This window comes from Fundulus heteroclitus, chromosome 7 (assembly GCF_011125445.2).
Source record: "Fundulus heteroclitus isolate FHET01 chromosome 7, MU-UCD_Fhet_4.1, whole genome shotgun sequence".
Taxonomy (NCBI): domain Eukaryota; kingdom Metazoa; phylum Chordata; class Actinopteri; order Cyprinodontiformes; family Fundulidae; genus Fundulus; species Fundulus heteroclitus.
This window is the reverse complement of record NC_046367.1, coordinates 15,724,683-15,981,165: the sequence shown is the minus strand read 5'-3', so window position 1 is coordinate 15,981,165 and position 256,483 is coordinate 15,724,683. Positions and strand designations below refer to the sequence as shown.

At 40.1% G+C, this 256,483-nt stretch overlaps 7 protein-coding genes and 3 long non-coding RNA genes across 18 annotated transcripts; 7 read left to right on the top strand and 3 right to left on the bottom strand.

Moving 5' to 3' along the window:
- Window positions 1–3,449: 3,449 nt before the first annotated feature.
- cwc22 (CWC22 spliceosome associated protein homolog) lies at window positions 3,450–27,540 on the top strand. Its single transcript, XM_012864400.3, has 20 exons — window positions 3,450–3,540; window positions 5,579–5,635; window positions 5,723–5,973; window positions 8,005–8,324; window positions 8,649–8,894; window positions 9,119–9,247; window positions 9,428–9,596; window positions 11,650–11,703; window positions 11,818–11,953; window positions 13,345–13,551; window positions 13,640–13,702; window positions 13,786–13,881; window positions 15,410–15,491; window positions 15,925–15,985; window positions 21,857–21,934; window positions 23,411–23,563; window positions 23,671–23,798; window positions 24,109–24,210; window positions 24,346–24,524; window positions 26,200–27,540. The coding sequence occupies exons 2-20, from the start codon at window positions 5,581–5,583 to the stop codon at window positions 26,649–26,651; spliced, it is 2,961 nt and encodes a 986-aa protein (XP_012719854.2). The 5' UTR covers window positions 3,450–3,540; window positions 5,579–5,580; the 3' UTR covers window positions 26,652–27,540.
- An 11,643-nt stretch (window positions 27,541–39,183) lies between these two features.
- Window positions 39,184–127,721, top strand: znf385b (zinc finger protein 385B). Of its 4 annotated transcripts, none has more exons than XM_021317433.2 (11): window positions 39,184–39,482; window positions 79,691–79,828; window positions 79,917–80,060; window positions 80,223–80,336; window positions 111,761–111,897; window positions 112,028–112,138; window positions 120,622–120,793; window positions 120,878–121,258; window positions 122,409–122,593; window positions 122,735–122,830; window positions 123,403–127,721. In XM_021317433.2, the coding sequence occupies exons 2-11, from the start codon at window positions 79,693–79,695 to the stop codon at window positions 123,670–123,672; spliced, it is 1,746 nt and encodes a 581-aa protein (XP_021173108.2). In that variant the 5' UTR covers window positions 39,184–39,482; window positions 79,691–79,692; the 3' UTR covers window positions 123,673–127,721. The 4 variants fall into 4 exon arrangements, with proteins under 4 accessions (XP_021173108.2, XP_035994931.1, XP_035994930.1 ...); XM_036139038.1 differs by having other exon boundaries at window positions 39,185–39,482; window positions 123,406–127,721; XM_036139037.1 differs by having other exon boundaries at window positions 39,187–39,482; window positions 80,226–80,336.
- Window positions 127,722–130,984: 3,263 nt separating this feature from the next.
- On the top strand, window positions 130,985–148,098 carry LOC105927497 (solute carrier family 22 member 4). 2 transcript variants are annotated; one of them, XM_036139035.1, is made up of 11 exons: window positions 130,985–131,466; window positions 133,222–133,434; window positions 133,921–134,024; window positions 134,916–135,070; window positions 135,327–135,498; window positions 138,617–138,743; window positions 138,835–138,935; window positions 139,258–139,472; window positions 140,819–141,001; window positions 144,505–144,640; window positions 147,804–148,098. In XM_036139035.1, exons 1-11 carry the CDS (start codon window positions 131,257–131,259, stop codon window positions 147,904–147,906), a joined length of 1,719 nt encoding a protein of 572 aa, XP_035994928.1. In that variant the 5' UTR covers window positions 130,985–131,256; the 3' UTR covers window positions 147,907–148,098. The 2 variants fall into 2 exon arrangements, with proteins under 2 accessions (XP_035994928.1, XP_035994927.1); XM_036139034.1 differs by having other exon boundaries at window positions 133,219–133,434.
- A 2,084-nt stretch (window positions 148,099–150,182) lies between these two features.
- Window positions 150,183–182,610, top strand: sestd1 (SEC14 and spectrin domains 1). 4 transcript variants are annotated; one of them, XM_036139030.1, is made up of 19 exons: window positions 150,183–150,446; window positions 154,716–154,785; window positions 154,881–154,989; window positions 155,070–155,160; window positions 155,251–155,364; window positions 163,583–163,696; window positions 163,805–163,899; window positions 163,979–164,034; window positions 166,554–166,625; window positions 167,821–167,969; window positions 174,525–174,647; window positions 174,976–175,170; window positions 175,264–175,378; window positions 175,473–175,638; window positions 176,712–176,793; window positions 176,900–177,022; window positions 177,326–177,517; window positions 179,527–179,630; window positions 179,946–182,610. In XM_036139030.1, the coding sequence occupies exons 2-19, from the start codon at window positions 154,716–154,718 to the stop codon at window positions 180,256–180,258; spliced, it is 2,283 nt and encodes a 760-aa protein (XP_035994923.1). In that variant the 5' UTR covers window positions 150,183–150,446; the 3' UTR covers window positions 180,259–182,610. The 4 variants fall into 4 exon arrangements, with proteins under 4 accessions (XP_035994923.1, XP_035994924.1, XP_035994922.1 ...); XM_036139031.1 differs by having other exon boundaries at window positions 150,184–150,446; window positions 167,821–167,978; window positions 179,988–182,610; XM_036139029.1 differs by having other exon boundaries at window positions 150,184–150,446; window positions 167,821–167,978.
- Window positions 182,611–183,696: 1,086 nt separating this feature from the next.
- Window positions 183,697–188,234, bottom strand: dnajc15 (DnaJ (Hsp40) homolog, subfamily C, member 15). Its single transcript, XM_036139033.1, has 6 exons — window positions 188,095–188,234; window positions 186,174–186,225; window positions 185,888–185,961; window positions 184,842–184,918; window positions 184,687–184,757; window positions 183,697–184,503 (listed from the first exon to the last, which is right to left on the bottom strand). Exons 1-6 carry the CDS (start codon window positions 188,191–188,193, stop codon window positions 184,433–184,435), a joined length of 444 nt encoding a protein of 147 aa, XP_035994926.1. The 5' UTR covers window positions 188,194–188,234; the 3' UTR covers window positions 183,697–184,432.
- A 9,562-nt stretch (window positions 188,235–197,796) lies between these two features.
- Window positions 197,797–209,128, top strand: LOC110368641 (C-type lectin domain family 4 member M). Its single transcript, XM_036139027.1, has 9 exons — window positions 197,797–197,814; window positions 197,928–197,999; window positions 198,071–198,163; window positions 199,234–199,371; window positions 199,610–199,765; window positions 199,979–200,158; window positions 201,188–201,327; window positions 206,349–206,449; window positions 207,069–209,128. The coding sequence occupies exons 1-9, from the start codon at window positions 197,808–197,810 to the stop codon at window positions 207,208–207,210; spliced, it is 1,029 nt and encodes a 342-aa protein (XP_035994920.1). The 5' UTR covers window positions 197,797–197,807; the 3' UTR covers window positions 207,211–209,128.
- A 4,867-nt stretch (window positions 209,129–213,995) lies between these two features.
- LOC110367979 (neurocan core protein) lies at window positions 213,996–220,241 on the top strand. 2 transcript variants are annotated; one of them, XM_036138692.1, is made up of 7 exons: window positions 213,996–214,104; window positions 214,176–214,268; window positions 215,489–215,626; window positions 215,876–216,037; window positions 217,820–217,959; window positions 219,146–219,249; window positions 219,536–220,241. In XM_036138692.1, the coding sequence occupies exons 1-7, from the start codon at window positions 214,035–214,037 to the stop codon at window positions 219,690–219,692; spliced, it is 864 nt and encodes a 287-aa protein (XP_035994585.1). In that variant the 5' UTR covers window positions 213,996–214,034; the 3' UTR covers window positions 219,693–220,241. The 2 variants fall into 2 exon arrangements, with proteins under 2 accessions (XP_035994585.1, XP_035994586.1); XM_036138693.1 differs by lacking the exon at window positions 215,489–215,626.
- A 13,840-nt stretch (window positions 220,242–234,081) lies between these two features.
- Window positions 234,082–236,617, bottom strand: LOC105924096. Its single transcript, XR_004931363.1, has 4 exons — window positions 236,492–236,617; window positions 236,305–236,406; window positions 235,741–235,917; window positions 234,082–234,255 (listed from the first exon to the last, which is right to left on the bottom strand). It is a non-coding gene; the product is annotated as an uncharacterized LOC105924096 (long non-coding RNA).
- A 5,460-nt stretch (window positions 236,618–242,077) lies between these two features.
- LOC118563702 lies at window positions 242,078–250,401 on the top strand. The gene is made up of 3 exons (XR_004931364.1): window positions 242,078–242,112; window positions 249,793–250,041; window positions 250,283–250,401. It is a non-coding gene; the product is annotated as an uncharacterized LOC118563702 (long non-coding RNA).
- Window positions 250,402–253,237: 2,836 nt separating this feature from the next.
- Window positions 253,238–256,174, bottom strand: LOC118563701. Its single transcript, XR_004931362.1, has 5 exons — window positions 256,154–256,174; window positions 256,029–256,088; window positions 254,214–254,270; window positions 253,827–254,075; window positions 253,238–253,479 (listed from the first exon to the last, which is right to left on the bottom strand). It is a non-coding gene; the product is annotated as an uncharacterized LOC118563701 (long non-coding RNA).
- Window positions 256,175–256,483: the final 309 nt, after the last annotated feature.

Below are 256,483 nucleotides of genomic sequence, written 5' to 3'. Positions count from 1 at the left end.
TTGCAACAAATACAATTTCAACTTACGAGTTTTCATGCTTACTGAATGCGCTCCCATAATACATGATGATCCACCAATCTATACAATCACAAGTACCCTCGTAATTGATACATGGGGTCCATTTTTTTTTTTTTTTAGATAAAAATGTATAAACTCTGTTGTAGGGAAATGTTTAACTGACCATTTATTTCCTGGGTTAAAAAAATAATGGTATCCTAAATAAATTTGATGAACATTGATGTATATATTCAGTTTATTTTACAGCCTCAAAAGCAAAAGAAACATACTTTTAAAATTATGACTGACACATCTGTCCAAGGAATTGCTGAAAAAACGTTTTAATATCGGTAATGTCACTTGCACATTTTGTAAAGTATTACTGAAACAACTTTTACAGTGCCGCCGTTAAGAACTTTTTGAGTGATTTGCAGTCATGGTTAAACAATGAATTTCCATTATCACCAGTTTCATTTTGTAGAGATTTTAATTTTTGGTCTTTTATCAAGTGACAAAGATCAGCTCTATCAGTGTCATATTGTGCTTGGCATTTTTTGTTATTAACAGGAACATGCTAAGTCTTGACTAAACCTTCACCTCAGATCGCTCCGTCTTCCGGTGTTTTTTTTTTTTTGTTTTTTTCGGTCCCCCCAGTCCGTCAATTTAAAACCGGAGCAATTTTTCTAAAGCCAGAACCACGGCTTTATTCGCTGGGAAACTCACAGACAGCTGTTTGGACTCCTGTCATCAGGGCACCATGAAGACGCCATGGCGCTGTGGCCGACTCCAAATCAAGGAGAAGCTCAAAACAACATTGTCTGTTTGAACACTAGGGGGCGTCAGTGGTGGTCAGACAGAAAATTGAGCAGGAGTCCACATTGATATATATATATTTGTTTTGTTCACACAGTCTATGATGAACAAAAAGAATTTCATGCAAAAAGCTCCGATGATGATTTGTACTTTATTTTTTAAAGCTTAACAAAGCAATGAAGCACTGCAAATTATTGTTTTTCTTCCTCTACTGTCATCCGCCCATTCTAGAGCCAATTAAATGGCACATAATTCTACCGCATAGATACTCAAAGAAATTCTATGGTCTTTTTTGAAATCTTAACATTTACTTCAGGAATCACCTGAAGCTTCAGTTTTTGGATCTTTCGACCCATCTGTAAAAATCTGCCGATCATCATTATACTCATTTTCTACTCGTATAGAATTCTTGACAACTATATGCTACCTTTCTTTGTCCCTAATATCTAATGATCTATCTACATTAATGTATTTCCATATCAGGTGTAGGCATTGAAGGCTGTAATACTGGCAGACTAAATTATTTATTGTATACTTATTATATGCTGTATCATCCCCAGCATATATGTGTAATAATGCACAAAGGCATTTGTCCTGACTCTATTTGTAAAGCTCACACTGGAGTGGTTTTAACTGCCTCTAAACGAATTCTCAATGCTTGAAGATGTATTTCGTCTCATTTATTTTAACCAGGATTTAGCCGGCCAAACCATATACCACAGATCCATATTCTAGCCTTGAACGAATTAATGGCTCGTATAGATTTTTGAACAAATCAAATTTAGCATCCATGCTATTTTTTTTTACAGTTTTCTATAACAAGCTCTATATGATTTTTCCAAGTTAATTTTTGATCAGAAATTACTCGTGAAAATGAAAAACAATCAACCCATTCTGTGTCTTTATATAAGTATAGCTTTTTATCTACTCCTGTTTTTTTATTTGTGAAAAACATAACTTTAGTCTTCTCAACTGAGAATTTAAAGCGTCAATCATCCCCCATTTCTCCACCTTATTTATTCCTTCCTATATCTTTCTAATAAAATGAACCATATTTCTTTCACTTCAGTGGTTCCTGTGTTCGTGCCAGCCGATTACCAGTCCAGCTACACGTTTCTTTAATAAATCTTGTGTCTTGACTGAATTATCGTGTCCAAAACTTGATTGTTTACATTTCTACATCAAAAAACACCACAACAGCTTTTTGTATTAATCTGAGCTTTCCCAACATCTTATAAACATAAAATAGGATCCATTGCTCCTCTTCCCCTACACAAACCACTCTGATAATTCTAAGTATTGCATTAACCTCTTATTCAGTCTTCCTTCCATCAATTTGCACATATAACATTGATAGGTCAGAATGCAGTGACTAACCCAAGGAGCTAGAATACTGGCCCTTTGGATAACTTTAGGCAGAAATGTGTTGTCTGTTTCCACATAGGGCTTGAATTAAAACCTCATCCAGTAATGGATGTGGCTCCAGTTATACCTACTAGCACGCATTTCATCAGATCATCTGCCATAACTCTATAACATAGAAAAGATTCCTGGATCAATGTGTGCCTCTTGTTCTTTTTTGTTTCTACACTATCCCTGCTTGCTTTTATTCTGTTTTATTTTCCTATATTTTAATCATGTAAAGCACTTTGCATTGTCTCTGTACTGAATTGTGCTATATAAATAAATTTGCCTTGCCTTGCCTTGCCTCTGTGCTCTTTCTGTGTCCCTGTTCTGTCTTCTCTAACCCCCAGTCGGCCGTGGGTGACAGATGGCCGTTCACACTGATCCTGGCCCTGGTTTCTGCTGGACGTTTTGTCTTCCTGTTTAATGGAAGTTTTCCTCTCCACTGTCTCTTCGCGCATGCTCAGAATGAGGGATTGCTGCAAAGCCATCAAAAAATACAGACAAAAGTCCCCTGTGGCTCTATGCTCTTTCAGGAATTGTCAAGACTTGATGCAATCTGCTGGTTTGATCAAGCTGTATGATTTGATTGCATTGACTTTGTAAAGTGCCTTGAGATGACATGCGTTGTGAATTGGCGCTAAGTAAAAAAAATAAAAAAATTAATTGAATATTGACCAGATACTGTCCACTTATTGACTCCTACATACAGCAATTAGATGCCAACTGGTTAGCTCTTATGCTTATGCTATTTTAGCTTTGTTTTTAGCATCCGTTGTTCAGTTGGCATGCCATATCCTGTCAGAATAGCACACCTGTAGTTTATTTTTATAGCACCATTCATCAGTTTAGGCCATTTTATTGAAACGGCATGATCATGCTTAATCAATGTTAAATAAGATGTCGTTTACATTCATGTATTCATTTATTTTTAGTTCTCTTCTTATACTTTACAATCTTATTTGAACACGCATCAGATTTTAAAATCTATACTCAGAATTGCATTCTTTGGTGTCATCGTAATCAACATCTCCCCTCTGTTAACTACATACTTCTATGCATTTTCTGTCGTTTTCACAATTACCGAAGTTTGGCTCATTATTTCTCATTGTTCGTTTATCAATTTGCCTCATTTTATTATCCTCTGCAGAGCACTTCGTGATGCCGCACTTAGTTTACTCGTTAAAACCATAAACAGGACGGCAGCTTGGAGAACTTTATTGTGAAATCCGGAAGCGACTCTTAACCCGGAAGCGGTTGGTGTTTACGGCGGAACGTTTTCGGCCGCAGAAAAACGATTTAAGGAAAAATCTCAAGACTGTAACGGTAAGACTTTACTTGAGGACTTCAAAGTTCAACTGGGGTGTTAATGTATTACTATGGTCAGAGAGATAGAGGCGGGTTGGGGTTCAGTCGCTGCTTGGTTTAGAATGAAGGTAGCGTTAGCATACAAGCTAGCTAACTTTAGCTGGCAGAAATACACATGTGGATTAAACTGTTCCCGTCTGCTGAAATTATTTATTAATCGCTGGTGTTGTTCTTGCTTAAGTGGCTTTTCAACAAGAACCTTAGTAAACACATGTGTTGTGCAGTTTGGCTTATTTTGGGATATCAGTTTTCCTTTTTGGCCTTGTTCTTCAGCTGTAATAATGTAGAGCACCACAGTAAATTCAGTGCTGAATGGCTTACAAAAGTTAAGGTTATAGAGTGTTATAGTCAAAGTCTGGACTTGAGTCGTATTGAGATAGTGTGACACGACCTCAAACCGGCGATCATGCGCTGGTAACTACAGTGGTGATGGGAAAACATCACCGCCACCTGTAAAACATTGGATGTTTAACACATCATTGGTTAAATACGAAGATTTCATCAGATTCTTTGAGAGAGACTGGACCGATTGTTCTAAAAATAAGTGATCAACCAAATATCCCTTCTGGTGTCTTCAGAGAGGCAACAGAAGCTGCTATGCGTGGCAAAACTAATTTCTCATATAGGAGTTGGGCTAGAAACGAAAAGGAAACAATCAGCACAGGCATTGCAGTTTTGAAAGCATCAGTAATAAAAAATAAATAAAAAATAAATGGATGTTTAATTCTCCCATGCAGACAGATATTTGGAACAACCCAGACATCCTGCAAAATCAAAGAGCTCTTACCTTTTCTAAAGGGAACAGAAAGGAACAAATCAGTTAGATAAAATATCTTTTTGTGTTTTAGAAGATTCGTGTGGCATTGATAAAAGTAAATTCTTCAGATATCGCCAACTAAGATTCCTTTAGTAATAACTATCTTCCTAAACCTTTAGCCTCCAAAGTTACTCTCCAAAAGTTGTATAAAACCATCAGAAGTAGATTTAGCCATCTCAGTTTCTATCAGTAAATGGGACATTCTTTTATCTACGGAATACAGATATTAACTGTTGGAGTAAAATTTGCACAATCGCTTTTAGAATGCGCCAAAATGCCAAACTTCAGCTAAAAGTCTTCATAGAAGGTCCTCGGTCTGAAGTAAAACAAGTACTGTACAGTACTGCTGTTGCAAAGGACTGTTTTAATGCTGTGGGCTGGACGATAATTCAGTAACGGTATATATTATCGATTGATAGACGTATATCAATGATAGAAAAAAAGGTCAGTAAAAAGTTTAGTAGAATAACAGTTTTCCTTCTTTTTTTCATTCCATCCTATCATGTAGGTTAATACTGGAGTCATTACATCCTCCCAACCAATCACAAACGCAGACCCAGAACACTCCACCCCTCTTCAAAGAGTCCAGAGAGCAAACGTTCTTTTTAATTTTTTTTAAAAAAAATATTGCAGTTTTTGGTAAAAAGTTGATTGTATAAAGGGTTGGGTTTGAATTCAGTGTTTGTGTGTTCTGTATATAAAAATACGTCATTACGCAACGGCATAAAATGTCCAGGCCTGTACTTAAAATATGTTTTGAATTTGTAGATAGTTATCGATATCGATCAATATATCTATTTTATCCATATGCTTTTTTTCTATATCGTCCAACCCTAAGCTATTATATATCAAGTGCAATTCTCACACCTGATGTTGCTTCAGTAGTTGAGATGTAGAAGCTCCTGGGGGGTGAGGAAAATGTACACTATAGTCAATTGATATTGTAATTTTAGGTTATAATACAGCAGTTGACTATTTCCCCACATTTATACAACCCAACCTAAGCAGTTATGTGAGGCTTTTCTCCATGCAGGCTCAAGCATTAAAGTGACTTTTATGAAATATTTGCTGTAAATACAAATCTGGAGTTAGTGGTTATCAGAAGGTTTCTGTGCTCATCAACTGAATCTTTGAGTTTATATAATTCGAACAAATTGTTTTTATTTTATTTTTTTTAAGGGATGGATTCTCCGGTCAGAAGTGAAAGCGCCAGTCCTAAGCAAAGAGAGAAAAATGGTAACACGCTCTGTCCCTACTTCTCCAGTTTGCTGTATTTTTAGTAGTTTTTATATCTTACAACTATGTTGGTCTTTCTGTTTGTAGGCCGTTTGGAGGAGGAGTCTAGTCCAGGAGCTCAAAGGCCCCAGGAAGCTAACGCAAGGGAGACAGTTCCTAAAAAGCAATCCACTCCGGAGGGCAGTCCAAGAGGTCGGAACCAGTCGAAGAACTCCTCCTCGAGCAGCTCGGACAGCAGAAGCGGTGATGATGATGATGATGACGACGATGATGATGACGACGATGATGAACATGAACATGCTCTCAGGAAGATTAGGAGCAGCGTGGCTCACATACAAGTATGAACAGACTATTGGCATATAGCTCTGTCACCTTCCCACAGTTTAAGCCAGAAAACAGGAAATAAAATAGAAAAACAGCTTAATTTGGGAATCCCTAAACCTCTCTCTCCGATTGGTTGCCCCGTCCTGGTTCAACTGGTAAACTGAAAGCGTCGCTCTTCTGGTCAGCTTTAGCATCACCATGACTAGGGCTGTGCATAAAAATCGATATAAAGATTAATATCGATATTTTTAAAAACGATTTAATATCGATATTCTGGCTTTCAATATCGATATACCTCCCAACCTCTAGGGGGCGTTATTACAGCGCAACCATTACAGTTCACAGCGAAGAAGAACAAGTGAGACGAATTTGTGGAACGGCCGACAGGATTTTAGAAGCTCCTTTGTCCCTAAAATAAGATGTTTGGGCACATTTTTGGTTTCTGTGACACGTTAAATGCATTGAAGCAAATGCACTTTATTTTCCTGTTAATATGTCTGTGATCAATAAATAGAACATAAACATAATATTTGGCTGATTTTGGTGATTGAATCACTGAGCATTAATTCAAAGTAATAAATATTGATATTGGAATCAAAGCAAGCTGAGCTATGTATCGAGAATCGTATCGAATCGGCTCATCCTAGATGATACCCAGCCCTAACCATGACAGACCAGTACAATCACTGCAGGCACTCGGGTTCTCAAAACAATCAACGTTTAGTTTAAATCAATATTAGCAAAACTGAATATTCAGTATGATAAAACAGGTGCTGCTATAAGATTAAAACTCCACTAACATGAAGAGTACTAACCTGACTGTCGCCAGCTGTATGTCGCGCCGCCTAGCTTCACTCACATCCATCTGGGACCTCTCCCATAGAAAGTGATTTCTCCAACCAATTTTATTGTCCGGCCAATCAGGACGCAGGGCTGGAGTTTCATGGATGTGACGTAGTGGAGAAGCGACCGTGACGTGAGACTGTTTTGATTCAGATAGCAATGGCGGCTCGCATCGAGGAAGCAAGCGTTAACATTGATGCTGCTATTTCTTCCGTGTTGTCCAATCTACCTAATATTGTTTTATTAAAAGAACATCAGAGAACGGCTCTGAAGGCTTTTGTTGGTGGAAACCATGTTTTCGCCCTTCTCCCGACCGGATTTGGCAAGTTTTGTTTTCCGGAGCGGTTAGCGGTTAGCGCAAACCATGTTAGGAGGCCTTTAGTCCTCAACGCGGTCGGCCTGGGATCGACTCCGACCCGCGGCGCTTTGCCGCCTGTCTCCCCCCCTCTTCCTGTCAGCTCACTGTCAATAAAACGCGTGCCACTAGAGCCGCAAACACATTTAAAAAAAAAAAAAGTTTTGTTTTTTCCTGCGTCGCTCTCACAGCGTCACGGGTTAGCTTCGGTGTGAGTGGTTGAAATAATACGTCGATAAAGATGACAGACAAGTGGCTTATCCAATCATATGCAAGGATTTTTGATAAGGCCCAGTCTTCAAAAAAAGGCAATTCCTATGGAGAGGTCCCAGATGTATGTGAGTGGAGCTAGGCGGCGTGACATACAGCTGGCGAGAGTCAGGTTAGAAGAGTACATCCAGAAAGGAACCTGTTCGACCACAGCTCGGTCAAAAAAAAAAAAAGCCACATTTTGGGGGGGGGTGTTGGTGTTATTGCCAGTTTGTTATTATTGGGGTGGAACTGCAATACATCGATATCTCGACCAGTCTTACCTGATGTTGAAAAATAACTGTTCTGATTTGTGTGGATGACCTCAGGGTTCTGACAAGAAAAAAAATGCAGCCTGCTGACTGAGAAATAAAATCAAATGTGATTTCTGCACCTGACTGCCTGCACACCTTTACCTCATTCACCATCTGAGATGAAGATCCCCCAATAGAAGAAAGGCAGCATGTTTCTCCGCTTGTCTTGTGTTCTCAGAGTTGTTCAATTTCACCCTGCTTTTAAGTTGCTCTTGTTGGTTTTACCACAGAAGATTAGAGGAAATGGTACTTAAACACCGATTTGTCTTTTGTTGTCCCGCCAGAGATCCAGGTGCAAGGAGAGTGACAGATCCTCGTCCAGAGAGAGTAAAGGGTCCAAGGAAGAGGATGGGTCCAAGTCCAAAGAAAAGAACCGATCCCAATCCAGAGAAAGAGATGGGTCAAGGTCAAGGTCCAGATCCAGGGGACGGGAAAGGTCGAGATCCAGATCCAGGGAACAACAAAGATCGCGGTCCAGATCCCGAGAACGGGGAAGATCGAGGTCTAGATCAAGGGGACGGGATAGATCCAGGTCAAAGGGACGGGACCGTTCCAGATCCAGAGACCGGAACAGAGAGCGCTTCGACAGAAGACGCTATGGACGGTAAGTTACAGATACAGGGGTACAAATCTTAAACAATTTCTCAACAAGATCATTTCTGTTTGGCAGGTCCAAAGAGTCAAATCTCTGACTTAAAGTAAGGATAAAAAGTCTTTTGGTGGATAATCAACTTTGAAAAAAGTCATATCAACAAACATAAAACCCATTTGTCTCTGCTACATAAAGGTCTAGAAATCGCCTTCAGATTCTCTTACAGTCCATAGACATACTGAGAGGTAGCAAGAAGTGTGATTAGGTTTAGATTCCTTTTGTGTTTCATCCTGTTTACACAACTTACACCCTTTTTTTTCCTTCGTCTGGGTACAGAGATCGCTACGACGATCGGCGCGATGACAGGGACAGGCGTTTTGATCGGCGGCCCAACAGAGATGAGGATTCGGAGCGCAGGAGGCGGGGGCGCTCCGCCTCCCCTCCGGAGCCAGCGGCAGCCGAAGAGCCGCCGGTGAAGAAGAAGAAGGAGGAGCTGGACCCCATCCTGACGAGGACGGGCGGCGCTTACATCCCCCCTGCCAAGCTGCGCATGATGCAGCAGCAAATTTCTGACAAGAGCAGGTAAGATCGCGGTTAACCACTCCTTGTAGATGCAATAAAATCACACCTCCAAATCATAGTTTGGTCTTAAAAACTGTTTAATTTTCATATCATGTTTCTGTAAAAAATTAAATCCCGTTAGTGGCATTAATAGAGTGCACACAGTATTTGTTGTTGCTATGAAGTTTTTCTCCAGAGAGGAGGTTAGGATTGTTTAACCTCTGATGCCCCGCCCCTTTTCCCAGCCTGGCCTATCAGAGGATGAGCTGGGAGGCTCTGAAGAAGTCTATCAACGGTCTGATCAACAAAGTCAACGTGTCCAACATTGTGAACATCATCCAGGAGCTGCTGCAGGAAAACATCGTCAGGGGAAGGTGAAAATTAATTTCAGACGCACCAAGTAGCAGTACGCTAATGCACATTCTGGTTTAATTTTAATGGCTTCTTCAAATATTTCAGATTGAAACAATGAAGAACACCCTATAATAATAATAATAGATTGAAAGAGGATTGTTATTTGTAACTCTGCGATGGTTCCTCTGTCTCCCTGTTAGGGGTCTTCTGGCTCGGTCAGTGCTTCAGGCTCAAGCAGCATCCCCCATCTTCACTCATGTCTACGCTGCTGTCGTTGCCATCATCAACTCAAAGTTCCCGCAGATTGGAGAGCTGATCCTCAAACGCCTCATCTTAAACTTCAGGAGGAGCTACCGCCGCAACCTCAAGGTACCCATCAGGCAGCTAACAGCCAGTCACAACGCTGGCCGTGCAGTGACTCACATCGATTTCACACCACATAGTCCAGTCGACTTTTTAAGAATTTTTTTTTATTTATTTTTTTATTAGTGTTAGAGTTGCGCCGATCCATTTTTCTTCTGAACTAATCCGATACCTGGGCTAAGCGTATTGGCCGATCCGATACTACTGTTGAATGAATAAACCGTGTACCTCCCCATCTGAGTGAAGTTATCAGGCTTGAAATAAACATTGTTAAAAAGTTCTGCCTGTTTTTTAGCACGGTGCTTTTGGAGCTGCTTATTTAAGTTTGTGGTGTTGAATTTATCAACCTTATCACCTCCCTCACAACTTACGCATTGCAGATGCTGCATGTTGCAGTTGGACTTGTTGGCGCTCTGTGTTTTTCTCATCAATAGCTGCTGTGCATGCTCTGCATTGCCACCGTATTATATTAGTCACTAATCTAGTCACTAAAATGTTACACCGTAACATATTAGTGACTAGATCACCATAACTGTATTGCTGTGTATGATATTAATAAAAAAACGAAATGACTGGACTGAATCGGCGTCAATCATCCGATATCCGATCCGGGTATCAGATCGGTGCATCTCTAATTAGTATTGCTCAATTACAATTGTATCTACCCAGATTGCCCTGCGCTGTAGTCCACTTCCTGCTTTTGGAGCGGCCAACAGTCCGCTTGGCGTTCCCATCAAACCGCTTCAGATTTCAGTCCAAATGAGCCAAGACCTAGGTTTTGTGGGGGACCCAAGTTTGCTTTTTTTTGGTCAACATCATAGTTTGATTGCGCATTCACACCTCCCCAGATGAGCCGAGCTTTCTAGGCAAACGAACGAGAATCCGATTGAAGTGGACTAAACGGTGCTGGTGCTCAGTTGTGCTCCTGCAGCTATTTTTGAACTCCAGTGGAAAAGTGATAAACGCCTTCAATACCCAGATGGGGTTTAAACTAGCCTGCATGAGTGTAGAACAGCCAGCGTCTTTAGTAATGACCTTTAGTGGTTTATCCTGCTTATGGAGGTTCATTCACTGTCTGCTGGACAAGTGTCAAGTCAGCAGTCTGACCTATGATTGTGGACCTTAGCGTAAAATTTTGATGATGAAATTCTTTTTCTGTTTAGTCTTAATGTAATATTATGTTTTAATAAGAAACAGAATTTTGGGTTTACAGTAGCTGTAATCTGTCATAACCACATAAACATGAAACATGTCACTCTGTCCATGAACATAAAACAAAAGACCCTTTACAATAATGTACTAGTTCATTTAGAGGCCTTTATGTATTCAGCTGTGGCCCCAAAGGGCTCTTAACACAGCTTGAAGCTGAATACATACTAAATGAACAACAACACATAGTTAGGTTAACATTTGTTACAAAAAAACAGCATCCAGGGCCTGGTGCCTATTGAGGACTGACTATCTTATTCTAACTTAAAGTTATATGCACTTAACTTTTTATGATGATTATACAACAAATAGAATAGATTTGGCATCAATCATTTACTCCTTTTGGAGTCTGATCAGATTTTCAAACCCCCTCCTGCCTAAATAAAAGTTTGTTTTTTATCAGGAATCTTTGTCAACATGTAGTCTAAATGTAACTAGGTCATTAACAGTTTCTTCTTTAGTCACCTGTTATCTCTTAAATATCCTTTCATTGGACTTAAGTTAGATAAAAGTTTGAAAATAGAGAGATTTGAGTGAATGGGCAGTTTGAATGTGACAGATCCACCTTTGTTCCCAGGTGGCCTTTTGCCAATGTGAACAGATTGAGTGGATATGAGTCCAAAGCACTGAGCGGAGACGAGTCTGGAGCTGAATAAGAGCAGTAATTGGCAGCTTTTGAACGTAGCCTAGAATGTGTTTTCATGTGCTGCTGTTGAAGTTAGTGCAATCTGTTCACTTTGAGGCAGAGAGGTTGGCAGAGGAGTGTGTTTATCCTCGTGGTATTACTAAATGTGTGCAATGCGTCGTGGTGTTTACTGATGAAGTTGTTCATTAAAACCTTCTTTTGCAGCAACAGTGCCTGACAGCCTCCAAGTTTGTGGCCCATCTCATCAACCAGAACGTGGTAGGTCCTGCTTCCTCGTCTCTGTGCCGCCGCGCAGTTTCAGTGTTGACGTCCGACTCCGAGGTTGTTCACCTCCGTGTGTTTCCGTCCCGCTTCTCTCTCTCCGCCCCTCAGGCCCACGAGGTTTTGTGTTTGGAGATGCTCACTCTGCTGCTGGAGCGTCCGACCGACGACAGCGTGGAGGTCGCCATCGCTTTCCTCAAGGAGTGCGGACTCAAGCTGACCGAGGTCTCGCCGCGTGGAATCAACGGTAGACTGCATCGGTTTCTTTCAGCATTAACTTATGCGCTCAATGAGGTTAACGCAAAAGCTTTAATATACACGGGTTCCAGCGCGGCGCGGGAAAGCGTGCAAATAGATTGAGGTGTTTTCCAGGTCTGGATCAGGAAAAGGTAAACGTGTATGTGGAAATATTTAGCATTTCCTCACTTTATTTGCTGTTCTGTTGTCTAAAAGTTACATCCTTTCATTGTTTCATTATCACCTATTTATGCATTCATTCATCATTCACCTATCCATGCTTCCATCTAGCCATCCATCAGTTTATGCCTCCATCCATCCATTTGTCCTTATTATGCCATGGCCCATGAGTTTCCATGGCCAAGCAGCTGTGTCCAGGAGGTGTCTGGAATTTAATATTCCACTTTTCCCCAGGTCTCAAAACGTGTGATAAATGGTACCAAGAGTATTTGAAAAATATTTGTTTCCAAACTTTTGGCTCTCTCTCATTCTTTAAAATGTCTGTCCGTCCTTCTGTTCTTCCTTACTTTTTTTTCTGTCCTTATTTCCTTCCTTCTTTCCTTCCTTATTTCCGTCCGTCCCTATTACCTTCCTCTTGTCTTTCTGTCCTTCTTTCCTTGCATCCGAGTATTTTTCTGTCCTTTCCTTCAAAAGTCATTGTCATTTTCTTTCTTTCTTTCTTTCTTTCTTTCTTTCTTTCTTTCTTTCTTTCTTTCTTTCTTTCTTTCTTTCTTTCTTTCTTTCTTTCTTTCTTTCTTTAAGCTTTGTACCTTTTTTTATATTTTAAAGGAACAATAAGTAGAAATTCATTATCTTAAATAGAACTAAACACACTTTTGTGAAGAACTAAAGGTTACTTTTTGGGTGGAATATGGTGTAACTTCACAAACCATCTCTGTGTCGTTCTCCAGCCTTTTGTTTCCAAAGCCAACCGGCGGCGCGTGTACGTGCATGTGAACAGCTGCCACTCAGGGCTTAGCCCCTCCCTGCCCATAAAATGCCACTGTCAGAGCAGCGCAGCGTAGGAGCAAAATGGCGGCGAGCACGTCCATCAGATAGAAACGTTCTCTTGCTAACAGCATTATAGAGTTATTAGTCACTTACTTCTTCCCTAGACGTGTTCCTCTGAAAGGTGAGGCTGTTTTGCTGTGTATTCATCCCTGGCAAATATGCGCATATGAGGCGACAGGTAAGAAGGGAAGAGGAAAGGGGTGGTGGAGGTAGGGCGTCGGCTTACCACACATCTTGTTTTGGTCTATTGACGGTGCTGAAATATTCGCACTTATTGCGAAGCACTAAAAGGGCAGGTGTAGCTGGAAACTTGCGCTTTTATATTTCCACAATAAAGTCCATACTTAAAGTTCACAGAATATATGAAAAATATTCTTTCTATTTTTGCAGCCATATTTGAGCGTCTCAGGAATATCCTCCACGAATCGACTATTGACAAAAGGATCCAGTACATGATCGAGGTGATGTTCGCCATCAGGAAGGATGGCTTCAAAGACCACCCCGTCATCCCAGATGGCCTGGATCTGGTGGATGAGGAGGACCAGTTCACCCACATGCTGCCGCTGGAGGACGAGTATAACCAGGAGGATATCCTCAGTAAGACACAGGTCGAAACAGAGAGAGATGGAGCGATATTGTGGGACCGACTGCTCTAATCAGTGTATGCGTTTGTCTGTTCACTTAGACGTGTTCAAGATGGACCCAGACTTCCTGGAGAACGAGGAGAAATACAAAACCATTAAAAGAGGTGAGAAAGTTCATTTTGAGGTGCAGCTCAGCTCACTATTGCCTCTTTGCCAGCTTGACCAATCAGCTGTGGCCTTTCATCAGACATCCTAGACGAGGGAAGCAGCGATTCAGGAGAGGAGGGGGATGGCAGCGACGAGGACGAAGATGATGAAAACGAGAACGAGGAAGAGGGAGGAGGTAAGACGGATAATGTGAAGCCACTGATGTTTTTAATAAAGGGTGAACTTCTGATCTATGGAGACAAACGGTGTAGATGAGTGTTTTATGAATCTTTACCTGGTCTTAGTGATATTTTAGGGTTATTAATTGTAGATTTTAGATGGGAAACTCTGCTTTTTTTATACTCTCTTATACTACATATTATTTTAAATATAGAGTATCTTTTGAGGCGATTCTTTCTTACCTTGTGTATAAAAACTAGGACTCAGTGTTTTTGTGACCAATCAGGGCAAAAAAATAGACTTTTTGTGTCTGTTGTTATAAAAATAAATTCCTCACAAGTAGTGACATGCTTACAATCTGGACAATGTAGGAAACAAAGCATGTCGATAAAGTAGAAATCATGTTGATCGATATTCGTGATTATCATAAATTTCAAAACATTTTCACTGCAGCCCTGGCCATTTTATGCTGTTGCCTTATGACCTATTTTTAAATAAATGGATTCAAACTCAACCCGTTATTCAACCAACTTTTTACCAAAACTGTAAGTCTTAAGAAAAGAAAAAAGGACGCATGCTCTCTCAACTCTGAGTCTGTGTTTGTGATTGGTTGGGCGGATGTAGTGACTGTAATACTAACCTACAACATAAGCTGGAATGCAAAAAGGAAGGAAAAATGTTCTTCTATTGAACTTTTTATTGAACACTTTTTTCCTATTGGACCACACGTCTATCGATCACTATATGTTATTGAATTACCGTCGAGCTGATAGAAGCAAAAAATTTAAGTGTTTAATTGTGCAGTATGGGGTAGTAGGGGTTTGTAGGGGTGTGGTGGAAAGAGAAAAGTTCAATTAAGGCAAAAAAGGCTCTTTGAGTTTGGGTTCAGGTGGTGGAGATGGATTATGCCAAATCTGCTGAGCTGGGTGGCTTACTCTGCATCCAGAGAGCTGCTTAAGAGTCGCATCATGGTGGAAATCTGTAGAACAGATGGGGTGGGGGGGATAAACTATTTTTTTCTATGTAAACAGACAAATCCTTGCAACCAGATGTTTTGCGGGTTAAAATTAGTCTTTGCTTGATTCTTAACTGTGCAGACAACTTAGAAATGTGACCACTATCACATGTTTCAAAAGGTAATTTATTTTATGTCGCTGTGGTGGCAGCATTCAGAAATGCTAACTTGCAGATTATCCGGCTTTTAATTTTCTAAGCTGCTGCTGTGAGTTAGCATCTCGGGGTCAGAAGGCCTGCTGCTATTGTTGTTGATGCTAAATCTGGATGTCAAAGTTATAGATGATCTGGTTTGTTACTAAAACTCCCTCTGGTCTTTGTCATAAGCAGCTTTTTGTTCTCGACCGGTGAAGAGCCGATCGGAAATAGTTTTATCAGGATATTTACGACTGAAGAGTGTACATTTGTGTCATTTTTGATTAGCCTTTTTTTAATATTCTGATCAATATTGGGGAGGAAATATTTCCCATCAATCCAAACGGCCTCTTTGAAAAGCGCTAAGATCCTCCTTTTCTCTCTGTCTCTCTCAGATGAGAAGGTCACCATCTTTGACAAGACAGAAGTCAACCTCGTTGCTTTCAGAAGAACCATTTACCTCGCTATTCAGTCCAGGTACTCCTGCTTTTCTCTCTCTCACACACGCGCACACACACACACACACTCACACACACACACACGCTATCCGTACCTCAGAAATCGGCACAGTCGGTGACTCAGTTTTGTCTCCGGGTGTTGGCACTTACTCACAGCTCCTGCTATATTTGATCGAGCTGGACTGTTATTTAAGGCTGTGAGCGAGTGAGGCTGATTTTTGTGTTGGGCCACTTTTAATTTAAGACAACTGGAGATGGAGATTTTGCTTCCAGAAATACTGGCTGAGCCCTAAGCGATGATGTTTGGTAGCGATGGTTAAAAACACGTTGGCCTGTGCGGCCTAGTTACCGAGGTTCAACTGATGAAGAGTTACCGTGTTGCATTAAAGATAAAAACGGGTCTCATCACTGATGCGTTTGGGGTATAGCTAATGTGTTTGCTATTTTCGCAGCTTGGACTTTGAGGAATGCGCCCACAAACTGATCAAGATGGACTTCCCTGACAGCCAAACTGTAAGTCCACAAGCACAGATTCACTTCTTCCGTACCGTCGCTAGCAAAACTCCACCGTGTCTGTCTGTGTCTGACTTTGTGCCTTTCTTAAGTGTTAATTTGTTAACATACAGTAGCATCAGCATTTATTCATAGTCCAGGCATCTGTCAATACTTGTGGTATTCAGCTCCATCCACCGACCTTTGAGCATTTTTCCTGCTCCTGCTGAAGAGTCGGTCCCACAGCACGGCGCTGCTACCTCCATGTTTCATCACGGGGTCGGTGTCTTCAGATAAACGTGTAGTGTTGGTTTTATGCCGCGGGCCAAAAAGTTGGATATTGGTCTCATCAGAGCGGGACACCATCTTCCACGTGGCTTGTGACAAACAGGAACTGAGACTTGATCTGTCAGCATTTCAGAAGGTCTCGGGTATCTCAGACGTAACGCTGCCAACGCGCTCGTGCTCATATTTCTGTGTTACACCCAAACATTTATCTAAAGGGTCTAGCTAAGGGGGGGGGGGGGCAACTCCTGCGCTCATTATCAGGCCCGTGTCGAACATCACGACATGCTGGGGAGGTAATTTAGTCACTGATCCAGCTGTGGTGGAGCCTGGATGTATTTAAAACATGCAGGACACTGACCCATGATGTCAGAGTTATCGACCTTCATCCCATCCCTACCTAGTTGACTTTTTTTTTTTTAAATTAGATGAATGAAAAATTAATGTTTAACAACGTTGACCTGAAACTCGATTGGTTACATATTTTGGCTGATCTGTAGGCACTTATTGTAGCAAACCCACATTTTGGCTTTTGTGTACAAATTTTGTGGCTTTAAGTGTACAAATCAAGTCACTTTAGCCTTCAACCAATGAGCATTCGTCTTTAAAGGGACACAGCTTTGTTTGAGCGTAGCTTTTACCCTCATGTCAAAAATGTTGCTCAGAGACCTGTTAAATATCCTTTCTACATTATGACAGCATCACTCTTATCTCAACGCTTCCCTTTATCACCTGACTGTCTGTCTCTTTACATCAGGACCAGAGGATGAATGATGCCACAGGGCTGCTTGACATGTCGCTGTATGGCTTTACAGGCTTTTAAATCCTCCAGTACGACGGCATAATCAGTAATTGGCGATATTGTGTTGAATATTCTTTTATCACATTTTCCTTTCTTATTCATCTTTATTTTAAAAGACGATTAGGATCAAGTTTGCATTATCTTAACACTTTCTCCACTCGGTGCAGTGGAATACCAGCCATCCTGATTTTACAAAGCAGACAAAGTGGTTTCCATATTTATCACAGCAGTTTATTATTAGGTGTACAGTATTAATAATGATACATACATTTATTCCAATCTATGCTACCAGCCTCTGAGTAGCTTTTACAGCCATCAGTCTGAGCTCCTTTGTGACCAGATGTTGAAACTGATAATAAATGAATTAAAAAAAGGTTTCATGAACTCTTCAGGAACCTAAGCTTGCCACCCTTTGTGTCCGCTGCTTAACAACTGTGTGTGTGGTCGGTCCTCAGGGTGTTTTGGTAATTATGGGATTCAGACGTTGGCAGCTGCAGGTCAGCTGTGTGTGGCTGTTTGTGTAATTGTGAGGAAAGATTTTTGTGCCGATGGCTCGGTGGGCTTCAGACAACAACGGCATCTCGTTTCTAGACTGTCAGGTTTAGTTACAAATGGAAAGAAAAAAAAAAGTTACAAATGGATAAAACAGTTGTCTCATCTTTAACGTGACCGGTGTCGGACTAATTTCATTTTAAATTTCCATCAAAAAGGGTCTCCATTGCTTCCACTGCAAACTGACCGAGGCTAACAGCTGCATGTCTGATGTAGAAAGCCTTCATCTTGAAAAGTAGTCCTCTTGGAAGATGTTTACCTATGCACGTTTTTTTTTTTTTTTTTTTTTTTTTTTTCCATAATTTGAAACTATAGACCATGAACTGCCAGGAGATTTTAAGAAAAACGTGCAATCTCCACGGTTAACTCAGTGTAAAAATGTGTGTATATCAGGCTAGGTGCCAGAGAATGACATTAGAGATGAAGGTCATCACCATGTGGTCGGTCTGATCTTCTGACAAGATGGCCGCTGTTGCTGCAACAAAGAATCACTCATCAGATAGACCGTCTTTATTATGATTACTGCTTTGCACACTCCTGGCTTCGTTCTTCTGTGCTCAATGAGGTTTAGTTACCTGAAATGGTTCTTCAGCAGTTTTGAAACAGATCCCAGAGGTAGTGATAAAAACAAAGAACCAGAAAATGAGAAATATTCTAGTTTTCTTTTTTTGTCTTAATTGCAGTTCAAAGGAGCCAAAATGTTCATTTGTGTGACTGATGTATCGGGTTCAGCAAAAAGCATGTGGCAAACAGGACCTTTTTTTTAATTTTATTTTTTTATTTATATTTATTTATTTATTTATTTTAATTCTTCCCCATGAACAAAATAAATCACAATAAAATGAATGAATAAAGAACTGAATTTAAGTTCAGGGTGTCCCAGTTTGTTCATCAGTCTTGCGTTTTTTTCTCTCTTGGGTAAAATTTGTTTAGTTCTTAAAGGGAAAAGGATATGGTAACCACTCTTTGTTTGGAGTTTGGAAAAGGAACCAAATTGTGTCCTTTTTTTCCCTTGACGAGATTATGCTGTGGTAGCCACTTTTGTTTGTTTCCTAACTGCACCTGTAGCTGCAGTTGTCTGGTTATTACGGGAATGTTACCCAGACCAGTGCTGTGGGCTCTCCTGCAGGCAGACCTTGATTGGTGAGAGCTTTTTAGGGACCCGAAGGACTTCAGTGGCTTCTAAAAAGGCGGGGATGGCCTTTACCCGTGGGACAGCTAGACTAAGAATTTGTACCAAAAGTCTGAATTTCAGAATCAATGTTCTGTTGACTTTGCATCATTATTTCATGCAATAAATACACAGCAATCAGTTTTTAATCAAGCAGAACCACATGCTTATAATCTTTGAGTGTATTAGTAGACAACAACTGTAGAACCCGTTTCCCTGAATAAAACGGTCCACTTCTTCTGTTTAGGTTATTATTAAATACATTTTGATGCCAATTTGTGATGTCATTTTGTCTTAAAATTCACTATATTGCCGAAGGTATTCGCTCAACCATCCATACAATGGAAATCAGGGGTTCCAATCATTTCCATGGCCACAGGTGTATAAAATCAAGCACCTACGCAAGACGACTGCTTCTACAAACATTCGTGAAAGAATGGGTCGCTCTCAGGTGCTCAATCAATCAATGAATGAATCAATCAATCAATCAACTTTATTGTCAATTTCTTCATATGCTCCAGACATACAAAGAGATCGAAATTACGTTTCTCACTATCCCACGGTGAAGACAAGACATATTTACCAGACTAAGTACACAGACAACATAACATTCAGATAAAAGTAAATAAGAGGGCACATGCAGTGAAGAAATAAATAAAAGCAGCAAAATTTGGTTTTAAAATTGTACATGGACAGTCAATAAAATATTAATGCAAAAATAAAATATTAGTGCAAATTCTCAGCATTCTCAGTGGATTCTCAGCAGTACTGTGAGAGGATGCCACCTGTGTTTCCTCTCTCCTAACTCTCCCACAGTCAACTATCAGCGGTATTATAACAAAACGGAAACGATTGGGAATGAAAGCAACTCAGCCGCGAAGTGGTAGATCACGTAAACTGATGGAGCTGGTAGGGCACACGGTCAATCACTACACACCTCCAAACTTCATGTGGGCCCTCAGATTAGCTAATGAACGGTACACAGAGAGCTTCATGGAATGGGTTTCCATGTTGGACATCTCCATGCTCCCAACTCTGTGGGAACAGTTTGCAGATGGACTCTTCTTCAGAGTCCTGACGTCAACCTGATTCATCCATCTTTGTGATGAATTAGATCAGAGACTGAGAGCCGGGCCGTCCCGTCCAACATCAGTGTCTGACCTCATAAATGTGCCTCTGGAAGAATGGTCATAAATCCCCATAAAGACTCCAGAACCTTGTGGACAGCCTTCCCAGAAGAGTTGAAGCTGTTATAGCTGTAAAGGGTGGACTTACGTCATATTGAACCCCCTATGGATTAAGATTGGCATATAATTTAAATTCATATTCCAGTCAATGCAGGTGAGCAAATACTTTTGGCAAAACAGTGTATTTGTTCCCAACAATCTGAACCCTAGGTTGTCTGTTTCCTAAAAGCAAAGATGAAGAAACAACCATTTTTTTTCCCTTCTTCCCCAACAGCCGCCCCCTCAGATGCAGCTTTCCTATTCCAGCCTTGTTTTACGCCGACTTGGTTTTGAACAAGAGCGAACACCTGCTGTGCTCTGCGGCGCCTCTCCTCACGAGCATTCAGACGTAAACGCGTTAGAGAGAGGTCAGAGCCGGCGGCCTCGTCGCTCGCCGTCGAGACCGAATCGCTCGCAGCAGCTGCGACACACACACATTTTTTGGAGATGCTCGTCCACTGACGTGCTCCCCCCTCTGCCGTAGCCTCACACCAGCGTGCCGGCTGGAGTGTTTACTGCAGAGAATGCGTGCTGCTGTTGAAGCTGTCACATCAAAGTCAAGAAGGAGAAGAGGGTCTCCTTTAAGTCACTCGGCACAAATAGGCGGCTGATGACTCCTCGTCTGACACGCGTTAAAGCGCCGCTCGAGTCAGACCGAGTCAGTCTCTGCGAGACTCAAACGAGTTCTAATTACATATTTAACTTCGTGCTTTAGAGTCGCAGAACTGAAATCTGCAGCTGTCCTTGCAGAACGGCTTAGAAGTGGGAGTCCTGCTCTAAGCAGGTATAACTAAGCGTGGCACAGATGTTGCTGATGAGAGCTTTTAGTATAGAATTACATCACTGCCAGCCGCCTGGTTAATACTCCTGTGAAAATTACAGCTTGGTCAAGTTGACATTGCTACATAAACTCCAGGTCTCACATTAATTTTTAAAGTTAAAGTTAAAGATAAGAATTTGGTTCCTTTCAGTTTATTTCACAATAAAGTAAATTTAATAGTCAATGGGGTTGAACTTCATTCCAATGCATTTCACTTATAATACAATTTAGCCACATTCATTTGGTCACTCAATGGTAATTTGTAAAGCAATTGTCTAAGGAACCCAGGTTTGTGCAATCCCTCACCCGAAGCGCTGAGTTGTTGCTTACAGTTCTTTGCAAAAGTTTTTACACTTTCTTTAAGTTTGTCTTCAGTAATTATGGAATTGACTTTGTAAAGAGTCTTGAGATGATATGAATTGAGGGTGAGGTAAAGAATCATGTCTTTATTAAACTTCATAATTGGGCTCTATTTTGTGGTTGTCTATCATAGTAAATCTAAAAAATATGTTTAAGTTTGTGGTTGTGATTTGACCAGGCGAAAAAATTTGACTGGTTTGAATAAGAAAGTGATCGACCTTTTGGATTCTTTCCACACTGCTGTTGATACAAACTATAAAAATTTGCGAAACCAGGAACCTTTAGATGGAGAGAAAATTATTACTGAAACCCAAGTCAGATCTCTGAGCTGGAGGTAAATTATCAGATAAGGTGCTGAGCAAGAGTTGTTGGTTGATTTGATTTTCAGGTGTATTGGAAAAGCATTTTCTTCCCTCTTAAATTTATTCAGCTTGTGTTTCTAAAAAAAAATGCATTGTGATATAAACACAAACGTTTGTGCTTCTGAAAATCCGATGAAACCCACTTGATTGTCTCCCTAAAGGAAAGCTGACTTTAGCAGTTTCTATTAAATTTATTCTGTAAATGAATGGATTAGACTTTTACAATATTGAAACACTGTGATGTATTTTGCCTGTTTAGGTCTAACAGAAGCAAATTTGTGTATTAAAGACTTTCTTTGTGTCTTTGTGAACAGAAAGAGCTGTGTAATATGATCCTGGACTGCTGTGCTCAGCAGAGGACCTATGAGAAGTTCTTCGGTCTGCTTGCTGGGGTGAGACACACAGCCATCACACTTTGATATTAATAAAATCTTATAATAGTATTTATTTTATAGAGGCTTCATTCAGAAGCCAGCCTTTTCTATTATGGCATAATGTTTTATTGAGAAATTAAGCTTCCATGACATGCCAAACTGGTAGAATTAGTATTTATCATGTAAATGTGGTGAAAATGAAATCAAATATGCACAACATTTGTTTCAATTACAAAGAACAGAAATAATCTCAGTGTGAGGAGGGAAAAAATGGTTTAAACAGATGGACTACAGGCACATTGAAGTGCAGAAGTTAAAATTTAAGCTAACGGTCATCTGAATATGGAGGATCTGCATATTCTTCTTGTATGCTAGCTATATTATTGACATTGGCATTGATAGCTAGCATGCTAATTTAGCATTAATTTTGCATTCATGGTTTTAAAATCACTTCAGAGACAGGCAGATGAAGTTTCTAACATCCACAGATGTTTGTTTGATAGCATTTCAAAGCTATTAAAGCTAAAAGAACTTTGAAGTCTATTTTAAAACTGATATGACAGAATTATAGTGCTAAAAAAATTAAACAAATTGAAATACTTAGCTTTGTTTTTGTTTGGGATGGCACAGGCACTTAGCTCAATTCTTACTCTTTAAAAGGCCATTTGAAAGAACCTGATTAGTTTACAGGACTAATTATGTACCAGGGCCCTTGTCTGCATTTCTAATGCATTTACCAGCAAACCGAAGCAGAGGGGTAATAATGCTTAGGGCTGTGTTTAAAAAAAAAAAAAAAAAAAATCGATTCTCATTTTAATTCCTAAAGATTGATTCATATAACCAAAGATCGATTTAAAAAAAAAAAAAATGCATTTTCCACTCTGAATGTGTGAGAAAGCATTTCCGGCTCGTGCTCCTCTTCCGGTAGGTGAATTTTTTATGTAATAATTTTAATAATGCACCAGGTTAGTGTCCAAAGGGCAGCTGTAGATATCTCTGGTGTCTCTGTTTTCTACTCTGGATCTGTTTGGGTTTTCTGCCCCATAGGTTGTTTGTGAAAGCAACAGTCTCAACATTGAGGGAGAGGGTTTGGTCCTTACAGCCGCCATCAGCTACCATTACTTTATTAATTTTTTGTTGATTGTTAACATTATACTATTATCAATATGTTGCAAAACTACAGTCATGAAATTCAGGTGACAGCTAAAAACATTTTAGATTGAATCAGATTGAAAAGAATCAATTGATTTTTTTATTGATTTTTTTTAATTATTTTTTTTTTTTTTTATTTGATTCGATACCCAGATTCAATGCCCCAAGAAAAGCTGGTACATGTTTTACATAAGCAAATGTCTCTGATCTATAACTGTTGCAGTCAAGTGGTTCACCACTTGACTGCAACATAGAGAGCTATTTAACCAGCAACTGGTCCAACACTTAAAGCTGAAACACGAGTGGCATTTGTTAAGCTGTGTGTCTTCTTTATTCCTTCAGAGGTTCTGTTTGCTGAAAAAGGAGTACATGGAAAGCTTTGAGGCCATATTTTCTGAGCAGTACGATACCATCCACCGACTGGAGACCAACAAACTGAGGAACGTGGCCCGACTGTTCGCTCATCTGCTCTACACAGACTCGGTGCCGTGGAGCGTAAGGACACACAGCTCAAACACTCAGAACGGTCGAGTCCATCTCGGTCTGAAGTAAAACAGTAATTGCACTTTTTTTTTGTTTGGTTTTAAATATCTGTTGATCAGGTGTTGGAGTGCATCCGGATGAGCGAGGAGACCACGACATCGTCCAGCAGGATTTTTGTGAAAATCCTTTTCCAGGAGCTCTGCGCCTACATGGGCCTCCCAAATCTCAACCAGCGGCTCAAAGACCCGTACGAACACACACACACACACACACACACACACACACACACACGCTTCAGCGTTTTGATAGCGTGCGCTTTCTGCCTAATTTAGATAAACGGATTAAGCTACGAAGCAACAAAGTAATTATTTTTACAAATGGGTTGTTTTGCAAGGACAGATGTAGATGTAGAGACCAGTTAAAAATAAAATGAAAAAGGCCACCTTCGTATTTTACTGCGCCACGTTAATAAAGGGTTAATAAAATGTTATGGAAATAATAATAGTTTCACATGTAGCGTTCCCATCGTAGTAATTGTGAATCTGTTTGTTTCGCAGAACCCTGCAAGCCTTCTTTGAGGGTCTTTTCCCTCGTGATAATCCCAGAAACACTCGCTTTGCCATCAACTTCTTCACCTCCATCGGACTGGGAGGCTTGACGTAAGTCGGACACGCCGATCTCCGGTTCTCAGGCCGGATGCTTCGCTTTATCTTTATGCGGCGCCGCTTCGTTGTCCGTTCAGCGTCGTTTTCCCAATTAATTACGTACAATTCTGTGCAAACTTTTCTTCTCAGCGATGAGTTGCGGGAACACCTGAAGAACGCGCCAAAGATGATTATGACTCAAAACCAGGAAATCGAATCGTCTGACACGTCGTCCTCGTCGTCGTCCTCCTCCTCCTCGGAGTCTTCCTCCTCTGATTCCTCCAGCGAATCAGATTCTGACTCTTCAGACTCCTCCAGCAGCAGCTCAGGTACACCAAGCTAGAATGTATTTTCCTAGTTTTATTTCTGCCACGGCACGCTGTCAGCATCTCCCCACAAAGCCAGCGCCTAACGGGTCAGCGGTCACATGCAGTAAAAGGACGGCTCGGCGGTGCCTGGACAATAATTCCTACCCTGTAAACCTTTCCAAGTTTTTTTTTTCATGTCACAATCACAAAGTTTATGCATTTTTGTTACATTAAATTCACGTGGCAGACCAACAAAAATGTAGTCATAACTGTAGTGGAAGATAATTGAGACATGGCTCTCAATTTTTATTTTTTTACAAAAGGAAAAAAAGAAAATGAAGGTTGTGCATTTGCATTTAGCAACCCCTTCTTATCCTAAATAAATCCCAGTTTAACCATCTACCTTCAGAAGTCCCCAAATTAGTAAACCAAGTTAATCTAATCTTTAAATGCATCTTAGTTTATATCCAGCTGTTCTATCAAGGCGTCAGGGGTTTATTTAGTAAGCAGTTGTGAATGAACAACATAATGAAGATGAAGGAACACAGCAGACAGGACAGATAAACGTGTGAAAAAGTAGAATTAGGCTAGAAAATATTATCATAAGCTTTATTTTAATGGAGCTTTGCTAAATCTATCATTGGAAAATGCAAAAACGTTTACAATTACATGTTAACCTGAACACATCGTCTGCACAACCAAACATGACCGTGACATGATGGAGCTGAAACCTGAGCAGTCCTATGTCTGACAGGTCCCACTTTACAGATTTCTATTGGTATTAAGTTTAGTTTTCCTTCCACTGCATATTTAGATGCTACTTTGTGTGAATAAAATCCTAATAAAATCAAAGGTGTTGTTGGGACGCAACGAAAGGTGCATTGTTTTCTGGGGGCATAGATGCTTTTTCAAGGCTCTCTAAATAAAAGAAAACTAGAGAACTACACTATGTAATCTCTAGCAGAGTTAAAGAAAAATAGTTTTCTGTAGTATTTTATGTTTTATGAAGCAGCTACACCAGACTAACGGTACTCTGCTCAGTGCGCATGTGAAACTTTTGGTCATGGGTCCCTGTGATCTTTCACAGTTGGCTATAAGGACTACAAATTGGCCTTCTTTGAACAGATATTTGACTAATGTAACATATTTTTCTATATTGATATGACTTTCTAAACCCGTTTTCTGGCATTTAGCATTTTTCAGGCTGTTTTTCGTGATTTTTGGCTATTTTGTTCCCCTGCTTCATTTCTGCCGTAAAAGACGGAGGAGCCGGGAACTTGTTTTCCGAGTCATTAGTTCTCTTCCTGCGTGGCTGCAGAAACACATTAAATGGTAAATGGATTGAACTTATATAGCACTTTTCCAGTCATACTGACCACTTAAAGTGCTTTGGGTTAGACAGACTTTTTAGAGCTGATTCTACGAAACGGGGACGAGTTGAGAGCTTCCGCCGCCGCTTTGACTGCAGGGATAAAACCCTGCTGGTTAGCTCCAGTATGCAGTCATGAGCTTTGTTCATTCGTAGTAAAGCAAAAGTTTCTGCTTTGTCCTCTTATACATGTGTAGCGCAACAAATCTAATAGAATTAGTAATAAAATTACATGATTTGCTTTTTGTTTTCAGCTTCTTACCAAAAGAGAATCCAAATTAAATGCGTTAATTGCTCTCTTATAATTCTCCCCTCTTTGTCTTCCAGATTCTGACAACAAACACAAGAAGAAGAAGAAGAGAAAAGGACAAAGCAACGAGAAAAAGAAGAAAGAAAAGGACAAGAAGAGGAAGAAGGAGACGGTGGACAAGAGGCGAAAAGGGGGCAGGAAGGATAAAGACGACAACAGCGACGGGGAGAAGCAGGCGAGGAAGGACAGGAGGGACCGTGGACGAGACGTGGAGGAGCGCGCACGCGAGGATGCCCGGGGACGAAGGCGAGGAGAAAGGTCGGAGGAAGAGGAGCGGCAGGAGGAGGACGGCAGGAGACGAAAAGAGGACCGGCAAAGAGATGACGACAGCGAAAGGGACAGAGGGAGAGAGAGGGACAGGGAGCGAGGGAGGGAGCGAGAGTTTGAGGAGAAGAGGGAGAGGGACAGAGAGAGGAATAAGGAGAACAGAGACAGGAACAGAGAGAGAGAGGAGAGGAGGAGGAGATGAGACTCTACAGCAGCAGCAGTGATGGACAGATGACTGACAGACGTCCTTCTCTCCTGTCATCCCTCTTTACGTTGTCCTGACCGTCTGCCATCATGAACTCGGGGACCTGTCGTTCTCTGTCCTCTTCAGCGTGTTTTCTATTGTTCATTCTTGTTATTTTTTCAAATCAGACAAAAAGAACAAAAACATTAAAGTTTCTAGAGATGTTTTCGATCCCTTTTGTTTCCAGTTTCTTTGACTCCGACCCGTAGAGAACCCGGTATCTACCGCTAGAACCGCAGCCAGACACCCACGCTGCCAGTACTCGTCGCTGTAACCGATGATGTTTACTAAAGTGCTGCTTTAAGATCAATGTTTTTAGCTGGCAGCACTTTTAATAATTTTTTACCTTTTTTTTGTTTCTAATTATCTTACAGTTTTTAACTGATAGCTGTTTCCCTCTGAATTGCTTTGTGTGAGGACAGTCCCCCATACATGCTCCAACCTGTGGCCCCAGGGTTGGCTGACTCCATCTGAGCAAGCACAGCAGAATAAAAGAAGTGGCCTTATTACAACGAGTCAATTGATAAAAGGTGAACAAAGTTTTGACAGACGGAAGGGAGCACTTAGGCGACGATAAACCGCTGGTTTGTTACACGCTGTGGTGTGAAGCGGCGCCATCCAGGGGCTGCAGATGAGCCGACAGCAAAGATTAGAGCTTGGTTATGCCCTCGGTGAAGCTATACCGGTCGTCTCCTGTCCCGGCTTGTCTTAATGTACAGAATTTGTGCTGCTTCGGTGTATATCATTGGGATTTTATGTAAAAGGCAAACGGTAATACAAATGGTAAAGGGGACAGAAAAGAATGTCGATGTTTTTTTGTTTTTTGCAAATAAAAATCTGAAAAGTGTGCACTTGTTTGCCCCCTTTTACTCTGATGTTCCCAAATAAAGTTCAGTGCAACCATTTCCCTTTAGAAGTCCCCTAATTGGCAAAAAGAAAGGTCCAATTCTGGTTAATTTCCATATAAATGCTGCTCTGCTAGAAGTCTCGGAGGTTTGTTAGAAAACTAGTGAACAATCAGCATCTTAAAGAGCAAGGAAAAGCGTGTACGTTTTCAGGGAGAATTACATTTTACATTTTCTTGACAATAGTTTTGTCTAGAAACAATAATGATTCACGTTCAAACCAGACTCATGATACATGGTTAATAAATACAAACCGTCTCAGATTGGACTTTATCCAGACTTCATCTTGCTCTCAATCAAGGAACAGTCTGGTTACAGTGTTCACTGCATACATTAAGTAGAAATGCATAAGCATTAGTAACATGCCTGGGCAAATTCTCAGTTATGTGCATTGGTGATATGTAAAGAAAGAAGTTCAGGGATGCTCTGATAGTGCAATATGCTCGTTTAGTTTCACAGCAGCGTAGCTGACTGCTCAGGCTGTGAGGTATTCACTGTGTTCACCTCATTGACAGCTTTTATTACAGTGGGTGAGATTTTTCTAGATGGTCACAATCTCCAACGTTGGGGTCCAGCAGGGTGCGTCCACTGATTTGATGAGGTACGCCTTGGGTTGATTTCTAAAACGGGGAGATACAGCTGGTGCGTTGACCGGTAGCTGATAATGCAAGCACTGTTTTATCAGTTTACCAGGATCTCTGTCTTGAATTGAATCTTAAGCCATGAAAAGTCCAGTTTTTCTAAATTCATCTGTATCTTAGGTTCATATGTTGTTCAGTATATATATATATATATATATATATATATATATATATATACAGGACTGTGTCAGAAAATTAGAATATTGTGAAAAAGTATACTAGTAGGCTATTCAACTAATCACTTGAATCGTCTAATTAACTCAACACTGCAGGGTTTCCTGAGCCTTGAAAAACACTCAGCTTGGTTCAGTAAACTAAATCACAAGTATGGGGAAGACTGCTGATCTGACTGCTGTCCAGAAGACCATCATTGACACCCTCCATCAGGAGGGTAAGACTCAAAAAGAAATTTCTCAAAGAGCAGGCTGTTCACAGAGTGCAGTTTCAAAGCACATTCACAAAAGGTGTGTTGGAAAGGGGAAATGTGGCAGGAAACGATCTGGCACCTGCCCACAGTGCCAAAACCACCAGTAACTGGTGTACTGACCATGGCATTACTGTCCTTGATTGGCCTGCCAATTCCCCTGACCTGAACCCCATAGAGAATTTGTGGGGTATTGTGATGAAGAAGCTGAAAGACACCAGAGCCAACAATGCAAATGAGCTAAAGGCCGCTATTGAAGCATCCTGGGCATCCATAACACCTCAGCAATGCCACAGGCTGATTGCCTCCATGCCACGCCGCATTGATGCAGTAATCTGTGCAAAAGGATTCCCAACCAAGTACTGAGTGCATTAATGGACATTTTCAAATGTTTGATTTTGTTTTGCTGTTATAATATTTTTTTTTAATTTGGTCTGAGGAAGTATTCTATTTTGAGATAGGATTTTTGAGTTTTCTTCAGCTGTACGCCATAATCAGCGATATTAAAACAATAAAAGGCTTGCAATATTTCAGTTGATTTGTAATGAATCCAGAATGTATGACATTTCATGTTTTTTAATTGCATTACAGAAAATAAAGAACTTTATCACAATATTCTAATTTTCTGAGACAGTCCTGTATATATATATATATATATATATATATATATATATATATATATATATATACACACACATACTGTATATATATATATATATATATATATATATATATATATATATATATATATATACACACACATACTGTATATATATATATATATATATATATATACATACACACACATACTGTATATATATATATATATATATATATATATATATATATATATATATATATATATATATATATATATATATATATGCTTTTGCAGCTTAAAAGATGAGATGGGCTGAGATGGGCTGCTGAAAAAGCATGATAATGGGCCACTACTACAGGACTGATCACATCATAAGTGGCCCCCATGAAGGTGTTAGAGGCTCATAATCTGGAACGTCCGCTGAGCCCTGGCTCGGCACCAATATGTATTAATAAGCAATCATCTTTGAAATCTCTTATTTTTTTTAACTTTTTAAACACATTTCTGAAGTTCTAAACTCAAAAGTTGCAAAATAAACAGAAAGATCCACCATCTTTATTCCACACAGGAGCAAAAAAATATATTTTGTACGTCTCAAAAAAGTGTCACCTGTGTTACTAAATTGTTCTCATTTAAATGTTGTAATTCACCACACGTTTATTTTCACTGCGTGAGTTCCACCTCCCCTTCAGACTAAATCGACAGCCCTAGAAAGGTTTACAGTGTGGCATACCCTTGATGATAAATAATTTCTTTCTAATCAGCTGAACATGATGCTTATTTTATCAACAGGCAAAGTGATGCAATTTATAAAATGGGTTATTTTCAGCCACATGTTCAGCAAAATAACTGAAAACCTGAACTAGGACGAACAGTGCTTTTTCTGTTGCATATTCTACATCGAATACAACAGTCAGTGGATAAAGGACATTTTGGTTATTGGAGCGCTGATGTCCCTCAACAGTGTAATCTTCACATTAAAAATCCACTTTATCCTCCACATTATGACCAATTAGCTTGAAAATAGTGGGGGTAAGCCAGCGGATAGTGAAACTTTACAACCAGTTGAACTCGCTGCGGTCCTCCCTGTATCATCTGTGGACTGCAGTTACACTGTCCTCTTTGTTCAGCTTGTAATTTATTAATGTGATAATGACGGCACAGCTTTAGTCTCAGCCTAAATCTGAGGACATTTCTATCCTCATTAAGGCTACTTCTGTTACCTGTCATCTGCACATCAGCAGTCAGGAAAACAAACAAACAGTTTTTTAAAGATTGTCATGTTTCCTGTTGAATCAGAGCAGATGCATGCTTTGATTGGCTGTCAGCATCAAAAGCTGAATTGAATAAACGAGAAAAGGAAAATAAATCGGAAGTGTTTCCGAATCATGCTCCCATTCTTTCCTATAAAACAATATTTGTCCCGTCGGCGCCATTTGAACACACAAAACATAAAAAAATGAATTGGGCAGATCCAAAGCACACACCCTAGCTGGTTTCAGATGTACCGTGGACTTGATCTTTGTCCGTTTTGCTGCTGGCTTTACAGGAGTCTGTCCCAGATGCCAGCGCCTCTCCTGCACATGCCCTTGTCCAACCTTGATGTTCAAGGTGAGAGCAGGAGAGGGATGTGTGTGGCGCGTGCAAGTGGGTCGTTTCAGAGCCGTGCTGCGATTGGCTGCACGTCCCGAGGAACAGGAGGATGGGACGGGTTTGCTGCTGCACTGCAAATACAGGAAGGGATCCACCGGGGACCTGCGAGCTGGGAGGAATTCTGGGAAACCACCGTGAGGCCCTGCACTGTGAGAGATACTGCAGAGATGGGGAAAGAGAGGGCTGGGAGCGGGACTCCTCTTCCTGCGGGTTGAAAATGTTAGAATCCCGTTCAGTATCCACAAATTATTTAAACTCACAACTTTGAGACTGATGATCAGAGCTTAATTGCTTTTTTTTTTGTATTTAAATATTTAAAGATTTTAGGGAGATGCCAGCGCCATCAGGTGTTTTATGGCCGGCTGTTTGGTGGCTCTAACGAGTGGAGGGACTAAATTTGAAAACAAACTCTCTGTACTGGATCTCTACCAGCTGACAAGGAAAATAATTTCCAGATTACATAAAACTTGACGATTTACTTTTATAAAACCCTAGTTTGCAGACAAGTTACAGCGAGCCAAAAGAGAAAATCTCCGTGTATAAAGGTATCAGTCAGAAGGGTAGAGAAAACAATGGACATTATCGTACAGCAGGTACACCAAAGCACGGGGAAGAAAGTTATTGATGACGCAGAAAAATCTGGCATTACCAGAACATTTTGTTCCTTCAAAATCAAAGATTGAAAGTAGTCACAGAGGCTGCTGTGACGCCCATCAGCAACCCTAAAGAAGCTGCAGGAAATTCTGCCAAGCTCCAGCTGTCTTCTACGTGTGACGATAATCTTCCGCATTCTCCCTTTGTTCCAAAGTAAGCATCCAGGCCTAGTTAAAATTAGGGGTGTATATCACCACCCTTGTCACGATATGATAATCGATTTTCCGATCTGCCCATCTAACACTATTATTTAAACTGATTAAAAACTCTCAAAAAGAAACAAACATGATTTGACCATTTTTATTTCTAAGCGATTACAGGTATTGGGCATTTAAATAAAAAAAAAAGCATTCTTCTAATTTTAAAATAATAATCATAATTATGACCTGTCCAGGGTGTACCCCGCCTCTCGCCCAGTGAACGCTGGAGATAGGCACCAGCAACCCCCGCGACCCCATGAGGGATTAAGCGGTTTGGAAAATGGATGGATGGATAATCATAATTATAGAACCTGTTCACTGTAGCATCATGCCTGAATATCAAAATAAAGACGTATCTTGACGATATGGCTCAATATTTTAATTTAGCATCGATGCAGTTGGATCATTAATCAGTGAAGTGTTACAGCGACGTGGATCAATGCATTTCTACACCTCTAGTTAAAATCCCCCAAAGCATTAAGAGAGGCTATGCTCTGTAGGAACACCATCCCCATGGTGAAACATGGTGTGGATGATGGTTCTTTGGGGCTTTTCTGGAACCCCAAAGCCTTAGAAACGGCTCTGTGACCCCAGGCCCGTATTAAGACAATGTGGAGCCCCTGGGCACTATACCTCAAAGCCCCCCCCCCCCCCCCCCCCCTTACCCGTGCTGTCCTCCGGTCAAAAACATCAGACATAATCAAGGGGATTTCTGTAATGTAATTTACTATTTACTAACTTACACAACTACATGTAGGCATATGAGCAGTGAGCAATATTCAAATATCTCATTTTAAAATGTTGAAATCAACAAAATCTTGATTTATTTATCATTTTTATTATTGTGACATCAGTGTTCACAAAACGAATAATGCATAGTCTTTCAACAATTTCAAGTAAATAACATAACAATTTATGAAAAATATATTTTTAAAGCATGTGTCATGTGGTGCCCCCCCATGATTGGTGCCCCTGGGCACTGGCCCACTGGCCCGTATGGATAATCCGGCCCTGTGTGACCCGTTCCAGTCTGATAGATGTCATTGACTTTGTTTCTCATCTGTTGTTGAATTTCTTCAGGTCAGAGCATGATGTGTTGCTTTTTGAGAGCTTTTTGCCCACTTCCTGTTGTCAGACAGGTTCTATTTGATTTATTCCCCGATTCTAGAGGACTGGTAGTAAACAGGCATAAAACCATTAAATTAAACCCAATTGATTTGAAGTGAGGTTAGTTTTTTTATTTTATTTTATTTGTTTTACAAAATGCCTGGTTGGATTGGATTGCTTTATCAAAAAAACTAACAAAAAACGATTTCTAAACTGCATTTTGTATTCGCTCAGATTAGCTTTGTCTGATATATAGATATATTTTGATGATTTAAAACATGCAAATGGGACAAAAAAAGCAACAGCAGAGGAAATCTGTGTTAGTTTTTTATTTAGCTCTGCTATTAGGCAGAAGAAAAAAACTAAATTGTTTTATTTTTATTACTGAGACACCAAATGGTCAGAGCCAAATTCCCTCCATGTACTAATGTTCTCTGCCAACAAAATAAAAATCTGCCAACGACACCAAACCAACAGGAATCCTGTCTCGCAGCACTTTCTGACTTATTTCACCTTTCCTGCAGCTGCTTGTTTTTAAGCCTCTTAGTTTCTGCTGAAGACAACTACTTAAAAAGTGCAATTATATAAAGAAAATCTAGCAAAGCCCTAAAACAGCTGGCAAGTCCATGTTATCTGAGTTACACACCTTACTATTTTTAGGCATGGATTAATACACAGTCGATGCTTCGGTTACTAACGAGGCAGGCTGATTGTGTTTCGGAGCAGCAGTATGAGAAATATTCACTGAATAAAATGTGAAATTGTGTTTTTTTTCCCAAAGCTTCCAAATAAAATATCCACAAAGTCAGCAAGTGACTAACTTTGATGTCGAACTAGGGGGGAAAAAAACTGACTCAATACTTGCATTTCTAATCCTTTCCAGCCGATAATAGTAAAATTACAGAGTAGATAACAGCTTTATGTACATAAATCAGTAACTCTGATGTGATTAAACCTGTTTCCCAACTCCAGTCTGCCAAATTTGTTCCGTAAGGAATGAAGCGAAACAAATGCTACATCTATTTTAGTGATCGTGTAATCAGGCAGCCCCCACTCTAAAATGATACTAGTTGAAGGCTGTGTCTCTTCTTTTTCCAATACGTACAGCCAAATGGAGGTTGGGGGGGGGGAGTCATAGAAATAAAGTGGATTTTCAGAAACAAACAGCAAAAAGAGCCTCTATCAACACCTCAGTGTGAAATGTCGAGCCTGTCTGGCATCAAACTTCCTGATGGTCTTTGAAAAGTGAGGAATCTTACATCTCGAAAAATGTTAATATCGCGTAAAAGTGCAATCTTCTTTGCCAGTCGTTTCAGAAGGTGAAACAATTATTTTATAGAGATTCATTACAGATAGAGTAAAATATTTCAAACTTTTATTTCTTGCAATTTTGGTGATTGTGGCTTACAGGTAAAGAAAACCCAAAATGCGCTGTCTCAGAAAATTTGAATATCACATTATAGACCAATCAGAAATCCGGGGAGTTTGCTGGCCAATCAAGAACAGGGACACCAGTGAACCAGCTTTTGGTACCTTTAGCAGTGTGGGCCGGTCCCAAGTCCTGCGGGAAAATAAAATCAGAATCTTCATGCAGCTTGTCTGCAGAGGGAAGCATGAAGTGCTCCAGAATTTTCTGGTAGACGGCTGCATTGACTGCAGACTTCAGAAAACCCAGTGGTACATAGTACCAAAAACCATCACTGACTGTAGAAACTTCACACTGGACTTCAAACAATGTTGATTCTGTGCCTCTCCACTCTTCCTCCAGAATCTAAGACATGGATTTCTAAACGAAATTAAGAATTTTCTCTAATCTGCAAACATGACTTTGGACCATTGAGCAACAGACCAGTTCCTTTTCACCTCAGCCCAGATAAAACACTTCTGACTTTGTCTATGGTTCAGGAGTGGTTTGACTCGAGGAATACAACATTGGTAGCCCCTGGTTGGTATTCGTCTGTGCGTGGTGACTCTTGAAGCACCAGCCTCAGTCCACTCCTTCTGAAATGGCTCTCCCTGATGCTGGTGCACCTTTTTCTACCACACTTCTTCCTTCCACTTAACTTTCTGTTACTATGCTTGGATACAGAACTCTGTGAACAAGCAGCTTATTCAACAATGACCTTGTGTGGCTTCCCCTTCTTGTGAAAGGTGTCAATGACTATCTTCTGCACATCTGTCTAGTCAGCAGTCTTTCCCATGATTGTGTCGCCTTCTGACCCAGAGTGAGAGACCATTTAGAGGCTCAGGAAACCTTTACAAGTGTTTTGAGTTAATTAGAGGTGTCACATGTGAGTTTCAGGTAATTCACTTTTTAACAGTATTCTAATTTTCTAAGTCACTGACTCTTGGGTTTTCATAGTCTATAAGCCATAATCATCAAAAAATACAAGTAACAAAGGCTTAGAATGTATCACTCTATATGTAATGACTCTATAAATTATGTGAGTTTCACTTTCTGAGATGACTGGCAAGAGGTATTTTGCTTTTACGGAATATTCTGATTTTTTTTAGATGTACTAATATATACACTCAGCCTTGTTTTAGAAACCCAATGCTGGGTGAGCTAATGGTGAAGAGGAGCCACGTGTAAAACCTTGCGCGCTCTCTCATTAGTAGTCCTTTCACGCATATTTGCATATTGCATTTTTCCTTTGAGAACCAGAAATGGCATTCTAGAGTCCAGCCCTGCCAGACAGATCAGTGTTAGAGCAGCCCAGGCACAGATGTCTCTGGCTGGCCACTAACTCACAGATTTTCCTATGAGATGCAAATTGTAATTATAAAACGTTGCTTTTTAAGGTCCAAGTAGTTGGTATGAGGCATTACATCTGACTAATGCACAAACTGTGGACCATCTAATAATTCGACTGCGCCTTATCCATCCCTCGTCGTGACCTTAAAGTGGGAATATTCACCTCCTCTGCTTCATTTGACCAGCTCTGTCTGTGAAATGATGGTAGACTAACTGCTATCATTATAGTTTTGTGGAGCGCTGGATTTAGTTTTTCATACAGCGCCCTGACAGCAGTACAGTATATCTCCATTATTCTAAGATTGCAAGGAACTCACAAGTACTCGATACATTCGGATAACTCACTGGCAAAGAGCCTAAACATAGTTACAAACTGTTTTTACGGCTATTTTGATTTCTGTGTCTACGGATTGGTGATGATAACTTTGCTGCAGATGAATTCACGACTAATTGATCAGTGTGGTGAAAATAAAGTCCTGCCACTCTGAAGCCACTGGTACCGCTAGGAGCAGACTGTTGGGTTAGTTCAGTGCTCCTCAGCTCTATTCTCATATAAATGAGGAGCACTTGTTATGTTTGGTGGACGTCAGTCTTCCCATCGTTCACTTCCTGAAACTGCAATGAGGTTTACCACCATTCCTTGCCTGGGTTCATTGTTTAATGAAGGCCACAAGCCACAACCCCAGGCTTGCTTGACAGCTTTGTTCTCTCGACACTACAGGTGCTGTTGGAGGTCAGACTTCCTCACTGCTGGGAAACAAAGATGTTTCCAGAAGACACAAAAAAGTCCAACCAATCTCTAACGTCTCAGGCCTGGACCTGCCGTCTTTCTCTCCTTTGGGTGGAGGTTTCTTACTTTAGCCCCAGAACGGGTAAATCTCTGCTCATCTATTGAGTTTAAAGGTCTGAATAATCTCCACATGGCTCACACTGATCTTTCTCTTCAGCTCCATTGATTGGTTTTAAGATAACATTGAAGATCTTCTAATTTCATACTGAAGAAATTTTAATATCTGTGCAATAAGCAACTTAAACTGCTATAATAGACTTTTGCGTCCATCAAATGTGCAGAGTTTTTCCTCATTTGGCGCCTGGCAAGACAAGCGCAATACAAATAAATCTTTAAAATCCACCAAGGTCTTAAGTAACCACACGCATTTATTGATGCCCACCCTTCAAAAAGAAAAACAATACATGCACTTCACAGAAAGATAAATAACCTTCTTCTTCTTACTGTCTAAGAAAGAATTATTTAGATGATTAAACATTAAGAACTTATACATACTTTCTGTTAGTATTTGGTAGAATTGCCTTTTAAAATATATGACTTATGTTAAATGTTTTTTGTTATCTTTTCTACAAGCTTTTCACAACAGTTTGCTGGAGTTTTGGCTCATTCCTTCTGACAGATAAAATCTTTCAGATACTTTATCGTGGTCGTTCCGAAGCACCGATTTCCTTCCTTTGAGACAAGTTATGTGATATTCCCCTGGTATTTCTTCTATTTTGAAGACCCCACTTGCGACCCCCAAGCTTTAACTTCCTTGATGATGCCTTGAAATATTCCTTCAATATTACCACAATTTCTTTCCTGATGATGGCATCTATTCAGTGAAGTGCACCAGGCCCTCCTGTGATGAAGCGCCCCTGAACATGATGCTGCCATGTATGTACGTTGTAGTTGGGGCGGTGTTCTTAGGTTTGAAGACTTCCCTATTTTTTCCCCAGAAATATTGACCCATAAGGGCCAATCAGACCACAGCACGCCTCTAAATATCAAGGTCTGTACCTTTCAGCCTATTTCTCAACAGCTAATATTTCACTGTGGATAACGACACTCTTAGCAGCTTCAGTTAGCATCTTCACACAGCCTTTTGCTTTGGTTCTCGGGCTGATTCACACGTTTTGCATCAACACGTGTCCATCTTTGGGACACGGAACCCATCTCCCTCCAGTACATAAGGATTTTTAGACGTTGCCATGGTGTTTGCGTCTGAAGATGAGCCAGATGGTAGAGGTCTATTTTTTTCTCTTCCTGATATCGTGGCTTTCTTTGGATTTTGTTTCCATGATGTCACACGAGGATGCAGTTGGTTTTGAGGTGTCGATGCAGATTTCTTAGATAAAGTGAGGAGATTTAAATAGATCAGATCACTGATGTCATTCCAAAAGAAAACAGCTACATTTCAGGAAGGAAATTGTTGCTGCTAATTTACGCATGAAATGAACTTTACAATGTTTGCTGTACAACAACACAAACTGAATTCCAGATTCTGAGAGCGCCCTTTCTATCTCTGCAACACATATAGTTTCCAGCAACAAAAATGTGCTCTAAAAAAATTACCAAAGAGTTCAAAGTCATTTTTCTGAAACCCTGGTCGCTAAGAGAAAGCCGTGTTTTCCTATCATTTACACAGACGCAGAATATTTTAGAAATAGTTACCTCTTAAAGTAATTCATCAAATTTTAAAACTCATTGCAATAATGTGTATTTTGAAGAGGTTATGCATTAATATCCTGTTGCATTTGAGAGCTTTCATTTTAGAAGTTGTGGGTTCTCACGTTTTCAGGAGATTTTACCAAAGTGAGTTAAGGTTATAACTTAGGACTTTTTCACTTTTACTATTAGTGTTTGGTGACAAAAAGATAGATGACAAAAGAAAGATCGAAATCTTAAACATTTTTAGAAATGAAAGATTTTCTCACTTTGACAGCATCAGACTTTGTCTCGTGGCTTCTTTCCACTGACCCTCATTAACTAATTAACTAGCAGTTAGTTCATTATTAGTTCCCAATTATTTCATAAAGCAAACCGGAAGTGTTGCAGGTTTAATGTGTATTGTTGTCGCCTGTAAACATTTGAGGCTTTGATCTAGACCAGTCAAGCCGAGCGTCTACAACATAAAAACTGCAGCAGAGAAGCAGGAAACATACTTTTTGTTTTTTATTACCTCTTTTAAACAAGGCAACATCATAATCTTTTACAAAAGCGGCTTCACAGATGTTTTGTTATTTATACTAATAAATTTATACTGTTTTGTGACAGCTCTTGAATCCAGACATCATTACAAAACCATGGCTCACTTTTTTTTTCTTCCCATTTCCATTTCACTTATGATAAATGTTCATGAGCTGCTGGGAGCCTTTTTGGAGATGCACAAGAATTCAACTGAGCGCCACAGATTTACTCCTGCAATCTAAAATAAAACCAGATTATATAACCCGAGGGTCAGTCCGAGTGAAATGGCACGGAGGAGACCACCCAGTAAACCCACTCGGAAACCAGAAGCACAGTAAGATGATCCCTCGTTATGACACCTTTCAGACCGTATGGACAACTGAGTTGACAGTAAACACCAGGAAGACAAAACAGAGTGAGCCACAGCCTGTATTTACAGTTTTAGACAACAAACAACGGAGGACTCCTATAGTTCACACACAGAATAGGTATAACTGTGCATCTTCCTTAAATATGCCTTCACTTGTACTATGTGCGCGCGGTTGCATGTGTGTGTGTGTGTTTCCCTCTAAATACATTACATTCCCCTGTATCTATTTGTTCAGCGCGTAAGTGAAGGCGGGGGCCAGGCATGCGCAGTGCACCCGCGCTGCTCTCTGTGCGGCGCAGAGCGCGCGGCTCTCTCCGGATACCTGAGGGCTGACGGGCTGACGGACTGATGGCCGAGCAGCCGGAGCGCGCGCGGAACCTACAGGCTGGAGACGCGGATCGGCGCGCGATCGATCAGAAGTGACCGGCCAGGCAGCTGGGGCTGTGCGCGAGCGGAGTTGAGCGCTTCAAACCAACAGGACTCTACTTTCTTCATCCATCCATCACATCTTCTTCCTCCGGTAGGGCACCGCGCGCGCTGTCTTTTCTCCGATAACCTCCACCTCTACCCCCCCCCCCCTTTCTCTTCTGAGTTAGTTGAAGGTTATGCTGTGAGCCGGTCACCTGCAGCAGCTGCTTTAAAAGCCCACAGTATGATACTGCCTTATTGTTATCGTGCTTGCCTGTTAAATAATTCAAGCCTGAAATTATAATATATATTTTTTGTGTGTGTTTTTGTGTTTTGCTGATTTGTGTCCCTTGTCACTGGAATGATCCAATATGAGTTCTGCGTTTCTGTCTTTTGAAGCTGCCAAAGGTTGAATCCTCTTACATGAATAAGAATACAAATGGTCTTATATCTGGTGTTATATGTGTCATTTTAGTTTTAAGTGTTATCAGTACGATCAAAGCTACATTTTTTTTTTATCAGAAAATACAATGATAGGGTAACCTCTTCATAAAATAATTAAATAAATAAGTGCTACAGGCTTATATTTACCCCACTTGTTTAAGCAACAGCACTTTGTTTTAGGGAATCACAAAAACTCCATTGTGTTATGTTATGTTCTTCTTTTATTTCAAATACATGAACAAATATATATTTTTAAGAACCTGAAACCATCAAGAGTTTTTTTTTTTTGGTTTGGTTTAGTTTTTTAATTGGGAAAAATACCTCAGAGATACCAAAGTCAGTGACTTAGAGGTCACATAGTAAAAACTTCAGGGTGAAAAATAGCCTATTCAGTTCCTGGGTCAAATAACACTGATCTATGCCCGGGTTGATCCAATACAACATGGTCAGGTTATGGGTTTGATCCAGCATGCTTCAGTTTACAACCCTAAAAAATGGCTTAGCGTGTCTAATCTCTTGTGAAGGATTTATTAAAAATTAACCCTTAACCCAGAAAAACAAAAAATCTAATGTTTAGGTTAAAGTAAATGATGTTCCTCCATCCATCGCAGAAACACACAGTATAGATGATCATATCGACACAACACTCGTAACAAATTAATTTGTTAATTTCTGTGGTTAATTTAGAGAGGCCAATTTACCTATCATACGAGTTCTTAGATAGTTGGAGGAGCACGGATTACCTGGAAGCAACAGTGCAAACAATTGTGGCTGAATTATTTGTGTTTTTAGTTTCAATTCTTCATCTGAAATGATCAGAAACAGAAAGAAGAGGGAGACCTTATATTAACAGGTCACTGGGCCCACCCTGGCACCTCTGCACTGTGGGGCACACATTTCCACTTCACGCAGCACTGATGGAGATACAATCTAACAGGGGAGAGAAAATGGGCTGATCAGTCTTTAGTTCTTTGTTTCAGCTCAACATGATAAGAAAAATAATACCAATGTGAGCAGTTTACATATTTATTACATATTTATAATTTACCACCTTAACGTTTGTCCTTATAGGAGTATTATAGTTGCCATTTTTCAGAGGATCATAGGCAAAACACCTTTTATTAGACCATGGCTTCAAACTGCACTACAATGTGAGGCAAATGATGCCGTTTCAACATGTAAACTGGTCCAACATACAGACCGCATACTGTATGTTACATTTTTTTTTTTTTTTTACAGAGCCTTTGGTCCATTATCAGGCTTCCACATGAAATAGCAGACATTTGCCTTTCCTACTGCACAAAACTCTTTCAAGAAACCGGCCCCTGTTGTTTCAGACTGTCTTACCTTTCGCTAACGTTTTAGAAAAAATACCCCTTTGACAATCCTACTCCACGTCTGCTTTTAACATTGTCTCAACTGCAAAGTCTGTGCGATGTAACCGTGATGATCTGTACCTGCCCACCAGGACCTGCCAGGGGTCTTCGCCTGTCCAGGCTGGCAGGGACACTAATAAAGCGAGTCAGAGGGGGGCACCAAACACACAGCAGATGAAGAAAACAAAAGTAGGATGATGAGTAGAAGAAAAAAAACAACAACAGTAAAGCTTTTTTTTTTCCTTTAAGGAATTACAGAGTGGGGTGATTTGTTGTTTTCCAAGTGCGGAGAATTCATCTCTCAGGGACCACGATGATACAGAAAGTGATTTTTGCTGAGAAATCACTTTGTTGTTTCTTTTGGGTTCTTACCTCCTTCTCCTCATCTTAGCAGAAACTGTATAAACCAGTGGGTTTTTACAACACAGGGGCTTGTAGTGAGATCTGTACATCTCTGAGTGGAATAACAAATGGTAAATGGCCTGTATTAGTGCTTTATGAAGTCTTGAGGACCTCAAAGTGCTTTAGCTACATTGTAGCCACAGCTGCCCTGGAGCAGACGGACAGAAGCGGGGTTACAATACAACCTCAAGGTCCAGCTTTTCGTACATGGACGTGAAAAAATATGTTAAGCCTTGAGCAACTATAACCAAAGTAGGTAAGGTTTACTTGACCACTAGTCTTCAACTTACCAAATGTGCTGGAAAGCCTTTAGAAGCCTGGGACGTGAGATAATCCCTGCGGAGGACGTTAGACCCAATTTTATTGACGAACAATTGAATTCAGATAAGAAAATTCATACTAAATATATAATATGTATAAATATTCCCGACTTGCATTGAATATATTGCAATTTCTTTGGTTAACGTGGTATTGATAAACATACTTCAACTTAACAGCTGACACATTTATCCTAAGTAAAAAAAAAAAGTTGTTCTTTAGTGAAATAAGGAAACAAAGTTACCACCATCACTGATTCTGATATTATAGTGAAGCATTATTTTTTTTTCCAATCTTAGCATTTGTTATCACACCCTGCAGAGGAGTGTCAGTGATGTCCAATCAGATCGGTGTATTGTACAAGATGGCGGCCAGTGAAGAATAAGGCCGCCTCCAGTCTCTCCTTTGACTCTTGCTGAGGTCAGAAAATGTGATTAGTTTGAACTCCTGTGTGGATAAATTGTCTTCAGTTTATTCTATTGTGAAAGATTTTGTCCTCTCCATGTGAACACTCTTTGGTAAATAAAATAAAAAGTTTTAAGATCAAAGCAAAGCATCGGGTATTTTCACTAGCTAAATACTGCAACAGAAAGTTTGGTGTATTTAAGTACATTTTAGGATTTTACAATATATCACTGCATATAAAAGTGAAATCTAAATAGAACTTCATAAAGTTAAATCTGTATTTTATTCTTTTTTTAGCTTTTAGTTAACAAACACACATACTTAGGACGTTACCCTAAGTTTTCAGTGGTAAACTTTATAACAATTAGAAAAATTTGATGAAAAGAAAATTTAATAGGATGACATCATCTCCACTTGGGAATTTTGGAAAAAAACTCTTGCATATTTGACATCCAAACCTGACACATCACTAAGTAATAAAGAGTCTTCCTATGTTATTTTCCTTCTCATTATAAGGCAGAATTGCATTTTTTTTCTTTGGTCTATTAATCAAACATGTAGATGTAATTCATTTGTATTATTGATACTAAAAGATCACCGGTGTGTATTGAACACGCTTCATTTTACACACACACACACACACACACACACACACACACACACACACACACACACACACACACACACACACACACACACACACACACACACACACACACACACAGACACGCACACATTGACACGCTCCTGTCATTGTGTTGCTTGGGTGAAAATGAACAACATCTTCATGGCAGAAAAACTGTGTTACTGATGTCTGAGCTGAATGCACACATCCTTTTGAACTACTGACAAAAACTTACATGGAAACAGATTTTTTTCCTTTCCCGTCATCAAATATTTTCAAGTCTTTCCTTCATTTCATCATTCCTTCTTCTCTGTTCCTCACCTATTGCCTTCCTTCTTCAGCTCTGTATTTCTTCTTAGATTTTTTTTTACCCCACGGGGAATGAACTGGACATCAATCACTTTGTCCTTTTTACCCTTCTTACGTTTCCTTTTGTTCCCTCCATCACTCCATGCTGCTTTCAGTGCTTCATTCTTTTTCCTGCTGTGCTGCTGCTCTTTGATTGGATGCTTGGACCGTCTCACAGTTTGTGTTAGCCTTCTTTTCTAATTGGCACTTTTCACCTTGATTAAAGCAGAAGTCTTGTGTTGCAGTGACAGAGGAGGAGCCCCTGCAGTCTCGGGTAGGAGCAAGTTAACGTTCAATGGTTCTATTAGAGTCTGTGAAGTTTACATGGATGTTAATTTCCTTCTTCATCCCCTTTATTTCTTCATTTCCTTTATTTATTAATAAAGGTACAATGGAAGTTCGGTACCAGAGTAATCAGAATCAGCTTCATTGCCCACAATTGTGTGACAAACAAGGAATTTGACTTCAGTTTCAAGTGCTCACAGCATACAACCATTAGGTATAAATACATAAGCTTTAGAGGAAATGAAATAAAGGATTACATGTATAAACAGTATGTACATGTATGTGTGTTTACAACAATTCATTGGCTTACATATAAATAAAGTAAAAAGGAAGGCAGGTGGTTGTAGTGAAAACCTGCTTATTTTGCTTCACAGTAGTGTAGCTGGCTGCTCAGGCAGTAAGGGGTTCATTGTGTTCTTCAGAGTGACAGCCTGAGGATAGAAACTGTATTTGTGATGGGTGCTTTTTGCAAATTGCACCAAACTGAAGGTAGAAGTCTAAACAGTGAGTGTTCAGGATGTGTGGGGTCTGCAGAGATATTAGCTGCCCTTTTTCTGACCCTAGACCTGATCCAGTCCTAGATGGAGGGAAAGTCTGATTCACTCTGCAGACCTAATCGTTGCGCCTTGGAGGATGGGCCTAACCTGGCAAGCCAGAATGATAATGTATAGCACTATTGGTTAAGTATCTAAACATTATCAATCTGGGTCTTCTACCATCAAATCCGTTTAGGGAAAGGTAGGACATTCAGCAGAGCTGTATGAGCTGATTGGTGAAGCGATACCTAGTGCCCGCCTACTAAAGGTTGGTTTAAGCCAATCACGGTATCAAATGAAAGTGTCGTAAGTAGGCACAAACATCTATGCCAGTGAAAAATGTGCAAAGCACTTCTTGCTGTTCTTTTTTTCAAGGGCCAAATTGTGTAACCTGGCAAATCTAACGTGGCCAGCCATATTGTGATAAAGTTTTGCGTTCTGCACATTATCAATCTGGGTTTTCTCCCATCAAATCCGTTTAGGGAAAGGAAGGACATTCAGCATAACTTTCCAGGCTGATTGGGAGAAGTTACACTTAGTTCCCACCTACCAAAAGTTGGTTTAAACTAACCCTGGTATCAAATGAAAATGTCGTAAACAGCAGACATCATGAGGAACCACAAGAAGGTAAGCCAGTCAATGAGTTTTCTTCTCTCAAAGACAAAAATCATGGATTCTGAGAAAAGATGTGATAGCAGCAGCTACGCGAGCGTCCTCCTGCACTGCCATGTTTTTTTTTTTGGTTTGGGTGTAGGTGCAGATCTTGCTTTCATCACAGTCATATTGCTGCAATATATATATATATATATATATATATATATATATATATATATATATATATATATATAATTTTTGGTTTGGTTGTGAACGCTTGAGTGGGTTGTGGGACAAGATGGATTCCTGTGTGCTTGTGAACGCGCAAACACTGCGAGCATTCAGCTTGCAGGTAAGGCTAGGATGAGCCTCCATGTGCTTGAAAACAGCAGCGCTCCACCTGCAGGCGGCACAAGTGTGAGCCGGCAGAATTAGGTGTCAAAACGTTCTCAGAAAAACTGAACGGGTTGCCTCCGATTTCAACCTGTTAGCTGTTGCCATGACCCGGATAACTGAGAAGTTGCACAGGTACCCAATTGTATGTTTCAGTCTGGGCTTAGCCTGTTTTGTGGATGAGCCAAACCTTACAGTGTTGGTCAACACAAGACAGACTGAATAAAGGAAAGGATTTCATGACCACAGAAGTCAGTGCGTCAGGCCTGTAATGATGATGATGGGGCAACTCCTGTTGCTAGTAATGTCAGTCACGCCTTTTAGCTTCTTGCTGCCTCGCTGATCTCCTTGGTCGGCTTGTTTCTCACCTGCTTTGACTGGCCCCGCTGCTGTCAGCCTGGGGAGAAGCAAAATGCTCTTTCACAAGGCATCCGGGCATTCTGCATTTAAAGTAGGCCTGGTGTGAAAATTACACCCAATTTGTACCCACGTGTTGCTATTTCTTCCTTTTCTACTTCCATTTTGACTTTGTACCCATAAACAAACCCCTTCCTCTCATGTACTTAAACATTGGATGTCAGTTTATTTTTATTTGTAGTTAATAATCGTAATAATAATATTAAAATAACATGTTTTTTGAATTGTACTGCACTTTACATTTTCAAATCTAAAAGCGCGACAATATAAAAAAAACAACAACTAGAAAATAGATCGAGAACCAAAAGCAGCACAATTAAAAAGATTTTACATTGTCGAAATGTATTTTTAAGAGAAAGGTCTTCAGTTCTTATTTAAGAGTCTCTGTAGTCTGTGGTGTTGCTCAGATGGTCGGGGAGGGTGTTCATACAGACGAGGTGCAGCAGAGCAGAAGGCCCTGTTGCCCGTGGTGCACAGTTTTGTCCAGGGGGGATAGAGCTGGTAGGAAATAGTGGAGCAGAGGGACTGTGCTGACGTCTGGTTAGTGACTGGTTCGTTAGGGAAGTAAGGAGCATTGCCTTAGCTGGATTGCTGAGTGAGTTAGGAAAACGTATTCAATACGGAGTGAGGTGGGAAGCCATTGGGGAGGTTTAAGGATTGGGATTATGTGGTCCTGTTTCCTATGATTTATCAGCCTGCACTGTTCTGTATGTAAAGGTAAACATTTGTTATGAATAATGGTGATAGACTGTGATAGAAATGCTCAGATCTCACATATAATTGAACTTACATTGAATATGATAACCTGAAAACCTTGTCTCTTTGCCCTGTTTCATCGTTTGAGGTTCTGATTATCATTTGGGTCAGCTGACCCAGAGGATATGACATCACAAAGACTCCAAGTCACCTCCTGCCGTGAGATATGATTTAATAATCACATTTCAATAAAGCAGACTGTGATTTACGGTATAGGAAAATTACTTTAAATCATCTGTTTTCAATGTGGGTACAAAGCCAAAAACAAGTTAAAGAACAGACATGGAAGCTTTTACTTTAGATCAATAACATGAATAAGTGGGGATTTCTTACTGTTGGGGTCATTTCATCTTTATTCTCAACATTCACCCGTCCATCCTTCGTTTTCCACTCATCTGAGACCAACTTCTGAAAGTAACAGGATCAGGAGGGAAACTCAGGCGACACTAAGAGGCATCCTCATCAGATGCTTGACCTACCAGAGCTGACTCCTTTTGTTACGTAGAAGCATCGTCTCTACAATAAGATCCCTCTTGGAGCTCCTCACGCTATCTCTAAGCTTGACTCCTGACCACCCTGTAGAAGAAGCTTTTTACAGCCAGTTGTGTCCAGGATCTCGTTCTTTCACTTGTGATCCATGACTTATGACCAAAGGGGAGGATAGAAATGTAGATGGACTGGTAACTCGAGAACCTTGGTGTGTAACTTGGCTCGTTATTCACCACAAGCAGAGCATGGCTCGTATGACTGCAGACAAAGCTTACATGTGACTATTTCCGACATGACCTAGCTAAATGAAACATTTTAGACTCTGTTGTAATTCAAGATTTCATGCAGATTTTCCTGGCGGAGACAAAAGTTTCACTTTAAGGACAAATGTGTGTTTTTTTCCGCATGATATCTCATATTTTCATGGTATCTACCGAAACTGTTTGTCCCCCCTTTATTCTGGTGTGGTCTTTCATTTTGTATTTGTATTTAGTCTAAATTCTTGAAGCCACATGTGACCTCTCTGAGCCAGTGTTGTTAAAAGGCAGTACTGGGACTGGATAAATGCACTGTTTTTATTTTAATACTGCAGATACATTTGTCCATGGAAATTAGAAAACAACTGGCTGTTAGATAAATAAGTAAATCTGCCACTAAGCTGTTTGTTGGTCAATAGTAAAGCTATGCAAGATGGCATTATTTTTATGGCATCCCACCGTGCTTATAGAAAGCATTAAATCATCGGCAGACAATAATGCCCAAATGTTAGAGATTAACCCGCTGTTAGATTGTGCCAACCTTCAGGTCTATGTTTAACTGACAGACTGCTCTTAAAAGTTTGAGTCTAAACTCACAGTAACAAGCTGGTAGTTGTACGGTAAAGGTAGATCTGTCTGTTTGTAACACACTTTCTCTTTTTCGCCTCCACATAAATCAATTTTTACCTATTTATAGCTCATGACAGCATCCCTACTCGCAATGTCTGCATGTGTGTTGTTGTGTGCCAGGACTCCAACAGTGGGCAGATTGGGAAGCAGCATGTTGTTACGTCAGGGCAGATTAGTTTGGAAACCTGCAGAGAGCACATGCACACATACATGAAAAAAAAAAACAAATCACTCACACAAACTGTTGTTTCTATTCTAAATCTGCTGAGATCTATGTGTGTGTGTGTGGACAGATAGCAGCAAGCAGGTGTAATTAATGAGCTCAGCTAACAACTTTGTTCTTGTTCTGTTTGCGCAAATATTTCACACCTGTTTTTATTTTAAAGCAACATTTTGACCAGCTGCAGTCTTTTATTCGTTGATTTTGAACACACAGATTTAATAGTTGTTGAGATGGTAAAAGGACCTAAGCATTGCGAACAGAAACACGAGTCTCAGCTGTTAGCTTATGCTGCTTTCCGCTTAGCTCAGAACTGGCCAGTCATAGATTACGTCATCTCCGCCTTTTTTGTGTCCCTGTGTACCTCGTGTAGTAAAAAAAACATGGACCCCATTGTTAAATGTTCAAATACAGCCAGCCTGAGCCTCAGAATGTGTTTTAAAGTCACATTTTATTGTGAAATTTTTTTTTGTTTTTTAAGCCGTGCTCAAATGTGCAACTGAACATGATTCTTTATTTTAGCCACTGTTGTAAAAAAAAAAAACTATGACAAAAACACTGTTCTATGCTGTTATGCACATGTAAACGGGACTGAAACATCCCGTCTTATGAACACGGAACACTATGTACGACTTCCTAAATGTCACATAAATAATAGAGAGCTGATAAAAATAGTCAAAGTAAAAAGTTTTACTCTATGAGAGGCTCCCATCATGAATGCAGAAGTCGGGTATGATCCTGTTTCCGACTCGTAACTAAACCTGCTGTTCCAGGTGAAATCTCTGACTTGTAGGTCGGAAATTACGACTGTCGAAGACAAATCGAACGCAGCATTACTAGATCGATCATAAACATGGGGGTCAGCTGTTACCTTGGCTTAGCGTTCAGATTCATGTGACTTAGGATAGTGATCAGATTCATGGGGTTTAACTTAGCATAATTATCAAGGAGCTAAACTTAGCATTGTGATCAGAAACATTTGAGTTTATCTTAACATAAGCTGCCCATTTTGTTGACACCAATAGATTACTTGTCATCAATTCATCTGACATTACAATTTAACGCTAGAGGTATTTCAAAACCCAAGCTTGAAACAGGTTACATCCTTTTTTTCCATCTATCAGCTTTCAAGTGAAGGATCCCACGTTGCTTTTTTTTTGTTGTAGCTTTGGGCTTGCATAGTAAAGAGTTGTGCTTTCACATTACCTGGACTTGTATGGGAAAGTAATCTGAAATAATCTTTTTTACTGAGCTGAAAAGGATACGGTTTATGCTGCTCTGCTCTTCGGAGACAAACATAAATCTAACAGGCCAACTTCATTTATAAAACACATAAAAACAGCAGCGACTGACGTGAACAAAAAAAAAAGGGATTTAATTAAATAAAGAAAACATCCAAATTCCAAACAAATGAAACAATGTAAAGTAGAAATAAAATCCAAGCAAAGGGAGCATCATCAAAATACAGTGTAAACAGAACTGAACATCTTAATCCGGGACAAAAGTAAAAGAGGTAACAATGATGTTAGTTGATTAGTAATCTTTGCAAAGACTGCCTCGAGGGCTCAATAGAGATACTACACAGTTACAGTTTATGTTACATTCTGTGACATCTCGTCTGAAGGAGTTTTATGGTGTGAAGTTTTAGCAAATTTTGAAAAGCCTGACTTTTGAAACCTCCCTACACCTCGACGTCTGAAACCGGCTCATGCCCCGTTAAAGGCAATCTCCAAGTTGTGTTAAAACCAGCTATCCAGATTGAAGGCTGATGATCATGAACAGAAACCTCGTGTGAAACAACTTGTTTCCCCTCAAAGGCAGTTTTATGTCAGCACAGCAGTGACACGTGGACCATTGCTGTACGTGCAGTAGGTAGTTTGCTGGGTCCTACAGTATGGAGTGCTAACAGCGAGCCACTTCATTACTCCCATTCTGTCTGCTGTGATTTATGGAGCTACCTGCGCACGAGTGTGTGTCTTCTGCACCTGCTCCCCATGTTGTCTCAGGATATTTTTAATTAATCGCCTGTCATGTGATAAAACGGAAGAGATGACAATAATGAAACATGATTGGCCGATTATTATGAAAAAACACAATTAGACACAATAAAAGGTGTGCCTTCCTGTATTGTGGGCGAAGTCGTTAAAGTAGGAGTTGTAAGCTAGTGTGAACCAGAGTGTGTGTGTGTGTAAATAGGATGGCAGTGATGAAGTGCTTGCTCACGACTCGCATCTCTGAGGTATTACACACACTAAGGTTGTGAAGGTCATGGCGACACACACTCCTGCACAACTGGGTATCACCTGGGAGGCTACTGGAAGTCGTGAGACGTTTCGCCTGTCACGCCGTGTTTGCAGCAGTCTGGGTCGGAAAATGGCGTGCAACTCTCACATTTTACCGCAAAGCAGGCACTGAGGCTAAATCCCCATCGCTATGTTCTGGTGTTTGTGCTCATAACAGTCCACATATGGGAGAGGTGGCCTGCTTGCTCAGCTGGCCAGCTTAAAAAAAAAAACACAAACAAACAGCAGAAAACTGGTGCTGCTCTTGTTCAAATCTAGCTTTCTTCATTGTAGATTCATTTTAGAAATATTCAATGGTTAAAGCAGAACAGGATCACATTTACTTGCTTAGTGTTGGTGTTTAATCAGATTTTGTGTTCGGTTAACACGCTTAAAGTAGTGCGTTTGCAGGACTAAATGAGTAATGTGTTGCCACAACATTAGCATCGCACACAGGTGAAGTGATAATCACGTTATGAAGCCGTTCTGGGAAAAGCTCGACGCATTACGATTGTTGCTAATTTTGATGACTAACCTAAAAGGCAGATGATGCTACAGAAATGAGTTGGCTATTCTGCCACAGAGTAGCCTCTTTTTAGTTTATTAAAAAATGTCAAACCGAAACAGGAACCTTAAGGGGATGTTTTTAGATTTAGTTTAAATCATACATGAAAATGTATATGTACAGTGCTGTAGAAAAAAAAAACACATTTGCCCGTTTGCAGGTTTGTTCTGTTGTTGCTTTTTTGTTGCACTTTGTGGCAAAGTGGGTGAGAACACCATTGGCATCAGTTTATATATTTTCAGGTAACATTCTTTTTTTACTTGATTTAGCCATATCTTATTTATTCTGTTGTCTGCAAACATATACTATCCTAGGTTTGTTTATGTTTTGCATTTTTACAGATTTGCTATAACATCTTGGTTTAAATCAATTCACAATTCCAGTCGGTATTTATTCTTTTGTCATTTAATTTGTACATTTTATTTTGGTGAACTTACCTTACTTACCTGTGTTTCAGGAGGAAGTGTTACCCCTCTTCCTGCAATTATAGCTTCCTGTTAGAGTTGATGTCACAGGAAGGGACCAGGCGAAGAGGGGGAAAGACAACTATTTAAATTTCATGGGGTCAGATTTAGGCATTGTGTGAAGTCATTCTGTGTGGATTTAATTTTATATTGTTATAGCCATACTCTAAAAAGATGTTGGTAAAGCGGATTGAAAGTAACATTTGTGAGTTCAAGCGAAAACTGTTTTAGGGGTACCTGTTTATGTAAGAGTCCAATGGAGGCCATTTTGTCTGCCTGAACATCAAGGTATTTAAAAAGAGAGATTTGAGATGTTCAGGAGGGAGGAAAGAACCAGGTCAGTGTAGCTGAGTGCACTTCACGTTAATTTTGGTTGTTTTAAGTTCAGTTATAATGTGTTGAGCCATGTTAACCTCTGAATTATTTTTGGGGATTTTTGTAAATATTATTTCACTGTTTTTGTTGTAAATAAACCACCTGCTACACTGGACATCATCTGCCTACTGCCTTCTTTAGCCACTTTGACCAGGCTATCTCACACACTTCGATATTCAAAATTCTGAAACTGATTTTAGTATTGCTAGCAGGCTTAAATAGGAGGCAACCAGACTGTTGTCTTCGACATAAGCCTGTTTTCTGTTGCCATGATTTAGACAATTGAGAATTTACACAGGCATAATTTTAATACTGTATTAGGCATAGATGACCAAAGTAAAAGCTAAATGTAGTCATGAAATGATGATGTCTTATCTAATAAAGAAAAAAAAAACATCTAAAGCAACCTGATCTTCTGTGAAAAGGTGATTGTTGCTTTACAAAAGGTAATTCATGTATTAACTTTGAACTCTGCTAAACCTGTAGAATCAGGAAATTATTTAAACAGAACCTGTCTAGCAACATGGAGTAGGCTAAAAGATAAACGCAAAAATTAACACATCATTAGTTAAAGAAAGCGAAGAAATGATCGGAAACATACCAACTGACATCTTTCAGTCTGTAAAAGGTTACAAAGGTATTTTTAGGCTTTGTGACTCCATGTGAATAATTCAACATCATGCACCAGTACAAATAAGGACTACTTCCCTGTTTTTTAAATGAGTCTGGACAGCTTTTGACCATCTCTAATTTGAATTTAAATTAGAGAATTTAAATTTAAATTAATTTAATTAGACTGACCAGATCTCAGATGGGTAAAATCACAGTCATCAGACTTATATAAATAACAATTTCTGTCGCAAACCTTGAATGTTTTGTCTTGATTCGGTCATGAATGAGGTTTCTCGCTTCTGTTTAGGCTTTTTCCACCTTGTGATTCCACTCATTGAGTTCACCTGTGTCAGTTAAATAGCTTTCCTGTCACTCGCCTGTTTCCCCCATTATTTAAGCTCCTGTTGTGTCCCGTTTATGTCACCCGAGTCTGTAAGCTATCAGTTTATTATTAAAAATACCACTCTTCATGATGGCTCTGCGTCACTCCTGCTGCACTTTGGGTCCTCGGTAACACCACAACATGGTAAATGGTAAATGGCTTGTACTTGTACAGCGCTTTTATAACTAGTCTGATGACCTCCAAAGCGCTTCACACTACAGTTTAGTCATTCACACCCTTTTGGTGGTGAGCTATGTTAGTAGCCACAGCTGCCCTGGGGCAGACCGACAGAGGCGAGGCTGCTACGCACCCGCACCACCTGACCCTCTGACCACCGCCAGCAGGCAATTCGGGTGAAGTGTCTTGCCCAAGGACACAACTACTGAGACCGTCGGTGCGGGGGATCGAACCGGCAACCAGCCAATTGCAGGACAAACAGCATGATGATTTCAGATTTGAGAAACCTTCAATCTATGCTGCAAAAAAAGGTATAAAACAGCATTTTGAATTATTTCTTGCCAGTAATAGCAATGTAGACTGTGACAATTTGAAAAGAAAAATAAATAAGACTCCAAAACATTGAAATCCATGCAGCTATCCAACTATTTCAATTTTCACTATCAGATTAATAGTTTTGGTGTTTTTGATAAGTTACATAGTAAATACTTATTTGTGTGCAGAATGGGGTTAATCAAGGGAGTGAGCATGTGTAGAGGAAGGAGAGACTTGTCCAGGACACAATTCATGCCAGAACCACCACTGCTCCCTTATGACAGCGTATAGAGCCCCAGGTTGGCATCCTAAAATCACCAGATGCAAATATGAACGAGCATCTGTGGGACGTGGCTGGAGAGGCCTAATCCACGGTGACCCCATCCTGACACCCACCTCCCTGAGGGATCCCCTGCCACTGCTGCCGCGCTGGGCTTTCCCTGTAGCCATGACCAAATAGAAAACGTCACATTAAATCATAACTGCAAATTAGAAAGTGAATAACAGCCTTGAGGAAGTGAATGACTGCAGCGACATTGTTTAAGCTGTCGTCGGAATAAGCTCACACCAACAATTATCAGAGGCAACTCGTGAAGCAGCTGAAACAAGCTGTGCGATAATTAACACACAGCTTCCTCCACATGTACTTTATCTCGTTGACGATTTATAAAACCCCTTAAAATAAAAATCCCAATCTTTCATTTATACTCTACTTTTTAAGCTGACCAGAGTTTCTACAAACTTTTCTTTAGCCATCTATGAGTTCCCGTTTCCTTGGTGCAAAAGTCTGAAAGAGAGCCACTTTTTTTTTCAAAATGGGAAAGACAAGCGAACATCCTATTCAAGTTAAGTAGATATCTGGTAATCATCATAATTTGTGGCTATTCATATTCAGTTCATGATTTAAGAAATTAATGCAGGACAGTAGCTACAAGCACAAAAAAATTATTTAAATGAGAGAGAGAAATTTTTATGTTTTTGTGTCTACAGGACTGTCTCAGAAAATTAGAATATTGTTATAAAGTTCTTTATTTTCTGTAATGCAATTAAAAAACATGAAATGTCATACATTCTGGATTCATTACAAATCAACTGAAATATCGCAAGCCTTTTATTGTTTTAATATCGCTGATTATGGCGTACAGCTGAAGAAAACTCAAAAATCCTATCTCAAAATATTAGAATATTTCCTCAGACCAAGTAAAAAATAATTATAGCAGCAAAACAAAGTCAAACATTTGAAAATGTCCATTAATGCACTCAGTACTTGGTTGGGAATCCTTTTGCACAGATTACTGCATCAATGCGGCGTGGCATGGAGGCAATCAGCCTGTGGCATTGCTGAGGTGTTATGGATGCCCAGGATGCTTCAATAGCGGCCTTTAGCTCATTTGCATTGTTGGCTCTGGTGTCTTTCAGCTTCTTCTTCACAATACCCCACAAATTCTCTATGGGGTTCAGGTCAGGGGAATTGGCAGGCCAATCAAGGACAGTAATGCCATGGTCAGTACACCAGTTACTGTGAGAATCTTATGTCGTCTCTTAACCACTACCATACTTGTGATTTAGTTTACTGAACCAAGCTGAGTGTTTTTCAAGGCTCAGGAAACCCTGCAGTGTTTCGAGTTAATTAGACGATTCAAGTGATTAGTTGAATAGCTTACTAGTATACTTTTTCATGATATTCTAATATTTTGAGATAGGATATTTGGGTTTCTTAAGCTGTAAGCCATAAACAGTGATATTAAAACAATAAAAGGCTTGCGATATTTCAGTTGATTTGTAATGAATCCAGAATGTATGACATTTCCATCCATCCATCCATTTTCCAAACCGCTTAATCCCTCATGGGGTCGCGGGGGTTGCTGGTGCCTATCCCCAGCGTTCACTGGGCGAGAGGCAGGGTTGTATGACATTTCATGTTTTTTTTAATTGCATTACAGAAAATAAAGAACTTTATCACAATATTCTAATTTTCTGAGACAGTCCTGTATGTATGAAAATAATGGATAAATATCAAAGGCTATTCGCAATTGTAATGATCAACATATTTAGCTGTTGTAGAGATAATTGTTACGTTTCTGTTTTTAAATAAAACTAGATCATGTTATATTTTCTATACTGTAGTAGTTTTATTCAAGGGGATCAGCGATTAAAATCTCACTCTGACCCATGCTTAATACTTAATTGCATAAACGTGCTCGTATCTGCAGTCAGAGCAATAATAAACGTTTAAAACAGCTATGATTGTGACAAACAATGGTGAATTAGGACCCACATTTATTTAGCAAACACAAACGGTCTGCAAAGCAAATAAATACTGAAAATTGTGAGGAAGAGGACAAAGAAAACGAACTGAAAAAAGATGGACACTTGTTTTTCCTTTGGAAATTGGCTCCGTGTAGCCACGACTTTAGGTCAATCAGGAAGACAAACAACTTCTTTGCATCAGCAGGAAAGGGACAGAAAAGTTAATCAAGTCAAACACGACGTCACACTGTTTTAAATGTCAAGGTGATGTTGTTCTTTTAATAGAAACTGAGACACGCCTCCACTGTCAACATGCCGTCCTCTGTAATGTCACTCTGTCAGCGTTCAGCTTCACTTTGTGCTTTGAAATACCTTTGGTAAGGAGGAGACACCAAAACCGTGCACCAATGTGTGTGTTTCTGCGTTTGTCTCACGTTTCTTCTTCCATTACTTGAGTGGAACAGCTGTTGAATGTTTGATGAGTCAGCATTTTGAGAAGGAAGTGATGTCACAGACGTCTTCTCCTCTTTCGGCCTGTGTTAATGTTTTTCTGGCTGCGGCTTCAGGTCCTTAGCAGCTCCTGCTTGGACGGCTGATGTGGGCACAGCGTGGTACATTTGAAGTGAGCGTTGCCATGATGGACCAGCAGTGTGCCACGGGTGTGTCAAACCTTTTGCCAAATATACTCAGAGGACAAATATACTCAATTGTCCTCTGATGTCAAAAATGATGGATCTATGTGGAAACCATCAAGATTTTTTTTAATCAAGATGACTGAAATAAGTGGTGATGTTGAGAATTGTGCAAAGAAATTCGAAGCCAATGGGTTTATTTCTCAGTAGAGCATCAACCTTAGTCCATTTGGCAGATGTTTGGATATTTGAGCCCAGAGCAAAGTACCACGTTGCACCTCTCAGGAGAGTAGGAGAGTGATGCTGCTACATGCTGGGCTTTAAGGAAAAAGGTTCCTAGTGTCAAAGTAACATCTACACCTCTAACAATATAACTCTATGCAAGTGACGTTTTATTTTAGCTTGAGCTCTATAGCTTTTTAAAACACTTTTTTTCTTAAAAAAAAAATGTAAAAGAGTAAAACGTTTTGGGATGGGAACGACGTCACACCAAAGTTTGATCATCTATTTAGAAGCTGGAAAGCATTGGGATCACTGGGAATTTGAACATTTTGAGAGCATCTCATGATTCCTGAATTATTTGAATAGGAAAACAAAGTGTATGTATATATATATATATATATATATATATATATATATATATATATATATATATATATATATATATATATATATATATATATATATATATATATATATATATATATATATATATATATATACATTTCGATGACTCCAAATTCAGTGTTTCAGAAAATTTGAGTATGACATAAAATAGAAAACCCCCAGATGTTTTAAAAAGAAATATCAGGCTTCTGAAAAGTATGTTCTATACATGTCCACCAGACAGGGGTGGGATGAGGTGGGGGTAAATCGGACGACAGGCACTCAGAAGTGTTCGAGTGGTAATCTCTATTATTAGACCACAGATTATACCAGCTGAGCTAAAACTCAAACACGCAGACACCAACAGATATTTATCTGTGGATTATGATCCCAATCCCACAATCCCCTTCTGGCTTGACCAATAATGTCCTACCAAATCCTACACAGCCTGCTGGGTAACCCAGATGTAGTATGCTGTGCGTGGTAATCTCTCAGCAGCTGTAATAGAACATCTGGTCTATGGCTGCATCCAAAAATGTCTTCTGGGTAAGGACTCTCCAGCCAAACGGAAGTGTGTCAGTGTTTACCATGATAAGTGCTGTCTGAATAGTACACTGAGTAGAGAAGGAGGTAGGAATAGGAGCCTCTACCCTTCCTATCAAAGTTTGTTTAGCAGAGGAACCTCATGATGTCCCTTACTGGTGCTACGGCGCTATAATGAATCCCACAATCCTTTGTATGATATGACGTATAAGCACAGCCCACCTCACCGAAATTAACAAAAATGTTGGTAGAGAAGAGAGTGCACACTTTAAAGTTCTTTTTCAGAAGGCTGTAGCCTCATATGTGTTTCCGTCACATAATGACGTATGAGTTGAAGGCTGTCCAAAATTGGCGCAGCCAGTCTGAAGCTCCTTTCTTTCCCATGACAAAGTTCTCACTGACCTCATGAAGGGTCAAGGAACAGGAGCTAGGAGCAGGAGGTAGGATGCATCCTATCTTTTAAAATGAATGCGGACCATTATAAATAATAATCATAGCACTCAAGTACACTGCATGATACAAGTTAAAAACTACAAATAAAGAACAGTAAAACAAAATAGCAACAGCGATTGAAGCTGTTTTTAAGCACATGGAGGTCCATATGGCCAAAGCGGCAGGTTGCTCAAGTGCAAGGCGGCATTGAATTGACAAAGTCTCCTGGATAGGTGATGCAAAGTTTTCAGAAAGGACTGAGTGAAAGTCTGGTTGCCTCTGATTTAAGCCTGTTTGCTGTTGCGATGATCTGGATAACTGAGAAATGGTCAGGTTTTTTGTAAGGTGGGTTTTCTGTTATGAATAATCGCCTCATTCACAAAATGTTTCATCAATAGTCAAGCCCACCCTATCCAGGACTCGTGATCTTTGAAAAATCCACCTGCTTTAGTGGAACTAAGGGACTCGTAGAGTGGATCACTGCAGAGTTCATTCAGAGCCTCACAAGGGAAATAGGTGTCGGACATCTCTCGCTTATAGACAAATCAGTGGGGTTTGGCGCCTTATAAATGTAGTTTTATTCTTTAGTAAATTACTACAGGGGGCATCTTCCATGGCTGAAGTCCAGTGAACTCTTCTGTCTCTGCAAGCTTTAGCCAGACCCATTCAATGTGTGTTTACTGCATGAAAGGATGTGTGTAACACACTGATCCCAGGTGTGGTTTAGCCATAAATCCACCAGCCAGATGGTCAGCAGGTCACTCAGACATGCTGTAATGCTTACATAACATCCTCAAGCGGGGAATCTGGCAAATCCTTGTATAAGTCATGAGGCTATGACTACGTCGCTTCAGAGTACAGAGGAGCAACAGCGGAGGGTTGACTTCAACCTCCCATGCCTCTGATTATTTACGTGGGATTATTAACCATCAACCGCCATGGACACATTACTGGTTGCTCACAAGAATATTTATTTCAACTATTCGACTCAAATATTACTTCATTATCTGGTCAAAATTAATGACAGCTTACTCTCAGAATACTTAGAAAAAAGGGGAAAAGTTGCGGAGAGGGACTGACTAGAAGTATAAAAGTATACACCAACTCTTCCTCTACACTGATCCCATCTATATCTTTGTCCCCCTTTCTTCACTTTTAATGACCAACAGATTCACAGCCATACACAAAGCAGTCTGCAGCCACACAGTCACTTCACCATAAGCCATCGCAATAAGCACACATTACCACAGTATAAAGAAAGCTTTTCCAATTTGGTGAATTGGAAAGTTCGAAAGCTTGCTTTCTAACTTGATTTTATTACGAAGACAAGCTGAAGTCTGTATCAGCAGAAAAGTTTAACAGACCCTACAGGCACAACAACGCTGTGCCTGTATGCGCTGGGGTGTAGCAAAAGGACTACAGGCTGATTCACTTCCACAGCCAGCTACCTGCCTGATTATAAGACAGCCATGTTGAGTTACTTCTATTAGGTTATGCTTCACTCTGTGGTTTCCATGCGAGGTGTGTGAAATTAGTACGCCTAACCTGATGTTGATCATTTCTGATTTCTGCAAACAGCATTAAGTTGGCAGCTCCTTCTTCCCACACCCTGACGGAGAATTACCATATATGGTGTAGGCTTGTTAAATGTTGTGCTGTCGTTCATTCATTCATTTCTATCGTTAGCTCAATATGTTATATCAAAATAAAAAAAATATTTTATGAAGGTCTGCCATCAAGACCCTAAAAACACTAAAAAGAGCAAGCTATTCACCCTTTAGAGTTTGATATTGAGTTCTACAATATGTAAAACTTTATTAGTCATTAGTTGAACATACACTGAACAAAATAGTAAAAGAAAGCTTTTATTCCCTTTTTAAATATAGGGGGAAAAAATCTGAGTAATTAGATCCAGCCTTTACTGCTAGTGAGCAGCATACATATTGTTAACGCTGTTGTAATCTTCTCTTTATCATGCTGTGATCTTAGTATAGTGGTGATAGCAGTGTTGTAGTCAAGTCACTATGCCTCGAGTCCGAGTCCAGGTTCGAGTCTCCAGTGTTCGAGTCCGAGTCAAGTCCGAGTCGAGTCACTATTGATCCAAGTCGAGTCCATATTGATCAAGTCGAGTCCAAGTTTCGCACTAAAGTAAGCGTAGCCTACATGTTTTTAAACTAAAAAAAAAAATCCACATAGCTGTGGTGTCGCAGCTCATAGGCACATCCTAATGGCGCCCGCTATGGACTTTTATATATAATTTACCTTCTGAACTCACTCTGGCGGTGCTCATCATGACTACACTCCTGTCCTCTTAACTCACAGAAATGCAAAACCTAAATGTGCTTTATTAGAACTGCACATAACCGTCTGTCATAAATAGCCTATGTAGTACATAGGCTATTACGTGACATATTAAAATTATAGCCTAATGATATAAAAAAAAAGTCGAGTCTGTTTCTCAATTTCTGAGTCAGAATGATCTGAATGTAGGAGTCCGAGTCCAAGTTCGAGTCATCAGTGCTCAAGTCCAAGTCAAGTCACGAGTCTCTAAATTTAGCTAATGACTCGGACTCGAGTTCGAGTCCCGGACTCGAGTACTACAACACTGGGTGATAGTAGTGTGTTTAGTGTATTGTGTACATACTGTATGTAATAATTATATAAAGACAGATAATTCGTATACAATCTGACCCTTTAATGGGTATGATTCATTGAAATCTATATAGATGGCAGATATGGTGTTGATTATATAGATTATAAAGATTATATAGCTTAAAGTTTCTGAATTGCATAGGTCTGCTTTTACATTCTGAAACAAATGTATTTTAATAGTGGTGATATAATCTACGTTTTTAAAATGCAGCATTGTAAGCGTTAACGCTTCTCTTTGAAGCAACGCGATGATGAAAAAAGTGCCATGTGCTCGTCGCTGCTCATAAATGTGTCCGCGGGTGAAATAGTTTCATTCGCATCCCTTTGTACAGTAAGTGAAGCCGAGAGTTTGGCCGTGAGTGCTGAGGGCCCCTGGGGTCCGAGGTGCCTTTGTGAACAGTTCAGTCCTCGATTTTAAAAGATGAGCGGAGCTTCACCTTGAGCAGTAAGAGTCACATGGTGACGGAGCAGAGCAGCTATTTAAAGACGGAGCTGAAGTCACAGTGTCCTGAAGTGAAGGTTGAGACAACACCAACGCAACGTGCATCATTGCCGTCTCTCTCTGTGTGTTAGTGTCCGCCCTACAGCTGCGTTTAAACCACGCAACATCATGTCATGAATGTGAGGATTTAAGACTGAAATGAACACACTCTGGACCACATCTCTTCATCTGAGCATGATCTACTCTTAGATTCTGGGAAACAGTCCATTCAATATGCCTGATAAAAACAACCAAATATACCGGAGGACACTAGTAACTGTCTCTTGGAAAATTTGGAATACTTAACATCTTTACACTTTACAGAATCCAAAACCCTTCCTTTCCTCTTCTTTATGTTGAGATTGATGCCCGGAACGCACAAAACACATTTTTTTTTTGCTTCTCAGTAAATAAACTGCACAGTCAGAGCGTTGTGAGGCGGCATATCCTGAAACAAGAGAGAGCTGGATCAACTTCAACATTTTAAAACTTCTTGATTGTTTTAAGGGCTACTTCTGGTCAGATGTATTACTCCACAGTATCAAATGTCCCGCCCAAGAAGACAGAGGTAAAGTAACAGCAGGAAACAACGGTGAGTTTATTATGTTGGCTGAAACAACAGTGGTAAAGCTACACCTCTGGTAAAGCTGAGTAGAAAACAAACCCTTAACATTAATTCATCTTTGATCGCAGTATTATTTTCTAAATTTCTAATGGGAAATACAACCTTTTGAGTAGATTCAGTCAATAGGAAAAGACGTTGCATTAAAAAATATATATTTCAGAAATCCCTGCAATAATTATTTGTACCTCTAATACGTTTGATGAAATAAATTCAATAACATTTTAACTATTATGTTACTTTTTCAAGTGGGTCAGTGTGTCTAGGAACTTTTATTTTGTAATCCATGATTTCCTGTTTTCTTGCAGTGACAGAGGGGTATTTCTCTCAGCCAGTTTATTTTAATGAGAAAAAAACAACAGGACATGCCATTGAAGTGCAGCTAATCTTTATAAGTTAGGAAATGGCTACAAGAAAATGACTTCTCACCTAATCTTACTCACATCTACATTCAGAGCCCTAATTAAAACTTTAAAGTAATGAAAATTGTGTCAAACATCACTGGACGAGCACCCGTATTTATTTCATTTAAGACGATTCTTAGGGAGGTAAAAAAAAAAAAAAAGCTCACTGATGTGGAACTGCAGCGCTTTTTTTCTCAGAAGGGGAGATTACATTCGAGCGCCATTACATTACAAAATGAGACCTAAAACTGGTTGGACTACGTTTTATAAAATGAAAATGCAAAGAACATCTGGAAATACATTATAGATTGTCTACATGTGCTGTTTTTTTTTTTTTTTTGCATCATATGTTGTTTATCTCATCTATAGGAAACCAGTGCAGACCACAATTTAAGACTTGGCTTAGTTTGTGTTCTGTATGTTTATATATATATATATATATATATATATATATATATATATATATATATATATATATATATATGTGTGTGTGTGTGTTTTTACGCTGTGACCTGTATCCTTGGTACTGCTCCCGATAAGCTGCTGCCTACACAGTTTTCATTATTACATTTCTCCTGCCGTCCATCAAAAATCTCATTTTATGCGTGGATTGCCTCCATATGCACATCCATCAGGATGCAGATTGCAGCACAGTTGCACCGGTGTCAATTTATTGACGTTAATGACAGAGGTGTGATTATACATTTTTAAAGTTTTAAGACTTAATGTGTGGTTCCTGACTGTTGAAATTGACAGTAACCAAACTTATTCCTATTAGTATGAGAAATAATTAAACCTGTAACCCTGCTGAGAAAAGCATCAAAATAGATCCAGGCTATCAGATATCTAAATATCTTTCTTAATGTTGGACAGTGAAGTATAGTGGGACAAAAGCAACCTTCCAGTTGTTGAATCGTTCCATTTTAGGATGGAGACGGATGGCATGCTGTGGTAAAATAAAATAAAAAAGGTCTCCAGGAACTGAGCCTCTGTTAGCATTAAGCTATCTGATGGAAACAAAACTGTTTGGTTCATCTTTTTACTACCAAGGGTTTCTATAACAACCAGCCAACCAACACACAGGATCCTAGACTGTGTGCAGACAGGTCTTTCCACCTTTCTGACTTGAAGCTTTTCATTTTGCTGACACAAATGTTTTCTCGCCCTGCTTGTGTATTTGATTCTTTCTCATGACTTGCTGCCTTAGCTCAGATTGAAGCTTTGCTCCCTCCTCAGAAAACATGACTGTCAGAAACAACCAAAAGATGATTGGTGTGTATATGCTGCTGACGCTGGCTTTAATCGATTCCAGGTTCTTTTTCCACATTTTTTTCTTGACCTGCTATTAACTATTTCTACTAGAAGCAAAGGAAATACAGCAACACATGTAGAAAAGAGCCGTCAGAAAAGGGATTTACTATTTTAACAGATAATTATTACAGCGCTGACGTTTTAAGCTATTTGTAGTATCTTACATCAGACATCAACAAGATTATCTAGTTTAAGATACTAAAGATGCCTATTTTAGCAATTTACAACAATAGTTCAGAAAGCATCTGTACTTGTAAACTGCAATCTTCATGTGCCGGTAGATCAACTCTAAAAAAACTTCCAGAAGGCTGCCGTCATTTCCAAATGTAGAACTTTTTTTTACAACATAAAGACGTTGAAAGTTCAAAAGAATAATATTTTGCTTTTTCAGCCAATCAGCCTGCTCTCGGTGCTGCCAAATCCTTTGTAAGGAAAACGGTATGGGCCATCCCAATAAGTAATTAGAAATTGCAACATCACCTAATTTGCATATTTGTAAGAAAGTTGAATAACATTATAGGAGACAAAAAAATTGTAAAAATGCCCTAAATATGTTTAGACCTACAAATGAACTTACGACTGTTCATATTCATATTTCGTAATCATTTGCGAAATATGAATCAACCGCCATGCTACGTTATTTAGAGTTGGGACAGGCAAAGGTGAACCACAAGAGACTAGTTTTTTTGCTTTCGTTAAATTTATTTAATGTTTTTTTTACTTTTTAAGTTAACTTTAATATCCGTTTTTTTTGTTTTTGTTTTTTACAATTATTATTATTTGCAATCAAAATGGCCCGATAAAAAAAATGCACTCATGTATGTGATAAGAATTTGGTATTAAGTCTTGCCCTATCTGTATGGGGATCAGCCAGCAGTGACACGTGGTTGATACTTTTGCAGACTGGATACGATGAAGGTGAGGAGCAGCTATGGATGCAGCTTGGAGGGACAGCTGCATGAGAGCTGGGCCACCTGTGAGGGCTTTAAAGGTCTAGTCGCGAACTATGACTTTACGAATTTCCATGCCAGTCGCTCATTCTGGTTTCATGCAATGGTTTTCTCATTAAATTATTATGCCTTATTGGCTTATTATATTTAATATATGTGTTTTACATTTTGTTTTTGCTCTATTTGTTAGTAAACAAAGCACTTTTGTGTATATTTAGAATACAAAGACCTGAAGTACGATATTGCACATCCACACAATGAGTAAACGAGGAGAGGCAATGGTGCCGAGCGAGTCAACAATACTCAGTGGCTGCCCAAAAACTAAGAGGTTAAGTAACCCTAAGCCTGTAGATCAGGTGGTCTTTGATCACGCCAAGCTGTCACTTTACTGCAAGGCATTGCAGGACGTGGTGCTGCCAGCAGATGGCACAACGATGTTTATGTCTGCTGGTCGTGCCTGGTACAAAGTTATTTTCATGCTCAAAAATGACAAAGTAAGCACCATCAGGACAAATGCTTGGTATATTTTATTTTATTTGAAGATTAAAGGTAGAATGGACGATTTTTTCATGCACAAGACCATCTTATCTGCTCTTCCGCTCCTCAGAGGGATCTGTGTGAAAGAATCTCCCAAATCCACTCTGGTCTCCTTTATTTCTTCTTCCTTCCTATTCTTCTCATAAACTTGTAAGACAGTTTGCTTCTTGTGACTCTCAGCCATTTTCAAAGGTGAGAGCAGCGGAGCTACAACGGACGGCTCAAACCAGAGCTCACTGGACACATAAACACTAGGCGTGAGCATGAGCAGCAAGAGGGAACTAGCTAGAAACGGCATGTGAGACAACCAATAGATAAGGTGATCCCCTTGAAACTCGAAGCCGAGAAAAGATTGTCCACTATACCTTTTAATATATGTTTTTTTTTGTGTTTTCTTTTTATAGTCAAAATACATGACTAGGCCCCTAAGATAGGACATGAGGTATGGCAGCATCCTGCTACTCACTGAGAAGCGAGAGAACAATACGTGCTTTCACCAAAGTCCTCAAAATCTCACAAAGCATGCTAAATGGTTGCTACATTTGTGGCTAGTTTCTTTTTTTCAAACAAGAAAAAAATTGCTGAACGGGTTTCAATGTTTGCTTAAAATAAAACAGCAAAGTTGCTGTATTGGCAACACTGCTCTCTCTTCAAATATGTTTCTTCTGACTGAAAATAGCGAACTTTTAATTTTAATTTAATAAGAAATTGTTGACTGCGTTCAGTCAACAGAAAATACCAATTCTTTGAGTTTCCAACCAACTGGTCATTAGTTATGAGCGATCAAGCTAAAAACTGACTGATCAGCAGCCAGTTTCTCAGTATATCTCTACAACTGATCATTAAAACTTCAAGCCTAATAAATGTGTGTGTTTTTTTTTATGCTGACCAGAATTTTACTCTAGTTGAAGGATTCAACATATTTGGTCTGTGATTTTTTTAAAAATATGCCAATACGCAAAATATTCTGTTGGTCAAATACACAGTGCATGCTTTTTTTTTAATATAAATTACTTTGAAAACTAGAATCCCTATCAGTGGCTTTCTTGAGTTTTAGCGAGAAGAAATAACTCAAACATCTATAGCTTTCACATTGTCCAAAACCTTGCTCCTCATGAGTACTAAGACTCCATTTCCTGTATCGCTGTCTGGAGGAAGGAAGAAGCGTAATTATCTGAATGGAGATCCCTACATGTGTCCTGAAAGCGTCTTCAGGTTTCAGCCTCCTGCAGGGTTTTTCAGATTCAACCCAGCCGAAGCATGAGCGCCACTCACACAAACTGGTCGTGTGTTGTTTTAGTCGCCAGTGTCAAGAGTGTGGAAGGTTTTTTTTGTCTTAAATCTAACCTGACAGGTGGTTGTTTCTCTGACAGAAAAAAAAGGCTCCATAAATGCATATCTTACTCTTGAGCATTCAGGTCAGAACTGCTTCAGTTTTTTTTAGGTTAGACATAAAATGCTCTGCTCAGATATAACCTCATGAGACACGTTGAAGGTCATGAACAGCCTATTTGAATGCTCTTGGAATGGAATAGTTGATTGGACATTTTAGGTATTTGGGCAGTAACATTTTGTGTTGCATCGTTTGTCTTCTGATAAATTTTTTTATTCATTAGTTATTGGGAAATTTACACATAACATTTTTTAATGAACTACTTCTGGTGATGCCATTATGCCGTATACTGCCAAGTCAGATGCATTGCTTTATTTAAAGATGTCTCCAGAGTTACCTTTTATTTATATTTGTTAGGTCCTTCTTAACAAGTCAAGGCTCACTTAAAGGAAGAGAAAAAAAGCTATCTATTTTACCCTTGAAAACTACACGGATTATAACAGATGAAGTTGCATAAAAAAAAATCCAGAAAAGGCCACATTTATGTCTAAAAAAATACCCTTTTCAGCAACTTACCATCCTAGATTCCCGCAGGAATAGACATCAAACTGTCTTGTAGTTTGTGCCAGTATCTTCTCTGCTGTTGGCCACTGCATTTCTCAGTCAGTGCATGTGTGTGTGTGTGTGTGTGTGCATGTGTGTGTGTGTTTGTCTTTGGTCACTGTTATTATCAGCTCCAGGCCTCGGGGTGAGCGAGCCACTCTCAGACCCCTCTCTGTCTTGTCACATTTCCATTAGTTTCTTTGTGCTGTCGTTCCCTCAGGTTGATATGTGTGTGTGTGTGTGGATGGGAGTGTGTGTGTGTATGTATGTGTGTGTGTGTCTTTTGTGGACAGCGATGTCTTTCAGGGAACTGTGCCATACATTAGTGCCCTCTGTCCCTTTATCTTTAACAGCAGCAGGACCCAGAGCTCTCAGCCTATTGGTTGAGATCCTGATTGTCCACTTCCCGACATAAATACACTGTAGGAAAAGATAAGAGATCTAAAAAGGAGAAACCTCTTTTTTTCTTTATGTTCCGTGGTTTCTAGACTTGTCACCTACAGTGAAAGTTGTTTTTTTTAATTAGGAAAAACTCTTGAATTATTGTTACATTGCAGTACACTGTTACACAATGTAATATTCTGGTTTCTGTTCGGGTTTTATTTTTGAGTCATTTTACTCTCCTGCTTTAGGTTCTCTGCTTTCTTTGAGTTTTTGTCCTGTCTGGGTTTTTATTTACTGTTAGGTTATCTGGTTTTGTCATCTGTTTTAGTCTAAGCTTTATTTTCTGTTTTAGGTTTTTTCTTTGGAGTGATTTTGTTTCTTTGTAAGTTGTGTGTGTAGTTTGTTTCTGTCCTCTTGTCTTGTCAGCTTTTTAGATTTGTCTGTTCTTGTTTTGAGCCTCAGCACTGATGTCTGGTCTAATTACCCACTCTGCACACCTGCCTTACTCCACCCCTGTTGCAATCATCTCTGACCGGTTTCACCTGCTTCCACCTCCATATAAACAGTTGAGACCAGACATCAGTGCCAGGTCGTCTGTTTGAGTATGGGTGAGTCTCCTCCTGCAAGTTTCTGTTTATTGGTTTACTTTTGGATTTTTGACCCCTTGTCTCCAGTTATCTGAGCCATCCTGTTCCTGTCGGTTCCTGTCCTGCCTGCCCCGTTAGTCTGTTTATTTTGGTGCCGTCTTTTGGTTGTGAGTTCTTTTTTGGTTTTTGCCTCAGTCTTTGATTTTTGTTAATAAAGAACCTGATCTGAACCTCTGCTGGTCTGGCTGAATTCTGGGTCCGTTTCCTCTGATCATTACAGTACGACCTGGCCTGTTTAGGATCCATCGCCAGACCAGCACGTTCACTTTTTTTTTTTTTTTGTAGCTTTTTCCCTGCTTTTTTTTCCCCCTCCAAGATGAGCCCGCTGCGACCCTGGAGCTCTCTCCCCTGCAGAGCTGGTGTGCAGGCGGCGTCATTTGAGGGTTCCAGGTTGGTGCTCTGCCCCTCCGGGTTTGGTCCAGGACGCCACCTCCAAGGGCGGAGCGCGGAGCCGTCCCGTCGCCGCAGACGTCGTCGAGCAGTTGGTCTGGTTGACGCCTCTGCTCCTGTTCCTGAGGGTCCGCCGCCAGCGGGCGACGTGGAGACCCAAGAGATTTCGCCGCCAGTGAGCGACGTGGAGGTCCAGGAGGGTCCGCCGTCAGCTGGTGACGAGGAGGAATATCTGGTCCTGGAGAAAGAAATAAGGACGTTTGCTCCCATAATCAAAAGTCTCAGGGAGGCTCTTCTCTGCCAATATTCAGTGGAGTTAGAGATTAAATTAAAAGAGCTTGAGGACCACTATAGAACAGCTCTTAGGCATTTCTATAGCCGACCCAAACCTGTTCCCGAGGGTCCGGCTGACGCCTCGGCTCCCGAGCCTGTTCCCGAGGGTCCGGCTGACGCCTCGGCTCCCGACTCTGTTCCCGAGGGTCCGGCTGACGCCTCGCCTCCGCTCAAGCCCCGAGGGGGGGGGTCCGAGAGGACCCGCCTCCGCTCAAGCCCCGAGAGGGGGTCCGGGAGGACCCGCCTCCGCTCAAGCCCCGAGGGGGGGTCCGAGAGGACCCGCCTCCGCTCAAGCCCCGAGAGGGGGTCCGGGAGGACCAACCCTCAATCTCAACTCCAGTGCCTGCTCCCCGCAGTTTAAAGACTCAGCCTCCAGTGCCTGCTCCCCGCAGTTTAAAGACTCAGCCTCCAGTGCCTGCTCCCCGCAGTTTAAAGACTCAGCCTCCAGTGCCTGCTCCCCGCAGTTTAAAGACTCAGCCTCCAGTGCCTGCTCCCCGCAGTTTAAAGACTCAGCCTCCAGTGCCTGCTCCCCGCAGTTTAAAGACTCAGCCTCCAGTGCCTGCTCCCCGCAGTTTAAAGACTCAGCCTCCAGTGCCTGCTCCCCGCAGTTTAAAGACTCAGCCTCCAGTGCCTGCTCCCCGCAGTTTAAAGACTCAGCCTCCAGTGCCTGCTCCCCGCAGTTTAAAGACTCAGCCTCCAGTGCCAGCTCCTCGCAGCTTTAAAGCACTGTCATCCACAGCCTGTAGCCAGGCCTCATCTTCTGCCGCCTGTAGCCAGGCCTCATCTCCAGCCGCCTGTAGCCAGGCCTCATCTCCAGCCGCCTGTAGCCAGGCCTCATCTCCAGCCGCCTGTAGCCAGGCCTCATCTCCAGCCGCCTGTAGCCAGGCCTCATCTCCAGCCGCCTGTAGCCAGGCCTCATCTCCAGCCGCCTGTAGCCAGGCCTCATCTCCAGCCGCCTGTAGCCAGGCCTCATCTCCAGCCGCCTGTAGCCAGGCCTCATCTCCAGCCGCCTGTAGCCAGGCCTCATCTCCAGCCGCCTGTAGCCAGGCTCCCTTTCCAGCCGCCTGTAGCCAGGCTCCCTTTCCAGCCGCCTGTAGCCAGGCTCCCTTTCCAGCCGCCTGTAGCCAGGCTCCCTTTCCAGCCGCCTGTAGCCAGGCTCCCTTTCCAGCCGCCTGTAGCCAGGCTCCCTTTCCAGAAGCCTGTAGTCAGGCTCCCTTTCCAGAAGCCTGTAGTCAGGCTCCCTTTCCAGAAGCCTGTAGTCCAGAAGCCTGTAGTCAGGCTCCCTTTCCAGAAGCCTGTAGTCAGGCTCCCTTTCCAGAAGCCTGTAGTCAGGCTCCCTTTCCAGAAGCCTGTAGTCAGGCTCCCTTTCCAGAAGCCTGTAGTCAGGCTCCCTTTCCAGAAGCCTGTAGTCAGGCTCCCTTTCCAGAAGCCTGTAGTCAGGCTCCCTTTCCAGAAGCCTGTAGTCAGGCTCCCTTTCCAGAAGCCTGTAGTCAGGCTCCCTTTCCAGAAGCCTGTAGTCAGGCTCCCTTTCCAGAAGCCTGTAGTCAGGCTCCCTTTCCAGAAGCCTGTAGTCAGGCTCCCTTTCCAGAAGCCTGTAGTCAGGCTCCCTTTCCAGAAGCCTGTAGTCAGGCTCCCTTTCCAGAAGCCTGTAGTCAGGCTCCCTTTCCAGAAGCCTGTAGTCAGGCTCCCTTTCCAGAAGCCTGTAGTCAGGCTCCCTTTCCAGAAGCCTGTAGTCAGGCTCCCTTTCCAGAAGCCTGTAGTCAGGCTCCCTTTCCAGAAGCCTGTAGTCAGGCTCCCTTTCCAGAAGCCTGTAGTCAGGCTCCCTTTCCAGAAGCCTGTAGTCAGGCTCCCTTTCCAGAAGCCTGTAGTCAGGCTCCCTTTCCAGAAGCCTGTAGTCAGGCTCCCTTTCCAGAAGCCTGTAGTCAGGCTCCCTTTCCAGAAGCCTGTAGTCAGGCTCCCTTTCCAGAAGCCTGTAGTCAGGCTCCCCTTTCCAGAAGCCTGTAGCCAGGCTCCCTTTCCGGAAGCCTGTAGTCAGGCTCCCTTTCCAGAAGCCTGTAGTCAGGCTCCCTTTCCAGAAGCCTGTAGTCAGGCTCCCTTTCCAGAAGCCTGTAGTCAGGCTCCCTTTCCAGAAGCCTGTAGTCAGGCTCCCTCCTTACCCCGTAGTCCGGCGCCGTCTCCAGACCTTAGCCCACAGTTCTCTTTAGCTCTTAGCCCGGCGCCTCTTCTAGCCTGTGGCTCTGCGCCTCCCTTAGCCAGTAGTCTGGAGCCTTTCCTAGCATTTAGTCTGGCGCCGTTCACTGCCTTTAGTCTGGCACCATCCTTTGCTTTCTCTCTTTCCAGGAGTCGGGTTCTGAGAGTCCTGCTCTGCCACCGGTTTCCTGTCGTTTTACTCTGCCCGGGCCGTCGTCCGGGGCGACCGCCGGACATCCTGACCCGCCGGGGCCGTCGTCCGGGGCTACCGCCGGACATCCTGACCCACCGGGGCCGTCGTCCGGGATGTCCGCCAGATATCCGGCCACTTTAGGACTCAGTTTCAGTTTCGATTCGCCCTTAGAGGGTTGTTTTGTGTTTTTGGACTTGTGTTAGATATTATTTTCTTCTTCAGACTCTAGCCCTCCAGCCTTTAGCCCCCTCCACCCACCCGATTTGACTTAGGTTCTTGTTTTCTTTGGACTCCCGTAGACGTTGGAGGGCGTCTAGAATCCGCCCTTGAGGGGGGGGCTCTGTAATATTCTGGTTTCTGTTCGGGTTTTATTTTTGAGTCATTTTACTCTCCTGCTTTAGGTTCTCTGCTTTCTTTGAGTTTTTGTCCTGTCTGGGTTTTTATTTACTGTTAGGTTATCTGGTTTTGTCATCTGTTTTAGTCTAAGCTTTATTTTCTGTTTTAGGTTTTTTCTTTGGAGTGATTTTGTTTCTTTGTAAGTTGTGTGTGTAGTTTGTTTCTGTCCTCTTGTCTTGTCAGCTTTTTAGATTTGTCTGTTCTTGTTTTGAGCCTCAGCACTGATGTCTGGTCTAATTACCCACTCTGCACACCTGCCTTACTCCACCCCTGTTGCAATCATCTCTGACCGGTTTCACCTGCTTCCACCTCCATATAAACAGTTGAGACCAGACATCAGTGCCAGGTCGTCTGTTTGAGTATGGGTGAGTCTCCTCCTGCAAGTTTCTGTTTATTGGTTTACTTTTGGATTTTTGACCCCTTGTCTCCAGTTATCTGAGCCATCCTGTTCCTGTCGGTTCCTGTCCTGCCTGCCCCGTTAGTCTGTTTATTTTGGTGCCGTCTTTTGGTTGTGAGGTCTTTTTTGGTTTTTGCCTCAGTCTTTGATTTTTGTTAATAAAGAACCTGATCTGAACCTCTGCTGGTCTGGCTGAATTCTGGGTCCGTTTCCTCTGATCATTACACACAAACCTGAAAAGTCAACATTGTACTTATATAAGGGTTTTAGTCTGGAGTCAAATTTTCTCTAGTGCATTCCTATGAATGTAAACAGGCTTATGCAACAGAAAAATTGCATTTCCTATATTTTTGAGACAAAATATTCATGGGACAAAATCAGGGATGCATAATATATTGTCAATTGCATAAATATTGGCTGGTGTTAGTCATTTTTTAACATGCCAGTATCAGGTCGATACATTAAATTGCGTTGATAATAATAGCCAGTGTTTATTTCTATCTTGTTGCCATTTGTGTACGCGTTCTGGGTGAGGGGGGAGAGGAATGACCATGTGGTGATTATTTAGGCATGTGACGGCAAAAGTGATGCCGCAGAGGATTATGGGGGTATTTAACTGAAGTAGAGAAGCAATGTAAGCTTGGTCATGTTTTTCACAGTGTTGAAAGGATAGAGAAATTTATATACTATGTATAATACCAGTAAATATTGTCTATTGACTATAGCGACATTATTAGTGTTGGATATCAATATCAGCCCAACTTTTCATATTGGTGGTTCCCTTGGCCAAATTGTGCAACACTTACTCTGGGGTTTATTTTTTACTTTTATATTGACTTTACTGATAAAACTCATTTTCTGTTGTGTGAGAACTTTAGAGTACATAAGATATTTTTTGTTTTGTTTTAAGATGGTTATTGTCACGCCCGAATTTTCCTTTTGTGGGATAATAAAGGTGTTTCTTATCTTATCTTAATATCACCCTCCAACTTTTTCTGACAAAATAACTAACACAATGGAGCCAAATACTGATATTTGAAATGCTTTAGAAGTTCAAAACACATTTGCATTCTTTTTGTGTTGCCACTTACTGTTACCATGCTGGGGCACTAAAGCTTTGAATGACAGGAAGTTAACTAGCATAAGAAGAGAAAGTTCAGTAGGAACTACAGGGAGAAGAAACATACATAAAAGTACATTCTGAGAGGGGATGTCGTTTTATTTATGAGGCTGTTGTTCAAGAGTTAGGCTCCTTAGTTCCAGTGCCAGGTGGTTAAAGTGCAACTCACTCACAAATTGACCCTTTTTTTCCTAATGAACTACATACATGGATGCCTTATAATGCTGCCTATATGTCCTGGTCATTATTTTGACAATTTACTGCTTTTGTGGCTAAAACTGTGTGGTGTCCTCCTCGTGTTTAACGAGTGTACTGCATTTAAATTTTGAATCAGTACTGCAATTGGCTCAAAAGATATTGTGACGTCACCCAGATGTCACAATATCTGAACTGAAACTGATCCTTAGCTCTGCCGTGCATGCCTCTGTAGAGAGTTGTGTTTGAAAAAGTTAGCTTTGCAGTTTTTCTATCGATTTTCAGGTTAGGGACATTAATTAGATTATCATTAAATGAGTTTATTTAGGCTTTATTTACCTTGTTCTAGTACCGCAGACCAAGCCCAGCCCACACCCACTGCACGTTCCTGGTCGGCCTTGCTCCGCCTCCTTTAGGCTCATTGTTCAAATATTAGATGTGGGTGGAATAAGGCTTAGGTATGGGGGTGAGTTACCCTTTTATGGTTTAGGATATCAAAGTATTTAGGACAATTTCACTCTCCCTACTTTGGAATGATTTGAGAATGGCCCCTTGTTGTTTCTGCATAACCGTGCGTCACTAAACAAAGTGGGCTCTATAACGACATGGATCAGGGAGTCTGGTTCTGAAAAAGCTGACTGACACAGAACCCTGCTGATAATAGGATGAATTAGAAACTGCAAGCCGGGTCTAAACGTCCACCATCTGTGTCTGACCCCAAAAAAGCACCTCTGGAACAATTGTCAAAAATCTCCATAAACACACTCCCCAACCATGAGTCAAGCCTTTTCAGAAGACGTGAAGCTGTTCAAGGAGCAAAGGGTGGTTTTACATCATAATAAATCCAATGAACTAGGAATCGGATGTCACTCTAATTCATGTGTTTGAAGGCAGACAAGCCAAATTCTTTGGCATCAGAATGTATTAAAATCACAGGAATTGCATTAAAACAAGAAAACCTCTTGAAGACTGGATATAACGTCAGTTTAAAGAAAATGTTTGTTTGCTTTCACATTTAGGAAAAAAATGGCTTTCTTGGTATAACTTGCACATTTTAAATGCCTATTTATGTGATAGTGGTCAAATGTCCTGTAAGCCCACTGTCAGGAGGCTTGTTGAATACACAGCCTGTACTTTGTGAGCGTGTTGTGCTTTTAATTTGTCAGATTTTAAAGAGTTATGAGACAGAAAAATGCTGGAACCCAAGCTTTGTGTTCAGAGCGGGTAGAAAACCTGGAGTTCTTGTCTGCTGGGCTTTTTCGCAGCCTTGAATCATCTGTTCACGCGTGCATTTAAAACCAGCTGAGATATTTGTGTGGACACATTCTTCATGAACACGTGTTCAATTTTAGGGGAATGTAATGCTGATGTGGAAAAGGTCCTGAAGGTATTTTTACCTCTGCGCAATAATAACACGTTGGATGTTGCTGCAGTGCAGACCAGGACACCGTATCGTCAGTGTTTATAGTGAAAAATACAAGGATTTCCATCATGTGGGCACGTTTTTCTTCTTTTTTTTTTTTTTTTTACTGAAACGAGCACGTCAGCCCTGAGTCTGAGTCAGTGATACAGCTGCGCTTAATACACTGATCCCAGTTCTCTCCGTCTGGATTTAGTTGTCAAAGGGTGGCCTGGGATCATTGCCGGGACAGGGATGAGGAACTCTATTTAACCGTAACATGAAAGAAACTGAGACCAGGCTAAAACTCAGTCAGCTGCTTCTTTGAAATAGTCATTGAAAAGCGCCACTTAAAAAGATTTTTCAGCTTTTTCCTCCAAAGGCAGAAATGACATTGTTGCTTGACTGCTGCGTGTGTGTGTGTGTGTGTGTTTCTATGTGTGTGGGATTATAACCCACAGCTGGCCTCTCTGATTACTGACTGCCTGGTCAGCCTGTATTAGACTCACACACGGAGCCGAACGCAAAGGTAAATGCACACATTTCACTTTACTTTAATCTTGAATACTCTGATTACCCTGAGTTTTTGTTTGAATTTTACTGTGTGTGCAGCAGTGTGTTTCTGTTCCTGTGTTTACCTCCGCAGCTGTGTGTGTGTGTGTGTGTGTGTGAGAGTAATTCCCTGCTCAATATAGCAGATATATTTAATCCTTCCTCTGCTGAAGCTGATGTCAGCATCAGCTGGCTCTGTGACAATCTATGTGTGTGTGTGTGTGTGTGTGTGTGTGTGTGTGTGTGTCTACAGGTAAGAGCATGAGTGTAGCTAATTCATCACTGTGTCAGATTAACCAGCATCTGCAGAACTCTGCTAAATGCTAACAGCAGCTGGAGTAAAAACGTGATAAAAATAACTGAAGAGCTGAACTTAACAAGATGTTTCAACTTTTTTTCCTCTCATCCTCTTATTGTTTTATGATTCTAAACTTTTACGTTTTAAGTAGGCGAAAAGCACTGGTTCAAGCAGTGGTAAACTGAAGTTAAACTTGCAAATGAACAAAAAATGTTTTGGCCTCGTGATATAATCACTTAGTACACTATCTAATGCTATTTTTTCCCCAGGTTTTCATCATTTTTTTCTGATGGATTCAAGCCAAAATGTTGAAACTGATTCAGTTTGTGCACTGTTGTAAAATGTTTTCTGTAAAGGTATGAAAATTCACTGATCATATATTTAAACTCACTTAGACTTAGAGTCGTGGTATTAGACTTGAGGCTAATTAATGAGCCAAATCTCATGTGGTCAGAAGTAAAAACAGCTGGTATGTCAGCTGCAGACCACAGCTCTGACAAATAATGGACTACACAAGTTAACTGTGAAAGGAAGCCCTTAATTCACGTGTCAAACTCAAGGCTCGCGGGCCAAATTCGGCCTATCAAGGCGATTTATCCGCCTCTGAAAAGCCAAAAAACGCATATCATGTCATAAAGTAGAAGCATCCTTTTAAATTGTATAAAGTGGCTAAGACCTCCTGTAGCAAATGTTGATTTATTTTATCTGTGTAGTAACGGCATCCTGCCACTAGATCTCCGTTTTGTTAACAACCCAGAAACGTTGAAAAAGTGATCCAGAATGATAAGAGTTTAAAGTGTAACCCACTCCATTATCAACTGTTTTTTAGATAAACTTTTTTAAAATTTTTATGTGAACTGGAATGAAATTATGAAATCAAAAGCATCATCTATACAGGTGCAACTAGCCCTTTTAATGAATTCTTCATGCCAAATAGGCCCAATATAGAAACGAGTTTGACAACCCTGCCTTAATTTATTAGTCTGTAATGTTTGCGGACCTTGGGCTGTCAGTGGCTAGTAAAATTGTGGTTTGGATAGCTGGAGCTTTATTATAATAATCACATGGATGTCTTTCTAAATGAGCGTTATATTAAATGATTTTCTTTCATTTCACAACGAAAAACTTATATGTCTGACATCTTCTCTTACGTCATCAGGATAAAAGCACTTAATGCTGTTCATGCCAGAAATTCAATTTTCTCTCATTTACTCATTAAACTACACATAGCTCATTGTTAATACTAAAAGATAATTGTTAAAAATATCAATAGTATACATTTTTGTATTAAATTAGTCCAAATGAAAATGCAATGTTCCAATGTTTTTCGGGGACTAGAGCGAATGCGATTGATGAGAAAATGTCTTATTTTTATCATTAGAGACATCAGAGTTGACTTGGAACAAAAGACTAGAGCCTTGACTTGGAAAAAAAGATACATTTTCTGTTTTAGAAGCTTCTTCCACCTTTTGTGAATGTTAAACACATCCCTGACACTAAGAATAGCTAAATCTGAGGCTTGGTCTCTTAGTAAAAACCTCCACATAGGAGTGCTGTTGTCAGTGCTTACTGTAATATGTGATGTGATCACTGACTTGAAAAAAGATTTGATTTGTACAATTTTACCAGCTGATCATGAATAAAGCATGAAATTGTCTGAGTCTGGTCGTCAGCCAGTATTTTATATGTTACTCCTATGGCACATGTGTGTTTTTCCCAGGGTACTGTTTGTGCTTGATATCTGGAAATTTGTGGCAAAGGGTGGAGTAAGGGTCTCTCATGTTTTACATGCATCCTTGGTCCAATTCCTCTTAATCAAATGAATATCTCATTACCAGTCTGGTGCACAACTTAATTACTTGCTGAGGTGGTAATTCAGCCATTTGATTCAGGTATGTTGGAGCAAGAGATGAATCTAAAAGTTGCAGGATAGTAACTCTTGAGGATGGAGTTGGAACCCTTTGGGACTAACCTGGCCTGCCAGATTGATAATGTGTCACACTCTCCGTTCTGCACATTTTCAATCTGTGTCTGCTCCCATCGAATTTGCTTGGTGGAAGGAGGGACGTTCAGCAGAACTCTCTGAGCTGATTGGGCGAAGCGACACCTAGTGCTCGCCTATCAAAGGATGCAGATGTCATGATAAACAACAAGAAGGTAAGCTAATCAAGGCTCTTCTTGTTGTTCTTCTTTCAAAGATGAAATCATGGATTTTTACAAAACAGATGTGACATGTTGGTTCGGCTGTGGGCTCGTCAGCTCATGCTTTCACCGCACTGGTATGTCCCTCCTTAAACCTCAATGCTGCAACGTGATTGGACCGAACCGTTTTTGGTTCTGGCACAAATGGTTGAGGCCGAAGCGGTACAAGATGGAGTCTCGTGTGTTTGTGAACGCACAAGTACCACCAGAATTGATCTTGCAGACAAGGTTACCTTGGGACAGAGGGACCGTGTGTTTTGTTTGCAGAGGAGGAAGTACATGGCTCCTCTGTTATGGCAAATAATTGTTATATTTACCTTACAACACAACAATCCCATAAAGATTGAGCAGTCAGGACAAATCGCTCCAAAACATGAATGCATTTGCATCCTGTGTTTGTTAAAACCACACGTTTCTTTAATGTCCCAGGAAAGTGTGACTTGCTCCTTCAGACACAGCATGACCTTACTTGATTAAATCCAGCCGTTCCTCCTGACGAGGCTGTTATAGTTTACACATCTATAGTGTGTGCTACACAATTCTCAGGAGGCATGTGTGACGGTTGGTTGTTGTAAATACTCAGCAGTTATTTTCTAAACTTGTGGACTGACTTCCTTCCTTTTTTTTTTTAAATGCGAGATGCACCTCTTTTTGAATATACTGATTTATTCAAACATGGTTTGTAACTGTAATGGGAACAGGTACACTTCCGCTGGGAGTCGATGTTGTCCTTGAATGTGGGAACATGGGAGCTTCCTTGAGAGCCACTTTCTTTCATTTTGCTTTCACTGCGCCAACAGAACTGCTGAATAGTCCTAATGTTTGCTGGGTGTTACATAATAGAAAAAAAAACATTGTACGTCCCCCTGGATATACCTTACTCTTCTGTTTCAACAAAGCCTGGAATTGACAATTAATGCAAAGAGCCTGTCCTGCATTCACCTGTCTCACGAATCAATGCTGGGTGTCACTTGTATCTCCGCTATTTGCCCAACCATTGCATAATCAAACTATCTCAACCAATCAGCTTAAAGTTATTTTACAGATCCAGAAACTTGGCAGACTGTAAACTGTCATGTCCTGTAAAGCATACAGAAAAGGTTTCAAAAACTACAAAGTTTAATTCTCTATATCATTCATGCTGTCTGCGACACTAGTCCTGTCTTTAGGCTTGACTCTGCTGCAGCACTTCATGCCAACCTCAGATTGTTAAACGCCATCCGGCACATGCTGGATATTTGCGACCGGTTTTTGCATGTATTTGTAGTCTTAATGGAAATAAAGACCTAAAATCCTCCTAAAACCATGCCTTTGACTGAGTAGCCTCCCTCTGGGACTACTTGGTTTGCTCAGATTAAAAAGAGGCATTCTATGCGTATTCAAGGTAATGTCTATTTATGTATACATGTTAAGGTAAAATACAGCCTGAGCAGATTACCTTGGCTTCTCGGAGACCACAAATGTTTTCATCACACAGATTTCATGGGAAAAAATATTGTCTACTGAAAGCTGGTGGTACTGGTAATGCAGGAGAAGAAAATGAGGAAAAAAGATACACACTGTGATGCTGGGTTGAGAATAAACAGGGCAGGGATGTCACAGAGGGAAGAAGTGATGCTTTCCTCCAATGAAGCCTGCCTGATTGTTGCGTTAATATTTTCTGAAGTCAAGTAAACTGTCCATACCGTGTGTTAGATTATATATGATCGTGTTTTGAAAAGAAAAGTACAGAAAACAAATCTTGATGATTGCAGATCGTTCCAGTAGACAATTCTTCACATGCAAAGGTTAATAAACAAACAAAAACAACAACTCCTAAATGACAGCGAGAGCAGACCCATCATTTCAAGGAGCCTTTTTTTCCTCCATTAAACAAAAAAGAACAGGAAGAATACACATGTCCCAATCTTCTTTGCTCAACATCTCCAAACCTTGTATTGTACATTTTAGTATGTATAATTCTAAGTTTACATATAACTTCATATGAATAGGAAGAAGTTTGTATGTGTGTCCTGTCAGTGGTCATGTGACTTGGCAAAGCTGACGGGACAACAGACGGACACAGTCACGGACTGATTTGCACACACAGGTACACAAATACACAAGTAGGCATATGTCCACACATGTCACCCCGCTGTCTGTCCTCTTACTCATTACTTCATCACTCTCCCTTTGAGGGTTTGCTGCATCCGGTGTCATTCAGTCCTCTCTCCTGTGGATTAGCTGTCCACTCTGTCTTGGAGAGTGGCTCCGGTTAGTGCTATTCAGTATCGCCTTCGCCCTGACGCCCAGTCTTCGGGACCGAATAGTCAGATGTGACCGTTGCATGTCTGTTGGCGTTGGTCTCAGCGCTCGTTTGTAAATGTAGCTTGGGATTTTCTTCCTTATAAGTCAGATATTACGTCTTGAGTCAAGAAATGGTTTGGGACAGAAATGTTAGTCTCCTGGCTGTATGAGAACAGCTCTTTCTCTACCCACACTTACCCTCATGTTCTCCACTTTCACCATGGTCATTGGTACTGAATTCAATGTTAAATACAAAAGTCATTTTATTTTTAAAAAAATATACTTTTTTTTACCATTTCTCCTGTTCTTCCTCAGGTATGAAGACTCCACTCAGCCCCTCTCTGCTCCTGGAGAGTGGGCAGATCTTCGCCTTCGGTGGGATGGGTCAGGAGCTGATGGACACGCCCACACCTTCAGCCCTCAGTCTCCCCATCCAGCAGACTCCATCCCCAGGTGATTGCCGTGATCCGGGATTAATAACGTGTCAAATCTCCTGGTAATCTCTCGCGTCGCAAGACTCACTCCCGCTGTTTCCCCGCAGGTCAGGGCGGGGCATACTCGTTGTGCGAGGTGTGTAACCTGCAGCTGACCTCCACTGCTCAGGCCCAGCTGCACTACAACGGCAGGTCACACCTCCGGAGAGTGAGACAGCTCCAAGCCGGAGAGGCACGACAACAAGCAGCAGGTGTATTAGCGCTGCAGGCTGAATTAACCACAGTGTAATCTCCATGTGGAAATGTTTACCGTCAGCTTTACTGTCAACATGAGCGTTAGCCTTAGCAGCAGAAGAATGTCACTGTCAGCTTTTTTGGTGGGCTGTGGTAGATCTTATTGTCTTTGATTCCAGCAGGAGCTCAGACCAGGTCGCTTCCTCAGGCCACAGGATTTAACTCCCAGCCTGCAAGATTAACTCAGGCTACTGGACTGAATCGAGGCCTCAGCGCTTCCACCACGACTGCAGGTAAGACAGAAGTGACTCCTTGTGTGCTGCGTTTATTGTCCTATTCACTATGTCTATTGATTTTAAGAAAGAAAGTAGCCTTCAAGAGGGGGCCAATTATAACCCCTAAGTAATTCATCACTGCTGGAAAAATGGTCTAGAATAGAGTTTACACGTGTAATAGCAAAATGGCAAGGAGAAAATACAGTTTCAGTATATTCACCCCAATGTCAGACCAAGCAATGTTTACAGAAAGAGAGACCAAAGTAGAGATTTTTGGCCGTAGTGGGCAGCACCATGGCTGGTCTATGGCAGGTTACAAATTCCCTAAAGTTCAAGCATCGGTAGGAGTTGCATCAATGAAAAACTGTGCTCATGTACGTTTAAGGAAGAGCGTTCTCCTGCTCAAACCATCTCACTCAACCGGTCACAGCTCCACCCCCTTTGACCTGTCTAAGATAGAAACTACTTTCAGTGATTGCTGCTGAAGGTGGATCTGCAAGCTATTAAATTGTTGGTTGTTCCTAGTTGTTTTTCCTTTCTGAAAGACATCCAGCTTTTGATGGTAAACAAAGGCAAAATTAGGATTCTGGCTCCTGGGTGAAAATGACTTTGGATTTTAGTTAACAGCTGCTGCCCCCTGGGAAAGGTCAGGATGCGTGTGTGTGTGTGTGTGTGTGTGTGTGTGTGTGTATTTCTATTTTTATATCATGATAGAGTCCAGAATCAGATAAGACAGAATCTGCTTTGGACTTTCTGTGACTTTGACCCCACATTGGTTCCCATAAATCCAAACAGATATTTACACAAGTGAAGTTCTACACTTAGCCCTTGGCCCATAATTATCAAAGATACTCAGTCAAGGTTTGGTATGAAAACTAATGATCATCATGGTTTAACAATTAAGACCATAGGGAAGGTAGGGTAAGACAATTTACATTGAAAAACAGACAAAATATTACATCTTAGTTTCTTCTTGTTTTAGCTCTTTGTCTTTGAGTCTTAATTTAGCTTAACTTGAGTTATTGGGATTAGATGTTTCTGGGTTGGTTTAACTTATTCTGCCTAAGCTTATTTTCCCATTTTTTATTTACTTTGTCCTGGCTTAGCCTATTTTGTTTTATCTTAATTTGTCTAAGTTTAGATTATGCTATTTGGTTTTGGCTTAGTTAAGCTTTTCTTACCGTATTTAGCTTTAGCTGAACTTAGATTGGTTGATTTTAGTTTGTCTTGTTTTGTTTAAAGCCCTGTATGAACAGAGAAATCTGTGTTTCTACTTACGGTGGCCAGGACATTTCATGCTTCACAAGAAGTGAAGAACTCCTGGGAAGTCGTCATAAGTCCCTCCATCTGCAGCATTTGCCAGCCGCTCTCACTTCTCATTTCTGACTAATCGTTCAATATTTGTCGGACACAAAACAAGAAAAAGGTTCTGCCCAGAATAGAAAGGCCTTTCATCTTCAATAATTTGGTTCCATAACTTTCCACCCTTTAATAACAACATAAATTATGATCATCTTGTATGTTATTGCCATTTTTGATATTACCTAACTAGCAATTAAGATTTTTCTTTTTTTTTTTTTACATTCACGTAAATGTAAAAAAGAAAGAAAAATCAGACGTTTAAGTCAATATTAAAACAGTCATGTCCTAAGTTGTTTAAGTTTCTAAAAATTATGAAAAACGTGCGTTTTTATCTACATTCACATCCTGAAAAGATCAGCTCTCTGAGCATCCTCAGCTGAAGCACATCGCATTCCCCAGCCGTCTTCTTTGCTTTGGTTAGATGTGATTGGAAGAGCTTCAGAGCCTCATCAGAGAGTCAGACGCAGTCCCTCTGAGTCGGATTGCAGGTCATCAGAGTAAGAACATTCGGAGATGTAAAGGAGTTAAAGTAGAGCAGGCAGCAGCAGGTCATTAAACTGGGACACGGCTCTGCTCGGAAACTACACAACCATTTCTGCCACGCGTCGCTAATTCCTTCCTCAACATATATCTGGTGTCGTGACACCTTTATCATGATCGAAAACACAATGCAGAATGTTTATTCGCAATCTGCTCTTTAGCGCTCCAGGAAAATGAAGGAACAAGCAGCTAATGTTGCCTCTTCCGTCAATGAAATGTCTTTAAGTGGAATACAGGCGTCAGGTGGGACAGAGGAAAAAGGAGAGAAAATCACACTCGGACACACACACCTTTGTAGGTAAGTGTGTGTGCAGCAGCTGTAATTACATACTGCGTCTCCATATCATTGTGCAGGCTACAATAACACTGATTAAAGATTAAATCTCTCACATACACACACGCACACACACACACACACACACACACACACACACACACACACACACACACACTGACTGACTGACTGAATGAGTGCGTCCTTCTCTTTCTCTCTGTCCATTAAAAGACACTCTCTGCCATGAAAAGCTCTTTGGCCTAAACTCAGTGCTCCTCCAGGCCAGTCGGAGTGTATTTTGTTTGTGTGTGTGTGAGTGTATGTATGTGTGACAGTGACCTGGCTAAGCAGCCTATCAGCAGTCAGGTCAGATGACATCACTGTTAATACACAGATCCCTGCTTCAAGGGTGGGCTCTCACCCCCCCTGAGGTCCTCAATCAAAAATGTTCACAGGAAATGAAGCACCATCAGTGTCTGTTTACTGATTATTGGGTTATGGGGCAACTGTGGCTCCATGGGTAGCGCAGTCATCTTGCAATTGGAAGATTGTGGGTTTGACTCCAGCTTTCACATGTTATTGTGCCCATGGGCAAGGCACTTAACCTCACGTTGCCTACCGATTTGTGAGAGTGTGATCGGGTGAATGTGGCTCTAGTGTAAAGGTCTTTGAGTGGTCAGTATGATTGGAAAAGCATTACATAAGTTCAGTCCATTTACCATTTGTTTTTTTATAGTCAGCTGACTGCATTATTTTACTTTTTTTATATTTTGCTTTTGCTGGTGTGAGATTAACAGGTATTTTTGCCAGACGACAAATGGTGAGAAGTTTGGGTGTAACAATCCATCGATCTACATCTATTAAATGATTAATGATCCAATTATGTTGATCCACATCGTCATCTTTAAGATGCGCCTTTATTTTGAAATCCACAAGGCATGAGACTGTACAGGTGATCTGTTATTATCATTGTCTTTACATAAATAGAAGAATGCTGCTTTTGATTTAGAACTTAGAAATAAAATGGTCAAATTATATTTTTTGTGGTGGTCGATATCAATGTAAATAATTGTGTTAGATGGGCAGATGATTTCGTATCACAACGATCGCACACTTGTTAACTGAATTTAATGGAAATCGAATCGTGACAAACTTTGTGATATTGGCAAACATCGTATCGTTATCCAAACAAATCAATATAACATTGTATCATGATAAAGCTGGTGATTTACACTCCTAGTGAGAAGGAAAGAAAAAGATTAGAGAGCCTCTTTATCCTAAAATGAAATATGGAAGCACATGCATCACCACAACACCAAAACGATGCTATTTTATTAGCATTGACTAATTCCCTAAGAATGTCATTGGAATTGGTACAAAATGTACAGTGTGAAGAAAACCTAGACCATTTTTAGAAAAGTAAATAAAATATATAATTGATAAGGCACACAGAACTACAGAACTAAAAGTCAATTTTTTAAATATTTTTTTTTAATTAAAGCCCAGATATATGCATTTCTGTGAGATTTTTAGTTTGATAATGCTAAAATGAGGTCTGAATATTTCTCATCATGTTTCGAGGTCTGGAAGGAAAAAATATGATTAAAAGGGCAAACTGTTTGAATTATATTTACATCTGCTCTGAAGATGCCCACATGACATTTGCAAGGTCATTTACATTAAAAAAATAAAATAAATGGTACGTATGGCCCATTAGGAATACATTTTAAAAACTTCACCAAAGTAGGGTTAAGGTACAATTTGTGAACACAGTAGTGGAACTGAACTAAGCATACAGGTTACTTTTAAAAGTCACAGTAATGCTACATACCTTCAAAAAGTCATATATATAGTGGGGTTACACCAGCCATCACTGTAAAAACAAAAAACAAACATGGTATGTTTGCCCTTTCAATATGTATTTACTGCTTTGGGGCCACTAGGAGGCAGCAGAGACACCATAAATATACACATGCCAAAGCAAACATGCACACACACAGATTGAGTCAATAATGAGAAAAGTGAATTCCCATGAGGCACATGCTCAGTAGAAATAAAAAGCCTCTCATATGAGACCAATAACTTTACACTATTAGAGCTTCCGTCTCTATCTGATTTCACCAGCTCTTAATGCCTATTATTTCTCTTTTATCCTGCTTTTCTTTCATTTAATTTCACCTTAATGCCCATTCACCAGATAACCTCAGAGTTACTGACTGGAGGCTTGTTTCTTACACCGGAAAGTGGCCTGTGTGTAAAACCAAGCTTGCGTTGATTAGCTCTCCTTGGCTAATAAAGGTCGTTTTGCTGTTCTCTTCATTCCCTATTCATAACGAGCTGTGAACTGGACAGATATTAATAGACACATATCGCAGCAGTGTGTGTGTGTGTGTGTGTGTGTGTGTGTGTGTGTGTATGTGTGCGGGAGATGCAGAGATTGAGCAGGTGTTGATGTGCAGTCTTTGGGTGATGTATTCAGCAGTGTATGAATAGACTCCGCTGATGGATTCTCACACTCATACGGGGCCGTATGGCGATGACAGCAGGCACAGAGGAGGGGCCTGGGTGTCCAGTATACGGCGTGACTGCATTTGAACCCCAATTACTTGGCTCACCTGACACACCTTGTAAACCAAAGAACATGTCATACCCGGTTTAATGCTAACTAAGACGTGCCATATGACTTCTGATGACTATTACATCAGGGACAGGTCTGATCAGCATGAGCTTCAGCAGTCCACTGGTCAAATGAGCAGCGTACCACAGAAAATACCATCCATAGCTCAGCTCCTGATACTCTTAGTTCTTTCAAGGTTTATACACGGGCAAGTAAATTGGCCTCACACCTGAAAATGCTAACCCCAAAGTAACTGGAACGTTTAACTGTAGCCAGTAACTCCGGATTATCGATGTCTCACCTTGGAACGACACGTTCATATAGAGAGGAGGGCTCTGACAGCAAGTGATGGACATTGTACTGCCTTTAGCTTCACATTTAACCTGGACTTTTATCAAGCTGATTCCTCCTCTCCTAACCCTGAATACGAACCTCAGATTCAGAAAACATTCAGTCAGAGGAGCTGCAGACTACTAGGGCTTCAGAGATGTAGTCGAGGTCTTAGAGTGGCATTAGCAGCCACTGTATATGTTCGGATCAAATAGTTGAGATACTATGACAGCTGTAAGCCTGTGTCCTGTAAAAATAGAGTGGTGTGAAAAAAAATACACACCCCCTGACTTGTTTCTTCGGATGTTTACTTTTTGTCACATGTATATTCTTTAGATCATGAAACCAATTTTAATATTAGTCAAAGATAACTCAAGTAAATGCAAAAAATTGTTTTCAAGAACAAATGAGAATCTTGACGCTTTGGGACTCCAGTGAGCCAAACTGAGGATCATTATCCTCAAATGGAGAATACATGGATCAGAGGTTAGCCTTCACAGATGTGGCCAGTTTAACACAGAAACCAGATAAACATCTAAAGCACACCGGGCCTAACTTGCACCAGTTAACGTCAAGGTTCATGATTCAAGAATAGTAGACTGAGAGAGTTACAAGGCCCTGCTGACCAAAAATAACCCGAAGGTCTGTTTTAACATTTCTGCTAAAGAACTTCTTGATTAAATGAGGACTTTTGGTCTTATTGTGGTATATTGTGTGAACTGAATGGAGTGAGTGGAATATTAGGTCTGGGTCCTGTTGAATAAAAGTACAGTGGATTGTATTGACAGTCACATGTGGTGGTGGTGGTGAGATTGGCTGCTACGCTGCATTTATTTTATGGACAAACTATAAATTTTGCTGTCCAGCAAGAATTTGTGAAGGAGTGACAGACCATGAAGTTTTAAACTTAAGCTCTAGTACTTTTGGTCAGTCTGAAGAACACCAGTAAGTGCACCTCCAAATAGCTCATGAAAAAACTTTTTATCTGTTAATGTGTTATATTTGGTTATTTCTCCTCTTGTCAATTTTCTTTTCTTTTTAATAAAATGTTCCATCAACCTGCTTGGGTCTAGGAGGAAAATCAAATGACTAAACCCCACACATTTCCTGGCTTTAACAATGTTTGTCAATGTTGCATTGTCCTATTTAAAATAAATTAACCAAAGACGTATTTCCAAGGGATTGCAATGCTTTGGCAGTAACGTTGGGTTACTTGTGGTTAAATAATTTCAGTGTGGCTAAAATGTAACAACACTGCAACAGATTGGGCCAACATTTCTCAAAAGTGAAAAAAGACAGGTTGCCAGTTATCACAAAGGCTAGATGGTTTAAAACAGGTTGTGTCAAGAGCGGCAAACCAGTTATTGGGATTAAGGGGGTCAGGCCAGTTTGGATTTCTTTTTCCCTTAAATAATTGTAATCATCATTTGGAAACTGCATTTTGTACTTTCTTAGGTTATATTTGTCCGATACGTGTCCCTAAAAAGGCAAAAAGGAACAATTCACAGCACTGATGGTACAGAAGCACCTTTCAGGATGTCCTGCAGTTTGCTTATCACTGTGGAGTGATAAGCAACCCCCCCCCCCCCCCCCCCCCCCGCCTTCAATCATCTGGTTAACACATACATCTTGTTGTGTACTTAGAGTGTCTATGAAGGCAGAAAAGTTTAATGTACTCTCTCCAAGAGCTGCATAGATATCTTTATATTCTTTTTGGGTCATTTTCTTTTCTAAATTTCTCTCTTGTCTATTGTATTTTTTTAAAGAATTACGTCACAGTATTTCCTGCAGAGCTGCTAAACAAGGTCATGGTCTGGCTTACCAGTCTTGCAAATCTGCCAATTTTTATTTCTTGGAGCAATGTTGTACTCCTAGCTGAAAGATGCTGAAGCTACAAGTGGATAAGTGATCATTTTTTCATTAGACCGTCTCCCAGCATACTACAAAAGTGGCAGAACTGGGTGGAGTGGAACGCTCTGCGACCTGGCGGGGGGCAGCTTGAGAAGTACCTTCTTTAGATTTAAAGAGACGGCACAAAAACGAGTGGCTGTCAGATGCACCTCAGAACAGGGGGAAGGAGGTGGAGGTAAATTAATGAGGAATGCAGACCAAAGCATTGCTGTTCCAGTTTATATAGACCACCTCTGAATTATTTCAATGAGAAAAGGAAGAACTGAAAAGCATGATATGTCCCCTTTAAACTTAAAACAAGAAGACAAGAAATAAACAAAACAACACGACCCAGGATATGATGAAAAATTGCAGAAACAGCACATGGCTCTTTATTAGTTTTTTTTCTCTTTCCTTCCAAAATCGTGATGCCGTGAAGCAGCAGAGCGAGTGAGCTGCACAGATAACGAGGGAGAGAGAAACAGGGATTTCCATTGAGCTAGGGGAGGGGGGGGGCTGTCATCAGTGCTCACCCTGGATAGCATTACCTCAGTGATTCGCTCCCACTGTAGACTTGTACCCTCTCTCTGTGGCGGTCCGTCGCTCGCCCTCCTCCACACTCCCACACACGTGTCTCCACATCCACATGCTCGAATAGTCAGACAACGATCCTCCGCTGTTTGTTATGGGTTCTCTCTTCGATGGGTTTTAGTTACCATAGGAGCAGATGAAAGAGCAAAGAGGGAGGCGGTGGAGAAGGTGAGACAGCTGTCTTACTGTCCGTGATGTGGAGTAGTTTCCAGAGTCGAGGTAGGAAATCCTTCTTGGGTTTGTTTTCTGTTTGAGCGCCACATTCATTATTTTTCCTGTCTGTGTCTGGCTTCGATGTTTCGTTCACTGTGTGTGCAGACAGGTGGTGTGTCGGGTTTGCCGCTGTTGCTTAGAGAAGGTGGTTGACAATTGCCAGTCCCAGCGTGGCCATAACCCTGACGCAAACCTTGAACCTGGGTCACAGGGTCCTGTTTAGGCATAAACTCAACTCACCTGTTGAAAATGTTGTGGTTCTGGTACCAGTTGAGATTTTCATTCACTTCATTATGAGGATTTTTTGGATCAGGAATAGACACACCAGGAACAATCTCTCTTTTCCATTAGTATTACTTTAGTGTTGTTGTGATTTTATATATATATATATACTATAGATATATATATATATATATATATATATATATATATAGTATATTATAGATATAGATTATATATATATATATATAGTTGGCATATATATATATATTATATATATATATTATAGATATATATATATATATATATATATATATATATATATTATTTAGGTTTGGTGTATATATATATATATATAATATATATATATATAATATATATATATATATCTATATATATATGATATATATATATATATATATTTATTTCTTTATTAATTAATTTATTTATTATTTGGGCTCAAACTGTTGACACAAACCCAATGGAACATGTAAATATCTGCAATGTTTTCCGGTTGACTGTTTGAAGAAAAGATGCAGTGACAGGTGAAGAAAACTGCTTCTGACAGCAGCCTAAACGGCAATGTCATGTTATCAGATTTCCCATTAAAAGCAAAAAACTTAGTTTTTTTAATATATATATATATATATATATATATATATATATATATATATATATATATAATGTTTGCTTTTTTCCCAAGTAAACTCCAGCATGATCTAAATTATTCATTCAGAGTCAACAGAAATGTAAACATATTGTCGAGTCTGTTCCACATGCAGGAAATCCAAAACTACAATAGTTCATCTCTTCACATTTCTGCTTTTTTTTTTTTCCACGCATATTTTTTTTACACTTAGTAGTTGACTTTTACGTAAGAAAACAGAAAAAAAATTCTCTGCTGCAAACGCTGTAACCCACTGCGAAGCATTCCCGTCTTCACTTTCTCACTTCCTGTGAAGATCCTGCTATGTGCGTTTGACCTGGAAATGAGACCCGCTCAGAGAACAAGGATTTCCAGGAATGCCAACACCAAAAAATAAATGCCATGGAACTGCTACAGTCATATTCCCAGGGTCTGCAATTGGTCCTGAATCCGAGGTTGACATCCTGCCCGTCTCGCTGAAATTCCTCTCATTATGGATAGCGTGACTGCTGTGATTACCCACACACTGCTGCTCATCATCGCAGGGCAACATGTGCATTCATGGGGCACACCAAAACACACACAGTGGATTCCCTTGTCCCATTTCCCTGTCAGATTTTATTTAATCTGTCTCGGCAAGGCCCCGTGGCGCACAACTGTATGTGCGTGAATGAAATCTTATTGTATCAAAATTATTGTAAAGTCTATGCAACAAACTTGTGGAATTTTGAGTTTAAGATTTCTGGTGTCTGTGAATCAAACAAAAGCCTCCGCTAACTCACATACTTGCATGTATCTATTTTCTTTCAGCTTGTTTTTGTTCTGGCTTGTCAAAAAAAAACAAAAAACAAACAAACAAAATATTCAGATAAATAGCACTACCCAAACAGAGGGATTTTAATTGTGTTTGGAGGCAGTGCTTCACTAAGTTGTTTGTCAAACTCCCTCCAAAAAACATAAGAACAAAACATAGAAGAACATTGCCTTTTGGGGATTATTAGTTATTTTCCTTTTTTTTCGTTTTTGATTAACCGCTTTCATTAATCATTAATTCATTTTGACACTACTGTCTACTGTATACAGGCAACCGTACAGGGGTAAATGTGATAAGAGGGTAGGTAATGTACCCATTTTCATGTCTAGTTTTATTTTTACATCTGATGCCCTCATCGATTCCTGTAGCTAAGCTTGGATGTTCATTTACATTCCAATAATAACAAGTAAAAGGTTATTGAAGTAAAGGTTATTAGTTAGTGCAATTATAGGTCACTATGGTGCGAGAGGCCTTAGTTGTTGTCCTTAGTGGCATTTTGTTTTACTTAAATTACTTTTACTTTATTAATTTAGTTCAGTTACATCTAAGAAGAATTTGTGAACTTTATGATACTCCCCGTTTAAATCTAATAGGTGTTATGGGTTGAAGTGTGTTAAATTCAGTGTTCTACTGAGGAAGCAAAGCAAACCCAGAGCATCACTGAGCCACCACCTTGCATTACTGTAGACAAGATGTTCTTCTCAGGGTATCCTTCAGCCACACACCTTTAAAGCAGTGGTCTCAAACCCCATTCCTCGAGGGCCGGTGTCCTGCAACTTTTAGATGCGTCTCTGCTTCAGCTCACCTGAATCCAATATGAGCTCTTTAGTAGAGCGATGCAGAGATAGACTGCATGCTAGTGAAGTAGTTTACCCATTTGATTCTGGTGTGTAGGGCAAGGGACACATCTAAATTGTTCGGGACACTGGCCCTCAAGGATGTGAGTTTGAGACCTCTGCCTTAAAGCATAAGCCTGAAAAGTTCCAGTTTTGATTCACTGGGCGACAGCACAGCATCCGCAAACATCTCTGGCCTATTTTTGTAATTGTGATGTAAATAATACTGACTTTTCTTGTGCTTACGGGTCAGTAGCGGTTTTATGTCTTGGAGTTATGGAACCCTCCAGAGTTAGCTTTGTATCTAGCAGCAGAAACTGAAACCTCTGGGGTGTTTGCCACCAAGTCTCGATGCTGGTCTTCTGCAGTCAGTTGAGGGTTTTTCACAGTCTGCCTTCTCAGAACTCTGCTGGCCGCCATCGATTGCTTCCTCCTTCTGCCACATCCAGATGACATAGCCAGTAGTCCTTTTATTTTAAACCTGCATTTAGTTCCCCTGCAATCTTTTTGTTTCTGTTCCTCCTGTTTGTGTAAAGCGATGATTGTTCTCTTGTCTGCCATATTAAAGGAGATAGCTGCAAGTTTAATTCCTCCCGGCCAGCCGGTTGCCAGGTCCTTTGGTTAATATTAGCAAACTAATATTAACTTACCTGTTAGAAGGAAAGCGGCAACCTCTGCATGTCTTCTCAGCTCCTTTGCTTCTCTAAGTTGGCACCAACGCTCAAAAGCTTTATAAAGTTCACCCTTGCTTCACTTCTTTTTTTGGTCTGCTAGAATCTCAGAAATGTAACGCTGAGAAGAAGCAATTTATCAGCGTTATCACAAAGGTAGTACGATCTGGCAACGCCTGAGCTCCATCTCACGTGACTTCAACTTATCCATTCCTATTGGTGCAGAATACTTTCGGGTCGGAGGTGGCATCGTAACCAAAAGTAAATATTTATATATTTTGGACCCTTCAAAATGTATAAAACAATGGTTTATATTTTATACATTCTTTTTTCAGTAAAATAAATATTTTCTATCCTGCACCAGTCTAGACGGTCTGTGGATTAATGATTTTTGAAAAATGAATTGTATGAATCTGATGAAAAAGTTGTAGCTCTGACCTTTCAGATGCAATGAAGTTTATGTCACTGCAGTCCATATTTTTAAAGTGTTACAACTCCAGGACACTTGATGCCAATAATGAAGCCCCTGATTGGCTGTGTCAGGTGGGCCGGTGGCCTCATCTGATTGGTCAACAGGAGCTTGTGCAAAACTCTATTCAGGGAAATCACAGTGAGTTGGATTTAGTGTTGAATTTGGATAACATGATTGTAATATTATTTTTATTTAACTATTTAAATTGTTCTTTTGCTATAATTTTTTTCAAAACAAAAATGTTCAGGTCAAAGAATTTTAGACTGTACAGTTGATAACTACCATTTTAGTTGGCTGCTAAAACAGGTTATTTTCAATTAGACTGGTTCCTGTGTGACAAGTTTCATACTTTGTGTTAAAGCATAGTTTGACACAAGTAAAGTCAGTGATTATGCAGCGCTTTTCAAAAACAGTAAAAACACACCTAGGTGTTCTCCTCTGCATGAGCACTTCTAACTAGTGTATTTGTTGTCTGATTGCATGAACACCACTCTTGACATCAGAATGCCTCAGTGTGAACACATGAACAGGTTACACCTCTAACAGTTAAAGATATACAGTTGGATTTAGTTTGATTTAAAATTTCTGCCATTGACAATAGTCCAGCAATGATTACCGAGACTTATTTTTTTGTCAGATCTTTGCTTTTTAGCTAAGAAATATGTTTGTTTATATACACAAAGTTCCATTATTAAAGATTTTTTAGAGATTTCAGACAATTCAGCTCTTCTCAAAACAGGATTAAATCTAAACCTAAGTCAATTAAATCAGTTTGTTGCTGGCTCAAAGGTTTTATACGTCATCCAAACTGTTTTTTTTTTCTTTTTTTAGCATTAATGGATGTTATCTGTCAGTGAAGATAAGACAGGGATGCAGGGTAGGCTTGCTGCCATGGGGACCGTCCTCAGATGCCCTTTTTTTATCAAGCTCCGGTAGCAATTCTGGCCTTTACGATTCTAAAATATTGTTTCAATTTTACCAACGTCTTTCTTCTGACTAGAAGTAATGATAACATTTTGGAGCGACCCAACCAGAGTCCCGACTTAAATCTGACAATAAAAAAAAAATCTGTGGAGGGAACTCATCAGCATGATGGAGAGAAAGCCCATCCAATCTTAAATGCTAAACTTATCACTGCAGATGAATCATCAAAATATCGGTGAAAACATACAAAAAGCTGACAAGAACGTCCGTTTTCTCTCGATTTTCCGTTGATTATTATGATTATTGTCAAGGTTTAAATAATTTCTGATGTTACATTCTTTTGTAAAATGTAGCTAAAACGTCTTTGTTTTTCCAAATCGCTGCTTATCTTATGTAGTTTTGATTTTGCATCATTATGATACAAAATGATACCTGTTTTCAATTTTTTTTTACGTCAACCTTTCCTATGATACCTCTAGATTAAATCCGGTGCAACTCTCTTCAGAAGTCAGCTAATAAGTAATTACAGCCCACCTGAGTGTAAATAAACATGGATGAAAAAACACCATTAAGAAGATCAATTGGCACAGAAAGATTAGAGATAATGTTGTGCAGAAGTTTAAAGCCTTTTACATTTCATGCAATACCCTTCAATCCATTGTGTAAAAATGGAAAGTGTATAGCGCAACGACAGAAAGTACAAAGTCGTGGCTGTCCATCTAAAGTGACAGGCTTGGCATCCAGAGGCTTAATCCAAGAAGCAGCCAAGATGTCCATGGTAAATCTGGGGGAGCTGCACAGATCCATAGCTCAGGCAGAAAGAAATCTACTCACACAACAACTGCTAGTTTGGTAAATCAACAAATTTGACCTTCATGGAAGAGTGGTGAGAAGGGACACAGGGCAAAAGGTGGTCTGCTCAGTTAAAACCTTAGTTAAACTCTATGGCAGAAAACCAACAGTGTGCTTCACCATGGACATACCATCCTCAGTGTGACACACGGCCACGGCACCATCATGTTGTGAGGACGCTTTTCTACGGATGGAAGAGGGAAGCTGGTCAGGATTATGAAAATCATGCATCCTTTTCCTGTTCATAATTATTCACCACTTTGTGTTGGTCCATCACATAACATACAAATAAAATTATGAAGTTTCTAATTGCAGTGTGAAAAAATGTAAAAAACTGCAAAATGTGCAAATTTTTCTGAGTGAGTCGTCTAGAGGGCAAATTGGCTTTTGAATTCCCACATAAGTTGATGCGGATTCACTGACAAATGGGTTGAAATAGATCCATAGATTACATGTTATCTTAACATTTAAACGTGATTATGATGACTGGCAATTTGTTCGCATGACCCTCTGAAAGAACCGGCTTTACATCTTTAGCCCTTCTACACAAAACTGTTCAGTGATGAAGTTTTTCTTTGCAACACTTTCAAAAATGACTTAAGTTTTTTTCAGATTTAGTTTTTCACTGCAGTGTCCTGCTTCTGTTTGTCTTCAGTGATTTCCACCGAGTTTCAGACAGGAGTGCTCCTGTCTGCTTTAATATCCCTGATCGGTCCGCTGGAAGCATGTGTGTGTGTGGGTGTGTGTGTTCATTTTGGATGAAGAAGGATCTGAATGTGACCTACTTAGAAACACACACACGCACAGGCTTGTTATGCTAATGTATGTTTCCCTGCATAATAATAATGCACTATGATGTCTAATGCTGCTATCAGCAAATCCGCCCCTCTTTCCACGAGACTCCGCCGCTTGCTCTCTGTGAATAAGGAATGTTTAAGAAGCAGATGAAGGTAGCTTGACTGGCTCTCCTCCATCCAGGATCAGTGATGTATTAATATCTTGTCTGGTTCCAGGCGACGTCCAAAGCAGCTTTCAGCAGCTGGAGGATGGTGAAAGTGATACGGGCCACAGACGGGTCCACGTTGAACTTTTTTTGTGTGACAGAGGTGTTGAAAGCAGTGGAGATATTAAGCTCTAACTTTCTTTCTTCGTAACAAAGAACTAAGATGAGTGAACTTCATTTCAGTCGAGTCTCAAGTTGAAGTTAAGTCTGTGCAAAGAGAGCTTATACAGCAGCTGTACTGTCTGCGCTGGCTGCTGAGACTCCTAGTTATAAAAGTTGCCAGACTTAGTGATTCATCTCTCGCTTCCAGAACTGAAACACAGAGACTTAGAGGCTTATTAGGTTCTTGTTAGTTAGGAGAGCTGTGCTTCCTGACGTTGTCCCATTTTTATATTATATTTAGATTGTTGTACGTCTTACTCCTGGTGAGGTCATGGGGTTAAAATTGCATCTAGATGTTTGTTTTTAAAGCTCACAGATCCTGAAGGTCAGTCTTTTGCTGCCTCGAAGCAAACATGCAACACACATCAACAATTTTTCCTCACTTTCTCGTTCTTTTTTCATATTTTTAGGAATTAAGGTTTTTATGGCTCATTTCACATGTCCAAGTTTATAAAGCTCTGACCGGCCATTACATATTTTTGCAGGTTTAAAGGGGACATATCATACAAAATCCACTTTTTGGAGCATAAATACGTTTTGTTGTGTACTTGGAGTCTCTAGGAGTGCAGAAAACTTCTCTCCAGGAGCTGTGCACATATGCTCATGTTCTTTTTAGGTCATATTTTTCAAGCTGTTCAGTTTTCTCGGTTTTTTATAACTTTTTTTTTTTTTTTTGGAACAATTGCATCAGCTGCGGAGCTGCTAAACAAGGTCACGGAGGTCCAATTTACCAATTTCACGAATCTGGCATTTTTATTTCTAGGAACGATGCCAAACATAACGTGGATAAGTCAAAATGTTTGATTGTTCATTACACTGTCCCCCAGCATACTACAAAAATCACAAGGTGGAGTGGAGCTCTGCAACCTGAAAGGGGGGGGGGGGGGGGGGGGGCTCCATTAGATTTAAAGAGACAGCACCAAAACGAGTTTTTCTCAGACGCACCTCAGAACGGGGATAAAAGGGGGAACATGGGGCTAAATTAATGACGAATTCAGACCAAAACATTTCAGTTCCACTTTATATAGACCACAACTGAGTGATTTAAATGTGAAAAGGAAGGCATTTAAAAGCATGATAAATCCCCTTTAAACTGATTCTGATTTGGGTTTAAGTACAATAAATAAGCACTTTCGAAAAAGTGAAGATTGCAGCTCGAAGCTGGGTCGAGAGTCAGCACTTCTAAGTACGTGGTCATGGTTCTTCTGGTTCAGGGGTCTGTCTGTTTCAACAATAGGAGTTCAAGTATCTTAATTCAACTATTTGCAGGATGAGTAGGAGATAAAAAGAAGGAATTGGGCTTAATTTGCAGTTGTATACATGTAGCTCTGGTCTGCTGTGGTGGGGGGAAAAAAGGGCAGAGCCAAGAAGTGAAACACTGTATTCATTGGTTCTTCTATATTTTAACTCTCATCTCATCTTTACGACCAAGGCAACGGGATCTTGGATACAAGCGGCTGAAATTAGCCTCCCCTCCATAGAGTGGTTGATCTCTGCTCTGCTTTGCTTTGTTGTGCTACTGTGCAACCATTTTCTGTGATTGTATTGCTATAGAGTCTGAACGCATTAACACAGAAAAAAATATCTTCTGTTTAATATTGCCTCTGGGCAAATGAAAAGCTGGCAAGTCTACAATTATTTATACTCGGTTCAATAAGCAAAGTTTTTTTTATTATCTTTATTGGCATTGCATCAATCAAACTCTTCTCACAATTGCTGACTAGCTTTTTGCATGTTTCCACTGGTATTTGATGAGTCATTGTGGATGATAAGCTCGTGAGTTTTTGAGGTTGGGTTGACTCCTGGCCATCACCCTAATCTTAAACTCCCTCCTCAGATTCTCCTACGGTTTCAAGTCAGGATTCTGGTTGGGGTCTATCCATCCCTTAATATTAATTTTACTTAACATCTTTCTTCGCTGTGAGTGGATGAATATATTTCCCTTACGAGTGAATTTTTAAAAATAGAAGTGGTACCAAACAAGTAAGTTGGCCACTAAGATTCTCCTTTGATAGCAAGTGTTAATTGTGGCTGAGAGGAGAAATCATTGGTGTAGTGAGAAAAGAATCCTCTCTACATATAGGACTTTTCCACATATATAGCCTGTTTGTGTTATAAAAGTCATGCAATTGTGAATTTTCTCCTTCTCTGGACACCACTGTAAGCAAAACCACACATTCTGCTTCCATAGTTAACATTTTGAAACATAATATTTGCTTTGGATGGAAGATAGACTTCACTTTGTGCCAGAAATTAGTAGAAATTATATATAAGATACCATTCTACTGGCTTCATAAAACAGTAAATCCTCTCTTTATAGTTCAGTCATCTGCTCACTGCAAAAAGGGAACTAAAAGTAAGTACAACTTTCTTGAAATGAGTGTATTTACCCTTAATTTGATCACGTAAATAAGATTATCTGACAATGGAATTAGTAGTTTGACACTTAAAATAAGATATTTAGATATACTGCACTTAATATAAGATGATGGAGATGAGTTGTTCCTATCTTAAGTTCAAAAATTCCGTTGGCAGATCATTTAAACTTGCCTGCTCAAATTAAGGACAAATACACTGATTTCATGAAGATTTTACTTACTTTTAGTTCCATTTTTTTGCAGTGCTGTGCATATAATCAAGTTATGCAGGACAATTTTTATTATATATTTGTTCATATTAGAAAAAAAAAAACATCTCAAACTTGCAGCACACTCAACCTTGGGCACTGGAATTACTCCGCCTGCTTTTAGGACATTCACAAAGGGGGAATTGTCAAAGTTGTTTGTTTTTCAGTTGTGTGTGAATGCACATGTAAAGGGTCCATGAACTGATCTGACGTGTTTGTCGCCAGACACGGCACAGTACATTATGTTTCTAAAGCCTGTTATGTAAAGGCCCACTGTTCTGTCCTGCCTGTGTGTTCTTCAAAGGAAAGTTTTATCATATCTGTATGCCACTGGCCTCTGCAGAAACTTGATAATGACCCATTCTTTAAAATCAGGTGTGTGGCAAGAGGGAAACAGTGAAAATGTCCTAGATTGTTGGCCCTGTGGACCAGAGGCTTGGGAAGCGCTGTATTATTGCCAAACATCCTCTTTAATATTGAAATGTGCATATTACAATTAGCCATATGTCCCCATTCTTCTATTTTTCTAAAAAAAATCTCACAAATTCTTTGTAGTTACCAGTGGTAAGCAGACAAGTATATAAGTGTGCTCATAGTGGGGTCATTGTTCTAGTTGTTTTGTGCTTTGCTCACACTTACAATGATCTTTATTAGAGAAGACTGGTATTCTCCTGACAGATCTTCTGAAGAACCCATAGCTGTTAACCATAAATTAATCATGCACTCTGTTCATGCTTCTTTAAATTGTAACTATTTCTCAGTGTGTTGGACATTCTGGCTTACTAGAATGCCTACTCCGGGGCAGGTTTTCCTGTTGTAAATAAATAAATGCGCAGAGAAATCTGATGACTGGAATGAACCAATTTTACACTGGATCAGTCCTGATTTGTGTAAACTAAAAGTCCAATCTGTTCCCAGTCAGTTAAAGCATCTTACATAAGTGCGACCAGGTTACACTAACAACAACACTCTCCAGTGTGAAAGTTGATACTTAGTGAAGATGACTCAGTTGACTAGTTTCAGTACGGTGTTTAAAAAAAATGTTATAAGAAACAAAAAAGGTTGTAAGAGGCCTCCAGAAAGGAAGTTAGATTAGGAAAATCTTGGTATCTTTTGGACATTTTGTAGTTAAGGATCTATACTTTTCTACAGGAAATGCACAAAGACTCTTGTTAGTAAAGCTAACTATGCTAACTGCGCAGATTTAGCTAATGGCTAATAAAAGATGCTACAGAAAAGTCATAGCAACATGTCTTTTTTTAAGTAAAATAAAAATCCTGTTTAACTGCAACACTGTCACAATCTTCAGACGTTTGGATCTTATATCTCTCTTATTTTTATATTTTGAATATTTCTTTGCTGTTATGTGTCCCATTTAATTATTTGGATCAGGTGTGCAGCTGCAGGAGGAGACGTGTCTGTGCGCTGCTGCCAGAAGAAGTGCAACAATTTGGGCAGACGTGAATGGGTCAGTGGGGGAGACCCTGTGAAAATTATTTCAGCGTAATCTTGACAACTGATAGCGTAATGGGCCGTTACACCGTAATGCGCTGGCGAGGACCCTGCATATATATTTTCTAAATGTTCTACCTGAACATGACCTTTTGCCTGCTTTATGTTTGTTTATCTTCATTTTTATCATGTAGTCTACGAAGTCGAGTCTGCGTATTTGGTTCAACTAAAACCTGTGTAAATGTAATTGCTCCCTGACAATTCAATGTGAAATGAAGCTTTGGGTTTCTTTATAGTCACAATAAATTAAGGAATGACTTAAAAAAAACAGAGCTTTTTTTCCCAGAACCATAAACTTTACAGATGTTCAAAAAAGACACATTTTGAGCTGTTATCTTTTTTTGTAAAGGGGATGTGCTATAGTTTGCTGTCGGTTGAGTTTTATTTGGACTAATAGCGCTGTAACATTTTAACATTAATGAAGAAAGTTCAATGATTAATTAATGTGGAAAATGGAAAAAAAATATATCTTCTTGCTATTTATAGTTCTTAAAGATGAATTAGTGGTGGCTAAAATCTTAAAGTTTTACAAAATTGGTGATTAGAAGTTGGCCAAAAAGCCTTTGATCGGCGCATCTGTATTAAAAAAAAATAATTTTACTGTAAAACTACCTACTTCATCCTTATTGCAGACAAAACTGCGTCTCATAGATCACATTTGCTGTCTTTCCTTACTGGCCTCTTTATTGGGGGGCGTTACGATCAGGGGTTTGTTTCAGCTGCTGCATATCCTGAGCAGGAGAACCAGCACAGCAGGACTATAAGATGGTTTCTTTTGTATTCTAGCCTTCTAAAGACTGAAATAAGCCCTTGTCCTAGTTTCAGCAATTTCCCTGCCCAAACACAAAGAAATAGAGTAATGTAATTCATTTAAACACATCTACTCTCTCGGATTAATAATGTGAAGGCTTAACGACGATTAACCACTACAAATTTACCTCCTATCCTCATCTTGAACCATCTCATCACCCTTAACTTAAATATTTTACAGCACATATGTTTTCCTTTTTTTTCCCCTAAAAGGAAGGCAGGTACCAACAACATCCGTAACGCAATACGAAGGCAGCAACGCGCACAAACACTGTAACGGGAAACCTGTGAAGCAACAACAACTGTTTTCTGATCTCATCACACGCACAACCGCGCCTGCGGCAGAGTAATTTAATCTTTAATCCTCCTGTATAATCTGTAAGTAGTGTGTGTGTGTGCGGTTGTCTTCTCTCTCCCCGACTCTCGTTCCCCGGGGATTGAATTTCTTCTCGCTGGAGGAAACGGCAGCGGGGATTAAGAAGCAACGCGCACACACTGAAAGATGCACACACCTGACGTTAAAGGTTCGAGGGCTCAGATAGCGATGACACATGCCACTCTTGCTCCAGTTACTTGATATTCTCTCTCTCTCTCACACACACACACAAACACACACGTGGTGTAAACTGTGGGTGTGTTTGACTGTCCTTTGGTTTGTGAAAGTATGACAGCTGTGGCACAGGGCTGAGAAGAGCACAGTGGATCCATACAGCTCCCTAAAGTACAGAAAGAGAAGTTTAGAGGTAAATCAAGATAAAGACAGAAAGACGTCTGGTTCAGGTAGGACATTTAATTTAACGTGAAAAGCAACAGCTTGACAGATCCTCCCCTCATCCTCCATATGCTCCGGCGGTCTGTGCGCGTTTCTGTTTGTTTCACTTTAACTCCATCCGTTCAAATCACTTTACAGTCTGATTAGCAGCCCCAGATGCTACTTTTTACTCTCTGTTGGATAAATTTGTGGCGATGCTTAAAGGGCTGTGGAAAAGAAGACATAGATGTGTTTAATACGACAAGAAATGCTCTCCTCCTGAGAACGTGGTTAGCAGAAGTCGTATTGCCTCGATTTGTTCATGAATTAGAGACTGAGTTTCCAAAAATGTTATTAAAAGAAACAGATTACTCTGGTTTATGCTTAATATTTGATTTGCACATTTTGTGGTGGGAATACCTGAGTCCCATAGTCAGTGTTTGCTCTGAAACAACTTTAATGCAGTTCAAGGTTTCTTAGGATGAACTGGCAGGAATGAATGCTTAAGGATTTATTACAAACTTATTAAAACGGTGTCACTAGCCCTGTTTCCGGCAACGATTTATTTATGCACATTTTGAAGTATCGCAGTAGAAAAACATTGATGGAAACTGCCCATTTTGAAACAATTTCTTCAGTTTTTGGCTTTTCCGAAAGAGTTAAAGAGGAAAATGGGTGATGGAAACACGTTTGCCGAATAAGCTGTGACGTAGTGAACGTTTACGTCACATGACTGATGTGCTGTTTCCGCTGTCAGCATCCTGCCAGATATTCTCATAACTCACACAGAATTGCATTTCTTTCTCTACGCCTCCGGTCTGCAAGTAACATTGCCAATTCTAGTTGTCATGACAGAACAATTACAACTTGCCCGATGGTAACATATTTCTGAAAACATCTAAATTTTTCTCAGATGTGTGGTCCATGCTAGTTTGTAACTTTTACTACCTGTTTATTACAGCGATGCGTAATGTCAACTTCTGATAAAATGACGCTGCGTGTAGCCTGGTTAATTCACTTCAAACCAGTGGATTGAAACACGGCAAATTCAAATTTTCTTTCTTTTTTTCCATTTTTTGGGACAATTTAAAAGTTCACACAAAATTTGTGTGACAATGTAAACATAGCATAATGAGATAATTGAGGACACCTTTGGTTGTCTCTAGAGACATTGTGGGAAACCTCTGTTTTGGAGCTTTATTAGAGCCAGTAAATATTTTGGTTAAATTAAGACTGATTTAAAATATACTAATGCATCCTTAGCAGATGGCAGTTTGTGGTCTGTAGACATGTTTTGGCCGATGTATCCCATGTGTTATGCTCTGTTTAAGTACATTTAATAAAAGGCTGCACAAATGTGTTTACACATTTAAAATCAGGTTCTCCGGTCCTGCCAGCTACTGTCCTGCTCCTTTAGGAAGCATCTCTGTTCTAACACATCTGCAAATGAACAACTTATTTACACGCCTCTGCAGAACCTGAGGAGATGCAGCATGTAATTCGGCCATTTGTTTCAGGAATGCTGCTTCAGGGATCCATCTAAATGTTGCAGGGAATTTGCTCTCCAGGACAGGAGTTGGAGATCTATGACGTGAATGAATCAACAGAGATGTCAAGTTCTGGGTACCGAACTTCATCTATATGTCTAAAATATTGCACTTTCCTTATATACATGCAGAGAGCTAACAGAGATGACCAATGAGTAACATGGTCATCTCTGAATTTGCACCTTGGAAGTGTAAAATCTATTCAGTAACATGCAATATACCTATACAACTCCAAATCACTACAAAATCCATCTCAGGGTAGCATAGTGTCACTGTAGTGCCACAGTGGTAGAGTGGTTGCCTTCCAGTGGGTATATCAACACTCTAGTTTGCATTCGTGAGGCTTTTTGAGAGTGAAGATGAAAAGTCTACTGTCAAAGCAAATTCTACTAGTAAAAAGCATTGCTATGAGAATAAGAATGGCCTCCAGTGGGAACATTTTGGTTAATATGGGCAGTTTCTTACACCCACAACCAATAAATCAAACTTTTTGTTCATAGCTAAACCTTTCTATGGCCTTCTTCACAGAGGATTAAGACTGTCCCGTGGTCTCAGTGCCTGTTCAAATGTCAAATTAGAAAACCTAATTTCAATGTGAGGACAGGCAGTTCATTGTGCTGCACACCTGGTGCAAAGCTCTGTGTGCATAACTCTATCAGCTCAGAAAGAATCATGAACACAAAGTCACAATTATGCGTAGTTATCACAAACCACTCCAACATGTCTATGTCAAGGTTCTGAAGCCTGTAGTTGGTTTCTATAAGTTGCCCTGTGACCATTGCTTAAATATAATAAAGACAATTGGATCTGCTGCTCATAATTTCTTTCCTCCTCCTCCCTTGATGCCAGGGCTTCTTTTGATGGCGTAACAAGCCTTTTTAATTTGAACTGTAGCCTGAAACACTGGCAATTTTCATCAGCCTGTATGTACAGTTTGGAGGTGTGTGCACATTTCCCACACCGTAAATGCCTATTTGGGGAACACAGTCCATAATGATGTTCAAGGGGAATAAAACTTAAAAGTTTGTTGTTTTGTTTGGACTGTTTTTTCAGGTGCTTGGTGAAATCTTTGTTGTTTCTCTCTCTCAGAAAGGTGGCAAAAAAAAAACTTTTTTTCCCTGTAGCACCTGTCCTGTCAAAAAAAGGTGCTCAAATGGCTTGCTTGGAGTGCATCCAGCGCAGTGTTGGCACGATCAGGCTGTATTTGCAATGCTTATTAATAAACACAATATAAATATGCAAGATCATAGCCAGAGCTAATTTCTGTCTCCAGTCCCTTGGCAGGCAAAGCCAGCCACCCGAAACAACACAGCACAGCGATAAAAACAAGAAAGGAATACTGAGATCTGAAAATGTTAAAGGCGACATTACTTGAGCCTGTAGAATAATATCATGATTGTCCATAATTATTGAAATGAAAAATGGCTAAAATGGCTCATACTTACAAAATATCCACATGGTCATGCCAGTGTATCACAGTCACACTATTTTACTTAATCACTGGACATTCATCTAATACATAGAAGTTCAAAAATCATCTATCTGGCAAGAGTTTAAATGGTAAAAGCAATGATGCATGCAATTGAAAAAATAAACCCAGATAAGTTTATATCAGGTTGTGGGAGCAGCTTTGCACATTTTGGCGTGAAGCCAGTCCAGCCAGTTCAACTCTGAATGCTCTGAAGACCAATCTATGCAGATGTGCTGGGGCCACATGCCATAGATAAGCTACTCCTGCTGCTACCTGCTTCCCCCAGGGGAGCACCAGGACCCAGATATACTGAAACCACGATAATGAAATAATGCGCCGTCACAATCTGACCATGGACATTTTGTTCATGCTTAAAACGCTGATTGGGGAAACTCTTATGCTTCGTCATGCTACATGAGAGTGCACTGCGTCTTGGATGCAGCAAAGACAAATTCACATTCTGGCTCACTTTTAATGCCGTTGAACATTCGTGGTCTGGTGTGAAGGGGGCCTCACACATAAAAAAAAAGCTACATTAATTGATTTAAAGTAATTTCTTATATGCTGTATGAACGTCTTTAACATGTTTTAAACAAACAAAATGCCGTGATGGCCGAATTACACTTCGACTGTAACCGAATGACCTGCGGGAAACTCAGTATGCCCAGTTTGATTTATAAACCTTGGGGCTGCATGAGATGTCAGCCATTTCTTAGTAACAAAACCTCTCGGTACAGAGCCATCCAGGTCAGATCACTTTCAGGAGGCTCAGTCTGCCCCTCGCTGTACAGCACAGCACAGCAGGACATTTTCCTTCATGTGAGCTTCCAAGTCGAGCTCACAGTGGGTGTAAATATGTCTGTGTGTGTGTGAGCCAGAGAGGTGTGAATGCCAGAGAGGACTCTGGCTGAAGCCAGAATCATAAATCAACCAGATAGCAGTTTCCTCAGACTGCTGTAGAGGAACCTGCTATCTGACCAGCGGGATACTGGAAGGTACTTAAGAGAAAAGAGATCTGAATCAGTTTATTGGTTGTTGGATCTTAGCCGCCGTGGAAGTCAGGGAAGGACACATCAGGACCCAAACTGTGATAATATGACTGCTTTTAAATGTGAAGTAGGCTGATTTTACAGACATCTAACGCAGCGAAGGGCACAGGATTTCATTTGATCTTTGCTTTGACAGACAATGTTTTAGATATATAATTTGGATTTGTTTATGCAGAGTAGAGCAGCTGCATTAAACACTTCCTGCGTGACCTAAATTCCCATCATTCAGTCAGACTGCTGGGTGACAGGTGGAGGGAAAAGTATGAAAAATATGTTGTTTCATGATGGCATCGGCATAGTTCATACTCGGTTAATTAAACCAATCAGTGTTTAACTAGGCATGCAATACCCACAGTTAAATGTATGCTTATCTTTTATTATATAATAAATTCAACTCCCTGTACTGAAGCAAAAAAAGCTTGAATGTTTAAATGTTCAAACCTATGATAAAATGCAAAGCATTAAGTGGGCTGCCTTAAATGTATTTTATTGTTGCCATGGGTGACACAAAGTGCTTTAGGGCTTAAGAACGACACATTTAGTGACTACGTAAAATATATTAATTAAACTAAAAGGTACATTGGCTCAGTTGCCAGCAGTTGCTGTCCTTTGGTGTCTGCACACTCTGCCTGTGCAGTCATGGATTTTCTCTTGGTTCTCAGGTTTCCTTTGTGAGAAACATGTATGTTATGTGAAATGGAGAGTCCAAACTGCCCTTAAGTAAGAGTGTGTGTTTGTGTAGATAGTTGTGTAGCGTTTTTCAGTATTGGCTGTGAGAGTATGTGCAGAATAAGCAGTTAAGTCCAAAATTATTCATGCACCTGGCAGATATGAATAATTTAAGTCAACCAAGGAGTTTGTTTTTGATAGGAAATGATAAAACCTAAACTACCAGGGGTATGAATAATTATGGTCTTAACTGTATATGGAAAATGAATGAGGAGGAAAGCTTTGGTATTAAACGAAAGCATCCAAAATCAGATTGTATTATTAGACTTATTGGTCTAGAAAGAAACCAAAGCTCGAAGCAGCACACTGGTTTTACTGGTAAAGTTTAGAAAAGGATTCAGTGAGCTTAAGCATGCTACCTTCATAAACGATCTGCAGAGAAGGATACATATTTTTTACTTTGCTCTATAAGCATCAGTCAAGTCTGAGAAGCGGTCCACAGGTAGGGACTGACCAGACTGTATTTCTTGAAGAAACTTCGGTTCTTCAGTTTGCATCTGTTGGGGTTACACCATCAGCTAAACCAGCTGATAAAAAAGGCCAACTCTTTTCTTTGGACTCCTGTTGAACCTATGGAGATGCAAGTGCCAATAAGGATTCTTTATAAAATGGAAATAAAAAAAAACACATTACAGACAACCCTGATTATCATCTATCACTGTTGTACAACAACAGAGTCTCTTTAGTCAGAGGCTTCTTCAGATCCACTGTGCGACAGACTGCTACAGAGATCTTTTCTGCCAACAGCCACCAGCATCTACAACTTATGAAGAAACCTCTAAGATATTCAATTCAGTTCATAGATACTTATGTGTATCTATGAACTGAATTGAATACAATAATACAGTAATGCAATACAATAATGATATTAATAATATCATTATTGTAATACAATAATGATATTAATAATAGATACACTATTATTTCCCTTTGGGATCAATATAGTGTCTTTTTAATTTGAGTTTCTGATCAAAAATAGCATTTTTATTACATTTTACCGAACATTATTTTATAAGTTGTATCTTAAGTTTTGTCTATATGGTTTATCTATTTTGTTTGAATCCACAATTTTCAATTAAATTATCATTTATTAATATAGTGCCAATTATCACATTTTATACAAAATTGTCAACTGATATGAAATATCCAAATATAAAAAACACAAAGGATTTTGTAGGGTCTCCTATTTTCTACACAACTTTAATTCTTTCTCTGAGATACATTTTCTCCTTTTTTGCCAGATCTGATATGATTAAATAGAAATGACAGCGGTATTGTGATTGTAGTTCTTGTCTCACCACCCAGCTTTTTATTAGTCAGACCACATCCACCATCTTGGATGAAATGATCTGGCTCTAGATACAAATGAGCTATTTAAAGGTTCCCTAAAAGAACAACAGCAGTCATCAACAGATCTTCTGGCCAAACACGACCAACTTCAAATGAAGCGCACTGGCTCTTTGCGTCTTTTTCATGGCTGGTTTGCATACTGTTTCTAAGTGAAGACATGTTAGATGTGTAGGTTTGTATTTATAGCAGCTTCTTAGAACAGAGACTTGCTGTAAGGGAGAAGGGTCACCGTGTGTGCTGGTTTCTGTGCACATGTGGTTTGTAACCAGATCGCAGAGGACAGAAGGATAGAAGGACAGAATTAAGACAACTCTGTCGACATGCTATTCATCGCTCTCACACCCAATAAAACTAGCTTCAGTTTCAGCAGGTAATACACAGAATGGGACAGTAGTGAGGAGTAAATGGGTTATAAGGAGTAAAAATGTGTCTTAGTGCGTAAATGTATTGCATAAAGTGGATAATTCAATCTAATGTTGATGAATATGGTGTTGATGGCTGTGAGACAGTCGTAAAAACTCCTCATAGTATGGAGATTTAAAGGCTTAAGGGTATTAAAGAAGGCAAAAATAGTATTTTGGGGCTCTTGAAATGGTTTAAGTTGTCACTGACAAAACATTGAGCAGTTCTTAAAAAAGGTTTTCCTTCTTCCCTCTGACTGTAAGGTTGAAATACTTCCACTAAATTCAAAAGTCAAAACTAATGTGGGGCTTAGAGCTGGAAGTAAATAGACTTCTAAAGCTGGATGATGAGCAAAAAATGAAACAAGTTTGAAATGCTCACTAATAAGTGCAATCCACAAGTTTTGGGCTTCAGAACTTATAATGCCTAAGAAAAATATCCATGTTCTTTGAACTTGTTTGCATTTTGTCATGCCAAAAAAAAAAAAAAAAAAAATTACTGGGATTTTATGTCATAGACCGAATTGAAAAAAGAGCTGTGCATCTAAAGAAAATTGTAATAATTTTAAACTTTTGTTACAATTAAAATCTGAAAAGTGTGACATGCATTTGAAATAAGTCATTTCTTACAACCCTAAATAAAATCCTGTTCAACCAGCGGACTTTAAGATATCACCAATTAGTGAAAAGACTCAGATGTGGATAAGTTTAAAGTAAGGTTATTTTCTTGAAAATAGTTCCTAATCAAGTATGTGAACATTTACAGAGTAAATGGATTCAGAGCTCATCATAGCACTTAAACAGCTCTGGTGAAGGTCACTAATGATATTCTCATGGCCGCAGACAATGGACTTGTGTCTGTACTTGTCCTGTTAGATCTGCATTTGATACAATTGATCACTATATTCTCCCAGAACATACTGTAGGTATTAGGGTAAAACCATTAGCTGGTTGAACTCTTATTTATTGGACAGATTCCAGTTTGTTGATGTCAATAGTAAATATTCTTCAAACTCCAGGATCATCTGTGGAGTACCACAAGGTTCAGGATGGGGAAGCTGGTCGGAGCTGATTGGAATGGATAGAATCCAGGGCAAAACCTGTTATAGGACCTTTTATATATACCTGTTATATACAGACTGAATGGCAATGTCTGCCACACTTCTCAAGATTTTATTTGTAAGAAGAAAAGTGAAAACTATACATTTTCTTTTCACTTCACAGTAAAGTACTACCTTTAACTGTCCCTTACCATGTGAATAAAGTCCAACCGGTATGGATACTTTTGAAATGCAACAGTCTCTAAATGCTGCTAAAATAGATGTAAAATTTTAAAGATTTATAGATAGAAATACTAAGGCTCTGTGAAAAACCTTCAGATGATGATTTCATTGAAGAACACTCAAACTTGAAATCAGTTGTTTGTTTTTTTCTTTTGGTATTTTCAGAAATATTCATGTAGTGTATTTTTTTTTTTACATTTCTGTATTCTTAAATAAAAGATAGAACCGCTTAGCTTCGCCTTAAACGAACAGCTTCATTGTCAGCAGGTTGTCTAGTGTTGACGTTCTTTTGGATTTTAATGAGGTTCTATAAAAATGCTTCCTTTTTGGCATGGTTAGTCACGCTGGCACAAGACATCGTCAATAAAAATAGAAGCTAATCAGTATTTACTACCACGAATAATCTCAGCTCATACCAGCTGATCCACCCAATCATCTCAAACAATTGAGTGACAGGTTGCATGTGTGTGTGATTACACTGTGTTGCGTCATGTTTTTCTGAACCTAATAATGATTCTCAGAAATACAGACACCGATCACTGATCTGCTGCATAGGGAGAGACAAAGAATGCAGCCGCTTTGCACACGTTTAATTCAGAAGCATAGCTCTCTTTATACAAACACATTAGGAGAAACTGGAAAACAGACTTATTCTTCTATTTTAATTAGATCACCTCATGCATTAATCCTCCTGTTGTATTGATCTTCAGAGGCCACACGTAAACATTTATATTGCACAAGGACTGCAGAGCACTGATTACTGTGGCGGTGCGTATTGTGAGATCTTAAGTTTGTGCTGTGATCAAACAAATGAAAATAAAACTGACAGTAGTAGTCTGTAGTATATTTTTATTTTTTCACGTTTATATTTGCTCTTAAGGAACCTTCTATGAGCTATATTGCACTTAATATGCTTTACATGATACGGTGGATGGCTTGGTGGGTGGTTAGCTGTTTAGAAAAGCAGGAGTGATTTGGGTTGAATTCTGTAATTAAAGATGTAAGTAAAGATTTTCCACAGAATTAACACTCCCTAATCATGAAATTGAAATAGTGATGAATTGTACTTCAATTTCCCATAATAGAATAAGGATTTGTTAAAATAAAAGACCAAGTGTTAAGGACTGTTATGCTGATGGATACAATTTTAAATCATCACTGCTATGATGATGATTATTATTGTTTTATTAGTACTAGTAGTAGTATTTCTCAGCATGCTACTCACATCTCTTCTGTAATACATTATCTGTTTTTGAACAATTTTTTTTTTAAAAAGACTGATACCTTGTTTTTCCCAATTAGATTATTTGTTTAAACAAAACGTAAAAATAATTGAAAAGGTAAACTGTAACATTACAAAGACCATATACAACCAGTTAACCTAGAAACCTACTCAATTTTTAACCCTTGGTTATGTCTGGTGGCTGAAATGTTTCCTCTTAATTTTCATTGACATTCCACTGAAAAGTGTCTAAGATGCTGTGTTTGATGGATCTTAAAAAAACTGTTTAATAGCAAGGGTACCTAATAAAGTTTTAATGGCAATTTTCTTTTAAAATGGTTATAATTAAAAGTAGGTCATGCTGTCATGGCCGACATTTAAAGAGATAAAACCATGTCTTAGCTTCATCCCTAGTAGTAATGTAATTGAGTATCCAAATGGGTTACAATTACTTTTTTAATAGATTATTAGTGGATTAAAATCAGATTTTCTCAAAGTTATTAAAGGCAAATAGGTCATACATCTTCTAAAATAGAGGGCATGCGTTTATAAAACATGTCAAAATCATTTACGTTTTAGAGGGCTATGATAAATGTATAATAAAGAAGACAGGTTTGTCATTTTCAGTTTCAAAATATTTTAATAAGATCTGATATGTTTACCTAAGTTGGCGAATAGTACCTAATAAATTCAATATTTATATTCCTCCTCCTCCTCCCACTCAGTGTCAGGACTGATTCAGTTTTCCTCCGTGTTTCCACCCACGCCCCGTTGTTATGAAAGGTTTCTCTGCGGGGCTTCTACAAGCTGTGAATGTAGATATGCACAGATAGAAGAAGCGTACTTATTTCTATCAGATACATACACCGCAACACACTATATACTGTGTATGTAACACCTGCTCACATTAGGAGGGCAGCAGAAGGATTCACACTTCAGCTTCGACTCTATATTTTGCTCAAATAGCCAGCCACTCCAAAAATACAGCAAAACGAATCACACATTTCGGCTTTGTGTGGTTTTTCAGATTTGTGACATTTAAACATAAAAACCTTACTACAGAACTATTCAAGTAGTTTCAAGGATAATACTCTGTAGTCAGATATTTACAATAGTATAACATGTAGTAAAAATGTAGATCTAGAAAAAGTTTGACATCATACATAAGTTTTATATGTAAAGTTTGACATAAAAATAAATGACGCTCTAAATGACAAAGCAACCGTGGCTCATTGGTTAGAATATTTATCTTGCAATCTGAAAATTGTGGGTTTGATTCCCTCCTGCCACATAAACCCAAGCTGCCAACAATCTGCATATGTATTAATGTGAGTGTGATCAGGTGAATATAGCTCTAGTGTAAAGTTGTCAGCATGAATAGAAAGGTGCTTTATAAATAAATCTATCATCTTAAAAATACCTGCCACTTAAAGCTATAGTTGATAATCCTGTTCAGAAACACTTTTTGTTACACTGGGTGAAATTGTCCTTCCATCCTGAGTGTAATCAAGACATTATTTATTCAGAAAAGGGAATAAAGCGCCTTTAAAACTGGCTGAGAAGCAAACTGTCTTACACATTTATGAGAAGAAGAGGAAGCCCTCAGAAGAAAGAAATAAGCTCAGAGTGTATTTGGGAGATTTTTTTGTCATGTGATCCCCCTGAGGAGCAGAAGAGCAGGTAAGACCTTTTTGAGTAACTGCACATGCACAGGACCGTGCATGTGCAGTTACTCAAAAAGGGACTTGGGGGTTTCTTACTTATGTTTCTGGAAAAAATGCCAACTCTACCCTTAAGCAATACTGCTTTGGTTAAAGTATTTGGTATCTCGGCTTTTATTTCGACAGACCTGGCAGTGAAGCAGTTTGGAGGGAATTGTTCAACGCTCACTGCTATACTGGTAGCTACCTGCATCCCAGTCCAGACAGTAGTGACGTTTACCAAATTAGGACCATGTGTGCAGGGAGAACAGAGAATAAAGCTTACAGGCATTAGACCTAAAAAAACCCAAAAAAAACAACAAAAAAAACAAAGCAAAACTTGAACACAAATTTGACAGAGAATGATGTTCTTTTGTCGAGGTGGAAATCTTGGAAGGTCGTGGCCATTTCCTGCAGTCATTTTGAGCTTTATTAATAAAACCTTTGCTCTAAATGTGGTAATGGGGTATCAGTGTTCGACATACATATGTTGTTTCACTTTCTATATCTTCAGAACCTTTTAAACGGATGAAAAAAAAATTTTTGTATTTCATTAGCTTTGTCTTTGCTTCTAGGAAGTGGGTGCGGTGCAGCGGGTGGGGCGTTGCCAGGTCTAATTGGTGCCACCAGTCCCTCAGTGATGATGAAACCATTCCTGCCGTTCCCCATGGAGACGACGTCACCAGTCGGACTCTTCCCAAACTTCAACACGGTACATGAACGTGTGTATGTCGTCGTAGCTGCGCGCTGTCCGGTCTGACTGAGATGAAAGGAGCCGTCATCACTGCCCAGATAATCCTCTGCAGCTGCTGACCTCTCTGACCTCTGTTTGTTTTGAGCAGATGGATCCAGTGCAAAAGGCGGTCATCAATCACACCTTTGGTGTTACCATGGTGCCCAAGAAGAAGCAGGTCATCTCCTGTAGTGTTTGCCAACTGAGGTTCAACTCTGACGTAAGTTTTTGCGTGTTGCATGTTGTTGTTGTTGCTACATGAGCATATACGAGGGGCAGAACTTACTAAAGAGACACATCCTTAATCGTGGTATCAGACAATGTACTTTTAGTTAATGTTAGAAAATAGAACAAAGCTCAGCATCCCAGGCTTGTTTCCAGCTCAGCAAAGTATTAGGATTTAAAACAAAGGAAAAGGCCAATTCTGGTTTAAACACCACAGGAGGATACATTTAAATCTAGATCTACAGGAGGATTACAGAGATATATAAAGTGTTGCTAATTCTATGTTTAAAAAGTAAATTATGTATATATATATATATATATATATATATATAATATATATATATTTTTTTTTGACCGAATATGCAAAAGAAGATAGAACTGACTTTATTGAAACACCTTTATTCATTTTTATGTAATGTTTTATGAATCAACATACTAGACCTAGAAGGTCAAATTTACCTTCACTTTAAATAGACCCTGTTCAGTTTGTCTGTGACATGTTACTTTTAGGAGTTTTAGTTTCCAAATAATTTGCTTTCAAATGTTCTAATCTAGATCGCTGGGCAAGCAAAGTTTGTATGCATTGGCCCCATTAATATACAAGGTGGCTTTAAAGGAGAAACAATAAATATGTTTATTAAAATGAATATCAATTAATGTTACTTAAAGAAAACAAATGGAAATAAATGAGCTTTTAGGGGAAAAAATAGGTTAAAACTGATGAAGTATGCTAGTCAGGTCTCTGATAACCATACCCAACCTCAGGTGTATTTTGTCCTTGAAACATTAAGTGCCAAAAATGCATGCAGGATTTAAAAATGTTTCCTTTTACAAACAATAAGTTAGTGCACTAATTAGTTAGTGCAGGACTTGTGTGACAAGATCAATGTCACTGATGATGGCCAAGACTCTGGTATAAGGGTTTTAGATGAGCTTCAGCTGTCTGAAAAAATATATTGTTTTTATTCAGTAATCTAACCTTTTAATAAAAAAAAAAATTAAGAAGCTGCTCCAAAATCTTGAGGTGCAAAGGAGAAAGAGTGCTTGGAGGTCAGCTGTTTTACACCAACTCTACCTCCCTTTACAGGGGCACAGTTATGTTCAACGTTGCCATTATTTTGAAGGATTCTGACGGGCTGACAAAGGGTTTAGCTTTGCAGTACAATGGCCCCCTGTGTGTTTGGCATGTTAATAACAATGCTCAGTGGTGTTATGTGTCTACAAAGCATTAGTGGCAGACTAAATGTGTCAGTAAAAATGACAAGAATCAAAAATTAGAGCAATGTTTCTGGTATGCTCTGTATTTTGTTTTTTTTCCTTTTCAGTTTTGCCAAGTTTTGTCGAGCGCTGACCTCAACATACGTAACATTATGGGGACTGAAAAAGACACTTGATGACTGTAAATGTCTGTGGTTAGTGGATGATGCAGAATTTTGAAGTTGTTTGTCATCCGCGTAGATAGATACATGATGTTGTAAATCTCTATAATATGAGCTAGGTGCCGCATGTGGATATTGAATAAAACTGACCCAAAAACTGAGCCTTGAGGAACTCTTTTGTTTGCTCAGCTTATATATAGGACAAATAACGAAGTAGTCTACCGAGGGAGATCAGAACCATTTTAATACAGTACCACAAATAGGTAATACCAAAAAATAAAGGCGTTTACTTAATGGTCCTAATTAAGTCCTGCTCACAGGTATTTTACTTTGAAAATAATTATTTTATTGAAGATCATGTTAATTATATATCTCCACACCGATTACTAATACTGATGTAGAGTAAAAAAAAAAGTTCTGGATCGCAATTGCACACTGTTAAAAAAAATAACATTCACTTCAATGACTGAGCAACATTGAACCTCAAGATCTTCAAGTGTTTTTTTTATTAAATGAGGACTGAATGTATTCTAATCTTACAGAAAATGCACATATCTTAAACTAATTGAAGGAGATGTTGGATCTACTTTTTTGCAGGTTATGGAGAAAAGGGGTGAAGAAAGCTATCTCACTGTGCTTGCCGCAGGAGAAAGGCTTCTCGGGTCTTGTTGATAGTTGTTGCGCGTGTGTAGAATCGGTTGTAAGCTGCACTCCTCTGCGGCGTGTTAACACAGCGCTGTGTAAATGACACTCAGCAATTTCATGACTGCTGAGAGCTTAATGAGCTGCCTCATTACCGACGCGTCCATCAAACACGACTTCTCTACGAGCCGGTAAAATTATTCATGAGTGAACATGAATAGAGGAATTGCTGGTGATAAAGAGAGAGTAAACAAGGAGCGTTAACTCATTTTAACAAGCTGAGCGGAGGTTGAGTAACGGAGCTGGCGGGAAGTCACAAGAGAAGGGTCATGGTGAGGTCGCACACGCTTAATCCAGGCTGGTAAAACTGTGAAAACACCAGCACTTTGTGTAAATTGATTACCTGGATACCTTATAATGCATATATTATTTGACCAATTTTCCTTAACCTTTGGACCAGCACAAGTTATTGCATGATTGTGCATAATAGGAGAATGATTGATGGTTTTCAGATATTTAAAGCAGTTTGTTTATGACATCCCAACAACACTGCAAGCTTTGAACATTTCCCAGGACACCGTTCAAGCTGTCATCCAAAACGGAAAGAGCACGGACAACTGCAAACCTACCGAAACATTCGAAGACTGCAAACCTACCGAAACATGCGAAGACTGCAAACCTACTAGGAGAAGACACAACCAAGAAGCCCATCCTATCTCTGGCAGAGCTTCAGAGATCCAAAGCTCTGGCGGAAGAATCCGTCAAAGGCCATCGTTGAAGAAAAGTGACAAGATCTCCTTTTTTGCCATTCCCCCCACAAACATTGTCGGGAACACTGCAAAAACGGAACTAAAAATAAGTCAATTTTTTTTTTAAATGAGTGTATTTGTCCTTTATTTAAGCAGGTAAAGGAGACTATTTGCTAATGGAATGAGATTTTTGCACCTAAAATAGGAACAACTCATCTCCGTAGTCTTATTAAGAGGGCAGAATATCGAAATATCTTATTTTAGGGGTCAAAATGCTAATTCCATTGGCAGATAATCTTATTTACCTGCTCAAATCAAGGACAAATACACTAAATAATATATTCAAGAAAATTTTACTTATTTTTAGTTCCATTTTTGCAGTGAACACAGCCAACATTTGGGGGGGGGGGGGAGTGCTGTGGTGAATGAAAACAACATTAAATATTTTTGGCCAGCATGCGTGGCAGAACAACACTGCACGTGACCCTGCTGGTGTTAGTTTCTTTTACATTTGTAGTCTTAAAGGTTTTCTTGGCGGTCGCCTAAGTGAAAATCCTTCTCATGACACATGTAGCTCGTTGTTGTATAACTTGAATTGCAGTAATGGGAGTTAAGTATTAAACAGACACCCTGAACTGGATTTACATAAAGATAATCTTGATTTTCTTTCCCGGGCTCCTTGCTTGACATGTCTGCAGCTCTGATCGAGCACCTCGCTCTGTTAGATCACCCCCCCCCCCCTCCCTCTACAGTCTGACCATTTGCTACCAAATATTCAGTCAAGTGTTGATGGCTGTCTTTGGCCCATAAACACAACCTGAGGCCGAGTTTTATGCTTCCAGGAGATGTGCCTGGTTTTGAGTGTATAACAACAGTGATAATGCTCTGAAAGCCTGAGTATCTCCAGTAAGCCTTACTTGGTGTTGTGCCTGAGCTCTTCCAGCTGCTGCATTGCTACTGCTTGCTGCTTCGTGTGCTACACCTGCTATGCAGACCCAGTTAGAGTCCTAGTTAAACGGGCAAAGGCAGCTACATTTTGCATTAATGGCATCATGTATGTGCATGGATACCGTCAATAGTATCTATATATATATATATATATAAAATATATAAACAGGTGGTGTTTTTGCACGTGGGTTTTATAGCACATATGTCAAGTTCTGCTGCCTATTCAAATGCAACTTGGTCTGGATGGAAACTGGAGCCTTTGTGACTCAGCTCACACAATGACACTCTAAAAATGTGCAAATTCGAACAGAGTAAAGGGACATGGGACACTTAAAGAATGTCCATTTTTGCTTCCTGTGTGTGGATGCCCTCTAGTGTCTTATTAGAAAAAACGCAGAACCTTGGGGTTAGAAGTAAGAAGCAGCGGGAAGGAAAACCATGTCAAAACTAAGCTACTTGATGGTCATAATGTCAGTTCTTTTAACTTTTCCTTTGTCATACATTTTTCTGTCTCCTTTTTTATCTATGCATTTCTGTCTCAGTGTGCAAATAAGGTGGGCTGTCCTTCTTTGGGTCAGCTCCTCTAACATTGGTTGATCAAAAGGAAGGTGGAGGATCTGTGTGCAGATCTATTCCCTCCATAACTATGATATACTTCACCTGCTAAATGCAGGAAGTGCACGCATACACCGTCGATCACAATAAAGCAGCTGAAAGCCTCTCTATTCTACAGATGTTCACGCCGGGCTTTACCCGCACAGCTGTTGTTGTTAAAGCAGGACACCTTCTGTCGCTGGAATTAAACTCTATAAATCTATCTGTAGTTAACTTATTTGGCCCTAAAATATCACTTCAAGCATTTATTACAAAAGCGATGGTTCGAAGCTAAGTTAAAATACTGATTTACGATTGGATTGCAGCTGTTGTTAAACAATTGTCTTCATTGGGCTCACGCACAAAGAAATTATTATGGTTTAAAATCATGCAGAGAGCAATTATTTCTTTACCTAATAATATGATCTGCAGGCCTCGGCAGATTTTTGCTACTGACTGAATGCGCATAAACATTTAAATCTGAGGAGAATGACGTCATTCTCTCCTATGTTTACATTTAGATTTGAGAAAGAGGATCTCTGGGGAATGTTAGAGTACTTCCTCTGTCATTGTTCCGGCTGCACGAAGCCACAAAATCATTCACAATTTTCCAAAGGTCATTTTTTTATTTTTTTTGTCAACAAAACCATCCTGTCTCTGATCATGGCAACAATATGTCACAATTGTTTTTGACGGAAATACCTTGTTTTAAAATAATCTGCTTTAGAAACGATGGAGGAACAAATTTCCATTCATGTTTAAGCCTCTATGATTTAGGTTTTCTGGCTGTAAACTGATATTTTTGACTTTTAGCCAACTTCAATGAACTTTATACGTATTACATGTATATTTTTAAAGCTAGAAATTTTTTCTCTTTACTTATTTGATGCTCTCGTTTTCTTCGCTCCACTTCTCTGCTCAAGTCTTAGTTTTAGTCTTGGACATTTGAGCAGAGCCAGCAACATGATGATAATTCACAAAATATGACATCCTCAAGCCTGATTCATCACTTTGAACTGACACCAATTAGCTATGACATGTGACTGAGCTGTCACATCCAACAATCGTCTAATTGCAAACGGCTGCTGTCTTTAATTATTTTTGTCTGGGTGATGTCAAAGGTCTTTTGACAATGAGATTTGTTCTAATTTATCTACACAAATGTGCTGCAGGAAGTTGGATCACAAGACTCAAAACTTCCCACGGCAGACCTTATGTTACTTGTGTCTCCTGCAACAAGTCTGTTTCCTCCTCAGTCATCTTTTCCTACTTCTTAGGAACTATTACATCCTTTAGATATTTTACTGAGATCCTCTTTCTGGGTCACAGGGAGGAGGACAGATAAAATAAGGAGGCACAATTATGCAGAGGGCAACCAGCCTCAGAACTCTGCAAACTGAATAGATCACGTGGAGAAATAACAAATTATGCTGCGTAGATTCTGCTCATTTTTGACTAGGAAAAAGCAAACGGTGCTACATTACTACATGGAATATTGTGGCGACACGCTGCTGGATGGAAAACTCTGCAAACTTGCTGCACACTGACCTAAAAACCGCATAACCTTCAAAAATAAGACAGCATGTGGATGTTTTTTTGTCAGGGTTTTATGATGGACTCCTGTAGCACATAATGAAAACTTTCTTATCCCTTTCATTAACTGCTCTAAAGAGTCTGGTTAGGGGTACAAAACGTCCTTGGTGAGGTTGAGAGATGTATTTTAGCCTTCCTGTTGTCCAGGTAGCAACTGTGGTTTATTGATCAGATGGCTAGCTGACGGCTACAGGCATCGGTAATATTCGAAAGATTGGTCTACACGGCAAAAAGGAAACTAAAAGTAAGTGAAATTTTATTGAAATCATTGTATTTTTCCTTGATTTGAGCAGCTAAATAAGACTATTTGCCAATGGAATAAGATTTTTGCACTTAAAATAGAAACAATTCATCTCCATCATCTTACTTCAAGTGCAGGAAATCTAATTATCTTATTGTAGAGATGAATTGTTCCTATTTTAAATGCAAAAATCTTATTCCATTGGCATGAGTCTTATTTCGCTGCTCAAATCAAGGAAAAATACAATGATTTCGAGAAAATTTCTCTTACTTTTAGTTCCATTTTTGCAGTGTAGCTGGTTTTAATTTGAGGCTAAGACGTCATCCTGCAGTTCTGCCAAGCCTCTCTGTAATTGATTGTAACCCTCGGTGGTGCTGCATCTACGAGCTTGATGACCCAACAGTATTCTGGCCTCAGCAAAGCAGATCCAACCTCTAGCAGCTCGTCAGACCCAACAACAAAAACATCATTTTGTGTGGATGTGGTGTTAGGGCTCCCAGCTAGAGAGACGTAGACACACCTCCTAACTGCACAGAGGCTTGGCCTTGTTGCGGATTACTTGGAGGCCAGAGGAAGTTCTTTTAATATTTTTGTCACTTTGACAAAAAGCTTTGCAGGGCATAAATGTTGCAAGGAGATCATATTTAGCCAAGTCTCATTGGGTTTTTAAATAACCTATAATTCTGCTGTAGTCACAGTAAAACGAAAAAGATGTTGGAGTCTGCGCTAGGAAACATCCTATTGTATATATTGAATCAATACTATACCATTATGATGATGATGATGATGATGATGATGATGATGATGATGATGATGATGATGATGATGATGATGATGATGATGATTAACTTTATTGTCCCAAAAGAAAATTTGTCTTCGGTACACACTCTGGCTGCTACATAGTCCAAACTATGTGTCACACTACATTCACACATAAAAACACTACTATAGAAATTCCAGTATAAGAAAAATAAATACAAATAAGAAGCATGTTACATTACATTCACAATAAAAATAAAATATTTTTTTTATATAAATAAAAACCCTTCTTTAAAAAAACTGTTATAAGACATAATGAATACATAAAAGAAGCATGTCAGATTGGTTTAAAGTTTTGGATACCGTTGCCTATTCCACAATTTACTGTTTGATAATGTTTATTGCTTTAATGGAAAGCAGAACAAATGAGTTCTTATAGCGCTTCAGTCTACAGGCAGGGACTCTAAGACGTCGACCTGAAGGAAGAAACTGATGCTCTGAATACAGGATATGAGTGGGATCTGAGATGATGTTCTGGGCCTGCCTGGTTATTGTTTCATTGAAGATGGTCTGAAGTGAGGGGTGCTGATTGACTCATATCAACTTCATAGCTCTTTGAGTCAGGCAAGTAAGTTTGGCCTTTATTTGGACACACAGGTTACCAAACCAGGCAGAAATGCCGTACCTAATGATGCTCTCTATTATAGCACGGTAAAAAAGCAGCACGACTGTCTGACTGACACCAAAGGCCCTCAACCTGTAACAGCTTTCTGGACCCTGATGCAGACACGGTCAACCTGAGCAATCCATGATCATTTATTGTCAATTTGTAATCCAAGATGTTATCTTGGATATTATCTTTCAGCAGAGATGCATAATGGTGCATCAACATTTTGTAACACTTTATTTGGAGGGGTGTACATAAGACTGACATTACACTGTCATAAACATGACATAACACCTGTTATGAACATAAATGACTCTTTATGAATGTTTAGGACTGTTGTCATTACTTGTCATTCGGTAAATTATGACACTATTAAAGCAAAGTTGACATTGTTTAAAATGTCTTTGTTATGACAAGCCCTTAACTTAACCTAATCCCAAATCAAGCCCTAAAGTTAACCTTGTCTCTGTTAATGTCAAGTTGTCATAACAAAGACATTTTAAACAATGTCAACTTTGTTTTAATAGTGTCATAATTTACCGAATGACAATTAATGACAACAGTCCTAAACATTCATAAAGAGTCATTTATGTTCATAACAGGTGTTATATCATGTTTATGACAGTGTAATGTCAGTCTTATGTACACCCCTTCAAATAAAATGTAACCAACATTTTTTTATATGATGCTATGTATTTTTTTTGCAAGATAGGTGTTCACAGCTCTGAAAGAGTCTACCTGTTCGGTATGAACCGTTGAGTGTTTATTGCCAATATGGTGCGACGGAGATGAAGAAACCGAGAGGAGACTGATGGGACAAGAAATAAAGTTATCTCTGGACAACCGGAGGAAGAATTAACCCAAGCAAAACTGAAACTGAACTCTTCGCTCTTTCTATGTTTTCAGTCTCAGGCAGAGGCGCATTATAGAGGCAGTCGCCATGCCAAGAAGCTTAAGTCTCAGGAGAACAAGGCCAAAGCCAAAGGGACGGCGGCACCAGAGACCAACGGGAACAGCTGCGGTCCTTCAGGTCCGGCCCATCCGGTCTCCACCAACGGCAGCAACAGTCAGCGCACAGGTGGAGTTTCTCCTCGGACAGAACGCTGATCTGAACAACTTCTTATCTGATGCTAACTTTTCCTCCCTCTCTTTCTCTACGAAGAGCGATTATCCAGCCCGTCAGACTCCATGTCATCTCTCAAACCTTGCCTCCCCTCCTCCGCCTCCCCTCTGTCCTCCTCACCCTCCATCACCAGAGCCGGCAGCGAGCCTCCCCCCTCCAGCCCGCCATCTGCCCTGCCAGCTCCTGGCCTCTCGTCTTCTTCCTCATCCTCCTCCTCCTCCTCTTCCAAATCTTGTCCCACATCTTCAGTCAAGCCCTCCCCGTCCGGTGCTGCGCCTCCTCCTCCGCAGACCACCCCCTCCTCCCAGGACGCTCCTCTCTCAGCAGAGTCCGAGGAGGAGAAGGCGAAGAAGCTGCTGTACTGCTCTCTTTGTAAAGTCGCTGTCAACTCTCTGTCTCAGCTGGAGGCTCATAACGCAGGTATGGAAAAACAAAATGGATAAGGAACTATGTGGGTCATGTTTGTGATTTTGCTTCAGTTTAGAACAAGTGTGAGTCACAGAGGCCAATATCTCTCTCTGTTGACCCTTTCCTCATTCCTCCTCCCACACGTGAAATACATAATCTGACAGTGTGCACAAAATTCTTTGGACAAAATCTTTATATAAAGTTAACATCTCCCCTTCATCATGCTCTGATTAGTGCCCAGGCATATCTGAATAGACAATCAGTGCTTAATCTTTTTCAAATTCCCACTCATTTGACCCTCTAAAATACATTGTGACTTGCAAAAGTACCTATTTGATTTTTTTTTTCCAAATTTTTGTCACCTTATAACCTTTAAATTTAATGCATTTCATTGTGGTTCTATTTGGACAAGACAAACATTAAGTAAAGCACAACTGTGCAGAGGAAGGAGAACAATACATGGGTTTTACAGATTTATTTTACAAATAAAAATCTTGTATATAAAAATAATAATAATAAAAAGTGTGGTGTGTATTTTCTTTTCATCCTTCCTAAGCCAATAATTTGTAGAACCACCCTCTGTTGCAGCTGCAAGTATTTCGAGATGTTTCTCGACCTACTTTGAACATCTAGAGACAGAATTTGTGTTTGGACTTTGACTGGGCCATTCTAAAATATGAATCATGAATGTGCTTTTATCAAAACTATTCCACCGTAGCTCTGGTGATGGAGGGTGAGGAGGCTGTATATATAGTGGTGTTAAAAGGTACCAGAAGGTGAACATCCGTCCCAATCTCCACTGATACAGATATTCCTTTAATACTGCTTCATCCATCTCTTCGTCAAATCTAACCAGCTTCCTTGCCCCTTCAGAATAAAAGCTTCCCCACAGCATGATGCTGCCACTCTAATTTGGCTGTAGGAATGATGTGTTAAGGGTAATGTTTGGTGTTAGTTGAATTCCGCCCCCCCCCCCCCCCCCCACCCCCCTGACCAGAGCACGTCCATCCACATGTTTTCTGTGTCCTCTACAAGACTCGTAGCAGAAACTGCAAATGGGATTCCTCATTGCTTACTGAATATTCTGAGCTCTATGAAACTCTCCGACCTTCTAGTCTTTATGTCTCAATGATTCATGCCTGACGTAATGTTTTTGTCTCAGGTTCGAAGCACAAAACGATGCTGGAGGCGCGCAGTGGTGCAGGTCCGATCAAAGCGTACCCTCGACCGGGAGCCAAACTGAAGAACGGCGTCAGCTCGGCCGTAAAGGGCTCCGGCCTGCAGAACAAGACCTTCCACTGCCAGATCTGTGACGTCCACGTCAACTCTGAGATCCAGCTCAAACAGGTAGGAGAAAGTCCAACGACTCTTGGTCTCTGTTGCTTCCATATAAATGAACTTACTTGGTTTGTTGTTGCTAGCGCGTACTCCGGAAATGGCAAAGGAGTAAAACCTTACAGTCTGTTAATGTTGTCATCGATGTTGCAGCACATTTCCAGCAGAAGACACAAGGACCGAGTGGCAGGAAAACCCAGCAAACCCAAATACAGCCCTTACAACAAGCAGCAGCGCGGCTCGCTCACTGTGAGTGTCCTCTGGCAGCTTTTTGCTCTTCTTAAAATGTTCGTCAGAACAGAAACACTAACTGACCCAACTCTGTTTGCAATTATTTACATTTGTTTTCATATTTGCTCTTTCCCCCTTGTGTCCTATCTCCTGGTTTCCTATCTTGTTTTCCTTTTCACTTGTTTCCCCTCGTTTGTTTTACTCCTTACCTTTAATGTCCTCCTCCCTGGTTCTTTATTTGTTCCTCTGATCTCCTTTTATCGTGTCTTTTGCTCTCTTCTGCTTGTTTCATCATCTTTCTCTGTCCTGGTTTTCCTCTTGTTTCTTCTTTCCTTCTCTTGTCCTGGTTAATCTTGTTATTGCGTCTGCTGCTGTTTCTTATCCCACCTTCTTTGTCCCGTCTTTTTCTATTTTTGAAACTTTTGTTCCTGTTTTCTCATCTTCCTTGCCTTGCTTCATTTTCTAACTCACTGCCCTTTGTTTCCCTTTTATTTATTTGATTTACTCCTTTTTCCTTTCACCTACTAAATTGTACCATTTCCTCTCTCCTCTTTGACTTCTCCTGTTATCACCTCTCCTTGTTTCCTCAGAAGGAGCTTGTGAAGCCTTCCCTATCACCTTCCTTTCTTTCCTCTCCTTTCGCTTCTCCTTCCTCCCCTCTCCCTCCCCCCATCTCCCTCCCTCCCTCATCCCTTTCCTCCTCCCCCCTCCTCTCGCCCACCTCGGCACCCCTCACCCCCACCCTCTCCCTCCATCATCGCCCTCCGTCGTCCTCGTCCCTCTTCACCGCCTCCTTCCTGCGTCCGGCTCCGGGACCGATCAGAACCAACCAGGGATCGATTCTCTTTGCGCCCTACTGATGTTGACTGGAGCAGCGGGGGGAGTTGAACTGGCAACCATTAACCACCAACTCCCTGTTTGTTGGAGCTTCGGCTGTTGCTGCAGCTTGCCCACCTGACTGAATCTTCCTGAGAGGATGAAAACCTTCCTGCCTCTGCCGGGATCAAGGACCCTGGGATTCTGTCACCTCCAGAGAGGGAGGAGAGGGGGCGCTGTTGCTCTGGCTAACCCACTGACATGAATCTGAACAGAACCATCGGGTGAGAAGCTTCCAGACATGCTGGGAAAAACAAGAAAAAATGTATGCAGTCATGAATAATTCCCGAGGATCTACTCGGCGTTGTATAGAAAGCAATAAGTGTTACTGGAATGGGTTGAAGACTGGAAAAATGGTCGTAGCTCATTTCTTAAGTCATTGTGGTGTTCCACGTTTGCTGCCCATTTAACAGAAATATAGAGAAAATTAGATTTTTTAAAAATATAATGATTCAATTAAAGATCATCAGCATGATTAGAGGTAATGAAAAGTTTCAATGTTTTTCTTCAGTCATTGAATGTGTCCAAACTGAGAATTCCAACTTTTGCAAGAGCATGAATTTTGATGCTGTTTCTCTTTTTTTTCTTTCTTTTTTTTTTTGTTTAGTGAAAATCAGAAGAATATGGGCCACACAGTTTCATTCGTAAATGGGGATACTCTTGTGATTGCTTTATTTTAAAAACTACCTCCATCAAAGAACCTGCAGCGCATTTTTGTATTATAGTCCTTAAGAAGAAAACCAGATTTTGTCATGGTAAGAATCAGCAGGTCAAACAAAATGGATAGAAATCGGTACTGGCTAGGAGAAGAGTCAACGGTGCATCTTTAGATTTAATCCAAGTGTCAAAGCAGTGAAAGCTAAACTATATCAGTTATTTACTCTTAAACAGGATGATAATACTCCTCCTCTTACACAAAGGAGGAACTAGCAGAGGGGACAATTTAGGAGCTGTCCATCCTCCCACTGAAGAGACAACCCAGCATTAAAAAATGTCACAAACCAAAAAAAAAAAAAAGGCAAAAACCTACTGCTGCTATCATCTTGTCATCCCTCAGACGCGCTCCTGACACTGATCATCTGAACTTGGCGAAACGACGGGTAAAGCAGATGGATTTCCCTTGTTTTCCTCCAAAATCTACTAACTTTGACGTAAACCTGCAGCTATTGGTTCACAATTTTTACTGATGATCTCTTTGTCTAAATGAACAGGCTTTAGGTTCAATTCATGTAAAAACAAAAAAAAAAAAAAACACACACATTGTGGCAAAAACCAGTAGCAGACCTAAAAATTGTGGTAACCAATGGCATATTGGCTCAAACCATCACAATGCTGTAAGTAGTTGCCCATTGTGACAGTTTCTGCCTCAAATATTCAGTGGGCGTCTCACAGCAGCGGTGATTTCAATGTGGGCAAAATGGTGTGTGTGGGGGGGCTAACAAACACTCAAAAGTGGTAAACAAAAAGGCTATTTGCCTGGATGTCTTCTGGTTATCACTACTTCCAGATCTGGTCAAGTCTAAACTGGATATTCCTAGATCAGAGATTCTTTAAAACGAGGTTTGAAATGTATAAAAACCCAAATCTATGTGTGGTCCGTGTTGTTCTGTTCCACATCTGTAATCTGTTTAGAAAACGCAAATCAACTTGCTGTTTTTCAATAGGTTTCTATTCGTTCATGGATGTTGGAGGCGTAACAGCATCAAATGAGGCTGAAGGTGCTGATGGTGGAGGGCTTTAAAACATGAGCATGCTACCATTCAAGCAGGAACCAGCACTGTCTCACAGCAAAAGAAAAGTACATAAGCTGTGATTCCCAGAAGAATCACAGCTTATCTGTCCGGTGTTTTGCTAAAAACACCGGACAGGTAATGGTCTGATGTTCTGATGGTCGGATCAGGCAGGTTTGTGTCTGGAACCAGCGAGACCCTTCACAGGTCTTATGTAGTAGGTGTGGTCTTTGTTGTTTCTGCTGCCGCTTAGAGACCGATTTTGAACTCAAACTCCTGGTTAAAACTGTCAAGTTTTTGTCTTTTGTCCCTTTTTTTTGCTCTGTTCACTGAACCAGTGTGTCGTCTATTCACTGAAACTCTCTGAGAGTGAAGAAACCCTGAAATCATGCCACCACTCTTTAAAATGGGTTAACTCTCTGTCCATGATGAAAACCAAGCTATTTGGCAACTACAAGTGTTTTCTAAGATTTTTTTTCTTCTTTTTCTTCACCTGACTTGAACCTTTTGGTTCGGACAACAGATTTCAGTTTTCAGCCGTTTGAAAGGAATTACCTTATTAACTAATCTAACTTGACCCACTTCATTCCTTTCTTCTTAGCTCTCTACTGGACTTCTTATGGAACTAGAATAGGTGGGTGACTTTTGATTGTTGCTAAACACGACACACAGGATGACTTATAAACTCGTTTAGCTAAAACAGACGTTTTTATATGTTAACTTCACAACTCCAAAGCAGCTGTTTTTGTTTTAAGTATTTTAAAATTGTGCCAGTGAAAACAGTTATATCCAATTCTTCCATTTTTTCCCCCCTAAACGGTTCCACAGGTTATCAGAGAAACTACGCTAAAGCAATCAAGAGAAGGTCCTGAATTAAAAAAGCATCTGTTAGTTTCCTTTAAAGGACACTCTTATGGAGCTTAACAACGGGCACAAAGCTTGGAAATGTTAGGATACCATTATAGCTTGTTTTAACCCTCTTCAGCTGAAACAACCTCAGCGAGATGCTTCATTTATCCATCTACCAGTCTCTGACATCAGTCTGATGAAAGCTTGTCCCACTCCCAACTTTCAGCTGTGAGATGTCAAGTCGTGCCACAGCATCTCAATGAGATCAAGCTCTGGGCTTTGACTAGACCCAGGATTGAACATTTCTTAATTTTCAGTCAGTCCTTGGAGGATTTCAATCTGAAACTAAAATAATTACAATGTATGACAGTAACATTTTATTTTTATTTTTGTATAAAAACCAAAAACAAATACACTGATTCAGATCTTTAATATTCAATTAATAATAATTAATAATAATAATAATAATTAATAATTATTCAATCTGCCAAGAATATCTGCTGAGCAGAAAATTCCTAATTCAGAGTAACTAAAGGTGTATCTTAACGGATTTGTTAGTAGGCAAGTAGAAAATGTGCTCATGCTGTTTAGTGGGAGGGGGGGGTGATGTATTAAATATAAAACTGTCTGTGACCTCATCCTTTTACTCACTGTTATCTTATCTGCTACATAAAAATCCTGTGAAGGAACAATAAAAGTATATATTTTTTTGCCTTCATGTTGATGAACATCTGCATTGTTTTTGAAAAATCTGTGCAGGCAAACCTATGTACAGGATTTATAGATATGTACAAAAGTAACTCATCTGTAAGTGTCCTTCCTTTTCTCTACCTGCCCTGAAAACACATTGTCCAAATGGTGCACGTCCCCAATATTCAGAGAAAAATACCTTCTGACACGTTGTCGACTAACTTCAAAGGACATGAGCAGGAACGCTCAAATGAAGAAAAAAAAAATGTGTCAAGAGTGGAAATGTTTTTGAAGCAGGGGGGTTACTGTGGTTTCAAATCCCCCACAAGCTTCGCTTTCTTCCTCCTGAACAACTTGAAGCATCCCAGTCTTCCGGTATTGAACTGAGAGGTTGAAGGACTTGTTGTGTGTGTTTATCTATGCACCCGGAATGACTCTCATCCGTCTGTAACATGCATTTAAGGAGACGCAATGCCAAATCCATGCTGACTCACCACCGGACCGTCTGAAAATGAAACACATGGCCATCACCTTCCTCCTCTGTCTGATGATGTCGTTACAATGCAATAATGGACATATGAGCCGCTGCTTTTATGCTCTCCTTCACCATCTTCATCAGCAATACTGGGATAGATACTGCATCCAGGTTCCAAAACTGATATGAAGTTAGCGCAGATGCTCTGGCAAAACTGGTATTGTGTTTTCCCGTGTGTACTTTTGAATAAAAAAAAGTTTATCTTCATCAATTTGAAGGCTTTGGAAAACTGGCATATAATGATGCAATAGTTATTTATGTAAACAGGGACAGTGTACAATATACATTAACCTCAGAAAGAAGAGATGCATTGTGCTAGGTTATAGCTCTGGTGGTAATTTATACCTGCAGTCCCTGGACTAGAGCAGACCACCAAGATCTGGTTTCATTGGCAAGGCAAGTTTATTTGTATAACACATTTCAGTAACAAGACTAATCAAATTGCTATATATAAACATAATATAAGAACAGAAAACATACAGAGGAAAGTTGTGAAGCAGTGTCCAGGAGCCGGATGCAGGAATTAGTAATTCAGTACTTCAAAACTCCCTTAAATCGGGTGAAATCGTTCAGATTCAAATAAGCATCTTAAATTCACTGCTGAGAAAAATTTCCTGAACTAAGAGGGCAAACCTGCCTCAGTAGGTTTGTTAAAGGGACACAAAACACCCCTTGTCACATACATATTCAACACATTTAAGCTCTGAGTTTCTTCATCCTCAAATGCTATTAAAACTTATCGACCTCTATGTACAGTATTTATTTTCTCTGAACTTGTTTTTTTTTTTTAAATGGAAAATTATAATATCGAAAAATATGCAAATGTAAAATTTGACAAGTCGAAATGATATCATGCATTTCACATTTTACTTCTGTAAATGTGTTTTCATTAAAAAGTGAACAGCATTCATAGAACGTGTTTATTGAACAAGCGCTTACAATGAAAAATCTTTTTCAAGAAAACAAAAACGATCAAAAGAGGAAAAATATGGTTTCACTTAAAGTTCTGGTGAGAGGTTTACATCCGCCCACCACGTGTGTAAATATCGTTTTAATTTAGAGCTTTTCGTGATTGCATTGCAAGGATTCCAAAAGTTTAAACCCTGGGTACAGAATGAGCAGAAATGAAAAATGAGATTAAAAGGCAGAAGAGATGCAATATACAGTACAGTATTGTTATTGTTTCACCGTGTCCCGTCTACGGTGAAGCACCCTCGGTGGACCCAGCTCGTTTTACCCAGTCAGGCGACCCCCACTTCCTTATTACCTTGAATGCAGGACGCATTAAAACAGACAAGTATGCTTTTAGTTATATTTTATCTACGTAAAGACAGAGAAATAGTTACAGTCACACCAGCGCTGATGGGCCCCTGATCGGCAGGAAGGCCTCGAGTGCTCATCACACAAACATTATATAGGGATCTCGGGACACACCCATACAAGGGCGGTACACATCCAAACTGTGACATCAGCAGGGAAGCTGTGTCACCTCCGGGGTGGTATCTGATAGATATGTGCCAATCTTTTGGGTCAGTGCCGTCTAAGTGTGCCATGCAGTTCTGGGATAAACAGCTCGTTCCACTTGACCTCGTTGATATCCTAACAGAATACAGTATGTAGGCAATGGAGGCGAATGAAACCAGACACACACACAGCTGATCACGTAGCAAACAGCAATCAAGACGCCAGCAAAGCCTCCTTTTATACAGCACCCCTGCTGGTGGTGAGTCCAGCACATCCAAAATAGGCATGATTGGCAATCGAGAGGAGGGATAAATCATCCTGCTACACTTTGTGTCTTAGTTCAACTACAGTCATGTTTCTTAGTCGCCCTTACGGACGAGGTTGCGGTCCACTTCTAAGACAACGACCATAAGCAGTAGCTACGGTAGCTACAGTAGAAGAGTTTGCATCCAAGACTATTCATTGTTTGGAATGAGTCCAATAAAAGCCAGGCCTACGTCCAATTGAGTATCTGTTGCAGACATTTAGAGCAACTTCTTAAAGATACTCGTTGGATGACTTGAGCTATTTTTAAAACAAGAATGGACACAGACGTCAAGCTCTAGATGTGGAAAAGTTCATTGAGGAGCTGAAAACCAAGTGTGATTTTCCTTTTGGAGTTTGTTCCTACAACGTGACAAAATGTTGGAAGGTTCAAGGGGCACGGATACATTTGCAACTGAATCAGATGTGTAAAAAGATACACAAAGGCATGGCCTTCCCCCCCTGACATTTCCAACAACAAAGTAACTCTTTGGGTGAATCAGTAAGATGTACTGACAACATGTTGCACTCTTGACCTTGGGATGGACAACAACGTGAGCCCTGACAGGAAGTTTCTCTCCCTTCTCCCCCTACTTCTTGTAATGCATGATCTGCAGACTGAGCTTCTGCAAAAATAAACATGAAATTAAACATCCGGCCATAAACTCTGCATCATTAACTGCTAATCCGAGGCTTGGTTTTTAAACTGAACTAAACGCAAGGCAAGGTAGGTTCGATTCTATAGTACTTTTCAGATAAAATAAGATCAAATAAAGTAACTTGAATAGAACCTGAGGTACATATCTGGGTTGCAAAGCATTACATATTGTTTTGCACACTGTCCAAAACGTTGTTAGGAGCAAAGAGACCTGAGCAAACTGGACCTACTGAGGACAGACCAGGGAAACTGGACTAAACTGGAAGTTTTTAACCGGCTTGATGATTTACTGCGCGCTCATCATCTCATGCTTTGTGGATATATTTTATAAATCGAGTTAAATGATAACTAGGTGACTCTGGTGTCGTGTAGCTCATATGTTCAACAAACTGACAAAAACCTCAATTATTCTGCAGACAAAAAAATAATTGATCCTAGACTAGAAATTAAGGGACAAGAAAATACGCTGCCTCGTATTGTTTTACAGGAATCTAACCAATCACCCTAACGTAAAATGTAGTGGGTTGTTTCCAGCCGAATCACTGCCAGATCACTTGTCACAGCTGATCACATCTTGGAGCACAAGAAAAATATATATCAACAGTGATGTGTATTTGCTTTTCAACCTGGAGAGACTCACACAGATATGAGAGGCAATTAGAGAGATTTATTCACCTAAATCAGAAAAGTTCTTTGGCGCTCGGACCCCAGCAGAAGATGCAAAACCTGCGGAAGTCTGTGAGTTTGGATGTTCATATTAGGATTAGGATTAGGAAATTGGAAATTTTACATTTTTGTCACATTAGTTATTTTTGTTTATAATATCAGATCCCTTGGGTAAACAGAAGATAACTCTTGCCACAAAAATTACGATCCGTCCATCGGTTGTTCGCGAGCCTTCAGAGATTAAACGTTTTACTTGTGGCCCAACAAACTGTTTCCTTTTGAGCTGTCAGAAACTCTGTAGTTTCCTTGTGAAATCCTACTTTTAGAGGAGGTGGATGAGAGGGGTTGGATGAGAGGAGGAGTTTTGCGGTCACTTGTGAAATAAAGGAGATATGGAGCTGCAGAAAGAGTCTGAAACTGCGGCGGCAGGAGCACGACCTCTATGTCAACTTTATTCTACATGTCGGATTGTGTCAGTGGGGTTTTTGTCATGTGCTTGGTTCTGCAGTCCGTTTCCATATCTGTTACAGCATTATTATGCGTAAGTAGGTAATGTACTGAGGGTTGTTATAGCTTCCAGACAATATTTTCTGCCAGCCTGGTCCCTGTGTGATAACAGAGCTGAGGGAAATAATCTGAATTTTGGATTAGTTTTTAAGTTTAAATCAGAACAATGCAGGATTACGAGGAGGCCGTGTCATTTTTGGGGAGCTGGGGCCCGTTCCAGAGGAAAAGCTTCTTGGTTCTGTGCCTTGCCACCGTTCCGTGTGGATACAACCTGCTGTCCGTCATCTTCCTGCTGGCCAGCCCCCCGCACCACTGTGACATCCCTGCCCACAGCAACCTGAGCCAGGAGTGGATCCAGGCCAGCATCCCAGTACAGGTCAGAACTGCAACCCAGCTGGGATATTATGAATCTGATCTACAGACTTATTATGGAGCTGGGGCAATCAGAGCATTGGTTTATAACAGATAAATATGTTCATGAACAAAAACAGTTCGTTTCACTCTTTGAAAGAATATAAAAATAGAGATATAATTTTAATCTTACGCCATTCCTGATTATTTAGATTGCCACTCATTTTCCGCTTAATAAGATTCTGTATTTTAGTCCATTGCAAGGAAAACACAGAGTTGCCAATTAACCAAACGGTGGGAGGAAGCAGGAGAGGCCGGACTCGACCCACGAACACAGAGGGGAGATTGTTCAAACTCCACATAAAAAAAAAATAATAAAAAAAAACTCCACATAATATACGCCTAGTCCAGATTCAAACCGTATACGCTGCTGACTCCCTCCTTCATTGTAATTGAGGATACAATGAAAACTTGTACAATGAAAACATAATGGACCTTTCAGGAGCTATTTCACCTAAAGTCTGACATATTTACTATGTTAATAGAAGCCAGTCAAGAAAGTTGACCTTTACTGAAGAGAAATGTCGTTAAAATGCTTCAGGTTGATCAAATGGGGTGTGCAAGCCCGACTAAGTGTCTTTCTATGCAACATTTCAAGAGGATGTTTAGGCTTCGAAAGTTCCACTTTCAATATACTATTGCTGGATTAAATGGGCTGTTTTAAAAATGCCTCCTGCTTTATTTGTGCACTGGATTCACTAAGTAAATTGCATTAAATACATGCAGAAGAAAATAGCCATCAGGACCATAATTCTTCCCGCCTATTTGGCAATATGCACCTATTTTTGCCTGAGTTCCCAGTTGAACTCTCTTGAACTACAAATACAACAGAGGTAATGAAGTGATCTAATACGCCTGAAACTGTTTTACTTTTTTTAATACTTGTGAATTAACACAAACCCAAGATGTTCTCAAAACTGTAAGAACAACAGCTGACAGGAAGAATCATTTTGAGAAGACATTTCTAAATCAACAAGCGATGCTACAGATCGCAAAACACTGTGAAATGATGCATCCTTTAAACTTGTTTATTTCGGGTTTAAGAAAAGTTCTCTAAGCTTTAGTGCCAGAATATAAAACTATCAGAAGGTGTTTATGGCAATAACCATCCATTTTTGATACCTACTCATTTGTGCAGGGTCGCGGGAGCGCTCTTGCCTATCTCCAGCAGTCACCGGGCAAGAGTTGGGGTACAGCCTGGAAAACACAAAGCAAAAACAACCATTTACACACACATTCATTCCTATTTAGAGTAACCAATAAACCTAACAGTCATGTTTTCCGAGTGTGGAAGGAGGCTGGATTTTTTTATTTTATTAATTTGCAACTATATAAAAAAATTTTTTCAAACAAAAAGCATCCAATAATAGCGATGACAGGAGTCACCAAACACGTTAAGACTAATGTAGACTCTCATCAAAATCCATATATATTCTACACAGTATAAAAAAGAAATGCAACAGTGCACACAAGTGCTATTTTCTCAGTAAAGGTGTTTTAGGAGATCTGCCATTGTGTAGCACTAAGAAGCACATCGTGTCAGAGTTACTCAACGCATTTAATATCATACATAAAAATATGTACAAATGTGCTTGAGTAATTCAGTGGAGGGTTTAATTTTTGATACATGCCCTGCTCCTCGTGCCAGTTCCAGCTGGCCACGTCAGATCCGGTGCGGTCTGAGCAAAGAACCAAAATGACATTGTTTCCTGGTCAGCAGGTGGCTGGGCAGCCGGAGAGAAGCAGCTGCAGCCGGTATGAGCTGGACCTGGTTAGGAACCTGTCCGCAATGGGAGCCAGTCCAAACTGGATGCAGAACCAGTCTCTGCAGGGATCGAGGCCAGAGGTCCATCTATCACAGCTGAAACAGGAGGGATGTAAAGACGGATGGACCTACAGCACTGAGTACTTCCAGTCTACCGTGGTCACTGAGGTATTGTCACGGTCCTTCTGGAATACGAAGCATCATGAAAATGAATGTTAATGGTTATTTTAACCATTAACATGGTTAACCATCAGCTGGTGATTCATGTTCACACGCAGCCATTGGTGACCTTTCCATGTTCTCACAAATCATTGACCACATCTTCTGCATGTCATCTCTGAGCATGGCCTGACCACGTCAACACTAGTTTCACAAAAGAACTTCAGATTTAATTGGCGTTTGACCAAAACTAAATGGTCAGTGAGATTTCTGTATTCTTAGACACTTTACGATAACGAGTTTGGACAGAAAAGTTGGAGACAGGGGCCGAGATCTATAAATCTCCACTAAGTAAACCTCCGTAGCTGCAGGAAAGATGAGAACTCTAAATGTTGTTCTCTGGTGAATGCAGATCTAGGGAATACAAGACAGAAGAACAGGAATGAAAGGTTTAAACATGTTGAGTTCAGTGTCTTCTCCTTATTTGCCTTCCAGTTTGACCTGGTGTGCAGCGAGCAGTGGAAACAGCCCCTGACTTCTCTCACCTACTTTCTGGGAGGACTTGTCGGATGTTTTGTCTCCGGAATAATATCTGACCGGTATGTTTTCTGTCTGTTCATGTAGTAAAGTGTGAATGTTTGGGGGGGAAAAAAAACATCCCCAAGACATAGTAAATGCTTTACCAAAGGGAATTAGCTTTGACCCATCATGTGACAGAATTGCCACTGTGGTTGGGAGCACATGGTTGAATCTTGCATGGAAGTATAAAAACAATCAGCTTCTCTGAAGGATCTAAATCAATTACAGGTAAATTGATGTTGTTTTGGTTTTGACCAAGCAGAATCCTGCATTGTGGCCAAACATCTGGTTTGGTTTCATTTTTGACAACTGGTGGTCTTCCATTATCAAAGTTGAGTAAAGAGTAATTTATTTGAATGATGGACTCCAAAAATGCCTAAAATTAGGCTTATAAAATATATTTCTGACTTGTACGTTGGCGTCTGTTAACATATGGTTAACACAAACATTAATGCACTGCATTTGATTAACTGATTAAAACTTAGGGAAGTAATATAGATGATCTCGGTCTTTCACCCACCTCTGAATTTTAAGTTTTTGTTAGTTCACCAATACTCATTTAATGCACAGCTGCGAGCTCACAGTGTTTAGGTATTTGCAAAGAAAAATACACAACCAGAAAATTCAACTCTAAATCCCTGGATTAATAGTTTTAGACTACAGTAGGCATTAAAAGTGGCATTTTGTCTTGGATTTAGGGCTTCCACCTGTAATAATAGTTGTCTCGACCCGTTTAAACAGTCCTTGTTTGACATTTCTGTGATAGCTAACAGCTGCTACATTGTGCATATTCCCAATAAACATAATTTACAGTGACAGTTGAATGAATTTTGACTGGGACAATCCATTTTTACTATGATAATATATGTTGTTTCTATGTGTGTGAGGCCGTCTGTTTGCTGCTGTTGCAGGATCGGCAGGAAGCCTGTCCTGTTCGGGTCCATCGCCGTCCTCAGCGTCTTCAGCACTGCGATGGCTTTCGCTCCATCCTGGCCTGTTTTCATTGTTTTCTTTTTTATGCTGGGCATGGGTCAGCTTTCCTGCTACATAGTTGTCTTTGTACTGGGTAGGTTTCGTTACGGTTCCTTATTCTAATGCATTCTTTCTGGCTCAACAGATCAGTGAATATCACCAGGTTTAAATAATTACATTTCAGATTAAATCTGTCTTAAATTCTCTGTCGTTTTTGTCTTTTGTTATTAGCATGTGTAGCGCATATTAACATTAACAATATTCACAACAAATCACTCATGTTAGAAACTAATAACAGATAGTAAAACGGGGGTAAAATTGCCTGACATGCGTCAGTGTATCATCCACAGGCACAGAAATCCTTGTGGGCTCCACCAGGATCTTCTTCTCCAGTCTGGGCATGCCTCTTGTCTATGTGATAGCCATGATGCTACTGACAGGTACTGCCTACCTGGTCAGGAGCTGGAGACACCTGTCGCTCATGATGGCTGTACCTGGCCTGGCTTGTATCCCCCTCTGGTGGTAAGGTGGTCTTACTACATTGACATTTTGCAACCCACATTTTTATACCAAGAAAAGGGATGAACGTTTACCGTAGTGACTCCTTGATAACTTACTTGATAATTGCAGCGAAATATGATCTTCTCTTAAGAAGGTGAATTTGTGTTACAGTGCGTAATAAACAGCTGTGTAACACAATGCAGCGCAATCGAAATAAAAAAACGATGTTCTCATTAAGCGCTGTAGCACAGATGCTAGTTTCAGCTGTGGTTCTTGTACTCGTTGAGAAATAAAAATAACACAAGACCGCCCCACTTAGCTGAAGAAGTGACCTTTCACTTACATATTGAAATGAATTCCTTTATTTGTCCCCCCTGTGGGGAAATTGCATTTCAACACAGCCCATCAAGAAAGGCAAACATGGATAGACAGGTGACCGGGACTGCTGCCACAAGGCGCTGCCTTTTCACAGAGTAGAGAAAAAATACATTAAGTTCAATTCAATTCAATTCAATTTTATTTATATAGCGCCAAATCATGAAACATGTCATCTCAAGGCACTTTACAAAGTCAAGTTCAATCATATTATACAGATTGGGTCAGATTATACAGATTGGTCAAAAATGTCCTATATAAGGGAACCAGTTGATTGCATCAAAGTCCCGACAAGCAGCATTCACTCCTGGGGAACCGTAGAGCCACAGGAAGAGTCATCTGCATTGTACATGGCTTTGCTGCAATCCCTCATACTGAGCAAGCATGAAGCGACAGTGGGAAGAAAAACCACCCATTAACGGGAAAAAAAAAAACTCCGGCAGAACCGGGCTCAGTATGAACGGTCATCTGCCTCGACCGACTGGGGTTACAGAAGACAGAACAGAGACACAACAAGAGAAACAAAAAAGCACAGAAGCACACATTGATCTAGTAATCTGTTCTACATTAGATGGTAGTAGCGGGTGAGCCGTCTTCTCTGGATGATGTCACAGTTAACAGAACGCCAGACCAGGTGTACCTACTATGAAGAGAAAAGAGAGAGAACAGAAAGTTAAAGCAGAAATGACAACACATAATGCATAATTGAAGAACAGTAGAACTCAATACAGTGAGAAAATTAGATCCTGATATACTCCAGTAACCTAAGCCTATAGCAGTAAAACTATAAAGGTAGCTGAGAGTAACATGAGTCACTAGTTATAATTTTTGTCAAAAAGAAAAGTTTTAAGCCTAGTCTTAAAAGTAGACAGGGTGTCTGCCTCACGGACCAAAACTGGGAGTGGGTTCCACAGAAGAGGAGCCTGATAGCTAAAGGATCTGCCTCCCATTCTACTTTTAGAGACTCTAGGAACCACCAGCAGACCTGCGGTCTGAGAGCGAAGTGCTCTGTTAGGAACATACGGGGTAATCAGAGCTCTGATATATGATGGAGCTTGATTATTAAGGGCTTTATACGTTAGAAGGAGAATTTTAAATTCTATTCTTGATTTAACAGGAAGCCAATGAAGGGAAGCTAAAATTGGAGAAATATGATCCCTCTTGTTGATTTTCATCAGAACTCTTGCTGCAGCATTTTGGATCAGCTGAAGGCTTTGAACTGCATTTTGTGGACTTCCTGATAGTAAAGAATTACAATAGTCCAGCCTTGAAGTAACAAATGCATGGACCAGTTTTTCAGCATCACTCCTGGACAGAATGTTTCTAATTTTGGCGATATTCCGGAGGTGAAAAAAGGAAACTCTGGAAACCTGTTTAATATGGGATTTAAATGACATGTCTTGGTCAAAAATAACACCAAGATTTTTTACTTTATTACCAGAGGCCAGATTAATGCCACCCAGATTAAGTGATTGGTTAAGAAGTTTATTTTTTGAGGACTCTGGCCAAAAGATTAAAACTTCGGTCTTGTCAGAATTTAGATGCAGGAAATTTAAAGTCATCCAGCTTTTGATGTCATCAAGACATGACTGCAGTCGAAGTAATTGATTGGATTCATCAGGATTTATGGATAAATATAGCTGAGTATCATCAGCATAACAGTGGAAATTAATCCCATGCTGTCTGATAATTTTGCCTATCGGAAGCATATATATAGTAAAGAGAATTGGTCCAAGGACTGAACCCTGTGGTACTCCACAGGTGACCCTAGAGTTTGAGGAAGATTTATTATTAACATGAACAAATTGGAATCTGTCTGACAGATAAGATTTAAACCAGCCTAATGCTTTCCCCTTAATCCCTACAGTATGTTCAAGTCTTTGTAGGAGAATATTGTGATCAACTGTATCAAACGCAGCACTGAGATCTAACAGGACAAGTATAGACACAAGTCCATTATCTGAGGCCATGAGAATATCATTAGTGACCTTCACCAGAGCTGTTTCAGTGCTATGATGAGCTCTGAAGCCTGACTGAAACTCCTCAAGTAGGTCATTACTTTGTAAATGTTCACAAAGTTGATTAGCAACTACTTTCTCAAGAATTTTAGATAAGAAAAGAAGATTAGATATAGGTCTGTAATTTACTAACTCATCTTGATCAAGAGAAGGTTTCTTAAGTAAAGGTTTAATAACAGCTACTTTCAAAACCTGTGGTACATATCCATTTACTAAGGATAGATTAATCATGTCTAAAATAGTGCCACTGATCAAAGGGAATATGTCCTTAAACAACTTGGTTGGGATTGGGTCTAACACACAGGTAGAAGGTTTAGATGAAGCTAAAATTTTAGATAGCTCAGAAGTTAGCTGAGGGGTTTAAAAAAAATGCATTTTTCAAACTGTCTCTCAACAAAGACAGTATGAGAATCCAAAAAAACAGCTCAGCACAAAAAGCAACATACAGATATCATCATAAAGTGTGATGATGGGTGGGTGGTGGATTCTCAGGGAGTGGGGGTTCCTAGTACAGTCTGCCTATATGGAGTAACTTCTCCTGAAAGGGTATGAATAGTTTTGCAAAGCACTGTTTTTTCCCCATTTTTTTTTACTGGTGGTGACTAGTCATACAAATTTCTATTCTAGCATCACCATGCAGTTGGCTGAAGCTCCACCAAATTTGGTTGTTGTCTATAACTGTTGTCATTATGGCAATGACAATAAAGAACGGAGTGATAGATCGCGTGTGGAAATGCCCATTACAGGATGGTTCCAGAGTCTCCTCGCTGGCTGCTGTCTCAAGGCCGCGTGCAAGAGGCCGAGCTTCTGCTGAGGTCAGCGGCTCTGAAGAACCGAGTGGAGGCTCCACCAGTCATTTTCCTCCCTCCCAAAGTAAGACCCACCCACTGAACCTCAGTCCCAGCAAACTGTGACCAACAAACTGTGGGTGGCGTGTTGATGTTTGTTTTCTTTCTCTCTGCAGGCTGAGAAAGCTGGAAGCCAGAAGGCAGAGTCTGTCAGCTTCCTGGACCTGCTGAAGACTGCAAACATTCGACATATAACCGTGAAGCTGTGGCTTATTTGGTGAGCTGGAAATAGAAAAGAAAAAAAAAAATCTCTGGAAAGTTTACTAACCAGTCAAGCTGATCATATTCAAGCCAAGATCCAGTATGTCAGGTTAAGGTTTCTTCTCTTTAGGACATTCAACATAAAAAAAACAATACTTTAACCTCACCCTCTAATTAAAAGTCTAAATGTTGTTCCTTTAAAGATCTTTTGATTCCCAAGGAGACTTCTCATTCTGCTGGCTGCCGTTACTGCGCTCTGGTTTACTTAGAAATCTAAAACCCATTTCCACGCAAAACTGAAGTTTGGGTTTTAAGGCCGTTTCTCTTGTTCCTTACAGGTTCTCTACGAGCGTCAGCTACTATGGCCTGTCCTTCAGTATGTCCACTTTGAATGGCAACCCCTTCCTGAACTACTTTCTGCTCACAGTTGTCGAGGTCCCAGCATACTTTGCCTGCTACCTGGCTGCACGCTGCTTTCCTCGCCGTCTTACACTTATCAGCTTCTCCCTGCTGGGGGCGCTAGCGTTGCTCTTAATCCAAGTTACCGTACACAGTGAGTATGAGAAGCATATTTGACTGAAAACAATAAACAGTGTAGAAAGCAGGCTGGGTGAGCTATACCTCTTATGAAGGGAACTATGTGGAATCACCGGATTAACCACTTTATTAGCTTCATTATTTGTGATGAAGGTGGTCAGACATTCACAATGTTGTTATTGCTTCCCCAGTGTTAAATTGTTCTGTTATGGAGGTCAACAGTGTCTAAAACTTATTGGTATCTTAGTGTTGAAATGACAAGGTCCTACCTCTGTTCTAACTAAAACTCAAATGCCACAGAGCCTGTTTGTTCTAGATGAAAAATAATAATGATAATGAATTAATACAGTGCTGTGAAAAAAGGATTTGCTTGCTTACAGATTTCTTCTGTTTCTGTTTTTCGGTCGCATTTAAAAGTTTCACACAATGCATTTTTCAAATGATAATTTCATTTATTAAGGAAGAACAGCCACCCAAACAAACTTGGGTCTGTGTGAAAAAGTTATTCCCTCCAAAACCTAATAATGGAGATTGAAAGGGTGACATAACAACTGCACTGCATTGTGGGATACCTGGGCTTCGGGAAATAGGTTTCTGTTTGTTTACGTAGCCTTCATCCATAATGCTTTGTTTGTTTTCTGTTGTTTTGGCTTTTAAAAAAAGTTAAAAACATGGAGCAAATATGCTGTGTCGTTAACTGTCACACTTGTTCACTTGATTGCTTCAGGAAAAAGAACAATGGGTTGAGTTGCTGCTGTGTCACCCCTGCCAACAGAAGCTGTAACCAAGCGTTCACAATGATTAGCAATAAGTCTCTTACATCACGTTACAGGAATTATGGCCCACTCTTCCTTGCTGCATTGTTTTTATTCGGGCACATTTAACAGTTTGCCAGCACAAACTGTTTATAGCAATGGCATTTCAATTTTAAGTTCAGACTTTGACTAGGCCACAACTAAACCTTTCTTCTGCTGTTTTGAGCCAATTATAAGAGGGCTCTTGCTGGTGTACTTTAGATCATGGTCATGCTTGCATGACTATAAACTTAAGTTTAAGTTAAGATGTCAGGTTAGTTTATAGTTGACCTGGAACCAGGTTTGTCGGTTAGGAAATGTTTCTGCCCAATTGGGCTTCAACAGCTTTGGGTGGGTTGCTAGAATTAGCTTTTCACTATGTTTGGCCGGTTTTTAAAAAGTTATGCGTAGGAAAATTCTATTAAAATGGTTGGTCATGCGTGGCCATCTTATTTTGTTAAGCCATAATTAGGTAGTGCATGATTGGGACAGGTCTTGAGGAGCTGATAATGTTAGTTTGGTCTTTTTAAATGCATGTGACCTTACAGGACCTCTTTCTTTATTACAGGTAATCCCACTCTTACCTTGATCCTGGTACTGTTGGGTAAAATAGGTGTTCTGGTTGCAAATGCGATGGTGTACACCTACACTGGAGAGCTAACTCCGACAGTCATCAGAAATACAGCAATGTCCTCCTGTGCCATGTTCTCTAGAGTGGGTTCCTCTGTGTCGCCATATCTGCTGGAAACGGGTGAGACCTTTAAATCTATATAGCCGGCTGTGTGTGATGTAAAGATCCAATTAGAAATCAAGTTTAATATTTAACCTAATCAGATCTCCGTAAATAGTTGGTAAATAGTTAGGATTGGAAGTCTGCAAATACTAAATAAATACATGTATATAAGATAAAAGAATTAAAAGTGTAAATGAAAAAATAAATAACAAACAGAAATTATAAAAAAATATATTGTTACATTTGTCAGGAATGTAGCAGCAAACCAAAAAATAAATTTTATATGTGCAGGAAAGTTATGTGTAAGATAATGTGAATAGTGCAAGTATATGTAGCAGCAGGATGTATTGCAACAGCTGCGATGGTGCAGATAGTACAATTACTCAGTGCAATAGAGTTCACAGTGACCATATAGTGACTAGTTTGCAGGGTTTCCTCTAGAAATTGGGTTAATCCTGGAGGTAGGTGTTTTTTGTGAGCTCTTTGAAGTGCGTGTGCCACTGTGGATCGGAGTGGAGTTGGGGGGGAGCGTTGCGTCATGTGTTCTCGAAGGAGGGGTGCAAAGGGGACTTCTGCGTCGAGCTTATAACAGCTGAATGGATGGATGGATGGTGTTAGCTATTTAGACTGGGATGTTTTCTCCCAGACAGGAACTTTACTCTCTGTTTTATTTCATGTAGTTGATACTGCTCTTGCTCTCAAACATCAATGCATTTACAATAAATAGAAGACGCTTAGCCTGGCGGGGCAAGTAAAGCCTGGCGGTCCGCTGGGGAAACCCTGAGTTTGTATGTATGGAGAGGAGGTAATTGAGAGTTTTGCAGTCTTATGACATGTGGGACGAAGCTTCTGTGAAATCTGGTTGTTCTGCATTTGAATCTGCTGAACCTCTTGCGGGAAGAGTCCGTGATGGGGGTGGAATGGGCCTTTTATCGTTGTCTGAGCCCTGGTCAGGCCACATCTGCGAGCAGGGTCATGGATGGAGGGAGGCGTTGTCCCAATCATTCCAGATGACATATAATGCTGGCTTAAGGTGGTGCTTCTAACACTGAAGGACCTAAGCTTCCTCAGCAAGTACAGTCTGCTGTGTCCCTTCTTGTTGCTTGCTCAGGAGGGCCAACAGGAATCTCTCTAAGATCTTCATGATGTGGGATGTCAGGGCAAAAAGTCTATTGTCATTGAGGACTGATGGGTGAGTTTTGCTTTGGTACTGGAAGAAGGCAGGATGTCTTCTAAAACATTTAAACCTTCTCCTTAATCAGGTTTAGGTTCAAGAGGCACTGTAGAATAACAGAGATCTGCTCTGCACAAGTCTTTAGCACTCTGGGGCAGACACCATCTGGACCTGCAGCCTTATTCTGCCTCAGTCTCTCCTGCTGCCTCTTCACCTGACTTGAAGAGACAGAAAAATACGGCAGCACCATATTCTGATTTGGTTGAGAAAGAATACAAATAAGCAGAATAAGGTTGTATGGCTGAGGTGGAAGATAAAACATCTGAGAGGTGACATGGAAGCTTTGGGTCAAAGGAAGGTGGGGTGTCTGTTTGACTGTGGGCTGGAGAGGAGGATGCCGAGCTTGTTCCTGAACTGAACCTGTTGAAGAATGTTTGCAGCTCATCGGCTCTGTCCAAACTTCCATCTGTCCGATCCTTCTTCTGCTTAAAGCAAGTGATCATCCTCATGCTCTTAGATTTTTCTCCTGGAGCTTGCTCTCCAGCTTATTCCTATACACCTCCTTGCTTTCTTTTGACTTTTTTTCTGTATACTCCTTAGTAATTCCGTGTGTCTCTTCCTGAAGGCTCCTTTTTCTTGTTTAGCAGTTCCTTCAGGTGACTGGTGAGCCCAGGTATGTTGTTGTGGAAAAATCTCCCTGTTCTGCTGGGTATGGTGTTATCCACACAGAAGCTTATAAAGTCAGTCACACACTCTGTCATGGCTTTAATGTCATCTTCATGTGGCTGGCACAGTGCATCCCAGCCTGTTGCCTCTAGCCGATAGTTTATTTTCCAAAAAAATGCATACTCATACTTTATAAGGGATTTCTTAACTTGTACAATGCCTAAACTGCTAATCTTGTTATCAACTAACATAGAAATCCTGGAGGATGATGTGGATGTGAAAATTTGAGAGTCAATTTTTCTGGGCCTGAGTGAATGAGATTTAAATGCCCCCCAACAAGTTTGCCTAAAAAACCTTTTGTAGAGGAATCTCAGCTGAAGATCTGGACATATGATAAATGTGTGTCAGTCTCAGTTAGTCAGCTACGTTATTGTTGTTGAAGTGCTCAAGTCCCCTTGAAAGGGGCCTCGCGGGCTCAAGGGGTTAAGGGCTTCTTTAGCTTCCTGTGACCATCATCTCAGTGATCTTTACTGGAAGTTGCCTCTGAAAAAGGGGCTTATATTCTGAGGAGAGAAAGACCAAATTGTGATCTGATTTGTCAAGAGAAGGTCTTGCTTTACAGATGTATGAGTCCTTGACATTTGCATAAAATCCAGATTTTTGTTTTCTTTAGTAGCGCAGGTGACAAACTGTTGAAAAGCTAGAAATGTAGCAGAGAGTGAGGCATGAATAAAATCACCAGAGATTGCCACAAACGCATTAAGGTGTTGTATCTGCAGCTTAGCAACAACTGAGCTGATGACATCACATGCAGTGTCTGCAACAGCTGATGGTGAAACATAGACTGCTGCCAAAACAACACTGGTGAAGTCTCTGTGTAAATAATATGGACAAAAACTGACTGCTAACATTTCAACATCCATGTTGCAGAGAAGAAACTTTACAATAACATGTCCTGGATGACACCATCTGTTGTTCACAAGCACCACCAATCCACCACCTTTGCTCTTGCTGCTCTTCTTTAAGTTTTAAATGGAAGTTATTTAAAAAGAATTGCAGAATAAAAATGACAGAGCTTATCCAACATGCAGCCACATTAAGCAGTGCTATTCTAAAATGCTTGAAAAGCAATATTTTTTTATTGCTATACATTTTTTATAGCCAGTTGTAGTCTATTAATGTACAATAATTATGACATTCTAAAACATCTAAATTTGTTTTATTGTTCTTTTATTATAAACATTGAAAATAAGAATAATAATCATAGGTACATAAATATATTGCAATTGATAGGTGTCTTGAATCTTGACTCACTTGTCCAACTACACACTAAAAAGGTTATAGATTTATGTGTAAGGTTTTCATCAATTTAATGTCTTTAAATTTGATAATCAAACTCAGTAATATTTACTGTTTCAATACCAGGAAAGTCATCCAAATTTGTTGACATTTTACATCATAAAACAGCAGATGAATTGTTACTTTGTTTTGTAACTAGTTACTTTGATAATGCAGTAACTGTGTTAGTAACCTAGTTACTTTTTGTAACTAGTAACAATAATTAGTTACTTTTTTAGTAACTGGCCCAACACTGCTCAGGACTCACAAAAATCTGAACTGGCTAAACTTGGAAACAAATGACTTATTCATCTGAAACGATTTGGTTTGATTTTGTCTCCAGCTGAGATCAATGAGCTCCTGCCATGGATCATTGCGGGAGCTCTGTCGCTTTTCAGCGTTCTTCTCTGCATCTTCCTGCCAGAAACGTTCAGACAGCCACTGCCTGATACCATCGAGCAGATGCCGGTCACACATTGGTGAGTCCGCACAGTGCCTGAAAGCGGCCATGACATCACTTTAATAAATTATTTCATGTTGTTCATTTTACTGCAAATGTAAATATTCCGAAGAATTTCATTTAAAAAAAAAATGACATCACATTTTTTATAGGGCAAGCCAAGGCAAGGCAAGGCAAATTTATTTATATAGCACAATTCAGTACAACACAATACAAAGTGCTTTACATGATTAAGATATAGCAAAATAATAAAATATAGATAGAAAATAGAATAAAAGCCAGTAGGGATAGAATGTAGTAACAAAAAAGAACATTAAAAACAGTAAAACTGTTTAACTAGAACAGTCAAAGGCAATTTTAAACAGATGTGTTTTTAATCTTGATTTAAAAGAACTCAGGCTTTCCGCACTTTTACAGTTTTCTGGAAGTTTGTTCCAGATAAGCGGAGCATAGGAACTAAATGCTGCTTCTCCATGTTTAGTTCTGGTTCTAGGTATGCAGAGCAGGCTGGAGCCAGAAGACCTTAGTGGTCTGGATGGTTGATACACTGATAACAAGTCTGTGATGTATTTAGGTGCTAAGCCATTCAGGGATTTATAGACTAACAGAAGTATTTTAAAATCTATTCTCTGAGATACAGGGAGCCAGTGTAAGGACTTTAGAACTGGGGTTATGTGCTCTACTTTCTTAGTCTTGGTGAGGACGCGGGCAGCAGCGTTCTGGATCAGCTGCAGCTGTCTGGTCCACTTTTTAGGCAGACCTGTGAAAACACCGTTGCAGTAATCAATTCGACTAAAAATAAACGCATAGATTAGTTTTTCCAGATCCTGCTGAGACATCAGTCCTTTAATCCTGGAAATGTTCCTCAGGTGATAGAAAGCCGACCTTGTAATTGTCTTTAGATGCTTTTGGAGGTTCAGGTCTGAGTCCATCACTACTCCCAGATTTCGGGCCTGATTAGTGGTTTTTAGCTGAAGCGACTGAAGCTGTGTGCTAACTTCTGATCTCTCCTCTATTGGTCCAAATATTATTACTTCAGTTTTGTTTTTATTCAGTTGAAGAGAATTTTGGCACATCCACGTATTGATTTCTTCTAGGCATTTACTCAGTGCTTGAATGGGGGTTGTTTTGGCAGGCCAGATTTCCCTCCTCAGTAAAGGGGTTGGGTACGGTAATGAAACGGGGCACTACCTAGCTATGACAGTGAAGTCATAGCTGACTTCACTGTGATTGGCTACAACCATGATGGGAAACTGTTCAAACACGGCCTTGCTCCCTCCACCCACACCTCTCTTCTCAGCGCAAAACTCTGTCACAAATTCATCATTATAGTATTATGGCGAGCAGAAGAATTTGTGTAGCTGGATGTTGGACAGGCGAGGCCAAACTGACCAACGGCTTTTGAGATTTGTTGTCGGCTTTTATGTTTTATGTTTATGTTTTAATATTTATTGACCTTATACACCTGGTCTAGGGACAACAGTTGAAATAAACTTTGCAGCTAATACTGACACATTTACAGAAATGTCCATTAAATGTCTACTGTCCCTGTTAAATAAAGGCTTTAACCTGTTGGCGCGATTCATCATCCACTCAATGGGACCGAAGTCCACTGTCCACGGCAGCAGGACAGTGCTCATATGTTTACCAGGCGAGACGGCATTTAGAAATTAAATAAACTTACGTTGAGGTCGCCACCTTCAGTGTTGGTACAGAAGCTTTTTTTTTAATCAGTTTGTTTGAAAAGGTTCAGGAAATAGCTTCAGTAAAGTGCTCTGAACATATAAACATAACACAGTCTCGTATAAGACTACAGTGATTTTTCAGTTGGATATTCGTGCTCCGTGGCTTTGTCTGTATCGACTGTGTTATCTTCATTTCTTTGACTGTACTGTATCGGCTGGAACAGGAGGCACACTAACTGGGGTTACAATTGTGTGGCTCTTCCCATTTAATGAACTTCAGCCACTCTAGCACTCTAACACTAGCGCGACTCGCCATTAAATTAGCCGGCTGATGTATGAGCTGGGGGGTGGAGGGAGAGGGGAGGGGGAAGGCTGTTTCCTTAATGGTGTGTTCTGATTGGAGAATATGAATTACATGGAAAGATAACCTATGTAAAAAGATAAACTGTTTTCTGATCTGACCACGTTTGAGCAAAGATACAAAGCTGACTGCCCATGAGCAGATCCTTTGGTAACCCTCTCTTGACATCCACACGGCCTCATCAGTTCACAATAGATCATATTATACCCACAAAACCACATAAAAAGGAAATTTGTTGTCATGGCCCCATGAAGATTGTTTGGACAGGGACAGCACTATTTGGAGAAGCAGTTGCAAGGTCAATGTTAATTCTATAGAATCTGAGGAGATCCTCAGCTCACTCTGTATACAGGGCAAACCACAAGTCCGTTTTGCAGTTTGCCCAAAACCATGTAGAGGACATAGAAAACCTGCAGAACAAGCTGGTCTGGCCCGAACACACCACAATTGAACTTTCCAGCCTTTATGCAAAACATGTGCGGTGAAAAACCGATGCTACACATCACTCTGAACACACCACTCCCATGATGAAACTTGGTGGTGGCAGCATTGTGCTGCAGGGATACATTTCTTCTGCGTGGGAGCAGGTCAGAGTTGATCAGAAGATCATGGAGCTACATACAGGGCAAACTTGAAAGAACGAAATGAGTCACCTTCCAGCAGGAAAACAACCATAACCTAGAGCCAAAGCTACAACGGGATTATTTACATCTCAGCATATTCTTGAGTTGAGTTTAGTTGAGCCAAGTCAAAATTCAGATCCTGGTCCAATTAGAGTATTTGGAAATAATTGATGTTTAACAGTGTAATAAATTCAAGTAGGCTTAGCTCAAGCTATTTTGAAAAGAAAAGAAATGACAAAAATGTTTGTCTCTAAAAATGTAAAGCTGGCAGAGACACACCTGAAAAGACATGCAGCTGTTACAGCAGCAAAACGTGGTTCTACAGAGCATTGACCCCAGGGGTTGGAATGCATATGAATGTCATACTTTTGTTGTAAAACTTATTATTTTACAAGTCAGTGTGTGAAAAAAGTTCATAAAGCAAATAAATAAATGAATGAAAGGAAAAGAGCAAGAATAAACGGGTTACTTAATGCAGATTAACTGATGCAGTTCTTCTTTTCTGATTAACAGGTTTGCATGGCCCTGTGGCTCCAAAGCTGCTGTAAAGGAAGAAGGTAAATTCTCTAAAGAGCAGCCTTCATCACTTGAGATCATCTGCACAACTCGTTTATAGGGCACCTGATTTAAAAATCAGTCTGCGGACAACAAAAGCCTTAGCTCAGGATACATGTAGAATTTGAGACTTGCTTCTTTGCAATGTTCTAAATATTTTAGGAAACACCTGCCCTCCTATGAAAATACTTTTTTTCCAAGAAAGATTCTGGGTGTTAGTTCTTTGGAAAATTGGCTACTCTTCTGATATATATATATATATAAAAAAAAAGCATTTGGCCTCCCTTAGCAGCATCTAAACACATTCTACGACACACTCCATGACATGAGGAGTTTCCAGTCATACATTAACAACTCCTCCTGAATGTATACAGCAGGCACAGACTCTGTGGGGACAAAATAGAATGAAATTGGACTAAGGGAGGGACAAATGAAAGCTCACTGCAGTCTGTTGCACCAAAGAAGTTTTGTACTAGGTTTCCATGATGGACTAAAATGCTGAGATAAGGAACATGACATACCTAGAACTGAAACTGAAAGACATCATAAGTCAGGTTGGAATCTTAAAAATGTTTAGAAAATGGCTGGTGTCATTTATAACAGCATTTCATACATATAAAATGCTTTGTTGAACTGTACATGAACTTGGAACAGGTGTATACATTTACAATTTTTTGTTTCATTTGTGCAATAAAGCCTTAAAGTCGGGCATATGTCAGGTGTAACATACATTATGGAAATTGTATATCAAAACATGGACATGGTATTTTCACTGCTCAATAAACTATGTACTTGCAACATAATGCTTTTAAATAAGGATGTGGTTATTTTCCTATTTTAATTATTATTTATTGCATTGAAAAAGTATGAAATTTTTAAGTGCTCGGAACAAATTTAAAAGGCAGCGTATTCTAACTATAAATAAGAGGTTTTGAGATTATGTGAAAGGTCAGATGCTCTTCAAAAGAGCATAAGCATCAACTTAGGTCACTGATGCCTTAGGCCAGCAATCTGTTTGGTAATCAATACTATACAGGGACAGCTCAGTAAGTTATAATATTAAAATTACATTTATTCTATTCATTAATTCATTCAAAAGTAAAACTCATGTAGCTTTATTACTCACATAGTGATATATTTATTCTGCTAATTTACATATTTCTGTTAATGTGATGATCATCACTCATAGTGAGTGAACAATGATAAAATTTAAAACCGAGCTTCTCTATAAGGTTGAATGTTATTATGATCAATGAAAAATGATTTTTAAAACAGAAATATGAGTTTACTGAAAAGTCCTGCTTAAGATTTTAAAGATTTTTTTTATTGGGGTTTAGTTTAGACCAGTTTGTCTGTCAATCCAGCACAATAACACCATTGACATTGTGGGCTGGTGCCAAGCCCTCCTAGAAATTGAAATGAGCATCTCCCAAAAGCTTGTCAGCAGAGGGAACTATGAAGTGTCCTAAAATTTCCTGCTAGAAGCTGAGCTGACTCTGGACTTGAATAATCCACAGCTGATATATTGCTCCCCAAATATTCACTGACTGGAAATTACACACTGGACTTCAAGCAACTTCTGACTCTACCTTCAGACTTTGGGACTTTGAGTAACCCTCACTTTTCTCCTGAACACATAAAATCTTTTTTTTCCTGCTACACTTTTCCCTCAACTTTCCATAAATCTGTATGGTTACAGCCCTTGAGGAGAGTATGCTGTCTGTTGGACAACTGTCAAGTCAACACTCATCTCCATTCGTGTGCACCACTATAACATGATTGTAGCAAAACATTTTCGTATTAAAAAAATCCCTTTATTTGTCTCGTGTGTGAGTCCTCTCAGCTGATCCCTTTGGCACAGCAGACAATTACACCTTGTGCACAGACTCGGCAGCCTTTTTTCCCCAGATGACACTCCTGAAGCAGCCGGGATTTGAAATATGTAGACATAGCCCGCTACAATAAAGCCGTTTTTGTATTTTTATTGGTCTAGTAGTGTAATTTTCTATTTTGCAGAAATTTTTTTTTCAGTTATTACTTTTTGTAAGCCATAATCCTCTAAATTAACACATCCAAACACTTGAAATCGACCACTCTATGTGTAATGTATTGTATGATTTTTTTAAATTTTTTAATTAACTGAGATAAATTCGCTTTTTGATGATATTCTAACGTATTGAGACGCACCTCTCTTCCTTGGAGCGTACTGTGGAGAAAAACAGCACAAAACCAATGAAGCAACAGCGCCTCCTAGAGTCACGTTACTCGAAGTGCAGCGGTCATCGAAATCGGCGCAACACCGGAAGTTGCAGTTTTTGATTTGACTGTACTGCGCCTGCGCACTGCGACTGGCTCCGCCGCCTGGCTTGAGCGAGTGTGCTTCCAGTGTTGTTAAAGGGGAGAAGGGAGCAAGCTGAGGATTTCAGTACATTTTTATATAAAACACGCTCAGTTTCCGCTGATCAGTCAGACTCGGGGAAAAAAAGGAGTAGTGGGACAGCAGGGAAGGGCAAAAAAAAAGGAGAGAAGAAAAAAGAGGAGGAGGAGGACTGGGAGGAGAAAACCTGGCACAGTGGAAAATGCTGCGGATTTGACGAGGAGGTAAGAAACCCCACCGGATCAATACTCGTTGTTGGTTGAGCGGAAAGTTGTCGGTGGTGGGCGGATGGACGCCGCGGTGATGGCGGTTTCACACGCGCCTCCGCCGCAGTCTGCGGCCGCTGAATGTAGGTCATTGTGTCGCTGGGTCGGGCTGAAACGAGCCGAGGCGAGACGTGCTGGGCCGAGGCATGCTGCAGGGAGACTGCAGGAACGCGGACCGAGGAGAAGCCCTGCAGCAGGACGGGCTGAATACTGCAGTGACCACGACCATTTATAGCCAAGAAATAGCTCTAATGCTCCAAAAATAAATAAATAAATAAAAGCTTTGAAATAAAGGTGCACGAGACCACGTTTGTGTCATGTCAAGATCCAGTGGGGGAATTTTCAATAAATAAAAACCCAGGTGGGTAACGAGGCATGCCTTTCCACCGCAGGATTTCAGAAAATCAAATTTACTATTTAAAAAAAAAAAAAAAAAAAAACGTGCTGAAGAAAGAGCTGCCATCTGTGCTTTGTGTGTATTTGGGTCTGTGACATCACAAGAGGCACAGGAATCGATCTGATCAGCTGGCCTTAGCACACATTTCCAAGGCAAGTTTATTTATCTAGCACTTTTCAGTAACAAGACGATTCAAAGTGCTGTACATGAACAGAAAAAAACGTTACGGAGAGAAATATTTCACAGGAAAAGAACAAACATTACATTAACAAAGGAATAAGCTAAGCAAATAGACTAGACTTCTTTCATTCATTAACAAACATACAGAAAGCATGAAATCACAGCACTTAATTGTTTCCATTCATAATAAGAAATAACCCAAGTATATCCTTGGGGGTTTCGGATCTAAAGTAATTTTGAAGGAGCTATCTGATTGATTACAAGCAAACCAGGAGGGAAAACCAAATAGAAACGGAGGAAACTAAAGGAGCTCTAATCTGAATTTCCGCAGTCAAAGAGTAACAGTACTCCTGCGTGGTTGCAGTTTAGCATAAGAATGACAACGTTGGTCAGTATAAAGACACTAAGTGGTCAAGAACTATAAATGTCAAAAATAAATGACTCAACGGGAAACTTCTGCTTAAAGCATTTTGTTTTCAAATGTCAAATTTTCTGGAATGATTTACTCCATTCTTTTCAAACCAGTTAACGACCCGTCTGTTTATCCAGGTCGTTACTACTGAACACATACAATAATATATGATTTATTAGAGCTCAAATGCTATATAATGTGATAATGTATAGCATTTAAATCTTGCTGTTCTGTTTTGATGCATAGAACTAAACAGAAATACAAAATGGAAACCAGCGCTGTTCGGTAGTACATTTCAAGTGCTGCTTATCTGGAGTATTATGTTTCTGCTGTTATAACTCAACTGTAACAGGCTGATATTATCTGCTTAATTAGTCGGGCTATCAGCTCTAGTTTCCAGCGCTGCAGCCTAATGCGCAACAGATATGCTAAAAGGAGCTAGCCAACTGTAGTTTCATTATAGTAGCACTATATGTAAGAGTCCTGGGCTACACTCCTTTTTACTTTCTGCAGCATGGCTGTTTTGGTTTGGAAATGTTTTACAAAAGCTAAATGTCTTTTTTTTTTTTAAGGATTAACAGGTATTGTGAGGTGAGCCACACACTCTTTACCCGTGTTAAGAGCTTTGAAAAAAACAGCTATTTAGGTGTTTGGTAAGGTCTCAAATAAAAAAACTGAGAGTCAACAGCTTGTATGTTTAAAGAGGAAATCACAATAGATGCATTTTTAAAAGGATTCTTTTGGAAACCTCATAGTTGCCGTCATGTTTCCGATCAACTCGGCGAGGCTTGGTGTTTTTGATAGTTCTGTGTTTCTGGAGCCAGGGCCAGAAACCGCCACAGCGATTAACTTTCAGGACGGTGCCGAGCGTCAGAAAGAATTGACGCAGAGTTGCAGGGTGAGAGCCGTAAGGCAGCACAGATGTTTAACCAGCCAGCAAAGCAACAAAAACACTAACCTGCTGATTTACCGCCTGACTGCTGAGTGAGACCTGAACAACAACCCCCCCCCCCCTACCCCATCCGATCAAACAGGCAGTAAATCACGGGCCGAGCTGCAGTCAGCAACTGGAATCTGCTGGGAGGAACGCCAGCTGGGAGAAAAGACTGTGTTTGGGTAAAATAGCAGCACCGTCCCCTGCTGTATTTGGACAGCTTGTCAGCTGGAAAGTTTTCGGCTGCAATAAAGTTTGTCAGATCTTTTTTTGTTCTTGTTGTAAAAACTCCCGTTTCACCCTTCCTGTTAATCTTTCCCTGGTTTTCCACGTATGAACTCAGCGCTGCTCTTTCAGTGCGGAACATCCCAGGAGAGAAGGCGACACATTTTCTCACTTTTTTTTTTTTTCTTCTTCAAGGTCTTGAAACGCCACGGCTCGCTTTTCTTCCCTGTGTCTGGAGCTCTTTTTTCTTTTCTTTTTTTTCCTGCAGGAGGTTTTAAGCAGAGCTCACACTGAGCCCCTTCCTTCCTCTGTTGAGGCCTGCTCCACACTGCAAAAACACAACTAAAAATAAGCATAATTTTCTTAAAATGAGTGTATCTTTTCTTGATTTGAGCAGGTAAATAAGATGATTTGCCAATGGAATAAGTTTTTTGCACTTAAAATAGGAACAACTCATCTCCATCGTCTTATTTTAAGTGCAGGATGTCTAATAATCTTATTTTAGGGGTCAAAATACTCATTCCATTGGCAGATAATATCATTTACTTGCTCAAATCAAGGAGAAAAACCCACATTTTAAGAATATTTTACTTATTTTTAGGTCGGTTTTTGCAGTGCACACACATTACACTTATGGCTATATATAATTCTCAGAATAATTCAAACTCATCTACCTCGAGCCTTCGTTGAAGTCAAACTATTCAGAGCGCTGTGTTGCCGCCTGGTCTTTATTGGGGTTGCTCGGCGCTCTCGCTTTTGGTAAGTGGACGCCAAGCGGGGTCATGAGCCACGGAGGGAGACGGCGAGGGTGCAACACGAAGCGGTGAGAGAACGACCGAAAGTGTCAGGGATGTGGAATCACTTTAAACTTGGGAGAACAGAAAACACAGAGCAGTGTGTGTGTGTTCAGCCAGACTGAATTAGTAGTCCATAACAGCACGTCCTGCACGCTGCCGCAGCACCTGGGCAGGAAACGTCCGCTGCAGGAAGCCGGTGAATAAGCATTAGCGATTACTTTGATCAGTCGTTAAAAATGATCAGTAGAATAAGATCTGTGGTAAATTGCAAGACTTTACATTAAATGACGGAGGTTTTCTGTCTTCTGCAGTTTGTTTCCAAACTAAAACGTCATCAAAAGTCGGTCAGCCTATGAGGCTGGATGCTCTTTGGGTCAGTTTTGTTTTGGTTTTCTTTACGTTTTTTTTACCAGCTGTTCCTTGGATAAGTTGTTTTAAAATGACGATCGTTGTTTAGTTTAGTTGTCGGCGTCCGTGGCTATGTTCACAACGTGTTTGATGACAAACCAGATAGCTAACGGGTTCTGAATCAAGATGGAAACATGCCGCTTTTTTTTCTTCTTCCATTCTTTCCCGAAGTTACGTGAAGCATTTAGACAGGAGGCTGTTTGGAAGCAGATGCTAAAATGAATGTTGAAGTTCAAGTTGGAGAGAAAAGAGAATAAGTTGACGGGTTTTGCTGTGAGATGCACCGATTTTTTTAACAAGTCTGTGTTACGTTTTTTTTCTAATACATTAAATTATGTGACATTAATGTGCTGCAGACTGTTTGATGGATGTCGTAGTTTTGAATCAAACAGCAAATTAAGATATTACGGTTATCTTTATTTAGGTAAGCATATGTGTCTAACCATTATAATTTGAGGAATGACGTACTTTCCACATACGATGTAAATTGAGTGAAGTGTTTCTTTAAAGTTTTTTTCAGTTGATCATGGCTTCAGGCGCTGGAATGTGTCCTCCAGCCCAGAAGAAGAGAGATTGTTAATAATGTGTCCCTTTCTAAGCTGTCTAACAAGGCCTCTGTACGCCTGTGATGACCTGCAGTGTGTTAGTAATCTCAACACTAATAGTTCAGTCTCTCCTTGTCAATTGGAGCTCTGTTGTTTTGTTAAAAGGTTTTATGCTTTTACATCAGTGTTGAGTCCTGAGCACATGAAACCAATTCATGATGATTCATTCACTGATTTGCTACTCTAAGAAAACGGCCTGTTTCCTTGCAAGAAGGGAATTTATGTTAATTTAAAAAAAAATTTTAAATAATTTTCTTTTGTCTTTGCAGATGTCTGGCGTCACCATGGAAGCGAGCTCCCTCCTGCCCATCCTAAAAAAGAAGCTGGCCTTCCTCTCAGGTAAAAAAAACTCCTCTGCCCTATGTTTCTTTAGCGCCAAGTGTTACAATAACCAAACGTCTCTGGGTCTTCTGACTTATTTTTCTTTTTTTCAGGAGGCAAGGACCGGCGCAGTGGTCTGATCCTGACCATCCCACTCAATTCGGATCAGACCAGCATGGAGGAGCTTAGCGCCACTCTGGACTACCTGCTCAGCATCCCTAGGTACAGCCATGCCAGCAAAGCTAGCCTAATGTGTGTCTGTGGACTCTTGTTAAAGCTAAACCCCCGTTTCCAACTTTCAGCGACAAGTGCAAGGCTCGGGGTTTCACCGTGATCGTGGACGGCCGGAGGTCTCAGTGGAACATCGTGAAGACGGTGGTGCTAATGCTGCAGGTAGAGATAGCTGTAACGGTCGGCCAGGGTCGGATGTGCGGTAGTGTGTGTAGGTGTTTAATGACATCGGTGTGTGGATGGGCGTTTCAGAACGTGATCCCAGCAGAGGTGTCGCTGGTCTGCGTGGTGAAGCCTGATGAATTCTGGGATAAGAAGGTCACCCACTTCTGTTTCTGGAAGGAGAAAGATCGCCTGGGCTTTGAGGTAAGCGCCACACCTGCTGAATGTGGAACTGAGGTACAGGGAGCCAGCTTTAAGTTGCCTTTAGGTTTGGAGAATTTATCTATCTTATCTATCTTATCTATCTTATCTATCTTATCTATCTATCTATCTATCTATCTATCTATCTATCTATCTATCTATCTATCTATCTATCTATCTATCTATCTATCTATCTATCTAAACATATATATATATATATATATATATATATATATATATATATATATATATATATATATATATATATATATATATATAAACATAAGGCATGAATAACAAGTATAACACATTGTAATGAGATGGTTCTTATGTCAGTTTCCCACCGAGTATCTCAAGAGCTTCACACACTTCTGTTCGGACCATTTGCACAACAGGGCTTTCCAATGAGAGGTCTACAATATTAAATTCAAAATGTAAAAAAAAAAAAAAAAAGTACTCCCCTGGTGCGGTACATTGATCAATCGTAACATTATGACAGAATGAATAACAACGGTTATCTCCTCTTCAAGGAACCTGTTAGTTGGATGGTTTTATCAGACTGCCAGAGAACATGTTGTCTTCAGTGTTGATGAGTTAGAAGCAGGAATAGAGAGCAATAAGTTACGTTTGAGAAGAGACACTTTGTGGTGGATACATAACTGAGCAGCTCTACAACTCCCACAGCTTTGGTGGGATGTTTTTGATTCTCGGTGGTTAGTGTCTAGCAATAGAGGACCAAGAAAAAGCTCCAGTAGCTCAGCTTTCTGGAAAGGTTAATGCTGGTTCTGATGGAAAAGTTTCAGGATACACAGTCCATCATCGTTTGTTGTGTATTGGGCGAACACCATTAATGGAGTCCATGCTGACCTCTGGTCTCCTCCAAACGTTCCCACAATGGGGACATGAGCATCAGACCAGGTCGACAGACAAATGGAAGAAGGTGGTCTGGTCTGATAGAGCCCATCTTTTTACATCATGTGACTCGTTGGGTATGTGTCCATGTGGGTGCTAGCGCTATTAGGGTCTTTTTCTCAGATTCTTTTAAACTAATACAACCAAAATGCCTCCTAGAAGTATCTTACACAAACCAACACTTTATAAAAACAAAACACTCACAGGCAGATGTTTCTAGGCAGTTGAGTCGATACAACAGGATAGTTTAACACAGCAGAAACGTGGCTTTGAACGGAGCTCTGGAAACTCTCTCTGAGGCAGCCCTGCAGGAAGAGGCTACTTACTATTCAGAAACTGTTGCTGCATCTTTGCTGGTTGTGCAGGAGGCATCACTTCTTCTGCTTCTGGGTCTGACTCGGGGTCAAAGATGTACTGTAGTACCGTTGTGCATCTGTTTGCTGCTATTTTCAAGTACATTGAGTTGGGGGGGCAGTGGCTTATTTGCATAAAAATGACAGAAGCTATTGTTTACATGCACAAAACATCATGATTGCATTGAAATGTACTAAAACACAAAAAAATAATCTGATTGCGCCGTTTATATGGGCACACTATCAATTAATCCAATCATAATGTGCGTCTTTATGCACCTGACTTTATTCAGGATAGAACCACGCTGACATGCGCAGTTATCACATTTCTTTCTTCTGTGTTATCAAAAACACAGAAGAAAAAGAATGGCAAACAAAGCAGTGCAGGCTGGACTAGTCACAGTTGAAACGTCACTGAATAAATAGTAATTTTGAGCTCTTTTAATGTTTTGAATAGAAAGTTTGTATCGGGAGGTCCCACAGTTTTGCTTCCCAACGTATTTCCGTCACTCAACAAAACAGAAATATGTCACATTCATGTTGAGCACAGATGTGCACTCGGGAGAATTTGCCACATATGGAATAACTAGAGCCTGACGAGCATTTATACGCATGTTGGTCAGATTCTCAATCGCCATAAACTACCCCTCTCATACGGATTACAATTTCATCCAGATTGAGCTCAACCGATCACAATATTCCGATTGGCTTGTTTATGTGATGCATCTTTATTCCGATCAGCCCTTTATTCTGATTACTTTTGTCCATGTAAACGTAGCCAGAGCCCTAAAAGGAGCTCAAAATAGGTGAAACTGGGGAGGCGAAATCTCAGTATCTGAGAATGATTTTGTGTTTTGTGTAGCCCATAGACCTATCCTAAATGTTTAAAAGGAAGCCTAATAGGTCACTTTTAAGAGAAGCCTGAGATTTGTGAAAACAAGATGGAGATTACTAATTTATGGGCAAAAAAATAAAAAAATTCTGGAAATCTTCCCTTTCTCGTCCTTTACATGTATGATCTAGTCTTCTGAGCTGGGTAAAGGTACCTATTGTTTTTTTTTTTCTTGTCTTAACATTTTGGCTACAACCAGACTACATCTGAGTTGCATCATATTTAACAAATTGATTCATGTGTTTTAACCTGTGGCATCACCGTGTCTGCTGAGAACAGCAGGAACCCTTAGATGATGGTGCAGTGTGGCTGTCTCTCTGTGTGTTGAAACGTGTCATCTTCGTCACCACCGTCTCTCTTATAATGACAGATGGTTTTGGTAATGCAGATCTGCAGTCTCACTGACCCAAATTTCTGCAACCGTGTTGGCTCGGTGACTGTCGCCATGGTAACCGGATCACGTCGGCCGGTCTGCGGTGACTTTGGAAGTTGTTACAGAAAGATAATCCGTCACAGTAGATGTGAAGATAAACTTGTTTTTAATCAAACTGGTGTTGTCTGTGAGTGCTGAAAGCGGACGGTTGGCAAGTTGAGGAGCGACTGGCTTTCATTTCCTCCTAAAGCCATTTTTTTTGTCAACGTAGTTTACCAAAAAACAAGGTTTTGACCTGTCTGTGCTGTGGTGAAATCCATCTGCTGCAGCGCTAGTCGTCTTTGCTTTCTTTCCATGCCTGGGCGCAGGCGAGCGTGCACAGCTGCTGGGAGGGAGATCCCAGTGACAGTGCTGAAATGTGACTCATCTCAGCTATGGAGCGCGTTTGCGGGCGACACAACGGGGTGTGTGTTCGACAGCTGCTGCAGCGTCTGACCCGGCGCTTAAATCAAAAAGGCACACACACACACACACAGGTTTGAGTCCAGGTTTACTGCTGGCATCTTCTGCCGTGACAACTGGACAGACTCGCTACCGGCTGTCTTTACAGGTTTGTTTCTGAGCCAGTGCGATTCGTGTGAAAGTTAAAAAAAAAAAACAAGGTAACTCAAAAGGTTTTTTTTTTATTTTTATTATGAACATTGCTTTCAGCTTGCAGGCTAACATCAAACACAAGAACGCTCTGTTTACAGATTTAGAAAACCTTCAGAGACACTCAGGCAGAAGGCGATGTTGTGATCCAAGATTTTTTTTGTTTGTTAATTAATAGGGAAAAAATGCATTATACACTTGGATCCAAGAAGTGTCTTTAAGTTTGATTTAAGAATGAAGAAAGTTGTTTTAAAGCCTTTAAAAGTAACAATGTATACATTCTCAATGCAGGGGCTCTTAAACAATGAAGACCCTTGCAGTGAATACGGGTTCTTGGCCTTATTAAGGATTGGGAATGTGTGCCAAACTGACATGTTAACCATGTGATGGACTGTGATCAAACGCCTGTAGACGATTTGCTCCTTATTTTACTTCCCGTAGCATAAGTAATGAGGGTTACAAAATAACTGATTCAACCAATCTGAAAACCCAAATCAAGAAACGACATTACAAGTCCTTCTTAAAATATTAGCATATTGTGATAAAGTTTATTATTTTCCATAATGTAATGATAAAACTTGAACATTCATATATTTTAGATTCATTGCACACTAACTGAAATATTTCAGGTCTTTTATTGCCTTAATACGGATGATTTTGGCATACAGCTCATGAAAACCCCAAATTCCTATCTCACAAAATTAGCATAGGGTCTCTAAACAAGCTATGAACCTAATCATCAGAATCAACAAATTAACTCTAAACACCTGCAAATGATTCCTGAGGCCTTTAATACACCCAGCCCATGGGTAAGACTGCCGACCTGACTGCTGTCCAGAAGGCCATCATTGACACCCTCAAGCAAGAGGGTATGACACAGAAAGATATTTCTGAACGAGTAGGCTGTTCCCAGAGTGCTGTATCAACGGGAAGGAAAAAGTGTGGCAGAAAACGCTGCACAACGAGAAGAGGTGACCGGACCCTGAGGAAGATTGCGGAGAAGGGCCGATTCCAGACCTTGGGGGAGCTGCGGAAGCAGTGGACTGAGTCTGGAGTAGAAACATCCAGAGCCACCGTGGACAGGCGTGTGCAGGAAATGTGCTACAGGTGCCGCATTCCCCAGGTCAAGCCACTTTTGAACCAGAAACAGTGGCAGAGACGCCTGACCTGGGCTACAGAGAAGCAGCACTAAACTGTTGCTCAGTGGTCCAAAGTACTTTTTTCAGGTGAAAGCAAATATTGCATGTCATTTGGAAATCAAGGTGCCAGAGTCTGGAGGAAGACTGGGGAGAAGGAAATGCCAAAATGCCAGAAGTCCAGTGTCAAGTACCCACAATCAGTGATGGTCTGGGGTGCCATGTCAGCTGCTGGTGTTGGTCCACTGAGTTTTATCAAGGGCAGGGTCAATGCAGCTAGCTATCAGGAGATTTTGGATCACTTCCATGGTTTGGATCACTTCCATGGCACAGTGAAACCATGGTTTCACTGTGCTCAATTGGCCTACCAACTCCCCTGACCTGAACCCCATAGAGAATCTGTGGGGTATTGTGAAGAGAAAGTGGAGAGACGCAAGAGCCAACACTCTGGATGAGCTAAAGGCCACAGGCAATCAGCAGCTGATTGCGTCCATGCCACGCCGCATTGAAGCAGTCATTTCTGCAAAAGGATTCCCGACCAAGTATTGAGTGCATAACTGTACATAATTATTTGAAGGTTGAGTTTTTTTTGTATTAAGAACACTTTTCTTTTATTGGTCGGATGAAATTTGCTAATTTTGTGAGATAGGAATTTGGGGTTTTCATGAGCTGTATGCCAAAATCATCCGTATTAAGACAATAAAAGACCTGAAATATTTCAGTTAGTGTGCAATGAATCAAAAATATATGAATGTTCAAGTTTTATCGTTACATTATGGAAAATAATGAACTCTATCACAATATGCTAATATTTTGAGATGGATCTGTATTTTTGCTGTTTTGCTATTTTGCCACACGAATAACAAGGTGGAGCTAATCTTCATCTAAACTTTAAACATATCAAACTTGTGATTCACAATTAGTTTTTTTGTAGCAATCCTTGTTGGCAATCAATCTTTTACTATTAGACTGCTTGTTTCCGATTAAATGGTGCCGCATTTGTGAGGAAAATAAATTTGTGAGTTGTGCTGCAGAGTTGATTAAATGGGATTGTGCCCATGGAATACGTCCTCCTCCACGTCAATGGCTAGCAGCTTTTGGAGGAGGCAGTGAGACGGTCTAGGCTGCATGTCCCTCGCTGAAAAAAATAAATAAATCTCTCAGCGTACATAAGATTGCGCACCCAGTGGTAATGTTGTGTACACTGAAACCAAAGTGTATCTTCCAATGCAGGGGGCACCAGGTAGCTCCCATAGACCACATGTGACGCCCTCCAGCCTGTTCTAAAAATAGCACCACCATCCAGTAAGCTGCATCTAAAATGTCATTTTATGCCCGTTGCTCTTCCTGTGTAATCACATTCGCATTTAAATAAATTATAAATTACATTATCTTCAAAAAAAAAAAAGCAGAAAAATGTGTTTATTTTACCTAAAGTTAAGCTAAGCTCTGCCTCTTCTAGTTCAAAGGTCAGTACTGGTAGCCCTTCGTATCACACAGTACCAATGAAGTAGCTCTCAGTTTCAAAAAGGTTGGTGATCCCTGATCCAAGGTGACGGCGCCGGACTCCACAGATGAATTAGGGAGTGGAGAGGGTGGGACAGCATACCGTCCGTCAGTCCGAACGTCAAACTCATTGAACACTTGTTGGCTCAGCTGACAGTGACTGGTTGAGGGAAAAGTATGCCACCTAACAGGAGTGTGAGACCAAGCTGGTGAGCGGCGTCAGGAGGTCGTTCCATGCTGCTGTGCTGGTGTAAGGTTAGTTTGGTAGAATAAGCTGCTTGGTTTTGGCAGAGAGGATTCTGTCTGTTTTTTTTTTTTTTTTTCACAGGCACAGCTCAGATACTCCCCTCTGCTGTTCAACCTACAAATGCATTTTCCTTATAAATGTTGCACCATTTAAAGGGGAAAAAACAGGCTTAATAACTTGATAAAATGGATGTGCCAGGAACATTGTTACCACAAAGAAATAATCACAGACACACATTCTCTTTACATCCAGATGTGCAAAACGACACAAAGCATTGCTGCACATCGAGGTCGTGTTTGTCACGGCTTCAGTTTTTAAGTCCTGCTCCGACTGTTGCAAGTATAGGCGAGAAGCCGTTTCCTGGCTGATGAAGGTCGACACATTTCTGCCTTACTTGAATGTATTGTGTGATTTTTTTGCTCCTGCAAAGACCTTTTAACACGTCTTTACCAGAAATCATGGAGAGAGCTGTTTTAAATACGATGAAAACACAGTTGTGACAGTCAGGTCAGTGGTTGGAGAAGAAAATTCGAATAATGACTCGGAAAATCTGAGAGCGAAACTCCCCGGTTATTATGTATGATCAACATCACAGCCATGTCCAGTGGTACAACTGTAGAGAGTTTGGTGGCGCTCCAGGGCAGTTTTCAGCTCCTCAGTATAATTTTGGGATAACTCCAGTCTGTTATTATCCACACAGGCTCTCACAAGCGTTTATTAACCCAACCTAAGCAGCTGAACGTGCTGCCGGTTTCTCTGCCGCTCCGTTGTAAATCACAGTCCCAGGGAGCGGGATCTAGCTAGCAGCAGACAATTAATAACAGTTATTTAGCGAGAGAAGAAAACAGATGTGAGGGAGCAATAAATGCTTCACCTTGTTATATAAGCTGTAATTAGGTTTGTCCCGTTCACGGCCACGCGGTATGATAAAGAGGCGGATTGGAAAAATAAATATTTGAACCCAGTGTTTCATAGCTAAGCCCAGTTGAATGGGAAATGCTAAATGAAACGGAACGGAGAACAATATTTGCACAACAATTTGCAGAGCGCTCTGTATTTGTTATACTCTACCTATTATAGCTGTTTATATAAAAATATAAGATAAAGAGTTCAGTTAAAACTCCTATTTTATAAAAAGAGAAATCTATGATTAAGGTTTTCTGTCTTTCCTCTGTTGGACATTTGTTTAGGTTTTCAAATGTTTTTACAATAGAGGAACTCGGTCTGGACTAGATCACTTTTGACTAACAACTGGATGCAGAATAACTATTTAGATTAGCTCTTGTTGTTGCTTTAATATTTACTTGTTATAAGATAATGTTGGGAATAATGGGTAAACAACCTTTTTAGAGATACTTTAATGTCCTAAATTAAAACTGGACTCAAGGGTCTGGAAGTGGGTTTAATTTAGATGGAAAACAAAGCTGTAAAATTATTATTCTTTGGAGTATTTGGTGAAAATCAAGCTCTGGTTCTTTACACAGTCTACAATCTAAGTATCTCAGTCTGGCTTTTCCTTTGTTATGTATTTGTTATATATATTTTCCGTTTGATTATATATGAAAAAATAAGAAAGAAAAAGCTCTTTAGCACAGCGCAGATTGGTAAACAAGCGTCAGTATTTTGTTACATAATTTGTGGGAGAAAATGTTCAATAAAAACGCAGCTACACTAATACTTTGCAGGCACATGTCCTTGATCTCATACAAACTATCTGAAGGAGCTAGAAAATTTAATCTGGAGAAGATAATAATTTTTCAATGGAACATTTTTACGAACCCAGAGTATTATATCTCGACAGCAGTTCAGATTCGGACAGCTTTCTTACGATGCAGAAAAATCCGAAGCAAATCCTGGGAGGAGGAGGCACTTAAATAACTTCTCAGCTCCCCTCACTATCCTCTGCTGGGCTCTCTTGTCTTTCATATAATTGCTGGGGTACCATACTGAGATGTGGTGTCACCACAGTCTTGAATTTACTTGTTTTTCCTTTAGATCAGGTTTATTTAAACTGGTTCTGCCTTTACTGCTTTATCAAATTGTGGTTGAATGTATGAATTAAAACTCTTGAGTCTTAGGTTTAGCTGAACTGCGTGACATTCGTTTATAACGTGACTTGGCTCTAAGCTCACCACCCACGCGTCGTTGCAGGTGATCCTGGTTTCGGCCAATAAGCTCACTCGTTACATCGAGCCGTGCCAGCTGACGGACGATTTTGGAGGGAGCCTGGACTACGACCACAGCGACTGGCTCAACAAGAGACTGGTAATTCAGATCAATCCAAACATACTCGGGTCTATTTTCATAACTCATCCCAAAACGGGTGTTGCCAAGGTAACCGGTAGTACGGTACTTATTTGCCTTTCATTTCAGGTTTTCGAGAAGTTCACAAAGGAGTCAACATCTCTTCTGGACGAGCTGACGATCATCAACGACAGCGATAAGAGCGCCTCGGTGGACAAAGACAAGTAGGCCCAAACGCCGCCACCTTTATACACGGGTTGGATGACACAGGAGTGAAGTACACCGTCTGTTTTACCTTTGTAGATCGACTGATGGAGCTCTCTTACCATCCTTTGATCCTGAAACTGTCCTCCAGACTGGTAAATATATGTATATTTCTTCCTTAATTAAAGCGTTTAAAGCTAGGTCAGTATAAACAGCTTTACTCTGGCTCTAAGCGATTTACAGTGACGCAAACATTGCAAGTAATAACTACATGATCGAGAAAGAAATATAAACATAAAGACCTAATATGTGTATGACAAAGAATTAATTACATAAATAGTTTTGTGATTGATATGTTTTAAAGGTTAGAATTAAAGATGGTTTTAGTATGTTTTTACATCTTTATTATTTTAGTATAAATACTAGAAAGCAGCCTTTTTTGTCCATATTATTTATGAGCAACACTTTTGTTTGCATATAGCGACACAGCATAATGAAATGCGGAGCCCGATGATTAACCGCATCAAGGTTTCAGGTCAGGCGAGCAGCAGGAGGATAAAGGATTCTTCATAATGAAGCGCAGACATGATGCTTCACCGAACAATCATTTTTCTGTCCTCAAGACACAAACATGCGTTATTCTCACAGAATTAAAATAATTGGAGCAGAGTGCTTCACGAAAACGTGGCAGCCGCAGTCTGTTTGAAGGAACTAGGAATGAAAATCAGTAACCTAGAGTGAACCAATGAACAACAAAACCCTTCCCTACCATGAATACTTTCTCTTTGCCAAAGATGCAAACAAGATGGCCTCATTATTTTATTAAAAGTTAATATAACCTTGACGTTTTCCATTTTCCTGTGTGTGGACATTTTCAGACCACAAATTGAGGCAACAACAATGTTGTTGAGTAAAAACTGCGACCTGTGCAGTCTAAATAAAACAGCGCAGTGAAAACGGATTTGCCTCTGAAAGATTTAAAGATTGTGTCACACTTAAGTGTCTCAGATCATCAAACAAGCTGTTATCAGTAAGCTCCAGAAGCTGTTTTCATAGGATTAGCTCATTCATTAGAGGAACTTATCATGCCATCCTTGTCAGGAGTGAGTAATCAAGCGTTTGGGATTTTGGCCCATTCTTCTTTGCTGAATTCAGCAACATTAGAGGGTCTCTGAGCATGAAGAGCCTCTTTAAGGTCACGCCACAATGTTTCAATTAAGTCGAGGCTGCAGTTGTCTTTCTTAGCTTTTCAGGGGAGGGTTCTCTGTTGTGTTTTGGATCATTTTCCTGTTGCACAATCCAATTGTGTTTCCATAAAAACTGATAACTAGATATTGTTTTTCTGGATTTTGCGGTACAAAGCAAAATTCACGTTTATATTTAAGTACAGCAAGTCATTTAGGTCCTGATGGAGCAAAGCATCCACCAATCATTAGACTACCACCGTTTGACTGTCGGTATGATGTTCTTTTCTACTGTTTTTTAGAATAAAAACCCTACAGTTATGCAATATGTCAAATTTCAACCACAATCACAGTTTAAATGTTTGTAATATTACAATAGCGAGGGCCTGCTTTAATGCAGTATTTTGTAGGGTATTGTATCAAAGATGCCTTGTCTTTAAAATTTGCTTGCCCAGTATTACATTTGGCCAGGTGGATGGACTTATTGCCTTTTATGTCGATGCCTGGTATAGATCTTTGTAATAAACAGGCTCGAGGAGAGTGATGAGGACATTGTCCTGTTAAAAAAGAAAGCAAAGATAAAGGAAAATGTGGGGTAATTGCAGACAATATTGTCAGTGCAATGTTTGGCATTAATATCACTATTTAATGTTTTTCAATTAACACTGACCATAACAGGGTAAGGTGGAGGCTGCATTGTCAGGGCTGACCTTGTTTCTCTTCTATTCTTGAGTTTCTCTAGGTCAGAACATGAACATCTGTTGCTTTTTGCGATCTTTTAACCTACTTGGTGTTCTCAGACAGGTTCTATTGAACTGATTTCTTGAATCTGTTAAATAGATTTAACTTGAATCAGGGCTGGATGCAGTCAGTCAAAGTGAACTCAGCTTTAACAGTGAATTAATCACTGTTAATTCACAGTTTCATTATTTTATTTGCCCTTTAATTATAATTGGAAAGTTACTTTTTGTATTGATTCAGATGATTTGTCTAATAACTGAATTTAATTTACTGGTAAATGTGATTGTTGAAGTATGACCAAAAAAAACCTGGAATCTATATTTTGATCTGTAGGATTTTCTTTTTTACTTCAGACTTTTGTATTTTAAAAGCTTCGTGCAGCGACTGAAAACATGAAAACGTCTCCAAGCAGCCGGGCTGTATTTCCCCTCTCAGGTTGCCAGGTCTGACTCTGTGAGCACCACAGTGTGAGAAGGAGGGGTTGGACACCAAAAGGCTAATTTCCAACTAAACCCGAAGCCAAATGGTCTCTAACAACATCTGAATTTGCTTTGTGGATGTGCTCGTTGGAAGGACTAGCCTACTTGTGTGTTGACACAGAGGTTAAAGGAGTCTTTGTTTGTGGCACCACCATTCTCCATTCACAGGCTGCGGTCATAATGTAACAGCATGTAAACAAACACTGACCCCTCATTGTTTCACATATTTTTGTAAAAGCCTGTAATATGTGAACCTCTGTCCGTGCGCAGGCCACGAGCTGCTGTCGGAGCTGCAGCAGCGCCGCTTCAACGGATCAGAGGGAGGCGGGGGAGGACAGGCAGGTGAGGAACCATTGGACCCCCATTCAAAGAGGCTGGCTCAGACAAATCACAGTTTATGTTTGTCTACATTACTTATAGTGGGGATAAAAATACATTGGTGCTGTATTAAAATGTTTTTCTCCATTTTTAGAATAAAACAGGAGTAAAACCTTTTAGTAAATTAAAAAAGAGGGAAAAATATCACCATGGTGGGTTTCTAAACCGGCGACCTGTTATCTTTGGCAACTGTCTGCTAGCTTAACTGCGTAAGTTGTTATGAACTGCATTCCAACAAGTAATTTTTTTTTTTTGTAGTTTTGTATTAAGCAACCAAGTTTAGTTTGAGATGATTTTATGTCAACTTGTGAGATTGTGTGTTTTAAAACTAGCATGCTAGCTCAAGCTAACGACATCTGCTGAGATGGCCAAGGTGTCAGAGCTAGAGTCAGAACAGCTTCCTTTAGCTGTGCCTTTCTAACATTATGGAGCTTGAGTTGGCAAAGAAAAAAATGTTGATGTTAAATTTTCCAGTTATCTCTCCAAAGTGCTCTAAAGCTACGTCTCAATGTATCATTGGAAGGTTTATTTATTTAAGTTATTCAATTCAAAAAGGAAAATTGCTATAAAATATAGATTTGTTAGTCTACAGTCTTCAATAAATCAAGACTTGATGAGAAAATGTTACGGACTGTCAGTCTTTGGAGACTTGACGCTTGACTCTGAACTGGGGTGAAAGACTTGAGTCTCAGCTTGGACTGGGAAAAAATGACTGGTGAAGATCTATTTTCCTGTTGGTGTAAATCAGTATCCGTTATGTCAATGTGGTATAAGCTGAGTTCTATTTCTGATCAGAGTGTTAAAGTCTGGAGCCTTACGTGTAGTTTCAACTATATTGCATTTTCTCTCCTTGTTGTAGCACCTCCTACATGCAGTGAAATGCTAAATCCTGCATTTTATATTATGCAAATTGATGTAACCTAAACACTTGCTCTGTGATTAGTGGTGCACAGTATTAGTGAAACATCCGATTGCAACAACAGAGAAACCATGAACATAAATCTACTTTACTGGAGACTATACACATGACTAAGTCCCCTTTTTCCTAAATTAAAACAGGAAAATAAAATGAGCCCTATTAGCTGGGCTAGTTTTTACAGATGTAAAGACTGACTAAAACCACCGTTGGTTCTCCGCCTCTTATCTTTGACTGTCCCAGCTCCAGCATGGTGCCCTATGGAGGAGGAGCTGCTGGCTCAGCCTCAGGTGATGAAGCTGCTGGACTCGCTCAGGGAGCAGTACACCAAATACCAGGAGCTGTGCAGGCAGCGCAGCAAGCGGGCCCAGCTAGACGAGATCCACGCCAAGGTCATGCAGGTGACAGCCGCTTGCAGCGTTTACAGAGCTAATCAGTAAAATAATAAAGCAGAAACTCCAAACTGGGGTTCAATGCAGACTAGTAAAGGGTATAATAGCAGTATTTTCCAGATTGGCATCAATACAGAAAGAGAAGATGAGCACAGGAATTATTTGTATTTCTGGACTTTATTCCATACCCTGTTTTCCTTCTGTGTTTCCTTGTCTTCTTTTTTGTGCTCTTCCTTCCTTCATTGTATGTTTCCTTCTGTCCATCATTCCTCACTCCCTCCTGTTTTAATGTTTTCCCTTTTTTTTATTCCTTGTGCCCTTCGTTCTATTTTTCCCGTATTCATTTTGTCTTCTTTCCATCGCTGTGACCTTCCTACTTTCCTCCCTCCCACATGCTCTCCCTTCTCTCTTTTCTTAATTCCTTCTTTCCTCATCTCCTTCCTTCTTACCTCTCTTTCCCTCCCCGTCTTTCCTTCCTTACCCTTTTCCTTTCTTTTTCTCATTGTATCTTTCATTACTTCCTACTTCCATTACATCCTTTAATGTCTCCTACCTCTTTTTCCTTTTTTTCCCCCTCTTTTCTGTCTTTTCTCCCTCATGTTCTTTCCTTTTTTTTACTTTGTGCTCCATTTTCCCTTGACGTGCCTGTTTTTCCTTGTATCCTACCTTTTTAGTTCTTTCTGTCCTTTCTCCCTACATTCTTTGTTTCCTTTTTAAGTTCAAAGGCTTGGATTGTGGAAAGTTACGCATAGAAATGTATGAAAAATGTGAATAATTCCTCTTTAAAAGATGCCTGCTTGCAATGACTTAGGTTTTGTGACATTGTAAGATGAAGGATCATCCTCATACATCTTTAAAAGTTTCACAGTCATGTTCATAAACAAGTTGTTAGTCTGTAGCTATGTCCTTCACACCCTGACAGATATCTGTATATCTTATCAAGCTGCAGTTTTCATTCTTCAGTGTATTCAGCAGTTTTAACCTTCAACTCAGAAACTGCATCTGTGTTGAGCTTCAAAGCTTTTCAGCACAGGAACAGTTCTCTCTGCTGACTGAAGGTCTTACAGCCACAGGGGCTGATGGGTAACACCATCATCTTGGAAACGAGCCCGGGGTTGCTATAGTAACTACAACAAGTCGGCAGATAGCTCAGAGGATTTGATGCGGGGGGGTTGGCCTAGTTTTGGATCGAAGTGTGGCCGTGTTTGTGTGCCGTTTAAGGCATCACTGACCTGATAAATACAATTAACTCAGGATCCTGACGGAAACGCAAACAAACACATCTGCAGTGTCTGTTTCAGATGTTCCTGTTCGCTGCTGTTAGACAACACATTCAGGATAAATCTGGATGACTTCCTTCATCAGGCAGACACGCAGAAAACTGTGTTAACAGTAAATTAATCTTAAAGGGAACCACAAATCTAGCTTCTCTAAACAACTATAAATATTAAAAATGTTTAATTTACCTATTATAACAGATATTTTCCCATTGGAAAATTGACGCCAGCGTTTGGTGATGTTACAGATGACGGTATCATTTGAGCTTCATTCAGGCTGCCAGTCTTTTTTCCAAACATGGAGTCCCTTATTATATCCGTCCGTCCGTCCGTTGTCTTCCGCTTATCCGGGGTCGGGTCGCGGGGGTAGCAGCTTCAGTAGGGAGGCCCAGACGTCCCTCTCCCCAGCCACTTGGGCCAGCTCCTCAGGAGGAACCCCAAGGCGTTCCCTGGCCAGCCGGGAGACATAGTCCCTCCAGCGTGTCCTGGGTCTTCCCCTGGGTCTCCTCCCGGTGGGACGTGCCTGGAACACCTCTCCAGGGAGGCGTCCAGGAGGCATCCTGACCAGATGCCCGAGCCACCTCAACTGGCTCCTCTCGACGTGGAGGAGCAGCGGCTCTACTCTGAGTCCTCCCCGGATGACTGAGCTCCTCACCCTATCTCTAAGGGAGAGCCCAGACACACTACGGAGAAAACTCATTTCAGCCGCTTGTATCCGGGATCTCGTTCTTTCGGTCACGACCCAAAGCTCGTGACCATAGATGAGGGTAGGAACGTAGATCGACCGGTAAATCGAGAGCTTCGCCTTTTGGCTCAGCTCTCTCTTCACCACAACGGATCGGTACAGCGCCCGCTTCACAGCAGACGCTGCACCAATCCGCCTGTCGATCTCCCGCTCCATCTTCCCCTCATTCGTGAACAAGACCCCAAGATACTTGAACTCCTCCACTAGGGGCAGCACATCCTCCCCAACCCGGAGAAGGCACTCTACCCTTTTCCGGTTCAAGACCATGGTCTCGGATTTGGAGGCACTGATTTTCATCCCGGCCGCTTCGCACTCGGCTGCGAACCGCTCCAGTGAGAGCTGTAGATCACGCCCTGATGAAGCCAATAGGACCACGTCATCCGCGAATAGCAGAGACGCAATCCTAAGGCCACCAAAGCGGATCCCCTCAACACCTTGGCTGCGCCTAGAAATTCTGTCCATAAAAGTTATGAACAGAATCGGTGACAAAGGGCAGCCTTGGCGGAGTCCAACTCTCACCGGAAACGAGTCCGACTTACTGCCGGCAATGCGGACCAGACTCTGACACCGGTCGTACAGAGACCTGACAGCCCTTATTAAAGGGTCCGGTACTCCATACTCTCGGAGTACCCCCCACAGGATCCCCCGGGGGACACGGTCGAATGCCTTTTCCAGATCCACAAAACACATGCAGACTGGTTGGGCAAACTCCCATGCCCCCTCAAGAATCCTGCTGAGGGTATAGAGCTGGTCCAGTGTTCCACGGCCAGGACGAAAACCACACTGCTCTTCCTGAATCCGAGATTCGACTATCCGACGGACCCTCCTTTCCAGAACCCCTGAATAGACCTTACCAGGGAGGCTTAAGAGTGTGATTCCTCTGTAGTTGGAACACACCCTCCGGTCCCCCTTTTTAAATAGGGGGACCACCACCCCAGTCTGCCAATCCAGGGGAACTGCCCCCGATGTCCACGCAATGTTGCAGAGCCGCGTTAACCAACACAGCCCCACAACATCCAGAGCCTTAAGGTACTCAGGGCGAATCTCATCCACCCCCGGAGCCTTGCCACCGAGGAGCTTTTTAACAACCTCGGCAACCTCAGCACCAGAGATGGGAGAACCCGACCCAGAGTCCTCAGGCTCTGCTTCCTCAATGGAAGACGTGTTGGTGGGATTAAGGAGGTCTTCGAAGTATTCCGCCCACCGACGCACGACGTCCCGAGTCGAGGTCAGCAGCACACCACCCCCACTGTAAACAGTGTTGGTGCTGCACTGCTTCCCCCTCCTGAGACGCCGGATGGTGGACCAGAATCGCTTCGAAGCCGTACGGAAGTCTTTCTCCATGGCCTCTCCGAACTCTTCCCACGCCCGAGTTTTTGCCTCGGCGACCAGCCTGCCGCTTCGACTGCCGGTACACTTCAGCTGCTTCCGGAGTCCCACAGGCCAAAAAAGCCCGATAGGACTCCTTCTTCAGCTTGACGGCTTTCCTCACCGCTGGTGTCCACCAGCGGGTTCGAGGGTTGCCGCCACGACATGCACCGACAACCTTGCGGCCACAGCTCCGACTAGCCGCCTCAGCAATAGAGGCGTGGAACATGGTCCATTCAGACTCAATGTCCCCCGCCTCCCTCGGGACGTGTTTAAAGTTCTCCCGGAGGTGGGAGTTAAAGCTCCGCCTCACAGGGGACTCCGCCAGACGTTCCCAGCAAACCCTCACAGTGCGTTTGGGCCTGCCCGGTCGGACCGGCTTCCTCCCCCGCCATCGGAGCCAACTCACCACCAGGTAGTGGTCGGTGGAGAGCTCCGCCCCTCTCTTCACCCGAGTGTCCAAGACATGCGGCCGCAGGTCAGATGAAACGACAACAAAGTCGATCATTGAACTGCGACCTAGGGTGTCCTGGTGCCAAGAGCACATATGGACACCCTTATGCTTGAACATGGTGTTTGTGATCGACAATCCATGACGAGCACAGAAGTCCAACAACAAAACACCACTCGAGTTCAGATCAGGTGGGCCATTCCTCCCAACCACGCCCCTCCAGGTCCCACTGTCATTGCCCACGTGAGCGTTGAAGTCCCCCAGCAAAACGAGGGAGTCCCCAGGAGGGGCACTCTCCAGTACCCCTTCCAAGGACTCCAAAAAGGGTGGGTAATCTGAACTGCTGTTTGGCGCATAAGCGCAAACAACAGTCAGAACCCGTCCCCCCACACGAATGCGGAGGGAGGCCACCCTCTCGTTTACCGGGGAAAACCACAACGTGCAGGCACAGAGATGGGGGGCAACAAGTATGCCAACCCCAGCTCGGCGCCTCTCACCATGGGCAACTCCAGAGTGGAAGAATGTCCAGCCCCTCTCAAGGAGACTGGTTCCGGAGCCAGAGCGGTGCGTCGAGGTGAGTTTGACTATCTCTAGTCGGAACCTCTCAACCTCGCGCACAAGCTCAGGCTCCTTCCCCACCAGAGAGGTGACATTCCACGTCCCAAGAGCCAGCTTCTGCAGCCGAGGATCGGAACGCCAAGGTCCCCGCCCTCCACTGCTACCAGTTACACATTGCACCCGACCCCTTTGGCCCCTCCGACAGGTGGTGAGCCCATCGGAAGGGGGGCCCATGTCGCCTCTTCGGGCTGAGCCCGGCCGGGCTCCATGGGCAAAAGCCCGGCCACCAGACGCTCGCCAACGTGCCCCACCTCCAGGCCTGGCTCCAGAGTGGGGCCCTGGTGACCCGCGTCCGGGCGAGGGAACACGAGGTCCAATAATTGTATTCATCATAAGGGGCATTTTGGGCTGCACTTTGTCTGGTCCCTCACCTAGGACCTGTCTGCCTTGGGTGACCCTACTAGGGGCTTAAAGCCCCTGACAGCATAGCTCCTAGGATCATTGGGACACTCAAACCCCTCCACCACGGTAAGGTGGCAGCCCAGGGAGGGGACCTTATTATATATATATATATATATATATATATATATATATATATATATATATATATATATATATTTTTTTTCTTTTTTTTTTTTCTTATAGTTGTCAGTTTACAACCAATCCAAACAAACGTAATGCCCTTCAGCGCACATCAGGCTCACAGTGGACGTATGAATCACCACTTCACCTTTTCCATTTTATTTAGTCTCTATATTTTAACTGTAAAATTTCAATATTGAGTTTTATTTCACTACAATGAAGTAAAAATGATTTACTTCATTGTAGAATTTTCCACTGAAACCATTGAAGGAAGTTTATATATGATGATTTGTTTGATTATTTCCAGCAATGTTCCATTGCAGGCTTTAAAAGTCTGGACAAATATATAATTAGCTTTTGGCACTTTTCAGGTCTAGATAAGGATGTAATAAAGAAAGCAGAGTATGGCTGGACACTAAAGATTTTTCTTTTGCCCACCAGCTCCACCTCAGTCAGAGACCTGATACTGACTGACAGACATCAGGTGTGCTTGTAAGGTGCTCTGCTTTAGAGTCCTGTTATATAATATAGATTCAGATATGTGTTGATCACCCTACAGAGGAAACTCCCTCATACCACAGCCTGCAGACCACTGGTCATTATAGTGCTGAGGTCTGATTTATTGATAAAACCAACTGCAAGTTTCTAAATAAAAAAATGTTTTACTGAAAAGAAAACATATTTAGATCTTCAGATAGAGGTTGGATTATTTTAAAATCAGCATTTAAGAACCCTCTTTTCTAGAATGTATATATTTTTCAACCAGCCAGGAGAGTCCATGTAATAATACTGTGGCTTGAAGGGGATCATGGTCCTTCGGTGACTTTCAAGACAGAATGTGTTCAGCTTGCTGGTCATCTACAGAAAAGCGTCTCAGAGCACCTTTCAGGTTGATCAGAGTCGAACGGTCCTCACAACAATTTACCTTTCCTCACATCTGCCTTCAGTGGCGTGTATTGCTCAGGACCGATCTCAGTGCTAAGGGTGGATGGATCCTGGACCAAACATAGTGGCAGGTAGACCAGCGGAGACCCCTGCTGGTTGCTCTTGTGAACTGCAAAGCGATTCTTTACTCCCTGCAGAGGAGGACCCTTGGCGTGCTTTAATGGACATTTGCTCTTACGTTAGCCTGCATTCTGCAGCCCATAAACGCTCCTAATGTTTGGTGTGTATGTGCTGAGTGAATTTCCTTTTAGGTGTAAAGCACTTTGGGTGGTTAAAAAAAAAAAGATCTCGTGACAACCACATGAATCCATTTCATTTAGTCCATTTGCAAGAAAGTCATTTTAGGAGGCAGGGGGAAATCCATCAGGTACTTTGGCATGTAATCGACATCAATGCATTAACAATATACGAGGGCCGAACCGCCTGTGATGCTTTATTGGCTGATTGTTTGCTGCCTGTGGCTCACAGGGAGGAGAACTCTCACTAAATCTGTCACCTTATATATTCAACTTTGACAGTTTTATTAGATATGAAATAATGTTTGATTTAAATATCAATATTAGTTTCACCAAGGTGTTTTTTATTTTTATTTTATTTTACTTTTGTCTTGTTTTTTTTTCCTCTGTCAGGTGGTGAACTGGCTGCAGGGTCCTGGTTCAGAGCTGCTGAAGACTCAGCAAACGATCGGAGACTCGATGCGAGCGGCTCAGGCTCTGCAGCAGAAGCACGAAGAGATCGAGAGTCAGCACAGCGTAGGGAAACGCACACGGCAACATTTGATCAGACATCTACCATTTTAGTGTCTCTACTGCTGATCATTCAACAGCCAAAATATTTGAAAACCAAATTTCCTCTCAACAGACGTCATAAATGAATACCAATTATTTTTTTACTCATTCATACCCCATTCTTCTGTGGAATAAATGGGTAGTAATTGTTTCTCTAACGCTACAAATATTCAGGCAAACCTTTCTCCAAATGGGTTTAATGTTCCTTTAATCAGCCAAAACCTCCCACTAGAAGTGGATGTCTGGGTTTTGTTCCCCGGGTTTTACTCTGACTGCCTCTGTGTGTGTGCAGGAGTGGTTTGCCGTGTACGTGGAGCTAAACCAACAGATCGCTGCCCTGCTCAGCGCCGGGGAGGAGGAGGAAGTGGCGGAGCTGAAGGCGCTGCAGCAGCAGCTCAGCGACGTCTGCTACCAGCAGGCGTCCCAGCTGGAGACCCGTCAGAACGTCCTGCAGGCGGCGCATGCCTTCCACAGCACCACGCAGGAGGTGAGGCGTGCGCGGCTGGTCAAAGTTACCGTCGGGGATGAGCTGAGGATCATCAGCATGAAGCGAGCCACTGTCGCATTTGTGTCTCCGCAGTTGTCCCAGCAGCTGGACGGACTCCTGGGCATGCTCTGCGCCGACGTGTCCCCTGCCGACGGGGCGTCTATTCAGCAAAACCTCAAACTGCTGGAGGAGAAGCTGCAGACCGTCGGTGCGTGCTCTGAACCAGGGATCTTCTCTTCCTCCCCCCTTTTCTGCTAGAGCTCCTCGGTTATGCCAACTTTTGCCCATCTCATCCAATGCAGAAGCGGGTCTGTCCTCCCTCCGCCAGAAGGGGACGCTGGTGCTGGAGCAGATGTGCGGCCAGTCGCCGTGGCCTCTGGAGGAAGCAGAGAGTCCTCCCGGAGAGCAGCAGGACAACGTCCAGCACGTCCAGGCTGTGATGGAGGAGATGGAGCTGCGCAAGCAGAGGTAGCGCTCCCCTTCTTCGTGAGCGTGAGCGTGTCTCAAGGTTACAAATTCAAATCCTTGTTTTTTTTAAGCGTTAGGGTTTACTAATGCTAATAAGGCCACCATTATAGCAATGGTTGTGGTGATGATGTTGGTTCTATATGAGGGAAGAGGTGACTTAACTTTTTCAGTTGTGTGAACAGAAAACAGGGATATGATTGATTCAATTAACTGGTTTCTGTAAATCTCAGTTTAGTCTTGTTCTTTTTTTTTTTTTAGTAATAGCAAACAACAAAAGGAGATGACCTTCCTCTGGAATCTGCAACATATTGGTGTGAAAAACCCGTCATAGATGAGAAATAAATGGATATAAACACAAAACAAATCAGGGTTTCCCCCAGAAAAATTCCATTGGGGGATCACAGTGCTCGGCCAGATGGATCTGGAGATGCTTTGTTTTCATTGTGAACTAACTGTGACAGCAAACCTGAGAAATGGAGATGTTTCTCTGTTGGTCTGTGCAAAAGTATTCTAATAATGTTGAGCCATCAGATTTTATTCAGGGAGGTGAATATCCTGTACCCCATTGAGCATTTGGGCCAAATTAGGCAAGCCGGTATAGCTTTAGCTATGCAGGGACACTGTCTGTGATTTCTGGGTTATGAGCTGCTTCATTATTTCTGGGATCAGTGCAACAGACGGGATGTTCAGCTAGTTCATTAGCGCTATCAGGACTTGCTTCTTTCCTCCTGGTTGATCCTTCAAAGTCAGCTGAGTTGATGAAGAAAACTGACGAGTCAGATGGTGGAGGTGAGGTTGTGAAGGCCCCACTAATTCATCAGAAATAACAAAATGTTTAAAAATTTGTGTTTTCATTATACACTCTTAAACAAAGCAGAACTGCTGTGCACACGTTTAGTCTTGGAGCCGAACATCAGCTGAGACCAAGGTGGTTTTGACCCGGTCAGCTGCCGCGGTTCTGCAGTTTGTAGCTTTGTAGAATCTTTACTGCACATCCACTCTGTGGATTTATAACCTGGAACAATGACTGCAGCCTGTTGGGTTCATTGGTAATGATCACCTGTTTGTTGCAGGTGTGAGGACATGGTGGATGTGAGGAGGCTGAAGATGCTGCAGATGGTCCAGCTGTTTAAATGTGAAGAAGATGCTTTACAGGTCAGACCCGTATGGATTTAAAAGCAACCACTCAAACATTAACGTGCGCTTCCTGTATTGATCAGATGATGATGATGATGATGATGATGATGGTGTGTGTGTTCAGGCGGTCGAGTGGCTCGGCGAGCTGTTGGACGCCTTGTTGAAGACTCACGTCAGACTGGGGGATGATTCCCAGGAGACACGGACCATGCTGGACAAACACAAGAAGTTTGTGGATGTAGCTCAGGTTAGCGATGCTATGGAAGATAAAAAATATGTTCTTTATTAAGTAAAAGCTTGAAAAGATCAGTTTGATCACTTGGGGTGGGGAGGTTGTAAGTTATAAACCAGAGTAAAACCTGTACTAAACGTTGGCACTTGACTGAGTGGTTTGTTTGCAGCTCCATAGAAATATTAGCCATTAGCTTAAAGCTGTACATGTTGTTTGTCATAGAAAATGTTTTTAGGACTGGCATTTATTCTCCGATCTGTAATAGACATCGGGATTGTCAGGATGCATAACCGTCTCTGCTTGTTAAACCTTCTGCAGAGCACCTACGACTACGGCCGTCAGCTTCTGCAGGCGACCGTGGTCCTCTGTCAGTCGCTGCGCTGCACGACGCGCTCGTCTGGCGACACGCTGCCGCGGCTCAACCGCGTGTGGAAACAGTTCACCGTCAGCGCCGACGAGAGACAGCAGCGGCTGGAGCTGGCCCTAAACTTCCACACCATGGCCGAAAAAGTGAGTTTCACCAGTTGGGATTGAAATAAATTTAAAACATCTGCTTAATTTAACACATCTGTCTTACTGTATTGTTAAATTGACTTACATTTGGGTGACTCCCAAAGATCCGCAGCCCCCTTTTAGCCGAACGATGGTCAAACTCCCTGAAGGAGTAATTTGAAAAGTTCTTCGTAAAGATTTGAGAACCTGTTATACTGAAGGTTCTATATTGAAGTACATTCTTTACTAGATAACAAACTTTTAATAAAAATAGAAACTTTCAAGTTATACCCCAGCTTTGTCTAAAAGCTTTAACTTGCCAATACAAATTTAGCTCGTTCCCATTCTGCTGGATAAGAAGGTTTGCTATTATTGTACAACAGAGACAAAAACAATAATTGATTTACATTTTAAGCTGAATTTTGTATCTCATATTAGCAGTTTGGGTGATTAGCATGGAGAACATTATCTAAGTTCTTGGGTGTATACCTTTTTGCTCCCCCTCAGCCTGAAGAACCCACAGCCTCTAGCTTCAAGGTAAAATCATTAACTTTAAATCTTATTCCTTTAGTAACCACTTCCACACTAAACTGTTGATTTGAACTCCATATGGTGGCACTGAGTTGTGGGATTTTCACTGATCGTAAAGACATTTCATAAACTGTTTTTCCAACCTGACTAGTGAGCGTTTATTTTATTTTTATTATTATTTTACGGTTAATCTCTGATGGTCAGTGGCCCAAAACATCTGATGGGATCCGCGCATATCCCGTCTGCCTGTTGTGTGATGATGTTGATCATTTAAAGCAGGGGTGCAGGCACACATTTTCATACTGAAAACATGCGGTACAGCCCTGTGGGTTTGGTACGTATGTGTACCAAATGAATACGTGCTTGTTGTACACCTGAACACATGCAGGTTATTTATATGGTGAACTTAATGCGCAGTGCTACGGTTCCAGACTGCAACTTTAAAAGGTTAACACCCAGCCATGACTAAACTTAGACTTAGACAACTATATTTGTCATTTTGTATGTACAGAGTGCATACAGAACGAAATTTCGTTGCATACAGCTTGTGAATTACAGTATAAAGTGCAGCAGTGATTAAAAAGTAAACAATTGAAATGTAAACAGTACAGGAGAAATAAACAATGTGCGTTCACAGTACAGGAGAATATTTAAACCATTTGTATGTGCAGAAATGATGGTGCAAAAGGCATTTGTGCAAAAATGCGAGCAAATGTGGAAATGTGGTGCAGAGTCCAGGTTATAGTTCAGCAGCAGGAAAAAGCTTTTGCAGAACCTGGTGGACCTGCAGCGGATGCTGCGGAACCTCTTCCCAGTCGGCAGCAGGGAGAACAGTCCATGGTGGGGGTGTGAGGGGTCTCTTATGATGTTATGGGCTCGGGACATGCAGCGCTGAGACAAAATGTCTTTAATGGAGGGGAGAGGACCCCCGATGATCCCTTCTCCTCACCACTCTCCTCACGTGCAAGCTGGCAATATAAAAGTTTCTTATGCAGCTATGGTGGAAAAAGAAAGGTGGACAGAATCTTATAGGGTAAATAGGATACAAAGCACGTTAACTGAAGTACTCACCTGAAACCACTTAAAGCCCAATGAAAACATCACTGGTACTGGAGAAAAATCAGTGGACGTACACATTTCCACCTGTAGCATCCAGTCAGACTGAATAAAATCCTCCAAGTTGGAGGAATCTCCATTGACCAGCGGAGATCTTCTCAGCAGCTTCTCAGCATCAACATTGACTGTTTTCTGATGGTTGTCTAATCTATCTGGGCTCTGGCTATGTGGGTGTCGGTTCTATGCTTTACACTTTTTTTCAGGGTGTAGAACTTAAAAAAATCCAATTAATTTCAGAAAATGAAAACCGTGAGAACCGTGACTTTAATATCCAAATTTGTAGCAAACCATTTATTTGTTGTTGTTGTTTTGTGTCCTGTTACCCTGTCATTTAAAGTGGAATTGGGTTTGTATTAACTTTTTTGCCCGTTATGTTTCAGGTGTTGCAGCAGGAACGTGTGGAGGTGGAATCTCTGGATGAAGTCGACTCTTCAGGGAGAACTCTGCTGGACCGACTCGCCCTGCCGCTCATCTTCCCTGACGGGTACAAACACTTTACAATTCCCTCAGCACCTTATGTAACCCTAACCGTCCTGTATGTATGATATCCAAATGCACGAGCACAGCACTAATTACCTCCTCACACGAAAATTAAATAGAGGTTTAACCCAAATGAGTGTTGATTCTCTTAAAAGTATTTATTCCTGGTTTTTTTTATTAATGCAACATAAAATAGATCAGTTGGAAGTTGTTGTTTTTTAAAAGTGAATTGCTTAAGATATTTGTTTAGATCAAATTAGTTGACACATGATTTGCTTTTCTAAAGAAAAGCTGAGATTTTTGCTAACTGATTTATTAGTTGTGACAGATATCGAGCCAACGCAGCGTTCGGTCATTTCAGGAGCGAGCAGTTCTTTGGGAGTCCCAGCGACACGGCGGCCACGGCGGAGGGGGTCAGAGAGCGCCTCCTGCTGATAGAGGAGCGGCGGCTGCAGCTGCAGGAGGCGAGGCTTCTCCGTGACGAGGAGGACGAGGAGGAAGTGGTGAACGGCCTGGAGGGAAGGCTGGACGTAATCGGAGAGGAACTGAGCGAGAAAGAGGAGCAGGACGAGGAGGAGAAGGAGGCGGAGCATCGGGAGGAGGACTTGGAGAGAGCGACGCAGGACTGCTAGTGGATGTGTGGAGCTACGCTGAGCGGCCTTGATGAAGCTTTGTTGGTGAAGGGCTGCTGACGTCTGAAAGGATTTTCTCTGAGGTGCAAATTGTCTTCATGATCCTCCTGCTAAGAAGCATTTTTCTCATCAGTGTCTCTCCTCAGCCTCACTACTTAAAACCGCTCCTCGGTCAGTCTTTCACTCCTCGGAGCAGAACCTGAGAGAAGCGAGCCGTTTCTCTGATATCAGTGGTTGTAAACAGTAAAAATGGTAAAAAGAAAAGAAAAAAGAAACTGGAATAATTGCCACTCATCTCTCTGCTCAGTTGAGGATAATCATTTCTGATGGGTACTAACACCGCTGCTGCCTCCTCCTCATTTACAACTTGAGCAAATCTTCCATGGTGCTTATCCCAGCTGCTTCTTGCTCTTCTGGTCGTTCTAATGTCCCTTTTCATTTAAACCCAAAGTAAACCGTTTGTCCGCAGATTTCAGCACTGGTCAACAAGTCATCCTGGTTGAATTCGTTTTTTAACTTTTAACTTCTGCTTTCAGGACTCTCTCACAGCAGCTCAGTTAGATAACCTAACGACGACGCTCAAAGAACTTCAGGAAACGACCAAAAAAAACCTTTAAGTCAGCTGAAAGGAAACGTTTACGCTGTTTGGTCTAATATTTTACAACTGAATCTTTTTCTTTTTTTTTTAATTGTCTGCCATAGTTGGGGGAGTGTGACTGTATTCAGAACGCGTTGTGCGCTTTTCAGCATCTCTGACCAAAAAGGACAACGTGGCAAGTTACGGGGAAAAGTTAAAGATCAAATCAGTGATTCAGAAAGTGCAGTTCCTTATGCATTGTGTGTAAACAGTGATGCCATGAAATTGTGGTATTTTTATTAAAGGTTGGCATGCTGTGAGAGCTTCTTTCCCAGCCCAGACCAAGTGACCTGCTACATGCTCAGGTCCCAGAAACTATGGTAGTGGTGATTTCTCACTAAAACTCTTGTCACGATTTATATACGCTCTTGACCTAAACCAGGGGTCTGCAACCTGTGGCTCTGTGGACCTTCCACAGTGGCTCTTAATAACTTTGGCTACAAATTATATTTTTCATTATGCTATTTAAATGTAATAATGATAATAAATGCAGATGTTAGCAGTTTTTTCTTAGAATTGCTTTTAATTTTCACAACAAAATGATGCTAAAAGTGGCAGTAATATTTAATTTTAAATCAATATTCTTTCATTATGTTGGAAACTGTTTTCCATTATCCACAAATAACTACATCCTGCCCAACCTTTTTTTGTTTTAAAACTTCAAAATAGACATAAAATGGTGTTTCTTTAAAGATGACAACATATTTACTACAGTAGATCTTTATCAAAAATTATAACTTGTCTTTTTTTTTCAAAAGGCCAGCCAACATTTGCAGCTCTGAACGAGTTTAATTCAAGTGGACTGGAGGCAAAAAGGCTCTTTAGACTGTAAAGGTTGCAGGCCCCTGACCTAAACCAACGCGTTTAGTTTAAGAGTGCGCATTGAAACACACAACCAGTTAAATAGTTTTACAGTTAAACCTGGAATATCGACCATAATTTAGGCTTCCTGGCACATGTTCTGGCCAGCTGTTGGTTTTCAGGGAAGCTCTGAACTAAAAAAAAAAAGAAAAAGCCAAACTGTAAAACCTCTCTGGTTTGAATCATGGTACGAAATGTTAAGACGTCCTGGAAGCTCACAGAACCACAGCTGTTAAAAATCTATGCAGTGAATCCCTTTTTTTTCTGCTTATATATTTAAATTACAGAAGCAGTTTATAAATGCTGAGTTTGTGTGATGCTTTTTCTCCTTAGTGCAGCATCAACTGCACAATGTTTTATTAGTGGATTCTGCTGGAGATCATTATTTCATTATTGGTCTCTGATCCAATAATTATACAAGCAAGAACCGATACCGAGAACGTGGAGGATGTTTCCTCCTGAGGGCTTTCTGGACCAGCAGTTCTAACAGTACCATGTCTGTGATACAGATAAAGGACTGAAGCAAAAAAAAAAAAAAAAAAAAAAAAAAAAACACAACAAATAAATAAATGAATGGATTTAAGATGGGCAGCTTGCTTTACTGCTGAGTGGAAAAACTGAGCTGTTTGTGACTACAGTCCAGTGTTCGTCTGAGATCAGATGCAGAAGTTTTGAAAAGGGCAGCTTTTATGTATTTATTCACTTGGTTTTAAGTTAAACATTTAATGTTCCTGGCTAGTTTGTTCTTCAGAACTGCTGCTGTAAGTGTATCTGCTAATTGCTCTGTCCTGCTCCGTCTCTACCGTCCAATGGCAAAAACTACAAAATCCTCTAAATAAAGGTGTATAAGAAAACTGTTGGTCTTTTTTTAATATATATTTTGTTAAGGAGGAATAAGATGGCAAAACTGAAAATAATTAATAGTGAAATACGACATGGAACTCTGCCAAGTGTACATGGTCTAATTGTGTAGGCTGGAGGCGTGAGGGAGACCTGAACATGTCCACTTTTCATCCTCTGTCTGGGGTAACCAGGGGGCATATATAGATTACTAAAAATGTCTGGTTTTCATCATTTTTCACTGGACTAATAAGCATTTAAACTGTAAAATGCAAGTTAGTAAAATCTGCATCGATAAGAGAATGTTCAACAGCTGCTCATGCTGCATTCAGGTACAATGGGAGGTAAAATGAGAAAATACCAGTTTTTATATACCTAATCCATTGCAAAGGACTACCTTATTTAATGACTGACCTTTAGTAAATTAAATAGTAGATTTACTTAATAATCATCCATCCATCCATTATCTAACACGTCTATCCTTTGTGGGGTGACGAGGGCTGCTTGTTCCTGTCTCCAGCTGCAAATGGAGAGGCGGTGTATAACCTGTATAGGTTGCCAGTCTACCGCAGGGCAGGTTATTGAAATAAAGAATAAAAGGGTTTTAAACTTTTTTTAATTCTCAAATATAGTTAGTCTTGTTGAAATTTTTCTAAACATCAATATTGACTAGTTTTGTGTGGTTATATTGTAACAGGCATCGTCTCTGCCTACATGTAACCTAAAACCTTTGTTCATTTGAAAGTATAGAACTGACAGGAGATCTGGGTGGATTTTATTTTATTTTTTGCACTATTAGGTTTTAAAATAATATTCATTTCAGGAAATTGCTTTTCTTTTTACAGCTGACCAAAGTAAGTGTACCAAAAACATGCTGACTAATGACTTTAAGACCGAACCATGATTGTGAGCTGTTCCACCCCTAGTGTAGACAGACAGACCTCAAGACGGCTGTGGATTCTGGTTGCTTAAGCTTTCTTAAAGGACAGCTGAGTTCAGATCTGCCCAAGTTAACTAATATGTGGAAAAACAGCAACACTGTTCAAGTTTTGCTAACAAGTACAAATGTTTTTTGTTTTACATGGAAAAACTACAGTGAATTCATTTTGGACCACTTTATTGTTCTACTTTACCACATTCCAAAAGGGAGATACTAAACATTTTCAACTTAACAATACGTATAGCTTTACTAATGACCCAAACTAATTATTTTATGACTCAGCAGGAGAGCCAGAACTCGCTGGAGGGGCTAGATATCCTGTCTGGCCTGGGGAGGCCTTGGGGTCCCACAGAATGAGCTGGAATGTAGTCACACTTGGATTTAAAGTAGAAACTCTAAAAGTAATATTTCAATAATATTATACAGTGGTGATAAAAAGGACAATCTAGTGCTTTAATACCTTGAACTGAACCCTTCAGATACATTAAGAAGGAATTTGACTGAAACATTTTTGTTGATACAAGTCCAACCTGACCAACATTTAAACACGTTGTTCAGACACCCAGTTTGTTGTTTAGCAGAGAAAATTATTTACTATCTCCACATTCAGAGCTTACAAATATTTCTCACTGCACGGCAATATATGTACATTTCTATATTATGAAAGAAAGAAAGAAAGAAATGAGCTAAGAAGCATTTTAGTCGGCTTCCACAAGAGGGCGACTTCACATCTGCTCCCACCAGTTTATTTGCTGTTACTGCTCCATCTAGAAATAAAGGAGCGGTCTCTTCATGTGTTTGATTCTCAGTCTGTACGTTGTTCACAAAGAGACGCAGAGAAAGTCCTGCTGACATTAACGGAGCAGTATTCATGAGCTGAGAGACCGATCCGCACGTCATCGGCGGGTCTCCTTCTCCATTAGGTCTTTGGCCTCGTTGATCTTTGTAGCGAGATATGGAGAGCCACCTACACACAAACATGATTCAGTCGCACCCTTTGACACATGAAGAAACTCAAAACAACAAAAAAATCTGACTATCCACAGGAAAGATGAGGTAAATTTCTGTGACACATCAAGGACATTTGACAAAATGCTACATTTAATTTAGGGTTGGCTGTAGGATCTGAATTCAGATGGTGTAACGTTACCTTTATCTGGATGATTCAGGACCATGATCCTCCGATGTGCTTCACGTACTTTAGCCTTTGCGGCAGCTGGGCTGAACACAAGCGATAATAGTTTTTATTACCTTTATTAGTCAACAAACAAAACAGCAATCACACTAACAGACTCAGTCTCTTACCTGATGCCCAGAATGAGGCTTGCCTCCCGCCTCGACATATTCTGCTCAAAGCCTCCTTTGTAATAAGACGAGAAAGTCTGAGAGGACAGAAGATGGTTGGACCCCGAGTTAATGAAGGGTTGAGCATCACACAAAAGTTTTATATATACACATTTTATTCTGATAAGGAATGAGATGCAAAGAATAGTTTTCAGGTCAGTGATATTAGCAGCAGATTCATTAGTTTTGGCTAATTTATTTAGCACAGATCTGTCCAACTTGATCAAAATTCAAACTAATACGACTTACAACACGATGCATTGTGTAACTTTTTGATATAAAAAAATCCAGACTACTCCGACCTCAACGTTTTCAAGGTTTCTTGGCCTGAGTGTAATGTTCACATTTAAAACATTAAAAAGAGAGACTGTACAGAGATCAAACCTGTGATATGTGTGCTTTAAACACCAGGAAAAAAACAATATAGAAAAACAAAACTAGAAAAGTCACTTATTCACCTTATAATGTTCTGCTCTAAAAATTATTTGTTTGGAACGGTTCTACCACCAGAGCAAATATAACTTTTTATTTATGATAAAATTCACTTTTTTTCTCAAATTAAATGATAAAATAATATATCACCTCTGGTTTTACACAAGGCGCTTACAAAAAAAAAAAAAAAAAAACACAGCATCTGTAGTATTGCTCCCGCACCAGTGGAAGAAGTGCTGCTTTTTTCTTCCAGTGCCATCATTTCTATTTAGAACAGAAATAAAAGGCCACTTTGGTTGTTTAAGCTCATTTCTATCACAAATACAGATTTTTATTATTTTGGGAAATTTAATTTGTTTTTTTCTTCCATTCTGGGTCTAGAAAATACAAAAAACTAATTCCAGACTTTTGAAGAATTTTCACCACTAAAAGATAAACTAGTATAAAAGACACCATACAGCTTGAAAGAACATTTTATTAAAATTTTTCAGTGACCAAAAAGTTCAACAAAATGTTTAACTTAAGTTGCCCGAACCTGAACATCACAGCCGATGTTCAGCAAATGTTTTACGTACCGACGTGGGCATCTTCTTGACCGTTTCAGAGAAAACTTGTCCCAGCGGCTTCCACAGCTGGAACGCATAACGACCTGAGGACAACAAAACAAGATAAACTAAACTTCTTTAAGTTAAACTAAAAGGTGGAAACACATGCAGCATGTGGTTTTGCTTTTAGCCAACAAACATTGAAGCAAAAGTAATAAGGCACCTCAGTTTTAGCAACACAAGTCATAGCAGTAAGAGTAAATCTGAAAGAAGGCTGCATTTTATTTTATCTTTGGGGGAAAAGGTTATTTTTTACCGGCAAAAGCTGCAGCTGCAACACCGAGGCCAACAGCAATCAGAGTCCCTCCCTGTCAACAACACAAGGTTAAACCGGTCAGAAAACACATGAAGAGCTTTTCTATGGCAGCCCAAGTGGACCACATCATGAAGATCACATGTGATCCTTTTAAGGCTGAAAAAGGAACCAATCCTGACCACACATTTAATTTCCAATGTTACTATCCCAGTTAGTGGTTAAACAAAGAGTGAGCTTTGTTAACGCCGTCATTTAATCCATTTACTGGTCTAATCACACATCCGCTGTTGAGTCAAAGAAGATGACATTTAAATGAACTTTAAAAACATGTACACAAGTCATTTTATGGGTAAATTAACTTTTGGTATGAAGAGAAACACAGCAACAGAAACAGGCCGTTAGGCAAAAAAAAAAAGGACCCTTACGCAAAACTATCCAACACACATTTTTCCTGTCCAAATTTAACACTTTTCCAAACTCAGGATTAAAAACTTCTGATTCCAACTCAAGCCAGTTTTAATGGAAAAGAAATTATCCACAATTTTTTTTTTCATTAATTGGTATTTTAATTAACCACATGTATAGCTTAAGGATTTCAGAATCAGAATCAAAAATATCTTTAGTGTCCCAGAGTGAGGAAACTTGGGGGTGAGCTTATCGGAAAGAGAAACAAACTGCGTGATTATTATTAGATAATATGGTATATTGAGATAAAATGTAACATTTAAGTTAGGACACAACAAAAACAGACTATGGAACAGGCAAAGAAGGATGGATAGACAAATTCATCGACGTTTGGATAAATAAAAAAAAATAAACCGATGGATTTTTGTCAACTTGGACAGAAATAAACTCAATTTTGTGGCTGGTGAAAAAAATCTGAAATGTGGAAAGAAGTAAAACAAATTTCACAGGGCCCAAAAAATTAAACAAGCATGGACGTTCTCATTATTAAAATATAAATTCTACAATTATTATTATTATTACAAACGTTTCTGTTTTTACAAGAAAAATAGGCAATGATAAGATTCTTTATAAACAACATATTTTTTTCTATTATCAATCCTCTATTTACGCAGGTAGCCTCACTGAGACATGACTTCTCATTTAATAAATGAGACCTGTCTAATAAACCACCTGTCATTGTTTTTGGTAACCAAGACGAACTCAAAGTAAAACTGGCTTCAAAACAAATGTTTCCAACTATAAGGTGATATGCTGCTCTGGGCAAGGTCTGTCTGATGCGGGGGACGCAGGTTCGAATCCCGGTTGCGCCAGCATAAAAAAAAGCCAAATCTGAGTACAGGTTGCAATGAGTTGCTGTAGCAACCCTTGGATAATGGAGCACTTGGTTTTAATTGTTTTTTCATGTACTGCATCTCCAAATATAGAAAATACTTTAATGAAATCCAAGACGTTTTCAAGACTGTGGAGGAACCCGCACTTTCATACTGAATGGCACCAAACACGTCCAGAATGCTGAATAGTTTTCCTATGAAAGACTTTATTTGTGTAAATGAGCACGTACAATCCAACATAGTTTCAGTCGGAAAACAATTGAAATAATTGATATTTATACTGTTTAACACAAGAATGTTTGCTAAACGTTATTTTCTTGAGACAACATCGCCGTTTCATATAAGTCCCAATAAATATTAAAGGTAGGTTTTTCGGCATATGGACATAAATTACGCATGATGAGCTGCTGTGATAACCCAGCAGCGACTGGGTGTCACGGTGAAAGCAGGTGGTTGTTACACCAAAAGCTGCTTCACCGGAGCTACTCACGTTTCTGATGTAACTGAGCAGGACGCCGTCAGCGGTCACCGCCGAGGTTATAACACGCACGTTGTTGATAAAAACACATTAGTTCACTTTGACAGACGCCAAAATGTCCACCGACAATGACCCGGACACTTACCAACCGTCTGTCGATCTCTGCGTCACTTCTGACATTTGTTTTAGGGGTATATTCAGCATATCGCATAATTTCATCCACCGCTGCTCCGGTGCTCGCCATGTTGCCCCTCTGACGTCACACTAAGTACTCCGTGTCCGGTTTGACTCCTTCAAAATAAAATTCAGCGCAAAGATTCTGGCCACTTCCTGCTTGTTGATCAATCGCCCTACTTCTATCCGTAGTACTAGGGATGTAACAATACATCAATCCACATCGATATATCGAATAAATGATTAACGATCCAATTACATCAATGCAAAACGAAAATATTGATCCATATTTTCATTTTTTTAAGAAACAGCTTTATTTTGAAATCCCTAAGGCATTAGACCAAAGGCGACACCCGATCTATTATAATTGTTATTTTAAAATGATAATAACGTTGTTTTTGATGTAAATGCCTGCTTAGAAATAAAATAGTCAAATCATATTTGGGGGTTTTGTGAGTTCAATGTAAATAACGGTGTTAGATGGGCAGATGATCTTGCAACATATCAATCGGAAATCGTATTAGACTTGTTATATCGGCAACTGTCGTGTCCTCATCAAACAAATTGATATAACATTGTATCGTGATAAAGCTGATGATTTATACCCCTATATAGTATAGTATGTAACCCTTATTAATATTTTAAATATTATGTTAAAGTTCCAATCTTTCAGTGAATAAATTATATACTTATATAACAAATTAAAAGACCACTATGTTCACATTGGTACATAATCAAATAACAATGTAAACATATAACATTCTAATATAAACCAAATAATAATATTAAATAATAATAATACAATATTAATATGATAATAATAATAATATCCAAAATGATTCATACATATGGAAGATGTAGATCCAAAATAGTTTTCATTCAAATAAGTAGGCTAGTTTGTTTGTTATATACAAACAGGACAAGTATTCTTCGTTGATGATAAAACAACATAAAAGATGCATAATTTGAGAAAACGTTATGCATCTGTTTTCATAGATTTTTGAAAAAATTGAAAGTTATACCCATCTCAATAATTAATGGAAAACTCTTCAATGGCATTGCTGCAATAAAAAACCCTTCTTATCTTTGCTGACCAGATTTTTGTTTCCACTGGTATTTTTGACGATTGTAATGAGCTCAAAGTCTTTGATGTTGAAAGCCCTCTTTGCCATCACCCCAATTGTTAAATCCCTCCACAAATAGTACATGAAATTTAAGTCAGGACTCCAGCTGGGGGTCTCCTCCAAAATGCTGGTGAAATTAAAATATTACCAAAAATTTAAATATGCAAGTGGTGCAAGTGATTCTTCAAACACTGTTGGAGAAGTAAAAAATAATAATAAAAAATATTTATCTAGAAGAAAATATGATCAAAAACAGTCAACAGGCAAAAATATAAAAATAATCAATATAAATTCTCCTGAAATTTCTTCACATTATTACTAGTAAACACGATGTAAAAAATCTATTGATTCGTGTCTCGGTGATCTTCCTTTTGACTCTGTTTTTAATACTATGCAAACTCACTGGAGAAAGCATTATAACATTTTCACAACACCAATAAAACCTAAACTGATCTTCAACTCACTTGCTTTTAATGACAAAAAAAGGGAAGACAAAAGTGTTAGAACAACGACAACAACAAAAAAATATATATAAACCTATATAATCCTCACATTGTTTTAACATGCTGGTCTTAGTTGAATACTCAGGTGTTATGATTGACAAAAAATGTTTATGCTGTTTGAAAATACGGTTATGGTGACACAGGGTGTTGCAGCTTCTTTTAGGACATTTATTTTCTTTTTTTAAACCTTGTTTTATTGGGTTTTCACAGATTATTAAATAAATAAATAAAAACGATCAATAAAAAACAGTACAAGAGTATTAAAATTTGGTAAGTAGTAATAATAATAATAATAATAATAATAATAATAATAATAATAATAATAATAATAATAATAATAATAGGTGCACTGTGGAGCAGTGTGTAGCACTGTTGCCATGCAGCAAGAAGATCCTGGGTTCAAATCCAACCCTGGGTTTTTCTGCATGGAGTTTGCATGTTCTCCTTGTGCTTGCATGGGTTCTCTCTGGGTACTCCAGCTTCCTGCCACAGTCCAAAAACATGATTGTTAGGTCAATTGGCCTCTCTAAATTCTCCTTAGGTGTGAGTGTGTGCATGAAAGGTTGTTTGTCTCTGTGTTGCCCTGTGATCGACTGGTGACCTGTCCAGGGTGTACCCCGCCTCTCGCCCAGTGAACGCTGGAGATAGGAACCAGCACCCCCTCTCAACTATCACTAAATAAGGTAGTCCTTTGCAATGGATTATGTACAAACAAACTGGTATTTTTTCCTTTTACCTTTTTCATAATGAGAAATTAAACATTTACAAAATGTTGACTTAACTCTTTTCAGGCAAGGATTAATAGGAAAAAAACAGGACTTCAAATATACAAATATGGGTAAGAAAAACAAGGAAATAAATAAAAGTGTCTATTCTGTCATTCTGAATTGGTTAAAATGCTAAATTTCTTAAATGGAGAAAATCAGGTTTCCACATTAATGATAAAAAAAACCCTTCACCCCCTCAGAGTGAGAGGGAAGTGACGTTGACTTCCTTTTTCATCGAACTTCACAATGAAATGTCACCAAAAGACATTTTAGATGTCATTGTGATGACATTTTAAATCTTCTACACTCTATTTAATAGTTGAAAATTCTCATTAATTTCAGAATAACTGCATCCTATAATGTCAGATTTACTTTACACCTCACCTTATCATTTAAATTAGAGGTCGACTGATACATACTGGTATCCTATAAATAATACAAGAAGTTAAAAGAGAAATGTGAAATAATTCCGCATTTAGAAATTCTCAATTAAATATATGCAGTATTATTAAATAGAATTGATTGAAAATAAGTAATTAAAATACTGTATAATATAGCCTTTGTATATCTATCGTTAACATTTAAAAATATTTCAGCATATTAGTTTCTTAATTTACTTCAGACAGCTGAATGTACCAGATTCATCACTGATCAATTATCATTTAGGCAGTCATTGAGATAATGTAAAGCACTGTGATAACCTATTCTGCAAGATACAGAAATTATTCAAGGCTCCACATTAGACAGAGGAAGAAATAGTTGACCCTGGCAATGGTGTTCAGATGATAAAGGACATTTCTGCAGTAGTTTAATTGTGCGGTGAAACATAGGCCTGAGTCAAATCTAACAGCAAGATTTTTAGATTGGACAAAATAGGTCAATGCTTATTGTACACTTTTTACTATGAGTTGTTTTTGCTGAAGATCTTTGTCATTTACTGTAACCCGTGATGATTTGTACCTGCCCACCTGCTCCACTATAATCAATATCATGCCTCGGACCTTTTATCTGTACTACTTACGGGCTTCACAGTCACTGACTCATTGCCAGAGTGCTAAAGGTGGATGGAAATCGGGCTGTTACAGAAGGGGAAAAAGCAGAAGTTTTGGTAAAAACCTTTTGCAAGGGTTCATCAATCTGGAAATTTGTCTGAAGAGAGTAAAAAGCAAAGAGAACAGACTTTCAGGCAATACACACAATTGTTGGAAGATGTGGCTGACGTGGTAGATCACCCAATTAATTAGTAGAGCTTTCAATAAGTCAGTTAACACTGCACCTTGGAAAGATCTGGTTTGCTATGAAATGAAGAGCTAGTGCCTTTTTAGCTGAGATCTGCACAATGTGTGAGAAAAGGCATGTCCTTTTCTGGAGGAGCCTGTATACTGGATTGCACTCCAGTATACAGTGCAAATACGCCACCGAAATGTCTCTCGGGAGAGGCTGATAAGACCATGATTAAATGTCTTATTCAATTCAAATCAATTCAATTCAATTCAATTCAATTTTATTTATATAGTACCAATTCATGAAACATGTAATCTCAAGGCACTTTCCAAAGTCAAATTCCATCAGATTATACAGATTGGGTCAGATTATACAGATTGGTCAAAACATTTCCTATATAAGGGAACCCAGTTTATTGCATCAAGTCTTGACAAGCAGCATTCACTCCTGAAAGAGCGTAGAGCCACAGGGAGAGTCGTCTGCATTGTCCAGGGCTTTGCAGCAATCCCTCATACTGAGCAAGCATGAAGCGACAGTGTAGAGGAAAACTACCCATTAACAGGAAGGAAAACCTCCAGCAGAACCAGAGCCAGGCTCAGTGTGAACGGTCATCTGCCTCGACCGACTGGGGGCTAGAGAAGACAGAGCAGAGACACAAGACAGACAAACAAGCACAGAAGCACACATTGATCCAGTAATCTGTTCTACATTAGATGGTAGTAGCGGGTGAGCCGTCTTCTTTGGATGATGTCACAGCTAACAGAACGCCAGACCAGATGTACCAGATGAAAAAAAAAAAAATGGATGGTTGCTTCCATGAAGTCCATTAATTTCTGCTACTGGACACCTCAAAGGGCATTATCCCACTTATACCATAGTCACTTAGGAAAGAAAGAAATATGAAATAATTTCAATGGCCAGCTGTCTTGCCGTTTGAGTCAGAGCAATAATTTAGAACAATCAGACTGTTTGACTGTAACTTCTTTTATAGGTGTCCTATAACACTTTTTAATAGACACCCAGCAGCCAATCAGAATCGAGTATTCTCTCAGACCATGGTATAAAGCCAATTAATGCTATAATTATTCAGGTTAAACATAAGAATAACTTATAACTGGACCTTATCTGGTTAAACTGTCAAATAACACTCATAAGTCTCCCTAAAATAACACACACTGGACGTTTTCTGAATATGACAGAGTGAGGTAGAACTACTCAGAGTAGCAGCTTCTACTCAGTGTAGATCGGCTAATCTTTCTAAAACAGGGCCCCCTTATTATTGGTTTCTAGCTGTAAAAACCAAAACTGTGGGCTAAGTCTTGATTGCTCCTATTTTGGTCCAAAAATAATGAATTCAGTATTGTTTTTATTTAGCAGAAGAAAATGATGGCACATACATGCATTGATTTGTGTTATGCACTCAACACTTAAATGGATTTATAGTCATCTGATGACATTGTATTGTAGAGCTGTGTGTTATAGGCGTAGTTATTGTAAGTTACGTCGTTGTTTGTTTGTCTAAGCAAGTGTGCGTATGTACGTATTAAATAGTTAGGGCACCAAGATAGACCTTTGTGGAACCCCACATGTAATTATTGTCAACTTTTTTTTTGCTTACTGAAGCATGGCACAGTTTAAAAATCATTTTCACAATGTACAGGCAGAAAGGGCTTTAAAAATTGAGTGTTCTAATAAATAATTTTTGTGTTTCTTTATTTAATCAATTTATTCCTTTTCAATTCTATTACTGGTATGCGATAACATGAATGTTTGGGGAGACAGTTGATTTGACAGTGGAGAAGGAGTAGCTTTAAATAAACTTTTATAATAATAATAATAATAATAATAATAATAATAATAATAATAATAATAATAATAATTATTATTATTATTATTATTATTCACACTGTTTGAAATGTTGGAAATTAATAGCATACACTACTTTGCCACTTAAAATTAAATTCACGAGGTGTGGGTCTTGATAACTGTTTTTAATGCACAGACCAGGACTCCCACAAACATAGATAGATAACATTAAATTAGTACAAGGTAACAGGGGATATTGTAGCCGTAGAGTCTGATCATTTATAAAATACCTAAAAATATGAATATATGTAAACAAATAAATAATGAAACTAAATTAAAATCAAACAGGCAATAATAACTAAACCATTGAACTCTGATGGCAGCAGTAGAATAAGCGAGGCTTACAGCACACTGGGTCTATTTATATTAGTTTATTATTTTCTAATTAATAAACTAGTTTATTATTATTTCTAGTTATTGTTTTTGTGGATGAATGCTGCCTGTATAAACATAATGTGATAATCAAACTGTTTATATGAAAAGGGGGTAGGTGCAAAGTAAGGTTTTTGCTTTTGCCTGCTCCTTTTGGGCATCATAGAAAATATATTGTCTGCTAATTTCTGAACTCTGCAAAACTGTTGCTCAAATACAGATGTTGTTGTCAGTGATGTTGATGATGATGAAGAAATGGGCTTGTAATCTTGTAATAGCAGTTTTTCAAAAGGGGTTTAATAATTGTGGGGAAAACTCCTGACACAAATTAGGAGTTTATTAATAGAATCAAATTAGATGCTCTAACAGGCAAAGTGTTTTTAAAGAAAAATGTAATAATAATGAAATAACTTGATTTCTTTAATGTATTTATTGGAAGCTTTAACACCAAAATCATAGCTTGCTAATATGCAATGACTATTGTTTGGATTATTGTCATTATTACTCTTACTATCATTGATTGCTGAGCCAGAAAATGTAAAAAGTAAGAACAAGATTTTTTTTATTGTACTGATCCATCCATCCATCCATTTTCTGATCCGCTTTATCCCTCATGGGGTCGCGGGGTGCTGGTGCCTATCTCCAGCGTTCACCGGGCGAGAGGCGGGGTCATTGTACTCATAATTCATTAAATAAGCTTTTAGCCTTGTAGCAATTATTATCTAAGCAATTCAAATGCAAAAATTCTTCAGCATGTAAATGTTACATTTCATTTACTGCGAGCTATTGTTATTGCTCTCCAATGTAACTGATGTCGGTCTGCTTTTCCATTAACACAGGAAACTGGGGGCGTTAATGATTGTAGAGCGAAGCTGAAGATGGAAGATTAGCCTAGACTTATCTGCTTCTTTTCGCAGCAATAGCTCTGGCAGGAGACAGTTTTAAACCTCCATGGTAGATTGGGGCAAAGATAAACTGACAGAGTAAGCAACAATGCTTCCTGTTGGTTCAGTTTGATTTCCTGCTTATATGGTAACATTCGACTATCTGACTGTCAGCAAAAAAAAAACAAAAAAAAACAAACAAATAGGAGATAAGGAAGCTATATCTAACATTCACGTGTGAATGAGGTTGTTAGATAAATCTTTTGTTTCACCCTAGCTTTTTTTGTTTGCAGCCTTGCTGCAAAGAATTACCTTCATTAGCATTATTGTAATTTATTGCTGCAGGGTGTACGTTTTAAAAGTTATTTGTCAACATGGAAGTCTGTTATTGCTAATGTACTAAAACTGTAAGCGTTATAAGCCTTTAAAATGAAAAGGGAATTTAAAGGGATGAGATGGGCTGAAACTTTCATCAGTGAAAGGATGAGAGGCAGAGTACATTGATAGGTCAACAGTCTGACAGCGTCAGGGAAAACTGTCAGTCACAGTATTTTGACTTTTCCAATGAATTCAACAGCATGTTTTTCTTTAGTAAGGGTTAGACTCAGGTTGGCATGCAATATTTATTTTAAACATGCTTTAGGAGACAATTACTCTTCAAACTATGTAGCAGAAATTGCTGTCTTTTTGTCATAAATAAAATGTAATCAAAGTTAGAAATCATCAACTCTCCTCTTAGACCCAGCGTCACCGGATTCATTTTTAGAGATGGTGGTTTATAAATGTCACAGTTCCAAACTAAATATTTAATTTGCAAGCTAAATATTTTGTTTGCCTTGCTAATTAAATGTTTGGTTTGTGAACGAAATATTTCGTTCCCAACTAAATGTTTAGCCCCAAATTATATATTTAGTTTAGAAACTAAATATAGTTTGCAAACTACATTAAAATGTGGTTTGCTAACTGTATTTAGTTGGCAAATTAGCTTGCTTATTAAATAATTTGTTTGGACCTGTGACATTTATAAATGTATGAATGACATGTTGAAAATATGACTGAAAAATTAACCCTATTTTTCTCTGACAGGCTAAATAACCCAAAATTTTGCTGTTAACTTTTGACTATGCAATTTTACATGTGACGCCCTCATAAGTGGTGAAGCTAGAAGTTTTTTTTTGGTGTAGTAGGGGGGTAAGGTGTGTGTGTGTGTGTGTGTGTGTGTGTGTGTGTGTGTGTGTGTGTGTGTGTGTGTGTGTGTGTGTGTGTGTGTGTGTGTGTGTGAAGTTTGGTCTCCCATTTCTTAAAAGGTCAGGGAGAAAATTGCACTCTGTCCCGCACACACAATGTGTAGAGGCATCCAAGTGGGGCAGAGAATGGAGATAGGTGCGATGTCGATAGACAGGACAATCCAAACGGGGCAGAGGAAGACAGGCTTGGTCAACAGGCAAGGCAGGAGGTCAGTGTTCTGAGATCTGAGGCCAACAGGAGTATCTGACAGGGGCAAAGCAGGAGGAGAAACAGGAAGGAGACAGGTCAATAACAGGAGATCAGAGCAAGGAACGCCGGATGGTCTGCTCACACAGTGGCTTTCAAGAATCTGGCACTTACACACTGAGAGAGCCAGGAATTTATAGTGCGCATCCCCGGGACTACAGTTCCCTGTTATCAGAGCTGTCATAGGTGTGATCACTCAGACCTTATTGCCACTGAATCTCAGGGAGCAAGGTGGTGACGTCATGGGACCGCAGCAGCAGAGTCACAGACAGTAATCATTACAATTTTAAAGATTAAAAAGTATACAAAAATAACACATTCATGTGGCAGAAACTTTTCAGTAGACTGTTATCATAGTATATTACCTTGATCTCAGTAGATAGAAAACAACATTAAAACAACAAAGCAGGAAGTCTTACCGTAGGTGCGAGTCTCTGGCGCATTTTTGATTCCAACAAAGTCAGTTCATCTTTCACCTTCATTACTTATGGTGGGAAGAACAGCCAGAATTTCTACTCAAAAGTAGCATTACTTTATGATAAAATAATTGAAAAAAAGTACTCTGCAGCAAAACTACTGTATGTATGTATGTATGTATGTATGTATGTATGTATGTATGTATGTATGTATGTATGTATGTATGTATAATAAATATATAATATTTCTAATAAAATATATTTGAATATTAATTTTTTTATGATGAATTAAAATAGCAGCAGTAGTAGTCTACTTATACCATTATTTGAAAGCAAAGGTAAATAAAGGACCTATCCATTCCTGCTTGAGGCTTCAGCTTGCTTCTAAAAAACTGATTAAAATCAAAGACATTGCCTTTGGCATTGATAACGTGTCTGCTGTTTAAATTGAGAATACTGTGTAAATTCCAACCTCAAATATTTCTTGGACTTTCCTAAAATAACTACTGCAAAATATACAGACCTTAGTGTTAATATAATTTCAACAGAATTTTCCTGTCAGTCGGGAACAAGAAATCCTGATCGTCCATATTTACTTCTTTAGACTTCAAGTTCAGTAGCCACAGTGGCGATATTTATTTTTCTTTCACAGACAATTTTGTTTTTAAATCTTAGATGTATGTGGTTTTCTGAATAGCTTGTCTGGGAAGATGAAACAAATTTTTCCACTTTTAATGGAGGACAAATAACGGTCCATATAACATTGGACATCGCTGTTGTCGCTGCTTTAGTGTTTTGTAACAGTCATTTATTTTTATCTTGTGAAACATCACAATATCCAGCTTATACTCTTCCATGTCAGAAGCGTACCACAGAAAATCTTGCATAAGGTATTTTTAACAAGTCTCAGAGAAAGCAGGATGTTGACGTTTTGTGTGGTTTTATGTTCGAACAAACTTACAGACAAAAAGAAAAAAAAACTGCATTACAAATAGAAAGTCAAACCAAATTACAGTCTGGAAGGTCTGCTTATCATGTCTGGTGGGTGGGTGTTAGTCACCATAAGACACTTTGCCACCAATCTTGCTTTCCTTTTAGTTTGCACAGTAGTTGGTGCTGTACAGTCTACAGTTAACGAGTTATATCCTTTTCAGAAATGGAGAAAAAGCATATTCATGTTCAACACAGCAGACTTGCCAACTCTGGTTATTTAACAAATTGCAGAAGTAAGTGTAGACAAACAACTTGATGGTATTTCTGCTGTCAAGATTTTTGTTGTAATCTTCACTCTGCTCAGATTCAGACGGACGCTTCCATCTGGGTGTTATTCTCCTTCTGGGACTGTTGAGCATCGGCCTGCTCATTGGACTGCTGGTCGCCAACACTCAGTGTGAGTCTGCTTACCGCGAACTAAAAATATTTTATTACTGCCATTTTGCTTTTGTACTGAACTACAAAAGCCATTAATTCAGTGAATTTACACTTTTAGACACACCTTAATTCTGTTTTTACCACAAACTGCATATCTACCACTTGAAAAGCACCAGACTAATTAGTTTAAAATACATTCATTTTTTATTTTTCTTGATTATAGTTGAGAAGACGTTTTTCATTTTTTTTTTATATATATTTTGATATATTGCATAAAACTAGTTATCATTTAGTAAAGATAATTCTTTTAGCCAGTTTTTGGCTGTATGATTTTCTCTTCTTATTATCCTGCTGGCTTTATCCCTAAATTAGTCCTCTCCTTTTATTTTGGATCCAAACAAATAAGACCAGTGCAGGAATATTGTCTGCATGTTTCATTAACTTTTCTGTGTCACCAACACCAAACATACTTGAATTTTGATAATTTCTTAAACATCACTGTGAGAGTGTAATTTTATATGTTTAATAAGTGAATTGTAAATTTTTTGTATGACTAAACTAATGCACTAAAAACAAAGAAAGGATTAGGCAGAAAGTATTGAGCTCATGAGTAAAAAGATATTTGTACAGTTCGTCTTAAAATTAGTTGTGGCCCACAAAAATAAGGTAAAAAGTAATTTTACCAGCATGCTTTTACTGACTATAAATATCATTAAGTTTATGATCAAGACTGTCAGAATTGTGACTTGAAACAGATGGAGAATCTTTGAAGGGAGCCAAAGATTAGGGTGATGGCAAGGAGGCCTTTCAACATCAATTACTTTAAGCCCGTCACCAAATATTTTATCTAATAGAAGTAGTTACCAAAACATTTTTAAAATCTCTCTCTCTCTCTCTCTCTCTCTCTCTCTCTCTCTCTCTCTCTCTCTCTCTCTCTCTCTATATATATATATATATATATATATATATATATATATATATATATATATATATATATATATTTGCTTGTTTGTAACCCAAATTGCAGTATGGTCAGGCTCTTCTTGTTTCTTTTCCTAAGTAAAAATCTATTTTCATTATGTATCACAGATAATACTGCCAAAAGTCAACTGACCAATGAATTCCAGAATTTTAAACGAACATGTAATACTGCTGTTGGCAACCTGGAATCGAAGATTGACCAGCAATCTCAAGAGCTGGTCAGGGCTCGGAACTTGGCTAAATCGAGTAAGCCCTCAGAATTTCATCTGCTTCTCTGATTGTTGCTCTTCTGTAAACACCAACTATGCCTATCCATTGAAATGGTTTATTATTCTTGGGTGTAATTTTAACCCCCTCAGAAAGTATCACTGTTTTGTGTCGTTGGTGCGGTGCGGTACGGTGGAGAAGTCACATTCAATGTTAAAGCTAACATACTTCTTATGTCATTCTTTGTGTCTCCCATCCTCTTTGTGATTTATTTCAGATAGTGACTCCAAATGTACTTCAAATGAAGAACTACACAATCTGACTGATAGTCTCCGCATCTGTAATGAAACCCTTTTCAACATGAGAGAAAGAGCACAGCTGCCCACTGGCCTGCCTGAAGAGGCAAGCGGCTTTGAGAGTTTGTTTGAGCAGAGTGAGTCCTGAACATGTTTCACCGATCAGCTCAGTTTGTTTTTAAACAAGTAAAGTAGGTGTTTTTTTTTATTACTTTTAAAAATATACAGTAAACATGATCCAAAAGTAATCGCTAAATGGTTTGCATTTTTAAAATTTATGTCAAATATCCTTTTTGAATCCCACACACTGTTTTTATTTTGTCTCAGGACCTTTTCTTGATCTGTTTCAGATGGCTCCGAATGCAATTGGAATGAAAGCAATGAGCTCTCCACACTTTCAGCAAATCTGACTGCCTGTCTCACAGAGAGTGATGAAAAACTTTCTTTTATATCCAAAGAGAGAGACCTGCTGAACACCAAGCTTGGTAAAACAACCGAAGAGTTGCTCAAACTTTGTCATCTGTTTAAAAGTAAGTCCTTCATTTTTCCTTAAAGAAAGAGGGGAAAAAAGTAAAGTGAAGTTGGAAAGTGTTTCTAATTACAAGAAAAATAAACAAAACATTTGCCTGAAAGGGAAGACATAGAGTTGTCTCTAGACACCAGCAGTTTTAATTTTTTCTCTATCTATCTATCTATCTATCTATCTATCTATCTATCTATCTATCTATCTATCTATCTATCTATCTATCTATCTATCTATCTATCTATCTATCTATCTATCTATCTATCTATCTATCTATCTATCTATCTATCTATCTATCTATCTATCTATCTATCTATCTATCTATCTATCTATCTATCTATCTATCTATCTAGCAATGTCATGTTACAACATGAAAGCATATTTTTTTTCCAACAGTAAACTTTTGCTCTTTTTGCAATATATTATGTTATAATGAAGAAGATTATTTTTACATCCATACATTATAATATGTTATTACAATATAAGTATTTATCGACGTCTGGCGGGTTGTGTTGTCACAGAGAGCACCATGAGACATTTAGTGATATATAATGACCCGTATACATTTAAACTAAGACAAAATTGGGCAAAATTATTTTGCATGTTCACTTCTTTGACAAAATAAAGCTGTTTGGAACATGCCTGCATGTAGGGATTGATAGTGTCCAAACATTTATAGAATTTTTTACATTGTAAAAATAATAGATATTGACATTATCTTTTTTATATTTGCACGATAAATACTCTTGTTCTAGTCTTTTCTTGTAATGTGATAAATATATATATTGTAATAACACAAAATTAAGTACAAGCATAACAGTTATATTGTTAATACAGTAAAGTTTTCATGTTATAATGTGATATAATTTTATTTTTATTTTTATATGGTGGCAGCTATGCACTTACACATATTTCAATTCCTTCACTTCAACATAGTTGTTTCTGTTGGTCAAACTTTTACGATCCTGAAGTTTAGTCTAAAACCTTCACCTTCAAATAGATGAAGGATTGTCTGACCTAGATCATCTTTTTTCAGACACAACATGTCCAGACGGATGGACAAAGTTCAATTGTTCTTGTTATCGGTCCTTTGGTCCTGGTTCCTGGGATGAAGGAAGAGAAGACTGCGCGAGAAAAGGAGGAGATCTGGTGGTGATAGACGACCCTGAAGAACAGGTGCTGTGTGCTTGCAGGGGGAAACTACTGATTTAAAAAGAGAAATTCAAATCTTATGGGGTAAGATAACTGTCAATATAAACGTATGTGTAGGTGTCTGAATTAGTCAATTTAAGTCAATAAATGTGAATAAATTCAAGATTTGTATTTGTTTTTGGTTTTCAACTCATACATATGTGTGACATCAGCGAGTTCATCTGAGAATATAAGATTAGAAATTAGGAATACAAGTTACTGTTTGCAACAGTGCAAGTACAAATCACAAATTTGCAATTACGAATCACAAATTTATGAGTCCTGATCACCAATCAGGCACAAACACAAATCTTAAATTTATTCACATTTATTGACTTACATTTGCAAAATTCAGACAACTAAGCATATGTTTATATTGACAGTTATCTTACTCCATAAAATCTTACGTTGTGGCGGACCACTAGGGGGCTCCACTCTCACTCAGTGGAGAAGTTGTAGTGAGGAGAAATATGTTTGTTCGTTGGTGTATATATATGGTTTTCTGTACAGTTGCTCTCAGTTGGAGTCGAGTAAAGAGCTGTTCAAACCTACATCCTTTGTGTCGTCATTTTCACTCCTCCACATTGGTGACCCCTGTGAGCCAACATGTCCACATCTGATGGCCTGCCCAGCTCCTCACAGCCGATCGCTGTCTCTGGTGGACCTCCACCGGCTTCTTTTGCTGTGGCCGTTAAGATTCCGGATTTCTGGCTACATGATCCGCAATCATGGTTCTTCCACGTCGAAGCACAGTTTGCTCTTCGTGGAATCACATCGGACGACACAAAGTACCACTATGTGGTTTCAGCGCTGGATCCACCATCCACCAGGCGCGCGATGAGCCTGCTTCGCAACCCTCCCGCGGACGGAAAGTACAGCGCGCTCAAACACCTGCTTCTCCGCCGTTACTCCCTGTCCGACGCAGAACGCGCCGAAAAGCTGCTTTCTCTCTCGGGGTTAGGAGATGGCTCAGCTTTGGAGCTCATGGAAAGTATGCTGTCCTTGCTGGGTGACGACGAAGGTGGATTTCTTTTCATCCACCTGTTCCTGCGACAGCTCCCGGCTCCGGTGCGGATCGCTCTGGCTAACTCGTCCCTGCTGCGGGAGAAGGATTACCGCTCGCTGGCTGAGGAAGCTGATCGCATCCTCCTGGCTTCCAGGACCTTCACGGTCCAGTCGCTGGCCAAGGAACCTACGGCAGCTTTTTCTGAGCCTTTGCCGTCTTCAGCGGTCGATCAGCCATCGGTGATGGCAGCGATCGCCACCAGGAAACGCCAGAAGCCCGATCTTTGTTTCTACCATCAGCGCTTCGGCGTCAGGGCGCGGCGCTGCCTCCCGCCCTGCAGCTTCAAGCCGCCGGGAAACGACCAAGCCGACGCCTGCTAGCAGCCGCGGCCGTCGGCGATAAGGAGAGGTTGCTCTTTATTGAGGATTCGCGATCGGGGAGACATTTTCTGGTGGATTCAGGTTCGCAGAAGAGCCTCGTTCCCCCGGCGGGCTCCGACAGGCTTGCTGAGGGCTGCGGTCCCCAGCTGACCGCCGCTAACGGTTCTCCCATCAGAACATTCGGAGAAAGGTTGGTGACTGTCTGTTTCAATGGACGTGACTTCCAGTGGAACTTTGTAGTAGCAGCGAGCTCTGTCCCCATCATAGGGGCTGATTTCCTCTGTGCTCACGGCCTGCTTGTGGACGTTGCAAACCGGCGTTTAATTGATGCTGTGTCTTTTTCTTCACTGCCTTGTATAACGCGAGGAGCTGGGCCGTTAGTACACACTAATTTTTTAGCTTCAGGGGACGCGTTCCAGCGTTTATTGTCAGATTTTCCCTCTCTGACTCTCCCCAATTTTTCAAACACAGACACAAAGCACGGGATAGAGCATTATATCCCCACAACTGGCGCTCCAGTGTTTGCGCGCGCGCGCCGCCTTGACGCGGCAAAGCTGGCTGTTGCGCGGGAGGAGTTTGCCAACATGGAGCGTTTAGGGATCGTGAGGCGCTCCAACAGCCCCTGGGCGTCACCGTTGCACATGGTGCCCAAGTCGGACGGCCAGTGGCGACCTTGTGGGGATTTCCGTCGTCTAAATAACGTCACAGAGAACGACCGTTATCCTATCCCCCACATCCAGGATTTCTCTGCCCATCTCTCCGGGACATCCATTTTTTCTAAAGTGGATTTGGTGCGGGGTTATCACCAGGTCCCCGTGAGAGCTGAGGACATCCCTAAAACCGCGGTGATCACTCCGTTTGGCCTGTTTGAGTTTTTACGCATGCCATTCGGCCTTAAAGGTGCAGCTCAAACATTTCAGCGGTTGATGGATTCCGTTCTGCGTGGGTTGTCCTTCGTTTTTGTATATTTGGACGACATCCTTGTGGCCAGCAGCTCGGCCGAACAGCACATGTCCCACCTACATCAGGTTTTTCAACGTTTGGCAGCACATGGCCTGATTGTCAACCCTGCAAAATGCCAATTTGGGTTGCCGGTCATGGATTTTTTGGGCCACCGCATTTCTGCCAGTGGTGCGGTCCCATTGCCACAGAAAGTTCAGGCGGTGGCCGATTTTCCCCGCCCCCAGACGGTTAAAGCCCTGCAGGAGTTCTTGGGGATGGTTAACTTTTACAACCGCTTTATCCCCAATGCAGCACAACTTCTGCAGCCGCTTTACAGTGCGCTCAAACAGAAAAAAGCCACCGACAGCATCGACTGGGTCCCTGAACGCCTCCAGGCGTTTGGTGGCGCTAAGTCTGCTTTGGCCGACGCTGCTCTTCTGGCCCACCCTTCCCAGTCAGCTCAGATCGCTCTGACAACCGATGCATCTGACGTGGCTGTGGGGGCGGTTTTGGAGCAGCGTGTCTCTGGTGTTTGGCAGCCACTTGCCTTTTTCAGCCGCACTTTGCGGGACAATGAACGGAAATACAGCGTTTTTGATCGAGAGTTGCTTGCTCTCTACCTGGCTACACGCCATTTTAGATATTTTCTGGAGGGCCGCTCATTTACTGCCTTTGTGGACCACAAGCCCCTCATCTTTGCCATGTCCAAAACATCCGACCCCTGGTCCGCACGACAGCAACGCCACCTTGCCGCCATTTCCGAATTCACGACTGACATTCAGCATGTTGCTGGCAAGTCCAACTTAGTGGCTGACTGTCTGTCTCGTGCGCTGATTTCCCCAGTTTATGTCGGGATCGATTTTTCTGCTATGGCTGCAGACCAGCGCAGTGATGCAGACATCCTTGCGCTACAGACTGGGTCCACGGGCCTCCAGCTGGAGGAAAGACAGATGCAGGAAGGTGGTCCTCCTCTGATCTGTGATGTTTCTACTGGCTGTCCCCGCCCTCTGGTTCCTGTTTCGTGGCGCCGCCGGGTTTTTGACACGTTACACTCCCTCTCGCATCCCGGCATTAGGGCCTCCGTCAAACTGGTTGGTTCTAAATTCGTTTGGACTGGACTGCGCAAAACAGTTAGAGAATGGGCTGCAGCCTGTGTCCAGTGCCAGCGTGCTAAGGTCCAGAGGCACACTAAAGCACCTTTGGAACCGTTTCCCATCCCTGACAAGCGGTTTGATCATGTGCATGTAGACCTTGTGGGTCCCCTTCCTCCATCACAGGGTTTCACACATCTCATGACCATGATCGATCGTACAACCCGGTGGCCAGAAGTGGTTCCGCTGTCATCTACAACGTCAGCAGCGGTGGCCCGGGCTTTTCTGTCCACCTGGGTTGCACGTTTTGGCCCCCCCTCTGACATTACCTCTGACAGAGGCCCACAGTTCGTTTCAGAGCTTTGGTCTGCCATGGCTGATGGTCTGGGGATCAAGATCCACCGCACCACTGCGTACAATCCGCAGGCTAATGGGTTGTGTGAGCGGTTCCACAGGTCTTTGAAAGCTGCGCTCCGTGCTTCTTTAACTGATGGAAACTGGGTTGACCGCCTTCCATGGGTCATGCTCGGTTTGCGTTCAGCCGTTAAAGAGGACCTTGGTGCTTCCACAGCTGAACTGGTTTTCGGTCAGCCCCTGCGTGTCCCTGGGGCGTTTTTACCTGATTCCCCTGCGCCACAGTTCGGTCCACTTGGGCAACGTTTTTTCCCTCAGGGAGACTCCTTTCAGGTTCCCACCCCTGTTCACCATTGTTTGCCCCAGTCCTTTGTTCCTGAGAACTTAGAGACCTCTAAATTTGTTTTCGTTCGACACGATGCGCACAGAACACCCCTACGACCTTTGTATGATGGCCCTTTCAGAGTCCTTGAACCAGGGCCTAAACATTTTCTTTTGGATTTGGGAGGGCGTAAGGAAACTATCTGTGTTGACAGGCTCAAACCCGCTCATGTCTTGGCGGACGATCAGGTGGTAACGGCCCAAGCTCCTCGCAGGGGAAGACCCCCCTCCACTGTTTTAATGGACCGCTGTTCTCCCTCCAGAGATCCTCATTTATCGGAGCTCAACCCCCCTGCAGCCCCTCCATGTCGCCTTCGTCCTCAGGCACGGATGTCCCAGGATCATCCTACAGGGCCCAAGTTCAGCCGTTTTGGACGTTTATTGAAACGCACGAATCTGGATTAGTTTGTTATTTTACCCTACTGAGTGTTCGGGGGGGGCATATGTGGCGGACCACTAGGGGGCTCCACTCTCACTCAGTGGAGAAGTTGTAGTGAGGAGAAATATGTTTGTTCGTTGGTGTATATATATGGTTTTCTGTACAGTTGCTCTCAGTTGGAGTCGAGTAAAGAGCTGTTCAAACCTACATCCTTTGTGTCGTCATTTTCACTCCTCCACAACGTGATAGTTTGTCCTATCTATGCTGACAAGAAGTCAGTTTGCTTTGTGAAATGTGAGTTTAATCTGAAACAATTAAATAAATATTTGATCAGTTAGGCTATATGTTTTGAGGTGATCACTGGTACAATATTTGAAATAAGGTAATAAAGTAAACAATTTATTTCATTGACCTCGCAAACGGAATTGTCTATCAAAATGGAATAAAAACCTTTTTATGTTGATTTTTTACAGAATTTTCTTTCTAATTTCACGGAGGAAGCTTGGATTGGTTTGAGTATCAGAGAAACTGAGGAATCCTGGCTGTGGGTAGATGGAACCTCTCCGAGTTTCACGTAAGCATCAGTTTTTTTCTGTGAGTGTAGTTAGTACCTCCGGATATGGTTTCCTTTTATTTGCAACATGGTTTTGGAATAAAACATCATGTTGTGCAAACCAGTTGATAAGAAAAAAGTTATTTTATATATATTAAAGTATTATAATATTATAATAACTTTTTATTTTTAGCATTAATATTCATTTAACATTGATTGGCTTATTGTGACTCCAAGCCATATATTAATAAATAAATTGGTTGTATATACTTTAAAACTGGTCAATACTTTAGCTATACATTACCCTGACTATTATTATTATTATTATTACAGGAGTGGTGTATTTGTAGTATTGTCTTTGCCTACTTGTAGGGTTTAAAGAAGTCTGTAGAGACACTAGAAATTTCCTTTAGTGACATGCTCAGTCATATTTGAGCATGATACTGCAATAGTAAGGATGCAGCTGAGGTTAATTTAACATTTAAATTATTAATTTATTAAGCATTATATTATAGATTTAATAATCAGATAAAACTGATGTTTAAATCTTGTTTAAATGTGTCTTGATATTTTGTTCCAAAAAGATTTTGGCAGTGAAGCCAAAAATGTTTCATCAACTTTTCCTTCTCAACTCTGTCAGGTTCTGGAAGAACAATCAGACTGACAATGATGGGGACTGTGCAACGTATGACAGCAGACTGTGGGATACTGTATCATGTAAAGCTACCAAACACTGGATATGTGAAAAAATACCAACCACATTCGCTCCAAATATTTGTTAAAAGATATATTTTTATTCTGTAGCGACCAAGCAGACTATATAGCTTACTTGTGATCAAATAACCAACAGTTGGCTACACCAGAATGAACTGTTGACATAAAAACGTGCTTTTCTTTCTCTGACAGTGGAAAATGGATCTACATGTTACTCAAAGTTTCATTTAAAATTAGGAGATAAATTGTAAAATGTGTGTTGCTGCTTGATGTTGCAGTAAGAAACTATAATCAGCTTGCTTACAACCATTAAGGGAATATTTATTTTTTATACAATGGCTAGGGTTGAAATATTTTATTTCCTAGACTGATTCAGTTGGATCAGTCTTTTATTAGTTATTAGTGAAATTGTCACTGTTTGACAACACAAAGACATGGATGAATCCATACTGAGTTCAAAAACACGTGCTTTTATAAACTCTTCACAACTCAAATACATTCTATAACCCATTACTGACACCGCCTCTCACCCATTAATAGCTGGAAATAGGCACCAGCACCCCATGAGGGATAAGCGTGCATAGATAATAGATGGAAGGATGGATGGATATATAAATTTGCAGTTTAGATAAAACAGTCCAACATCACTTCTTCGTTCAAGCTTTGTGTGGAAAGTGTGAATTTAATTAATTTTTGATTAATTCTGACTTGTAGAGCTCCACATAGATGTTTCCTTTTGGGTCAATTACCTGATCTGCCTCTAATGGGCTGACTTGTTTTGATGGCCTGTGTATATATCATGTCAGTCCTTTACCTCTAAAGCTGCGGTTCCACTGATCCTACTTGCCTCGGCTCGCCTCCACCCGGTTTGTCTTCGTGCAGTTTGTGATTCGATCGGCCTATAAATGCCTGGAAGAGGGAACCATCTCCTGTGCTTTAGCCCCCGTCGCTCCCTCCCCACCCCGTTTGTGACACCAACACTTTAAAGAAATCTGCAAGAAATAGAAAAAGATTTTAAAAAATGTATTTTAAAAAACATAAATAAAGGAAAAAATGCAAATAATGTTTGTATAATTGTATATGATAATTTTTTAAGGCTAAAGTAATCCACCGGGATAAATATCTGGATCACAAATCAGCTTTAACTAATAATAAAATGAGAAACAGTTCCTCTCTGCAATCCTGTCTGCTTTGAAACTGTGTGTTTGTAAGAGACAGATGCGGAGAGGCGAAGACGAACCATTTAGCCCGCAAGCTGCGGGCCTTTGAGGGGTTTCCCCAGTATGAGCTCTGTCATGCCATGACGAGCTCCGTCATGGCTTTTGCGTCATCCGTGGTGTGAGCAAGGAGAAGATGTTAATACATTGAAAGATTTTTAACCACCGTGAAATTATTTTTATTGGTTTGATTTTGTGCTGATTCCCCCTGCTTTAGGTGGCTGTGTCAGCAGACAGCCGCTGCCTTCTGCAGCATGAGGTGGATGGATGGACACTAAAGACAGAATTGTCCATCCTATGTGTGTAAAACGAGAGAAAGCATATCATGTCCTTTTTCTGTTTTTTTTTTCCCCGTTCAAGCATGGTTCATGGTTTGTAAATAGAAAAGTGGAATTGGGGCTTAACTGTGCTAACGCTAGCATCTGAACCAAACGTGGCCACCTTGCCCACATTAAAAAGGGAAGAAAGATGAACAGTGCATGAGGGCCATCGATTCAATTCTCATGCTCTCATGAACTATGCACCCATTATCTTGCTTGGATTCTGTCTGCACGGGTCATTTTCGTTTAGCTTTATTAGAAATACCTCTTTGAAAGTTACAGTGTTTGTGAACTCTCAGCCAGACAAAAAGGATTAAGTCACTGTCACAGATGAATGCAGGAAAGAAATGGTTTGGATTCTTGCTCTTGGTCTGACTGAACTCATATACACATTCCCTATCATGTAAAACACAATGAGTTGAAATAAAGATTTGCAAATAAAAAGTCAAGTTTGTGTTAATATATGCTTTCTTTTGGGTAAATTTGCTGCTGTCACAGTTTGATCTTTCCTCATGGAGTGCAAATAGACGAACAAAATCTTTGAGTAGCTCTAAAGTCTAACTGCAACATCTCTTTATTTATGGGTGGATTTATAGCTCATTTAAGCAATTAATTGCTAATGCTCTCGAGGACATTTTCACAAAATGTCCTAACAGAAATAAAATGATTGCAGTTTTAAATGGGGACAGAAAATGTGTCAACACCAAACTAGACTGTGAACGACTAAAATATGATTGAAACTAGCTTGGTGTTGTCTACACTACCCTTTTTTTTTACCGAGCTGAGACCAGTCCGAGCAAAAGTTGCCTTCTTCGCCTGACTCTCCGCAAACAACTACGTATCACCAAGCATAACTGCCTGAATGTTACGGGCGGCGCCATTTTGATTTGCTCGGTGCCGCCTTTAAACCCAGAGAGCAGTAGTACCGCAGATCGTCACTAGGAGGTGAGGAAACCAAGGAACCGAGATAAGCGTGGTGTGTAAACGGTCGTCAGAACCAAGCTCAGCTTGGTTAACTGATCCAAGCTCGGACCGAGCTCGGCCTGGATCAGTTTAACAAGGGTAGTGTAAATGGGCTTGTTACACTATAATAACAATTGAAGATCTTAGGAGATCATATTTTTTTATATATCACACATTTGCTAAAATGTATGTTAAAGGAATTAACAACTTTGGCGAGGCTCTGTTATAACTTCATTACAGCTCCATCACCCCCAGTGGAAGAGTTGGGAGCCTAAACTCAGACTGCAGAGCCCTCTTTTATAACCACAGACTCCACCCACAAGAAGACAAAAACAAAAAAACTCTAAACAATTACTTCTACCTTGAACTCTTATCACAGTAAATATACACACAAATAAAAAATAAACAATCATAAGAATGCCAAAGAAACCTATAACCCATATACAGTATATAACACTAAGTTTAATAGAAAACAATACAACGTCATGATGACCTCACTACTATGTCTTCACGTGATTCCCTCCCGGGGCACTGTAATCCGAAAATAGCTTTGTTTGAATATCTAAACCAGGAAATGTGTGACGCAGGAAATTACAAACTAGAATGGACATAACAACTGAGGCACGGACACTGTGTGTGCACCCAAGCTGAATCACAACAATTTGTATTGAAACCAAAAGGTAAGTTCTGTTGGGTGTACCTGCATGTCGACACGAACTTTATTGTAGCCCTACGTCCAAGCTCATGATGGCTTCTCCGTCACAACAACAAACGATTAAAGCTCTGAATTTTGTAGATGTAGATGAGCTTGAGCTGATTCAGAGGAGATGTGTGTTCACAGATGGATAAAGTTGAATCTATCAAAACAATGCCCTCGACATCAAACCAAAAATGAAGTATGGTCATTTCTGTGACTGGCTGGTTGGTATGGAAGGTTTGTGCCTCGTTTTGCTACACTTGCTTCTCCACTCACAAGTTTGACAGCTAAAAATGAGAAGAATCCGGTTATGTGGACAGAGGAATGTAAAGCCTCCTTCAACACTTTAAAAGCTCATCTGTGCTCATCTCCTGTCCTCCGAAGTCCTGACTTTAGTAGAAGATTCCTGGTCCAAGTAGATGACTCCACAGTTGGACTAGGAGCTGTCCTGGCTCAAGGACAGCTCCTAGGGTCAATACTTGAGTCGCAAAGTGTTGCCTCATGAGATGATATGCTCTGTGGTTGAAAATGAGAGTCTGGCCATTAAATGGGCTCTGGAAAGTCTGAAGTATTATCTGCTGGGTATAAAATTTGATCTGGAGACAGACCATCGTGCGTTAACTTGGATCAACACCATGAAAGACAGCAACCATCCTCTGACTATGTGGTATTTGTCCTTGTATAACCTTACAAATTTACCATGCAAGCATGGCGACACGGTTTTATTTTTTTACGCCACAAAACTCCTCCGTATACCTCCACCTACCATCTTCCAGTTTCCATGACAATCAGAAATAATTTGGTAAGTTCCACTATGATTTATTAGGTTCATTAAGTCCCATCATCTTTATAAATTATTGTCAACTGTCATATGGAAGAGCAAAAAAATAAAATCTCAATGGACATAAAACACTTATTGCACAGCATTAGCAGGGAGGACTAAGTTTAGTTGATATCATCTCCGCCTCTTTTTCATTTATTTCAGATAGAGACTCAAAATGTAATTCAAATGATGACCTTCTAAACAATCAGACTGATCGCCTCTGCATCTGTAATGAAACCCTTTTCAACTTAACAACAAAAATAGAGCAGCTGCCCACTGATCTGCCTGAAGAGGAAAGCGGTTTCCAGGGTTTGTCTAAGCAGAGTGAGTCCTGAACATGTTACGCCAATCATTGAACAGTTTGTCTTTAAACAAAAAAACACAAATACTCATAGAGTGGAGTAGGTAGAATGGGAGACAGATCCTTTAGCTATCAGGCTCCTCTCCTGTGGAACCAACTCCCAGTTTTGGTCCGTGAGGCAGACACCCTGTCTACTTTTAAGAATAATCTTAAAACCTTCCTTTTTGACAAAGCTTATAGTTAGAGTAGCTCATGTTACCCCGAGCTATCTATATAGTAATGATGCTATAGGCTTAGGCTACTAGAGGACGTTAGGGCCTATTTTTCTCACTCTACTGATTTCTACTGTTCTCCAGTTTTGCATTGCATTGCGCCGAATGCCCGCTAGCCAAAATGCTATCAGCTCCTGTTAACATCCTGTTCCGGTAATTCAAAAGGAGCTTGTTTTAAAGCATAAAGCTTAACCATTCTGCTCCGCCGTCGGCCGATAGGGCTATGAGCCTTATTATCGCATTATCATCGAATATTAATCTCGGTTTTAAAGGCAAATTTTGATAACTTTAGACGTTAACCAGTTTAGCGACCGATCGCTACAGCGACCCCAGGCGCTCGGATGGAGAATCGCATTAATAAGATCGGCCATAAGGTTTAAACGATTTTACTGAGCAAATCAGTCTTTACAATATTATTTACTCAAAATAATGTTCTGGTTAACCGAGGGCTTTGCATTGTGAATGGGTTGAAACACATGTCCAATGTTGCTCTGAATTAGTGAAGCTAATTTACCCTAATTCCACCTTCATTAAGCTGAGCTTTGATTCTTTAACTTAAACAAAATATTATTTCATCAAATAATGTTTTGTTTAACTCAGGATTCATATTGTGAATGGATTGAAACACATACCAAATGTTTTTTTACTCCATTCCATGCTTTATGGAATCAGATCTGCAGTGAACAAGGATTCACTGGATTATTCTGATTATGACCAACCACTTTTGTTTGTCTTTTGTTTGTTTTGCATGTAAATAGTTCCTTAGCTTAGCCTCTTTTTATCTTCATTTTGCTTAGTAGTTTAGTTAAGTTTCACTAGCCTAGTAGAGAGGATTTACCAATTGAAATATTCTGTTAATTCAGATAAACGGCATTACATAGTGATATTCTCTGGATGTTCATTTTATTTCTGTTATTAAATTCTTGAACTTGAAAAGAAGTTGTCACTCCTTTATTCTATGTGTGTGCAGGGTTTGCTGTTAAAAGATCACTAGTGCTCGAATTCATCCCTTTCAAGCATTGTCTTGATATCAGCTTAAGAGCTTAAGACCAGACAATACTTAACAGACAGAGGGTTATTTAATAATAAATGCTGAAAAACTAGTCCATGCATTTGTTACTTCAAGGCTGGACTATTGTAATTCTTTACTATCAGGAAGTCCACAAAATGCAGTTTGAAGCCTTCAGCTGATACAAAACGCTGCAGCAAAAGTTCTGATGAAAATCAACAAGAGGGATCATAAATCTCCAATTTTAGCTTCCCTTCATTGGCTTCCTGTTCGATCAAGAATAGAATTTAAAATTCTTCTTCTAACGTATAAAGCCCTTAATAATCAAGCTCCATCATATATCAGAGCTCTGATTACCCCGTATATTCCTAACAGAGCATTTTGCTCTCAGACTGCAGGTCTGCTGGTGGTTCCTAAAGTCTCTAAATGGGAGGCAGATATTTTACCAGACTCCTCTCCTATGGAATCAACTCCCAGTTTTGGTTAAATGGGAGTTTTCTCTCCAATGTCGCTTCATGCATGCTGAGTATGAGGGATTGCTGCAAAGCCATGTGACTCTACGCTCTTTCTTGAGGAGTGAATGCTGCTTGTCAAGACTTGATGCAATCTGCTGGGTTTCCTTTGGTCCAAAGGTTTCCTATCTATCTGTCTGTATTATTTGAATGAATTTGACATTGTAAAGTGCCTCGAGATGACACGACGTGTTGTGAATTAGCACTCTATAAATAAAACATAAATGAAATAAAAATAAACAATCCTCTGTATGTAACCCTTAGCAAAAAGTAATAATTCAAGTGTACTACGAGTATATTTATTTCATACCAAGACTTAAGTCCACACTTATACTTAAGTATACTTAATAAAATTAACTTTAAGTATACTACTTGCTAAGGGCCCGACGTCGGGTTTAGCGAGTCGATTCATTTGGAAACTGCTGCTGCCACTGTTTTACTGTTTTGTAAAGGTATGTTTTTTATCATGTAAAGAGTCACCATAAATGCCATATTCGTCCATGACCGAGTGTACAACAAAATAACTTGCATAAGGTGTTATTAACAATCCTCATAAAAAGCTGGATGTTGACTTTTTGTGTGGTTTTATTGTCGAACAAACAGAAGTGCAAACCAAAAGGTTAACATGTTCTCACGGTCTGAAAGGGCTGCGTATCATGCCTCATGGGTGGGTGTTACTTCCCATAAGACACTTTGCCACCAATCTTGCTTTCCTTTTAGTTTGCACAGTAGTTGGTGCTGTACAGTCTACAGTTAACGAGTTATATCCTTTTCAGAAATGGAGAAAAAGTATGTTCATGTTCAACACGGCAGACTTGCCAACTCTGGTTATTTAGCAAATTGCAGAGGTAAGTGTAAACAAACAGCTTGATGGTATTTCTGCTGTCAAGATTTTTGTTGTAATCTTCACTCTGCTCAGATTCAGACGGACGCTTCCATCTGGGTGTTATTCTCCTTCTGGGACTGTTGAGCATCGGCCTGCTCATTGGACTGCTGGTCGCCAACACTCAGTGTGAGTCTGCTTACTGCGAACTAAAAATATTTTATTACTGCCATTTTGCTTTTGTACTGAACTACAAAACGTTATTAATTCAGATAATTTAAACAAACTTTAAAAAAAAAATAATAATAATTTTCTCACCATATAAAGTCATAAAGAATTAGTCCAAATATCCTGATATACATATTCAAGAAATTTGAATATTATAAAAAAGTAAATTTGTTTCATTAATCCAATTACCTATCTTATATAGATTAACTAACTAATCTTACATAGATTAATTACTGATTGACTAATGTTTTAAAGGCCTTATTTCTGTTAATAACAATGATTTTTTTCCCTTACATATAATAAAAGCACAGCATTTAAGATTAAAGAAAATAGGATCAAACTGGTAAAAAATAAATTTTTAATACAGAAATGTGGGCTTAATGAGAAGTATGTGTAATACCTAATTAAAAGTTATTTTCAAAAGGTACTTTTAATCTGACAAATTAACTTCAATGAAACTCATATTCTAATTTATTGTACTATTTTTTTTTTTTTTTTGTAAAATCAAAGATTTGATGCATAAAACTAGTTTTCATTTAGTTAAGATAATTCCTAATTAATTAGACCTCTCTTTTTATTTTGGAGCCAAACAAACAAGCCCCGTGCAGGGGTATTGTTTGCATGCTTCATTCATTTTCCAACTGCTCTTTATTAACAAAAGAAGATCTTTGATTTTTGACAGTTTTTTAAAAACATAACTGTGATGTAAGTATAATTTTAGGTATTTGGTAGGTCTATAGAAAAAGAATTGAATTGTAAACTTTTCATAGTTCTGAGTAAACTAATGCATAAAAAAGATTAAGCAGAAACTATCAAATTCATGAATAAAAAAGAAATATGTACAATTTATCTTAAAAATAATTCGTCCCCAAACGCACAAGGTTAAGTAATATTACCTAAATGTATTTTTCTGACTGGAGATAATATAAAGGTTTCGAATGGGAGAGCCAGAGTCCGGACCTGAATCATATGGGGAATATTTGGAGGGAGCTAAAAATTAGGGTGATGGCCAGGAATGACTTGGACCTCCTCACCAACTATTTCATTAACTATAAGAAATGTATTTGTTTGCTCTTTTGATTAATAATTAATTTTTCCTGAAACTCAAATCATAGTATGGCCAGGGTCTTCTTCTGTTAAACTTCCCCTAAGTAAAAATCTATTTTTATTATGTATTACAGACAATAAAGCCAAAAGTCAACTGACAAAGGAACTCCAGGCTCTAAAACAAACCCACAAAACTTCTATTGATGCGCTGCAATCCAAGCTTGAAGAGAAATCTAAAGAGCTGGGCTATGCGCTGAACTTGGCTCAACAGAGTAAGCTCTCACAATTTTAATGGCTTCCCTGATCGTTACTCTTCTGTAAACACCAAATATGCCTGTTCACTGAAATGGTTTATTATTTTTGGGTGTAATTTTAACAACAACATTCACAAAAAAAGAATAAAAAGTATCACTGTTTTGTGTTGTTGATGTGGTGCGGTGGAGAAGTCACAATAATGTTAAAGCTAACATACTTCTTATGTCATTGTTTGTGTCTTACCGCCTCTTTTTCATTTATTTCAGATAGAGACTCAAAATGTAATTCAAATGATGACCTTCTAAACAATCAGACTGATCGCCCCTGCATCTGTAATGAAACCCTTTTCAACTTAACAACAAAATTAGAGCAGCTGCCCACTGATCTGCCCGAAGAGGAAAGCGGTTTCCAGGGTTTGTCTAAGCAGAGTGAGTCCTGAACATGTTACGCCAATCATTGAACAGTTTGTCTTTAAACAAAAACCACAAATACTCAGAGTGGAGTAGGTAGAATGGGAGGCAGATCCTTTAGTTATCAGGCTCCTCTCCTGTGGAACCAACTCCCAGTTTTCGTCTGTGAGGACTAGGCTTAAAACTTTCCTTTTTGATAAAGCTTATAGTTAGAGCAGGGTAGGTTACCCTGAGCTACCTTTATGGTTATGCTGCTATAGGCTTAGGCTGCTGGAGGACATCAGGGTCTATTTTTCTACTACTGTTCTACAATATGCAATGTTTGTTGTTATTTCAACGTTTAACTTTTTTTTGTCTTTTTTTTTCTTCATAGTAGGTACATCTGGTCTGGTGTTTTGTTAGCTGTGACATCATCAAGGGGAGGCAGATCATCTGCCATTACCAAATAACACAGAAAGTACTCCTGGATCAATGTGTGCTTCAGTGCGTTTTATGTCTCTGCTCTGTCTTCTGTAACCCTCAGTCGGTCGAGGCAGATGATCGTTCACACTGAGCCTGGTTCTGCTGGAGATTTTCCTCCTTGTTAAAGGGGAGTTTTCCTTTCCACTGTCGCTTCATGCTTGCTCAGCATGAGGGATTGCTGCAAAGCCATCCACAATGCAGACGACTGTCCACTGTGGCTCTACGCTCTTTCAGGAGGAGTGAATGCTGCTTGTCAAGACTTGATGCAACCTACTGGGCTTCCTTAGTTAGGAAACCTTTTGACCTGTCTGTCTGTACTTGATTGAAGTTGACTTTGTCAAGTGCCTTGAGATGACGTGTTGTGAATTGTTGCACTATATAAATAAAATTAAATTGAATGGGTTTTTTTGTATCGCTTTTAAAAATATACAGTGTATGTGACCCAAAAAGTGAGGGCTAAATGAAATGTATTTTTTAAAATTGATGTCAACTATCCTGTTTGAATCCCATGTGCTAATATTTGTGTCCTACCTTTTCTTGATCTATTTCACATGACTCCAAATGCAATTTGCATGAAAAAAAATCAACTCTCCACACTCCCATCTGTCTGCCTGTCTCACAGGCTCCTATTTTTACAGTATATTATGTTATAACAATATATTTTTAATGTTTGAACATTATAATTACTTTTTTAACAATATATGTATTTACCACTGATTCCTGGCAGGTTATGTTTTCACAGAGAGCACCATGATACTAAAATATCTACTCCGATATAGGCTCCATAAAAAAATACATATTGTCCTAGCAGTATCTTTTTGATGTTTGCATGATAAATGATCTTTTTCTTACAATATAAATATATATGTTTTAAGAAAGTAAAAGTTTTTTTGTTGTTACATGATAAATATATTTTGAACGCTATAACACTGTAACTTTTGTTCACTACTTGTTTGTTTGTTTGTTTGTCTTTTATGTGTACTCTTAGCCATAGTGGCCAAAAAGAATTTCACTACGATAACACGCAGTGACAATAAATAATGTTTGAATCTATGTAATTTGTCTTAACATGATAATATAGTGTAGAAACATGGGAACTATATTATTAATACAGTAAAGTGTTCATGTTTTAATGTGAAATACTTACTTTTATTCTGCTAGAGTAGCAGCTCTATGCTTCCACATATATCAATTCCTGGATTACTATTGGTGGCCCTTTTATGATCCCGAATATAAGTAGTTGGAATATTTTATCATGAACTTTTACAACTACAAAACATTTTAAAAATACTTTCATGTAAATACAGGAACATCTGACCTAGATCATCTTTTTTTCAGACACAACATGTCCTGAAGGATGGACAAAGTTCAATTGTTCTTGTTACCAGTCCTTTGGTGCTGGTTCCTGGGATGAAGGCAGAGAAGACTGCATAAGCAAAGGAGGAAATCTGGTGGTCATAGACGATCCTGAAGAACAGGTGCTGTGATTGTGGGGGGATACTACTGATGTTTCAATGGACCTATATAAAAAAAAAATCAACAATTTTTAGCTTTTTACTAAGTTATAATGCTATTCCTTCATCAGTATCATGATCAAAGTGGCACTTTTCTTGATTTGTGCATGTCTGAGTAATCCCTGTCCTGAGGAAATAAGCAGCCAGAACTCTTTTGCATTGGGAAAGCAAGAGTGCTACACTGCCAGGCAGGACACGTTAAAAAAAAAAAACAACAAAAAAAGACTCCTCTGGTCAACTAAGGCCTTGTCCACATGTTGCTGGATACCTGGGAAAGTGGAAACATTTTTATGCATTTTTGCCTTTCAGCTGCACCAAAACTCCATTTTACATCACTAAAAATGATTATTTCTGAAACCTCTGGGCAAAGTGGAGATTTGAGAAAATACCTTTTTGTGTTTGCAAAACAGTCTGCAACAAATAATGCATTGCTGACATCACATGTACGACTATTGTTATAGACTTGGCCAAGCAGTGGAGGAAAAATGAATGCTGTCAGAGAGGTGTTGTGGTTGACTGTTGACGTGTCTAATTAATGTTAAAATGGACAAATTCACTGCTACAAAATTAACAGCAACTCCAGTTGTTTATTTGCAACTGATGTTACCCTGGCAACCATTTCCTGTTGTCACCTCAGTATCGAGACATCAAAGTAAAAGCATAAGGTGCGGTTCCTTCTGCTGTGATAGGGCAGTTCCCTAGGAGAGGGCGTCTGCAGTTTCTCACATTTCAGAAACAGTCTCATTTTTTTTCCAACAATGGCCGATTTCACAACAATTCAGGGGAACTATTTATTTTTATGAAGACTCAGCTACGTGTGTACAAGGCCTAAGTCCATGTTTTCAGATTTCTGAAATCTCCTCACAATAACAATTGGAGACATCTGCATCTCATAAACCACAGTTACAGTAATATACCTCGTAAACCACAGTTGATACAGTATTTTAAAGATGTCTCTGCCTTTTAACGCAGTCCACAGATATTACATGCTTTGTGATATTTAGCCTTCAAGCTAAAACAAAAGCAAATTGGCAAAACTCTGTGGGCTGGGATCAAAAGACCTTTTGAGAATATACTAAGACAAAATTTATGTTGAACTTCATGTTTTATTCAAAACTAAACACTGTTTTTCTATGTTGACATGTGGCAGACATTTGTGTCTACATTTGCCAAGAACCCTTTGTGGATTGGTTTGAGCGACAAAGAAACTGAGGGCTTCTGGAAGTGGGTTGATGGAACGTCTCTGAGTTTCACGTAAGTGTTCCCTTCAGAGGGGTTGGTTTACTTCGGTCCAAACCATCATTGCAACCATTTTTTCCATGCAGCTGTTTGTTGTTTTAGCTGTTATACAAATGTAAATAAAAATATAAGAAATATGTAGAAATATTTTTAACAAGACAAAACTTGAAAATCATTGCTTTGCCTCACAGGGGCCAAAACTAAGAATGTCCATTGGCAGTGTGGAACATCAGAAACTGTATATTTTTCAGCTGTAAAAAAATAAATGGTGAAGTGATACCCTTGTCCACAAATCTTCCAGGTACTGGGCGAAGACTCAACCTGATGGTGATATAAACACACTGAGGGGAGATGAGGACTGTGTACTGATCAGAAGCTATGATGACCTGTTCTGGCACGATTATCCATGTTCTCTATCCATGCACTGGATCTGTGAAAAAGTGCTGGCTAAAGTGTAGGACAAAATATGAAAAAACATCTTTATAACTGTTGTTGGATTTAAGCTTTCATTGTATTTTCTACTTTTATGCATTTCCTTGTAATTTAACAGATATCAACAATATTGATTATTGGAATGACTCTTACAGTGTGCCTGCAATAAATCAGTAATCAGAGTCTTTTGTTGGAAGAAGGTGGCATGTCAGGATCTCTGTCCAACTGCTGGAAGGTAATAGATCAGAAACATTTTTGTTGGTATTCAGGTAAGGCGTGCAGTCAAAACCTGTTTTTTTTCGTGTCACATTACTGTGATATTTTTAAGTTAAGACTGATTCTGGGAAATTATAGCAAACCGGATCTTTTCTTTTCTTTTCTTCTTGTAATCTTCTTGTTTAAAACATCTCTTTCTTTCATATTATCTGCTTAACTACTCTGAATGTAGTCACTTTATGTTACTGATCATGTAAAAAATAAAAGCAAATACAAATGAACAAGAAAATAACCAAAATACAAGAAAATAAACAACGGAAAAGTGGCTTTTATGGAGCACAATTAAGCTTGTCTCATTAGTGCAAAGGATTATTAACTTATTTCTGACTGTTGATTTCTTTCTGGTACTTTTGATCGAGTGAAGTCACTGCTGGTATTGCATTTAAATATATGCAACTCTCCACACTTCAGTTGTTCTAAGGTAAAACTTTTAAGTGAACCGATTTACTCTTTGTCCAACATAATTATTCATCAGTAAAAGCAATGATTTTCTCTTTAATCGTTGAAAAAACACAAGATGCTCATCAACTTATAGTTTTTCCCTCCAAGGATTAATATTTGAACAATGCAGATAAACAAAGATATTGGATATTAAAAGCCTTTCTTATTTGAAGCATCCCATGCTTTTTCGCTAGAGCCAGAAGCTCCGCCCTAAAACATTGTTTGACCTTCATGCTCAACAGATAACAACTCTAATAATAAAACACAAAAACCTGATGATCATTATAATTAATTTCTGTAATGATCTCGGCCCTGATGACGACCTGACCGGCTTATCCGCACACCTGCTCCTTAAAACCCTCCCCGCAATCTACTCACATCAGTTCCACCTGTTCCTACCACTATATAAACAGCCCTGGGACCAAATGCCAGTGGTCAACAATTTCCCCTCAGCAGCAACAATGAAGCACACAGAGGTTCACGTTGCGTCTTTACGCATGATCCAGCTGCTGATGTCTCCCTCCTTTCAGCTCAATGCACTTCGAGACTGTTACAGTTTATAACATTCTCATCACCTTTCACAGCGACAGGTTTCTCAGTCAGTCGTCGCGCTGGCCACACAAATTTCTATTGCTCTCGTCAGTGCACTCTGGGCAGTGTTGGTGGGCGGATTTTACCCCCGTTGGTGCGCTGCGTGCGACGGATAAACAGTGGGGAAAATGCATAACTAAATACTAAATGTGTAAATTATTACACCACAGGGATAGCCTCTCATAAAACAAAAAACAAAAAAATATATTATAGATGTTGAACTGATAACAGGTACTGGGATTTACCAAAGTTTTAAAAAATTATGTTTTAGCAGAGAATTCATTTGTTTTGTATTGAGACAGTTAATACAAAGATAATCATTTAGTACAACTAGACTCACTGTGGATACCAAGGTAGATCAGTCCAGCCAGCTGTAGAGCATTCAGGAGCCCCAAAATAATAACACTCAAAAAGAGGAACTTTTTAGAGTTGTCTGAACCTTAGCAAAGAAGACATATAAATTAAACACAATTAGCCCTTTAACAATGACAAAAACCATGTAATTACCTGACTCATTCCCCTTCAATTATTACCTTTCGGTATTTTTGCTGGAGCTGGTGGTTTGGAGACAGGTTTAAAAGGTAGAGCATTGACATATATTTCTTCCATCGCCAGCAGGGATGTTGCTCCTTTGCTTGATTTTCAGATATGTGACGAAAGCACTGACGAGAACGCTGGTCCATATCTTTTGTTTGAGGAAGTCACACTTTCTCTAGTACAGTTTCAAGGCCCAGTTTTTTTTTACAGGTATGTTTCCCTAAAGGACATGCATCAAATTAAACATATGATATTTTTTATCTTAGAAATAAGTGGAAATGGTGATTGAAATTAGCAATAAATAAATAAATTCTCCTCCACCTCCTCCATGCTTTCATAACTGATGACAATGACATCTGCAAATGTTACTGTTCATGGAGCGTCCTGTCTGACCTCATCTGTCAATTTATTGTCACTGCCAACAAAAAGAGGCTCAGAGCCGATCCCTGATGTAACTCCATCCCTACCTTAAGCATGTCAGTCGCTCCAACTTCACACTATCATTGTGTCAGGTATGCCGTTTTGTGTTGTGGTTGTTTAATGTGGTTCTTACCTTACCAGTCCCTGGTGTTTTCCATTCATGCTAACCAGATAGAAGCATTTAAAGAGGCTGGAGAAATATGGAAGGTGTCTGAGCATCAGCTCACCCAGAGCGGTACCTGACCAGATTATCTCTCCGTGGTTTCCCGTTACTTCTTGTCTTTCCCTCAGGTACCTCCTTACTCTATCAGAATATTGTCTACTGCACAGTTTTGTTTCAGGTCCAAAGTGCCTTCCTGGCACTCCAATGAATTCTGAAGAGCATTTCAGCAGCTAAGTTCCTCCTCCTGCTGCCTTGATGTTCTCCCAACAGCCTTCTTTAGGAAAGTTTTACCTGTCATAGCGTCTGATTTGACTCAGATAATAAACACGTCCCTTCTGTCAGGTTTTTTCCCCCAGTCCCTAAAAACAGCAATTATCAAACCACTGCTGAAAAAGAACAATTTAGACAAACTACTACTCCAGAACTACAGGCCCATCTCAAACCTCCCCTTTATCAGTAAGATTATTGAAAAAGCTGTGTTTCAACAATTAAACACCTTCTTAACAACGACCAGCTGCTTTGACGTTTTCCAGTCTGGCTTCCGTGCTCACCACAGTACAGAGACCGCCCTTATCAAGGTGTTTAATGACATCCATATAAATACAGACTGTGGAAGAACTACCGTGCTGGTACTATTGGATCTCAGTGCAGCATTTGATACTGTTGATCACTCCATTCTGTTAGAGCGCCTGGAGAACTGGATCGGTCTCTCTGGTACAGCTCTCCACTGGTTTAAATCCTACTTAAAGGACAGGAATTTTTTTGTGCCAGTAGGTAACTTTACATCAGAGATGACAAAAATCACATGTGGGGTTCCCCAAGGGTCCATTTTGGGTCCCCTCCTATTCAACATCTACATCTACAGTTCAAGCATTGAGGAAATGTTTAGAAGAAATCAATGCATGGATGTGCCAAAATTTTCTTCAATTGAATAAAAACAAAACAGAAGTAATAATATTTGGACCAATAGAGGAGAGATCAAAGGTTAGCACACAGCTTCAGTCGCTTCAGCTAGGAACAACTGATCAGGCCCAAAACCTAGGTGTAGTGATGGACTCAGACCTGAACCTCCAAAAGCATCTAAAGACAATTACAAGGTCGGCTTTCTATCACCTGAAGAACATTTCCATGGTTAAAGGACTAATGTCTCAGCAGGATCTGGAAAAACTAATCGATGCATTTATTTTTAGTAGAATTGATTACTGCAACGGTGTTTTCACAGGTCTTCCTAAAAAGTGGATCAGACAGCTGCAGCTGATTCAGAACGCTGCTGCCCGCGTCCTCACTACGTAAGACTAAGAAAGTAGAGCACATAACCCCAGTTCTAAAGTCCTTACACTGGCTCCCTGTATCTCAGAGAATAGACTTTAAAATACTCCTGTTAGTCTATAAATCCCTAAATGGTTTAGCACCTAAATACATTACAGACTTGTTATCAGGGTATCAACCATCCAGACCACTAAGGTCTTCTGGTTCCAGCCTTCTCTGCAGAACCAGAACCAGAACTAAACAAGGAGAAGCAGCATTTAGTTCCTATGCTCCACTTATCTGGAACAAACTTCCAGAAAACTGTAAAAGTGCTGAAATCCTGAGTTCTTTTAAATCAAGATTAAAAACACATTTGTTTAGGATTGTTTTTGACTGTTCTAGTTAAACTGTTCAACTGAAACAGCATTAGTTCAACTTTTTTAGTCCAACTGTTTATTGATGTTCTTTTTTTGTTTCTACATTTTATTCCTACTTGCATATATTCTGTTTTAATTTACTGTTTACTGTAATTTTCTGTTCTGTCTCTCCTCGAGGTCGGTCGGTTTTTCTCAGCACTCCAGAGCTCCTTATCTGCTCTTACCCCTGCCCCCACTCTCCTGCTATTTGCTTCGTCTTGTGTCTTTTGTGCCATTTCTTCATAGCAACCGAAAGCTCTAAGGCAAATATGGATCTCGTCAGCTGGTCTCTCAACACTATCAAATTTTTTCAACTGAAAAGCAAAGGACCGGGGAGCGTGCCTGTCCCGACGGAACTTTTTTTGCGGGATACATCTTGGACCCGTGGGAGAAATGGTCCACAGTGTGCCTCTCAATTCTTTCCGTTGAGGACGTTGAAGATGTCTACTTATTCAGATTTACGATACTTGGATTCCTCTTTTTTCGCCTCGGAGAATATTTAATGTATCAACACCTTCAAAAGCTGCTGGCGGACAATATGGCCTTGATGAGACTGCCAGCGGTAGTCGACGCGATCACGAGGTCGTTGAATGAACAAAACGGACGGCTTGATAAGCTGACTGCGGTTGTGGTACAGAGGTGAGAAGGGATAAAACCTGGAAGTATGAACGTTACTAGCCCATCGATTGGATTATTGGAATATTGGATCCTGGAGCCAGTGGCGAAAAGACTCTAAGGCTGACAGAAAAGTTGGTTTCAGCTTGTTCTCATAACAAATTCAGTTTTTTATAAATCGGACTCGCCGCTATCAAATTCTCCCTGAGTTGTTATGGCGACATAGCACAAATCCCCTGCCCCCCCACCTTCCTTGCTGACATCTGTGGAGGAGTCAAGCTGGAGCTGCAAAGTGATAAATGTTATGCCATCATGTGCCATGATAAATAGCTGAACACAGATTGAATCCTAAACAGTGGATGATTCAACAGAAAAAGTCCACTCCTGCTGCAAAGGATAAGGGGGGGCCAGGAGAAGCCTTCCTCTCCCCCTCTCTCGCTCGTCCCTTCTTCACTCTAGGTGGTCCTGCTGAGAACCCGCCTTACAGATAAAAACTTTGTCCCACAGACAAAGGCTCTCTTCGCCTCTCTCCTTCTCTCTGCTCTCGACTTCTCCAAACACTCCTCAAGAGATGACCAGCTCCCAAGGAGGGGGGTCTCCTTTCTTCGCAGCCATGTGACGGAAGGCCCTGCAGGAGCCATACACAGGCCTGAAAGAATGCCTGGACCATGAGGCCTGGTCAGGCCTCACCGACACACCAGCCAGCAGCTGAGGGAGATTCCCAGAGCAGCCATGCTTGATCCAGGGTCTGCTAGACCCGACTGCCTGCGTCAGAAGAGGACCTGACTGAATCCGGACGAACATGTCCGGGCAAATACAGAGCTAAGTTGCTGTCTTAACCCACAATCAGATGCAGAGCAAAGATCCTGCATGCGAAACAGCTCTGTGTATTTTTCCTCAGCCTGTACAGGAAAGCGAACCCCGATGCAGCTGAAGGCTGGAATGCTAAGGAAAACCCCTGCTCAAATTGGACTGCATCCCGGTCAAAGAACGTGGCCTCCAAGCCATCCAGACCACGCCGTTAGCCAAATGCTGCTGCAAGGCTAACGCTAGCCTGCCAAGAGCTGAGCGCTAGCCCGCTAGCGCTAGCCAACAACTTCCCTCCTTCAACGCTCCTCCCGTGAATGGCCAAAACTGGACCGAACTGACACGAAACAAAGGACAGAGGTTTGGGCAGCCGTCCGAGGGTGAAGTTAAAGAGGTTTATTGGGAAATGTTTTGTAAACTGTGTACACCTGGCGTTTTGAACAAAGGCTACCAATATAGCATTGTTTGCATTTGGCACCATGTTAGCGCCGAGCGTTCGCTAGCCAACATGCTATTAGCCTTGCTAACATCCGGTTTCGGACAGTTCAAAAGGAGTTTGTTTTAAAGCATAAAGCGTAACTGTTCTGCTCCGCCATCCTCCGATGGTGTTATCTGCCTTATTCCCGCATCAATATGGCATATTAATGCCGTTTTTCAAGGCAATTTTGGCAACTTTATGTTGTAACCTCTTAGCCACCGAGTTGCCACAGCGACCCCAGACGCCCGGAGGGAGAATCGCATTAACAAACTCGGTCGTTTCTGAATTAAATGATTTTACAGGACAAACGGTCCTCAGAATATTATTTCAACAAATAATGTTTTGTTCAACTTGGGCTTTGCATTGTGAATGGATTGAAATACATGGCAAATGTTTTAACTCCATTCCATGTTTTTGTTAATCAGATCTCCACTTTTGTTTGTCTTTTGTTTGTTTTTGGATGTAAATAGTTCCTTAGCTTAGCTTCTTTTTATCTTCATTTTGCTTAGTAGTTTAGTTAAGTTTCACTAGCCTAGTAGAGAGGATTTATTAATCAAAATATTGTGTTAATTCAGGTAAACAGCATTACATAGTGATGTTCTCTGGATGTTCATTTTATTTCTGTTATTAAATTCTTAAACTCGAAAAGAAGTTGTCACTCCTTTATTCTATGTGTGTGCAGGTTTTGCTGTTAAAAGATCGCTAGTGCTCGAATTCATCCCTTTCAACCGTTGTCTTGATATCAGCTTAAGAGTTGATCATCACCAGACAATACTTAACAGACAGAGGGTTATTTAATAAACATTAAATAACTTTAAACAGTGTATAATTGCACAACATAGACTTTCCATCAAGGACACTTGCCTGCCGGAGGGACGGCCTTCATGGACATACAGATTTCCACACAACATGCACCCAGACACACATATGCTCACAAATACAGATGACTTTTACCCGACCAGCATTCAAATGTTTAACTTCTGTATATATGTGTCTCGTCATTGATTGTGCTTTTCGTGCAAATGAGGTTTTTTGTCGGATGCTTCACATTTTGTGTGGAAACACAAATTGTGCAGCACCTGTCTTTTTTATCTCCCTCCACTCCCCCAGTGTAAATCTTTTTCCAACAGATCTCAAGGGCAGCGCCTGGGGACCCCGTGTAAAGCGAGGTCTGGGGCAGTTTGGGGAACGCACCTAACGGCTTGCGCTCATGTAGCAGCGGCCGACAGAATGCGTTCCTGGCAACGCAAGGCCTCAGTCAATCGTTCCCCCCAAAATGTTTGTTAAGTGTATGTGATGGACGGTTGTACTGGAACTGATTTTTTGATTGTAATGCAAATTGCAGTTGACTAATAAAATTGATTGATTGATTGATTGATTGATTGTATTTTAATCATGTAAAGCACATTGCATTGTCTCTATACTGAATTGTGCTATACAAATAAATTTGCCTTGCCTTGCCTTGACTAGGGATATACCTTCTGCTCAGATTCACCCAAATGCAGCAAAGTTGATTGGATGGCGCTTCACAGTACAGATAGACAATGATCCAAAACATACTGCAAAACCAACCCAAGAATTCTTTAAAGCAAATAAATTCAATATTCTGCAATGGCAAAGACAATCACCAGATCTCAACCCAATCGAGAATGCATTTCATTTGCTCAGGACAAAACTTAGGGCGGATAGACCCACACATAGAAAACCAAAAAACCACCAACTGAAGGCAGCTGCAGAAATGCGGAGCGTTTGTATAAAAATAGCTACAATTCCTACATGTTTAATCATATATTTTTGTTCAACCCCTTGAATTAAACCTTAAAGACTGCACTTCAATTACATTATATGCCACACTCTCAGGTCAGGTCTGGGTGCAGGTTTGGGTTTCTCTCTCTCCTCCCCTGCAGGGCGTGACGGGCAGGTGCTCCACATCACCACTAATTGGAGCCCTTCATAAGGAGCTGAATCCAGCAGGAGGGCATCAGTTCTTTCTTGCTTCCAGTGTGGTACTTGGCCAACCTAGCAATCTTAAGCTTATTAAATTCTAGCCTGGTCCTAACACTGTGTACCTGTTTTTTCCCCCCTCCTAGAAACCTGGACTCCAGCCTAAGAAACTCCAAGCTGGACCTCCAAGAATCAGAGAAATCCTTTGGATCCCTTTTGTGGTTAAGTCCTCCTGCCGTTGCTCACCTGCCTGTCCACCCTCCTACACCTCCATACTGGAGAGAACTCACCGGACCTACAGCCTGGACCCTGGACATCACCCTTCCTGGACAAAACCTCGATCTGTGAGTCATATGCCTCATCATTATTCTCATTGGCACCTACCCTTGCTCACCAGTCTCCCCATCTTTCTCCAGCAGAACCCGGACAGTCCTGAGCCTGAGTCACCTCAGAACAAACCACACCTGTTTTCAATAACCTCTTACCGTACAGTCTGTCTCCGTGGCTGCCCTCATTCAGAGTCTCACTTTGTCAAACATGACATTATAGTTGTTCCGTTCAAATCCAACGTGGTAGCATGCAGAGCACAAATCATGAAGATTGTGTCACTGTCCAAATATTTCTGGGCCTAACTGTAGGAAAGTTTAATTTATGATGAAATAACCAATTTACATACAAAAAATACTTATTTTAAAAAGAAATCTAAGCCGAACCTTATTTAAAGAAAGTGATCCCGCCTTAAAAAGAAACGGCAAACTAGTGTACCCTAAACTCTTTCTCAATCTCTTTATAATTTAATCCTCATACCTTTTGTAAGGGTATTTGGTCCCACAACAGCGCGGCCCAGCTCCCAAACTTTTTTTAGTCGTGCACCCTCTTCCATGTCCCAGCCGGGTTGACACACCCCAAAGATTAATAAACAAATATATATATATATATATATATATATATATATATATATATATATATATATATATATATATATATATATATATATATATATATATATATATATATATATATATATAACGGTTGCAGTTACAACTCAAACATCGTAACAAAGCTTCTAAATCTGAGTCTGACGCACAATTTACGCCGCAAAATACAAACACGAAGCAGTTTGATTTTTGTCCAATGACGAGTGAGCGAGAACTGGTGAAGCAGCACAGAGTAACAATAACTCTAGCGCTCCATAAAGATGCTATTAATCAGATAAATCTTTCTGATTGTTTCACAGCGGTTACCTTCAGCGGGTAAACACGCCCACGGCAACACACAATGTGCTCTCCCAGCCCGTTTCTGTCTGAATATGCGCTAAAACTGCTTCTTTAAAATGAACTGCACGGTGCAGTCGGCGCCTGTCTGAATCGCAATGAGAAGTAATACAGATCTTTGCGTGAGCATAATCAAGAAATCCCCCCAGGAGCAGCGTTTTTTTTATTACTGGAGAAATTATTGGAAATTCACTTGAAAATTTGCACCATAAGAGTGAAGATAAAGCCAGTCATGCAGAAAAACATTTTATTCAATATTTTACACCTATTACATCACTAAAATCAGGCAGTCTTTTACAGTTTGTGGAAACCGTGACTGAGTCCTTACTGTGTAGCAGTTATAAACTATTCTCCGCCACAAAAAGATGTTTACTTGATGTGCAAATATATTTGTTGTGCAGATTTATATCAAACTATGTAATGGATGTGTTGATTTGTAATACTTGTCTAAATTAGTTGATTGCTGACAAAATTAAAATCCAGCAGAGGGCCACCATCCCAGCTCATCACGAGGCCCCTCTGATGGTCTGGGGGCCCCAAGCGGCCGCTTAGTTTGCTTTTGCCTCGGGCCAGCCCTGGCGCTGATTAAGGGGGTGCCCGGATCTTGGGGCCCTGGGGGGTGCTCGGAGTGGGGTGTCTGGTGGGTCTGGCCCCGGAGTCTGTGGTCCCCACCTGGGCTGGGCTGGGGGATCGCAAGGCAGCCTCCAGCGGCTGCTTGCGATGCTTTTGGGGGGTTCCACGCTGACGGACATGGGTTACTGGCCTGGTAACATATCATGGCAGATGTTCTCCCCTTTAGGGGTTTGCACTCTGCCAGTGGGGGGGGGTGGGATGGAGGGGGAGTGGGTGTGAACCCAGCTTGGGTGTCTATTCTTATGTGTGTTGAGAGTTTGAATGTTACTGTCGGGGTGGGATTACATTTTCAGGTGTGTGTGTGGTGGGGGGTGGGGGGGGGGGGGGGGGGGGCTGGATGTTTGGTGGGCTCAGTGTCCGTGCCGTCCCCTGGAGCTGGTTCTATCCGGGGAACTGGGGTCTGCATGGTTCAGGCAGGCTGGTTGACCAGAGTTTTTATTTTTTTTTGTTGTTTTCTGTTTTATTTGTTACTTCCAGGAGGTATGGTGGGAGGGTTGTGGGGCGGTGGTGTTGGTCCTGGTGTGTGGTTGGCTCACGGGCCCTGCCACCTGTCCCTGGCCACCGGGCTATGGTGGTGCGGCTGGCGGGGCCTCCCTCTCTAGGTGGGTTTTCGGAGAACAGGGGTGCCTATCGGAGTGAGAAGGGGAGCTGGCTTCCAGGGCGAGCATGAGCCTCCTCAGTCCTTTCCTCCCAATCCCTGGACTCCTCCCTTTGCCTGCTCCATCACACTACACATGTAGGACATCGGGGAGGGGGGAGGGGCGTGCACCACCTTTGGCACCCCCAGTTTTAAACACACTCAAGAACAACATGCAACAACACAACATTTGAACAGGCGAAGGCAGGATCGGGGTCTTTCTCACACCTCTTATTTCGGATTGCCGCCCGGAGACTGGGTCCTGGAGGAGGAGCGGGCCACCTGGTCCGGGGTCTTGGCTGGTTGAGGAGGACTGGGGCCAAGAGTTCTGATTTCCCATGTGCAAATGTGTGTGTGTTTTTTTTTTTTTTTATTGTTTTTGTTTTTTTTTTGCGTGTGAGAGCACTAGGGTGGGAATGTGTGAATGAGACTATGTAGTTTTCTGTTTGTTTATTTGTCAGGTTGGGTTTGTACTGCCTCCTCTCCCAAGGACATCTCAGTTCTCCTCTAAGTTTTCCTTTTTCAGATAATAATTGTAAAACTATTTGTCTGAAGTGACTGTCTATACATTTAGAGATTTGTATGTATATATCTGAAATGAAGATTATTCAATCATTCAATAAAGAGCAAATACTTTCTCATCCTTTGGAGAAATAAGAAACAGCTTGGTGGTTATTACATTTCACTAAACTATTACATTTCAAGATATAATTAAAATTGTATTGGAAAGTTTTATTTATTTAAAAGAGAAAGCCATTAGCCACTTGGTGTGGGTCCTTTTTCACAGATCCAGGAGAGAGAAGTTGTGCACAAAAGGTCATTCCAAGATGCCTTCCCATTGGGTTGGACATGAGCACAGTCCTCCTCACCGAACTGTGGGTCTCCGCCACCATTATCTGGCTGATTTTTTTTCCAGTTCCTGAAAAGATTAATTACATCGTTTTTGTTTTACAACATTCAAATGTTACATTTAGTAGGCTTCTATTAGAAATAAAGTGAAGACAAAAGCAGACACTTCAAGTGGAACGGCAGATGAGAAAAAAACAGCGTAGTTTAGATGAATAAAAATAAGAAAATATGGTTACTTTCAAAACAAGATTAATGAAGCAAAAAATGACAGTAAACAGTATGGGGTACTATATAAAATTATAGGTAGACACCTGTATCCTGCTACACCTTATGTGGACATTTTCTATTACTAAACAAGAAACTGCAAACTTTTTAAAAATGTTTTTGTAATGTACCATGGCTTCCACTAATAGTAGTTCAGATTTATAGAATATCATTTATTCTTTTTTGCATTCCGTCAAGTTGATACTGCCTTTGTACATATTTTTAGCTTTTAAGACTTTCCTATTGTTGTTGTCATTTTAAATGGTTGTATTAGATTTTTAATTTCTGTGTGGACGGCCGGAAAACTAGTTGTCCTTAATTTGGCAGCTAATGGAGATCTAAATAATAATAATAAAAAACACACATGTAGAGATAAATCCTGCCAATAAAAGTGTATTTGTTTTAAAACAGGTTTTTATTCAATAGCAACTTTACTAAGCTCTGTATTTGTGAAGTTGAGGTATTTAATGTGTGTTTCATTTGTTTTTCCAAGTTCTTATTAAATATGTTTATAATTAGACAAGATGAGATGTTCAGGAAAACCAATGTTTCACTCATGTTACTAAAGCGGAAACCCCAAACTCTAAACTTAGCTACACATCCATCCATCCATCCATTTTCCGAACCGCTTTATCCCTCATGGGGTCGCGGGGGGTGCTGGTGCCTATCTCCAGGCGTTCCTTAGCTACACATTTATATTATATTTATATGATGCTGCACATCTTCTATAAGTCTGTTGTTGAGAGTGTCATCTCATCTGCTGTCATCTGTTGGGGCCGCAACATCAGAGCCAGGGACCTAAAAAGGCCCAACAACCTGATAAGGAAGTCTGATTCTGATCTAGAGACGACTGTGGAACCTCTGGAGATGATAAAGCAAAGAAGCAATCTTTTTAAATCACATACAACCCAGACCATCCTCTTCATGAGACTATCTTGAGAAAACAGAGTGTCTTCAGTCAGAGGCTTCTTTAAATTTGCTGCAATACAGATTGCTACAAGAGATCTTTCCTGCCAACAGCCATAACTACCTACAATACCTCTGATCGTTAGGAGTTACAACAACATTTAATTTCTCTTTTGGAATCAATAAAGTATATATCTGAGCAGTGGCTGCTCTGCCGAATGGTGGAGCATGGGGTGGCTTTGGGGGCCTTAAGCCCCGTAGTCTCTTATTATTATTATTATTATTATTATTATTATTATTATTATTATTATTATTAGTAGTAGTAGTAGTAGTAGTAGTAGTAGTAGTAGCATTAGTGTGTAGGGGTTCAGTTCCTGAACTGTGCGAGGTTCACCCCATATTGACGCTGTGGCAGCACTGGAGAGCGATGCGCTGCCTGACCGGCAGCAGCTCCCACTGGCTGATTCATGGGGGGAGGCAGAGCAGCGAAGAGATCAGACTATCAAACAATCTAACGTTTATCTGGTAGGTAGTGTTCATGTCACTTACTAAGTATAAACAAACCTGTCATGAGAGATGATAGTGACAGCTGTTGTGTTCCCACCCAGTTTATTACTATTTTTTCATAATTCTTACTAACTCTGGTCCCTGTTAGCATCCAAATATTGTAATATGTTGTTGTGAAGGGAGCACAGACATGTGTTTCAACATGATGAATCGATTAAGCTTAATCCGATCATCATATTCCGATTTACTTGTTTACATAATGCATTTCTATTCCAATCGGCCTTTATTCCGATTACTTTTGTCCATGTAAACGAAGCTAGGGTCTCTTGGAACCGCCGGCTTTGGTGGCATTTTTCAAATTGTGTTTGAGGCAGAGTTATGTCTTTACATTGGGGGGGGGGAGTTACACTTTAAATACCAGCTGCTTTACGTTTTTTCAGAGTTTGAAAAGATATCTTCTCACATTAAAACTGGAGCTCTTAATGTCAGGTATGAATGACAAAAAAGTGAAAAACTTACGTCAGGGTCAGGGAAGTTCCATCGACCCACTTCCAGGATCCCTCAGTTTCTTTATCATTCAAACCAATCCAAGTGTATTTGTTGGTGAAAGTAGAAATAAATCTCTGTCACATGTTAAAAAACACAATGAGTTTTAAGTTTCTGTAAAGTAGTATTTCTTATCTGACAACATATTACAATAAAAAAGTAAAACTTTAGAGAAAAGTTTCCTCTTAGAAATAAAAACAGCTTCAAAATTATTCACAAGAAATTATTTGACCAGTCTCTTATTGAAAGGAAAAGTTAGTACCCCATTTAAAATTAAGGAAAGCCTTTTTAACTAAACTGGCATTTATAATATCTCAGCTCTTGCAAGCAATTTCCACATATCCTCATTGTAGAAACAAGAAATTTAAATCTATATCTGCTCTCAGTGTGTTTCTGTGGATAGGCTAAAAAAACAAACAAACAAAAAACAATCTCCATGAAATAAAAGGTCAACAAGAGTGGGCAACAATTTCTACACAGCGATGTAAAGAACTCATTACCTTGAATGTCAAACGTTTGCTGAGTTTTAAGTTTATGTTTGTCTGATATTAATCTGTTTAACATACTGTATAAGCAAAAACAGCAGAAGTCTCCAGGGGTAGACCCTTTTCCACTGCACTGTATATATTTGAAATGTGACGTTGGCAGTTTAAGTATATGTATTAGGCCTTTTTTCGTGCTAGGATGGTATTAAAACAGAACATATTCAAGGCATTACTTTAGAGCTGGATATGTAGCAGGATATTACACCTGTAATGTCTGTTGGTTGTATTAAACAATTAGAAGTATTATGGTAAAATCTTGTTGCAAAATATTTATAATAAAACATAAATGAAAGTTTGAATTTTATTTGCAAACCCAAAAGAACAGTCTCACATTAAAATAACACAATACCTGTTCTTCAGCGTTGTCTATCACCACCAGATCTCCTCCTCTGTTTCTGCAGTCCTCTCTACCTTTATCCCAGGAGCCAGTGTTTGTAGAGAGGAGATAACAAGAACAGCTGGACATTCTCCATCCTGCAGGACATGTTTTCTCTAAAATTAACATTCAAAATATTCAAGTTAAATATTGGAAAAACTGTGTAGAGACACAAGCCTATTTACAGAACAATATGAGATAATATGCAATATGCATGATAGTACAGCAATGTCTTGCAGTAGCTAAGGCGTGCACAAGTGCACCTGAGCATCTAAGAGACAGTGTAAATGATTCATGATCAGATCAGAACCATTGTAACCATTTGCATTTAAATACTGGTCTGGTGTGTGCTGCAGATATTACAAAGTCTAACAGCAGCTGGGAGGAATAACCTGCAGAAGCACTCTTGTGAGCATCTGGGGTGCAGTAACCTGTCACTGAAAGAGCTCTCCAGCTCTGCAATAACTCCATGCATGGAGACATTTCCATCAGTGATGTTAATGCATCATTCACCCCAGTGCCAGGCTGGTATGCAAAATGCAGTGGGTCCAATGAAGACCTCACCAGGTGGCGAAGATGTCTGAGGACCAGCCCCTCGAAGATCTTCATCAGGTGTGATGTTAGTGCTACCGGCTTGTAGCTGTTGAGGTCCTTGGGGTGTATGGTCGTAGGCATTGTTGCCACACAAGAGGTCTTCCACAGTCTCCCATGCTGTGTGCCCCATTATGCCACACCGCTCATCTGCTCAGCAACTCAGGAGCCTGGAGCTGATGTCATCTGGACCCGCAGCCTTCCTCTCTTTGGTCTTTCATAGAAAGTTCCTCATTTGTATATGTATTATAAGATAGGTGGTAGGTTTTGCTCCGTGTCTGCCTCATGGACCAAAACTGGGAGTTGGTTCCACAGGAGAGGAGCCTGATAGCTAAAGGATCTGCCACCCATTCTACTTTTAGAGACTCTAGGAACCACCAGCAGACCTGCAGTCTGAGAGCGAAGTGCTCTGTTAGGAACATACGAGGTAATCAGAGATCTGATATATGATGGAGCTTGATTATTCAGGGCTTTATACATGAGAAGGATAATTTTAAATTCTATTATTGATCTAACAGGAAGCCAATGAAGGGAAGCTAAAATAGAAGAAATATGATCCCTCTTGTTGATTTTCATCAGAACTCTTGCTGCAGCGTTTTGGATCAGCTGAAGGCTTTGAACTGCATATTTTGGGCTTCCTGATGGTAAAGAATTACAATAGTCCAGCTTTGAAGTAACATGCATTAACTAGATTTTATTGTCTCTAGTTTTGCAGGTAACATGCCGCTTAAATATGGGAAGAGTGGAGGACAAGGATACATGGTTAAAGTCACCTGAGATCAGAAAAACAGCATAGGGGTGTTTATTTTGCATTCTATTCACAAAAGGTGTGGATGACGTCACACGCTGTTTCAAGGTTTGCAGATGGGGGCACATACACAGCTATCGCAATAAAGTATGAAAACTCTCTCGGGAGCTGACAGTCCAACAGCTAGCAGCTCAATATCCTTCATGCAAAGCATCTCTAAAATAAATAAGCAAAAATCTCTATAAAATATCTTAAGACTTACTCTGCTTGGATAAATTTTGAAGTCTGATCAGCTCTTTAGACGTTTCTGTGAGGTTTGATATTAATAGGTCTCTTTGTTTAGTCATCAAAATCAGATGGCCATTGCTGGCTTGGAGATGATCAGTCAGATTGTCTTTGATGTCGGATAAATCTGCTGTGAAACTGCCTAAGCCATGAGCTGAAACAAATCAATGTATATTATTTCAAAAAGCAAAACACATTTGTTTAAGCCTAACAAAATATGCTAATTTAACAGTTGTAAAACTAAATGCCTGTCAAATTTAGAAGAATTAAGCCAATCTAGACTTTAATAACATTATTTGACTTTCTTATTCTTAATTGCTGTTTTATAAGCAATGTAATTATTTCCAAAGGGTTTGGCAAAGAAAAAATGTAATCTGTTAAAAAATTTATATCATTCCAAGGAAATATTATTGTGATGGTTGTAATTAACTAAAATTCTTCCTCATCTCCAGTCAACAAGCTTTTTTTATTTGAAGCCATGTTTCAAGCCTAAAACGTAACACAAAACAAGCTGAGTTAAATTCATGACAACTGGACTCACAATAGACACCAAGGCTGATGAGTCCAATCAGCAGGAAAACATTCAGGAGCCCCAGAAAGATAAGAAGACCCAAAAATAGCGTCTTCTTGGAACTCCTTGAACCTTAAAGTGAATACATTTCAGTACCTTACATTTCTGCTGCATAAGAATAAATGATATAATAGAATATAGAATATAAATGTCTTACCTATGTTGTTGGTAATAGGAATGTCGCAGACAGATTTAATAGAGTCAACATTAGCATAAATTTCCTCCATTGCTTCGACAGATGGTGATTATTTTATTTGACTGTCCGATCTACCATAAAAGCGGAAGTAGATGAGCATTGAAATAATTGTGGCATATGAGGAACTTTAAAGATAACTGCACAGAGAAAATCCATATTTGGTAGTTCTTGAACCAAGACAGCAGTGTGTGATTCTTGAGAATAACTGATGAAACATCTTACAGAGAAGAAGGGGAAGAGCTCTTTAACAGACCAACAAAATCTGATTATGGACGGCTGATTAAAAGTTAAAACATGCCCACTGTGTACGCCCATGGCTTGCTTGTGGATTTGGAACACACAACACACAAAAAGTTGAAAACTTACTGTTGTTGTTGTTGACAATCAGTCTGACAACGTTACCAGCCACTCTCTGCCATGGAGGCTGATTGCGCTAATGGGTCAGTCAACACATGCATGTACCGATACAAGACAAAAAAGGCAAATATCGACCTCTGGTATTTTATGAACATACATTGTTTACTTGTAAGAGTTGAAGAGATTATTGAATTATGAGTTAATTAGTGAGTTGTGTTATGTAGTTTCTAATTAGTATTGTGTGGAAAAACGAACACTTTTCTGGATGCTAATTAATGCAATTGCTTTTTTTTTTTTTTTTGCTGTACGTGATTTTATTTTTGGAGCGTACATATACTTTTAATATGGATTGCACAATGTTTTATAAATGAGAGCCCTGAACCTTTTTAGTGTCACTTCAACCACTCTTTCCTAAAGCCTCAACTTTTTTTTATGCCACACAAATTCCTACCAGTTCCTCTCACCCCCTCAGTGGACCTTTTCCAGTCCACTGTGAGTAATCCATTGCTTTCCTTCACCAAACTCTCTATTGAGGTGTGCTCCATTATAACTTCCTTCCCTCTGGGTAAACCTTCAACCACATCATCTAGTTTGCTCCAGAAATCTTTGCATCTTTCTCTTCAAAGTGCCATTCAAGTTGTGATGCATCTACCACAAAACATAATAAAAATAAACTGATCATATATCACGACATGACAAAAATAACAAGAATCAGAACAAGCTAACATAAATTATTCATTTAATGAATTCTTATGGAATGATATAAAATGTAGAAGAGACTCGAGAAAGGTATTTGTAAACTAACTGAATAAAAAGGAAATGCAAAATGTAGCTATATCCGGTGAAAATGTGTTTATGCCTCTCATGTGAACTGCAGAAGTTAAAGGGGAATTGAAATTGCTAAAACTTAATCTATTAATGATACTCTAACCCTTTATTTTTCACTTCCCTTTAGGGTCAGGAAACTTCATGTTGTCTTCTATTTTGGTTTTCACAGCTGCGATATATAGGAGAGTTACAGACACCTACTTACTGGCAAGCCAATGCTTCTGATTGCCTAGACCTTGTTCTTGTCATTGAGCTGACTTTTCACAACTTACTTGTAGGTATTGTATTTTAGTTGTTACTGCCTTCGCTGTAGTGCTCTGCTTGATATGTAGGGGGAAAAAAAACTTAATTCACCTGATCACTCCCTTACTTATACCTGCCTCTGCCCCCTGCAATCTGCCACATCATTGTTTGTTTCTGCCATGTCCATGGGTGAGTTTTGCCAGCATTCCCTGTACTGTGTTTTTCCTCCCTTATCTGATTGCCTGCTTTTTTGCCTTGGACTGTTTTTTACCACAAGCTTTGTTTTTGTCCGGCCCTTCATTTTTGCATGCCTGTTTTTCTTGGTTCCTGGTCACACCTGTGTTTGGAAATAAACCTTCTTTAAAACGTACCTCTTGTTTGGTTGAATACTGGGTCCATCTGTCTCTGGTTCGTGACAGAATGATGTGGCCTTACATGGACCCATCGGCCGACAAACAGTGGCGGGCAGATGTCGAGAGATCTTTTTCTCAATTGGAGTCAGGTGTGCGGGAGATTCTTTTCCTCTTGGGTATCCGGGCGCCTCCTGAAGCGTGTAGGCCGGGGCCTCCTGAAGCCTGTAGGCCGGGCCCTCCTGAAGCCTGTAGGCCGGGCCCTCCTGAAGCCTTTAGCTCTGCGCCGCCTGAAGCCTGTAGCCAGGCCCCGTCTGAACTTAAAGCCTGTAGCCCGGGGCCTGCTGACCCTGAAGCCTGTAGCCCGGCTCCCCCTTCAGTCACCTGTAGTCAGGCGCCTCCTGAACTCTGGTGCCAGGCTCCTCTTCTAGCTCATAGTCCGGCGCCGACTCCAGCCTTTAGTCCGGCGCCAGGTTCTGCTCTCTCTCTCTCCAGGCGTCGGGTCCTGAGGGTCCTGTTCCTCCGACGGCCTCCGAGGTTTCTGCTCCGTCGAAGGCCTCCGAAAGCCCTGCTCCGCCGCCGTTCGCCGGGACGTCCGCCGGAGAACCTGTCACGCCAGGGCCGTGCTCCGGGACGTCCGCCGGAGAACCTGACTCATCGGGGCCGTCCTCCTGGACGCCCGCCGGAGAACCTGACTCGTCGGGGCCGTCCTCCTGGACGTCCGCCGGAGAACCTGACTCATCGGGGCCGTCCTCCTGGACGCCCGCCGGAGAACCTGACTCGTCAGGGCCGTCCTCCTGGACGCCCGCCGGAGAACCTGACTCGTCGGGGCCGTCCTCCTGGATGCCCGCCAGACTCTATTTCTGTTATTTTAGTTCGCCCTGTCGGGTTGTTTTTGGTTTGGGCAGTGTTTCTTTTTCCTGTTTCTGGCCCTCCATCCTGTACCTCCCTCCACCCACCCGGTTTAGTCTGTTTTGGTTCTGAGGACGTCTGGAATCCGTCCTTGAGGGAGGGGCTCTGTCACGATTTGGTTCTGGTAGATGTTGTTATTTTGGTTATGTTGGCTTTCCTGCCTTAGGGTTTATTTCTGTTTCTTGTTTTGTATTGTGTTGGATTCATGTTTACTGTTTTAGTTATCTGGTTTCCTTTATTAGTTTTTATTATAGCTTGTGTTCTGTTCAGTCTTAGCTTTGTTTTCTATCTTGGGTTTGGTCTTTATGGTTATTTTGGCTCTGTAGTTGTCCATCTTAGTTTCTGGCCCATCAGCCTCTCAGTCACTACTCTGTCACTTCCCTTCCCCTGATTAGCTCTTGGTGACTGGAGGAGGCCCTTTTCTGAGACAAAATCTGTCATGTTGACAAGGTTGGCTTTGGGGGTTTAGGTCTAGGCCGACCTAACAGCCGAACAGCAGCAGTTACAAAGCATCTTCTAAGGATAGTTTTGAGCTAATTGCTATACATGCAGAAATGGCTCAAAGTGGAAAAATTCCATCTTGGGCTACCAGAACACTTAGATACTGCATATAAATTGCAGTAACCAAGTACTGAGTGCACAGCCATGAATACTGCCATTGGACGGCAATGGATATATATATATATATATAATTAAACCCAGGAGAGAATTACTTTAAGCGGTATTAAAAATAGTAATTATTTTATTGAGAACATCTGCTCAAATTTGCTGTATTTGTGAGTCTGATCTCCAACATATTTAAAACGTTTAACCACATCAGCACAGTCACACAGACACAAGAGTTAAGACTATGATAAAGAGAAGTGGCACCAAAAATGCTGTATGCATAGGTGTGAAAATGTATTTTAAGCTCTAAAAGTCAGACTGTGAGACGTTATTCTCAAGGTCACAGCTCAACCTAAACTTTATTTTTGTTCAGCAATTTTAACAAGTCAATCAGTTATTAATGTTGTCTTGCCTACTGAGAGCACTCAGCACGGATTAAGACTGACTTTTTCAGATCAAGCAAAATACTGAAGAATATTCATACTGCCTAATTATAAAGGTAAAACAGGGTAGGGACTAATGATTATTCTACTGCACATAGATACATGCTTGTCAGACAAATTTGTTATATGTTGATTTTTACTCATAATTAATTTACCTATAAGATCTATGTCCGTGGAATTTTAAATATTAAATAGAACCTGCAGTATTAGATATAGTTCCCACTGCTTGCATAAAATTTTAGATAAAGGTCAGAAGCTGGTTAAACAACTATGCAGATCATTCAAACTGCTGTGTGAGAAAAGGGTGGCGACTATACCAGTAAAGCAGATCACAGACATTTGTGGGTAAAAAAGTATTGCAAGTATTATTAAGCTGTATTGCAAAAAGCACAAAAAAAGTGTCCACACATTTTTGATAAGTTTGTAATATTTCACCTCAGATTTTCTTATTCCTTAGGAAGCAAGGAACAATGTCAGGGCAGTGCCGCCTAGCGGTCAAATTGAATACTGTCACACATGTATTAAAAGAATAATGTGATTAAAAACAAACCACCCTTACAATGACCTTCACAGCTTTCTTTTGTGCAGTGTAAAAATTTATTGAGTCATGAGGTAGAACTTAGTGTAACTGTGCTACCTCCCCCTAGTGGATACTGTACATTAACATTAGAAGAAATAAACTAACTTAAACATCAACAGTTTGTAATATTTCACATCATATTGCAGTGGGCCCTAGCAATCAATCTGAATACTTTCATACAGATATTAAAAGAATAATATGATTAAAAACAAATCACCCTTAAAGTGGCCTTCACAGATTTCTTGTGTGAAGGGCCGACAAGAAAAAATTACTTGACTTGTGGTGATAAAACTTGGTGGTGTAACTATGCTCCTCCTAGTGCAGGGATCACCAAACTTTTCGACACTGCGAGCTACTTCATTTAAACAATTTGATACAAAGGGTTACCTGTACTGACCTTTGAACTAGAAAGAATTAGAGCTCACCTTAACTTTATGTAATATAAAAATGTTTTTATTGTTTTTGTCATTCTAAATCTATGTAAATAAAGCTATGATTAAAAAGGAAGAGCAACCGAATAAAATAACATTTTAGATGCTGCTAACTGGTAGCTATTTTTAGTGTTGTGGAATTATACACTGTTTTAAAGTTATTTAATGTTTAATAAATAACTCTCTGTCTGAACTATAGCCCCATTTACACTACCCTTGTTAAACCGATCTGAGTTAATTATCCAAATCAATTGCTGTGCTTCATAAGGTGAAAGGTTTGTTAAATAGGAAATGTTTGTATACATTATACTATTATACTATTTGTATTACCATATCTGTCATATTGTGCTGAAATATGAGGAAATATATTTCAAACTAACATTGGCCCAGTAGCCAAACTACAGAAGAGTCATAATAATAAATAATGCTGGATATGAATGTAACCCGGTTAAAAATGTTAAACGGACCTATTTCATTCAAATATAAAAATAGTCTGAGTAAGAAGGTTGAAATGTGTTAAAATGTTAAAAACATTATAAAAGCAGTTTAAATGTATATATTATGTTATTTATTGTCTGAGAGATGTATTTGTGTAAAATTGTATGAACCAGCATTTATGGGGTTAATAGAAATGGGCGGGGGTGTGGCTACGGCGGGAATGTCAGAGAGGGAGAGGGGGAGAGAAAGGCGAGGGAGACGCAGAAAAAAGAGAGAAACAAAAAAGCTGGCGAACAGTATCAAAAAGAGACTGTTAAGCTGTTTTGTGACCAGGGTAGTACTCCTCCACCTCCGGGTGGAGGAGTACTACCCGGACTCTCCAGAGGACTTAATGGTACCTTTCCAGTTTGTTTGGGTGGACTACTCAACCTGAGCTGAGATGTAAACGTGGAGCTAGCCGCTAACTGAGGTGCTAGTGTGTTGCAGTGGCTTTGCTAAGCTAGCAACCCGTTAACTGCGCAGACCAGACCAGTGCTGGCCCGAGCGTCTTGGGGGCCCTAAGCAGAATTTGATTTGGGGGCCCCCCCTCTCACCATGCAGAATCACCTATGCTAGAAGATGATTGATACAAATGTCACGCTATAATGTTAGAGGGAATATTATAATAATAATCAAATTGTTTTTATTGATTTTTCATATTGAAACAAAAGACATCCCATTCAAAACATACAGAACAAAAGAGGACTCAAAATTTACATCACAAAAACAGCTCAAAAAACACAGACAAACTAACATCAAGACAGATCCTACTACCATACACATCACCCGTGTTCAAGTTAAAACTAGATACATATAATTATTATCATTGTGGTTGTTATTGCCATTCAAGCCTGAGGGAAAAAAGGGGGGTGGCGAGGCGGCTAGTTATGCTGAAGCAGATGAAAATTCAGATTCAAAATAGAAAATAAAAGGTTGCCAGACCTTGAAATATCTCTTAGTGTTGCCCTGTAAAGTAAATCTAAGATGTTCCAACTTTAGGTGTGCCATCATCTCCTCTACCCATCTTTTGTGAGTTAGGGGTGCTGCCTTTATCCAATTAAAAAAAATCAATCTCCTGGCCAACAATGACGAAAATGCCATTGCTTTCCTTTGACAGTCGTTAATTCTGTTTCCCCCAGTGCCACACCAAAAATGGCTACCAAAGGAAATGGTTCAATATTTTTCTTGTAAATGGATGAAAAGGTTTTGAAGATTTTGATTCAGAATTCTTTGAGCCTGGGGAGAGACCGGAACATATGAGATGTGTTGGCTGGAACATGTTTACATGTAGGGCAAGTCGGATCAGCTCCCTGGTAAATTTTTGCCAATTTGTCCCTCGTGAAATTAAGTCTATGTAGCACTTTAAACTGTGTTAGTCCATGTCTAAGACATACAGACGAAGAATGTGTTCTACTGCCCACCTCCATTCATTATTTGATATGTCCAGCTCTAGTTCTTCCTCCCATTTCCTTTTTATGTAGGCAAGGGATGGGGAAGCTACCCTCTGGATATTTACATAGAGCATAGAAACCGACCCCTTAGATTCATATCCAATAGCCAATCTATCCACCCACTCTGCAGTGATTCAAGAGATGATAATGTATTTTCACAAATTCTCGAATCTGAAAGTATCTGAAGTAATTAGTTTTTAAGGGGATTCCATATTCCTTTTCCAGCTGAGCAGCAGACATAAGTACACCATCTTTAACCAGATTTTTAACAGATTCCACCCCAGCTCTATACCATACCTTAAATGCTGTTCCCCCCAGAGCTGGAGACAACAGGTGATTGCCATAAACGGGTGCAGACAGGAGGCATTTCTATTTTTAAAATGAGTTATGAATTGGACCCAGATTTTGATATAGTTTCATACTACAGTTATTTGTGTATAGGTGCTTGCTTAGGGGCAGAGGGGTACAAATCAGGGAACGCAGGGATATTGGGCTAGATGCATATCTTTCCATCTGTACCCATACTTAGGGCAGTTAAAAGTAGCCGGTCAACGGCGGCAAATCGCCGTCTATAGCAGCTCTTGCCGCCGCCTACATTTCCCCGATTATACATCCCAAAAATCACCTTTGCATCTGTCTTCACTGAGAGCAACATTAACGAGTGATTGGGTTCCTTGTTCCAACCAAGATGCTACTCTTCCGATCAAAACACAGACAGGTGTTTTGCCGAAAAGTGCATGCCTGCCGAGATATGCGTCCCCTGTCACTGGAGCGCGCCTCGCTCTGTACAACTGAATATCAACGAAGAAAACGGATTAAAATGTGACCAACGCAGTTACTTGTTGTTAAATTAATGATATCAAAATGTTTTATTAAACCTCTTGTGGGAAAAAAACTGTTGTTATTTGGCAGATTCGTTTACAAAATTACGGGTGTTATGAACAACATTAAATCCAAAGTTTTTATCCGAGGTACAGCTGATTTATTAGGCGCCCGCCTATGCATTAAAAATGCATGGCGGAGGCCTTATACTATGCACTAATAAGGGTTTCTTTATTATTCCTTTTTAATCTTCCGTCACCGTTAATACAGCCCAAACCGTAGGCTGTACCCCCACAAACTATATATCAAAACGTGCGTCTCGACGCCGCGAAGTGTGCTATTTTTACTTGACGCCATTTAAAGTTACCGTGGTGACAAAATTAACCAAAAACCATTTCTCAAAACCACTTCCTAGACACAGTTGACCTCTCCATAATGCAGAGTTCAGCATGGCACTTTTTTTTTTGGTACAGTGGTTTAGGTGTTGGGCTGGTGCTTGTTACAAGTAACAAATAAATAATTTGAACAACTGATATAAATGAATGAATGATGAGAAAATTGCAACAGCAAGAACTACTGCAGGCGCAATATGGACTTTTTTAGCTCTGCAGAGTCACACATCAAAAAACGACAAAGTTTTCCTGAAGTTTTTTTTTATCTATTTTCACCGGACTTTTTCTTCCAAAACTGCACCGCGTTGCTGCGCAATAGCACACATGAGTTTCTGGACCTTCGGAGCTATAACAGTGATACATTTATCGCCGATATTCCTGTCATCCTAGAGATCTCCAGAACATTGGATCCCGCCGACTTCTCCCGGCCGGGCGGAAGTGCAACTCAGCCGGCGACCGGAACGTAAACAAAGCCGGCGTAACCGCGGAGGTGGGTACGTGCTAGGCTAAAGCTAACACCACACTGGCTTTCTTTACTAGGGTGACCAGACGTCCCCGATTTCCGGGCACTGTCCCCGATTTCCGGGCACTGTCCCCGATTTCCGGGTACTGTCCCCGATTTCCAGGCACTGTCCCCGTTTTGGACCACCTGTCCCCGGCTAAACCTGTCCCCGGAAATGTCCCCGATTTTACCGAGGGGAAAATGTTGCGCGTAGACTGTTATTACGGTAGAGCTGTTGCGCTGCTGATAATATAAAGATGAGGAACAGAGCGCACCACTAGACGGGCGGTAATGATCCTTTTGGATATGGTCAGCACCCATTAAAACACGAAGAAGAAGAAGGGCGCACCACTTTTAAAACAGAAGAAGAAGAAGTGGAAGTTTGTTGTCATAAACGGTGATGGGGAGCTGCTGTGTTATGGTAAGTGTGTTAAACGATTCAGTTTATTTGAATGGGAGGCAGATCCTTTAGCTATCAGGCTCCTCTCCTGTGGAACCAACATCCAGTTTTGGTCCGTGAAGCAGACACCCTGTCTACTTTTAAGACTAATCTTAAAACCTTCCTTTTTGACAAAGCTTATAACTAGAGTGGCTCATGTTACCCTGAGCTACCTTTATAGTTTTGCCGTTATAGGCTTAGGCTACTGGAGGACATCAGGGCCTATTTTTCTCACTCTACTGATTTTTACTGTTCTCCAGTCTACTGTTCTCCAGTTTTGCATTGCATTACATTGAAATGACTGTTGTCATTTCAGCTTTTAACTTTTTGTTCTCTCTCTTTTTTCTTCATAGTAGGTACACCTGGTCTGACGTTCTGTTGACTGTGAAATCATCCAGGGAGGACAGATCACCGGCTATTACCATCTAATGTAGAACAGATTACTAGATCAATGTGTGCTTCTGTGCTTTTTGTCTGTCTTGTTGTGTCTCTGCTCTGTCTTCTGTAACCCCCAGTCGGTCGAGGCAGATGACCGTTCATACTGAGCCTGGTTCTGCTAGAGGTTTTTCCTTCCCGCTAACGGGTGTTTTTTCTTTCCACTGTCGCTTCATGCTTGCTCAGTATGAGGGATTGCAGCAAAGCCATGTACAATGCAGACGACTCTCCCTGTGGCTCTACGCTTCTCCAGGAGTGAATGCTGCTTGTCGGGACTTTGATGCAATCAACTGGTTTTCTTATATAGGAACATTTTTGACCAATCTGTATAATCTGACCCAATCTGTATAATATGATTGAACTTAACTTTGTAAAGTGCCTTGAGATGACATGTTTCATGAATTGGCGCTATATAAATAAAATTGAATTGAATTGAATTTGGATCGGGCTGATCCTGTGATAAATTTTCGTGTCCAGGTTAAAAAAATATAAATAAAAAGTAAGACAAGACCACGAGTTGCTGCTCACCTGAGTAAAAGACACTCAGGTAAAATGTAACAGAATGATTGTAAACTCTTTGTAAGGCGCTAATCTGGTACGCTGGTTCTCCATGGCTCAACAAGAGTTCATCTAAAGATGTTTTAGAACTGATTGGTGACCTTTAGTTTATATTTCAGAAAGTTAGTTATAAATAGAGTTATGTGGTTTTATGTTTTTTGGATACAATCCGGGTTAGCACCCGAACATCCCTTTCAGACAGCTTCCTCGTGCGTCCACAGTTAATCCTGTTGGATGTAGTTCGTCCTTCTTGGTGGTATGCTGACATTACCCTGGACACCGTGGCTCTTGATACATCACAAACACTTGCTGTGTTGGTCACAGATGCAAGGCAAGGCAAGGGAAATTTATTTATATAGCACAATTCAGTACAGAGACAATACAAAGTGCTTTACATGATTAAAATATAGCAAAATAAACGCAAGTAGGAATAAAATGTAGATAGAAAATGGAATAAAAGCAAGTAGAGATAGAATGTAAAAACAAAGAAGAACATTAATAACAGTAAAACAGTTTAACTATGACAGTCAAAGGCAATTTTAAACAAATGTGTTTTTAATCTTGATTTAAAAGAACTCAGGCTTTCCACACTTTTACAGTTTTCTGGAAGTTTGTTCCAGATAAGCGGAGCATAGGAACTAAATGCTGCTCTTCCTTGTTTAGTTCTGGTTCTAGGTATGCAGAGTAGGCTGGAGCCCGAAGACCTGAGTGGTCTGGAGGGTTGATACACTGATAACAAGTCTGTAATGTATTTAGGTGCTAAGCCATTTAGGGATTTATAAACTAACAGAAGTATTTTAAAGTCTATTCTCTGAGATACAGGGAGCCAGTGTAAGGACTTTAGAACTGGGGTTATGTGCTCTACTTTCTTAGTCTTGGTGAGACTGCAGCATTCTGGATAAGCTGCAGCTGTCTGGTCCACTTTTTAGGCAGACCTGTGAAAACACCGTTGCAGTAATCAATTCTACTAAATATAAACGCATGGATTAGTTTTTCCAGATCTTTTTGAGACATTAGTCCTTTAATCCCAGAAATGTTCCTCAGGTGATAGAAAGCCGACCTTGTCACTGTCTGTAAATGCTTTTGGAGGTTCAGGTCTGAGTCCATCACTGCACCCAGATTTCGGGCCTGATCAGTGGTTTCTAGCTGAAGCGACTGAAGCTGTGTGCTAACTTTTGATCTCTCCTCTATTGGTCCAAATATTATTACTTCAGTTTTGTTTTTATTCAATTGAAGAAAGTTTTGACACATCCAGCAAGATGTGCACCAACAATTTGTCCTCCTTTGAACTCACACATGTCACCCATAATGTTGTGTGCATTGCAATATTTTGAGCAAAACTGTGCTCTTACCCTGCTAATTGGACCTTCACACTCTGCTCTTATTGGTTCAATGTGCAATTAATGATGATTGGCCACCAGGCTGGTCCAATTTAGCCATGAAACCTCCCACACTAAAATAAGAGGTGTTTCAGTTTCATTGTCCAACCCCTGTATATAGTGTATTTCACTTACTGAATTGAGTTACTGAAATAATTGTTTATACTTTTATTTATTAAGATTTAATTTTAGTGTTTATGTAAGGCAGAGGTTACAAATGTAAACGTTACAACCTTTTGTTTGGACCGTTTTTGCCTTTTCTTCTTTCTATTAGAAACGGCTCTAAGAGAAGAGGTGGAAACGACGCCCCCAAAATGACGATTGTGGCCAAAAAGTGTATTATGTCAGTAGTGGTTTAGGACTACCATAGCAAATGAATGGCAAACGTTGACTGTCGGCTGTCGCCAATTAGCTCATTAGCTGCGTCTCAGATCGATATACGCAGCTTGCATCTCTGCAGACACAAAGTTTTCCCAATTGGCAGGTTTTGATGAAGACAAATCCTTTTCATTCAGAAGATTTGATTTAAAATCCCCAAGCGATGAGAGCGTACGACCAAGGAACTAAGAAAGCTTTGCCTTTGACGGTTATGCGCACCACCAGGCGGGCGCCTTCTTCAACTTCTTCAGTAGTTGAACATTTCTAGTTTGTTGTGGTCTCTTGTCATTCACACACAACAATAAACCATGAGAGCCGACGTGAGTTTTGAAACTGCAAAGTTTTGTCTTAAGTGGAAGATCAAACGTGCACAGCACACAGCACCGCGTTCATAAACCAGTGTGATGCATTCACGAGTGTCAGAAAGCTATGGTGCATTCAGGAGCACTGGACATTTCAAACTTACAAGGAAAGAGGCATAAAACGGAATAGAACTTAACTCATACAGTAATGTATTTATCCAGAAACAGCGTGGGCTTTCTTACAATACCGAATGCTCTATAATTGTATTTCTGAAATTTTTTGATTATGCACACCTGTTAGCTTTTTATTCTGAAAAATCTATAATATTACATATAATTACAGCAGCAAATTATCAAAGTTTTTCAGGGGATGCATTTTGTGTTCGTCTCTAGAATCCTCGCCGATGATATGATATCGTGTGTGTGTGATGAGTGCAAGTGAAATTAAACTGAGATAAGAGATTTCGAATGAGCGATTTGACTGAAATAAATTCAACATGTAAATTCAATTTCAAATTCCAACCCTGTATTTTTATCATAAAAATTCGACTTGGTTTGTGAAGAAATATTACGATCGTTTTTAGAACAGAACTGTGAATAATAATAAGATGACTAGACCTCACCTAATCTGATCTGTTTTATGTGGTGCTAGCATTTCAAATTAAACAAATTTTATGCAAATAGAGATTACCTTACCTTGATGATAACATCATGTGAAAAAATAATGTTTTAAGAATAATAAAAAAAACAAAGGTTGTTTTTGAAGAATCATTCAAATTTTTTTGCCTTTTATTCAATTTGAAACATGCACTCTGACTCTATTGTTTAAACAATCACCTGTCTTGAAAGCTTCCAAAATACATCAGGAAGACTGTATTTTTCAAAATTCTCCCCTTCGGGGCTCGGGCACCGGCATAAGTGCACCCTCCTACCTGATAGTGTGTGGCCTGCTACTGTAAAAAAGTTTGACTGCCCTGGGTTTCTATGCGCACTGTCCAACTCCACACAGCAAGACGCAGAAGATATTCTGTTCCAGCCCCTAACAGTTTGTGGCATATCGATGGCAACCATAAACTTATAAGGTCATAATGAGCTGTTGTAAATAACACATCACAAAACAATTCAAAATAATGCAATATTGGTTTCATGTACATTTTACCATCGGATTTTCTTTGAAGGCGGGCTCACCTGTTTACACAATGGAATTAAAACTAGTAATTTATTTAATATCATCACTCATGCTGCCACTTTCTCACTGTGAGATCGGATTTCACATTAATTTTCTTTTCCATTAACGGTGTTTCTTGAAGGTTACTATGAAGTACTTTGCGTTATTCTTGAAATTACAATACACTTTCCATTTTTTTTATATTACAGATGGCGATTTGTGGTTTATGGAGGCATTGACGGCTTCAGCCGTCTTATTGTGTACTTGAAAGCCGCCACCAATAACCGTGCGTCAACGGTCTGCAACTGCTTTCTTGAAGCAGTCGGTGTATATGGAGTGCCATCACGTGTTCGCTCTGATAAAGGAGGAGAGAATGTCCAAGTGGCCCACTTCATGGTGTCCACCAGAGGCCCAAACAGGAATCCTCATCTCACAGGAAGAAGCACACACAACCAGAGGTAATTTCCTTTTGTAAAACTTGCTGTGAACAGTGCAATTATTGGTAGTAGGGGTTCTATACAGTAATTTATTAATTTTGTGGACATTAAATGGTGTATAAAAACTGTCTGTCCTAAACTTAATTTTTCTATGTCCATTTTGCTCATCATGCGCAGATGTTTATGCCATACATTTAATATGTATACATCCAAGTCATTAATGACTTTATTTCTTGTTTTTGTATTTTTTCTGTTTGTCAAGGATAGAGAGATTGTGGAGAGATGTCTTTGGAGGAGTTTTGAATCTGTTCTACACAACATTCTGCAATCTAGAGGCAGAAGGTCTTCTCAACCCGGACAATGAGATCCAGCTGTATGCACTGCACTGCATTCCAAGATGGCTGGAACCACCAACGGCTGCGCACGGAGAGGAATCAGTCACCACACATACTATGGTCTCAAAACCAGCGTGAGGGTGAAGATCCCTGCCAGGTTTGTAGTAGAAACAAATCTCAAGGTTTATGTCAGAACACTCAAAGGGCCTAATTGAAATGACGGTCAAACTACATGAACTAAAAGGGCATGTGGGAGCATTGAGCTGACCCACCAACAGTTGCGTTCATCTTGGTCATGGTATTAAATTAGCTTTAGTTATAATTTAGACTTGGAACAACCATTAAATTAGGGCCCATAACTGTATTTACAACACACACAGATTTGTTTATTTAGCAAGTGCCATTTTAGTCTTAAGTGCTGAGAATTTATGAAATGTATGTAAATAGTTTGTTCAGAGTCCCTGTTTAGTCTGGATAACTACTAAAACAATAGCAGGAGGGAAAGCTTAAACAGGCTTGCTGTTGCAATGACCTGGATAACTGAAAATTTGCACAGGGATACAAAAATAGTTGATGAGATCTGAACCTTTGTCTCTGTCAGTGCTCAAATCTGACCGAATCCAGAGTAGGAGGAGGATATACTTGCCATCAGGTCATGAACAAATTCTTCATAGTTCATAGTATTCTTTGACAGCTTTAGAGTCAAAAAACAAGTTGATGACTGTGGTAGGGCACAATTGATGATTTCCACCTCCAAGTTTGAGGAAACAACACCCCAGCCAGTCCAGAATGTGAACAACGTCTTCAGGACTTCCAGAGTACCTTACAAAAATACACAGGGGAAAAGATTCAATACACACACTGACACTCATATACTACATAGAGCGAGTCTTACTCCAGAACAAAGGCAACATACCATCCTCTATAAATTTACGGAGGAAGGTCATTACTCTGCAATGGTCCTCCAGGCTGACGATGTCCTCATCGATGTCCTCATCCCTTGGCCAGTTGATATTGTCCAAAATCATCTACCAAACATTTAATAAATTAGTTACTTATGTGAAATTATATTACTATACCCTGATAGATTTTAGCAGATACCTTATAAACTAAGATGCAACATGCACATAAATGGGAAAAAGGAATTAAATATAACAAATGTATTTGCATTACTTGTGCCGTGATCTCTGCATTGCAGGCCCTTGGGAATAGGACTTCCACAGCATCTGGCCTGGAGCTAAAAAACTCCCAGACATCCGTGTCTTTCAGGCCTCATTGGATTTGTTTAACCTGCTGGGTTGTCCGTCCAAGAACCTGTAAAATGAAACAAAATGAGTGGGGTCTACTAGGATACATTTACATGCTTTATATTCCAAAACTCATTAATCTCTATTCATCCACAGTCTGTAACAATGTTAGCGCTCCTTTTGATTCCCCTACTGACAAGCTCAGTGCTCCTCCCTCTGGTTTGTACTTTGGGCTTTAACTGAAAAAAAAGCATGCTATTGTCTCTTTAAGAACAGACCAAATTACAAGGACCATAATTGTTAATAGCTTACAACATGGATCAGTATTTTCTCCCTCAGCCACCACCTGTTGTTCATTGTGACACCAGGCAGGTCCCAGGGCAGTGTCACAGAAAGAATCTGGGATTTGTCTTCTTCTGACAGGTCCTTGGTTCCTTCCAACTGATCAGTGACATCAACACAGGAGAGCCAAATACAATATTTGTAATATAGGCAATTAAAAAAGTAGGTGCTTGGCAATACATTTTTACAACTATTTGATAATAGTGCTGTTTGGAAACACAACATTATATAAATAAAACGTGTTAATTCAGACCAGTGCCAAGACATCCCGGACATCCTGATGCACACAGTCTGACAGGGATATGGTTTCCATCTCTGGACTGCCACCAAAAAGTACATGTATGATTGCTGTACTTAGGCCAGTGAGACATGGGCCCCCATTCAAGAATGAATGACCAACCATCCTTCCTGCAGTCACAAATAAATCACCCTCCAGGAGCTCCCGACTTGTTGAGGGAATAAGGTGGTCACTCTCTCCCTCGAAGCGAAGCACTTTCCCTTCAGAGGAGAAACTGTCAAATAACAGACACAGAAATTCTTCTGTGTGCAAGAGAAATGTAGTGTGATTTACCTTTTTTTTCATCCAAAAGGAAACCACTCTGGACAGCTCCCATCACAGTGGACAGCACATGCCGTGTTACGCCTTCACTAATAGCAGAGTCCCCTATGTCAAAAATTTGCTTTTATTATAAGTTGCACCACAGGCTTTTGGAAAAACTACATCATCTTAGTCATAGCTGCACAGACTTAACAAACTAAATTCACATATCTATGTATTTGCAGGAATAGTAAAAAAAAATTCACCAATCAATCTGCAAGTTAGGGGCCTTGCCCATTCCACCCTGGGCCTCTTGTATAATGAGATGATCGCTCTGTGTCTCTCTTCTAAGTCCATGAGACTCAGGGACTAAGAACAAATAATCTAACTTTTCACTGATAACGTCGGGCATACAATCATTTGCAACAAACAACATCTGGCCTGAATAGGTCATCATTAACTGCTGAGAAAACAAAGCTTTTTAGCTGATTTACAAACAACCCCATTAGGACTACTTTCAGTACCGTGTACAGGTCCTATTGTGTTCCCTTATGTGGGAAAATGGAAATTCCTCTAAACACAGAAGACATGATGTTGAGGGTCCAGTGTCTGAAGGTCTACCAATTATTTCCTACAAGTACAAACACAAATTAATACATTTATGTGACTCTGTCTATAAATCTGAAGACTTAAACAGCAACACCACTGGTCCACAGGATTTCTTCAAAAATTGCATTTATTGAGAAATCAAGCATTACCTGTTCTGTGCTGACATTACACTGAAGGGGGCGAATGTATAATGTGGTATGGTGGATGAGGAGAACAGGATCCTTCAAGTATTGGGCAGTGTCGCCCTCATCTGGACAAGGGAGAAGTGACAGCTGTCGACTCCTGGTGTTGCCAAAAATCCGCATAAACTCAAACCCCCCTGCATCTCTCAACTTTGGATAATTTATATATACAAATTCTGTAAACTGCTGTGGGCTGTGTAGGTCACCTGAAAAACAAACATGTCAAAAAAGCAAAACAAAGTTCTTTGAATAAACATTTTCATAACAATTAACTTTTTTGAATTTGTTTCCTGTGTCATTACATTAAATTACACATAATGTTTTAATGTGGTATTATTATTTTCTCAAGAATGGATCTTGAGAAAATACCAATGTCTGGTCAATACTTTCTGTGAATAACTGCTGTATAAATATAGACAAAACATATTTACACATACAAAAACACCCCCCCCCCCCAAAAAAAAACAAAAAACCAAACACCTTTACATAAACATCCACATTTGCAAACTGTAAAAACAAGTATAAAATTCAATCACGCAATCAAATGACATACCTCGAAAGCACAGGCGCCTCTCCCCCAATCCTGCTCTTAGTACGCGCTCCTTCTCAGCCCTTGTGGGCACCACTGCACAGTCTTTACGGGCAAAGGCACAAAATGTGTGCGTGTATGTAAATCTGGGTGTGTGAGAAGGTGCACCGGCATAACTCGTTTGCTGGTTGTTGGCACGCCTTGGTTGTCTTGACCAACCCGTAGCACCACCAGCCTGCCTAGTGTAGGGTGCAAACAGCCTCGACACTTCAGCTAGAAAAAGGGAATAATATAGAAAACAAATACTAGCAATATAAAACCTCATGCTGTATTTGAACTTAACATCACAGCAGCTTTCACTTTAGGAAGGTTACATATTAGAGATCACAGGTTGTCAGCAAACTAACTTACCATCAACAGGATGTCGGCCCATAGAAGAATGACTGGCTGTTCCTGGTCTTGCTGCTGCTATTAATATTGACATGAATACATTTGGATGTAATGCTCCAGACAAGGATTCAGCATAGTGTAGCCGATTCTCTGTACTCAGACTTGCAACCTCAGGCATGACTGAGTTATTACCAACAATCAATTTTAAAGGCAAAGCTTCCAAATTAAGTCAACAGACGCAAAAAGTATAGAAACATTTGCATTAGATGCAAACTTATCACGCCAAACACCGCACTTTATAACTTCTTCGCCTCAGTCAAATTAAATATTTATTAAATAGTATAATTTTACTAATTATGATTACACTGAATATAAAAATGATGTAAGCTACACAAATACAATAGAACCGATTATAGATAGATAGATAGATAGATAGATAGCTTGAAAAAAGTCACTGTATATATCAATGTATATATATATATATATATATATATATATATATATATATATATATATATATATATATATATATATATATATATGTATATAAGGTTGCTATAGACATGCTTACGGGTCTGCTCTGTTGCTTGGATGAAGTCGCTTGCAGTTATAGATAAAAATTCATCATGATTTGCACTCGGCTGTTTGATAGTGATAGTTGGCTGATGGCCCATAGCTGCTACCAGTGGTATAAACACAGCAGTCACCATGGCAACTGTGAATTCTGTCGGCATTGAAAGGGAAACAATTTATTGATATGTCCGGAGAGCAGATCTTATCTATGACATTTGCGTTTGTGCACAATTTATTGTTTTTTTCAGGAGGGTAGATGTGTTACCTTCAAAGTTCATTGCTAAGTGATCTTGCACTCATGACGAAAAGACAGCGTATGTTTGTGTGCATGCCTCTCACTAGCGTAGCATGTAACTCCTATCACCGGTTCTGCAGCCTCGCATTTGTTTCCTTTCTCCGCCGCTTCTCGCGTGGCAGAGTAATTTATGGTAATACACCGGCAGATGTGAAGAGCTAATTCTCGTTAAAAACATTACTGCACATAGAGCTGATCTTTAGTAAAGTTAGTTCACGTCGACTGTGTGATATATTTACGGATGCGTAATTGATAAATAAACTGGTGAAATACAGCACCTACCATTACGTTTCAAGATGAGGTTGCCTGTACAACGTTAATGTTACATCTGCATCGCTGCACGTGTAACACAGTAACGTTAGCCTATATATAGCAAGATGTTTTAACATAAATTCGGTTTCGTCTGACTATCCGTAATTACATTCCAAATATCTAAAACACACACACAATGCACTGAAAAATGGCTTAGGGAAGCTGAAAGCGCTTCTATCAACTCATGTCCAAGCTGGAAATAAGGAATATTCCGCAACCAAGGCCAGTTCAATTAATAACCAGATGCAGTTTTTATACTGTGGTAAAGCTCAATGGTAAATCTGACGTCATTTCGACTAGTCAGAATGTAATTAGAGATATCTCGAATAGGTATTTTGACTAGTCAAAATATAATTAGGGATATCTTAAATCGCTAAAATGTCTAGTCATAAAACAATGTGAGATATGTGGAACGTAAGGGCGGCCACAGCCGACACGGCTTATAACTAAGCCTGCCATTAAACCAAGTTGCAACAGAGAGCGGTAACTGTTACGTTCTCCTCTAAGACTTGCCACCAAAGTAACATGTAAATCGCTCGCCAAGTGTTAAATTACCTTAAACTCATCTGTGAATAATGCTAAAACATTTTGGATTAGCTAAATTACTCTAAATTAGAGAGAAAACATGCCAGTCGAAAGCTTGCTAGCGAGTTTACAGGGAACGTTACTCCTCTGGCCTTCCTCGGGTTCCACACCACTGATACTCGAACTGGAAGCTGTTTATGTAAAAGTAAAGTAAAAGTTAAAAAAAATGTTCAAACATTTCAGATCCCAAACGTACAGCGTTCTAATTCTTCCAATCTATTAGCAGCTTCCCTTAAGAGGTCGGACACTGAACGTCTCACTGCTGAGTCCGACATTGCTAAACAGTAAAATGCAGTAAAATGCTAACCAACCAATAGGCAGAAGTTTACCCCTTAAGACCCATCCCCTCCTCATTTGCATAATTAGGCAGAAATGCATACAGAAATGTAAAAAGGACAGGCAGAAATAAATAGCATGGAAGAAATAAATAGGGCAAAAAACTACAAAGAAAGAATAAAACAGACAAAAATATTATAACATGCACATAAATAAATAATAAAAAAATAAGTAATTAATAAATAAAGTA

Excerpts from the sequence above, each read along its gene's own strand:
- cwc22 (XM_012864400.3), top strand. The coding sequence starts at position 5,581 with ATGGATTCTCCGGTCAGAAGTGAAAGCGCCAGTCCTAAGCAAAGAGAG. Across the intron at positions 8,895-9,118 it reads CAAATTTCTGACAAGAGCAG|CCTGGCCTATCAGAGGATGA; the intron begins GTAAGATCGCGG and ends CCCTTTTCCCAG. Across the intron at positions 23,564-23,670 it reads CAGACTCGGTGCCGTGGAGC|GTGTTGGAGTGCATCCGGAT; the intron begins GTAAGGACACAC and ends TCTGTTGATCAG.
- znf385b (XM_021317433.2), top strand. The coding sequence starts at position 79,693 with ATGAAGACTCCACTCAGCCCCTCTCTGCTCCTGGAGAGTGGGCAGATC. Across the intron at positions 80,337-111,760 it reads CGCTTCCACCACGACTGCAG|GAAGTGGGTGCGGTGCAGCG; the intron begins GTAAGACAGAAG and ends CTTTGCTTCTAG. Across the intron at positions 120,794-120,877 it reads CAGCAACAGTCAGCGCACAG|AGCGATTATCCAGCCCGTCA; the intron begins GTGGAGTTTCTC and ends TTCTCTACGAAG.
- LOC105927497 (XM_036139034.1), top strand. The coding sequence starts at position 131,257 with ATGCAGGATTACGAGGAGGCCGTGTCATTTTTGGGGAGCTGGGGCCCG. Across the intron at positions 135,499-138,616 it reads GCTTGTATCCCCCTCTGGTG|GATGGTTCCAGAGTCTCCTC; the intron begins GTAAGGTGGTCT and ends TGCCCATTACAG. Across the intron at positions 138,936-139,257 it reads GTGAAGCTGTGGCTTATTTG|GTTCTCTACGAGCGTCAGCT; the intron begins GTGAGCTGGAAA and ends TGTTCCTTACAG.
- sestd1 (XM_036139029.1), top strand. The coding sequence starts at position 154,716 with ATGTCTGGCGTCACCATGGAAGCGAGCTCCCTCCTGCCCATCCTAAAA. Across the intron at positions 155,161-155,250 it reads CGGTGGTGCTAATGCTGCAG|AACGTGATCCCAGCAGAGGT; the intron begins GTAGAGATAGCT and ends TGGGCGTTTCAG. Across the intron at positions 155,365-163,582 it reads AAGATCGCCTGGGCTTTGAG|GTGATCCTGGTTTCGGCCAA; the intron begins GTAAGCGCCACA and ends GCGTCGTTGCAG.
- dnajc15 (XM_036139033.1), bottom strand. The coding sequence starts at position 188,193 with ATGGCGAGCACCGGAGCAGCGGTGGATGAAATTATGCGATATGCTGAA. Across the intron at positions 186,226-188,094 it reads CAGAGATCGACAGACGGTTG|GGAGGGACTCTGATTGCTGT; the intron begins GTAAGTGTCCGG and ends TGTTGTTGACAG. Across the intron at positions 185,962-186,173 it reads TGCAGCTGCAGCTTTTGCCG|GTCGTTATGCGTTCCAGCTG; the intron begins GTAAAAAATAAC and ends TGTTGTCCTCAG.
- LOC110368641 (XM_036139027.1), top strand. Across the intron at positions 198,164-199,233 it reads GCTGGTCGCCAACACTCAGT|ATAATACTGCCAAAAGTCAA; the intron begins GTGAGTCTGCTT and ends TATGTATCACAG. Across the intron at positions 201,328-206,348 it reads TAGACGACCCTGAAGAACAG|AATTTTCTTTCTAATTTCAC; the intron begins GTGCTGTGTGCT and ends GATTTTTTACAG.
- LOC110367979 (XM_036138692.1), top strand. The coding sequence starts at position 214,035 with ATGGAGAAAAAGTATGTTCATGTTCAACACGGCAGACTTGCCAACTCT. Across the intron at positions 215,627-215,875 it reads GCTGAACTTGGCTCAACAGA|ATAGAGACTCAAAATGTAAT; the intron begins GTAAGCTCTCAC and ends CATTTATTTCAG. Across the intron at positions 216,038-217,819 it reads CCAGGGTTTGTCTAAGCAGA|ACACAACATGTCCTGAAGGA; the intron begins GTGAGTCCTGAA and ends TCTTTTTTTCAG.